Source organism: Homalodisca vitripennis, chromosome 3 (assembly GCF_021130785.1).
Source record: "Homalodisca vitripennis isolate AUS2020 chromosome 3, UT_GWSS_2.1, whole genome shotgun sequence".
NCBI classification, from domain to species: domain Eukaryota; kingdom Metazoa; phylum Arthropoda; class Insecta; order Hemiptera; family Cicadellidae; genus Homalodisca; species Homalodisca vitripennis.
This window is the reverse complement of record NC_060209.1, coordinates 68,791,176-69,053,398: the sequence shown is the minus strand read 5'-3', so window position 1 is coordinate 69,053,398 and position 262,223 is coordinate 68,791,176. Positions and strand designations below refer to the sequence as shown.

General features: G+C 32.7%; 8 protein-coding genes across 21 annotated transcripts; 4 read left to right on the top strand and 4 right to left on the bottom strand.

Annotated features, from left to right (window-relative positions):
- Positions 1-6,059: 6,059 nt before the first annotated feature.
- LOC124357042 lies at positions 6,060-18,407 on the bottom strand. The gene is made up of 3 exons (XM_046808434.1): positions 18,155-18,407; positions 10,045-12,319; positions 6,060-8,647 (listed from the first exon to the last, which is right to left on the bottom strand). Exons 2-3 carry the CDS (start codon positions 11,644-11,646, stop codon positions 8,240-8,242), a joined length of 2,010 nt encoding a protein of 669 aa, XP_046664390.1. The 5' UTR covers positions 11,647-12,319; positions 18,155-18,407; the 3' UTR covers positions 6,060-8,239.
- A 7,178-nt stretch (positions 18,408-25,585) lies between these two features.
- LOC124357040 lies at positions 25,586-36,639 on the top strand. 2 transcript variants are annotated; one of them, XM_046808429.1, is made up of 2 exons: positions 25,586-25,610; positions 35,603-36,639. In XM_046808429.1, exons 1-2 carry the CDS (start codon positions 25,601-25,603, stop codon positions 36,622-36,624), a joined length of 1,032 nt encoding a protein of 343 aa, XP_046664385.1. In that variant the 5' UTR covers positions 25,586-25,600; the 3' UTR covers positions 36,625-36,639. The 2 variants fall into 2 exon arrangements, with proteins under 2 accessions (XP_046664385.1, XP_046664386.1); XM_046808430.1 differs by lacking the exon at positions 25,586-25,610 and adding an exon at positions 28,498-28,647.
- LOC124357041 (D-aminoacyl-tRNA deacylase 1-like) lies at positions 25,687-54,661 on the top strand. Of its 3 annotated transcripts, XM_046808431.1 has the most exons (6): positions 36,543-36,680; positions 39,672-39,825; positions 40,398-40,488; positions 43,454-43,559; positions 49,327-49,477; positions 54,529-54,661. In XM_046808431.1, the coding sequence occupies exons 2-6, from the start codon at positions 39,783-39,785 to the stop codon at positions 54,609-54,611; spliced, it is 474 nt and encodes a 157-aa protein (XP_046664387.1). In that variant the 5' UTR covers positions 36,543-36,680; positions 39,672-39,782; the 3' UTR covers positions 54,612-54,661. The 3 variants fall into 3 exon arrangements, with proteins under 3 accessions (XP_046664389.1, XP_046664387.1, XP_046664388.1); XM_046808433.1 differs by lacking the exons at positions 36,543-36,680; positions 39,672-39,825 and adding an exon at positions 25,687-25,973; XM_046808432.1 differs by lacking the exon at positions 39,672-39,825 and having other exon boundaries at positions 36,553-36,680.
- A 7,857-nt stretch (positions 54,662-62,518) lies between these two features.
- LOC124357039 (UDP-galactose transporter senju) lies at positions 62,519-93,448 on the bottom strand. 3 transcript variants are annotated; one of them, XM_046808425.1, is made up of 8 exons: positions 93,092-93,448; positions 82,880-83,095; positions 80,282-80,399; positions 78,233-78,279; positions 73,905-74,044; positions 73,470-73,682; positions 70,212-70,409; positions 62,519-69,409 (listed from the first exon to the last, which is right to left on the bottom strand). In XM_046808425.1, the coding sequence occupies exons 2-8, from the start codon at positions 82,992-82,994 to the stop codon at positions 69,137-69,139; spliced, it is 1,104 nt and encodes a 367-aa protein (XP_046664381.1). In that variant the 5' UTR covers positions 82,995-83,095; positions 93,092-93,448; the 3' UTR covers positions 62,519-69,136. The 3 variants fall into 3 exon arrangements, with proteins under 3 accessions (XP_046664381.1, XP_046664382.1, XP_046664383.1); XM_046808426.1 differs by lacking the exon at positions 93,092-93,448 and adding an exon at positions 92,948-93,085; XM_046808427.1 differs by lacking the exon at positions 93,092-93,448 and adding an exon at positions 89,513-89,622.
- A 1,456-nt stretch (positions 93,449-94,904) lies between these two features.
- On the top strand, positions 94,905-121,731 carry LOC124357038 (T-complex protein 1 subunit delta). The gene is made up of 13 exons (XM_046808424.1): positions 94,905-95,229; positions 108,342-108,394; positions 108,515-108,604; positions 109,744-109,995; positions 112,345-112,440; positions 113,207-113,368; positions 114,159-114,395; positions 114,642-114,739; positions 115,242-115,382; positions 118,350-118,448; positions 118,949-119,084; positions 119,625-119,738; positions 121,330-121,731. Exons 1-13 carry the CDS (start codon positions 95,124-95,126, stop codon positions 121,348-121,350), a joined length of 1,605 nt encoding a protein of 534 aa, XP_046664380.1. The 5' UTR covers positions 94,905-95,123; the 3' UTR covers positions 121,351-121,731.
- An 8,789-nt stretch (positions 121,732-130,520) lies between these two features.
- On the bottom strand, positions 130,521-141,392 carry LOC124357036 (protein Red). The gene is made up of 3 exons (XM_046808423.1): positions 139,993-141,392; positions 131,516-131,745; positions 130,521-131,178 (listed from the first exon to the last, which is right to left on the bottom strand). Exons 1-3 carry the CDS (start codon positions 140,884-140,886, stop codon positions 130,803-130,805), a joined length of 1,500 nt encoding a protein of 499 aa, XP_046664379.1. The 5' UTR covers positions 140,887-141,392; the 3' UTR covers positions 130,521-130,802.
- Positions 141,393-149,400: 8,008 nt separating this feature from the next.
- On the top strand, positions 149,401-218,514 carry LOC124357035 (transport and Golgi organization protein 1). Of its 8 annotated transcripts, none has more exons than XM_046808418.1 (19): positions 149,401-149,586; positions 152,885-153,018; positions 160,568-160,645; positions 161,123-163,439; positions 171,441-171,547; positions 172,660-172,770; positions 174,077-174,193; positions 174,817-174,894; positions 175,495-175,719; positions 176,251-176,397; positions 188,683-188,700; positions 189,847-189,972; positions 197,724-197,880; positions 199,301-199,439; positions 201,082-201,183; positions 207,377-207,473; positions 210,852-210,972; positions 213,683-213,751; positions 217,606-218,514. In XM_046808418.1, the coding sequence occupies exons 1-18, from the start codon at positions 149,451-149,453 to the stop codon at positions 213,742-213,744; spliced, it is 4,272 nt and encodes a 1,423-aa protein (XP_046664374.1). In that variant the 5' UTR covers positions 149,401-149,450; the 3' UTR covers positions 213,745-213,751; positions 217,606-218,514. The 8 variants fall into 8 exon arrangements, with proteins under 8 accessions (XP_046664374.1, XP_046664375.1, XP_046664376.1 ...); XM_046808419.1 differs by having other exon boundaries at positions 213,683-213,770; XM_046808415.1 differs by lacking the exon at positions 213,683-213,751 and adding an exon at positions 213,079-213,426 and having other exon boundaries at positions 149,403-149,586.
- Positions 218,515-225,836: 7,322 nt separating this feature from the next.
- LOC124357034 lies at positions 225,837-259,847 on the bottom strand. 2 transcript variants are annotated; one of them, XM_046808412.1, is made up of 12 exons: positions 259,531-259,847; positions 249,361-249,530; positions 247,147-247,259; positions 246,327-246,461; positions 245,303-245,485; positions 244,814-245,077; positions 239,864-239,960; positions 235,925-236,049; positions 234,020-234,192; positions 232,984-233,134; positions 230,339-230,488; positions 225,837-229,093 (listed from the first exon to the last, which is right to left on the bottom strand). In XM_046808412.1, exons 1-12 carry the CDS (start codon positions 259,777-259,779, stop codon positions 228,960-228,962), a joined length of 1,944 nt encoding a protein of 647 aa, XP_046664368.1. In that variant the 5' UTR covers positions 259,780-259,847; the 3' UTR covers positions 225,837-228,959. The 2 variants fall into 2 exon arrangements, with proteins under 2 accessions (XP_046664368.1, XP_046664369.1); XM_046808413.1 differs by having other exon boundaries at positions 239,906-239,960.
- Between the last annotated feature and the right edge of the window lie 2,376 nt (positions 259,848-262,223).

Here is a 262,223-nt window from a genome sequence, read left to right as displayed (position 1 = left end):
GAAAATAAGAGGAGCATCTAATGTTTTTTTCTTTTAAATCAATGGGTTTCATAAGTGCCATTTCCACCAAAATTAAAACTAATCGTATTCCGCCTAGAACTAACTTTATTATGAAGAGTTTGATAGATTTTATCAGTTTGGGTGCTTCAGGATACATATTTTTCAAAAAAAGTCACGATTAAAAAAATTCAAATTAAAAAGAAAACCATCTTTTTTCATAATATCTCCAAAATGACGACATATACGTATAAAAGTGTAAGAATGAAAAATTTAGGTATTTTTCTGACAAACAAATTGGGTTTTTTGTTTTTTCTGTCAAACAAAAATTGACGGAGATATGATTGTTTAAAGAGCGCGTGGCAGCGCAATCACAGCCTCTCTTAAGCCCTTTAACCCTTCACCGTTTGAGAAAAAGGTTTTTTTACTACATATTACAATGAAGGATGTTGTAGCTCTCTTAATTACCTTTACAATGGTTTTTTATAAATTGTGATAGCATGAAAATTGAAGGAGTTATGGTCCAAAAACTTATCATATTTTTTTTCTACTTAGTAACTGAAAATTTCGGAGTGTGAATATCTGGAGCAATGTGAAAGTACGCAGTATAATAGAGACCCAAAACTATTGTAATGTGTACATATATACATAATATGGCTCACATATTTTTGAAACGTAGGCATGAATACATACCAACGTTCTTATATGTATAACACATTTGAGTGAATTTTATATAATTTGTAAATAATTTATTCAATAAATGGTAATTTTTTACTCTAAATTAAATTATTTTTAAATATATAATCATATATATTTACTGTTTTAATTTAGGGGTAGTTTTAAGGGTAGAAAAGCTTAAGAATATGATAATCATTTTGAGAGTGTGGAATAATATTTAAATCCTTTTTATTTTACAAAACATTTTTTTTAAATTTTTTATCAAGGGGTAGTTTTCAAGGGTTGAAAGGGGGTTAAAAATTTGATAATTATTATAGAGAATATAAAATATTACTTATTCTATACTTACATCTTTTTATGTCATACCAAAGTATTTTTTTGTGATTTTTTCAATTTAGGGATTGTTTGCAAAGGTTGTAAGATTTTCAAGGGGTTGAAAATGATTTTAATATGAGGTAATTGTGTTAGAAAACACTTTACAATTTCACCACTTACTATTATACATGTTTTCTAGCGATAAAATGGCTCAATTTCAATTTTCCCATTAAGGGGTTGTTTACACCCCTTAAAAATAATAGGCGGAGTTCAGATCATTTTCACTTTTGAAGTTAAGAGTAAGATGAGCCTGATTCCAAAATTTCATGCAAATCGGTTCACAGTAAAAAAATTCGGAGGTAAGACCGTATTTTTCGCTTCAATGACTGCACTATAATTAATGTAGAGAGGAAAGTTAAACCAACTACTGCACTTCCCGAGAGCATGAGAGTGGACGGTGAAACTTTTAACACACCTGAGAATATTGCTGACTCGTAAAACAAGTTCTTTTCCACAATAGCAGAGAAAACGTTACAACAAAACAACCAAAATATTACCTCAAACCAATCTAATTTGATAAATACCCTGCAGATTCAATGTCACAAAAGCTAACATTTTACAGTACTACTGAAGAGGAAGTTATGAAAATGATTGAAGAGATGAAACCTAAAACATCGGCAGGAGATCAGATTAGCTCAAAAATAATTAAATATTGTAAAAATGAAATCATCGTAACATATATGATTTTTGTGTAATTTTGATACTAAAAACACAAATATTACAAATTTTATTTTTAACTAATTAATGTTAATTAATTATTTATATACATAATTATTTATATACATATATAAAATAATAAATATATATAATTATTATTATTTTACTATCAGAATATAACTTGAAATATTAGTATTAAAAAAGTAACTATTAAGAGTATCAAAAAGAAGGGACCTGAAGTTGGAATTGAACTTGATATATCTGGCATACCAGTCTTATACTATACCTAGCTATTGAAACATATCATACTCTTGAGTTATGAATAACAAGTTCAACACCTTTACTTACTATAGTATTGAATTATTGGTAATTAAATTATCAGTTTATAAAAGGTTATATTCACTCTTGTTTTACATGTTTAATCACTGATACGTATTTTAATTTAAACCAAATATGTGTCATGTTTTGAGAGTTAGGTTTGTAGTTTCAGTTATCATATGAAATACATAAACACAGTAAAACTTGTTCAAGAAATATAGTAGTATTAAGTTTTAAACACAGACTACAGCAAAGACACATATGATTAATTTAAACACAACACAACATCATCTAGGTGATAAACCTAGTCATTGTTCCAGACAAGGGCAATATTACTTCAGATCACTTTGGACCACAGATCTGAAAAGCATCACAGAAAAGAATTTATTGTTGAAAAATAGGGCAAGGTCTGCAACATGACCCTACTTTCTAATTTTTAAAATAATACTGCTGATATCTTTAGAAAAGATGATTAAATTGAACATTATTTGGCAAACACAATGAGTCTAATTTTTTAATTGCATAGTTTTGCATTCTGTTGCCAATTTTGTATTAGTTTTAACACTTAAACCATGTCTTATATTTTAAAATGAAATATTTAATAAGTATTTTCAAAAAACATTTCATCTTTATCATATTCTGAAATTTTTACTAAATTATAAAAAAAATTGCATGCAAATTTGGGCTTTTTAGTTCATCTGATAAATTAACAATGTTTACTAAACACACACACAGTTTACAAGCTGAAGATTGCTGTATTTTACGGTTCTTTTCAATCCTGAATAAAAATTCAAATTTCATTTATTTTCAGACAAGCATTGATTACATTGCAGTATACACAATCACTAGCATTGTTAATCGAGGGTGAACATGTGATTAAAAAAAAGTTTGTTTGATTATATTAAACATACTTTACATGCATATTGTTTTATATAAATACGACTACATTAATGTTAGTTACATTAATTCAGCAATAAATAATTCTTATAGTAATGAATAAGTTAAAATAATTTATAAATATTAAACATATTCTTTCTTACAATAAAAAATACAGAAATTAATTTTGTTTTAAAAAAAATTGGAGTCGTAGATTAATATTTAAAAAAACTATAAAATTATTAAACATATAATTTAAAATGAGTGCAAATTTGTTCTCAAAACCATTGTGAGTGACCTTTGCCTGCCTGTACTTTGAAAGAGAAAGTTGTCTATGGCATAATCATTGCTGAGTTGTTTAAATGTAATGATATGTCCAAGAGACTGGGAGGCTAATGTGATGGATCATAAACCTGAACAGGAAGATATTGTTGTCTTGTATATTGTTTCTTCTTGAATATTTTCGTTGTTAAATGAACAGGACAAGAGAAGTGACCAGTTCCTCAATAGATAAAGAAAATACCATGTTTCCACATTAATAAATGCACATTATTAACAAAAATTTTATATGTTATTGATTATTACAACACTGTATCCAGCCCATATTAAGCCATTTGTTTTAAAATCATGAACACCTTTTTAAATTGGCTTCTTTCCACATTCACTAAAATCTTCAAGGTTGTGCGGATGTTACGAGGGGTATTAGAAAAATAAGGTTCCTTATGCCGCCGAGACAGAATGCGATATGTTGGGAGAAATCTGGTAACAATGTCTTACTCATCAGCTGTCCCTCTCTCTATCCATACCACTCGCACCTCGCTATGTCCAACAGTGCCGGCCTAGCTGCCTTCGAAGATGGAGCTCCCTATCGTTGTTACCGCCAGATGCGAAATTCGTGCTGTGATACATGTTTTAAATGCAAAACAGATTTCACCTATTGAAATTCATTGTCAGTTAATTGAAGTCTATGGGGAAAACTGCACATCTGTTCAACACGTTCGGAAATGGTGTAGAGAATTCAGTGAAGGCCGCATGGAAGTTCACAACGAAAACCAAGTGGACGGCCTTCAGTTTCGTCTTTTGGGACAGGAAGGGCCTGCTTTTGATCGAATTTTTGCCTCATGGAACAACAGTAAACTCTGACAGATATTGCGACACATTAAGAAAACTGAGACGCGCAATCCAGAACTGCCGGAGAGGAAGATTGTCCAGTGGTGTGAGGCTTCTCCATGACAACGCTCGACCTCATGTCTCACGTCAAACTCAAGAACTGCTGACAGATTTTGGCTGGACTATTGTGCCCCATCCCCCCTACAGCCCAGACCTAGCCCCAAGTGATTATCACTTATTCCCAAAATTAAAGGAACACTTGGGTGGCCAACGCTTCAGTACCGATGATGAAGTCAAGGAAGAGGTTACTCGATTCCTCAAAGGATTGGCGGCAGAATTCTACAACATGGGGATAGAAAAGTTGGAACATCGTCTACAAAAGTCTTTGGACAGAAACGGTGATTATGTGGAAAAATAGCTTAACTTTTAAGTTTTAAATTGATTTATAACACTAAGTAGAAATATAAAGCTGTCTATTTTAAAAAAATCATGGGAATCTTATTTTTCTAAAAACCCTCGTAAAAAAAACTGTCCAACAAAAGTTGATAACTATCAGCTGATTTCACTCTTACCTTTTGTACCTAGAAGAAAAATGACACTATTGTATTGTTTTAAAAGTTGAAAGGCTTAATAACGATTTATTGTGAAAGAAACAGGATTTTTATGGACATTTACCATACAGTGATACAAAAAAATCAATAACATTGTTGTTACTGATTTTTTGTATCAATAGCAAATGTCAGGAAAAATCCTGTAAAAACAAACTTAAAACAAAGAATGATTTATTGTTTTATTCACTTAGAAAACTGGAAAAAGATACTTCAAAGATTAATTAATATCCCTCTTACCAACAATGAGTTATGCTGATGGTGTTCATAAGTAGAATATGAAATCAAATTGAATACTGAAGTAAATGAAAAAAAAAAACAAAATGTTCAAGAAGTCACTAACCAAACTTGAAATAAAATACAGTTTTTTTTTTTTTTTGTAAAAGTTTATTTTCAAAACTTCAGTTAACAAAATTTGAAACAAAAAATCACTAAGCATGCATACAGTAGTTATATAAAGCTGTGCCTATAGATTTTCTAAGTCAATGACAACTAGAAGCTAAAATTAAATTAATACTGAAACTAATACAGTATAACACACAAATGCAACAATTTCAGACTTCAAACGCACACCAGTGCCTAGACTACTCCAATCAACATCTTTGACTAGTAATAATATCTTTAAAATTATTTAACTCAGTCTTTAAGTCTAAGGTTTTGAATTTAATTCAAAGATTTACCTATGTCTAACAATGTCTTTTCGTCTAGTTATTCAGAACCTGACTAAGGTATTAACAAGGAATTTATCTAAATTCTAAAGCTTTTGTTTTTCAAACTAACAATAAAAAGCAGACAAAGTAGATATTTAAATATCCTAAATCACAGGTTTCAATAATTAGTAACAATGGCAAAGCAACAGTCAAGTTATTAACAATAACAAACATTGGTACATAACAAATTATATTTGACGATAGAGATTGTCCTACATGCTATAATTGCAGTTAATAAGTACACTATCCTGTCCAAACCAGAATTTTGTTATTTTAATATTAAATTAATCATAAACCTAAGAACTTTCACAAACAATATTTTTAAGTGGCATTTGTTTTTCTAGATTCTTTACTGTTGACAAACATTAAAAATAATATACCGGTACTATTAATGTTCAAACCATTAAAAAAGAAAACACAAAATTAAACTGTAGGCAGTTACATGAAAATCCATACAATTTGATCTATATTCCCCTTTAGTCTTAAAGAAAATTCACAAAAAGAATATTACTAATTAATATAATACACATCATTTTAAAATGCAATGTAGTACATATCACTTTTTTTTTTATTTTACAACAAAACTTTGTGGATGAATTATACCAAATAAAAATTTAAAAATATATTCATGAAGTATAGTTATATTATTCTTGTTTTAATACATTCAAAATTGAGAGGTTGAATTACATCAAACACAAAATAAAAAGTTGTATTTGTAGTGAAATGAAATTATATTATTTCAGAACAAATTAAAACATAAATTTAGAACTTTTCATTGTAATGATAAAATAAAATGGTAAACCTATTTTCACACATATTTTAAAATCAATCAATCAAAATTAATCAAATTAATAAGCAGTTCAACTAAATTTATGTCACCATTAGCATCAATGGAGTGTTATCAAGAGCACTATTGTATGTTCAACTAATTGTTTAAAGAACCTTCAAATTGTTTTCATACAAATAATTGAGGAAATACCTATTACACTGCTCAATAGAATCCACCAAAATGTAATGCTTATGAAAATATTCATTAAAGCCACTGCTAAGAATTAACAAAAATAAATAAATAAGTTAAATAACTAATTATAAATTTACAACCATAACATGTAACATTTGGTAAAAACAAAAAACAAGAATACCAGTTTAAAAAATAATTCAGGAAAATTAATGGAATTAGGTATTATTACTGTATTTCAGTAACATTAACAACTATTGTTGTACAAAATATGAATTCCATTCAAAATGTTTAAAAAATATTTCTTTAATTCTTTAAAAATATTTTCTTTAACTACATTACTAAACTAAATTAAATGGTTTCCATGGAGGGTACAAAAGATATTTAGTAACTTTTAAAGGTAATAACTTATGGTAATTGTCTGTCTGTTTATTTGAGTCTGTTACTGTAGTATTAGCTTTATAAATATGTGTATATGTGTGATTGTCATGTATATATATACTGTATCAGTCTTAATTGAAAGGAAAACATATCCATATAATAAACGACAATAAGCACAATAAAAACATAAACCTAGAGAAAAGTTTATAAAACATTCTAATGATTCTATTACCTACATTTCCAAATATTGATAACTCTGCCAATAAGTACAGTGCAAAGCTAAGTAGCCTATGCATTGAAATATTGTTTAACATTTGAGACATTTTTACATTGTCATAAAAAATAATTAAAATAAAAACCCAAATAAAATATTTTATTACCATTGTGAAATAAAGGAAGCTATATTTTTACCTGTACTCCAAATATGTGGTAGCTAGAAGATTCCAAATGACAAATAGTGGACTGCCAATTCAACTAAATGATGAAATGAGCTCTAGTATACTACAAATGTTAAAAATGTCCAACCATGCAAATTAGTGTATCTAATATATTTGTACTTATCATTTCCTTATGCTTTGAGAACATGAGAATGATATTAAAACAACTTGTACAAAACAACTTATACTTAACAAGCTCCTTAAGCTGTTGATAAAAAGTGTAATTTTTAAGTTCTCCTATGAGTCCTCCAAGAAAATGTAATAGCAAAGATATCCCAGTTTTTCCTACCAAATCTCTTTTATTGATAATATATCCTAGAATTGTTTCAATGAGTTGAATTGAGGTTTTCATTTCTTTTCTGAATGCTCTACAATCTAAGATAACCTATTATATGTTAAAAGAATGGGAATAACTTTTTAAATTTCATCTTTATATTTCAAAGTTATTCCTTAAGACCTACTCAGAGTAAAATATGTAGGTTGAGTAAAAAATGTAATCGGAAATATTTAGGAAATCCTATTCCTAGTTTCTAGTGTCAAAGGAAAATACAATTCCTTTTTTGAACGATCTACTTCATCATCCTTTTCCATCTCGCAACTTTCACCAACTAACAATTTTCTACATGAAATATACACATTTACTTTGTAAATATAATGTAATAACCATGAAACTGGTTATTTTTGACAACATCTTGAAACATATTTCAATGATGTGGCTGACTTAATTTTTATATTCAATAGTATTATTTTACTAAAGAACCAGAAAGTTCAATTTTCTATTTTTACTATCACAAATATTATATTACTGTTTAATTCTAGAAAAAAGTCTTGTTCCAGCATAATTTAATACAAATTAACCAATTTCTGAACTAATAAAAGCTGAAAAAACGTTGACAAAACTAGCCCGCCTTAATACTGACACAAGGCTTACTTTTAAAAGAACAATAAAATAGCAGATACACAGTCTTTGTATCTAATGTTAACCTTGTCAACTTAAATAAATTAGATAAATACGGCTGTTTACTTTCAACAATAGTTCAGCAGTAAATCAGAACCACAAGTTTCAAAACACAATTTAAGTACTGAACTAAGTAAGTAATTGATTGTGAAAATACCTTGCCTGAGAACTACATTTTAACATCTGAGAGGTTGGATATCCAAGTCCAAGGCAGTGCCAGGGGGATCCCAGTCATGCAGTCGTCGACGCCAAGCGCGAATCATACCATCCCAGTTTCGTCGACTACACTTGAGGTATTTTGGTGGAGTTATCGGATGACAGAGCTCTCGCTTGTGCTGTGGAACCATCTCACAATACCTAGCATAGCCAGCTGTGTTCTTTCCATAGTCAATTTGTTTTTGCCTTCTATTCAAAACTTCTTCACTTGTTTCTTCTTCACTCTTCAAAATGCTAGAAACTTTTGCCAGTGGTAAACCAGCACTTTTGCTCTTACCAATAGACAATCGCTTACTTGGATTCGCTCCACTATTTTCTTTACCTTTATGAAAAATAGCTTCCGATATTTTCTTAAAGCCATTATAGTGCTGTAAACAAACAAATGTAAAATAATTTTTGTTTACGAAAACTTTAACAAGCACACACTAATAAGGACAACTAAGCATCTTCAAACTATTTATAGACTTAACACTCATTCTTTCCTTAAACCGGTTTAGAAGCTAAACAATCTGCGCTTGACACTTATATCTGGTTTTGTGGAAGTTACATATAGCTGCCAAAGAGAACCTTTGTCAATAACATCATAGCCAAAACTCGTCATTATGTACAATAAAAAATTTGGCTTCACCAAGTACCTATTTTACACACTATTCTATGTTTCAAAGCAGCCTTTATTATTCCATCAGTTATATAAAAACCAATGTTTCTATCCATCGTATTATGACCACCACCTGTTTTACGGTTCATACACTGTTGAAACATTCTTAATACAATTAAAATCTTTCTGCGTCACTGTGAGGATCCATCTTCGGTCCACAGATGTTAAACAAACCCAGATCTCATTATTGCTGTGCAAGAATGTGTTGTTTTTTTTTATTACTATTTTCATTATTCCATTCATAGGATACACCACAAAAAAATTAATTTAATATATTTTTACTTCATAGTTCAAAGTTTAAAATGTTTGATTTTGTACACAGTAAGATGTGAATTATTTGCATTCTTATGAAGCTCTATGACCTTTTTTCTAACTCACCATTTAGGAATAGAAAGAGGGAAACAAATACGGCAAATTAAGTTTGACACGTGTCTAAAACCATTAAATACATCTACATTGCTTATATTTTTGTCCGATTTCCAAATAAATAATATTTATGAATATAAATATTAAAATCCTCATTACAACTCCAACTATAAATAATTTTTGACTAAATCAATGATATTTTTATTAGATCCTATCATGGCAAACTACAATACACTAAAGTTTAATCATCAACTGATGATACATAGAACTCAAAAACTGTGTTACTATAGAACTACAAGTGAAAACAATTTAAATGATAATTCAGAGACTGAGTGGAAGAATCAAGCTATGCCTAAGCTAATTATTTTAGATTCCAAGTTCAATGAATCAAGTTATTGAGAAGGTTATTCATGGTGATAAAGGTATATAACCTTATGTATGAACTTTTTGAAAGTTTCATTGAAATATATATCAACAGAAACAGAATTAATGGTCCTTAATTTAAATAAGTACAAAAATCGCATTTCCAAGGGGAAATTAGCTAGTTAATGGGTTCATTTTACACTAATATAATTCAATAGCAAATGTTTCAATGCATATTCAAAATGAAAAAAAAAATATTTTTATTACAATATGCATTTTTTTCCATAAAGCGTTTTGTTTTTCACACAAAGAAAAACAAAAGAAATCAATATTAATTTTCACCATTGCTTAGCCTATGATATAACATAGCAATGTTACCTGTTCCATTTCAGTCGATTGTTTAGTTTGATTCTCTATGACTTCAACATCTTTACTTCCACACTCCTCAGAGGTAAATAAGGAGCGCACTATCTTTCCAGTATTTGAGCCTTCAAACTTAGACTCAACATTAACTTCTTGTTCATGTCTGGAAAAATTTGCTTTGTGTCTTTTCTCTTTTAAATGTGAAACAATGTTTTCTTCCAAGGTGTTTAGATCCAGGGATAAGGGGATTAAAGATTTGCAAATTTTGCAATAGCAATTTTTACCGTCCACATTTTGGGTGAAAAACTTTGTATTGCTTGAGACTAAGGCGTTTTTCTTCAAAAGTAAGTTGAACTGATGATTTAGGATAGAGAATGGAATCATTTCTGTTCTATTACACTTGTACACCCTTAAAAATGTTGGTAATTTTTCTATAAAGGTAGATTTTTGAAAGGTTAGTTGTGGACAGACAGGACAATTTTTTAACCACTGTCTTTCTTTTGTTTTATGTTTTGAACTTGTTAGATGATTAATGAGATCTTCAGATTCCAAACTTACACAACATTGACAAACTAAGCATGATAGCTCACCTTCATCATTTTTAGTCAAGTAGTTTGGAAATGACTGCAACAAATGGTTTACATTTATGGGATTTTTAGGATCTGCATTCTTGATGGTATTAATCAGTTCTGAATAATTTTCTTTGTCTTGGCTTTTGATAACAGGTAAAAAACACATTGTTTTGTTAGATTTCCTCAATTCTTGATTTTTCTTGTGATTGCTTCCCAACAGATGAGTTCTTAGATTGTAACTACTAGGGGGAACAACACGATCACAGACCAGGCAAGTTACACTTCCCTTGTCATTTTCAACAATACAATCAGTATTAGTTACGCTTGGAGGTATACTTCTCAGCAATTCATCAAGTCGTGAATCCAGGCACAATTTTTTTTCATTTAGTTGATGAGCTTTCTCTTTTTTTACGTTACTGTTTGTTAATACTCTTGCCTCATTTGTCTTGTTTTCCAACCAACTCGATTTACTCTCAGAAAATTTATTAAAACCTGAAGTAATTTCTAGCACAGACAAAACCTTCTTCGCATGTTCACCTCCATTTACGTGTGAAATCAACTTTTCCATGTCTGTCTCAACTTGATAATTGCAATAAGTGCAAGAGATATTTCCATTTATAACAACAAAACTGTCTTTTCCTCCGATACTGGCTTCCCCAAAGAGTCTCAAAACCTCAACAGCTTTCTGGTTCTTGATATGACCTATACTATTGAAGTGAGAAGAAAAGTTTTGCTCTAAAATCTCTACGTTCTCATCATATAAAATGTTTTTGTTGCAAAGCTTGCATCTGAACTGAGGATTCATTTTTTTCTCAATAAAATGTGCATTTTCTTTGATTTCTTTGTTTGATGCTACAAGAGAATCCAGCAAGCTATGAGCAAGATTGAAAGTATCATGATCTGTCTTGCGATCAGCATGTGCCTTATCAGAATTATGTGCTATGATGTTCACAATAGTCTCAAAAGTGTTATAAGAACTCATATTAATTTTACATCGACAGAGATTACAACATAGATTCGATCCATAGAAAGATATAAAGTCCATTATGGAATGAATATGAACTGGTAAGTTATCTTTAAAGAATGAAATAATGTTGTCTTCATGCTTTCTAGTTTTTAAATGATTTGAAAGAGTCAGTACAGATTCCAGTTCAACTGAACAAATCTTGCAGGAAAATATGTTTTCATTCTCAGTTATGAAACCTTTGTGATTTTCAAAACATTTTGGAAGTGTTTTAAATATGCAATTAAATATCTCTGATGTTATTTCAATTCCATCTTCTAGCTTCTTACCACACACATTTGAATCTGAAAATTGTATGTTTTTTCTGGGCTTTTACAACAGAAGCCCATCTTTTCACATTCGATTGGATTGGTTTTTGAGATTTGGGAGTCATACATTGAGCATTGTCATTTACTGTTATATTTTTTCCTTTCTTGTTTTCAGAATTGTCCTCATGGACTTCTATACTCGGATTTGTTAGTCTAACTTCTTCAACACTTTTACACAACTGTTTGAAAAATCCAACTTCATCAAAGGGATTTTGAGAATTTGGAAAAATCTTTGAAAAATGTTCGTTATATTTTCCTGTAAGATTACTGTCACGCTGTGACTTGACTAAATCACTAAATTTTAATGATTTGTCTGATGCCATCTTATATGAGTATTTACAAGGAATCCACAAAATCCTGCATTTTAATTTTATTCAGCAAACATCCTAAAAAAAAATGAGTAATTAATATAATTGAATTGATAAAAAATTACATTTAAGTACACGTAAAAAACAAATAATGAATCGATCATTTATATTTGTTGACAAATGACCTCTGAAAACTGATCTAGAAGGATAGAGGTTGGACCTAAGGTGCTTATGAGGACTGTGGAGGTGTTCTTGTATGACTACAGGGAAAGGGGAGCATTAATTAAGCTTAGTAAAGGTGCAACTAATCTAGGTAATAATAGCAAATTTTTAAATATTACATACTGAAAAGTTTTCACTAAAAAATAAATTAAAAAGGTAAGGGAACACCAGAGTCAAGGAAATTTGAGCGGAAAGGATGTCACATCAGGATGTAAAAATATTCACAAACGCTCAGGTAAATCAAGCCTATTAGTTAGTTTGTTTTCAAGATATCGTTGGACAGATAGACTTGCTCAACCAATTAAATTCAGCATGAAACAGTCATCCAATTTAAAAAATCCAAGTATCTATTAATTAATATCCTGATTTACATCATGAGAGTTTCTGAAAAACTATAGTGGGAATAATCACTACCTTGCATAATCTCTTAATACAGGTAGGAGTATAAGTGTAACACGCATTGCTCAAGTTGCATGCAAAATTTAAAGTCTACACCTTATTTCATAATCTAGATGTTCTGTGAACAGACAGACAGATAATGATACAGAAAAGAAATGTTTACATCCACCATGCAGACAGAGGAGTAATGTTGCCAGCTTATTAAGTGATAGGCTTTAATGAAGCTGAACCAAATCACATGCATGGACCTGCATCATCATTGAACTCATTATTGTATATGTAAAAATTAAGTTCCATTTATAAATTTCAAATTTATCGATAAAATCTATTTAAGATATCTTGCTGATAGGCTATACAAATGATCAGCCAAATCCTACAGAGAGTCTTGCCCATCTTCAAATATGACATTGTGTATGTAGAAATGAAGTTACACGCAAAGAGACCATACCATTATTCTTTCTTGACATATCCAGAGGAAAACTGACACACAAGAATTTTTTTTTAAAACCCTTAGTGATAGCAAAATAAACAAAACTTTAAGCTCAATTCATTATTGAGATATCATCCTGAGTTATAAGCTTTTCTAATGCTCAGCCATATACTAAGGATTGACATGCACAATCATCTAACTCTAATACACATATAAATAATATAAGGGAGTATCAAAGGACCGGACAGAAAATACTCATCATTATGTGTTACTAATTCCATTGCTCAACCATTCCATCACCTCTCCTATGACATTGTGCAATCAGCTATTTGAAAATAATACTACTTCATTAAAGTAAGTTTTTATTACTCAACTCATAAATCTATTACTTTTCAATGATTTGAACATATTTTTAATTTATTAGTACTAAAAAGTGTATACAACTATTACTCCCATGTCTATTGATAAGAGTATGGTTGACTAGGTTTGTTGAGGTTTTTACTGTAAAATGTTTTCTCTGATTTCAAAATAATCAATATATTATCTCTTACATTTCTTTCTATACTCATTTGTTAAATTTTGGAAACCCTGAAAAGATCTTATGACTTCTTAAGACATTTTTAAATAAACAAAGACCTACTACACTGTAAATTAAAAAAAGTATATTAAAAAAGTATTTGTGTTAGAATCATAAACTTGATGAAACAGTGTATTTACAATTGGCAATATTTGTGTGTGTGTGTTTTTTTGTGTCACAAAAAAGATTATATAAAATGTTTTATAAATCACACACATACATGTTTTTTTGTTGTGTGCTATTTCACACCCAATAAAATAAATATTATTACTTTTATTTCTTTGTTAATCTATTAATTTTAAGCAAAACATGACATGTCCAAATAAACTCACATAATAAGAATAATTCAATTTAAGGTACGAATTTTCACTAAAAACAAATGCAATGTAATACCAGGGTCCTGGAAATTTAAGGGGAAAGGATTAAAATGTCATATGATTGTATTCAGTTTATTTATAAATCACGATTATAAATGCATTACCATAAAAGCAATGTAAATATGTTCAATAATGTTCAGCCATGAGTGATATCACCACCACCACCATTGAAATCGATGTTACTTATATATAAATTAAGCTTCATGAAAAATTTCAAATCCATAGGTCTTTATTCTCAAAATATTGTGTGGACAGACAGACTGAAGAGAAATTTTGTCAGCTCCTAAGTGACAGCCTTTTCTAATGCTCAGCCAACAAGAGTTATTCAGAAAGAAAGAACTGATCATATACAAATAAATCATCATATTGGTTATTTTTTATTTAATTCCTTTTATCTTTTTCTAGTTTTATATAGTTTTTATTTGTGAAATATTTGTCTGGACAAAGTTTGCCAACTTAAAGGATAATTAAACTGCTTCTTCATCTCATTATTGGTTATGAGGTGATTGCTACTGAGAAACTCCTTTGCAATGCGGAACACTTTGGTTTCACCAAACTAAACCTTGTAGGTTGTAGGACATTATACAAAATATTTAATCAACTATTGAAACTACAATATAAAGAAAATAAATATGTAAGGATTTAAATTTGTGATGGTTTATTTTTCTATAAGAAACTGGATTTTACTTTCTAAATAACTTGTATGACCATAACCAAACGATGTACATACAGTACGCCTACAAAATGAATTATAGAACACTAAAAATGTAGGTTTCATTAAATTACCTGTACTTGTAAGACAAGTTACAGTTCTCTTACTCTACTTATATAAATGAGAGTGGTGAACACATGTTTAATTAAATAGTATGAACAAGAAAATAGGACTTTTGAGTGATAAGGCAAAAAGAGTAGTTCTTACAAGCTACATTTTGACATAACTAAATACACCATTCTACACAAAAAGAAATTGTGCCTCTAAATAAGTTAAAACAACATTTTATATTATAATATAAGAATTATTAAAAAATTACAATACAGCAGTTTGTGTCACAAAACATTTTTAGAGTATCAGAAATATTACATTAGACATTACTTTAAATTTAAGAAATTATGTTGTTTTGTTTTTATAATGTGTATTATACAGGGTAGTGATCCTCACATAATCATACAAGAAGTGAATGTAAAACATTACAAAAACACCATGCTACAGGCTGGAATTTTGTAGTAAGGAGTTTACCAAGTGCAAACCAAAACAACTTTTCTGATCCTCATATCATTTAACATAGGAATTATTAGCTTGGAGATTAAAAACAAGGGTACTTTGGGATTATACCGACCACACCCAGACATGAATCGTTATTTAACATTTTGCTTCTACTGATTACTAGATTAGCGTAGAAGACTATTTCGTCAGTATAAAACAGGAATTGTCTTATCGCAAACCCCTCCCCATCCTCAGACAGAGGTCAAAGTCGAGCGTCTAGTAGATAACGTGATTGCAGAGCCTCGCCGCCCGTTCAGCTGGTGCATCGCTTTGTTGTACTTTCGTGTTTTACCTCTATATTTCTCCAAACACAAAAATTTAACAAAAACAAACATTTACCAAACTAAACTCTTTATTAAAAAAACACTCAAAACTTGTTTTTATTCTTGATCACATTCCGCCACCCAAAATGCGAGTGCCTCCGGCCATCAGCGCGGGCTTCGACAGCACCTTCGGTGCTGCCCCGCGCTGATGTCGACGAAAGAAAAACATCCCTCGAGATAGTACCTATCAGTAAAATATCAAATTCTAGAGGGGCTAATCAGAAATATAAATTGAATTGAAATGGAAAGGCAATTATGTACCGTGCAAATCACGTGATGCCGCGCGGCCTGCCGTAATCAGGATTCTCGAGAAAGATAAGATAACAGCGACAACAATACCGATCACAATACCTGGAAATGCTTGTAAGTTTGTAATTTTGTAATTGAAGAGTTGTTTTTTCGTTCTATCATGTTTGTTTCTATAAATTTCTATTTTTGTGTTCTTCATACTGGTGTGGTCGGTATAATCCCAAAGTACCAAAACAAGACTTTACTGCAGCAGAGTACAATAACCGGGTCCAATTTTTATGTCTCTTAGTAATCATCGATACTTAATATATTGGATAGCAGAATTATCAATCTATATCAATGTATCTAAAATATTAAGTAAAACTAAAAGATCATACAATTGAAATTATAAAAATTAATTTAATATAAAACAGCAATTACATAAATGGCAATAACAAACAAGTATGAAGTAAATACTAAAATGATTTATTTCAATCATAAAGAACCCTCACCAGCAAACAATTAGGTCTATTTGATCTATTTTTCTTGAGTTAACTGTAATTTTTATTTATATGAAAATCGCTTTTAAATAAAAAAGGTATTATGTTTATTTAATCTGAAAATGTGTTTACCGTTAATACAGATTATTTAAATTAGTTATATATATATATATATATATATATATATATATATATATATTCACAGTTTAATTAGTGGATAATTTCAAACTATAGATGAAATTTGGCCTATAGTTATTTTATTGGATCTTACATCTGCAAAGAGGGTGACAAATTATTGGGGTCAAATTATTTTGAAATATTGATAATTATTTTATAATTTTAATTACATAGCCTCTAATCTAATTATATGTATAAACCAAAACATCAATTTTACAAGATCTTCACAGTAAGTTCCTCTTCAGTAAATATATACTTTACACATTTCAATTTATTTGTTGTTTTTCCAAGTAGAAAATATTTAGAAAATGAATAGAAAAACAGAAAACAATTAAGGCGCAGAAAGCATTTAAAGTTTGAGAACAACCTTGAGAAAGGAACTACCTAATAGATGAAAAGGAGCTGACACTAATATTGGAGCTGCAGTAATGTAAGCAGCCACCACCACAAATCAGGGTATGCCTACCAAATTATCAAATTGATTTAACTAAACTACCAACTACAAAAACATACTAACTATAGTTATTTACAATTAATTATTGCCAGCTCTTTTAAATGTATCAAATAACAATATTAATTCAGTCAAAGCAAAATGATTTGATTAATGGCCGCAAGTACAATGGTAATGTACATGTGTCACAAGCAGTCACATACTGTTGTATTCTATAAAGTAAAAAGTAACTAAATGTTAAACTGTTTTGTTTGTTACATATTAAAATACACTTAGCCTATCTAGCTTTTATTCGTTATTAAATTATTCGTTTTTTATATAAAAACAGCTATAATGTAATTTGCAATACCTATAACGTGATTCAGTTGAACATTTTGGTTTCATTAGTATAAGTAATCATAAATCGCACAAATCAAATGATGATTCAATTATACTGCAGCTGCTCCGTGCACCAGCACAAGCTGCGGCACAGTGCTGCATCATGTTAATGGCAACAAATAAAAAACATCCCTTGAGATAGTAGGCCTACCTATCAAGAAACAGATTACAATTCTAGAGATCTTTAAATGATACAAAACCCAACTAACCAAAATGACATAGATAAGAAAAGATATTCTGTCAAATATGTTTGTTTTTTATCCATTAGGCTAATTATATGGTTTTCGAGTGCCTAAATCTCATTGTGAATATTAATATAACCTTAAAAGTGAATCTATATCGTTTTATGTAATGTGGGTACCATAAAGTAAATAACCTACTTTATTCTATTATTAACCTACCTACTATACATGTACAAACGGGTATTGACTAATAAAAATTAATTGATTATTATCTTAGATACTTTAATGTTAACTTATACAAATTGGGACGTGACATGTACAACTAATTTTTACAAATAATATTAGGCTGAAAGTAATAGCCTTCCGGTTTCTAATAATGAATCTAACTGTTCAATTCATACTTACTGAACTGGTATGCAACGTGGGAATTTCAATTGTCGTGAAACTATTTCCTACTGTAATACAATAAATAAAAATGTATAAATACAGCAGCGAAAATCAGTTTCTAATTCATAAAGAGTAATAAACTCAACAAAAACGTGGATTTCTCAAAACAATGACTACTCCATAAGTTCAAACATGTTAACAGTAAAACATAAAGTACGTTAAATTTGGACACTGCAACTACAAGAACGTCAAGATACCAAGATGTTAAATCAGCTTCTCATTCTGCAAGAGTTTTAAATTTAAATTTAAATGGAATCTTGAATTTGATTGGTGGAGGAGAGCTATTGTTCACCAAAACTACTACCAATGTTGCCAACATTTCTTGAAATACCCTTTTTGGCTTGCTTGTACCAGCTAGTACTCTCTCGACCTGTACTTTGTTAAATACAGATAATATTATAACTGATAATAAGGGTGACTTATTTATTTATCATCCAAATGAATTAACCGTTAGACACACACACACACACACACACACACACCTTATTGGAGCAACCAATAATAATTAGAATAGGTCTAATACATAATAAGTTGTATCTTAATGAATGAAGAAGAAGGTGAACTGGAGCTAAGCTCAACATTCATATTAAATCAACCATTACCACCACGTATACGTCGAACGATGAGGTAATATTAAAAAGGGAATACAACAAGAATTGCATTTAAGAGATACCAAAGCAAGCATAACAAGCTGATTCCTAAAATATTACCAACTATAAGAAATAACAATAGCAGTACTTACAACAGCGTTAAGATAATAATCATAAGAAGGAAAAGCGATAGCACGATTCATTAATAATACAAAGACATCAACTTTAATAAGCAATTTCAGAACAACTATAAATAATAACAGTTGAAAAATTAGAATGTATCAAACACACGTTTCACTTATGGAGAGATTCCATTGTTTATCCACAGCGGGGAGAAACCATTCAATTTTGGACAGAGTACGAGAAAAGAAGGATATATACCTGTGATCTTGCTTCAGTGTGGCGGCGGGGTCGAAATTTGAGGCATACGTTACAACGATAAGAGGGGAGGCTTGAGTTATGGTTGTGATGATTGCGTTGGTTATGGCTTGTTTGATCATTTAAAATCTTTTAGTTTTATCACGAGTCAACGGAAAATATTTTGCAGGAGGTGGAACTGAATTTTATCAGAGAAATGGGAAGTCTAATTAGAGTACGGTAGTAGGTAAAACATTCCAGAACATGTTTGAGTGAGGCTTGGTCTTTGGAAGCAGGAAGTCAAGCATGGGTTTTATCCTCTCTGAGTAATTTTTGATAGTTCTATAGCTCACATAGTGTCCAAAAATACACACTATTTCTTTGGAAAATACACACTTTCATTCATTGAATGCTAGACCGTACTTTTTGGCGTATCTCATATATATTAAAAGGTTTCCTATCATGGTTGGATTGGGTTCCTCCACAGTCTAATGTCGTTGAGGTTAGCAAAAGTTCCCTGGGGGTAATCTTCATCGATAATAGAGTCAATGACTTTTTGATAATTAACAACACCGTTTGTCACACCGAAAGGAACTCATACAGCTTTCCACAAGCTTCAAAAGCTGTGAACTTCCTCTCCTCTAAAGAAGTAGGGATCTGGTTGTAAGTTGCTTGTAAGTCAATAATTGAAAAAATAGAGATTTTATGAACAAGGGTATACATTTTTGGTAAATGAAAGGTGTCTAACAAGGTGAATTTATTTATTGTTAGGGATAAATTGATAACCATCCTTTCACTCCTAGAAACCAATAGTTATGCACGCCATGGAGAGTTACTTTCTACATCTACTCCTTCGGATAGCAATTTGGAAATTTCAGAAATCACAAACTTAGAATCTTAACCAGCGAGATGGGTCTTGATCGAGTTGTGATATGTTTGCAATCTGGTGAAAGATTGGAAAACTAATTAGGTGGTATGATTAAAACTAATATGGAATTTGAAGTTTTAAGAGAGTCGAGTTTACCACCAAAAGTAATTGGTGCTCTTTCAGAAGATCGGTGCCAATCAGTACGTCTGAACACATTTTTTTAACAGACACTTAATTTTGAGGAATTGAATCTAAATTTACCAATTTAAAATCTACAATAACAAACTTTAAAACTTGGAAGTTAGGACCAGTGGAGGCCATTGGGACATGACTGACTTCAGAATGGATCTTCAAATTGTGTTAATGTAACTGTGGGAACTGTCTTTATCAACGAGAATGTTAGTTTGGGCGTTATTGTAGTATGTTTCAACAAGGGCTTTGTATGGGGAAATAGGATAATAATATTGCCTTAATAATATTGATCTCACAGCGGTTCATATTATTAAGGCATCAACTGAGCGTTTAGAATAAGATTTACAGACTTTAGAATAATGTCAAATCTTTCCACACCGGTTACAGTGGGGTTTCTTAAAGGGTATCTGTTCCTAGAGTGAGATTTGTATTCATAATAACGTATCAATTCAAAAGCGAAGATGAATCTTTAGGAGAGAAGCTGCACATATATTTCGATCTTCAAAAAGGTAGTGGTAATCTAGGATGGTATTAAGTCTGTCAGGAGGGTTGGTGGCAGGCGCTAAGGTGGCAATGATTGGGTGTTCGACACTTGTCGTGAGTGAAGTGTACCCAGACTGAACAGTGTCCTGATCCGTATACTTTAGAGTAGACTTTAAGGAGAGATCCTGTTTTACTATATCACTAAGGTCTAGAGTTTGATGTTATAACAGTTTTTGCCTTATGCAAAAGGATTGAAGGCATAAAGGAATCTCTAAGATAGAGATCCCTGTGTTGAGCAGAATTTACGTTTAAAAAATTAGAGTCATTGATCAGCGTTTTCAAGGAATTCAAGTATCGTGTGATAGACTCACCATTTTATTGCTGTCGAATGGCTAACTGGTACCTAACAAAATACCTCACATTTCTTAGGCACATAAAGGAAGTCAAGCACAGTCAGAGCCTCTTCTAAAGTAGTGCATTCATCTATTCGTGCGTCAACATCGGCTGAAACGTTACATTCTAAGATTTTTAGCCGGTCAGTTTCCTACTTGTATTTGGCGAGGTATGGAAAGTTGAGAAGTCATTCTCCAAGGCTTCCATTCCTTTTCAGCATTAGATCAGTTATGATTCAATTGCGAAACATTTGAGTTTTCATGTACTTATCAATCACACAAAAATTAAGTCATTAAAATTATGGTAAAATAAAGACAAACTATAAATCGTAAAAGTTAGACTTTTAATTACAATTTGAACATGGACAATAAATGTGAACAAAACTAGCAAAAGTAAACAATAGGTGACAGACATTACATGTATGACTACTAAAACGTATGGTCGTAATAAAAATAATTAAGCTGTGTAAACTTTGAAAACTTGAGGAAAGGACATTTTGCAACTTCACCATATTTACCAACCCTTCTTCAAACGAATCATAATCATCTTTGGGAGCACATCTTAACATTTGTAATAGACACAAAAATAAAGATATGATATTACAAATACATAATATAGACATTTACATGGCCTGAAAATAAAGTAGAATAAAAGTTAAAGCAACAACGGAATCTATGTCCAAGGATATGCAGACGACATAGTCCTTATGGTACAGGGAAAATATACAAATGTTGTTGTTGATATCATGAATACCAACCTTCAACATGTACACAACTGGTGTCAGGGAGAGGGACTGAAAGTAAATCCCTCTAAGACAGTAGTTGTACCATTCACTAGGAAAAAGAACCTAGAGTCTCTTTCTAGGCTGAAACTCGCATCCACTCAGCTGGAGTGGTCAAAGACAGTCAAATATTTAGGACTGACTCTAGATCATAAGCTTACGTGGAATGATCATCTTAATAATATCCTGCACAAAGCAAAGTGGGCGCTCATGACGTCCAGGAGACTTGCAGGATTCTCATGGGGCGTAAAACCCCACATAGCACTATGGCTTTACAAAGCAGTTGTACGGCCTCAAATCACTTATGGTTCATTAGTCTGGTGGACAAAGGTGAATCAGGTAACTGCCAAAGCCAAGCTTGAAAGCTTACAAAGGCTTGGCACAATCTTTGTAACCGGAGCATTCAGGAGCAGTCCCTCAGCGACCCTCGAGGTGGCTTTAGGACTTCTACCTCTTGATGTCCATATAAAAGCTGAAGCGCGTAAGTCAGCTTATCGGCTGATGGTTGCTGGCTTGTGGAGGAATGGCGCGTCTAACGCGAGCCATGGCGCCATCACTGAAGCTGTAAACCCAAGCGCTATTCTCGAAATGGTCTCCGACACAATGAGAACGGAGTTCGTATTCAATAAGCCATTCTCTGTTGACTTCTACTCCAGAGATGAGTGGAAATCGCAAGATAACATCCCAACAATAAGAAAGAGCTTTGTCTGGTACACGGATGGCTCGCTTATTAAGGGTAGAACTGGATATGGAGTGTTTAGTCAATCCCCTAGAACTGCCCTTAGCGGCAGTGTGGGTCGGAACTGCTCCATATTTCAAGCCGAAATCTATGGTATCCTAGCCTGTGCCAACCTAGGCCTCACCAGAAGGTACCAGGGAATGAACATCTGTATAATGTCAGACAGTCAGGCAGCTCTTAAAGCTCTTGACTCCAACAGCATTTCATCCAGGCTTGTGTGGGAGTGCTTTAACACTCTCTGCAAGCTTGGATCACGCAACTGTGTGCGTCTTGGTTGGGTACCGGGCCACACAGGCATAGGTGGCAACGAATGCGCCGACAGGCTTGCCAAAAGCGGAGCAAGCATGCCATACACCGGTCCAGAACCGAGTTGTGGTATAAGCAAGTCAGCCGCTTACCAAAGTATAAACAAATGGTCCAGGAAGACACACCGCGTGCGGTGGCAGAGTCACCAAGGACAAGCACTCGGCAAAAGACTGCTTGCCGATTCTAGCTCCGGATTCACCAGATGGCTGATGGGGCTGGGCAGGGATCGGGTTAAGCAAGTGATTGCCTTGATCACTGGACACGGCCACTTCAGGAAACACCTAAACACTCTAGGTTTACGAAATGAGGCCTCGGAGTGTAGACTCTGCAATAAGTCTGAAGAGACTGCAAAACACATAATACTGGACTGTGAGAGACTGGGAGCAAGGAGAAGGGCTCTTTTCGGTGACAAACAACCAGGCGACGAACCAGATGCTAGTATCGGGGAAAAGCTTCTTAGCCTAATTAAGGGCACGAAGATAGGCTTACCCCTCTAACATCAAAGGGGCACACAATAAGCTCAGGTTGACGTGTGAGGATCTATGAATCCACCCCAATATCCCAAAGGAAAAAAAAAAAAAAAATAAATAAAGCAACAATTATTTGTAGATAAAATACGTGTGGCTTCGTGGTATAAATAGCAGGCCCAAAAAGAAACTAAATAAGACACAGGAACATAATCTATTATAGATTTAACAAAAACAACAATTAAATTGATAAACTAATAAACTAAGCCTGTATAAATTCATAATTGAGAACTACTTGTCAATGATTTGTCACCTTTTGGGGTAATTCTTGTTTTTATCTGGCAAAAAGCCATGAGTCTTTGACAACCTGTTTTCAAAACAATCATTGTAAAGTTAGTTTTCAGAAATTGAAGATTATCACATTCGCGTCTTTATATCTTAACTACTTTGCTTTGTGTAAACAAAATATAGATTCTTTTGCCTGCCAAAATTCATGTCATGATGATGTAACTAGATGTAGGAATAACCCAGTCACTCCATGTGCAAAACTTTAAATAACTATATTTATCAGCAGCTTAGATTATATAATTAATTACTATTAATCAGAAATCTATCATTTAATGTTTTAAAATCTTTTGTAACAGAGTGAATTAAAGTCAAGCTTTTTCTATTATAGCTGAGTACTTGAACAAAAGTTCAAATTTCAGCCTACTGTACATTGCACAAAAGTCTAAATTTAAATAAATTTGATATACCATAGTAACAAACTTATGTATAAATTATTTTGATACATTAACTATTTTTATTAGTAAACTTTTGACGTGTCCGTGTGCATTTTAAAATGCTTAAAATTTATAAACAAAGAGCATGCGAGTGTTTGTGTCTAAGATACTAAACAACTCAGGTTACTATTCTGTGACATTACATCTATTGCATTTTACTGGAATAAAAATATCGTAAGTATTCCTAATTGAGTAAAAACAGTAAATTTATCGTTGTTATTTTATGTAACCTAATTACTACTATCACATTTTCATTTTGTTTGCCTCTGCGCGCTTACCGTTCCTTAATCACTGCAATCCTGTTTACTACTTGCATACTATTTAATTTACCCCTGATTGCGAGCTGACTGGAATAATCAACGAGCTACTCGCGGACCACCCACATGGAATGATCATAAACCTCGGAGAGAAAGAGGGGCCCCTCCTATGAAATTTGCTGTCCCTCGTGTTCTTCCTCCATACTCTTCCATATCTGTATATTCGTAGCATTAGAGATCAGTAGGATTAAATTATTTTCGTCATATGTATTATATCGATATTTCTACGCAATCATAAAAGTGGTATTTAAATTAATACAACAAACATATACTCGTATATGATCTTAAACTGAATTTGTAATTACATTACCACAATCTCTTTTGAAAACTTTGTATTTATTAAAGATGTCACGCGCTATGTTGTTTGTTGTATTTTTCAAAGTATTTAAGTTAGGTAGTTGTCATTGATTTTGTAATATTTCTTTTTTTATGTTTTTGTTGAACGTTTGCTCACAAGTTTCTGGTTTAATCCATTTAATTTCTAGTTCTTAACAAATCTACTGTGATAACCCTTTATTACAGCTGTTGTAGCTTAATTAATTATTTGTGTACTACCAATTAAAGACTCTATATTAAAATATGGTGAATTGTGTATATGAATGTGTTGATTTGTCCTATTATTTTAATAGCTTTCCATTGGAATAAAAATATAATATATTATGTACCGTAGTTTTAATTCTATATGCAAAATAAGATGAAAATATGACATTTTATTGCAATATTTGTTGTGCACCATTTCACATTTCGTCGTGTCTTTAGAGGCATACAGAAAGTTCAATACTAATGTAATTAATTGAATAAATATTAATGTAGTATAAGTTCTACATAATTTCTATGTTTTTCAGATCTTTTCGGATATAAACATAATATAATTAATTGAATAAACATTATTGCAGTATACGTTATACATAATTTAAATATATTTCAGACATGTTCGGATATAAAACGACTAATTACTTCGTGATAGATCAAATAGAAATCAGAACCGTTTCGAACTGAGGTCGCTGATCAGCCGTAAGTTCAGGTTTGACGGTACTGCTCTGCTCTGCCCTTACTCTTTCTCTCCGAGGTTTCTAATCAGCTCCTGTTGTTGGTCCACGAGGAGCTCGTGAATAATCGGAATCCTATTATGGGACTCGGTATTGATAGCCATTATCCTTTTCTGTTAGCCTGATTGGCCTTCGGATAGATGATATATAACCGATACATAAATCCCATCTTGGAAATCCCATGAATTGACACCAAATGTTACATTATTATACATTAAAAATAACTCACAGTATAAAATTAATATTAAGGCAACGACAATAAAAACAGGGAACTTTACAGCTGTATGTTTGTTAAATAGCCGGTCTATATGATTAATAGAAAAATAACAAAACAAACATACAAACTACAAACACTGAACATTGGCACTGACTACTGTCATATGTTTGTGTTTTGTTGTGTTAGTGTTTAGACTTCTATTTTATATACTGTATTTTCTTCTAGAGCTAATCTGTGTAAGTTGCTATTATTTTTCTTAAGGCATCAATAAAATGTTAATCGGTTTTTATTTATCGTTTAGTTTCATTATTGAAAAACATTTACAGCTAATGAAGCATAGGTTACAGTATGTTCAGTACTAAACTAACTGTATTTGTGTAATTACTGTACTTTTACTAGGTTAACTTCTACAGGTAGCCTATCTTTCAAAATCAAACATTTCTAGGCAATTTGTAATATGTCTATTAACTTTACTTTCAAATTTTTTAACTATGTAGCCTAGGGTAATTTTGTATGTTCAATTCCCACTTTTTGTAGATAAATATGAAATTAACTGCCATGAGTTGCATACAACTTTTTGCTATGTGAAGTTAACAATTGGAGTGGCTAATAAAAATGTCATTTTATTAGCTATTGTATGGTTTTAGGGGGCTAAAATTATAAGTAACTAACTATGTTTTTAATAATTAAAATGGAAATGTCATTTTGTCATTGTATTTGTGTACTGTGCTTCTTGTTACCTATGATAATGGTTGCAGTATATAAGCGGCCACTACTGCTATCGAATCATGATTATCAATTAGAAATATATCTAAAACAACATTTAATCTATAGGCCTAGATATTCATAATTAATCATTGCCAGCAGCTGTTTTTATTTCATTTACGTACTGAGTAGGCTAGTGACATCGGCCAAACAATGGTGATGAACATGTAATTATTGTCTCAAAAAGTATTTTTATTAAACTGAACAATGTTTTAAATGGTTACAAGATAATTACATTGCTCCTTTAAATTCAAAGAGTCCAGTTTGTAGTGAGGAGTTGAAAACTAGAATTAAAGGTGGAAATCAAATAGTGTTTCACTGCAAGAAAAGTTAGAACAAACACGACATTGCAAAAAACGCAGTTGAGAAGACTTTCTTTGAACATTCTATATTTGGTATTATGAGTATATTGAAAATCATGTACTATTTTAGTTGGAATCAAACCAAATATGACCTTTTAATTAATTAATGTAGTCTTGACAGCATCAGTACATGCAGAAATACCATAGATTGGATAAAGTAATCTTATGTACTACACTGCTCTAACATAGGCCTAGTCTAAATAAAGTTTTTTTTAATTTTATATAATCTGAAAGAAATACATTTCTTTTACATATAAAAGTATAGCTTTATTATAGTACAATTTTAAAAGTCTAAAATGAAATACAGTTTGACATTATTGCTCCCAACCAATTAAAATTAAAATCATGTTTTGGTATTTGACTGATGGCGGAAATTGCAATGACGATGTACATGTGTTCTTTGTGTGTAATAGTAAAATTTAAGTAAACGTTACATTGTTGTGTTTGTAGCATTTATATAGTATAGAATTTTTTTTTATCGTTGATATATTAATTTTTTAGATTTAAAACCATCAGAACTATGTTGTTATTTGAAATAACTATACTTAATGTGGTTAGATATTTTGTATTGAGTATTTTTAGATAGGGGTAGGGTCCAATAAGGGGACCCGGTTTTTTATATCGAAGAATATAATCATCGATACCTAATATTCGATACCTAATATTCGCATATCGAATCATAGACTATCAATCGATATAAAAGTAATAACAATCATATGTTTTAAATTAAAATGTGAATTTAATGATGTAACAAATAATAAATGAACATAACCAAAATCAGGGAAACTCATAACTTTAACTAAATGAAACAGAACGAAAACGTTTTTACTAAAGTTGTGTCCACCATTACCTTCTTTTTTGCATCTGAAGACGACCATGTTAGCTCCTCTGACAGTTACATTTGTTACCTTTCCACAAATATCACATAATGGATTCTTAGGTACTAACCCAACATTCTGAAGCCATAAAAAACATGTTTTATCGTCTTTTAAAGCAATTTCGTGAAGCTTCCTAAGATTGACAGCCATTTTAATACACAATGTTACTTATATGTGAAATTTAAAATATTACCTTAATTGTATTATTTGAAAGTGTTTACAGCTGTTCATATAGATTATTTAAGTTAATTGTTAAAAATAATTAATCAGTATCGATTGATTATATCGATGGTTATGATTAAGTAATATCGTTTGCCAATTTCAATATAAAAAACCGGGTCCGCTTATTGGACCCTACCCTTAGATAGTCATAAATATTGAGGATTTGATATCAATATCGATGATTTGATCGATAATCATGATTTGTGGTGATAGCCACTTATTATACTGCAGCCATGATTTTCAACATTATCTGTGCCAGTAGCTTATTTGAGTGTTCTGTGGGCAGAACAGCTTAGTACAGTACCAATAACTGTCCCGTGCAGGCGATGTAATAGGCGCCATCTTTGAATAGGCCTATGTAAAATAACCATTCAATAAACCTGAAATCAAGAAAATTTGATTCTGTAATTTGATATCTGAAAAATAGCCTTTTTTTATTTTGACCTTCTAAGAAAAAAATATTGTATCGGCCTGATATAAGTGGCTCTGGTTTTAAAAGCTATTTCTTTGTTTGACTATGGATTACATAAACAGTTAAACTAATAGGAAATTAATTTATTCCTTTTTAATTAGTCATCATGGTTTTTAAGAGTGGAGAATAAGCTAAAAGTTTGTTTGTGATCATATATTATCTGTAAATCGAGAAGAAATATTTGTATGTGATCTACGATACCAGGTGGTTTGTAAGTAGATTGTAGGCTACTAAATATGAAATTAGGAAGTTATGGTTATGATAATTTTGTTTAGTTTAGCAAACTTGTATTTGTTTTTTACACTGTTTTATTTGTTTGTAGAAAGTTTGGTTAAATTTGTTTGCATTATTTTTAAATTTATTTTTATTTACACTAGTGACGAGATTTGCGCCATTAATCTATTGCAATTGTCCTCCTGAACAAAACAATATGAGGTTTTTGGGAACTAAAATGATAAATAATTAATTTTAGAACATTAAAAGTGGAACTAATTTATTGTCTTTTAAAATAGTAGGAAGTTACTTTTAGGTGAATTTATAATATTTGTTTACTGTCAAGTTGTTTTTCTAGCTAACTGTAATGGTCGGAGGCATTCGTGATAAGACCATCTAGAATTTTATTTTTTAGTGATTATACTACCTTAAGGGATGTTTTTTGTTTATTGCCATCAGTAAAGGTGGTGCTGATGCAGGTGTCTGCACTGATGGCTGGAGGCACTTGTGTCTGTCCGATATGAAATTTTATTCTCAGAAGGTCTAAATTAACAAAAAAGTAATTTATTTGGGTCAAATTTCACTATTACTCTTTTGTGTATCCAAAGAATAATGGTACACAAGAGATGGAGCAATGGCTGATGTCAGTAGCAAGCAATATGAGATTCCCCTGGCCATCAGTGCAGGCTTCTGCACGTGGGCCCTTGGCACCACCTCACGCTGCTAGTACCTAAAAATCAAGCTCAGATTACTTGAGCAACTTAAACCTCTCTTCAAATTGGACAAGATAATGAGTGGCATAGCACGTGAACAATAAATCTTATAGCTCAGCTAGGTCAGCAATGGCTTTCCAACACTTAATTTTCATGTTTCTTATTTTCTAAGGAATGCATGTTTGTCATATTAAAATATGAAAGGAATTGAATTCAACCCAGTAATCATTCAGAATAATTATTTAATAAATTAATATAAAATATCCTCTCTAAACTACTTATTCAACTATGTAATTTTAAACTATTGCATGATTGGTTTGTAATTACTTGAACAAGTTCTGTCTGATATAAAAGTAATGAAATACAAAAATTTGAGGGCAGAAAAATAAATTGAGATAAAGGCATAGATAAGATGTTCATTATCCATGTGACAAGCCACTTCTTATCTGAGAGTTATAGGTGCTCGAATTTGGTCTGAGATTGGTTTTTTGATACTATCATAAGGATATTTTTCATTCTTTTTTCACCAAAGTTCATGTCGGCACAGAACATGCCATTGAAGCCCACATTGATAGTTGTGGACATTTCTAGTCAATACTTTTCTTGTACTTAGAACATGTGGGATTATTTGGCATGTGACGGTACCAATCATAAATTAGTGTGGGATTCAGTGGTACCAACTTGCATGTCTAATATTTAAAAATATCTCTCATGATAGTTCCTAAATTCAAGCTCAGGCATCATAAGCACTCTGATCTCAATGGATATTCCATTATTTTTTAATTGGATAAGGTAAAGTTAAATTTACACTTATAACTATCTATAGCACGCAAGTACTCAATTATATTCTGTAATTCAAATAATAGATAAGAACAGAGGATTTCTTTATTTATTTTTAGTTTATTTAATCGTAATGGTATCAGATAAAAGAATTGTTTTAATATATATTAAAATAGTAAAAAAAATGTGTTGTGTAGCAAGTAACAAAGTAATAGAGAATTACCATATAGTATTTTATGCATTTGAGATGTATCGCAATCACGTTATATTTGTTGTGGCCAACAGGTAACTTTTGCACATTGGTTTTTTTGTTGTAAACCGTGGTGTTGTATTTTGATGTATAAAATTATAGGCCTGATAGTGAATGCAGGGAATTTTTTGTTAAAAGAAAATAATGTTTTATATTAAATGATGCTGCTGCATCCTATTATGATGGTGACTAATAAAACTTCTTGAGGTGGCAATTATCATGTAACAGATCAAACTTCAAGAATCAAGAATCATTTATTGTCGTCCCACATATGTTGTATGCATTGACAAAGTCAGATAAGGTTTACAATAATGTACTATTACATCAACAGTCAAGAACACCATCTCTATAGAGAAATGCAAATAAATATACAATTAAAAAATAGTCAAAATATAGTATTAATTAAAACTTAATGCTAAAATAAATAATAATAAATTAATAATAGAATTAACAAACAACAGATAACAATAAAAACAATAAATAATGATTGTTAAAAATTAAAACATAGCATTATTAAAATTTAAGGTCACTTAAATCATGTAAAAGTATTTCTTCTACTGAATAGAAAGCCTTCTGCTTCAGCCATTTCACAAGACAACTTCTGAAATTCCTTAAAGTAGTGGTAACTGCATCTGGTGGTAGGAGGTTAAAAAGTTTTACACTAATGTACATGTAGCTGTTCTGAGTTTTACTTAATCTAAAGTATTTGAGGTCTATCAAATTCTGAGATCTAGTACTATAGTTATGGACATAACTTCTAAATTTATATAAATTAAGATTTTCTTTAAGGAAAATTAGGCTTTGCAAAATAAATATACATGGAAGGGTAAGAATACCTAGATCAACAAATACAGGCCTACAAGAATCTCTTTCACCAATACCTGCAATAACTCGTAATGCCCTTCTTTGAGTCTTAAAAACTAATTTTGCACCAGCAGAGTTGCCCCACAAGAGAGTGCCATAAGTAATGTGAGCATTAAAAAAAAGCAAAGTAAGCATTCATAACTAGATTTTTGCTTGTACAGGACTTTAATTTTTTCAATAGAAAAATAACCCTCGATAAGCGAGAGCAAAGAGAGTTTATGTGAACCCACCAATTCAGCTTAGAATCCAGGTTTATGCCCAGCAGTTTTACAGATTTACTGTCCACCTTTGAGCTCAAACTAAAGACAATCTCCTCAGTTTTTTCATAGTTTACTCTTAATTTGTTAGCATCAAACCAGAGGAAGGATCTTTCGTTCATGTAATTAATTATCACTTTATTTAGCATGCTATCCTTGTTTGATGACAATAGAGTGGTGTCATCGGCATAAAGAACACTTTTATTTGGTACAAAATCAGGCAAATCATTAACAAAGATAACAAATAAGAAAGGACCCAGAACAGAGCCCTGAGGGACTCCATTTCTCACACATTGAAGGTCTGACCTCTGGTCACCAACCTTTACAAACTGATAACGATCAGACAAGTAAGAGGTGAGAAGAGACAGCTCACGCCCCACTACACCATAATACTTTAATTTATCAATTAGCTCACTGTGTGGTACTAAATCGAACGCTTTACTTAAGTCTAACAACAAGGTTGCAACTTCCTCCTTGTTTTCAAAACTTTCGAGAACAGTAGATATGACCTTTTCAAGAGCCTTAATGGTAGATAATTTACTTCTGAAGCCATATTGAGCAGGATTCAGTATCCGATTATTTTCAAAAAAATATTCCATCTGTTTTTTAGTAACCTTTCAATTATTTTAGAGACTACAGCAATTAAGGAAATAGGGCGGTAGTTATTTATACAGGACTTATCTCCCTTTTTAAAAATTGGAACAGTAATTGTAATTTTCAAACATTGTGGGAAGGTGCCTACAGTAAACATCCAATTGATAAGGTTTGATAAGGGAAAGGAGATATCTTCAATAATATTTTTGACCAAAAAATTGGACATACCAAAAACATCTTCAGCTTTAGAGTTGCAAATTCTTTTACAGTATTATGAATATCAACATTGTTAATCTCCTGCCATTTGAAAGGTGAAACAGGAGTTTTGATAGAAGATGAGCTTAAAATATCCAAGGAGCTAGTTACATTTTGGCTAGGCAAATTACTTAAACTATTACTAATATTTACAAAGAAATTATTAAACTGATTTGCTGTAATGGGTATACTGGCATTTACACTCTTGTCTGCTACACGGCCTGTTACAGAATTTATAACTTTCCATGCTGCTCTACATTGATTATTAGATTCTAATATAAATTTATCATTTGCAGCTTTTTTTGCCAAATCTATTTGCATTCTATAAAATTTCTTAAGTCTATTATGTGCTAGGATAAGGCTAGGGTTTGCTTTAACTTTATCATAACTAATGTCCAACAGTAGCCTAATTTTACCAAGGTAGGGTGTGTACCAATTTTGTTTTATAACTGACCTAGAGCTTTTATCACCACTGTTTTTTAAAATCTTAGTTTTTATAGGACATAACTCATTAAAATTTTCAGATAAAATTTGCATGAATGATTTAAAAGCTTCATCAACATTACAAGCTAATGAGAACTCATTACTCCAGTTAATCCTACTTAACCTATGTTTTAACTTATTGATGCAGAAGTTGTTTGTCAATGTGTATGTAATAGTTCTAGGTCTGCTATTATGAGAAACTCCTTCATTGTTCAATGTTAGGTATTGTGAATTGATTCTGAGAAGAAGTCCCAAATGGTCCGAGAGGTGAGGCTGAGTTATTTCACATGCAACAGTACCAGGCTGAAAGTTAGAGATAAAATTGTCCAGACACGAGTGCAACCGGGTGGGTTCAGAGTTCAGGCAGAAACAGTCGTAGGATTTCAGCATATTTACAAAATTTTTTATATGAAAATTATTACAACTTGGGTCCATATTAATGTCACCCGCAATGACAATCTTAAAATTTTTGTATTTATAACTAATTTCAATTATGTCCAAAAGGTTTGCAACTTTTTCTGTGAAAAAATCTATATTTGCATCAGGAGTTCGATACACTGACACCACTATTAGTTTAATTTCAGGAAGAGCTATCATAGCTGCTTCAAAATGTTTAGGCTGACATAGAGAGTCAACTGTAACAACTTCATACACATATTTAAGTGAATTTTTAACCAAAACAACCACTCCACCATAAGGTATAGTCCTGCAGTAGCTACTTGCTAGTTGAAAGTCTTGGGGCAGATATATGCTTAATTCAGCCTGTGTACACCAATGTTCATTTAAACAAAGAATTTCACAATCCGATGTTTTAAGAAAGAAATCTAAGGAATTTATTACTTCTATAGAGTCTGATTATGGATTCATGTGGCTAAATCCATTAGTCTGTCGGGTGGATAACATTGTAAGAGGTAAAACAAATCTTGTCAACTTAACAAACCATAACTTTGTATAATTTTAATAAATAATGTAAATTAACAATCACAACTTCAAATAAATAAATAAATGGGAAAAACTAACTAAACCACGACTTCTTAAAACTGTAATGTCCTCTTTGTCTAGATAGTAGAAGTATTATGACAAAGTCCCTTAACTCTAGTTGGCTTCACAATAACAATACAAACGAAAGACAACACCCACAACATGAGACGTAAATCGGCATGATGGTGCTTATTCATATTCAGATATTTTTAAGCTACAATATTGTAGTTAGATACTGTAATTATGTATTGTCTTACCTATAAAATGTATCAATAATTTGTATTAGTTATTAACATGCTACATCAGCAATCAGATCAATTATCAAGTGCACCACTCTCAATTGACACTCATTTTTATCTGCAGGAAATTTTAATAATGCTGTTTTAATTTTTAACAATTATTATTTATTGTTTTTATTGTTATCTGTTGTTTGTTATTGCTATTATTTATTTATTATTATTTATTTTAGCATTAATAATACTATATTAATACTATATTTTGACAATTTTTTAATTGTTTATTTATTTGCATTTCTCTATAGAGAGGGTGTTCTTGACTGTTGATTTAATAGTACATTATTGTAAACCTTATCTGACTTTGTCAATGGATGGATTGACTTTGTCAATGCATATAACATATGTGGGACGACAATAAATGATTCTTGATTCTTACTAGTAATACTACATGACTAATAACCTAATATATATACAGCCTCATGTGTAACTGACCGACTGACTGAAATGGTATACAATTGAAGCCCGATTGTGGGTGAACCGTTAGAGCTATCTCAAATTTAATAGAAAGCAAGTCTTTTCTACCGAGCTCTGTACCGGCAAAACCAAAGGTCGTAGCTCAAATCTAACGGCAGAATCGCCTCTGAAGTTTAAATTTCCCACAAGAAAAGTCCAGTCACTTTTTGTGGTATTTTTAACGGTTAAGTCACAAAATGTGTTTGAATCAAAACCTTGGAACAATTTAGGGAATTTTCCGCGTTTATTTGTATTCAAAGACCAATTTTGACCGATATAGAGGTCAGAACACAAATCTAATGCAATATCATTATTGGAAATCTGATAAGTGATCTTTAAAAAAGGTCCTTTAATATTTCCTCGTACCTCTATTTCCCGTCCCAAAAATACCCCTCAAATTCAAAAGTTTGGTAAATTCTTGTCAATTTCATAGCTTAAATTATTCTTTTACTTTAATATAGTATATATTTCGTCTGATTAGATTCGATCTCAAGAAAAAGCTCATTTTTTACAGAATCTATTGATTATTTTTATACATCACACATCATTTGGTTGAACATTAGTGAAGCATTAAGACCCGCACTATTCACTATTCAAGAAAGAAACAATAGTGAACATGAGATTTGGAAACCTTATCTCCGAATTCAAATAATACCTAATTCGTCTTATCCCCGAATTTGGCCAACAACCCACTTATGGGCCTGGGGCGTAACCCCCAGCAAATTGAAGACGAATTTATTGTTATAGGGCTCAAACTTTATCAGTTGAGATGAATAGCTAATTCTTTTGTTCTTAGTATGTAAAAATAATCGTGTATAAAAAATGTAATAAAAAACCATTATTACAGTACATTTTTAAGAAGATATAATCAAAAAGATGAGTCTATTGAAAATTTATTTACTCTACCATTAATCTGACTTTCTATTCCCCTCTCTACCTTGAGGAGTATCCTATTTCACCTCAAATTGTAGAGAAATAAAGTCTCCTAAATCTTATAATATTTATTTCATATTTTTGTTTGTTTCAGGTAAAATGATACGATTTTGTTCAAGACTAATCATTAATGATATAAAAAAGCTTAACAACATTGTTTCATCTGTAAGATCAGGCTGTAACCCCCAACAACCTACAAGATCTATCGGTCCAATCTTCAGTTTTAACACATGTCATCTCAGGCATCAATCGACAGCAACTCCTCCAGCTGCTCAGGCTGATCCAGAAGAGACCGACAGTGATTTAAAAATTGCAGAGTTACCAATGACTCCACTAGTAGTTTCAGTTGTTGGTATCATGCAGGACTTTGGTTTTACTGACACAGATATTAAAAAGTTAATGATTAATCAACCAGCTTTACTAAAGACTAGAGCAAATTTATGGAGTGATACTGTAGGCACGTTAATTAAGTGTGGATTCGAAAATGCTGAAATTTTGTCTATTTTAGAAGGATGGCCAAAAGTTTTATCTATAAAAAATAACGATATGGTCAGAAGGATACAGGCATGGACTGAATCTGGTTTAGGAGAAAAGCTGATGTTTGAAGTGCTGACCTCAAATCCACATTTTTTAGAGGTGGATCATGTTTTTGTTTCAAAACGGATCAAACAGTATCAGCTTTACTTTGAAAATAAGAAGCGAGTGGGAAAACTTTTTATGTTGGCTCCTAACACACTAGAAGAAAACTGGAAAATAATCGTTGACAAATTAAATTATCTCAACGAACTGTGTACTGATGAGTCTGATATAGTTTCAAGTGGAGTTCTGGCTCATAGTTTATTTCATATCAAAGCTAGACATGAGTTTCTCATTAGGGCAGGGATTTATAAAAGGCCTTCAAAAGACTTTAATAAAAAACTTAGTAAGAATCCAAAACTGGAATCTATTGTAAATAAAACAGATGATGATTTTGTTTCTGATATTGCAGGACTTTCCAGGTTCGAGTATGATGTGTTCTTAGAAATTTATAAAGAGGAACTAGATGATGATGAAGTTGGTTATGATTCAGATGATGCAGAGACCTACAAATTCAGTTACAAGAAGTATAGAAAATAAAACGTTAAAAAATTTTGTTGTTTTATTATTGTAATACCAGTACATGATACTAAACGGTAAGCAGGGAAAAAAACACAGTTCAGCACTGTAATTGTAACAAAAATATAAGTACATTTTACTACATATAATGTGGGTACAGTATTTATCCTGTAAATCACGGCCCACTGTTACTTATTTAGTTAAAAATACCCATATTGACAGTCAAGTGAGTATTTTCAGCTCACAGTTTGGCTTTAGTTGTGACAGAGAGAGCTGCACTTAAGTCCATCCAAACTCTCCAGACATTCTAACTATTCAAATCAGTGACTCTATGAGAAAAGTAATTAAAATCCTCTGACAAGGCTATAAATTGTTGTAACTTTGCATTAAATCAAGTTTTACGTTTCATGTATTTTTAATTTTAATAGCCATCTATAGTGAAATGACCTGAATTTTTACCCTAAAATAACACTGCTAAATTTTCAAACATTTTTACATCTTTATTTTTGGTCATATAATTAGGTGTATAATTTTTAAAATAAAATTAATAAACATCCAAACACTTCGTAATTTTTTTAACATGTATAATTTTGTTAATATTCAAAACATGAAATATAAAATTTTTCTGAATAACCGTAAAAATATTGAAAGAACTAGAAAGCACTTGAATGCGTATTATTCATATCTTTAAAATGAGATATCTCCTACAATTATACGACTAAAAGTAAGTCCGTTAAAGAAATTAAATATACTCATATGACTAAAATCAAGAGGCCACCAGTACAGTTATTAATTGTAAATACTGTACATTGTATAAAATCAGTTACTTTGGCCCAAACTTAAACTTAACGAAACTCTGATCAGTTCTTGGGGCATGGCAGGTTCAGTCGGGGGTCAAATTGTGATACTTGAAAGCTACATTAGAATACTCTTTATTTATACTAATTCTATAATTATTCAATTAGAACCCTTTTTCTTTTAAATATAAACATGTTTATGAATATCGTAGGAATCTGTAGTAATAAAATTATATATATACATTAAAGTCGGACATATTCAGATAACATAAACGGACTCCAGTCCATGCTTGTTTTAATTTAACACTTATCTATGTCAAATAACTGTAATTCTGTACTTAATTCAAATGATGCATCATCAATTTAATAAATAATAGTTGGCTGAGCATTAGCAAAGCCCGTCACTCAAAGAGTGTGGAAAATGTAATTTTTGTCTGCACGATATCTACCTGTATATATCTTACCTATAGACTTTACATTTTGCTTGAAACTTTATTTCTACATTTACAAGAATGAGTTCCATGATGGTATATGTATATCCATAGATTTGGTTGAGTGTCATTGAAGTCTATCTATCACTCAGTAGGTTGACACAATTACTATTTTATCTACGTGGGAGGATGTAAAAAATTTTTTCCTGATCGTATTTCTGAAGGACATTTCAAGAATGAAATTACCTATAGACTTGAAATTTTGCAATCTCAGCAAAGCCTGTTATGGAACACTGGTGTGGATTACTACTACCTTGTAGATAGATCCATGTACCCTAGGAGCTGTATTTTAAGAATTGTCCCATTAGGACGGGTAACTAGCACTACTGGCAACCAATATTTATGTATCAGCTCCATAGCTGCACTTACCAAAATATCCTCCAAGGCAATTGATTTTATTATCTTGCGTTTTCCTGTGCTTGACATACGACCTTTGGTGAAAAAGCGAATTATTAAAAGTCCCAGCTAACACAGAAACTGTTAGGGTCAACAGTACTGGTTGCCTGGTCTAAGAAGACGTTTCAAACAAAGCAATTCTGAGCTGGCATAGGAATGGCAACAATGCTGGCCAACCGACCACAAAGGGTTGAGTAAGTGATAAGGGTGCACACTGGTATCTATTTATAGTACACATGGTATCTATTTATAGTACACATTTTGGGTAATCAAATCGTTTTAACCATTTTCCAAAGTTTTAGTTCACATTTTCCGAACATCGTGTTTCTTTAATACCTACTATTATACAAACCATGAGCTTGATCTAACCTCCTCCTTTCCCCTAATAAAAAAAAGAAATAGAAATATATAAGTCTGGCCCTCATAAACAAATTAAAGCTTGTTTAATTTAACTTTTTTAAGATCTGAAATCTTTGATAAAATCAATTAATAATCCAGTATATTGTGGGTTAGGAGTACGTCATACAATGAGCCGCAAAGCAAGCTTGCTGATGTTGCTTGCAAAATATCAAATCTCTAGCTCATTTCATTGTCGAGATGTCCTGTAAACAGACAGACACAGAAAAGAGATTTTTACATCCCCCTGGCAGACGAAGGAGAACTTGTGTCAGCCTACTTAGTGATAGTTTTCAAATGATGCTCAGCCGAATTTCATGGTTGGACATTCACTATCATAGAACTCAGTGTTGCCCATATAAAAATGATGCTTCATGCAAATTTTCAAGTCAGTTCGTTTTTAAATATTGTGTGAATAGGCAGAAATGAAATTTTTCCAGCCTCTCAAGTGATAGGTTTCACTAATGCTCAGCCAATGAGATAATTTTTATTTTCTACTATACATTTTTTTATTTGACCTGTATTTATGCAAATGTTTTTATTTTTAATACCTGTATGTTTCCAATATGCGTAACTCATTAAATTTGCATAAATAGTTTGAATCTTTAAATATTTGTATAATTTAATTAAGTCTTATCCTTAACATTGTCATGCCATCTCCTTGGAGTTAAAAATGGTTCGAATAACAACTTATTCTTTCATAACATTGAAAAATCTATCTCTTCTCTGAGATGTAGCCTATTTTACTTCCCCATCCCTCAACTAGAGAACATTGCTTCAAGCCCTGATATTTTTTTCACCACACATCAAATGCTCTTTTATAATGATAAAATAATATTGATAATTCTAATTTACATCAGCAATGTACATTCATATAAAGAAGTTTAATTACAGTATTAACAACCAATAGCAATAAATCATACTGTAGTATACAATGTTATTCATTTTTATACCAATCAATTATGTTGAAGTATATTAATGATTCCAGAGTTTCATTCGTGTTATTACCAAATACTGTACACTGCAATGTTGTTGATGTAAAAGACTTATCAAAGATCAGAGTGATAAGATCTCAGTTGTACTCTCAGTGTCAGAGACCATGAAAGCTCTAATACAAAATGTTAATAAAACTAAAGTATCAGGTAAGGAAACCTATTATTCCAACAGTACATTATTCCATTTTAATTATAATTGAAATTGATGGTCAGGATTTAAATGTGATATGTAACGTTACTTTACATTTACAATTACTTCAAAATTTACAAATTTAACTTTTTCAGTTTGTGTAAATCTGTAATGTTTATTCTTTTAAATTAATTTTGTTTAAACAATTTCTAGTTTTAGAAATGGAAATATCAACCATACTGTTGTTATACTAGTTTATTAGTTTGCTGTATGGAACATTGATTGTGTTGTAAGAATAGTGAAATTGCAGATCAGTCATATACTGTTTGTCACAACTACATTTCTTCGATTTGATTTATTTTTTACTTGAGTTTTCTTTTTTACTTAAATCCCTGCAAACAAGTAGGACAGTTTTTAATTTAAGTTTTATGAGATTTTGCAAGCGTGATTTATTTTTTTAATTGTTGCAAGAAACAGGTTTAGCATTGCTGTAATCATGTTTAACTTGATACAAACTTAGTGCCAACAATGTGTTTTAACATTGTAATGCAAATCTTTGTTGATATTTGTGTTCCTTCATTATTTTAAGCGGGGGGAGCCTTCATATCTGTGATGGGTCCAGGCCTTCTCGTGTTCTTGGGCCTGTACCAGAATGATACTGAAAGAGATGCTGATTACATGTAAGTAATTAATAACTAATTTCCAACAACTAAATTCAATTTGAATTTTAGTGATAATAGTAATTTTTGATTATTATCATGTTATTCAGTTCAGTACTTATGAGGATTAACTGAATATATGAATTTGATCTAATAGGGATGAAGAAACATGATGCTCTAGCTTCAAATGATAACTATGTGTGAAATTTAAGGTTAATATTACTACTAGAATTAAATGTCAAATCAATGAAAACAAACTAGAGTGGAGGTTAAATGTTAGACATTAACAATAAAACTACATTTTAAGTTACAATCTAACTTTTCATATTATGAAAAAGGAATATCAATATGGGTAAAGATTAGTAACTTGCAGATTACAAAATTTGTGATGTGTTATTAGATCACTTGTAATATTTTCTGTCAGTAATTTAAAATATTGGTAATAGTTGTGTATGCTTGGTAGCTTAGGACAAGTTGTTTGGCTTTAATGGAATGAACATGAGCATGTTCTGAGATTTAACTTTTAGCTAACAGCAGGATCTCTAAGTTAGAAATACCAAGTATGATCGAGTTTCTAATCATTATTTTCAATAAATTTATCTCATGCCAATAAATAATATTAAATATGATATAAATGTATCATATCAACTTTTACGTTCAATGTGAATCTGTAAAGCATGTAGTATTAAACAAAGTTCTTAATTCTGTGATTTAGTTTCCTCAAATGTTTAATACAAGTGTTTTGTATTTCCTATTACAAATACAAAACTTGTTTGAAGGTAATTGAATAGAAAGTAACGGATCTAGGCTCAAAAATGTCTCTGGTAGTTTAAGGATTGGTCCTTTTCTCAGCTGGTCACTCCAGGAACTAAAGTTCAAATCCTGATATGGGCATGGTATTTTCACACACAAACCATCTGAGCCCAGCCTGAGTAATGTGATAAACAGTTCTGTATCAAAGCTTCAGATCTTACAAAAAAAAGAGTTAAAAATGTAGTACGAATCTTTTAGGTGAGGTGCTACACTAACAACAATAGTGCAAAAATGTACAGGCCCTTGCAAATTGGTGTCACTAATCTACTGACGGATTATTTTGTGTTTGTTTTATAGGTTGATTAGATTGAATTTTGCTTTATTTATCTATTAAAGGTATTAATTCCAGAAATTTGTTTGAAAGTTTAATAAAAATAGACATATAAAATTAATATAAAACTATGTATTTTTCCTTTTATTATTGAATAAAAAAGTATGTCATTATAGTTAAAACTTGGATAATTCAAATTTTTTTTATTCAAAAGTTTGGTTAATTTCAGACCTTATCCCGTCCCTTGACATTCCTGTACAATATTAATAGTCTGTATTCTTTTTTTATTGGTTCCTTGAATTGTAACAAGTACCATTTTAATTTAATTTGGTAGACTGCCCGTGTTGGCTTCTCCTATAGATTATTATTTTAATACAGTTACATTTCTAAAAAAAAGTTAAGATGTTTATAAATTAGCTATTATACTAAGTTTTAGAGTATTTATAACAGTTTAATGATATATGTTGTATAACAAAAAAAAACAAATAAAAAAACACAATTATGTGAAAAGAGAGCAAAACAGTTGGTCTCTGAAGAAAAACATGATTACGGACATTTACCATTAAGTGTTACAATAAACTTAACGCTAAGCTTCAGTGTTCCAAACAGAACTCGCAATTAAAACATGTGCCAGAAGGCTCATACGGAATGGACCTAAAGGTGCAGAATACCTAATATTATCAGATAATCAGGCAGCTATAATGGCACTTGATGTTTGCTCTTTTGATCAAAAGTAGTATGGAAGTGCAGAAATACTCTCTAATGGAATTGGCGGATAGGAACAACATTGTCCCTTGATTGGATGCTGCGTCATAAAAATATTTCTAGTACTGAAACAGCAGGTGCCCTGCTATGATAGACACTGAAAATCTTTGGTGGGGTCAGAACCAGGCTGTAGAGTAGCTTTCTTCTACAGTAAAGCTCCGAAATAAATGCCTGGGAAAAGAGGGTCAGATCCAAGACATGGAGAAAAGCCTTAGGCAATTTAAAATGTTTTATCTCTTCATGTGCTAAAGGTTGGACTATGCTTCTAGACCTAAGCAAGGAAGAGGTAAAACTAGTTACTTGGGATGTTAACATATGACATGGCTCTCTTTGAAAATATCTCAAACCCACGCTGTACTCTTCTATTGTGTAAAAGCAGAAAAGAAATTCCTTGAGCTCAAAAGACATTAGAGAACAGGAGCCTATAAATGTATCTGGTTTTTTGCAGAAGCTGCAAATTTTGAAGGTTAAATATAAGTAATGGAGGTGCAAATTCTATCAGTCTGTTCTTACAATATCTTGAAAATGAACTAAAGCTATAGAAATTGAAAATTGTGCATGCAGCTTCATTTTTATATGAGGGGCACTAAGTTTGACAATGCTTGTATGCTTGTCACTCCATGAAAATTTCAAGCAAATATTTGCTGAGCGGTAGCAAATATTTTTACATTGTTCTTATGGGTAACAATTTTAAAATATGAAAATAAATAAATTTGTAAACAAACTCAATACACTATAACAGATTCAAACATACCCTATCACAACACATACACCTTATTGTTAGTGACTTGGTATATAGACTTTTATTATACACAAACTGTTACAAAAACCAATTTTTGAACAAAAATAATGTAGCAAGATAATGTTGTAGAAGATTTTATATAGAGAATTTAAATTTTGAATGAAACTTCATTTCCACAAGAATGAGTTCTAGGTTGCAACTTTTTTGTGTAGACTTCTTGTTTTATTATCTGTCTGCAGAACATGATAATAATCAAATAGCTATAAATTTAAATTTTACATGCAACCTCAGTGAAGTTTGTTATGACATAAGGTATGACATAATTCTACTTTGTATTTTGTAAAAAGGAATAAGATCACTGTTTCTCTAGAAACCCTGTATGAATTTAATTGCAGTGTCGATACTGTCCTGAATGCTCAGCTATTTGAGGAGATACGGAATGACACACCCAAGGCTAAGCCAGTCAAATGGGTGAGGAATGTCATGGAGAAAGGTTACGAGGTAAGATAGTAATTAGAAATTATTAAAAAAAAAAAAACTAATCTCAAATTTCGTAATTTGAAAATTTGAGCAGCAATATATCTTAAATATGCACTTATTTTTACAAAATAAATATTTTTTTAACATACAAGAAAATCTCATTTTACCATCAATGCCTTTGTATAAATCCTAATTATAACTATATTAAACAAACATTTTACTTTGATTTAAAAAATCTCTTGAATTTATAAGGGAGCATTTCACTGCTTCATATTTCAAATATCCAAGCAGTTTATTTCCCACTTTTACAAACTATCAATTGTTTTATTTATACAAATCCTTCCTTCTTATTACAACAGTATTTAATATGTGAAATAAATGTTTATATTCATGTTCCGTTCAAATCATCTGTTGTCAGTAATTAACTTTAACCAGTGCTTAATTTCTAAAATTTTAGGTGTGGGAACTCTTAAAGCGGGAAGCTCAGACGGTGGGTATGGAATACACCCCAGGAAGGAGGGGGCCCTCACCCAGGAAAACTTTTGAAAATTATAACTGTAAACCTTTGTTTTTAGGCCACCCAGACATAATAATACATTCATTTTTATAAAATACCAAGTGATATTTTAATGCTGTTTATTTTCTTTAAGGTGCTTGATTAGGATGTAAGAAAATAAAAACATGAATTTAAATTATTGAGTTTACTCTCTACTCTACTCTACTCCATTAACACCTTGTTGCCTACTTTAAATTTCCCAGAAATATTTTGGTTTGATTTCATTGATTTTGTTTGAATCAATTGACCATTTGTTTGAATCAATGAAGCTTATTAATTTTTAATGAATGGTAAAATAAATTTAATGAAATGGTCCTTAAATATTTTAATTGAGCCTTATTACACAGTTTTATTTTATAAACATATTAATAAATGGTAATTTAATTACATCATAATATGCACGTAAATGGATGTTTGTTAATATAACAGCTTTTTTACAAGTTTGCATATTTTACAAAAAAATTGCATACCTTATGGGTAAACAAAACAAATATTAATACATTCAAAATAAACCAACTTCTTGGAAAGGAAAAGGGAAATTTTTAACACACAAACAAAATGACACAGAGTAACATGGTTTCATTTTTAAAATTTAGTGTAGTTTTAAAAAGTTAAGGTTGATGTATTATTTTTGCTTTGTTATTATTCTAGATTATTTAACAAATATGTACGGATTTGTAGGTATAATATTGTAAGGCAATGCCAAGACTGTTTGTAAACTTAGTTTTAGTTGTTTGTTAATATTTTAAAGTGACACTACAAAGAAACAAAACAACAATACAACAAAACAAACTAATTGAGTACAAAAAAGAACTCAGAAACTGCAAACACAATGGAAATAAGTTAGGCATATATGCTAGTTATTTTAATGAAAACTTAATGTTCTGAAATTCTAAAAGATATTTAAAAAACAGATTATGGAAAAAAGTTCCCACAATGCAATGCTGTCTTTCCTCATGGATGGAGTTTTCTGCCCTCATTGTTTTGACTTGGTGTCAAATGCAGAATTGGTGTCCTTCTCCAGCCAGGTTTGACGTCGTCGCTCTTGTATCTAGCCACAGGAGATCCTAGGAGCCTGATCCGCAATAAATCCGCAAACTGCTAATGTAGAGTGAAGATCTAAGAAGAAGAGATAATTAGATTTCATTGCAGAAAAACCCACGTTCACATTCACTTCCACTGCAATACTATTTATAATGGAAATCAGTTTCTTAAACGATGGCGGTTGCTCTAGAATAGTAGGTTTCTTCTCCACTTAACATAGGCTTCAGTCCCCTGCTTGAAGTGTCTGAAGTCTCTAATTATATCCTGAGAGCTGCTAATCTTAAATCTATCGCAGATTCCGCTGGATCTCACATTCTCCGTAGGTGATGGATAAGTCTTTTGGCCAATACATGGGGTGGATCACTTTGATGTCATTCATGATTTTGGTGTAGTGTGTTCAGCCGCGTTTGAAGATGATGATAGCAACCTTGAAGTCAAGTTGTTAGCGAGGCTCCGATAGAACTGTTTTTCTGGAAATACTGGGTATCTTGGATCTTACTCCAAAGTTTAACATCTTGAAACATCAAATCGTCAATAGCAATTTTTAGCTTCCACTGAACGTCTACCCCATGTTTTCAACTCGGTTTTTCAAACACTTTGATTAACAGTGTTACATCACTGTGGGCTTGGATAAGGTTGAGGCTTGATTTTTGAAGCTGTAAGGACAAATCCGATAACTCTTCTAGAGCATCGAACATCAATGCCAGGTTGTGTACAAAAAGTTGTAGAGATAAATGTACTACAAAAGCCCCTTTTGTAAGTTGAACGTTGCTTCGAGTCCCTTTGTTTGTCTTCAGATGCTTCAATGAAATGATTGTACAAAGCTTTAAAAATCTGTCCAAACTGCTTTCACCGCCATTAAGCTGGAGGCTAACCCAACGAGTATCTATAAACAACGGACCCGATTTTCAACATTTGCTCCTCTAGTCCTTTAGCAACTTCTGCCAACTCCCTGCTGTTTTTCGGTGAACAACTAAACATGTTTCTAATTTTTATCCATGAATATCCTAAAATGATTGATTTCAGCTACTTCTTACTATGGAATCGTGCACGACAAGCTCCTAAACGATGTTTCAAACAATGCCAAATGAACAAGTTTGGGGAACGTTTCAGTAAGCTGTATAGCAAGGCCAGATTTCTTGCCTAGTAGCACTGAAGCACCATCACGTTAGAGCAATCATATATATGAGTCTTTCATGAATCAAAGCTTAGACCTAATGCTTGTAACTGATTTAACAGTCCTTGTAATATACCAGCTGATGTGGTGCTATTAGCTCAAAAAGTGTTAAGAACACTGTCATAGGGTTTTGCATTCCCTTTAGAACAGTTCTGATAAAACCACCAAAGCATTTTTGTTGTACTGAAGTGTGCTTCATCCAAAAGCAGGGAAAATTTAGAGTCTGACTTGATTAGGCCATTTATCAAGTCTGATTTCATTTCATCAGAAATATGATGAATTATATTGGAGCAAGCAACATTTTAGTGAATGTAGGATTCGCCCCATATCTAAGCCATTCATTATTTGAAGATCAATTTTCAGTTTCAAACTCAAAAATGGCCTATTTAGTTTAGCTTGCTTATAAGCCGTGCGGAAAATGCGCTCAGTTACAATCTGCTGCTCTTTATGCATAGAAGCAACAGCTTTTTTCATTGTATCTTTCTTAGCTTCAATGAGTATTTTTTCAGCTAAAGAATGAGCTCGAGACCCACGGTGTAAAAATATCTTTTTCCTAAGAGAGGATTGCTGGTCTTTTTTATTGTTTCCATAAGCGGTAAACAGTTCCTAAAACCCACTCTTCGCTAATCTTTAGGCCCTTCGTTTTCTCTGCACCTAGAGTACTCACACTACGGCAAAACGTTGCAACCTAGTTCTCTGTTCACAATTAACCATGGATTTTTAGCTTTAAATTCAACAATTTGTTCTTCAGACCAACAAACTGGCTGTTCACCCCTATTAACAAAATCATTATTTTCATTACTAACCTTAGCTTTCGTCTGCATCACAGATCCCAAACCCACCAACCTGGATTACTATTTTGACCGACGAGGAAGTCGAAGGGGAATGGTAATCGCAATTATCCTCATTGATCCCGATTGCGTCTTCTTTTTTATCTTGATCAAACAATTGAAGTTGTAGTCAATGCTTCCGAACTGCAGTTCTCATTATTCGCATAACCTTTTTGTTTCTTAGGGTTAGGTTTAAAGAAATCAACAATTTTTCTGGTAGTCATAGTCAATTAGGAAACTATTTAGCTGCACCAGCACTAATAAGCATAAAACACGAACACAATCAACGACCTGCACCTCAAAAACGAACTTAAGCGTGATGGGAATGCGATGCAACTTGTAACTTAAACGCGAAAACACACCAAGGTCAAGTCAACTAGTCAACACACTTGTGATCACTGGGGCGGTGGCGCGGTGAAGGAATGGAGGGGGAAAGGAAGGGGGTGGTGGGGGTGGGTATTGCTTTGTTATTGAGAGGCGCAGCCGCGCATGCGTGAACAAAGGATGACTCGCCCGTCACCTTCCTCCTGCCTGATTCCGTGCAAGACTCATCACAGCACAGCTCACAACTGCTTGTACGGGCGCTTACTATCTGCTTACGAGTCACTCGCAAAACAAAGCATAGCATAATATTGATCCTACCTACAATTTTTTTAACTAAAACTTGTACTCGTAGTTTTAAAAGCGTTCCCTTGCGTTCCGGCACTCTTGGGAGGTAAGGGAACGCCGTTCCCTTGCGTTCCCACTGAAATTAACCACTGACTTTAACCCTTTCAGTGCCAACATATAACCAGATGTAAGAATATGTGTAAAATGTGTTAAAAATATAAAATGTTATAGTTAATTGTTTTATGAATATAATGTGTTGCCCTATCCAATACACTTTTTATATCATTATTTGGTTGTATATTGTCTTTATTATAATCACACAATATGCAAAAATATATTTATTTATTGATTTGCATTCCCTTTAGAAGTAGTTGGGGCCAGTTATAACAAATACAGGAAATCTAATTTCTTGAAAATGCAGTTAACAGTTTAAATACATTGATTGAATAGAAAAGAAACTATTTGGCAAATAACCATAAAGTTTAAAAAAGTTTATTCTGTACAAAACAAAAATTCTTACTTACAAAAAGTTTTATTTAATACATTTACTGATAGGAGTACTCGAATTGTAAAATTATCATTATAATAAAAACAGCTTCTTATATTTAAATATTAACTAACTACTTACACAGTAATAAAATATTGAAGGAAATTAATTGTAAAAAAAGAAAGTATCATATTTTTTTCACTTTAGTATATTGTACTTTTTTATATGTTTTGTTTCAAGACGCCAACAAAGTTGTGTAGGTTTCTTGCACTAGTTAGAAAATATTTCAAAATAAATAACATACTGAAATTTGGGATCACCTTCAGCCCCTGAATATGTGAAGCGAAACATTAAATAATGAATGTGAATGTTTAGTTCAATTCTGTTAAATATTCATTATTATATTACATAAATGACAAATAAAAGAAATTGATTTGACAAAAATGAGAATAATTATATACAACATACTAGATTTTATTAAGTGTTGTCACATTCTTCACTGTGTTGACTGTCTCTTTAGTTGCATTGAAAATACTAAGGTTTGTATCTAAAACCTTTCATGGATCCTTTACCATAGATCCAATTTAGATATTTCGTGCACAACAAACATAACGATTATCATGCAAATGGTTTTAACATTATTCATTCCAATTAACATTTTTCAATAATGATACACCAGTGACATTAAGATTAGTCACACCAAAACTTTTAACAGAAAAACAATCCAAACCCATTTGCGAATTTGTATTGACCTTCCTGGAAATAGAAACTGTAATCTCTTGGTTAGAGAGCCACAACTTTACTGGCCTCTACGCTATGGTGAAGGTCAATCATATTGAATGAATGTACAATTTTGTTTATATTTTCCTCTTGTTATCAAAAATATTTCACTCATTTTTAAAAGACCACAGAAAGCAATTAAATATAATTAAAGAAATGATCAAGTTTTTATAATGTTTAAATAATAAAAGTTAAATCACCAAATCTGAATAAAATATCATTCTATACCCAGAATAATTTAGTTCCTGAACATGGACTATAATTGTAATTGATAAATGTAATGATCGACTATTGATGTTTTACAGGTGACTTGTCTGGCTGAGATATCCTTGGTTAACACCCTCAAGGGTGGCACTCCTAGTTTTGGTGATGCCATGGATGTTGAGAAGGGCCATCGCTTGTATCAATATGTCATCAATTCTTTGGGACACAAATACCACGAAGATAAAATCAAACGTAATTAACTAATTGTGCCTAGTATGTTGCTAAAGAATAGTTGTATAGTTAACACGTTCACTACAGGCCACTGGTCAGACATTACGTTAGCGTGTTCCTCACCAAAACTGTATGGGACTGTCTGGACAGTTGCGCTACCAACACTGTAGTGCACCTCTCACATAATGGAATCTTGCCTCAAATCTATGAAACTTTTCAAATTTTTTCTGTATGAAGTATGCTTACTTTCTGCTACCTCAGTTCGGCCTGCAAATGCCTGACAGTGTCAGTGAAACATATAAATATAGAAACCTTTACAATGTTCTTTGTAAAAGAATTTATATTATTTATCATATTATAATTATTTAAATAATATTTCTCTATGATATTTGTGTAAAATAAACACCCAACAACGCTATACTGTGCCGTGCTGCTATATGCTCTATGCAGGACCACTGTCTGGTTAGTTAGTTTTTTAGAAACAGAACCATGTGAAAATGAAGGACACTTGAAGCATATCTGGCCATTTCGGATATCACTAACCACTACTAATAAGTTACTGTATTATGATGTTATTTTCTACTTTTAAAAATGCCTTTGCCAAAAATGGCGGCAACTGTCTGGACAGTCCCATTACTGTCATTATGCCACAACGTTATGAACTTATGCGTAAGAACATAATATCATCCAACATGATGATTTAATAGCATAATGAACTAACACAGCACCAACTAAACGAAAATTGTGAGTTTGAATTTTGCCGCAAATTGGGTACAAAATAGGGATCTTTTACCACAGTGAAAGTGTTGTGATCAAGTTAAAAGGAAATTTATGCTTTTAGGTATTTTTATAACTTTAAAAGATTATTTTTGTTTGGAGATATATTATGCACAGTCAGAGCATACATACCATTCCATTACTCTGACATGTAGAGGTCACCTACTGATCCAGGCAGTCTGACCTCATTGAATGTTTACTTTAAGATGGTACCTGTTTAGAGCTGCACCGATTTCTACTTCAGAATGCTTATGCTGGTATATCATTATCTGCCCTCTCATGTCTTGATCTTCAGTGCTTTCTCTATAGATGCAGAACACTTTTTCTAAGGTCTGATAACTACAGTTTGTCTTTGGGCAGATTATGTAATGGCACAAGTTGACCAATACTATCTTGAGCTACCTTCTCTAATATTTCTACCTTCCACGCTGGAAGAAAATGGGAAGGTGTGTCTGTCCTAATATCAGCATCAACCTTGTCATCTTAAATATGCAAGTTCGGAAGTTTTCATGATCAGTGTTGACACTGGGTGGAAGCTTCTTCAATTGTGTCCATTGAATTGATTAAATTCCCATTTCCTTCATTGTATTACAAGTCTCAATGGAAAATGACCTAAATTACACAAACCAGACGATACAAGTCACTTCATTATAATATGATTCATAACATAACTTTATAAGAGAAACAATGGACAAGATGAAAAATGAAAGTAAGAAATAAACAGCTACTCAAAGATATAAATGAACCGCTAACTGCAGAAAGGCATCAAGTCCAAATTAACGGGGTTTTCCGTTTTTCCTTCAAAGTTGTTGTTAGGTTTAAGACTCGTCGTTTACAGCAGAAAGGAAACATGTCCGCGCATTGCTATTGCAATGGCGACGTCTCGAATAACCTATTTACTGCAGAAAGGGAATAGTCCTGGACTTGTTCCCCTTCTGCAGTAACCAGCTGGCTGTCAGCGCTCGCGTGTGGCAGACGCGATAACTAACGTTCAGTCAGCTTGAGTCGCGTCAAACAACGATCATAGTGCTTTGTTTTATTCATAACATTATTTAGTGCGGTCTCACTGATTACTTAATGCCTCATCATTGAAATAAAATGAGTAGTTCAGAAAGAAGAAGGACAGTCGAATAAAAGAAGGAAGGGTGTAAAGAATGAAGAAAAGTACAGAAGAAATGTGATTAAAAAGTCTAAGGTAGAGGGCAAAGAGCATGTAAACTGGAAAGGCAAAACTGTAACCTGCAAAAAATCCAGGCTCCAATGTTTGCAGGTAAATATAGTTTTTGTTCAATAGTTTATTTTTGCATACAATGTTTGGTTGATTACATCTCTTCACTTCTAGTTTTATTTTATTTTAAATTAGCCTAGTGGTCTTGAACGATAACCTAATCATTACATCAAATTGGCCCGACGGTAACATAACCTCAAAATATGGTAGAACCTAGGCCTATTATATTTTTGACACATTCATCATAATATTATACTCTTGTTATTAAGCCTGTTATTGTTTCAGCTGCAAGTCCAACTGCCTTCAAAGCTTTTCGGAGGGAGATATGATAGAAATATTTTCAAAACTACATAATATGACAACCAAAGTAGAACAGGACATTTTTCATCCAATCTCTAATGGAAGTTAGTCCTGTTGAAAGAGAAAGATCCAGGCCTGGGTCATCATCTGAAAAGCCGAAAGCTTTTAGTGTAAGCTATTCCATTCTACACAAAGGCAAACGCACCAAGGTATGTAAAAATGGATTTATGACAACTTATGGATACACTCCTAAAACAGTGTTAACCGTTTATCTCATTTGTTGCAAGTAAATGAAATCCCAACTGACAACAGAGGAAAGAACGTTTCAGGAAATGCAATACCCGGGTCTGTCCTGACTCGATTAAGGGCCCATGTTGAATCATTCCCAACAAAAACCCATCACTATACAGGCAAAGATAAACAGTACTTCTCAGCAAACTTAATTTGAAAATTATGTATGATATGTTTCATAAAAAAAAAACCAAAACTTTCTTACAACAACTTTGGGGAAGTGAAAAAAGGCTCTCATACAAGTTCTTTTGGACTTATTTTAATGAAAACTACCCTGACATTGGTTTTGACCGACCAGTTAAAGATGCTTGTGTAACTTGCGAGGAACTAACCTTGAAAATAAAAAGTCCTTTTTTTAAACGAGAATGCCAAGCGAGTAGCTGTCGCCGATTAATGGTACACAAAACGTAGAGCTAAAAAATTTTATGCCTCGTTGCAAGAAGAAACAACGGAAAAGTGCAAAAATGAGTTGACTAGTGTTGGGATCTGTATTGATTTTATGGCTAACGTATCTCTACCTTGCATTCCTGTACAAGACACCTATTACTTCCGCAGCTCACTGTTAACGTCTTTGGTGTGCATAATCTTTCAACAGGTGAATGTACAACTGTTAATCTATCACGAGGGTAATGGAGGTAAGGGAGCTAACGAAGTTTGTACAATATTGGACTGGTACATCAAACACAAAATTGATAATGATGTAAAAAAAAACTTTATTTGTTTGGGGACAACTGTTCAGGACAGAACAAAAACCACACCCTGGTAAGAATGATGATGTATTTATGTGAAATAAAACGGTTTTTGATGAAGTAAAACTAGTGTTTATTCCAGTCGAGGCCACTCGTTTATGCCGAATGATAGAGATTTTGGGATAGTAAGAAGAAAATTGGGAAGAGAAGAAAGATACTATGATTTAGCTGATGTCGAAGCTCTTATTCTTGGTTCATCGAAAATCGCTGGTAAATTCTCTGTCATCAAAATGAACTTTGACGATTTTATTGACTTCACTGCATGGTGGCCAGAGTTTTACAAAAAGACCAGCTTAAGTGACGATTCCTATGGTAGAGATGTACCGAAAAGACAAAAAATAACATTTTCAATATCAAAATACAGGGTAATGTCTTTTTTCATCTGAGACGCCTCACACGGTGCAGTGTGACATGAACATTACCGGCTTGGCAACGGATTCCTTCAGATTGAGGAATGCAGAGATGCCGATCAGGGCTCCAACAAAAAAAGCCTATGCTACGGTACTTCCGATCAACATTAAAAAAATGGAAGATCTGAAAAAAACAAAAAAATACATTCCAGAAGAAAAATTTGACTTTTTGGGACCAAATCCTGTCATGGCCTACCACATCAACCGCTGACGATGACTTAAATATTGTAGTGTGTAAAAATATTTTCTTTGTTATACAACGTGTTTCCTAGATATAAGATATTTTTTATCATTAAAATAAATGTATCTAACAAATGATTTGTATAATGATTTTTCCCCATGATTTGTAAAATTGTAAAATAGTTTACCGCAGAAAGGAAACATGTCCTATGTAAAAAAAAATTAATAATCAGCTCTTTAAAAATATTTGATTGACTCAATTTCAAAATATGATCTTTAAAAGGTCAGTCATATAGAATAAAAAATAAATATTTAAATATATGTATGTACATATGGATTTATAAGGTTTTTTGTCGCTCCTGAAAAGTTGGTTAATTTGGACTTGATGCCTTTCTGCAGTTAGCGGTTCAAATATGAGTATATCTACATGAAATAAATTACATTCATTTTGCTTTCAAACATACTTTTAGTTTTTGAGCCGTTTGATGAGCAATCTAAAGATATTGTCTTACTTAACTATTTTATGCTTGTATGCTAGACTTACTACACAACTTTTAAGGCAGTCATGTATTTGATTGGATGAAGTTGGCTTATTTTGTCTACCTTAGTGGTCAGCCATAACACACATTTCACACTAAAGATCCCACATAAACATTTTTCCATAGTTTCAACACCAGAGTTTTTGATCTTAAAGCATCACTAGAGGGATCTTCCTTTCCAACCCTTTCATTGTTGAATGTAAAAAATGCATTCAGAATCTAGATGTCAGACATATTAGCACCCTTTGTAGTCAAGCCTACATAATTTAAGGTTATTTTAAATCTATAAAATCTTATTTTTAGTTGTTTAGTTAGTTTTTAGTCTTAAGTGAACCCATTAGTATGTAGATTAAAAGAATAATTAATAATGTGGTCTAATGCAAAACTGTTTTTGTACAAAAAATGCTAATTAACTTTTTACTTCACATTATGTTCCTAGTAATATGAGTTATTATTTCTTTGTAGTGTAGCCTATTATGCATAAGTGAAATAATAACTTCATACATTAATGTAACAAAAATATGTAAACCTATATACAGAATGTAGTAATGTTATGTACAATATCTATCATTGTACCATATTATTTTGCTTGTTTCAGAGAGTAAATTCCTTGGTCCTCATTTAGTAGACGTCCACCTTACCAACGGGATCACAGTTTATCTGGAGACACCCATTAACTAATATTTTTGTCTGGCCATTGTTCACTGAATAATACAATATTTGTAGTATTATTTTGTCAGTGTATTACTTCTCCTCATACCAGTTTTTGTATATCTAAATTACACATGTGTTTTTGCCTGCTTAGGCCTCAAAGAAGGATGGGACACCATACTAGATAGTTAAAAGTTCCTGGAAGAATTTTACTTTCAGTGGAATATGCCTGTAGTTTACAATTCCATAAACTTTTTCATTTCAGACGACAGTTGCAGTTTATTATGTTAGAAGAAATCTTAATTAATATTTTCGTACAGAAATAATTGAGGCGTTCAGAGGTCAATCTGACTAACTCCATAAAACAGAAATTTTCGTAACTAACAGTTAAAGTTACTTTAGAATAAAAAAACTCTGCTATGGTTTTAGCACATTTTAAGTAAACTCATTCACTTTTTACTGTAAAGGGAAGCCTTTTAACACTTAATTAAAAAAAAAAGAAAAAAATATATATCTTTAAAAAAATTAAAAAATACCATTTGATATGGAGTTAATCACATTGCCAACTGAAAGGTGTTGACAAAAATTCTGAGTGGTTTGTATACAAGTTACTTTATTAAACAAATACAAAGCAAACAAATATGTGTTAAATAAAAAAGTAATCAGTGTTACTATAGATAACAAAAGATAGTAGGCTGAGTTTGGAAACTAGGAAAAAATAAGTCCTAAGCCTAAATACAGATAACATTTAGGTTCTTTATCATTAGTCTGAGTAGGTAATGCAGTCATCATCACTTCCAGGTTCATTTTCCAGGACACCTCTTTCAGTTTTTAAGTTTTTATAATAGTTGTGATGAACTGGAGGTATTAACTTCAATAGGTCCATCATGTCCTTCTTTTTTGCCATGGTGATCGGTCTTGATGTGTGATAAACAAGATCTTGTGGCACATTGGCTAGGTTTTCCAAGGGACGTCCATGTTCTTTCTTTCGGATGTTTATTTTTCCAAATGGCATGTCTGGTGAGAAAGTAACTTTATACTTTACAGCAAATGGTTCGGTCTTCTCAATTCTAATCCATCTAATTTTCAGCCAGTTCACTGGTTCACCTTCAACATTTTTTTTCCTGTTCGTGATAGATTTTTCTAAAGTCTCTGTTGAATAGAAGTCTTCATGGTTCATTTCAGTGAGCAAATATTTGTTCGTTTTCCTGCAACTAAGAATAATATCATACAAATCTCTCGGTGAATAGATGTTGCTACTAGTTTTTGCTCTTTTCAATAAAAGAAAAATCTGAGTCGTTTGGGAGGTAACTATGACCTGGTACAAGGAACTTCAAGTCAATAGTTTCAGTGTTTCCACGCTGATTTTGCAGGTATTTCATAAGAGATAAAACAACTTTGATGTTGCGATTGTGACCGCCACATGAGTCTGAGTACATGACAATATGTTTGCATTATTGCCATGGATAGTCAGGTGTTTTGTAAGGCAAGAACTTATTTCCTGAGAACCCCTAGAACCTTCGGTTTCAGGCCATACATACATGTAGGCTTTCTTATTATTAAAAACGGGAACACCAAAGTCACAAACATACATATTTCTTTTATAGTATGCTACAGATGTAGACAGTTTTGGGAAAGCCAAAGCTTTCTGGAGATCGAAAGTTAACACATAATAGTCATCCGAACATTTACCCTGGTCTTCCTTTAAACTGTCTCTTGCCTGTTCTGCCTTTCTTAGATGTAGCTCCTTCTCAATTTCTATTAATTTCCTTTCATCTTCATTTGCTAGTGTAAGTCTATTTTTAAAACAATCACACACTTGACAAGTGTCTTTAAGTGGTGGTTTAAAATGCAGATTGAAATTAGTTGAAAATACATGATAATACATTTTTTCTTTAACCGGAGCTTTTTGGTTTTCATCACAAGACATACAAGTCATACATTTTTTTAATTGTTAAGTCAGGGTGTAAATATTTTCTATTGGGGTTGTGTGACCTTGTATAGTGGCTACAGTAAGCAGGGAATGAATTTATATGGTTAACAACATCAGAAATGTCAACTTTATTTCCTGGAGTTGAATTTCCTCTTCCATCTACAACACAGTTTATTTCATTCTTAACACAACAATTATGAATTCGGCCATCAGACACTTGAAAGGTTTGTCTAAAGTATGTTTTACAAACCCGAATGTCGACGTTCTTGACTCTGACAAAAAACGAAAAACTATGGCTTCTTGGTGGCTTGACTGATTGGTAGGTCGACGTCTGATAATACTATTTGATTTCACACAACCGTGGATGAATATGTTTTGTTGGGTCTGATTACCTAAACTGTAAAATGACTTGAAAAGAGTTTCCCTGTCCTCTGATGATATTTTGTCATTGCATTTTCTTGCACTGTTTGTCATTAAAGACTTTTTCAGCGATTGTATGCCCTGATCTAATTTTATACTCTTTACCAGAAATTCTCTTTTTATTGTGTTTTGTCCTCTTCCAACTATCAGGTTTTCTTTTACATTTACAACATCTAATAGCTACAGGGCTAGGCCTAACCTCAACATTTAAAAATACAGATTCACTGATTTCCTCGCCTAACCCACCATTTGACTGGTGAACCTCATTAGAGTCTGTACTTGAACTTTTTAGGCTTCGACTTAACCGAAATTAAGTATTATTAAGTTTAGTACTGTCTAAATCTGAACCTGCTATAAAGTCTGGATCCGAGTCCGTGTTGTCACCAAAAATGTCACTTTCACTACTGAGCTCACTCATTGTAGGCTTTTTCCTTATTGAAATAAGCTCATAATATAATCATACAACATAAACAAACATTGTAAAGGTGTAAAACACCTTCATATTGCACAAACATAACCTTTTACACAAGCAGTTCAACAATAAACAACAACTGTCATGGAGACATGGAGTTAATCACTTTGGCTACTGAAACAACCAGTAAAATATTCAGTTGGCAGAGTAGATAGCGCATTCTAGCAGCAAACCATTGAACTGTGGAGTTAGTCATTTTGCCCACTGAAAATTATTCAGTTGACAATTCCAACCCTGTTAAAACCCGAAAATAAAAAAAAATGGAGTTAGTCAGATTGGCCTCTGAACGCCTCAATTATTTGAAACAAAATATAGTTCTAAACAATCATTGATAATTGATTTTATAGAACATTGATATAAAACAAATCCCACACCAGTGGTTTAATTAAGGGGGGAATGAGGGAAATAGAACCTACCAAAAAGCTCAAATAAAAAAAGATAGTATAACAGGAATTCAACTAACTTGAAATACACGAAAGAAATGTTTTACTTTTAATTTGGCTTATCTAATTTATTTAAATTTATTTCATAACCCCTACTTAGGCCTCAAAGATGAATGGAACACCATACAATATAAAGTTAAGTTCCTGGAAGAACCTTCAGCAGAATATTCGTACAGCAATAATTATTTGAGAGAAAATACAGTTATAAACTATCAGTGATAATTGACTTTACAGAAAATTGATAGAAAACGCATCTCAGACCAGTCGTGTACTTAAAGGGGAATGTGGAAAATAGAACCTACCAAAAAGCTCTTATAAATAAAAAAGATAGTATAATAGCAATTCAACTTACTTGAAATACACGATTGAAATGTTTTACTTTTAATTAGACCTATCCAATTTATTTAAATTTATTCCATACCTCCATTGTGGTGTGTTCTTCGATCATATTTATCCCCTCAAAGCCAAGTCCTAATTATGCCACTGTCTCATACACATGGTAGGGTTGTGCTCTATTAAGTGTGTGCAAATATTAGTCTGTATATGATATGCGCAGGCACTGCCAGTGTTATATGTGGAGGGCTCAGAGTTAAAGTAGACAAGTCCAATTTTTGTCCATTTGGTAGTAACAGTGATAGGTAAAACTATTTATTTTTAGTGCAGTAGTGAACGTAGTTGTTCATTATTTTCCCACCAGGATCAGTAGTTTACAAGTGCAGAGAAGATATATTATTTGTTTTCGTTTGGTTAAAAATCTATAACATTTGACTTTAGGCTATTTTGAACTAAAATCAGTTTTAATACTTTATGACGTCATGTTTTTATTAATGTTATAATGTCTGATGATGAAGATTGGAGCCCTGGTAACATGTACATAAGGGATGAAACTGAGGGGGAAGAAAGAGGTTCTGAGAACTTTGATTAATGTACCGAGCAAAATAGAAACACCAAAATGGCTCTTACGTTAAAACTTGTTCAGAACATAGTTACAAGTAAAACTCAAATTTTAGTTTGTAATATCTGGGCATTTGTTTTTACTGAACGACATTGAATTAGGTGTGATTGAAAGAGAGTCAAAAAACTCGAGTTCATTAATGGTCCAAGTGGTTAGTTTAAAATTACAATCCACTAAGAAGAAGCAACCTCATTTCAAAGTGGTATACAAGGAAGAAGCGAAGTTTTAAGTACCGCATCATTACGAAAAATGCGTTACTAATAGGAAAAAAGACAATAAGGAATCACTTAATAAGTTCGAAAATATAATTTATTATAGTTATATACCTTAGAAGTATTTTTCTCTAAACTTGGTTTCTAGCCATTGACTTTGAGTGTGATATCTACCAGATTGCAGAGCTATGGACTATCTGTGTCCAAATATCAATATGGTTATGCGATAAGTTTTTAAATAATCAGTTTTCCTAGCACTGCTTCCAAACCTCAGGAATAATTTCTCTATCAGAGACCTCTACTAGAGTTAATAATTCAAGAAACCTTTTTATTCTACCTCGTAGACATTGTATAAAAAGAGGCGTTATTGAGGCAAGTATCACAGGTTGAAAAAATTCTCTACGTCTACAACACTTGAGGAGAATGTCTCTCAGTGCTGGTAACCATTCTTGTAACCTTCTGACTACCCAGTAGCAATCCAAACCATACTATTATCAACTCGAGCAGTAGAAGGTAACAAAACCTATGTATTATGTGACTATTACATTTCTTGTTAGAATTGCTATTACTTCTGTTTCTATTGCTTTAATAGGCTAAAATGTGTTTTTTCAAAGGGGCTTTGACTTTGAAGAACAAAGAAAGTCAGAGTAAAACCTTCAGTTATTATTTTCTGTACAGAAATAAAATTTATATAAAAAGTTCATCTATAAATAACCCATATTTCACTATTCTTATACATTTTGTATAAAATATCCTATTTTTAGATATTTGTATAAACTTTTGTATAGCCACCATTTTGGTACCTTGTATACTTCCATTCTGAATCTTCCAAGAAAAATTCTTTAAAAGTCTGAGACTACACATTTTGCAAAGTTTCAACTTTATACAGTTGAAAGCTATTTCTGTCCTTAAAACACAAAACAGCCAGACATATTTGCTTCACATTTCTTACTTATTTCAACCTGTCAAACCAAACGGTGAAGCTTTATAGGATAATTTAAGGACAACCTGAAATATTTTTTTTGTAATCTTGTTCTTAGTTGTGTTTATTGTTTATAATATAATAATGCTTCCTGAAGACATACAAATTCTATAGAATATATAGAAACAATTAATTCTATTCTTTTTTATTTATTTCTAAGTGTACATTAGTTAATAAACTTATATTTCAAGGAATAATTGTAACGGTTTATAGTAATCCACTGCAGTTGTCCTTAACCTCACTAGATTGCAACAAGAAATAAGTACTATAATGTGTTTTATGGAAAAAGACAATAACAGTAAGGAGAAAAGTTTGTAAGATGTTTATTAGGAATAATTAATACTGTACAGTTTCACGATATATTGTATTTTTATTACAATCTTATTTATTATAACATCATTCTATTCCTCTGATAATGCTAATTCAATTAATTAAAGTTGTTATATTATTATTTTGAAGACGTAACACAATTCTTTCTTTAACGTTTTTCATTGATGATAAATAATTTGAAAAGATAATATGATTTGGATATTTGTAATGTTGGTTATATGTTATATAAATAAGAAACTACTTGTTTGCTATTTTGTACCATAAGGATGGTTAATGTTTGAAATTATATTATCATTTCAGAACAGGCTTATGAAAATGCCAACAACTTAAACCTGATTTTAATATCTCATAGTTTCAATTAATTTTTTATTTAAGCTGAATATTCATTCTTTTTGCAAGGTTAATACCGCAGGTAAAAAACTTCATGTTGTGAGTATTCTTGAGAGAGATCTTTATTTGGATCAGTCACAGTGATAAAGATAGGTATAAATAATTTAACATGACCACACCATTTTTTGATTTTTTTATGGAGATAAGACATAGCTGTTCTAATACCACAAACAAATTTAAAATAAGAATGCAGAACAGCAGTATCTCGTTAAATACATTTCATTACACTGCACATTTCTTACCTTACTTTATACACCATATATAGCACTACAGTATTTGAATTTGTTGAGATCACAGACATTACACTCTTACATATTTGTTTAAGGCCATTCAACAGTTAATATATCAGATAAACTATTTCATGTCAAACAACATCCTTTAGTTAGGGAGTTGAGAGCCAATTTGAGCACAATGTAGTTCTTTTGTAAAATCAATTCCCCTAATAAATGAACAGATAGCTATGCAAATCTATTCCAAAAATTTTATAGGCTTTTGGTGCTTTACATAATACATATCAATTCTAAGACACAAATAACAGCATTACCAATTTTTTTTTGGTTGCGTATAATCTAAAACCCTAGCTCCCGGAACCGTTTTTATCACATTATCACAGGCTCACATCAGTGGTATAACTAGGTCTCGGCTTTCGGGGAGAGAAACACCAATTTGAAGAAACACCAGTTCATGGAAGAACAAAATTATTCTAAATCAGATATGCAAATTAAACATTTAAACATTTAACTGCTGTATTTCAAAGAAGTTGAATTGCTCTTATACATATTTAAAAATGTTGTATGGCTATTGGGGAGGGGGAAATTATTCCCCCTCATCCTCGCTCCTAGTTACACCACTGGGTCACGTGACAGTTAGTGTGTGAAACTGCTGTTCCCATACTGAGATTTTAATTAACAGTAGATATTGTAGGTCTAAACGGCCAGTTTGATTAGAACTGTACGAGGAGGGAAAATTTTGTATACCACTGTAGGAAAGTTACTTTTCACCCTTGAGAGAATATTGCTACACTTGGCTCCATTTCGTGAATATTGCTACACTTGGCTCCATTTCGTACAATCAAACTTCCTCCACATGGTAACTATTACAAGTACATATTTAACCATGACATTGCAAATTTGAACTGGACATAATATTCTATTTGTACTAATACTTAAGAATGCGGACAGCAATGTTTTAGAAGGATAAGTTAAGTCATTGGAGACTATCAATAATAGAAAAAGCCAAGATTGTCAGTTTTAAAAAGGAACTAAGGAGAGGTTCAGAAAAATAGCTATATTTTACGAACTACAAGTGATCACCTACCTAATATTTTAATTTGATAATAAAACAGTTTCAAAATTGTAGTTTTTACTTGAAAAACAAAAAAAGACATACATAGGTGTATACTTATATTATGTTGTTTTAAAAACAATTTCAAACCACCCCTGCTAGTGTAAAAAATATGCATAAACCTACATATACTTTTAAGAGGACATATTTATGTACAACACAAAGTAAAATATTAACAAATTTTGTGATTGTCTGCTTACTGCCGAACTGCTAACATCCGTGAATAAATACAGCAGACAATGAGAAATGCATCAATACAGATACAGAAAATACCAACTTCAAGTCAATATTTTGGTACTTGGATTTCAACTGCATCTATCGTTTTTCATACACAAAGTATTTCCTCACATTCTTACTACTATTCAAAAATTTGTTGATTTTTTCCCCGTTATTATTATTGTCTCAACAATATCTTCCAAATGATGTGAGGGTGTATTAAATATAAACTGGACTGAATTTATTTGAATTAAAACTTTATTTGACTAAACTTACAAATATATATTATCTTAACACATAAAAATCTTGTGTCATTCATATTCATTTACAATAATCTCTGAAACCACTAAACCGATTTCAATGAAATTTTGTTGATATGTATTGTTTGATCCAACTTAAAAGATAGGATAGTTTCAATCTTGATTAATAGACATCAGTTTTTTATTGTGAATTTAAGGTTTTTTTATAGATAAAGGGTTAAATTCTCTTGAAGAGCCTGTTACATGTAATCTACTGTTCTGTGTAAACATAGTTTTATGAAATTGTCGTGTTGCCACGTACCCTAATGATATTGTCAGATACCACAATGTCATTCACAAAACTTTAATCCTCTGTTCGATTAGCATTTTCAATGATCATTAACAGATTTAAAGGCCAGACAATGTCCGTTTGCGGCTTAGTTTTAGAAAATCCATGTTTCTCTCATGGCCAATTATATGTTGCATGCTAACATGTTGGTTAACATCTAATTGATTTATATTAGTAAAAGACAGATTAACTAAAAATATTGTGCACCAAATAGCGCTTAATTGAATTTTAATTGATAGTTATAATTTAGAATAACATAATTGTTTGGAGTAAGAATCAATCTTTTCATAGCTGATTGATAAAAATTTAATATGCAAGCAATAATGAAATTGGAAACTGCTTACTTATTATTTATTGTACTTGAATTCAATACAATACATAATAATGCATAATTTATACATATTAATCATATAATGACCAAGCCACAGCGAAGCATGATAGGTCAGCTAGTTTATCTATATATTCTAGTATACATGTGAATGTATCTGTATATTTGTAAATTTATGTATGTAGTATTTTATTGTTTCTGCAAGATAATTGTTGTAAATTTGGTTCTAATGTCTATTCTATTGTTAACTAGTTATAGTCAGTATTTGTGTGTTCTTGTTATAAAGTTTATTTTTATTGGCACTTTTTTATTAATTTTCTTATTACGAAGATACAGTTTGTTTCTCATCTTATTATTGCATACAAATTACACTACATTAAAGTGAATTGTTTGAACTGTTTTAACTTTTTTTTTTGTTCAGTGGTGGAAAGTAGCTGTGATTGGACTTTAATTAATTAATTGAAGAACTACTTCTTTATATTTAATTAATATAATAGTGCTTCAAAGTATTTGGATATCATCATGTTTTTTAATATTTTCCAATAAATAAATAAATTTAATATCTTCCCAACCTTGATATGCATTTTTCCATTGGATTGGGGGATTTTTATACCATTATTGTAAAACACCTTGGGCATTCTCCTACCCCTACACTGCTTCATTGTGCTCAAAACACTGGCCACTAAGCGCTTCTTTGAGGAGTTAAAAAAATGAAAGTCACAAGTTGACATGTCTGGGATATAATGTGGACATTCCAGTGTTTCCCATCGTAACGCAACCAATATTTCCTAGTTGCATCAGCCACATGTGGCCCAGTGTTGTGCAGAAGACTGACACTACTTTTGGCTTACTGCAGCTTCTTTTTCCTTTGAAATTATAATTTTGCAGTATGCAGTACTTCACAATTTAAGATTATTGTGCTATAATTGTGTGTTGATCGTAAAGAAAATTAACATGAAAAGCATCTTGTCAGTTAAAAAATTGTTAACATAACTTTTCCACCACACTGTGTCTTTGCCTTCACCAATGCTCTCTCACCACTCTACTCCATACTCACATATTAAACTTGGATGTGTAATGGTGCACCTGAGTTTTATCACACAACAATGCGATTCCAATAAACCTCACCTTCTTAAAATCAATTGAAGAGCCCCTGCAAAACCGCCAATTGATGTCACTTGTGATTCTTGATAACAGACATGGAACCCACTTGGTGGACACTTTGGTATCCCAAGTTACCTGTCAAAGATCCCTTGGACACTACCATAATTTGTATCGAGTTCCTAACAATTTCAAAGAGAGTTATCCAATGAGATTTTCCTCAATGAGATTTTGTACTACCTAAATGTTGACCTTGGTTACTCTCATCCCTGAGTGACTACCATGGCTCTTGTTCTCAACACACAGGTTCTTGACAGGGTATCACCCCAAATTGTGCATGTAACCATCACAAACTTACTGTTGTGCTCACCCCTTTCTTGGCCCAAAACTTGATTATTATCTGCTGCTCCATGAAAACATGTACTTCCTGTTCACTCATGATTTTTTTTTATAGTAAACGGATCCACGAGAGTTGCAGTCAGTTCCTCCCTCTCCTTAACAGTACAGGCTAACTATGCATCAACCGACTGTAGGTCAATAACTTCTATGCAAGTTTTTAGATAACCAGTTCCATTTATATTTGGCACACATTCATATTCAAATTGATGTATACTTGTATAAACTATTTCCACCATCTCCTCAAAAGATTCCCTTCTCCCAAAGAATCATCACATAAAAACTGAGTTTCTTAGGCCCTGCATTAATGTGCACAGTATTATACCATTCCCATACTAAGTAATAACCCTGTATGGAGCCAAACTGAAAAATAACATTAGCCATGGGACACAAACAGTTATAATTAATAATAAATGAAAAAATATTTTTTCAAATCGGTAAAATTAAAAGAGACAGCATATAAAGTATTGGTAAATTGAAAAATTAAACTAACTCTTATTCTAATAAAAACTATCAATATAAACTATAATATATCACTTTGCTAGATATATCACAATGTCGTCAATTGTGCATCCAGTCTAAAACCTTTATTCCTATTTAAAAACACTCCATTGCCAAAAAATCTAATCTGTACAATATGTTATTGGTAATCTAAAATAAGTAAAATAAAAATAACATAAAAATCTAATTTACATCAATCCAATTATGGTACTACATTTACTAAGCCTGGGTTACAGTACTCAGATCTCTGGCTCGCTGAATTATTCTAAAAAACTTCAGAAAATAATTTCTATAAATGTTAGCATGCATACATAGTAAACTTTATAGATATCCCAGAAAACTTATAGGTTTTTGTGCATTATAGTCTACTTATGTATAAAAATAGGATACCAGAGAGTTCTTAAAAATTACATGTATACAGTATGAAATGCATCTAAAATCTAATACTGTATCCAAAATATGTTAAAACTCGTAATTACTTTTTGATTATAAAACTTGTGTCAACATAAATTTTTGGGGTTATCTGACATTTAAAATCCTCCCCACTGTTAGTGGTTATGATTGCAATGATAACCAAAAGGCTAAAAGTTCCTTTACACAGCCCCACAGTCATATATAAACTAGCCTGATAGATCCATGGTTGATTAAAACTAATAGACAGGAAAGGTAAACATAAAACAACACATCATAAAATAATTCTCACTTTGGCACTATCATTTTTTGACACAAAAAAGCATATGAAATATTTTTATTCTTTGGTAATTCAACCTTCTGAGAGCTGACAGCAATGTTATATTACTGGAAGCACCATGTCCACTAAGTTATGATAAAATTGCAATGTTGTTGCAGACTAGTAAACATTAAGTTTTAATTTTAAATCTTATTTATAACAAATATGTTATAATTATGGACTGTTTAAAATTTTAAGCATTTTAGTTCACAAAAACAAAACTCGTTACGTTGACATTGAACGTTTTTTAGATTAGTGAGTACCTTTCAAACATTGTGGTTGAAAGGTACAGCGTATGTGTCCTACCTCTCAGAGGATCATAAACAGAAAGGCACATACACTGTGTCCTCTGTTCTGCGTTAAGTAATAACAACTGTATTTCTTGTCATTTCGACTAGAATGTGTTTGGATGCTCTAATTTACATTTTGTGTTTTGTTTTCAAAATAATACAATAAACATCCGGTAGAGTGAGTTTTGTTCACTTCAGACCTTCAAATAAATGCAAATTAAATATTTTGGTTTCCCATTTTTTTTTAGTTCAGATTTATTTATCAAAGAAATGTATGAATAGAACAATGAATAAAAATATGTTTTACAATAACAATTAGTGCAATAAAAACTACTGCAAGAAAACTGTGAGCCCCACAGATTGTCTGCTTTCGCCACACCATCTGCCACTGCAAATAACTACAGCTGCCCATATGTCAAACACTGAGGTTTTTCACGGCCCGCAATGGGTTATAGGAAGTATACTTTCATATCCACACAACAATTACTATCACTTTGATCTAAAGTCACTGAATTAACAAAATAATGTCTTTTCATGTCTCACATAGATGTGTCAAAGTTCATTTCTGTAAACTGAATAATACTAGTAAACATTTCTTAAAGAAACTCAATACCAAATTTCTTTAATTTCCAGAAAATACTTGTAAATATATTATACTTTGTCATAGCTTATGATTTTATATTATGCATTTGAGACAGCAAGTTTTGTTTGTACTTGTGAACTCAATTTTCTACAAAAGAATGTATCTGAGAAATAATCTATTCCAAAAATATATTTCAAAAATAAATTCTTCTTTGTTTAAAGTTTGTTTTTGGTGATAGAGATTTTGTGAAAGAAACAGACTTTTCAGACACATGCCATTGCTATGTACAAAACAATAAAACTATAAACAGGTCACAATGTCTGCTTGCTAACCACGAAGTAACAGTACTCAATGGTAAAATGGTGATTATTAGGCAGGAAGAAGATGGAACAAATCGGGAAGGGGGGTTATAAGTTCATTCTAAATGAACTTCTAAAGATCATATTGTGACTGAGTATTGATTTTATTTGAATTCGGCATTCTGCTTCCATCAGTGGGTTTCTATTTTAGTATTTGCAACCAAAGTGTTCTATTTTAAATAAGGGTTGACCAAGTTGTTGGGCTGCTAATTAAAATTTTCTTGTTTGTACTAATGGTTTGTATGTAATTATCGTGTGTATGCATTGCTAGATCTGAAAATGTTAAATCTCATAAGCATTACTAAAACTGAAAACTTTGGACATTTTTTGTTTCAACAAGAAATTTTGTTTTGACTATGTAATTTAAACTCATTAAAAATACAGACTGATATTTTAAACTTCGGATTTATATTCCTGTTTTAGTTTAGATCACATGAGAACACCCTCAAGAAGCATGACCTTATATGTACAAAATAAACTACTGTCTCAAAATGTGTAATATAAAATCATTCCATTTCATAAGGATTGAATTTAAAATTTGTAAATATGGTGGGTATGTTGAAAATCTTTAGTTTTTTCATATTCAAAATAATTCAAAGAAAGAATTAATAAATAATAGTAGACAAACAGTTCAATTTTACTTCTTGAAATTATTTAAGCTTAAAATTAAATGCTTAATAGCAAAATCAATATATAATTTAAGCATTGTTTTACTGTACATAATAATGTAGTTAATAAAATATTTCCAACGTTCTATAGAATGTACTAGAAATTATATCTGTTCATTTAATTTACAGAAAAAATATCACATACAAGAACAATTCAATTGTTATTCAGCATCGTATACTACTATGATCTGTTGCATTACACTAAAAATCAACATGCAAGTTAAGAGTCAATTGCTTTTCTATGTTTACAATTGATGTCTTCTATTTTATTTTATAAACAGAGTTTTGTAAGCAATAAAATCTTAAATAGTGTATAATAATTAATAATTTGTTCACATAATTACAAATGATAATTAAATAAAGAATGCTTCTTCTCTCATTGATTTGTTTCAAATAGTTTAACCATGTGGTCCTGGTACCTATACATTAACACGTTGGCTACCAACCTGTTAAACATTGATAATTGGAAACAATAGACAAACATCACATGCTTGGAAAGTACCTGGTAATAGCCAACGTCTTAATGATATCCATTAAAATATGCTACTGATTGTTTTATATCAGATTAACCTATACATTCATTAATGATGCAATGTGGATATTGAATCGTGTCTTAAATATAAATATTGGTAAAGCTATAAATGCTTATCACTGAGAAAAAAAATATAGGAACACTAAAAAGTCATAAAATTAGAACAAATATTATAAACTAGAACCGTCAAGACTAGAAATTAAAATGGTCTAAGATTAATATAATATTTCTTAAACAGCACAAAACTCATTTTACAAAATTAGATTTTATCTAAAATAACATGCATAAATTAAACAAAACTAATATTAAATCATTTTGGTAATATTACTTAAAATACTAAAACATTGTGAAAACAGTTCCAAACAAACAAGTTGTCACAAATAAATAAACGCAATATTTTTTAAAGAGTTCATATAACTGCGCTAAAAATACTCTTGTTCTATGATACAAGATAGTCAAGGTCTCTACGCTACTTCATCCAGTAGGGTAATTATATATAGACATTTACAATTAAATTCAGAAAACTACTAAACAAGTAATCCTGTAATCAATTAACAAAAATGCATAACGTAACTTTATAAACTATTATGACTGTGTAAATGTCACAAAAATATCAGAAACAAGCTCTTTTAATGCTTAGAACAACACATTCAGTAATGATGGTTTGCAACTAATGCATCTGTACTGAATCGTAACTGTTACCCATATTAAAAAAAAACCTCTTAAAATACTGCATTATATTATTAACATTGACAATAACTACTAACAGTACCCCTTGTTCATTAAACCGAACTGACTTCCTTGAAAGTAGTTTCTTTAGGTATCCTAACATTTATGACAGGGTTTTGGCTGTACATTATCACAGCTATTGATACTACGAATATTGCAAAAAACGTATTTAAATGAATAGGTATGCTAAAAAACAGCCAAGTCAAGAGGGCAGTGAATATCAATTCCAAAGCACTTGCGAATGTTTTTAGAATTGAATTCAAGGAACGTAGAAAGAAACTTGTCACAATGCCAATTGCTGCATTATTCAAGATCACCAAAATCACCTGCAAAATAGAAAAATACTGTAGTAGCATAACAACATTATACAAATTATTCTCAAGGAAAATTTTCCTATTTCATTTAGAACAATCCAAGTGGTAACACTTCTTTTATTAAGGACCGGACACAGGTCCTTCTTAAAATTGTGTCATTATCTGCATGCAATAATTCTTGAAAAAAAGGTCTAAAACACTTGGTACATGAACTATTTATTCTTCTTGGTCCAAGAAAGAACTCTCTTGGTTGTTGGATCAAAAGGTCAAAATTAAATGTAAAAATAAAACACTAACATTTTTACATTGGTCTTAAGGGAATGACGGCAATGAGAAAATCGTATATTAAACAAATTTGTAAACACAAACTAAAACAATCATACAGAATTTTATCTTGTGACAAAGTAACATGTGAAGTTACTTTGTTGGAACTTCTGTTATGCTCTGTTGGGTCCTTAGATATTTTTTGTATCACTGTCTTACTAAGGCTTTCCGTGAACACCAATACAATTACAAATATTTGTTTTCTATTTAACATTTTAAAAATTATATTATTTCAAATTCTTTAATAATAAAAAAACTGAATGATAAATATCAATGGTAAAAAGTTCATTATAACATTCAAATGACAGTTGCATACAGTTTATTACAGCATAGAATTATTTATACAAACAATGTAATACCGAGAAGACAACGTCCTTGATGACAAACAAGTTAACGATGCTAAAGAGCGGGGCAAGCCAGTGCTCTGACTTTGACCAGCTAATTAAGTATCACCTGAATGTCTAATTATAAACGAGTGGACTACACTCACCTTGAAATCTAACAGGTGGTCTAGCTGTGTGGTATCCCATACCACGGACAGCTGGCCTTGCCAGCCGAGCAGAGCTACATTACACACAATAGAGTCCACGTACATGAATGTATTTTGGATGTAGATATTGCAAGCTTCGGAGTCAGTGCTCTTGAGGAGTAACTCGTTATAGACTCCTGCCAGACATGAGCAGACTATCTGCATGACCACAAGAAGAGAGAATGTTAGAGAATCGTATTGACTAAGTAGCTCTACATGTCACTCTGACGTCAGCATCTGACAAGACAATTGCCGAGTTGCAACTCTAATGTTCAAGATAGTCCTTGTGAAATAATGTCTAGTTATCCTAGTGTACATCAAGAAGATCAGGACAAATCTCTTAAAAAAAGTCTTTGAGTGGTTATGACTATATTTAAAAAAAAAACATAGGAAATAACACGGATTATGAAAAAACAGATCACCAGCAAAAGTAAACTTCAATAAATGTATTATAGCATTACTTGACAAGAAAAATACAATTACTTTGATTTTATGGAATTAATAAAAGCCTTAAATAGCATCTCTCATGAAAAGCTATTCAATAAACTGCAGTATTTAGGAATCAAACAAAATCCTCTAAATTGATCCTAATTTTTCCCTTCTGACAGACAACAGTTTGTTTAAATTTCTTATACAGATTTACAAAATTCAAATAAAGAACAAAACAAATAAAATATGGAGTTTCACTGAGATCTACACTAGAACCGTTGTTATTTACTTGCTGTATAAAAGACATGCCTAAAGTTTTAAGTAACATCAATTTAATCAAGTGCAAACTCTATATTTTGTAAGTGCAAGACAACTTACATCTTGTATCAATAAACATTTTAACAAACTTTACGTGTTTTATAATAATCCATTATAAAAAAATAAAAAAACAAAGCAAACACTTCTTTGAACCTTATTCCTTTATTTATGACAATAATAGGATATTCAATTTGGGTTCACTGAATTTTTGATCCTGAATTACGAGAATAATATTTGTTGGGACAAACACATTGAGTGTGTTGAGAGTGGGGGTAACTTTGGACTATATGCATTAAAATACACATCTAACAGAATTTTGTTTTGCATTCCAGTTTTGAAAATTATTGTTTATGCGTACATTAAATTTCACATTGTATCTTTAGTTATGGCTGCCATTAAAACATTAATAAAATACTATTTTTACAAAAATGATGTTTCAATGAATAATATCAAATGTAAAGGAAGATATTTGGTACAACAGCACTTTTCATAACTAAATACTTTAAAAGTGTATAGTTTATATTGTAGAGTGTATAATTTATGTAATACAACTACAACTCTGCTTCAAGTTGGATGACAAGCAACATATCATACAAGACACAAAAATTTTACAGCGATACCTCGGCTAATCTTGAGTAAAATAAATACTACCTACTCCAGAATCAATTTTGTCTAGATTACCAATCTGTTTGCAGGACATCTTGAGAATAAAATGAGTTGAAGACTTAAAAATATGTACACATTTTCATAAAAGGCTGTTATTTAATATGTGGTATGATATACTCTTAACCTTGATCTTGTTATAAAATGTTGTAAAATTACAAATATTTTTTAAACATAAACCTAGGCAGCCAAATATTAGTAAGTGCGTAAGAAAGTATAAAGCATTTTATTAATAGAAAATAAAAATTATATACTAAAACTTTAAATATTGCAAATCAACAGAACACAATATTTTTTAATTAACCAATAAAAACAATAGAATTCTCATTTTATAGATATAATATAATAATGCATATTTTATAATATGCAAACAAAGTGTACACTTTTTGTATATTTAAACACTATAACTATAACAAAGTTTGATTTTGGTTCTTGGATAACTGGTAAAAATTAAAAAAAAAAACTGAAAATCTTCAAATGTGTATTGATTACACCTAAAAAAAATTGATTGACATTAAAAATATATTGGATGAACAAATGCTAGATCATTGGATTGAAAGAGTATTTCAAATCTAAATCTTGTCCTTGTCTACTGTCTTTAAATCTTGACACCATGTTGATTGTTTGTCCAGAAATATAAATAATTAAAAACAATTAATTATATTCTTTCAATTTTTAAGAACAAAATAAATATGGGAACTTCCAATGAGATATGCTTATTTGTATTATTTATACTGATTTAAATAAGCAAAAATATGTATAGTATTATATTATTATGCCATAATAATATGTATGATTCACTAGTGTTCACAATATTGAAAAACATTAACCTTATTATTATATTTTTTCTATTGTGAAACCCCTTTAATGAACTGAAAACATATTAGGGAATTGTTTGTTATTTCCAAATGTACTGTAAAATTGTATGTTTGTAATGTCCAAAATTGAATAAAATACATATATAAAATGAAGTTATAACAAGTCAAGAGTTCCACCAACACGTAATGGTTAATATGAAAGAATGAAAGAAAAGTAGCAGCATGATTGTATCAATATCTGAAAAAAACAAACCATTTAACTAAATGTCTAATATGATTGATTCAAACTATAAAAGGTGTTAACATGATAACAACCAAATAAATAACAACCTTCAACTTATGAATTAAATTTGAACAGATTGAAAAACAGAACAGTAATAAAAGAAACCTACACTAAAAACTAAATAAGAACAATAATATTCTGAAATAGTAACAAGAAAAATTGCAGTAGTAAATGCAACAATATGAGATCCCACACAGAAACGGACTGGTGAGGAAAGAAAACACCTAATATACAATATTTTTAATTCTGAAAAATTCTTCAATGGTATAAAAAGGGATACAATAAAGCCAATTATATAGTTTTGTTTTAACCGTTATTACAGATGTTTTAGTCATGTAATGCGATAAAATTTGATATTCAAACATGCTGCAGTCATGATTAAATAACTAAAAACAATAATTCATAAATACTGAATTAGTCTGCATATATGGCAGTCGGAGAGATAAAGTGAAAACCAAATCAAATGAAAACAGTTACAGGTGATTTCATTTTCTCTCAGGTTGTTACAAAAGTTTTGTCTTTACACTCAAGAATCTAAGTTAAGTAGTTATTATAATATATATATATATATATATATATATATATATATATATATATATATTGTAAATGTATTAAAGATAGCTTAATATCTAAGAAAATCTAATACTTTACAAGTAAACAGTCTGTTGTTGCTGAAAATAAAATTTAACCAATGGATCAAAGCAGTACCTGAATTAAGATGAGTAGCATGTTCCAGCTGAACACTGAGGTCATGTGCTTGTCCATGGACGTGATGACAACATCCGGATCTGTGACTTGCTGCACCGGTGGATCGGTAGTGGGCGAGGAGCTAGAGAATGGTAGCTGCTTGATAATACAACCTGCAGTCAGCAAGACAAGGGATAGCCACTGCTTAGTGCTCAGCTGCTTTTTGAAAAGCATCTGTAAAAAAAAGTACCTATTATAGAAAACTTACATCTGGTAGTAGCTCACTCGTGTTATGAATATATCGAGCATATAGTGGTTCCTATTATAAAAAATGTATATCCTAACTGGAGTGTCTACATTGAATTGATGAGTATGTATTATTTTTTCACACACAAGGTTTCTCTAAACAGATGGGCATATTACACACCGACGATATAGTGATAAAGTTCTTATTACCTGGAAGAGAACTCCTGTTACAACCACCCTGAATTGTAGCAGAAGATAGTATGAGGTGGGGTCAAACACAGAGAGATTGACAAATGCCAAGTTGTTATACAAGCAGTAGAGGAACGCTGGCACAAAGTAATGGTACATCACTGTAACAAACAAAGACCATTACAAATTTGTCATGAGTGTTTGCACCTTGGTGAGTTCGCTGTTGTAGTCACACAATGCAAACAAACAGTTACTGTGTGTTGTTGTTGTATGATCCTGGAGTATTTCATGGTTTATTTCTAGTGTTTATTGTACCATGGAAATAACCTATGCAGAAATAGATGATTCGCTTCATTTTCATGACAATGACACAAAAACGGCTAGCGAAAATGACGGTTAACAACATATACAAAAAATTGAAAAAGACTACAAATTACTTTTTTGCATAAAAAAGTATATGTCTAAAATTCTACAAACCTGTCTCTTTAAAACACCAACAAACAAAAACAGCAAAACAATATAGTTAAAGGGTTAAGATAAGTATATAGCATATTGACAACCATTTCACAAAAAATGAGATAGTTAAATTTTTAATATGTTAATGGACTCCAATGACCTATGCTGGGCTGGTGTACAACACATTCACTACTGGAACCAACTTAGCAGGAATAAGACAAATTGCATCAACACATACTTTACAAACTGCCAAGAGAGCTTATTTTTTTCCTTAGATAAAACTATATTATAAACTTTTGTATAAGTTTACTTGTAATAATAAAATTTCATTGTTTCAGTTTTGAAATGTACTTACTTTTTACATTACAATAAGTGATGTCATAATTCTGTAGTGTACAGGACTACAGTCCTTTGAGATACTCCATATAACCAAAGAGCACATTTACAATGCTTAAAAATCAGCTGCTATGACTACAATAGTCTATTAATAAAACACAACATTGTGGATCTCTCTGCCCAAGACATGTTGAATAGTATTGCACAGGTGAGCCTATAGAGTTCCCCACTGGTACAAACATGTTTAGGACGTTTGGTCACTCAACAGATTTATTAAATTCTTTTGCCAAATTTCTGTTTTGTATTTTTAATACGGTATACAAAACTAATTTTAAAACTTAAGAAAAAAAAATGTTATGATACTTACAAGCAACTTAAATGTAGATTTTGTGTACATACGGATATGTGGCTACCTGACAGTTTCAATTATACAAGTAAGATTTTTTAGAAAATACTCACTAAAACATGGACAGTTCAGATATTTATCAAATTTAATAAAACAGATAAACAAATACACGCATTTTAAAATTTGTTACAGTAAAAATGTATTAATTGTATTTCAAAACAAAATGTATTGGTCGTTTGGAGAAACCTAAACACTTTGATTGCATAGTCATTCAGGTTTGTTCGACAGAATCTACCTCTAAATGCTGTGTCTTATCATAAATCAAGTTTTAAAAACTAGTTTTTTACCTAACCAATCTCCATAACTGTCTGTCATATTGTTGGAGATTGCTTGTAGCTAATAGAACGACCACAGGTTGCTTCAAATTTCAGACGAACATAACCTTAATAACCAATCATTTTAAAGCAGTTTCAAAACTTCAGCAAACAAACATGTTTGACTGTTTATTTTAGGTTAATTATGTGATGTTTTTATCACATCTGTCACAAAACCAAAAAAGGTCAAGTATTGTATGTGTTATTACATATCTTATTATAGATACATAATACTGTAATCCAGTGGTGTAGAAAAGGGGGTCCAGCGGGGGCGGGTCACACTGGGTGTCACCTTTTTGGGGTGACACCCACCCGGTCCCTCAACTGTAAGAACAATGTAAAAACAACAACAAAAATAAATTGCTAGCACAAAAATTACTTTTTCTGGGATTCATCCACTAGCACTAGCTCAGCTCTATGTATGATTTGAGGATACCTGCAAAAGAGCCTGACGCTGTCGTGGGGGATTCCCCGTCCCATACTCGCGATCTTTGACGTTTCAGTTGCAACATTTCTCATTTGTTTCGTGAAGTGTGTTGTGTTTGGTTAGCGTGAATTGTTAAACATTTATTATTCTATAGTGATAGATAATAAAAAGAAAAAATATATGACCTTTATCATATAACATTTATTGCTTTTTACTTTCAATGGAGTGACACCACCAACTTTCGCACCGGGTGCCACCCAAGGTAGCTACACCACTGCTGTAGTCTAGTATGTAATTAAAAAGTATTGTAGTATTTCTAGTTCAATAACATGTTTTATTCCATCCCACTGCCCTCCACAAAAAACTAGATTTGTTTAGAAATGTTTGATTAACTAAAAAATAGATTATTCGAATATCCCCTGTACCAATTGTTTCAAATGATCAGTACTTCACTGTTCTTGATATCAAAAATTACATGACAAACGCTATAGTGTAAAGCATAACAGTGAACAGCAATACAAGTTACAGCAGCACAACACAATTCATCCTTTATTTTTAACTGACATCCATAAACAGAGGCCTACTTTCTTCTCAGTTGAATTTTTAAAGAAAATCCAACTACTAACAATAGTGTTGGAGACTAAAATACTAGAATGTGTTATATGCTATAGTTATGTTAGATTTTAAATACTAATTAGGAACAACATTTTTGAAATTTTCATTGGGCCTTTGTCTAAAAACACTTAAAAAAAATATTAATTTTAAAAACTAAGCATTCTTAATAATTTAAAAGTCCCATTTATATGTATATTGTAAGATAATCTAAACTTATCTTGTTTAGTGAGAACTAAACTTTTTTACTATAATGAAGTGTAACTTTAAAAAGGCTCACTTTGTATATTGTTAAAATCTGATACCTTGATAATAATAATTCTGAATATATATCCTGAGAAATTTTTATAACTGTGGCAAATTTAAAAAAAAAAGTTGTAGAGCGCTGAGAATTCCCAACTTGGTATTCTAACATGGTACCACACATGATAAGAAACTTTTACAAATATACCAAGACTCAAGTATTAGATAAACGTTTTTTCCTCTTACAAAATGCCCTACTGAAAACTAATACTGTTGAAACATAGTATGCCATTGAAAATAACCATTGTGTGTTATGTTAAATTTATTTATTTTTACGTAAATAGAGTAAATATTATTTATTGTTATTAAATGAAAAAAACAAATGACCAGCATAACGGAATGGCATTTTGATCTCTTAATATATCTAGTGAGGTATTTCCTTACAAGATTAAGTCAGTCTCATGTCCAGTAGTACAACAGTGTCTCAAGCTGGTCAGACATATGTTGGCAATATAGAGATTAAGAATTGTACTGCTTCCTAAAGCCAAAAATAGCACAGATCATGAAAAAAATTAAAGTAGTGCAATTATGAGATAAACAAAAGCGTAAGACACTCAACAGTGGAGATAAAAGTGCTATAAGCTCAAATGTTTTAGCATGATAATTATGTAAAGAAAACAAATCCCTTGCATGATATTTATATTTGTTATATTAAAAAGAAATTAAAATACAATCCTTTAACTAAAAAAATATGAAGGTTTCTGTTATCCTCTTAACCTTAACAGCCTTTAAAAATATTCATTGTTTTACAAAAGTTGTAATATTATTATGTTGATGTTCCATTGTATTCGTGTGGAATATTTTCTGGTATAATTCTCGTACAATTCTTATTTTTATTATTGATATACTGATAAACCCTATTCTCCTACAATAAATGTTTTATCTTGCATTAACAGCACATATTAACAGTTTATCTTAAACTTCCCATTTCAGAAAATGTAAGACATCACATTAAATTACAGCTCTTAACAAATGATAGAAACATCAAGTGATAACACTGACTGTGTATGACTGATAACTTTAATGGTTTTTCCAGACACACCTCAGAAAGCTCAGTAAATAAAATACTCTACTAAAATAGAAAACAATGTTTCAATTTCAGAATATATATATATAAACATTGAATCGTAAAAAGTACTTGCTCCGCCGGGACTCGAAACCGGAACTCTCACTTGCCGGGTATATATATACACACACAGGGGCCCACCCTATGTCAGGAGGTAATGTAAAAGCACAAAAATCACAAAGTACTTAAGCACATTATGTTTATGAAAGTTATCTTCACAAATCAGGTTGTACTTATTCTAATACAAAATGGTTTTAACACATCAATGCATATTTTTATAATTGTTTAGAAGATGTAGCAGAATTTTTGATGTGTGTTTTATACTGTACATTTGTACTTAAATCACTTTATACTTTAATGGTAGACAAATATAACTCAACTAAATCTAACACAATTGTAAAATATTATTTCGTTAAACAGTATAAATACCTTTTATATGGGTCTTCGTTTCACTGATAAGTTGAACAACTTTATGGCTGAAACAAATAAATCAAATATTATTTTTACACTAAAAACAAAAATGCACTAGCAGTTTGATTTATATGAGATACACATTAAACACTATATCAGACATATTTTAATCAATACATAGTTTTAAAATAAACAAAAACTCCAAAATATATTGTTTATTAATAAAATGCAACATCACACATGTTTAGTGCTCTCAATGAATGACTGACTAGATCCAAGGTTAGAGGGTGAAATTGTCACACAAAGTTCGTTATTTTGGAGTTAAAATATTTTGCTAATTTCCATCATTTTGGCATTTGTTTGTACTATTATATCTTATCCATGGTATGTTAAAATATAACGTGTTCGATTTTGAAACGAGTCGTTGTTTATTGTTTTATTTTATCTGTTGATTGTTTGTTTTGATTAGTTCACATCTCAAATGGCGTTGTGGCAAGATCACGCTCTTGCAGATATTCTTTTCTGAAAGTTTTAATAACTTGGTGGAAAACAAACTCATTGAAAGTAAAATTTAACTGAGCGATGAGCAAACTGAGTGAAAGTGGTGATGAAGAAATTCAAGAAAATTATGTGACAAGGCCTAAACTTCAAACTTGGGGGTGGCCAAGTTTGAAGTTTAATGATCCACATAATTTTATTTTTAGTGATATATATCCAATTGTTGCTAGGCAACTAAATCCTTAAAATATAAGGTAAAAAAATACAATTTTAACATGTTATGTGCTAGTTTAACCCATTGCAGGCGACAAAAAATCTTAGCACGTGACACCCAGCAACTGGAGTTGTTTACAGTGGTAGGTGGTCGGCCGCTCCACCATGGTGCGTACAATTTACTTGCAGTAATATTAACTGCACTATTTTAACAAGTTATATATTTTTATGTAATACTATGTGCATTTATTTATTTAGATAAGTACTGAACTAAAATATTTTATTTATGTTTGTTGATTGACACTGAAGTAAAATTATCAAAAGGTAAATTAAATAGAAACAATAAAGTAAAATTAAAACTTGAACTTTCTTTTTACACAATATACACACATTACACAAACAAACACTATATACTGTTCTAGACGGTGGTATATCTGGATCAGAATCAGACTGGACGTCAACCTGCCTGAAAATTCAGCTTGTTGGTCGATGGCTTTGCACAGCTCGGGATTATACACTAATATTCATGGAAAAACACAAACTAATTCATCATCAAACAACATATCATCGTTGCCACCATATTCTCTATCACTGCAACTTTCTAATAAGTATCTGTCAAGTTCTGAAGAACACAGTCCATTGTAAACAACAAACACCATCAACCGCCATTAATTACAAGCAAAATTGAATATGAAAAAGATCATATTAGTAACAGCTGATACCATTTCAGCTGATATTTGTAGGCTACTACTGCAAAAACAAAACCGTACCAAATGTAACTGGAAGCATCTGAGCGCATTCTAGTGGAAAAAGCACGAAATAAACAGTAATGGAAAACCGTGAACTGGGGACGTGCAGCGCAATTTTTTCAGTGTTAGGTCAACTAAACAGTCGGATGTGTAGCGTGTGTCTTTCGCCTGCAATGGGTTAATATTTTTAATTAATCCTTAGCACCCACACAATTTCCATTGCAAAATGAAAAATTAATTTGGCACTTGAGGATAAAAATATTTTAATTTTAATTGATAGTCAATGGTTAACAAATTGTTTCTCAATTAACTCATTGATTGCGACAGATACCCTAGTGCGCAACAGTATCGTACACTAGTCAAGATCATTTAGCATTTAGCACAGAGTCGCAGTGAAGATGTCAATCCAAATTTCACTCTTTTGTCATAAGTAAGGTAATATTTATTCTTCGAGTGACATTTATTCAAAAAACTATAAATGTTATTTTTATCAAATATCAGATGGAAAATTCTGTATCCTAAAACTAATTAATTATAAACTACAAAGCACACAGAAATATAATTGACAAAAGTTAGCAATGATATAATTTGTTAGTTTAATACTTACTCTTTTGTAAATAGAAGAATTGAAATAATCAGTTTGACCACTTCTGTTGCCAGCACAGCAGCTATCGTGTTATAATGGTAACCACTGTCAGCTTGTTGTGAGGCCGTTACCAGGAGTCCTAAAACACAAAACTTACATAATTTAGGGCAAAATAAATTTAATTTAAATTGCAATGTAAATAGTGCTAATTGTAGACTTGTAAAAACAAATATCTTTTGTATAAAAAATTACACTCAATGACTGATTCTCTCAATGCTAATGTTTTTCTAATCTGGACTATACAAGTAGAACAATATGAACTAACAGTGTATGTGACTTAGTTGACTTTATTATATTTATAAATAGGGCTTTAAGTGTGCAGTTGGGCACAATGTCTTGGAGCACTTCATTTTTCAGAACTACTGGGTCAGAAAGGATTGCTCCAGTCCAGTCCTACCTGTAAGATCTTGCCATTTAAAAAGTTCTTATAAAAGATAACATGTTTCTGTCGACTTCCCATGACATCAAATTGCTTAAAACTATACCCTTTTGCCGCATGGTGTCATAATTTTTTTAAAGGTACAGGTATAAGAAGGCAGCTAATACATATTTTCACTGAAGAAATGCTTCTAAGATTTCAGTAATTAGGGAGACAGATAGATCATCGTCAAACATTCTAGGCAGAAACAGCATTGCTGAATCGTAAGAAAGTGATTCCTTATACCAGTGCTTCCTAATGTGTGAGCTGCAGCACCCTGGGACACCTCGAAATCCTGCCAGGAAGTGTTGAGCAGTAGTTAATAAATAACATAACATGTGAAAAAAATTATTGCCTACATCCTAAAATAGATTTGTAATGTAATACTGAATTATTTAGTTACCATTCATATACCTATGGCTCCATAAATGACATAAAATTACTTTTATATTAAAACAATTAAATATACACAAAAGAGATTGCTACGTCATCTCATGTAGAGCGTTTTGGAGAGAGACTCGTGCAGGTGCACTCACCACTATTTCTTGGAACGTATTGCCTTGACAACACTGTCCAAGATCGTTAAGGGAATGTGGCGGTTCAATGGCAGGTCGAAAAAGGAGCTTCAAACTCAGTTTGAGTTAAAGAGATCAGTGCGATTTGGATCCATTGCATAAACCACAGAGAAGCTGTGCCACTGAACATTTCAGAAAGAAGCTGCACAATATATTTAACATTGTTATCGGTTCAATTAACTACATTAAAAACACTCCTAAAAAAGTAAGATTTTCTAACATATGTGCAAGTACAGGGATCTGACCATTTGTGTGTTTTATTATTCAGTAGTTCTCGTTATTTGTCTCGTTAATCACCAATAAGAATCAACCATACAACAACATCTACAGCTATCACACCAGATATGTTTCATCCTTCACTACGCCTCAACATCGCCTCACTCTGTATGAAAGACAACCACTTTACATTGGCTACATAATCATATAATTGTACATCATAATAATAACCTATTTTATTTTACTACATGTATTTTATATGTAACTTTCTGAAGTTAGTAAATTGTAAGTTTACATTCTGTAAACTATTTGACGCCTTTGCATTTCAGCGCATATGAAGTGACAAATAAAGAAATTGATCGATTGATAGACAGCATGCTGAAGGAATAGTACACTCTAAAAACTTTTATTGTAGCACTTGTTTACCCAGCAATGGAAATCACCTCCTACATATTTTTTTTTACTTTTACATCTTGGTTCATAATACTTTAATTTACAAACTTCACTGGACCTTGAGATGATTTTCATTATCTGTTTTGTTTGTTTGCAATTCACAGCTCCCACCAGGAAGGTTACATCCTGGAATTACCTAACGAGAGTTGGCTACAACAACCACCTTATTTTTAAGGAAGAGGAATACAAATTAAAATGATTTCCTCCTTCTCTAGATTAGGAGACAAAAATAATGAAATGGTTTTGTTACCTTCTTCTTTCTCTATTCTTTGTTCTTTATTTTCTATCATCTTCAAATGATTCAACAGACAGTTGTTTCTTTACATTACATTTGCCATGTCCTTATACAAAACTGTCCCTAGGATTTGTAGGACTGCACTGTAATCCACCATGATGAGTACAGAGGTATGGGTCGAACGATAAAGCCCTTGAACAAATACCCTACACTAGTTTGTCCTGAGACCTAGTGTTACCTTGTTTAACTGTTTGAACAACAATAACTGCATGACTCAGGCTTTTATGTAGTAGTAGTCACTTCAACGTTTCTGCTTACTGCTGCACACTTTCTGACCAAGAACTGATGATGTGACTACTAAGATCTGTATTTTCACTACCACCTTGGCGGCAAAAACACATCAACCCCAATAATTACAGCACTGATTAAGACACTTTCTAATTAAGACTGGGTCACTCCAAGTAGGAAACAAAACGGATGTTGTGTGGGATAGATAGAAATGAGAATAGGAATTAGGAAGGAAAAAGACAGTTTAACGTCATACCCGGAATAATAATCATATTGATAAATTTGTATTTTGCACTACATAACAAATAAAAAAAATTAGCAATTTTTGACAAAGTAAATCCAAATAGCAGAAAGAGATCAAATTGTATTCTTACCTTGGTTTACAAAGAAAGCCATATACGCTACAAATATAAGTCCACTCCATTTTGTAGGAAACAACTCAGAAGTATGTATTTTGCCACAAAGCTTCCAGTTTTTCAAAAGTTCCATTGTCCGTATTGGTTTTCAGTGGATATTGGGTTTATTTATTTCTGACTAGGCTGAATGGCTTTTTGTTTAAAATTCAATGGAGCATCCCTAAGTCATCACTTCTGCAAACAAAAAAAGTTATTACATTTTAACATATACAATGACACATGAAAGTTTTGAAAATATTACTAAAAAATATATCCTCTAAAAAGAGGATTAAATATTTTTATTGTAAATGTTTTCATAAAATATTTAAATATCTGAATTAGCAGTGAAAATAAAAAACACACAAATTTACCCAGCAAACCATCATAATTTCTATTTACCAAATCATTTTCTTCAAATTGCGAGACATAAATAATAATTTTGTAATACTAATTGTGTACTATATTTTGCAAGAAAATTTACAGTTTTTGGTAATTTTACTTTTACTATACAAATCTACATAAATTTTAATTCTTATAAATGTATGTTTTTCTTATCTTTTTCATATCATAATTTTTACATACCAAATATTCTACTGTATTTTAAGGGCTAACTGTGGAATTTTAGTTGAACCACAAACATTTTTTGTCCTATACACTACAAGTGTGACTAAAAGGTTACAAAAATGACAACTATGAATGAGCATTTCCTTGTAGTTAACAAATATGTAACATGACGAGGTAAGTACTAAGTAATACAATTTATTTTTTTATGAATTTTGAAATATATCTTACATAGATGCCAAAAATGTGTTGTCAGTATAGAAGTTTACAACTGCCAATTGTAGGGTTAATTCTTTGTTAATATTCTAAGTTGGTTTTTTTATAATTTTAGTCAAAGAGACATGTAAATAAAATGTTCAAACTGATGTGAAAAATATACTTGCTCTTTTAAAGCTTATGAAACTTATTTTTAATCTTCATTTTTAGTAGGATACTAGGTTATAAAACTAAATTTTTTTTAATATGTAAAGTATTTATATACATATATTATTAGTATCAAATTAATAACTTACGCCGTTTTAAAAATACTGCTAGAGAGCCATAAAATAATGTATAGTTAACTTCCTATATAGCCAAAATCATTTTTATTTATCAATATTTATACATCTTTACACAAGATGGCGAACTGTATTATTTACTGTAAATAGTATCCATGCTATATTTTGCTGTTTACCTTAATGATTCATCATTTTAACTTTGATTGTATTCAATCGCTCTTGTTTTCGATCAGTGAGTATGTGTCAATGTGTTATACATCTTGGTTAATGAACAGTAAAATATTAGTCTGTGCTACTTACATACCAAATAAATTAACCAGTTCCACTAATGAATAGCTTCACTGATTTCACCTGTCAAAACACCTGCCTCTCACCTTTGTAAACATTAATTCAATAAAAATTTGCAGACAGGTCTGCACAACATTTTTTCTACTCCCATCACTTGTTGATACATCAGCATCTGTATTATATTTCATACACTGTCACAATTTTTCAAGATCTGGTGTATTGTTAATTTGTTGATTTTGAGTGATACTTCACTGCAATGTGCTCAGTCTATTACACTTAGTAGTGGATCGAGTAGCTGTCATTAAGAGAATCATATTCTATATAACTTGAAGTGTTGCTTAATACCTTCACTATGACAAGAATCATATACCAATATCAGGACAGCCAAATAATAGTAATGTGTGTTCACCGAGAGAATAATATTCTATATCACTTGAGTGGTACTAAACACCTTCGCTGAGACACGAGTCATATACCAACTTTAGGACAGCAGGAATAGTAATAATGTGTGTCCACCGAGAGAATCATAGTCTATATCACTTGAGTGGTACTAAACACCTTTGCTGCGACACGAGTCATATACCAACTTCAGGACAGCAGGAACAGTAGTAATGTGTGTCCACCGAGAGAATCATAGTCTATATCACTTGAGTTGTACTAAACACCTTTGCTGCGACACGAGTCATATACCAACTTTAGGACAGTAAGAATAGTAGTAATGTGTGTCCACTGAGAGAATCATAGTCTATATCACTTGAGTGGTACTAAACACCTTTGCTGCGACACGAGTCATATACCAACTTTAGGACAGTAGGAATAGTAGAAATGTGTGTCCACCAAGAGAATAATATTCTATATCACTTGAGTGGTACTAAACACCTTCGCTGAGACACAAGTCATATACCAACTTTAGGACAGCAGGAATAGTAGTAATGTGTCTCCACCACAGTCAATGTGTTGAACATTCGTGTTGGCTTAAACATAATGACTTCTAGATGTCCTGTTACAACATGACCTTGCTGTCTTAAATCATTACTCGATTCCGAAAAAGCAATATAATGCACCAATGGTTTCATACAATATGACAAACACGCAAACAAATGCACAAATGATTTTAAAAACAAATCTGTAACAGTGTGGCTAGCATCACTGACCAGCAGCAGTCTATGTCAGCCCAACTGTTGAAAATACTAATACAGATATCTGATCTCCCAACTAAGAGTAAATTTGCTATCGTGAATGGTACTATTGAAAGAATTAATAATCTAAATATGATTCACAATAAATTAAATGATCTGAAACCCTGTCTTGAGATCACCAACGAGAGGCCTGATTCCATTGCAGTCAAGATTAGTGGCATTAGCTTTATTGATTCCCAGAGTGTTATATCTCAGGACATAATTGGCGAATTTAATTATCAAGTGAAAAATGACACAATGTACTGGTTTTCAATGTGGTAGAAAATAAAAGCTCAGATTCAAAATTAAGACTATCTCATGATAAGACGTTAGTTCTTCTTTATGCCATTGTCCCAGGCTTTAATAAAGTGTGAAAGTTCTTAGACCTGGAAAATCTAATAGGGATACTAAAAGTCTAATAGAGATTATGTCAAGTTGAGGCAGATGCACAGTGGTTCTGCGATTTTTTCTAACAATCTGTTTACTAATGCAGATGATGTCTGCACAGATATAAGAATATGCAGACAGTATCACGTGAAAGACAGCTATATAAGATAATAATTTTCATTAAAACTAATCAACAGAAACAACCAGTTTACTCAAACTCTGAGTTAGGTCTTAAAACTTATTCTATATATAGGAAGAATATGTCACCGCTTACAAGAAGTTGGGAGGAGTCGCAAAGGAGTGTGATCATTGCTGTTCACTCGGACTTTGCAGCCTCAGTAATCAGTTGTTCTGCCACTTACATAGAGCACCTGTTTGTAAAAACTAGGTTCTTTGAACATTATGTTCGGATTACATTCCTCGTAACTCACTTTTTGATGTGTACTCTAGTTTTTGTAATTCAAGATAGGTGATCTGTTCAACGTTCGATCGAGATACGCTCACTACAGTGGTTGGAGGCTTACCTAAATTACCACTTTCTTTACAACTTTAGGCTAACACAGCTGATTTCTTACAGCTAGTTCAAGTTAATACCAGTTAATATCAGAGGTGTTTTTGTAGATCTAGTGTTCTCTTCTGATTCAGATTTTCAGGTGTGTTCCTTGTTGAGTCCCTTACTCAGATAGGACGATGCCCACCCCAATACAAGAACTCTTTGTCGAAAGGACTTTGATCAATTTAAACGAGTCTGTACTGAATGTTAAGGTTAAATTGACTCTCAGGTTATATACCCTGAGTATATAGCCAAGATTAATGAAGGATTAACTTTCAACCCCAAGATTTTCTATTAAGATCAAAATGTTGAAACCAAAACTGCTACCATCTACAAAATGTTTGCAGACTTCTTCTCTAATGTGTCTATACTCCCCCCCCCCCCCTAAGTCCCACTTATTGCTGTTTCGGGCTTCTACTTTTTTCAGAACTTTAATATTGCCAACATTCAAGTGTCTTCGGTTGAAATGGAAACTACCCTACAGGGTCTCGATTCCATAAAAGGTCCTAATCTAGTTTCTACCCTTATTTCTAAATTTTGCAGTGAGGTATTAACTCCAGATTTCTTCAATAGCTTGCTTAAGCAGGAGGTGTTCCTGCATAATTTAAAATATTTCGTTACCTAGTGCCTCTTCATAAATCAAGAGCGCAGTCTGGTGTTAGAAACTATATTACCAATTATAATAATGTTGGTAACAATAGTTGGAATTTTAGATAAAGAGGCATACACTTTAAAAGCATTATCATTCCTCAAAAGTATGGTTTTCAGTGCAATAAATCTACCACGACCAATCTGGTAGCCTTCACAAGCAAGATTATCTCAGCTTTCTTGTATGGAAATCAGCTTGACTGCATATATCTCAATTTCAGTAAGGCATTCGATAGGGTTGGCCACTGTCACCTTACATGAATCTCGAGGCTCTGGGTGTTACCAATCCCCTACTTGTCTGGTTTCCTGGTTTAAGAGTTATCTGAAGGAATGTACTTGAGATTAAATATGCCTTCTTTTCTGGACCAATACCTGTATTATCTGGTGTCCCTCAGAGATCACATCTTTACCCATTCTTGTTAAGTTTCTTTATTACGATACAGGCAACTCTCTGGACAATTACTTTTAACGCAAACAACTTTTAATGCAAAGAGATCTGATGAGAATACAAGATTAGTATCTGTTGAATTGAGTGGAGTTGACTCCTACTATTCTTTGCTTGAAGTTTATTTTTGATGATGGAAGGATTGTGAAGGAAACAGGATTTTTCCGGACATTTTCCACCGTTCAGTGAAACAAAAATTCAGTAACACTACATTTCGAAATCTGCAATCTGATCTCTTCTTCAGGTAAATAACTAACCTAATACATAATTACAAACTATGTTAAAATAAACAAATCATACCAAAGCGTTGTGGCACGCCTAAGTCAGGAATCACAACCACCATGTTGTGTGTCAACTTCACTAATTCTAAAAACATGCAATAAATAAAAGAACCATACACAACACTAATCATTAAAACTGAACTACACAATACAGGTCACAATATGTCTGTATTCGTCTACCAACCACCTAAAACTGACCAGAGGCCAATAGTAAATGGCAATCGTCACGGCAGAAGAAAACAAAAAATAAAAAAGGAATGGGGACAGGAATCGGCCTTTTTATTTAGAATAATCTATTCTAAATATTCTAAACGGCATATAAGGTTGTAAAAGAAAATCAGTCCTTTAACAATTTTGAAACAGATGATCATGTGCAAGAATTAAATGGGGTTAACTTGGGTCGCATTTTACACTCTGACAAAGCTTGTGCTAATACTGCTTTACAATTTCTAAAGAAATTAAGAAAACTTTTCTAAATTAAATCATTAAGAATGAGACAAAAATTTATCTGATATTCGATGAATCCATTTCCTTAACCAATAAAAATTTGATTTTATACGTTCAGTTTCATTTGCCTACAACTGATATGAGTCTAATAAAATCTTTTTGGATCTGGTAGAAATTGAGAGCATTACTACTAAAGCGGTTTTTGACTCGTTGATGAACTGTCTTAACTCTTATGGAATATCTAATACACTTTTAAGTAATAACTTGACAAGCTTAACTTGCTATGGTGCTGCTAATACAATTGGTAAACACAAAGGTATTGGTGCACTATTGGAAGGTATTGATTTTGTCCTTCTATTAAAAAAATGTTAAAAAATCTCCTTCTGTTATTGTTTGGCATTATGCAAACCACAGACCTGAGCTGTCAGTGTCAGATGATATTCAATCAGTTTTAGGAGTTGATAGGTTAAATCTTTTATTGACTAACTCTATGTTGTCTATCATGCTTCACCAAATAACAGTAGGCAACTCAGAAGCTGTGCAAGTCTACTGGAGACAGAAATTTTTAAAAGTGGAAGAGTATTGAGTACCCGTTGGCTTGCATTTAGTTTCAGATCTGTATCAGCTGTTTTGACTTACGAAGCCTTACACCAACACTTTAAAGAAGCTTCAAATGATCCAAATAAAGACATAAAAAAATAAAGTACTTTTTTAGGTCTCCTTAACAATAATACAGAAACTAGACCTGGGATTGATGGCTGGTGCTTTGTAAGAACTTTCAGATCTAAGTGAAGCTTTACAGCAACGCAATACAGATTTGAGATATGCAAACAAAAAATTTAAAAATAACAGTTGTATTACTTGAAGAAGAATAAAATTTCCAAGATGCTATCAACAATGGCTCAAGAAGCAGTACACAATTTGACTTTTTTTGGATCTCTCCTCCACACAAAAGAAGGTAGATCAAACAACCAGCTATTGGATCCCAAAATATTTATGAGGCACTTAAAACCTCTATTGAAACAAGACTGCTTGATGAAAAATACGTAGAGTTGGTGGAAACTTTTAAAGTTAGGGACACCAACTGGCCACAAAAAGTCCCAATAACATTTGAAGAAAACTATATAGGAAACTTAAATAACTATGACAAATTAATACCCAAATTTATTAACCCGAACCTAATAAATTCGTTACCAAAAGAACTACATGCCTTCAGAACAAAAATCAGATACAAAAATGGTTGAAAAACAATTTTATTTTTCTATGGACGAGTTTTTCAGTTCAATAAAACAATTTTTAAAAAAATAGTAAAAAGAAATAATCATACCATTCAGCGATCCATGAACTCACAAAGTAACATTATTCAGTACTCATACAAACCAGTGATTTACTCCACTACCAGCTATGGAGAACTGAGTCACTTCTCATTTCCTGTCCATTTCACAACAGAAACATTCAAGAAGGGACAATATAAAAGACATAACAATATCAAATTTATGACGATTCCAATTCAGATATATTATCCATCACTTTAACTTGTAATTCTCCTAGACATTCCACTACAGTTAAACAATCCAGTACATAACATAACATAACTGAACATAATATGTCAGATGCTGAATTAATTGTTTTAAATATACCAAACTACGTCCTCTCTCTCATTTTGCAATATTTGAGAGCAATCTGTAATAAGCACTGGGGGTGATGTTGTCATTCTGGTACACAGAAATTTGACTTCAAAAGTGCCAATTTGCCTGCCATTCAGTCATTATTAATTGAAAAAGAATTTGAGTGTTGTGTTTCGGGGATTAGAACAGATAATTAATTCACATTAGATTGTGTTTATAGGAGCCCTGAACATTTTTTAGAGGACTCCTTTTTGATTAGTTATCATATATATATATATATGATATATATATATGGTAGCACATTCACCCGGCAAGTGAGAGATCCGGGTTCGACTCCCGGCGGAGCAAGTACTTTTTGTGATTCAATGTTTATTGAAATTAAATAAGGCTATTGCCATTTAAATACAATTTAATGTAAATAAAAGTCGTTTGACAGGTATTTGGTCTTCCGATCATATGTTAGTTCAGCTTATTTAAACACATATGTGACAGATACGGCCAAATACAAAATAATTGAATTGGAAAAAGTAAGCGCTCTGTGGTGTAATGGTAGCACATTCACCCGGCAAGTGAGAGATCCGGGTTCGACTCCCAGCGGAGCAAGTACTTTTTGTGATTCAATGTTTATTGAAATTATATATATATATATATATATATATATATATATATATGATAACTAATCAAAAAGGAGTAAAAGGAGATAACACTTGTAACACATTGTATATGGTTTACACTTTAGATTTTCCAACACGAACTTAACACAAGTCATAAAAAGTGATAGAACTTCATAACAAATATAAAAAGATCATTTAAATATGTATGGAATTGTGTGATCATGGTGCACAGTTGCTGGAAAAAATTTGGAACAACAAATCAAAAGAATCTTGTTTTAACTAGAAAATTCACAGCTAATAATTTAAATGTGTTTTTAAGACAATTATCTCAGTTAAACTGGTGTGAAGTTTTCCAGGCATCTGTAATTCATAAATATGAGGTTTTTAGCACATTGTTAATGTTACTACTTCATGATATAAACTTTCCTAAAGTATTTACCTCTAACCAATTACTGGAAAGTAATAAATGGGCATCTGAAGAGCTGAAATGTAAGGGAAAAGAAATAGTTAAATTAGAAAAGGAATTCAGAATTACTAAAAACAGTAATATTAAATCAACCATTAAAAATATTTAAAAGGAATTAAACCAGTCTATTACCTTGCAAAAGAAGAGCTACTATGATAGTAAAATTTCTAAAGAGCCTAATAACGTTAAAACTAACTTACTTGGAATTTAATTAATTATGAAGTCGGGAGACTTTAATAAGCCTACACTCATTATTTTATTGCTATTAGCGAACTACTCAATATATTATCCAACTTCAATAAGTAAAAATCGTATACACAATAAGCGTTATAATAAATTACCGTAACGAGAAGAACCTCGTACATTACAATTTTAAGAGTATTCATTTAACAGTAACATTACAAAACAACAAAACCAACTACGGCCTAGACTTCAAAGAAACCTTACAATATTTACAACTTGCCCAGCTTGATATCAATGATTAACCGCTTCTAAGAAATGGAGGAAAATATTCTCTCTGTGTGTTACCAGGAGGCAAACCTACATGTTGAAGTTACTTGAACAAATCTAGGGTAGGGTATGATAAGCGGACCCGGTTTTTTTATATCGAAGAATGTAATCATCGATACCTAAGATTCACATCTCAAATCCTAGACTATCAATTGATATAAAAGTATCTGTAGTCCGCAATAACAAACATATGTTTTAAATTAAAATGTGAATTTAATATTAACATTGATCAAACAAATTATTATAACTATTTTGTTTCTTTCCCAAAAATTTCACACAATGGGTTTTTTGGTACGAGTGCTACATGTTGAAGCCACGAAAAACATTTCTTATCATCTTTCAAAGCAATGTCGTGTAGTTTACTAAAATTGACTGCAATATTTAATAATCAAATGTTACTTATATGTAAAATTGAAATATAACCCTACGTGTATTATTTGAAAGTGTTTACAGCTGTTGATATAAATTATTTAAGTGAATTGTTCAAAATAATTAATTAGTATCGATTGATTATATCGATGGTTATGATTAACTTAAGTAATATCGTTTGCCAATTTCGATATAAAAAACCGGGTCCGCTTATCGTACCCTACCCCAAATCTCGTCACTTGTGAGAAATATCTCACATATTTTCCCCATAGCCTATTCATCGCTATTTCCAAAGATTCAAAATATTAGTTTTATAGTATTCAATAAAATTTCTATAATTAATAAGTTGAGATTATATACTAAGTTAAATAAATTGTAATATCAAATCGCTCTTTTAGAGAAAAACAATAGAAATACTCGATAATAGCAATCGAATAACGAGTGTAGGTCACTTATTTAAGTCTACCCTTGATTATTGCATGAAATGTGCTTATTATGATCCTGTAATGTTCTTATGTTAGTAGTTTCAGTAAATGATACAAACAGAAATATATTTGTTTACTAAATTTAGATGCATAACGTAGTTTTGTTTTAGACCAAGTCATAAATAGAACCATTACAAACAACAAACTAACTTAATTACTGACTTATTTTCTCACTGTAAATATAATTTTGTTACTTTATTCTTCCTTTTGTAATTAGTGTTTTTTTTTTACTATGGCTAAAAACAATTAGTACGTTTTTGGTTACTAAATTTCAAATTGATAGTTGCTGTTTTGTTCAGTTGGGTTTTATGCATGTTTTCAAATTTTCTAAAAACCTATATTTTCAAAAAGTACATAATATTTTACAACTTTTGGCTATCTTGAAATTTCAAAGGTCTAGAAATAAAATATTTTCAAACCATGGTCCCACGCAATTAATGTAAATTATCTAAAAATTTAGGTAAATTATATAGGCTATATAACAAAAATACAACTTAAGTTATCTGAACAGACTGTTATTCTCCACTCTTTTCTGAAAAAAAAAAAAACAATGTCTATAACATCATAATTGCTGTTTTATATATATGTACTTTTAAAGATAGGGCCTGCCATTAACAAGTGAAATGACTGCCACTACTAGGGTTAAATAATTGTTTTGCTGTTGGAAATAATAATGAACAATAGGCCTACTTTTGAAATCACATCTAGCCTCCAAGTAAGGAACACGATTTTAAAATCCTATGTCACTTGTCTTAAAGTTTCTTAACTTTTTTAGCATTAATAAATCAAAAACTTTAACACCTAAATTTCACATTCCTTGCATTTTCAACATACCATAACTAGCGGCTAACAGTGCAACTGGAACTCAATGCATTAAATGCCATCAACAACTTGCTCCAAATTCCATCACAGCCCGTCACATCAGCAAACCAGAACCAACAGGCAACAACTCACTGAGTCACTGACAGTCCAGTCTAAGTGGTAAACACTTTAACACTTAGGTTAAGTTTTTTCCAGATTACAAATTAATACCTTTTTTTTATTCTATTTTAAGCCTCATTGTTAGCTATGCCTGTTTTGAAGTAAACTATTTATTATTTATATTATAAGCGAAGTACACTATATTTATTGTGTCTACACATTACTGACCCTCCGCGGGATTTTAAACCTTAAACTCTTAACTAAAAAGCCGAGACTAAAACTATTAATCTACAGAGGACTACACATTAATTATTTATTGTTTTAAACGTCAAAGCAGACGACAGAAATTTATAAATTGGTTGGAGCCAGTGAAGTAGCAAACGAATCACAGAATTCAGAAAAATACATAAATACGTAGTGTTCATAAAGTATTATTATAAAAAAAATGATATATTAGCAATTAATATTTAAAGAAAACTAGTTACAAAATAAACGTAATAAAGCTAAACATATTCAATCTATAAATAGATAAATGGATGTGTGAATAACTATATATACAGTTTAATAAAACAGTTTCACATTAAAATTAATTAAATGGTTTTACCAACGAGAATTTAAAACAAATTAAATAATGTAACATATTTGTATTGACGAATGTTATTCATCAAATGAATTACCATCACACGTGTCAGTAATGGTCATATTGTAGATTGTAATAACCATCCCTACAAGATTGAGGGAAATTGCAGGAAAACTATGCAGCCATTGGCGGTACTACACGAGAGTCCATTCCTCCATGTAAACCTCATCAAACCTCATCAAGAGAGTAAAATGATTTGGAGAGTAACCATATTTAACTTCAAATGCATTTTTCTAATCTATCTTCAAATGCATCGTTGACACAAATACGTTTTTTTAAGTGTAAGTTTTAGTTAATAAGCCTTGTTTTGCACTATTAAGATTGATTTTGTTTAAGAGGTTAAACGTAAGAAAGGACCATATGGTCCTAATTTCGTCTCAATAAAGAAGTGTTTCTTTCTTTCTTTTTTCTCTAAACATTGAATGGCCTCAAGTTTGACAATTTTGGACAACACTGATCATATTGAGATTGGCCTGTAGTTCTCCATATTTTCCTGGTTACCTCTCTTGTAGATGGGCACTGTTCGAGACAATTTCAGGGCATCGGGAAAAATGCCTCTCGTCAAACAAAGATTTATTATCATGCTCAAAGGGTTTGTAATGACTTCAGCAACATGTTTTAGAGCTACCACTGACCCCCGCATACATCCTGGCAGATTGAATTTAAAAAACTTTAAATTGCTTTAACAACGGTGTAAGGACAGTCAGGCTCCCATTCCACAAAATTATTAAATAAATCATTACTATGGTCCACTGTAGACACAGATGCTTCTATTAGATGTTGATGCTGAACAGCGTTCTGAATAATTGTGTTGAGGTGATTAATAGCTTCTTCCAAGTCACCAGGGGATTTCAAGGGAGTCTTGAGTTAATTAGAATTAATTTCTTTCTTAAATCTGTACCGGTCTGTATATATATTAAAAACAATAGGTGGTCTTAGGTTAGCTAGGGCTTGAGTAAACCTTGAGTTAATTCCTGTTATTAGTACTTAATACACATTTACATACACACACGTCCATTATTTCCTCTTTGTACTTCACTGTCGATCTATGGAATATGGCTTCCGCTCCGCCTTATTCTTCTACCATTCCTTCTATTCTAACTCTAACCTAAATTATCAAGGAAGTGTGAACGTGATCCATTTGAGGTGTGGGTACATAGTTCTAAAGAGTGGATTGTTCGTTTATAGGAGCTAAGGAAATTGGAAAATATTAGCTTTTGGCGAAATTAATTATTATTTTTATTTTAGTTACTAAAGTAACCCATTAATATTTTTGTTTGTTAAACGTGTATTTCAACAACTAGAATGTCTCCTTCGGCAGTCATGGGTGGTAGAGCACAGGGACCTGGTGTTTACAAAGACAAAAGTAAACCAACTGATATTAGAACTAGCAACATAAATGCAGCTAAAGGTAAGAGAAGCAGACTTTCTGCAATCTACCTAATAAATTTACTGTTAGACCAACCTTTTATAGCCAGATCAAAGATTGTTATACTATGCACAAAGTCAGGTAGTTTTGAGTAATTACTTGGTCAACCTGTTTCTTTTATATTTTAGTATGAAGATTAAGGTAGTCCTTAGATAGTAAGAAACAGCTTGTAAAGCAATAATATTGTTAGTATGGTAACCAACATTTTTCTAAGCCATAAGAAGTCCGTGATCACTGTTGTGGATGATAGTAAAATTAGTATGGGTAATTGTTAACTCTAGCCACTTCACAATATTTGTTTTTTTTTTCCAAAAGAAAAATGCTTAAAAATTAAATTTAAAAAAACTCACTTTTAGAAGATTGTAAATCCATTGTCATTTACACAATTCTAATGCAAAATTGTTAATGGTGACGACAAAACTCAAAGAACAAAGCTCTTAATTTTAATTGCACAATGCAGCAAAATCTGACCAATCACGGAATGGCAAAGGATAATTTAACGAGATGTGCAAATACAATGTTTAATGGCAAATAGGACCTAGAGAGGGCACATAGGGAAAAGTGACATTCAAACTTAACCACATAAGTTGCACAAATGATGTTATAGTGCCTAAAAACTTAAATTATCCTCAAGCGTATAACCAAATACACTTTTTTTTTCTTACGACAAGAAGCTTATAAATTCACTTAGTCCTGTAAGAACCTTTGTGCTGCTTCCAGAGTGACAGGATATTCAGGATGGGTAAGGTTAGAGTAGGGGCCGCCTCCTATAAAAATCAATGAGAAAGAATTAGGGCACTACATCTCAAAGTCATTTCTCCCCGGAAGAAGGGGAGGACATCTCTGAACCAGCCTCTCCAGCCAAAGTAGGCAGGGGTGGCACACCCTGTTAAGGCTAGCAAGAACCTCTGAGGTTAGGGAACAAACCCCACCAGCTCCAAGTCATCTCTCATAGTAGACTAGATAGACCTATCAAATTGCTCATGAACCCCGGAATCTCGACATTTGCGGTTATTGATGTGCCGCTCCTGGATATCCATAAGGTTGCCCAGATTTAAGTGACATCGGTTTTTGCTGTGCCCAGTGTTGGGTTCAACTGGAAGGTATACACCAGCCAGAAGTGATCCCCACGGGTAAACCATGTAAGTTGCACAAATGATGTTAAAGTGCCTAAAAACTTAAATTATCCTCAAGTGTTGTTGGTAGCCCTACTCTGAGCTCTAAATTTCCTCGTACTATTCTTGTGTGAATATTGGTATCCCAATGCCTCCGCCGATGCCTACCTCAGGCCTCCTTAGCTTGTTATCCTCCTCAGCCCAGAAACTCTGATTTCTCTCAGTCCTCTGGATTGATGGACTATTTGGAGTATCGCCTACATTTCAAACAGCAGTTATTGTGTAACTTTGAACAGTGATTGCCTGCAAATTCTTTATGGAAATAAAACCATCCTATATTAAGAAATTGATAAAAGTGATTTTAGATAGTAATAGCTAACGTGGTTAATGTAAACATTATCTCCTGTCTGTACTGATGAGTAATAGGCTACATAATGACTATGTATGTAAGTGTGAATTTATCCTTACCTTACCTATCAATGCGACGAGATTGACTCGCTAACATAGTCTGAGCTTGAATTTAGATACTATCTTGAGAGATGTTTTTCCTTTTGTGCCGGCAGTGCGGGGTGGCGTGGTATGCGCAACCCTAACTCTTACTAATGGTCAGTAGCATTTGTAATCTGTACTTTCTCGTACTAAGTCCTTCAATATACAGTCAATCATCTCAAGAACATCCCTTGAGATAGTTTTAAAGAAATCAGGCTCTGATTACTTGAGTGCCTCAACCTCTCATTCAGGCAAGATAAAACAAGCAGCACCGTGGTGTGGACAATGAACCTTCTTATCACTCTGTATATGGATCATTCCATTTTAAATCAACACTGTAAACTTTTTCTGACTAGGAAATTTTAACGAAATTCGGTATAGATGTTATAATAATAATAATAATAATATTCCTTTATTGCATAAAAACAATTTACAACAATTGCATTGCAAGCGTCAGTAATGGTACAAAAAATACATCAGTTATTTGATGATTTGTGAACTAAAATTATTATTTAATGAAAGGCAATAATCAGAACCAGGGATTTTTCTCGTTGCTCTTAATTTTCAAAATTTTCATCCCAGCGGCCCATCATGAACTCATCAACAGAATAAAATGCCTTTGATACCAGGAGGTGTTTTAGACGAGCTTTGAATTTTTTTGGATCATCGAGTTGTTTGATAACTTCAGGGAGCCTATTGATTATTCTGACACCAACTTGTGACGGCAAGTGTTCAAAAGCAATTGTTCTGTGTTGTTCGATTCTAAAGTTGTCCCTGCCTCTAGTCTCGTACTGATGGACATCCCTACCCTGCAGCAACTCACATTTGAGTCTACAGTACAGGGCGACATCGAGAATATAGAGGCAGGGTAAAGTCAGCAATCCAAGCTCCCTAAAGGAATCTTTACACGACTCTCTGGGGTTCAATTTTGAAAGAATTCTGACAGCTTTCTTTTGAGTTCTAAATACTCTTTCGAATTTGTACTTAGAACAGCTGCCCCACAGTCGCAAGCCGTAAGTCAAATGTGGATGTATCAGGCCAAAATATGCCGTTTTCAATACATCCAAAGAACAAAATTTTGCAAGATTGCGCAGGACAAAAATGCCCGAGGCAACCTTGGAGCAAACCTTTTCAATGTGATCGTCCCATGTCAGTCCTCGGTCAAGGTGCATTCCAAGGAACTTAATGGATTCAGCTTCATCAAGAAGAACATCGTCCACCATCACTGCAGGCCGTAGTTCTCGGTCTTGTTGCTGCCGGAGGCAAAAATTCATGACGTTTGATTTCGAGCCGTTTGTTTTCAGATTGAGTTTTGAGAAATGCTCGATGCATGAATTCAACTCAATAAATGCCTTCACTTCGAGATCGTGTTTTGATTTTGATCTGATGCAGAGAGTCGTGTCGTCAGCGTATTGAGTCACCTTTCCATTCTGGATTGATGACGTCAACCTATTGACGTAAATTATGAAAAGGACTGGCCCTAATATTGATCCCTGAGGGACACCATAGGGCATTTTCACTTTGCTTGACATGGCATTCGCGATCTGTACGCACTGCTCTCTATCCTGAAGATAAGACGAGAGCCAGTCGTGCGGCAGACCCCGAATACCACTTGTCCTCAACTGGTGCATCAGTTTTGCATGATGCACACAGTCAAAAGCTTTGGAAAGGTCGAGGAATATGCTTAGCACATGTTCTCTCCTTTCCAGGCCATCGACAACATTGTGAATGAGATCCGTTACAGCATCGATTGTCGATTTGTTTTTCCTGAACCCGAATTGTTCGGGACAAAGAATTTCATAACGGTTCAAAAATTTTTCAAATTGTTTGAGAAATGCTTTTTCAAAAATTTTGCTGAAAACAGGGAGGATGGAAATCGGACGATAATTGCTTGAGATGCAAGGATCGTCTTTCTTGAAAATTGGAATGACTTTGGCTGTTTTCAATGCAGAGGGGAAAACGCCTTGTGCAAAAGAGAGATTAATCAATTTTGTGATTGGTGTCAAGAAGTGCTTGAAGCACCTCAGGGTGGATTATAGCTGTGATCTTAACTTTGAAGTGGCTGGAATAAAAATTGATCAAAATTCCGTTGGAAAAATTGTAGTAATTGGCTTATACAGATCCCCAAATGGGTGCAGCACAACCTTTTTTGAAAACCTTGAAATCCTCCTAAATTTGTTCAGTTCAAAATCATTGAAGTTCATTATCGTTGGTGACTTCAACATCGACGCGATGGATCGCACCAACCCCCTGACCCAGCGGTTTCGCGATATTCTTGCTTCTTTCGGTTTAAACTGGTCCGTGAACTCACCAACAAGAGTGACCGCCACATCGAGCACAGCCATCGACAACGTCATCACAAATTCCTGATGTTTCGGTCTCTGTAATGGACGCGGCCATCTCTGACCACTTCGCGCAGGAAGCCATTTTCACAAAATCCAAACAAAAATCTGAACCTCCCGCCATGAAAACAAAACGAGATTTAAAAGCTGCAAATGTAAATCTTTTCAAAAAATATCTCGAGAAAGAATCATGGTCTTTCTTGGATTCTTTTGACCGAGTAGAGGACGCCTTCAACGCGTTTCTTGGCAAAGTAATTTTCATTTTAAACATCACTTGCCCGTTCAAAAATTTCAAAGAGCGTATCAAAGAGGGCAAGAATACCTGGATTACCCAGGATATTCTTGAACTAAGAGAAAGGCTCATGTTTTACCATTCGATATATGTCAAGACTGAAAATAAAGAGTTCAAAAACTTTTTTCGCAATTACAAACAAAATTATCGAAAAGAAATAAAGAAAGCCAAGGCACGAGACGTCGAAGACCAATTACAACAATCAGAAAACTTTTCAAAAAGCGCGTGGAACATCATTAATAGCAGCAAAAATCAACCACAATTTTCCAAATTCTCGGTTCCGACACTAAAAACAATAAATGACACAATTGACGATCCCTTTAAAGTGGCAAGTGAATTTAACACATTTTTCTCGACCGTAGCTGAACCAGATAACTCGTTTATCTTGGACAGCTCTCGCGAAGAGCCATTGACGGGACCGGTCTCATCTATGGTTCTTTTTCCTGTAGGTGAGGCTGAGGTGGCCCGTATCGTGCAAGATCTGAGACCAAAAAAGTCTTGCGACATCAACGGAATGTCTGTATGGTTAATCAAAAGGTGCTTCAAGCACTTCTTGACACCAATCACAAAATTGATTAATCTCTCTTTTGCACAAGGCGTTTTCCCCTCTGCATTGAAAACAGCCAAAGTCATTCCAATTTTCAAGAAAGACGATCCTTCCATCTCAAGCAATTATCGTCCGATTTCCATCCTCCCTGTTTTCAGCAAAATTTTTGAAAAAGCATTTCTCAAACAATTTGAAAAATTTTTGAACCGTTATGAAATTCTTTGTCCCGAACAATTCGGGTTCAGGAAAAACAAATCGACAATCGATGCTGTAACGGATCTCATTCACAATGTTGTCGATGGCCTGGAAAGGAGAGAACATGTGCTAAGCATATTCCTCGACCTTTCCAAAGCTTTTGACTGTGTGCATCATGCAAAACTGATGCACCAGTTGAGGACAAGTGGTATTCGGGGTCTGCCGCACGACTGGCTCTCGTCTTATCTTCAGGATAGAGAGCAGTGCGTACAGATCGCGAATGCCATGTCAAGCAAAGTGAAAATGCCCTATGGTGTCCCTCAGGGATCAATATTAGGGCCAGTCCTTTTCATAATTTACGTCAATAGGTTGACGTCATCAATCCAGAATGGAAAGGTGACTCAATACGCTGACGACACGACTCTCTGCATCAGATCAAAATCAAAACACGACCTCGAAGTGAAGGCATTTATTGAGTTGAATTCATACATCGAGCATTTCTCAAAACTCAATCTGAAAACAAACGGCTCGAAATCAAACGTCATGAATTTTTGCCTCCGGCAGCAACAAGACCGAGAACTACGGCCTGCAGTGATGGTGGACGATGTTCTTCTTGATGAAGCTGAATCCATTAAGTTCCTTGGAATGCACCTTGACCGAGGACTGACATGGGACGATCACATTGAAAAGGTTTGCTCCAAGGTTGCCTCGGGCATTTTTGTCCTGCGCAATCTTGCAAAATTTTGTTCTTTGGATGTATTGAAAACGGCATATTTTGGCCTGATACATCCACATTTGACTTACGGCTTGCGACTGTGGGGCAGCTGTTCTAAGTACAAATTCGAAAGAGTATTTAGAACTCAAAAGAAAGCTGTCAGAATTCTTTCAAAATTGAACCCCAGAGAGTCGTGTAAAGATTCCTTTAGGGAGCTTGGATTGCTGACTTTACCCTGCCTCTATATTCTCGATGTCGCCCTGTACTGTAGACTCAAATGTGAGTTGCTGCAGGGTAGGGATGTCCATCAGTACGAGACTAGAGGCAGGGACAACTTTAGAATCGAACAACACAGAACAATTGCTTTTGAACACTTGCCGTCACAAGTTGGTGTCAGAATAATCAATAGGCTCCCTGAAGTTATCAAACAACTCGATGATCCAAAAAAATTCAAAGCTCGTCTAAAACACCTCCTGGTATCAAAGGCATTTTATTCTGTTGATGAGTTCATGATGGGCCGCTGGGATGAAAATTTTGAAAATTAAGAGCAACGAGAAAAATCCCTGGTTCTGATTATTGCCTTTCATTAAATAATAATTTTAGTTCACAAATCATCAAATAACTGATGTATTTTTTGTACCATTACTGACGCTTGCAATGCAATTGTTGTAAATTGTTTTTATGCAATAAAGGAATATTATTATTATTATTATTATAACATCTATACCGAATTTCGTTAAAATTTCCTAGTCAGAAAAAGTTTACAGTGTTGATTTAAAATGGAATGATCCATATACAGAGTGATAAGAAGGTTCATTGTCCACACCACGGTGCTGCTTGTTTTATCTTGCCTGAATGAGAGGTTGAGGCACTCAAGTAATCAGAGCCTGATTTCTTTAAAACTATCTCAAGGGATGTTCTTGAGATGATTGACTGTATATTGAAGGACTTAGTACGAGAAAGTACAGATTACAAATGCTACTGACCATTAGTAAGAGTTAGGGTTGCGCATACCACGCCACCCCGCACTGCCGGCACAAAAGGAAAAACATCTCTCAAGATAGTATCTAAATTCAAGCTCAGACTATGTTAGCGAGTCAATCTCGTCGCATTGATAGGTAAGGTAAGGATAAATTCACACTTACATACATAGTCATTATGTAGCCTATTACTCATCAGTACAGACAGGAGATAATGTTTACATTAACCACGTTAGCTATTACTATCTAAAATCACTTTTATCAATTTCTTAATATAGGATGGTTTTATTTCCATAAAGAATTTGCAGGCAATCACTGTTCAAAGTTACACAATAACTGCTGTTTGAAATGTAGGCGATACTCCAAATAGTCCATCAATCCAGAGGACTGAGAGAAATCAGAGTTTCTGGGCTGAGGAGGATAACAAGCTAAGGAGGCCTGAGGTAGGCATCGGCGGAGGCATTGGGATACCAATATTCACACAAGAATAGTACGAGGAAATTTAGAGCTCAGAGTAGGGCTACCAACAACACTTGAGGATAATTTAAGTTTTTAGGCACTTTAACATCATTTGTGCAACTTACATGGTTTACCCGTGGGGATCACTTCTGGCTGGTGTATACCTTCCAGTTGAACCCAACACTGGGCACAGCAAAAACCGATGTCACTTAAATCTGGGCAACCTTATGGATATCCAGGAGCGGCACATCAATAACCGCAAATGTCGAGATTCCGGGGTTCATGAGCAATTTGATAGGTCTATCTAGTCTACTATGAGAGATGACTTGGAGCTGGTGGGGTTTGTTCCCTAACCTCAGAGGTTCTTGCTAGCCTTAACAGGGTGTGCCACCCCTGCCTACTTTGGCTGGAGAGGCTGGTTCAGAGATGTCCTCCCCTTCTTCCGGGGAGAAATGTAGGCACCCAACAATAATAAAAACTAATAAATAATACATTTTAATTTCCCCCCACCCCCAAATACCATGCATCTTGCTATGTTGCTTATAACATCGATTGCTCTTTACACAAACACAACACTACTGTAAGTTAATGCAAAATTGTTAATGGCGACGACAAAACTCAAAGATAAATGCTCTTATTTTTAAATGTACAATGTAGCAAAATCTGACCAGTCACGGAATGGCAAAAGATAATTTAACGGATTATATGGTTGTTCTAAAAAAAATCTAGTTTTGTATAGCTTCATGAAATTTACAAAACTGTCTGTACTTTATTTTTGTATTCAAATTGTGCCTCTCCTATTTAAGATAGTACTGGGAGGGATGTAATTTTACTTGCATATTCATTAAATAAGCTCTAAGACGTTGTCATGTTGTGTTGTGCGAGTTTTCTGAGTTTTTATATGAACCACATTTTACATATATTGAGTGTGACTGACATTTTCTATCGTTATATGTTACAAAATGTTTAACATGTTTCGAGGATTGAAATCTATCATTCTCATCAGGTAGAAAGATAACTGTACAAATAAAAAGAAAGGAGAAAAAAAGGAATCAAACTTACCCAAAAAGTGCTTACAATCCAGACAGGAGAAAACGAACCCAGGCCTTGTGACTGCACAGGATGCAAGTCAAGAACACTATTACACATTACACCAGGTGATAGTGCTCTTGACTTCTCGTCTCATGAATTGCTTCCTGTGCAGTGACAACGCCTGGGTTCATTTTCTCCTGCCTGGACTCAAAGCAGTTTTCGGGTATGTTTTACACCTTTTCTTTCCCTTCATTTTCCTTACTTTTTTTATTTTGTTATTAACTAATAATGTTACCACCTGACCCCTAATTTTTCTTCTTTGTTTCTTTACTTTTTTTATGCACTAATTGTTTTCCCCCTGACACAGAGGATAGATTTCAATCCTTAAAACGTTGTGTTATACATTTTGTATCATGTAATGATGGCAAAAGTCCGAAATCCTATTGTCCTTTCAAATCTTCCATCATTAATAACAATCTTTTAAAAAAAATACATGGTACTGGTCAAGTGTAAAGATGCATGGTATTTGGGGGTGGGGGGAAATTAAAATGTATTATTTATTAGTTTTTATTATTGTTGGGTGCCTACATTGTTGTACAATAGCACTTTACCTGATTTGAGCTTGAATTTAGGTACTGTCTTGAGGGGTGTTTTTCTTTTTTTTTCCTCCAGAAGTGCGATATGGCACCTATCGAGGCCCGTACCTCTGGGCAGGAGCATTTCCGATTGGTAATTTCCTGTGCTTAGATCATGTTAGACAGGGCCGTCCGAAGGGGGGGGCGAACGGGGCGGTCGCCCCGGGCGCTGCGGCCAAGGGGGCACCGCGCCGCGGCTAGGAGGTGCCTTACTCATAGTCAATATTAAATTTGTAAAACAAAATTTCAACCATATTCTACTCTATACATACAAACCCCCAATCCGGTGCCTTAATATTTGTTAAAAAGAACTTGGTTTGAACCATATACTTAAAAATACTGTTTATTTTTAGTAAGTTAAGTTTGGCAACACAGCGCGGCAAAAACAACTTAAACCATTTGGCAACACCGCACTCGCAACTCCAACTGTCACTGTCATTGCGTCTACACCATATAGGTTAGGTTGCTAACTACTCTCGTGTGTTTAGTGTTTGTAGAGACTTAGAGCTGTGAAATTAAGCGAATGTGTACGTGAGAGGTGAGCTTCGTATTGTATTAGTATCTACATATACAAAAGCTACAGACATGTGGTAGTTAAATACGTGTTGGTTGTCATATGTATTGGTAATAATTATGTAAATGTTGTTTCGACCAAGGTACTTTGTGCACTCTAGCTTGCATGTCGTAGCGTAGGCATAAAAACTACGCAACATGTAGACCAACAGATTTAAACATTATTTTTTAATTTCATTTTAAGTAAACAAGCATAATTTTTTGAAGAATTTTCATTTTATTTCAGATTATTTTATTAAAATGTCTAAAAAACTATCAGGTGCTCAGAGACGAAAATTAACAAAAGACAGTGAATTAGCTCACAGTGCTCTTTTAAGTAAAGTACCCAAGTTGACAAAATTCTTCACAATAGCTGAGGGCACTACCCAACAACCTACTTCATCTATACTCGCTACTTCAAATACCCAGGACTTCGACCATGAATGTGAACAAGACCTAATTTTAACTGAGGTAGAGAAGACTGCTGAAATACTGAAGGAGGAAACCAGTGACAAGCTTAAGAAGGGAACTGTTGAAATGTTAAACTACCAAGATAAAAATTTTTCAAATGACCCGTCAACTTGGCCTGAAAATTTAACTGTCAGAGAGAGAGATGAAATCATAACAAGGGGTGCTCCGTCATTTAAAAAAAGTAATGATGAATATCCACTAAACAGTGAAAAGCGTCATTTTTCAAATGATTTTCAATATCGCCACGCAGAAAATGGCGAGAAAGTGAAAAAGCAGTGGTTAGTTTATTCTTGCTCTTCTGATGCAGTGTTCTGCTTTCCATGTCGTTTATTTGACAATAATCCACACTCAAGTTTTGGCAAAAAACAAGGATTCAATAATTGGAAAAAATTTCATGAGCGAGCTTCATCTCACGAAACGTCATCTGAACATTTTAAGTTTACCCAGCAATGGATTGAAGCTGAACGTAGAATCAACCAAAATGCAGTAATTGATACTGAGCTCATGGGCCAAATACAAAAAGAAGCCGAGAGATGGCAAAACATACTAAGAAGAATTATTGCTATTATTATTTACTTAGCAGAACACAACTTGGCTTTTCGTGGAAACTCAACAAAACTTTTTACAAAAAATAACGGAAACTTCCTTGGCCTTATCCAGTTACTAGGAGAGTTTGATCCGGTTATGATGGAACATTTAAGATGCATTGAAGAGAGTGAATATCGAGTTCAAATGTTAAGTGTCAATACTCAAAATGAGTTGATAAACTGTCTGGCAAAGGAGGTGAAAAACAATATAATCGAGAAAATAAAGCTGTCACGGTACTTCTCAGTTATGTTGGATTGTACGCCAGACGTAAGTCATAAGGAACAAACATCTCTCACCATTCGCTATGTTCACGAAGAAGAGAAGATCGATGGTGAAATTGTTATTGAAGAAAGTTTTATAAGCTACACGATTACTGAGGAGTCAACAGGGGAAGCATTGACTCAATTGTTAACAGAAGAGGTAGAGTTATGTGGTTTGGACATGAGTAACTGCCGCGGGCAAGGGTACGACAATGGCGCAAACATGGCAGGAGCTAAAAAAGGGTTCCAATCACGAATATCCTCAGAATATCCTTTAGCTGTATTTACACCCTGCGGATGCCACAGCCTCAACTTGGTTGTTGCAGATGGAGCCAGATCATCCGTCAAGTCTACTCTACTTTTTGGAATCCTTCAAAGGATTTACACTATTTTCGCGTCATCTCCAAAACGTTGGTGCGTTGTTAGTGACCATGTTAAAGGTTTAACTTTGAAAAAGGTTTGTGAAACAAGATGGGAGGCTCGAATAAGTTCTGTATCTGCCGTTCGATATCAGTACAAAGACGTCCTTGACGCTCTTGTAGAACTGAGTGAAACTGTCAATGACCCTACAATCTAATCTGAAGCTAAGTCCCTCCAAATTCACATGGAAGACTTTTCATCTCTGGTTTGCCTTATTGTTTGGCACGATGTTTTGTTTGAGGTAAACTTGATAAGTAAAACCTTACAAGGTAAAAGCACTGATATTGCTTTAACATCAAATCTGCTGCAAAAAACTTTACAGTTCATAGATGATTTTCGTAAAGACGGTTTAAATGACTCAGTTTCAAAAGCCAAAGAGATTTGTAGTGAAATTGACATGGAACCATTGTTTAAAGAAAAACGCCAAAGAACAAAAAATAAACTTTTTGATTATGAAAGTAAAAGTGACTACAAAGCAACCCTAGAAGAAGAATTTAAAAGAAACGTTTTCTACCCACTATTGGATATTATGCAGGCTTCCCTAAAAGAAAGGTTGATTCAGTTTTCAAACCACAACTTGAAATGGGGGTTCTTATACGATCTTAAACAACTCCCTCACGCAGAAGATTTGAAGGAATGTTGTGAAAATTTACAGAAACACCTATCGTTTGGGCAAACCTCTGACATAAGTGGAAAAGAACTTTATCAGGAACTTCTTCATGTCAAAACTATTGTGAATGAAGTAAGTCTAGCTAAGGCTACCCCATTACAAGTTTTAAAAGTGATTAAGAAGACAGACAGAAAGGACCTATACACAAACTTATGGATTGCACTTCGAATCCTTCTAACTATTCCCATATCTGTTACCAGTTGTGAAAGAAACTTTAGTACGCTTAAATTAATAAAAACCTACTTGCGTTCTTCAATGTGTCAGGAGAGACTGTCATCCCTTGGCAAAAGCCAAGAAGATTTCTTTAAAAAAATAAAACTATCTCTGTCAAAGGTAAATAATAGTTATGACATTAAGATTGAAATAGTTATGCATTGCGTTTCTATCTGTTACTACTATTAATAGTCCTAAAGTTCCACAAAAGTATTGTATGCCAAAGAGCCAAAATAATAATTTCTTTATATCTATGTATATAGGTCTATTCAATATTCTATTATCTATTCTAATACATGTTTAAATGTACATATATAATATATTTGGTATTTTGTTACACACAGAAAACTGGAGTATTTATTTACATATAACAATTTCCAAAAATTCCTTATCACTTGGTATGGCTGTACTGACGAAATGTAATTTTTATGTGGGGGCCCCCAAGGCATGATTTGCCCCGGGCGCATTAAATACTGGGGACGGCCCTGATGTTAGATGATTTGGTACAGAAAATACCAATCATAAATGTCACTGTGCAGAGTGGCGCTGAAGCCCATACTTCTGGTGAAAGAAATGAAAATTATCCCTCAAGATAGTACCTCAATTCAATAAAAAATCATGTAAGTGATTGTAAATGTTCATTCATTAAATATTAAACTGCTGGAAACAATAAAAATGGAACTCAGAAATAAATTACAACAAGCAACATGACTGCAGCAGAAGCAATATCGTAACTGGCTTCTACTGGCACCTATGAGATTTATCGCAGTTACCTGCATTCAAGGTGGTGATCTTGATTAATGCTACTTGATCCTACACCCATTAATAATAAAAAAATATAGTATATTGTAGTTTCACCCATTAAAAACCATGTATATTTATAATTAACAAGTACCAAAATTACACCATCGAATAGCAGAGAAAATGTACCCAATTCAGAGAATACTTCGATAGTGGATTTATTACTACAAGTAGGTATTAAATAAGAATTAATATGCTAAAGCAGCACAAGTGTAACAATACAATTGTTGATTCAGAACAGATTTTAAAAACTCTAGTTACATCATTCAGGTTTATGTAAATTTTTAGTTTGCTATATTTATGTAATTACTTTTTCAGCTGTGGCAGATGCTATTCGGACAAGTTTGGGGCCTAGGGGTATGGACAAAATGGTGAGCACATTTTAAAAATACAATTGTATTTTTATTGATTTATAATCTGTAATTATTTATTATTACTATTGGTTGTACTAATATTTTAACAAATCATAATGTTGTTTCTCTCTGTGATAGATTCAAGCAGCTAATGGTGAAGTTACTATCACAAATGATGGTGCTACCATTCTGAAGCAGATGAATGTGATTCATCCTGCTGCTAAAATGGTAAGTTAAAATTTTCACACATTAAAATATTTATTTAATGAATTATTATATTATACTAGCAGTTGCCAGTGGCTTCGCACGAATTTTCCTGTGGAAAAACAGTTCATTATATTCGTTTTCTTTTTCTATCACATTCTAAACATTCCTGAAATAATTGAAAGTCGTTCCTTCGTAAGCCTCTTGGGCGCATTGTGAAGGTATGTACCATATTTCCTGCCTCTATCTTCCGTGCTTTTTGCTAGGTGTTGATAAGTTATTTAGTAAAATTAATTTAAATGGATGAATCTTAATAAACTAATTAGGTTATGAGTAATGAAGAATCAAATTCGGTCTGTTTAAATTGATTTTCTGTCTTAAGATATTTCCAGTAACCTTGTGGTCTGATCAAGAAAATGTATCAACAAAAAACAATTTCGATCATAAAGGGTCTTCTTTCGGCTCTTTTCATTTACCTTTGATCTAACCAATTCAGTTAACTTATGTGCAAACATTCAAGGCTTTGTACAATGAGGTGGTTTTTATAACAGCGTTTAATAGTATTTTCATTGCATTAGATAGTTGATCATTGGTGCAATCTAAATTTAAAATTAGGCATTAACTTCTGTAATGCAATCTGCATTACACTACTGATCAAGCACTTTACAATAATAAGTTTCTTAATTTTAAATGTAATCAAATGTTTTTGCCTCTTTGATGAACTTCAGCTGAACGTGTTAACAGCTGTTAAACATCAGTTTACTTTGTATTACGTGTCGTAGTGCAGTCTGGTGGATCCAATGTAAAACACTCCAAAATCAATAACTACTTACAAATGAAAAATTAATTTTAAAAAACATTTTACAGTGGACCAAATTGTGAATCTAAACCATTCTTGAATTCTATTGAAAACACACAAAAAGTTTCATCAAAATCGGTCCAGTCGTTTAGGAAGAGTTCAGTTACATACACACGAACACAAGAAATATATATATAAATATTTATTTACCCTTTTATAATTACAAAGATTTATTTACCCTTTTATAATTACAGGAACATATACATTGTAAAAACTAAGTTAATAGAAAAGACAAAATTTAATGATTAAAATAGATATATGGAAATATTTATAATCTAATGCTAAACTATGATTAATTGTTCAGCTAGTAGAGCTGTCCAAGGCTCAAGATATCGAGGCAGGAGACGGGACGACGAGTGTGGTGATTGTGGCAGGAGCGTTGCTGGAAGCAGCGGAGAAACTGTTACAGAAGGGCATCCATCCCACTACCATCTCGGATGCCTTCCAGCGCGCTGCTGCTAAGGCAGTGGAGATTCTCACCGAGATGGCAATGCCAGTGGAACTTGTTGATCGTGACAGTCTCGTCAAGAGCGCTTCTACAAGTCTCAACTCTAAGGTACTGACTCTGAACATCTTGTTTTGAAATTGAAAATACCAAATATGTTTACCACCTTTAACCCTTTTAACCTCGACGTCCGTAAAATGTGAACATACAATTTTTTATTATTTTACTAGCCACCTATTTTACCAAATGCTCTGAAATTTCACAGACTTGTGTACAAAGATGTATTGCATTGAAATAGTTTGTAAAGTTTTGACTTCTTATTTTGTCAGTCTGTGATTGCAAAATTACAATTCATCTCAGCTGACTGCTTACTGATTGTCGCAGACAGCTGTATTTTAGTATGTTGTGGATATTCCAACTTACTTCATGTTTTTAGGTTAAACAGTATACAATACAGTAATTAAATTTTAGTTTGTTATTTATTTGATTTAAAAATGAGTGAAAGGAATCGTTCAAAGTCTCCCGCAAATGAAAATACACCAATTAGTAACTTTGTTGTAAGTAGCGTGAATGTGGGCAATAACGACAATGAGAGTGATAGCTATCTTGACATATCTGAAAACATTTTCTACTGATGTAAATATTGTATTTAGAAGTTTATTAGTTCTAAATATATGCTATAAACAGTTTCAATTATTTTATCAGAAATAACTTTGGTTTTATGTTAAGTACTACAAATTTCTAAATTCGTGTAACATCAACTTGCACAGAAATGGCAAAAAAGGAGAAATGACGCATCCTTATAAAATTTATGTTACTAAACTTGTAAATAAAGCAGGCCTTCCAACTTTTGTTTCCTTAGATTAAGAATTAAATTTTAACAAAATGAATAGATATTTGTGTTCAAATATTCTCTTAGCTACTGATGGCGAGAGAAAAGAAGAGACCTGGATTCTGGCCTATCTGAAAATTGCAGGCACTACTACTAGTATGTTGCCGCGCCTTGTTTCGTAATTCCATTATTGTTTCACTGTTTTGATTGATTTGCGGCCTAATTGTTATGTTTTATAAGATAATTTAAATGTCTGTACTGTTTTGATCAATTAAAATTGAGCAAAATTTATGTTTGTAATAAATTCTAATAATTAGGCTCTACAGTGGTTGTAAACAAACAATAATTAAAGGAATGAATTGCTGAAATTAAAGATTTTTTTTATTGTTAAGATAACAATTACTAATGTTCATATATGTATAATGTAAATTTAGTGCTTTTATGTATATAAAATTTAACATTTAAGATGAGTCACACTCTGCAGGAATGCCACATTACTGAAAACAAATAACTCCATTGCTAGGATAAACAATTCGCAGGTTGGCTGTGGGTCGAAGCGCCTGAAATTACCGCGTGGCAACACACTAGTACACAGCTGTGCGCCGGCACGGGCCAGGTCTCTTCTTTTCTCTCGCCACCAGTATATGGTTTTCATCAACATAGTTAAAATTTTAAAATATGTAGATTTCTTTATTTCAAGGTATTACATATTTAGCTTTTTCATATTTCTATAAACTAAATTTAATAAGAAGTAAAGCAAAAAAAGATAATTGATCATTTAAAAAATAACCTAGGTATGTATTGTTTACATAACTTATATATTTTGTATAAAAATTGTTTGAGATGTTTGGAACATCTAATATAGTGGCTGGGGTTAAAAGGGTCAAACTAAAAAATGTAGGATTGCTTTAAAAAAAATACTTATATGTCATCCCTAACATCTTGGGTTTGTAGAGGATTAAGGCATTTTTCTTCATATTAATTAAGAATTGTCATAATTTGAAGAGATTTCATAATTTTAAAAGTCTTCCAAAACTAACATATACATATATATATATATATATATATATATATATATATATATATATATATATATATATATATTTGTGTACAGACTTTAATTCGACCAAATTAAAAGAACTAGTAGAATTTTATAAATGCACCAAACCAAAATGAATATTACAATTTCAGATTAAACTGTAAACTCTGAAACCCTTGAACTGTACTTTATGGATTAAAACGAATTTTGTGTGAAATGTGTCCTAGCCCAAAATATAAAGAGAGGAAAATGAGTTAGGGGTATGGTGGTTGAACCTGATATATTTATATAATGGATGGAGATTTACCTACTTCAGATAAATCTAACATCCTAACGTTTAAATTCTACCAAACACAGCTCCTGGCACATCTTGAGATACAGCTACACCTTGCTTCAGGTAAATAACTTGAAGATCTAATCTGACTATGACCCTGTTTTTCTAGTCAGATCAGAAGTACATGCTTGTCGGACCATTTTATAACAATTTCTTTGTGAAGTCGTTTTTGCATTGGTCCATTTAATTTATAAGTAAAGACTAATGCAATTTTGAAGATTTTCAGTTGAGATTTTGAATGTCTGTTGTATATAGGTGGTGTCCCAGCAATCCTCTCTTCTTGCCCCGATTGCAGTGGATGCTGTTCTCAAAGTTATCGATCCAGCTCGAGACACTAATGTGGATTTAAAGGTAAATTTGTAGTTATAACATTTCAGAATAGTATAGTAGTAAAGTAAGAACTACTTTTTTCAATTGATGCTAGTTTTCCAAGAAACACAATACTAAAGTCAACATTAATAATTTAATATTTATTATTACTGTATAGTTAAGTTTTTAATCACCACACTTGAGATATCAATTGTGCAATTCTTGTTTTGTGAACAACTGCTATGCATAAACTGCTGTCACCACAAAAGCAATCCAGGTGATAAGTAAAAAAACAAGGTAACTTGGACAGCAGTTTATTTTGTTTTATTGTATATTTGAGCTACTATTAGGTTAAAACAAATAGAAGATTACTGTTGATTCTCCATTTGTTTTATATTAATCAAACTACATGTATACTATTTGCTTTGAATCATATACGAATTATGAAGAGGGTTTATGTTGATTCTCCTTTTGTTTTACAGAGTTTGGTCCGATCTTTATTTTTTGATATAACGTCCAATGAATAAGGAACGTTTATTTAATCAAACATTTAAATTATGAACTTCCAATAATATTTAAAATGTTTATAAACCTTGATAATTTTTTGCTCTAAATAAAAGCCTTTAAATAATAGTCAATAAATATGTCTAAAGTCCTTAAAAAGTCTACTCAGTTCTGTAGTATCTCAGTACATCACTACATCTGACATTTAGATTTTGCCACAACCCTAATCTTTCGGCAGTTTAAAGGTTAAAATTACTGTATTATATTAAAATATTTGTTTCAACGTAACATAATCTGTTGATAGGATATCAAAATCATCAAGACTTTGGGTGGCACAGTGGAAGATACAGAGCTGATAGAAGGCTTGGTGTTCACTCAGAGACCTGCAAATGTTAATGGACCTAGACGTGTGGAGAAGGCTAAGATTGGACTCATCCAGTTTTGTATTTCACCACCTAAAACCGATGTAAGTACGGCACTAGAAAGAATTATATCTGCTTAACCCTCTCCCGCTCGTATTGTTTCCAGGCGCTCACGGTGCTTCTAACCTCAATTAATTCCCTCTGCCGGTTGCGCTCGGTCAAAATACGCGGCACCTCAACTTACACACGTTCTGTCATTGTAATTAACTATAATTATATATATTAATTATTTTACTATATATTGGTTCAATAAAGTTGATTGTACGAGACCAGGGAGGGGGCACACGGACAGCTGGGCGCCGGTGGCGCGGGGTTGTTTGTTGCGCAGTTACTTGGTGAAGGTCATTGTCTGGCTCGCCGTCACTGCCACTGTGATCACTCCGAACTACATGCTCAATGCCACCAACCACTTCACAAGGCTCTGGTACATCACTACACTCGAATCGTCCCAATCACTACTAATAACGAGATCGATTTCACTGTCACGAAGTGTACGACTACAACCCGCTATTGTTTCCGCACAACTAATATAAATAGCAAAATAATGGAATAAATCTACTGTAAAAGTAAAGTAAATGGTCTCCTGGTAGCAAACAACCCGTAGTAGTACCAAATATTGCTACGCGAGAGCAGCACTTATCGGCTCTAGTGGGTAAAGCAGTGCGTGCCGATCTGTGCCGTTTAAGCTGCAGTGGCTATGTGGTGGCCGTGCCGATTCATGCCTTGCGAGCGGGAGAGGGTTAAATTAAAATTCTATAGAAAATATTGATAGAAATACACATTTGTCGTGATTTTATTAATAGTGTATAACAATTCTATTTTATGCCCGTGCAGATGGATCACAATGTAATCGTATCAGACTATGCAGCTATGGACCGAGTGCTTAAGGAAGAACGCACATACATTCTGAATATAGTGAAGCAAATCAAGAAGTCAGGCTGCAATGTCCTTCTTGTCCAGAAGTCCATTTTGAGAGATGCTGTTAGTGATCTGGCCATTCACTTCTTGGACAAGATTAAGGTCATGGTTGTCAAAGATATTGAGAGGGAAGACATTGAGTTTGTCTGCAAGGTAAGATTTTATTTTAAATATAAGTATTTTATTATCTATCTATAATGTTTTTTTGTCGTTTGACTCAATAGTTACCATACCACAGAGATACCACTGAGGGGTTACCAGATTAGTCTCACTAGAACCAACAATCATGTACTTTCCTTTGTCTAAATAGACCTTTTATTGGCTTACACTTTGTCACCACTACAAGAATTTATTTGTACTGTTCTTTTCTTTGACTTGATATTTTGTTTTTGTTCACAGACATTAAACTGCCGACCTATTGCTAGCCTGGATCATTTTGTTCCTGAGAATTTGACCAGTGCAGACCTTGTGGAAGAAATGCCTTCTGGCACAACCAGGTACAAATGGAACAATGAACGTTTCTTTGTTATTGACAACCTTGGAACTGAGGGTGTTCACCTGTATACTGGCATAAGATTTTAGTTATTTTTAAGCTTATTGTAAACTAATATTAAAAGTAAATGTAAGGTGCCACAGTAGCCATAAGTAGAGGCGCACATGGAGTTAAGTAAGGGCTGCCTGTTGGACAAAAACTGGTCTATTTTTAATATGGGTGCAGACAGAATATAACATGATATGCAGCACATCCTTAAACTACCAAAACACTTTCTTTAAACTAGCTGACCAGTTCAGAACTACCTACTAGAATATATACACATTGAAAGTGTTTAGAACTAGGTCAACCCTTGTGTGTATTCACAGTTATATGATGTAAGAGTTAAGCTTAGATCATTTATAATTAATTTTTGTTTTTTTGAACAAAATGTACTGCTACATTGTTTTAAATTACTTTAATATGCGTTGTAACAATAATCAGAACTATTATACTTAATGTTTCAGGTTTGTTAAAGTAACTGGTATCCACAACCCCGGACGCACTGTTACAATTGTGGTGAGAGGTAGCAACAAGCTGGTCCTAGAGGAGGCTGACCGATCCATTCACGATGCTCTGTGTGTTGTGCGCTGTCTTGTCAAAAAGCGGTATGGGCATTGGTTTTTATATTATAATTAAAAATAAGTTTCAGCAGGAAGTTTTTATACTGTCTAAAGATAATTACATACTATTTTATTAATAAGTTCTGAAGAATATATATATATATATATGTATAAATTACTGTCACAATAACTCCAAACGCTCATGGTACTACTGGACTATTTTAATTCACAGATCTGAATCAAAGAACTCAAAAAGAGGTGCATATTGACCCTTCCCAAACAAATTATGGGAAATCCTGTACTATCAAAATAATTCCATGTGTGTTTGATGACGAACCCATCAATTTCATTTATCTCCTTTGATCGCGAATTGTAGTTTGTAAAATTGGTAATAAAATGTGTTTGTTAAATGAACGTCAAACAACAGATACACTCTATTGTTCTCAGTTGCCTGTTATCAATCCAAAACTGGTCGTAATAGCAACCAAACACCATTTTGCATCGTACTCTGGTGAGAAGCCTTTTTCCTTGTGAGGTGACTGATGGTGGAATTCTTGAGATCTGCAGGCAAGCTCTGTTCCCGTGTCGAATTGGTGTTATATGTTACATTGTTTACAGCGACTATAGGATGACTTAAATTAGGATTTAAATTTTTTGTATATTTACGTATAGTAAATTGGTAAATTCCATGTTTTGTTTTCTTATACATATTATTATGTAAAAAGTCTAAAATTTCATTTTTTAATAACTTCAGAAATCTTAATTAAAATAGATCGTTAAGCATATTAATATTAACTTTTTAAAGCTGATTGCATGCTAAGGGGAAGTGAAGAAATATATATCCAGCCTAAGCATATTAATATTAATTTTTTAAAGCTGATTGCATGCTAAGGGGAAATGAAGAAATATATATATATATATATATATATATATATATATATATATATATATCCAGCCTTTTAAGGGTTAATATATTGTACTCTAATTATAATTTAATCACCCTTGTTAGAAAAATATATTTTTACTAATCACCAAGAAAAGCGTGCTATTAAATGTCTTGGATACAGAGAAAGCTGCTGAACAGCATTTACTGAAAATTCTAACAGTGGTGGCACTGTATATACAAGAAGTTATCCTGCATGCAGTCTTTACTCGTCTACAACCAAGACATCAATATATACACCACCATAACACGAGACATGCCTCCAACTTTGTCCTACAACCTCATCACTTAAGTCTGTTCAGCAAAAACCCAACATAATATGCTAGAGTGAAGTTGTTCAACCTGCTGCCAGAAGAACTGAAGAACACACGTGCACAACAACTAAAGAAGCGACTCACTGGCTGATAAAGAGACCTTTTACTCACTAGATGAGTACATGAAAAAGACAATATTTTAAATAATTAACCATTATTGTAACCACATGACGCATTCTAATCTCCAATATTTAAATAAAGAACTTGTCTATAGTCTACTTGTTTATTTGTAAGAATAGGGAGGGGCACGTTGACAGATGTATAGTGATGCCACACCTTGCTGTCTGTTGCGTTATCACAGTTTCAATGTCTGTTTCACTGCCACTGTGTTCTCTTATGTTGTAAAAATTACTAAAATAGACAACTGGGATTATATTACATTTATTAGATAGGTAGTCTGTAATGGTAATTTTCTATTTTGCTGTCACACAACTGTAAAACAACAAATTTAAAATTACGTGGCAAAACATTCTTATGATAGTAAACCATCTGTTATGGTTTAGTGTATTTAAAAAATCAGAGATTGAGAGTAAATTGAAAATAATAGATCCGGGCTATTATAAAAATTAAAACATTAAATAGAGACAAATGAACTAAGGATAAAGAGACGTGTTAGGATTGATGCCGACTCACTCACGTGGTTTCATCCCCATACCACCGAAACATCGCATACTCCACTATCACTTCACAAAAGTCACTGGCAGATCGTGGGAGGAGTGGGGGTGACATGTGGTACGAAGAGATTCATCTGTCTCGGGCCAAAAGAAACTCCACAAATGTAATGGTTTTCACTAAGGGGCAAATTAAGACAATGCTCGCACCTTGTCGAGAGATACTGCTCACAGGTTTACATTCTGGAAGACTCGCCATCGCAAGTAAACGGACATCATAGAGAACTCCACCCACACACTGCCCGGGGAGCTTCCAGCAGACACTACTGTCAACTAATCAGATCATCATGTGACCTCAGGCATTGTCAATCAGCAAATGGGGAACAATCATGTGATTTAACGTCTAGGTCCATAGTGCAACTTGACCCAGCCTATTGGTTATTTGAGTCAGAAAGACAAATACAAACCAAATCATTCTAGATAGTAAAATTTTAGTATCATGTTCTAATGAAATATAATTAATTGTCAATATTATGCAGTGATACCATTAAATACTCATTTAAAACTCATCAGCTCAAACATGTAAAGTCTTATCAAGTTGATCTGAAGTTTTGACCTGTGATGGTCTTTCGTGGCACAAGTCAACATGAGTCTTATGATTGTGAGAGCATTAAAGTCTTTAATACTGGCTGGCTCTACAGTAAGACCATTTTAAATGTTCACCTCTTTATATAAACAAAGTTTATATAATATGTTTGGTAAATAATCAATAATTAACAAAATCTCCCCATTACTCAATTTTTAAATCAAAATATAGCACTGTACTTAACTTATGATGCTCTTAATAATTTAAATAGTTTTTACTTCTCACATTAGAGTTCACAACTATTTAATATGCATAATATTTCACTGTGCGTTAGGATGTGATTTTTACATTGTAAAGTTGTAAGTATTGCAAAAAAATAAACATAATAAACAAAGCCATTCAGAATCCAAACATGATGCTCCTACCTTATCATACAACACAACTGATAGGGCTGAAAGCCTGTCTGTGATCACAACACTTGGCTGATAATGGATAGCTGTTTGTGCTGTTTTCAGAAACGTGCAATACCAAAGTTATGAGATTATTTTAATGTTTCAGAGCTCTGATTGCGGGTGGAGGAGCTCCAGAGATAGAGTTGTGCTTGAAACTGGCCGATTTCGCTCAGACCGTTACTGGGGTCGACGCATATTGCTACAGGTATGGCTGCATTCGAAATAGACAAACCATCTTCGGGCCTAATTTTTAGTTTAAATTATCTTTGAAATTCAAAATATTGTTTGTTCTTCAACTCCTTTCACACCATGTATATCCTGGGAAGTAAGAAATACAACTTTCTGTGCACATTTGGAGTGTTTTAAAGATCAAGAGATTGCTATCAAATCTTTATTAATGAAAGTGGTCAGAGGAAACACTTCTGTGGAATAAACTAGCTTCCCCTCTTGGCATCCAAGAATCCAAACCCCTCTCAGCATTATCTTCAACAGCATACTTTTCCTCTGTGATCTTGTTTATTATAATGCAGTAAAATGTGAGTTATTCTTGAATATCTATTCAATTACTTAGATATAAATGGTAACATGTGCTTTTGTTGTTTGAAATTTGTTTTTATTAGTTGAAATGGACAGTACAATACTAGTTTAAGACAGCACTTTCTGAAATTAGCACCTTGTCACCGACACAATTAATGTCTGTTTCAGAGCATTTGCGTCAGCACTGGAGGTGATCCCGATGACACTCGCTGAGAATGCAGGTCTGAACCCGATCTCCACAGTGACCGAGCTGAGGAACAGACACGCTCAACAGGAGACCACTGCTGGAATCAATGTTCGCAAGGTAGATTATATTCAAGCTGTGCATTCACAGCAATAAAACAGAACTAGATTTATGGATGGTAATCGTAATTGGTGATGATTCAGTGGGAAAAAATACCAACATTTAAACCCATGGAAGAAGTAATTATTGAAGCCTCTGCAGTATCAGTAGCAGCAATTGAATTGGGCAAAAATGGAAGAGTAGTTAAAGCTTTCTCAACTGTGGCATTTCAATGATATGAAACACAAATGCTTTGATTCGTAAAACAACTTATAGAGTTTTTAAATCTATATTTTCTCTCAAATTTTCTTCCTGTTGTGGAATTATTGTATGTATTTTAGAGTTGGATGTGCTCTTTAAAATCATTCCAACATTCATATTCTAAAAAGATATTTTTTTCACTATCTAACTATTCCCTTGTCACTACTAGGTCTAGTTTAATAGATATGATTTTAGTTTAGGATTTTAGACATGTTATTACTTGTCTTCAGCTTACATATTCTTTATAATAACTCCATTTTATGTAAATTGAGTTTACAAATGTGTGTAATGAATTTGCAGGGATGTATCACAAATATTCTGGATGAAAGTGTGGTACAACCCCTCCTGGTGTCCACCTCAGCCATTACCTTGGCTTCAGAAACCGTCCGCAGTATTCTCAAAATTGATGACATTGTGAGTATGCTTTATCTGATCAAATTTAATTTCTTTTATTTTAGTGGTATGTGATTCACTCTCAACTTCTACCTCCCCCCCCCTCATAATCATGAATGGTGGGTGGGTATTAAGTACTTAATTGAAGAAGCTGTAATTCCATCAAGTGAAATTTTCCATAATGGTCAATACAAACAGCTATAGTACTTTTTAAAATTCAAACTAACTCTCCCTCCGTAATTTTAATCTTCACCGTTATTTAATGTTAACAAAATCCTTATTGAAGATTATACTAGCCATAGACGTCGTTACAACAGAAATTTTGATATCACCCTCTCCCCTATTACTTCTTAAAATGGTGGGTAGTATCAAATATTTCATTATAAAACCTTTGATTTATCCAAGCAAAGGTCTTTTACCTGTTAATACAGTTTGTGAGAAAATAGTTAATTTTGGTGTTGAAGATGTAAATACGAATGATTTTATACTTTTATGGTATTAAAATATTGATGAAAAGATTTTGAGTTTGAAGAAAATATGTAGGGTATTAGTTCAACGCCGACTTGTATTTGAAATTGTTACAGCTTTTTTTGTGAGTCATAAAATACGTTTTATTATGTTTTGTACTGTCTGACAAACACGGCTGGCTCAAGGACATTACATTACATGGAATAATAAATCTGCATTGTATCTTTAAATACAGAAAAAGTATAGTATACTAAATAATCCATCAGTAATTAACAATTAAGATAAAAATTGGGTGTAATGGATTCATTGATAATGATCTAAAACCACCTTCACAATATTCGTAACAATGTTAACAATTATCACCACAAATCTTTGTACAGAAGTTAATTAAACGTTTTAGATAACAAAATTGCAAAGAATATCTGGCCATCAGCGTGGTTTACACCACACTGCTGGTGATGAACGTAAAACATCCTCACCAGGAACTTGCACATTTCTAGAGGGTCAGATCATGAATGATTAGGTCATTAAGAAGTGTAATTGCACAAGAAAAATCAAAGAATCGTTCTTTCCTTTTGGATTATAATTGTTAACATATTTTACAACAAATATCTTTTAAATGATTTTTTACAAAGTTCATAGCTAAAATTCATAGTGTTAATTAAAGTTTACATCATTGTTAAGATTATTATCAAGATAATTTTAGATTGAACAAGTAGAGCCACTAAATCCAATAATATCATTAATTATTATTGCTACTCGCCTCGCCTGTTATATAAGTTTTACTACAATTAGGAAGTATATCAGTATAACAATGATACATTTACAGACAAACACAACCTGATATTCAATTTGTTAATGATTTTATATTAGCTAAATTTAAAATTAAAACTGATGCAAAGCAATTAACAACAAATTTGTGCATATTAATCTTTTTAACTTGACAGTGCCTGAATTTGGTGTAGACTGTGGAACATCTAGACAGTGTCGTGTCAAGTAGCTTGCGATGTTGGTACTCAAGGCATCAGTAAATGTTTAGGATACTCAAACATTAAATTTCATTGTGTGAATTTAAGTAAAATAGTTTGTACATGTTCCATAAAGTGTATATTATATAATTGATTTAAACACATTTTGTTTTCAGGTTAATACAATGGGTCAGTAAGTCCTTCACTATCATCTCTATTTCACATTTCACAGGATCAACCTAAGACTAGCAGTTTCCCAGTTTTGTAACAGCTATTATGGTTTATGTTTTAATCAGTGATTTTTAGAAAAAGATTATAATTTATCTTTTATTGTACATTCTGTTGTTACACTAAGTTAAACAATGTCCATGATTGAACTTATTCTTATGTAATTGTTCAGTATTGATTTTCAATCTGTAATATACAGATAGATTTTTCTATTTGCTTAATTATGCGTTTTTTATGTTCTTTGCAAAGAACTCAACAATTTTAAGAAATTGTTCCTAACAATTTTTGAAATAACATTGAATAACAGATTAAATGTAATGCTTCAATATTAATAAATAATGTTTCTAATACTTTTGTTTTTCATTTCCTGTCCTGATTTAAAGCTGAAAACACAATTACATTTAGGTAACAAATAAAAAGAATGAAACAGTTCTGGCGGAAAGACGTTCTGGCATTTAGTGAATTAGATATTATTCTGTTTAGAGACAACCTGTACATTAAAAACTATTAATGAAAAGTGTCCATCTAGACTATGAAAGTGAAGTGTTAATAAATTTGATAAATTGAATTTCTTCTTACTGTTCTAATTTAATTAACTGGCCTTTTTTACATGTCTTTTAAATGTATTTACAACAAAACATATCCAATATTAGGAGTTCCACACCCCAAAACAGCATATAGTGGTGTAATGGCACACAGTATTGTCAGAATATAAGATCCTTAATTTAACTTTGTTGAGGTCTCTAGAGTACACTGCTGTTTGCCCTACTTTTTTATGCTGAATCTGTCTGCTTTGTTTGATAAAAAAAACTGTGTTGTTCTTTTTATTCTTTGTATTCAGTATTTATTTTATATCCTTTTTGAGAATGATGAAAATATTGTGAAGAAGCATTGTTTTCCTTTCTTTATATGTATATAATTAAAATTCAGAACAAGTTATGAATTTTGTTGTAAACAACCTAGATATTTGTAAATAGTTAATCTCTTATTTAAATGTTATGATAATTTTTACTAAGTGAATAATTGATAAATTTGTTCTGAATGGTCTAATTGGTTTTTTGAAGGAGTTTCTGGGGAATCGTCTAACTATAAATCCCTTTTAATGAGTAACACTTATTAAATATTCTGTTGTGAACCAATGTGTGTTGCGAAACCAATTTGTCATACCTGTTGGGTGAAGACCGATGGTTATTCATCCTAATATGCAAGAGATTTGTAGTTATAGTCCTTGGGGCATAATTTGCAAAATAACTAATAAATTACAATCTGATATATAGCTAGCATTATTTGAAATTGTATATCTATTGTTAAAGTTTTAGGATTTAGAAAGTGAACACATTGTTCGTCTTCGTAAGAATGGCAACCCAAAGTTTTTATTTGCTTGGATTGGATAAATTTGTGAAATTAAGTGAGTGAATTTTACAATTCTAACCTGTGGTATGAGTACTTATTTCCAAATGTTTTAACTTTATCCTTCAATATAATCATGATTTACCAATGAGATGACCTTTCAGCTTATTAAGAGTAGTAAATAGTTGTATGTACAACTTAAAAAACTTATAATTGTAGTGTAGCATTATTGGAATTTAAGCAGTGTATTTATGTTATGATTCTGTTGAGATTTATCTACATTTCTGACAATGTCTATCATACACATCATGTGTATCTAATAACATCAAAGAATCATAACATTTGGCATAACTTTTCAACAAGTAAGTAATTTTGTCCAGTAATAATGCACATGTAAGAGGTCTGTCCGAAAAGTATCTAACCTGTGTTTATATCTTCACGTCTGAGCGGCCTCCATGCCATAGTTTCTGGCTGAACACCCTGTGTCACACATAGCGTGTGTTTATGTCCATGTTTTTCTGTTCTTAAAGACGGAAAGAACTGATCATGAATTTGCATTAAGTTTTACCGTATCGTAACCATAAATCCATGACTCTCACCAGTAATAATCTTAAGGACATTTTCATCACTGACCATTTTGAAGTTATCCAGAGCAATTTCACAGTAAAAGTTTTTCTGCTCGGTCGTGAACAATTTCGGAATGAATTTTCCAAATGGCCACTCTGGCACAGAGATATAAACGCACGTCAGAAAATTTTCAGACAGACCTTGTATGTATTATTTAGTTTGGAGGCAGCACCAATCAACAAACGTTATAGCTTGAGGTCATATTACAGTGCTGAAGGGATAGGTTAATTTTGGGAAAGAGAGGGGAAAATGCCTCACACTAAATTTGGCTTAAGCGTATAGGGCTCTCTTCATTTCAACCCGTTGACATTTGGTTTAATCAGAGGACTAGGTAGACCCAAAACATATTGTCATATTGTAATTCATAACATTCCAGCCTCAACTAACAGTCTAGTTCAGGATTAGTTTGTAGCTGTAACAAAGCCTTAAGTCTAAGACTATATTTCTTCAAAAGACACTATTTTCTTATTGATAGGAAACTGTGCAAGATCTCATAACACTAAATTCACTGTTGTTATTACTAAAATAACCGATTTAGAGGTTAGTTACACATAAGAAGGTTGTTTTGATGAATATGACTCTATCCTTTCTTATCTTTGTCAGAGAGCAATCTTGATGTTGGGTGTAAAATGTAAATGATTGACTAAATATGAAACAAACAAGTGAAGTGATCTAGAATAACTCCATCTTATATTTATTATTGTCATAGCATCATATGAAAAATAGGTAATTTCTCACTATACATCTCACATCTAATATATTAAATAATATTTTTATTCATAAACTGCTTATCACACAAAGTTAAAATGAAAAATTGTTTTAATAAATAAAATGCTTGTTTAGTCAGCCAATCTTTAAATTTTCTTTACAATAAATCATCATTAATTTGCTTAATATATCCTGAAAGTTATGTCATATATCCTGTAATAATTTGTTATCGATTTTAGGATTCATATACTGGGGTGAGTTTTCAAACAATTTTAGACTATATACGAGGGTCTTCCAGAAAGTAAAGAACGATTGCTCATCACGGGCGGCGCAGTTCCCCCACCACCGCGGTAGATAGCTTGTTCGTTAGCCACACCTTCTGCCTCAGTGTGAGCTGAGTAGCGGTACCGTGAGGTCACGTTTGCGTCTCCTGTGAAAGTTTAAAATGGCGGCGTTAATTGAAAATCCCGCCAAGTGTGAACTGCGTAGTGTGATACGGTTTCTGAATGCACAGAATGTTCGACCTATTGAAATTTATAGGCAAATTAAGGCAGTTTACGGTGACAATGCGATGAACGAGTCATCAGTGAGAAAATGGTGCATTCAATTTAAGGAAGGTCGAACTAATGTGCACGACGAGGAACGAAGTGGAAGGCCGTCACTCGTTACTGACGAGTTGGCAGCGAAAGTTGATGGAAAAATTCAACAAAACCGTCGTTTCACTTTGAGTGGTCTAGTGGAATTTTTTCCACAAATTTCAAGGTCGCTTTTGCACGAAATAGTGACTGAACGTCTTGGTTATCAGAAAATGTGTGCTCGTTGGGTGCCTAAGATTCTTACTAATGTCCACAAGACTAAACGGATGGGAGCAGCTCTTGAGTTTTTGACTCAGTATGACGAAGAAGGTGATGCGTTTCTTGACCGCATCGTAACGGGTGACGAAACTTGGGTTTCCTATCGAACCCCGGAAACAAAGCTCCAGTCAATGGAATGGCATCACTCGAATTCACCAACAAAAAACAGGAAAGAAAAACCAAATTTGAACACCAGGAAATTGATGGCAACAGTTTTTTGGGACCGAAAAGGCCTAATCCATGTGGAGTTCATGCCGAGAGGCAAAACAATCAACTCAGAGGCCTACATCGAGACCTTGCATCGGCTTCGCCGCGCTATTCAGAACAAACGACGCGGAATGCTGTCGTCGAAAGTGGTGCTGATCCACGACAATGCTCGGCCTCATTGCAGTGCACGAACCAAAGCAGAACTCAATTCTTTCAAATGGCAAATCTTCGGACACCCTCCGTATAGTCCAGATCTGGCTCCGAATGACTATCACTTGTTTCCAAAGTTGAAAGTGTTTTTAGGCGGAAAAAACTTTTTGGGTGACGAAGACCTCAAAGAAGGAGTAAAAACGTGGCTTCATTCCTTGGCGGCAGAACAGTATAACGTCGGTATAGAAAAACTGGTGCCACGCTACAAGTGCCTTGACAGTTCCGGCGATTTTGTAGAAAAATAGAGTAAGTTTATAAGTATTTATAAATAAATTTTCATGCTCTTATCTTTTGTTTTTATTGACTTATAACAAAACGTTCTTTACTTTCTGGAAGACCCTCGTATAACAGACCATAAGGTGGGCTACGGGAGGGTTGTCTTTTCACCAAATGTAAAAATTTTATTTAACCATGCATGCCATTTCTAAGAAGTAATGGCTAAAAAGGTCAGAATACAATGTTTCTTGTACATTTATAAAGGTGCATTTAAAGGTACTTTTTTTATTATTCAAAAACTATCTGCTTGTCTTTTTTAGCCCCAAATTGCTATTCAAAGTCAATACAGATTCCAAGCATGCATGATATACTGTTAATTGCGTTAAATAAGAACTGTTAATACAAATATGTTAGAAGTTTGTTGTTGGGGGAGTTGTAGCAAACTCTATAATTTGATTTTTGACACATTCACAGTAAGGTCTTTAAAACCAGTCACTCGGAGACTGAACCTCTTGAGTCACAAACCCTCATATACGACAGTCCGTATTCCCTTGCATATGATTGTTGGTGTTGAACTGGTGGTATCCCAGAACTACATCTTGTAGAATACCAATATAATCATTATTTTCATGTTTGTACGGTGTGTCTTTTTGTAAGGTTGGGAGAAAACCAGATAAATTCATTACCTTTGATACCAATGTTTAGTAGGTAATTTTGAAATTAATACACCATGGTCAACACAATCAAAGGCTGTTTTAAGGTCACAGAGGACACCAAATACCTCAAATTACCCATCCAAAGGCTCTGCCAACACAGCCAAAAAGGTAACTTTTTGAATATTTAAGTATTTCCAATGGTCAAACTGTGTTGAATTGAGAAAACTATTTTTCCATATAAGCCTATTAATGAATTCTATTTTTACAACTACTTCAAAGATTTTGGAAAAAAGAAAGCACAATAGGACAACAGCAATAAGTAGAAAAGGGTCATTACATCCTCATTAAAAAAACTAGGACTATTTCTGAGTTTTTAACATCCTTCGCTGAAAACTCCTTCGCTGAGTGACTAGTGTATAACTAATATTAAGGGATATTTAATTAAATCCAAAACATTCTTAATGGCAAACACCTCATCCCAAACCACTGCCTTTTTGTTTTTGAGACTGAAAACTATCTTTCTTAGACCAAAAGAAGTGTTTAAATTTTAAAGAGTTTTACAGGTTTGCCCTACTTGGTTTTTCTCTCCATATTATGTAAAGAGGCACACTTGACTCCTGTTCTATTACATTTGGAACATTCAGTCAACTGTAAAGACGCTTTATAAATTAACTATTGGTTTTTAATTTGGCCAAGGCAACAACTTTTAAAATGTCTTTTTGTAATTTTATAGTAGTTTTTAAAACTAGAGAGGTATTGACAGCAGGTGTACATGTGCCCTGAGTTACCCAAGATGCTCCTATATGCAAGATTCCATTTTTTCAACTTTAGCAATAATAAAAGTATTATAAATACAAACAATGTATTGGAATTAATAGCAACTTATTTTAGCGTTGATTGCTTTTAAAATAAAGATTTGTCTGGCAAGATTGTAAATTTTAAGCAACTTCCCATAAATCATTACTTTGTTCAAGATTGTTTGAATTGAATGGATTATCACTGAATTTAATATATAGATTAAAAGTAATTGCTAAGACTAAATACATTCTTTAGGCCCATTTATCCCTTCGAGGACTAGGTAGCATTATATTGATGCTACCTTTTTTTACTTCATAACGGCTTAACATATTCAAATTAAAGTATGTTTCCAAACATTGGATAGTTGATACTCGATTTCCTTCAGTTTTACTTTTTATGGATACTGATTACATTTGCCGTTAGGTAACAGTCCTTTAGGTTTTATTATTTCATTTGGAAAGTTAAATGAATACCCGAAGAGAAAGATTACTGGCTGAGCGTTAGAGAACTCAACCACTTGAGGGGCTGAACAAATTTCATTTCTGTTTGTCTGTCCAGACGGTATCTCAGGCCGACATTGTTTTTTATACCTATAAAGTAAAATCTCACAAACACCAGTGAGTGAACTCTGAGGAAATTTCAGTAAACTAAATAATGAAAGAGGATTAGAGCTGTGTGTACAGTGAGGCTAATGGTGAAGAAATGTACAATGTCTTTTACAGGCAGGATTGTAAGGCTATATCTTGACTAAACTTGCCAAAATAAGAAAACAAGGATTAAAAAAAGATCTAGGCAAGTATGATGAACGCAAGAGGCTGAAAAAAGATTTTCTGAAGGCTTGTCGGAAATATGAAGTAACTAGTAATGCTGTAGGTAAAGCTGAAATGAACACCAAAAAAAGTATATGACTAAAAAATCCTCTTAACATACTGCAGTAATACAATACATAAATAAATCCGACAAATAACCAAAAACATTGTGGACCATAATAAAGTCAGAGAAGCAGGCTAAAAATCAAAGTGCCATGCCTTTTCACATGGAAATAAATGGTACAATTAAAAATAACCCTACTTTGATTGCTGAAAACTTAAATAAATTCTCTTCAGAAGTAGCAAAAACACATTGAAAAACAAACAAACAGAAATAATCTACATTATGTTGCACAGCCAATTCAAACCCTTCCCATCATGTTAAAATTTGCTCAAACTAATGAAAAAGAAGTTTTAGACATAGTAAGCCCTCTCAAATCAAAATTATCATTTGGCTTAGATGAAGTATCATCCAAGGCTGCCAAGTACTGTGCTAGACAACTCGCTGCCCCCCCCCCTTGCCACTGTGTTAAATAAATTATTTGAACAAGGGCACTTCCCATCGATACTGAAACTATCAAAGATTTATCCAAAACACAAGACTGGAACAACTACAAAATTAGAGAACTATCATCAGCCAATTTCATTGATATCTACATTTCAAAAATAATAGAACAAATTGATATCAAAAGGCTGACTGAACACATGCAAAATGAAGAGCTGCTAACAAAACACCAGCACGGCTTCTTAAAAGGAAGCCATTCTGACTAAACTGGCATCTTTGTATCAGAGGAAGGTCAGGGAACTGGATAGTGAGTTACCTTGAAGGCCACCAACGGCTACAACCAACAATGAATGGTAAGAAGACATCATTCAAATCCACCTTTCAACCCTCAAACAGAGGAGTTCTACAGGTTCAGTTTTACGTCCTTTTCACAAATGATTTTCCAGATTCCATGAACTATACTTCTATAATGTATGCTGACGACACACGCTCTTACAACAAACATGCAGAGGAGCTTTGCTCAGACAAAATTTCACCAACACAAGAAACACTCCACTATTGTTTCCAAATCAACCTAATAATAAATCCTAAAAAGACAACCTGCCTCAACTGTAGTAGGCACTGCATGAGTTACCAAACATTCCTGATCTCTTGTTAGGAAAAAAAACCAAATTACCCAGTGATAGCATAGACATTGATCTCTCCTGGACTACTCATGTGGATAATCTAAGGAAGACGCTAGCATCAGAGGTGTTAGTTGTGAGAGGAATGGAGGACTCGATACATCAAAAGCAGTCTACTACGCCTTGATTGAATCTCACATTAGATATGGTTTAATAATGTAGGGTAGTATAACCAAACAAAACCTAAATAGAATCCTAGTCTTACAGAGAAAAGCAATAAGAACACTTAATAATCTAGAACAGAGTTGGAAAGAAGCATTTACAGCATTAGGAGTTCTAACAGTGACAAGTCTATATTCTCGCTATTGTTACCCACACATATGAGGACTACACAAGAGGGGAGAATATCCACCACTACAACATGACATACAAAGGACTACGTATTTTCACTACGTAGTACAGCAAGAAGCCATTGTACATCGGTTGTGAACTCTATAATGTGCTACCTAAATCACTCAAGACACAACTGCAAGACTGGCTGGTGGAATGACTTTTATATTCACTGGAGGAATTTGTCACCATGATGTAGACCTAATAATCTTGTAGACAATTCTGTGTTTTTGACGCCATTACATTTCTTAATGAAATTGTAAATGAAGTATTTTGATTAATTGATATCAAGAACAAATTGATGTTGTATGTAACATACATTTGTACACATACATAAATTTGATGATAAGACATGTGGCTGAGCCTTTACATAGTATAATTATCCACACAACATCTTGAGAATGACATCGTCTTTAAATTTTGCATGAAACTTCATTTCTCATAGATAAGAATGATTCTTGTGAAGGTACTTGTAAATGGCTGTTTATCACTTGAGTCTATCAGTCTGCCTGGAGGTTACAAAAATGTCTTTTATCTGTTCTGGACACCTTGATAATGAAATGAGCTACGCAAGGTATGGTAGACCACCTGTCCACGATGTATAACGGCTGTACCGAGAAACCTACATACTTTGTTTTAACAAAAACCTCCAAGTTGTACAACTTTTACATTTTGGACCACCCTGTATACAAGAAGTTAAATAAATTAAAACTTTTTTCAAAATAATCAGTGAATAGAAACCTTTACAATGAGGTATGGCTTAACCTCCCTTTACATTTGAAAATCTTAGAAAGAAATAATCCCTTCCACCCCAAAAGTGTTATTTTGGGGTATATTTGGGTGTTAAAATTATTTCCCTGAAATTTTGGAGTGGAATTAAGGGTTTTTTTAAATTATAATGAAGAAGATAGGTTTTTCAGTTCAGCCACCATACATTGCGGATGGTGGTCTTCTTCACCATGCATGTCATTAATAATGCTTTTAAAAATTACAATATGTATGTTATACCAGTTTTCTTCGAATAGAATACTTAATTTAGAAAAATGCAAACAAGTGTCCTCCTGGCCTAGGACGGAATGACTTCATTTATTAAGCTTGCTAATGACAGAAGTACATATTGATAATTTGACCACAGGGGGGGGGGCAACTATTAGGTTAGGAAATATTTTTATAATAAAATAGTAACTTCAATAATATTAATTATTTAATGTGTACAGGTTAGAAGAAACAAAATCATCACCACAAACGCAAAACCTGTCTTAATATTCAAGAGACATTTTAACCAAATAGTTACAAATATGTACACAATGAAACAAACTATGATCTTAGAAGTAATAAATTATACAACAATAATATAACTATTATACAATAAAAATCATAAACTGTGGTTGCATTACCATTCAGATGTTTAATAGTATAACTCAAACATAGTACTTTTAATCATAAATCAGTAAAATCATAATATTGCTTAATAACGTGGAATCTTGAACTGAGGTGTGCTAGGCTCAATTGGTGCTTTTCTTTTCTGAATGATATTCTGAATCTTGTTCCACTCTCGGTCTAGCTCAGCACGTTCATTCTTTTCCTTGTTGTACTTGCGCGTGCGTCTCCCATCTGCCATCTTGACACCATATTGGAACGCAGCCTTTGGCAACGCTTCCTTGCTGTTCATGTAGTTGCTGTACTCCTCTTGCGTGTCAAAATCCCACCGACCGACCGGCCCTTTCTTGTTGCCCAAATCCATCTTGGTGTAGTCTACTTCATCGTCTGAATCATCGATGGCATCCTGCATTTCGTCTTGGCCTGGATAACACTCGGCGTACCCTGTTGGTTCAGCAGCAAGCCTGTTGACAAAAAAATAACCTATTATTAATTTGAAGTTCATTATTGATGATGGTTGACTTGGAGTGGATTATACATTTACTATCATTATGCATTACAAAAACCAGATACCTAATTAGACATAATATTGGACAGCAGTACTTTACAATACAAAGAAATGAACACAGCTTCTTCCCTCAACTTTCACACTCAAAAGCTTTGGTAACATGAAATATTGCTGTTGAGTATCAACTGATCAGGAAATGTTCCATCCATTCATTGATTTTTTTTAAAATGTGAATGTATTATCATTAACCTTTGCACATCAAAAGAAGTATTCAGTGAAATTGTATAAATTACCTGGAGAGTATCCCAGCAGCTTTAGAGCTACTTTCTGGTTTAACAACAGGAGCAGGTAAAACTGTTTTTTTCTTCTCTGCTTTCGCTTCTTGTTGACTGGAAACTTTTTCTTCTTCAGCCGAGCTGCTGAAGTAACTAGATGTTTTCTTTTTTTGCTGTTCAGTACTGCTGGTTTTTGTAGAAGCTGAAGGGATGTAATCACCCAAATCTGGGAAAATACCTTCATCCATCTGTGAAACATTATAATATAAAATATTAATATATTAGTACTTTTATACTTCCAATAATACAGATATAAACATGAATCAAACTTATACTTATTACCTATACAAGAGTTAGCATTATAATAGTATTATTAAAATCAAAATTAAATGTTGATATTGTCATAAAACACGAAAAACAGAAGTTTTTTACACTAGAGATTAAACTTATGGATATGTTAAAATTATAAACATTATTACAGATTAAAACTGTTAATAAATATAAATTATTATATGGAACGTTACGATAAAATATCGTAACTGCCAAAAAGAAATAAAATCTCAAGTGTCACCAAAACTGGAGGGGGTAAAACGCGGGAATAATAAATATAGTCTCTATGTACTCAATGCCATGTATAGTGTAATAGTTGATCTTATTGCTCCAGCACCATTATCAAACAGCACAGAATTTGTTGCAACGGGAAGCACTTGTTGCAATAATTGCATTAGTTCCATTAGGAACAACCCACTTCTAGTCACAATGCTCAATTAGTTGCATAAGGCTGTTGTGATAGAGTGATAAAAGTGTTGTGATAAGGCAATCCCAGTTGCAAAAACCCACCTCTACCTATGAAAAAGCAAGTAAAAATGCTAATCTAATGCTTTACATTATTAACTTGAATCTTTTTTCTTTTATCAATTTTATATGTCCAGTTCAGAATGTGATAATGCACATTACTCAACATTAAAGCCAAAGACTAGTTGGCCTGTCCCATGTGTATTGAGTTTTACCATAGTCTTAGTAGCAAAAATATTGACACACTTAGGAAGTACGAGGAGCAGGTTAAGGAATTAACAGCTAAAAATGAAATTTTATGTAAAAAAAAAATCAGGAATTGACTGAGGAGGCTGGAAAAAATGAGAAAGAACTGTGTAGCCTAAGAGGGTTGATCATGGACATGAGAATGGAAAAAACATGGGAAGACCGTGGGGAATGGCGGGTTGTGGGGGGGGTGCGCCGAATGAGTGTGGGAGGTGGGCCACTCGCTACCTCAAACTCATTTGAGGTTCTTGGAGAGAGGCACAATCTGGAGAGCCTAAAAGACTTCCCCCTCTTACTGGTAAGAGGAAGGGAGGTATAAAAGGGAATGTGAGAGGGGAGAGTGTGTGGGGGGGACATGTGTCTTGGGGTGGCGTGGTTCGGTCTGGGGGTGTTCTGAGGGTTGTGGACTCAGACCAGTTGGGGAGGTCGGAGGTGGGAAAAATTTGTTTTATTGAGGATCATACGAAGCCTGGTGATCCTGTCATGTCCATGGTTGACAGAGTTGGGGCGGTGACTAGCAAGGCCGAGGCCTCGGATTATCTTGTGATGGTCGGGGGGACAAATTTTGTCACTGAGGAGAATGTTGAGAGGCTGGGACCTAAGCTGGATGCATTGGCTGAGGGGGTGCAGGGAAGGGTTGTGTGGGTGGAAACACCATACCGGTATGACTTACCTCAACATAACAGCCTATTGAGAAAACAAAATGAGGTACTTAAAGAGAAATGTACAAAGTACAAGTGGGCCTTTTTGGGCATCAACTCCTTGATGAATAGGTCATGTTATACAAGGCATGGCCTACACTTGAATTGGAGGGGAAAAGATGTCCTCAGTGGTGTCATTGAAAGCTATATTATAGCATGTGGCGACCCACTGGTCCAGCAGTCTCCTTGTACAAAAAACCTGAAGGAGTGCTCAAAGCCAAACCAGACCTAAATGACTCAGTTGGCATTGACATTGCCATGAGAAAAACCAAAGGTGGGAGGAGGAATAAATTTCCAAAATAAAAAATTCAACTTTCAAAATAATTCACTTGAATGTCAGGGGTCTATATAGCAAAATACCTCAGCTGGAAATTTTTCTAAATGAACAAAAACCAGACTTTTTTCTCTTAACGGAACATGGATTTGATGATGACAAAATTCAAATGATACAAATTCAAAATTACAAGCTTCTAAATAATTTTAGCAGACATGACATGAAAATGGGAGGTACAGCGGTGGCGTAACTAACGCCAATGCAACCAATGCGGTGCATTGGGGCGCAGGCCTTCAGGGGGCGCAGGCCCTAGAAGGGCGCAAAAGTGTTTTTTTTTAATTGAAGCTAAATTTGTGGGTAACAAAACATTTGACCACCGAGTTGTATTCGTTATTCTAACAGTACAATAGTATGAACTGTTAATACACTATTTAAAAATATTCTCATGATGAGTATATTTGAAATGAAATATGATAACTAGTCCACTCAAGTCTAGGTTATCTGCGATGTTACTATGCCGGACTGATACGTTCAGTTTGAATGTTGGGACACTACTGAGCCGCGCGCTGTCCCCACAACTCAGTTTTACTCCGTAACTGCTGCGCATCTCAAGGTCATGTGGCATGTAGTAGGCCGCCGCCCCTCCCCTCTCGTGTGCCGGGTGCCTGGGCGAGTCCAAGTCTCGGCGGGGGAGGGGTGGCCGCTGCGCACTCACAGACTAGTCACCCTGTCCTGTCAGTCGGTCCTTGTTAGTACGATTGTGCGGTTCAGTAGTGTGAGTTTTATTACAAAACAATTTTGTCTGTGTATTTGTTATACAATTTAAATCAGTGGACCGTTTTTACCGTATAAATTTGTGCGTTTTTAATGGATTTCGTTATGATTGTTTGTGATTGAACGAAATGGACGGAAACAAAAGACCTAGACCTAGTGGTGCCGAGTTCCGAAAAAGGAAAAAACAAGAAGAAGAAAAAGTGAAGAAACTACCAAAGATTGACACGTTTTTTAAAAAACGGGATTTAGCTGATACCTCTCAAAGTCAATCAGGTGACGATGGTGTTGGTGAGAATGAATGTGGGCTTGGGGGTAAAATATCCACGTCAGAAGATATCGTCGAATTGAATGTTCTTGCCGATAACCAAACTTCAGAAGTCCACCAAAATGTGAGTAAGTCTGCTGATTTAAATATTACATATACTGTTCCTTCTACATCAGCAACTGGCGGAAGTATTTCAGTACAAGAAAATACTGATGTCTTTGGTATAATCTGCAATGATGGTGGAGTAGAGAGTACAGACATAGCTCTTTTCTCAGAAGATATTAACAATGATGAATTGAAATCTCGGATTTTGAACTCCGAACCGTGTAGATCTCAAGGGCCATTCCCTAAAGACATTAAAACAAATAGATCCTTTTCGAAAGATTATTATTTTTCCGAAACAAAAACTGGTCAAAAAATTGAGTGCTTTTGGCTTTGTTACTCTCCGTCTTTAAATGGCGTGTATTGTGAACCATGTTGGCTGTTTGCTAACAGACTTGATAAAAACTTTAACAATGCATGGTCTACTGGGAAAATTAATGATTGGAGAAATCTGTCAACAAAAATTAAAGACCACGAATTGAGTAAGTGCCATATTAATGCATGTATCGCATATGGAATAAGAAAAAATAATAGAGATATCAAAACTCTTTTCTATGACAAAGAAGATAAACTGGTTGAAGTAATAAAGAGAATTTTGGATGTTATCATAACAATGTCAACCTGTAATCTAGCTCTTAGAGGTCATCGATCTGAGAGCATAAAAAATGTTAAGAGTGAGTCAGGAAATTTTCTGAATATTATTGATCTCCTTTCTAGATACGACCCTATTTTAAAGAATCACCTGGAAAACGAAGATAGTAGGGTAAAATACTTAAGCCCTTCAATTCAAAACGAGCTTATTCATTTGACATCTCATCAGATTTTGAGTGAAATATTGACTGATGTTCAACAGTCTCCATTTTTTTCTCTCATTTTAGATACTACACAAGACATTTCGAAAATTGATCAGTTATCAATAATCTTAAGATATGTTTTATACAAACCAGACCTAAATCAGCTTGAGATAATGGAATCCTTTTTAGGCTTTGTGCAAGTACTAGACCAGTCAGCCGAAGGACTAGAGGATCTTGTAGTTAAATTTATAGAAGAAAAGAAAATATCTTTTGATAAGTGCCGAGGTCAAGGATATGATGGCGCTTCTGTCATGAATGGAATTTACACAGGACTGCAGACCAGAATAAAATCAAAGTCTCCTAACGCTGAGTATGTCCATTGTGCTAGTCACAATTTAAATTTAGTTTTAAACGACAGTGTGAAATCGATTTCAGAGATTTCATCATTCTATGATACAATAAACAGTATTTATGTATTTTTCGGCCAAAGCCTACCAAGATGGCAATGTTTAAAAGAGTTGACCGACTCCTGTGTTATCAAGTTAACCTTGAAAAAACTCTGTCCTACTAGGTGGTCGTCAAGGTACGACGCTTTACTATCAATCAATGTAAATTTTGTCGCTGTGCTGAAGTGTCTATCGAAAATAATTTTGACTTCAAGCAAGAACAATGAAGTCGCAGAAGCAACTGGTCTTATAAAGGAAATGTCTTCTTTTGAGTTTGTTTTGATGTTAGTGTTTCAAAGTCGAATTTTAGAAAGAATCCAGATCACGTCGAAAACCCTACAGAGGTCCGACGTTAATCTAGACGATGCAAAGAATCTCCTTCAGAAGTGTTTAAATACTGTGAGCCAACTGCGAGGAGAATTCGACGATGTCCTAGATCAAGCCAGGAGGTTAGCTGCTAAGTGGAATATTGATTCGTCAATGACCTCCAAACGTAAAAGAAAAGTAAAGACTTTTTTTGACGAACTTTCTAGTGACTATGAGTTTAGTGATCCTGTGCATTGCTTTAAAGTTAGGGTATTTGTGAGAGCTGTTGATATTTTAATTTCACAGTTAAACGAAAGGTTTAAATCTATGTTATGTATAACTGACACGTTCAGTTTTTTAAACCCAGATAATTTGTTACGGTTTTCTGACGAACAACTCGTACAGTCAGCCTCTGACTTTTGTAAAAAATATGAATCTGATGTGACTCATGCTTTAGTTAACGAAGTCATTTGCTTTAGAAATATAGTCAAAGACGACATCAGAAGTAATAAAATAAGCAAAATCAGCCAGCTGGCTGATTATCTATTGATTGAAAATAAGTTTATTTCATCAAGTGTGCCAAACGTATGTACTGCATTCATAATGTTTCTTACATTACCCATGACTGTGGCAAGTAGTGAAAGGTCTTTTTCCAAACTAAAAATAATTAAGAACTACTTAAGAAATTCTATGTCCAATACTAGACTGTGTGACCTTAGTGTAATTAGTATTGAACATGAGAGAGCTCGGTCTTTAGATGTAAAAAGGTTAGCTAGACGGTTCCTAGAAACAAAGAGCCGTAGGGGCTTTGTCAGGGAGTGGGAGTAGGAATTAAAACCCTCAATTAAAATGTCTATGTTTCATGTTTAGCATAAAATTAACATTAAGATAATGTTGGAGCTTCTTACATCATTTATATGTCACTGAATAAATGTAAAATAAATGTAAAAAGTAAAAAGAAGTAGTCTTATTTTATCGTCCTAAAAAGTACAATAATTAATTGAAAGTATGTAATGTGATCCTAGTCTTGTAGTTAGCCCTAATTGAAATGTTTGTACATAATTTTTGACAATCAAAACATGTAAATGTAAACAAAAGATTCATCATTGGTGTTAACATTTACCAGGTGTTTTGCCAAATTTAACATTAGTGTTTACGTTTACCAATTACCAGGTGATTGAATGATTGATTTAAATTTTACTAAGTTTGAAACTAATATGACCAAGAAATACAAACAGTAAAAAGTCATAACATCATAAGTTTTAATAATCCATTGACTATAAAACATTAAAAAATTAGAAATACCGTCATTTTTGACAGGATGATAACCTAAATAACCTAGTATATCATATATCTTTCTCTAATTGGATAGAGATTGTACAATGCCGTATGTAGCGAAGCAGTATCCAGGAAGACTTGCATTGGGGCGCAATCAAACTAGTTACGCCACTGAGGTACAGCTGTTTTTAGAAACAATCAAACCAGTGCAAAAGTCATAAAAATTCTTGAAATTGGAAGAGGAGTCTGTTTTTTAAATATTAACTCAAAGCTATATAATCATATTACAACCATATACAAATATCGAACACAGTACAAAGTTTGCTACAGAGTGGTTGGTATCTATTTAAACACGCAGCAACAGGAAGGCAATACACATACATATAAACATGAACTTCAAATCAAATACAATTTACAAAAAAATCACAATTTTTTTTTTAATTTGGATATTTATCTAGTTACAAAACTAAAACAATTAACGGGTTTTAGCAATCATTTGTTTGTTTATTACCAATTACATGCACTAATGAGTGGTAAGTCATAACTTATGAAGTTCATGTCAAAAATGATTTAGCATATTATGAAAAAAACACAGTATTTCCTTAATTTTCTTTCGCAATTTACAAACATTAATTTGATCTAAATATGTTTAATCTTAATGTAAACTTTTTAATGTGAACGCTAGAAGCTTGCTGTAATATCTGCTATTCAGCTATGAACTTCTGAACAAACTACAGTATAAGCTATTAGAAGTCTGTACCCAAAGCGTTAATGAACTCAGATTTTACAAACTGGGTCATCATTGCTAGAATCATATAAGTTAAAGGTACTTTGGGATTATACCGACCACACCCAGACATGAATCGTTATTTCACATTTCGTTTCTACTGATTACTAGATTAGCGTAGAACAATATTTCGTCAATATAAAACAGGAATTGTCTTATCGCAAACCCCTCCCCATCCTCAGACAGAGGTCAAAGTCGAGCGTCTAGTAGATAACGTGATTGCAGAGTCTCGCCGCCCGTTCAGCTGGTGCATCGCTTTGTTGTACTTCCGTGTTTTACCTCTACATTTCTCCAAACACAAAAATTCAACAAAAACAAACATTTACCAAACTAAACTCTTTATTAAAAAAACACTAAAAACTTGTTTTTATTCTTGATCACATTCCGCCACCCAAAATGCGAGTGCCTCCGGCCATCAGCGCGGGCTTTGGCAGCACCTTCGGTGCTGCCCCGCGCTGATGTCGACGAAAGAAAAACATCCCTCGAGATAGTACCTATCAGTAAAATATCAAATTCTAGAGGGGCTAATCAGAAATATAAATTGAATTGTAATGGAAAGGCAATTATGTACCGTGCAAATCACGTGATGCCGCGCGGTCTGCCGTAATCAGGATTCTCGAGAAAGATAAGATAACAGCGACAACAATAACGATCACAATACCTGGAAATGCTTGTAAGTTTGTAATTGAAGAGTTGTTTTTTCGTTCTATCATGTTTGTTTCTATAAATTTCTATTTTTGTGTTCTTCATACTAGTGTGGTCGGTATAATCCCAAAGTACCAAGTTAAATTAGTTTATATATAAAGTTTATATAAGTTTTCATATTAATTAGTATCATGCAGTATTTGAAATATAGTATTACTAAACAAATTTTGCCATAAAATGTTTAAAGTGCTTTTGAAAGGGGGTTATCCTGTTTGAACTAATTGTCTCAAATGATATACGGATTGTTTTATAAATAGAATAGAGTGGTTACAAGTTATAAGAGGGAGACTTTAATAAGCGGCCTACACTCGTTATTCGATTGCTATTATCAAACAATTCAATATACTATCCAATTTCGATATGTAAAAATCATATACAAGAGAGTTATAAGTAACCGTAACAATAAGAATCTCGTAGCCTACATTACAATTTTAAAAATATAAATTCAACAATAACATTACAAAACAACTAAACCAACTATGGCCTAGTCTTAGATATCAAAGAAACCTTACAATATTACCACTTGCCCAGCTTGATATTAACGAGTAACCGATTTTGTGAAATGGATGAAAGAATTCTCCCCATGGGTTACCAGGAGCCAAATTCACTTGTTGAAGCCACTTAAAAAGTCACTTAATATCTTACACATTTTCCTCATATTCATCGCTATTCTCAAAGTTTACAAATATTAGTTACTTCTTGCTGTTTATTGTTTACATTAAAATTACTATAACTAATAAGTTAAAATCATATGCTAAGTTAAATAAATTGTAACATCAAATTATTCTTTCAGATAAAAACATTTGATAATAGCTATCGAATAACGAGTGTAGGCCGCTTATTAAAGTCTAGCCGTTATAAGTGTGTGCTGTTAATATGCAGGCGAATGTTGTGTTATTCATTTTTATATATATCACAGCCCGTGCCTAATATAATTTGAAAAGTTTAAAAATGTAGGCCTATTATAAAAAAGGCCTATTATAAAAAATAAATGTTATCTGTAGATAAACTAGGATTATTACCTGTGGCCTGTGATCTTTTCTCTTTGATTTCTTTGAATGCCTAGGTCCTTGTCGCAAATAAGAGAGAATCTGTGCTAATTTATTGATCACAATATCATTTGTTGTTAATGTGGGTGTCGCTTCAAAGTTTGGTACATCACTCTTACTTCTAATAAGTGTTGTGGGAATGTCACTGTCTGCAACTTCATCATTTAAGTCCACAACATATGCCATTCTACCTGGTGCGAATAGAGGGTTTCGATCAACTAGGTTAGTATTTAGAGCAACTCTATAAATATTTCTCCCCAATCTTGTTTTAAATTGTACTTCTTCTTCATCTTTAGCTTTCTTTTCCTTTTTCGGTTTCAATACTAATTTCTCCATTTCATCTTCTTGCTCTTGCTCTTTAACTTGGATTTCACTTCTAACTTTTTGTAACAAAGCATAATCCAAGCCTTTCACCAAGTGAGTGTGTTCCATATCACCACCCAAAAACTTTGATTCTTGAATCATCTGCCTACGCCTTTCAGCAGCATCTAATCCTGATTTTAAGTCAGGGGCAACTGCTCTATATCCACTAGCTGTAGAGAGAGGATCTTCAGCTTGGTAATCCGGATTGACACCTTCACGACGCTCTTTTGCCCGATCCCTGTACATCTTTGCCAATTCTGCCATTTTATCTTCTTCTTGCTTCTTAAGCTTGGCATAAAAACTTTTCTTTTTCCTCCTCTGAGCTGCTTTATCATCATCTTCTGTTGGAGGCACATCTTTAACAGTTTCTGGTTTTTCAACTGAATGAGTGGATGGAGCTGAAGATGGGACTGAAGCTCGAGGTGTCATCAAGAGACGCCGAAAATCATCATTTGTTAATCGCTGTGACCGATCTCCATCATCGTCATAATCGGTCTCAGGCATTTTGACAACTAGATTTAAAATTAGGCACTGTATAAACTAAAATTAAAGGTATGCCCTATTTAAAACTTCTAGGCTCTTAAGAAACCAATTTTAGACAGCTCTACTTATAAGATGAACCTATTGTTTACATTAACTAATAATGTTGTTTGAATACTAAATAAGGAAAAACCACCTAAAATATATGGCAAGCATTAATTTGAAAAATTAAAAAAAATATATATAACTTTAATCCTAGCCAATGTTTCACAACACTTCAAATCCTGAACATCAACAACTTGCCTAGCCTCGTCTTGTCCAACAGACCACAAGTCAAAACCTTCTTCAACTCACAACACAAAATAACATAAGGGAATATTAGTCCAAGTATTCCATTACAAGGAGTAGAACAAAATCTGCCTGAGCACAGTTCGTTTCAAGTTTTACCACTTTACACAGAACTCTACAGTCTACACCAGTAACTTACGATACAGTAGTAGTGAGTGAAGTGAAGTGAATAACAATGTCTCCTAGTCCTATTTCAGTAGCCCTAGTTTTTTTTCCTCTTCTTTTAGGCTATGGCTTTTTATCCATGCAGCCTCGTAGTTCACTTTTGTGGTTGCTTCACCCTTAGATTGAATTGTTGATTATGGTGATCTAAAATTACATACAAACAAACATAAGTTAGTGTTACATAATGGTTATTGACTTAGGAATTTTTGTTAATCAGTGGTCAATAGGTTGACTTTTAACATACATATATCACTCAACATAATTCCTAGTGTTTTTTTGTCTTTGTAGTGTTGTAAAAGATCAGAATATCTAAGATAAAAAGGGTTTTCAGGATGGAAAGGTGGGTCACTTTTCTTTGCTAGGGGCCCATCAAGCTTTCCTATCCCAGGAATGGATACCACATTTATGTGTTAGTGTTGGAGTGAGTTTGTGTGTAACTTTAAAATTACATTTTTCTTTTGATTTGTCTAAGGAAATTAGTTATTTCGTTATATATTTCAATTTGGTTTGATTTAAGAGCTTGGGTTAGATTGTGTTGGTAATTTTTAAATGTTTCTTTCAGATGCTGGTTTTTGAAAGTATAATAATGTGGGCATTCAAATATCAAATGTTCTAGCATTTCGTCTTGATTTAGTGTGCATTGTAAACATTTTTTCAGTTCACTGTTCACATCACAACCACCAAAGCCTTTTTGCTAATTGCAAAATCCAAGGGTTGATTTTACTTTATGCAACTTTACTATTTATTTATTTATTTATTAACGGCAATATACCATTTTACATATAAAGGATATTAAGATAACAATATATATTATAGAAAAAATACAAAAGTTATAAATAAGGAACAATACAATAACATGTTGCAAACATGCCAACCAACATGTGTAGCTATAAGCCAAATCAATAAGCAAACTTAGTACTGAAACAGTGGTTCAATAAAATAGTGTTAACACTAGGAAAATCATTTATATAACAATAACAGTATTAACAATAATAGCAAACATAAACCGTAACAATGAAAACAACGCTAAACGTACATTAACATAAAGCAACCAGTAAACTCGTGGTAATAAAATAACATTAATAGACTATATAAGGTAATCGAATCTAATAATAATAACAAAATATAGAAGATAAGGTATACAACACTATAAACAATAATATAATATAACGACTTAGAAAGTAAATCTGTTAAGTAAGCCCTCATTCGTCCGTTCATTCTGATAGGTAGTCAACGTACTGTTAAAGAACTTCTTTGCAGCCTCGTGAGATTAGCGTCCATCCCTTGTTTGTCAAGAAAGAAGAGAGAAGGCCTGCCGGCGAACCTGGTGAAGTCCATCGAAGAACAGGTCACACCCAGACGCAACCTGATTTCCCAGGCGAATAAAACCTTGCGAGAGGACTGTTGAAGTCGAAGTTGGTTGAGTGGTATCTTCGACCCAGCAGATCTCGAGATCTTGTGTTTGCCGGAACTCTGAGGTCGATTTCAGCTAGGAGATCTGGCCAGTTCATGCGACCATTCACTATCTTCCACAGAAGGACAACATCAGCCACGTCACGTCGCAGGGCAAGAGGTGACAAGTTCAGATTGCTGGACAGTTCCTCCACAGGCACATCAAGATAGGCAAAACCCAGCCGGACACCAATCAAGCGAAGAAAACGCCTTTGTAGAGCCTCCAGTCTCGTCCTATTGCCAACAGTGTAAAGCGACCACACGGGACTTGCATATTCCACAAGCTGTCTCACAAGGGAACAATACAGAGAGCGAAGAGCAGAAGGGTTGTCGATGCCTCTGGAGAATCTTGCTATGAAACCAAGCATCTTGTTTGCTTTGCTACTGATGTGGTCTATATGTCCAGAAAATCCCATGTCGCTGGCAAATATAACGCCTAGGTCTTTTATACACTGGGACCGTGGAATGGAGTATACGTTTATGACTGGGGATTTGATGCGGTGGTAAGTTATACAAGAGCACTTACTGGGATTTACAGACATGTTATTCCTGACACACCAATCCTCAATTTCGGAAAGGCTATTTTGAATTTCTTGAGAGTCTTTTGGTGTAGACACAGTGATGAAAATCTTCAGGTCGTCAGCAAATTGTAAGGCCTTTACAGTTAATTTGTCTAGTAGGTCGTTGACAAAGACATTGAAGAGGCAAGGTCCCAGCAAAGAACCCTGTGGAACTCCTGAAGAAGGTGAGAACTGAGTGGAAGTGGCGGAAACCAATCCTCACGACCAGAGAACGTTTTTGAAGATAACTAGAAATCCATGACAAAAGAGGTTCAGCCACTCCGTAACCCAGCAACTTAGACACAAGAATTGTGTGGTCGACCTTGTCGAAGGCTTTTGCCATATCGATGTAGGCTGTATCAACTTGGTAGTTCTTGCGAAAAGCAGACAAAACATATTCTTGAAAGAGCAGGAGGTTGGAGACAGTAGACTTGCCCTTCATAAAAAACCATGTTGGGAAGGATGGATTATTTTGGATAGAAAATGGATTCAGTCTATCTACCACGATACTTTCAAAAACTTTGCCAATTGCCGGCAGAATAGTGATTTGGACGGTAGTTACGTATGTCGCTGGGAATCATTTGCTTTATGTAAAGGAATGATGAAGCCCAACTTTAAAGAGCTAGGGAAGATTCCTTTGTTAAGTGATTCATTGAACAAACTATTCTTTATCTCTCGATTTAAAAAAATTGTATTTATTTCAACAGTGCTCTATTTCATTATATATTAACGATAACATTTATATGCAACTATTTTATACGGAACTAATTGCAAAATAAATCTAAAACGGACAATAAATGCTGATATAACGATATTCAAGATATTTGTTTCTATTAAGCAATTGACATAGTATACATACAGTATAAAGTCAGAGCAGCAATATTTAACCGTTCATAAAAAAATAGTATATTTAGAAGCATAAATAAGTAATTAATTAAAACTCATAATTAAACGTTAATAAATAAATATGAAACATACAAACTAAGTACAAAAAGTAAATAACAAATTAAAAATGAAAATAATTTAAAAATCAGAGTATTACTATCACATGCTAAATATTCGTCAACAGAGTAGAAAGCGTTCATTTTTAACTATTTACTTAGTACTAACTTAAATCTATGCATTTCTATAGCCTCTCTGAGGTAGTTTATTAAATAATTTAATCTTCATGAAAATGTGGCTACTTTTAGATTTTTCCAACTTTACTGAATCTTGATTAAGTAAATAATTATTCCTTGTTTTGAGGTATGAACATCTTTTTTAAATTTAAAATGGTACAAATCTTCCTTAACACTAACTAGACAACAACAAATACTCATACTAGGAAACGTCATTATTTGAAGTTCTTTAAAAATAGGCAAACATAACTCTCTTTCTGGTATAGATTTAATTGTCATTAAAGCTTTCTTTTGCCAGATAAAAATTCTATCTGTATGACTGCTATTGTCCTAAAGTGTAATTCCATACAGGAGATGATAATTAAAAGACATAGCAGGCTGTCATCGTTAAGTTACCATTTATTTCTTCCACTTAAATACGATTTTATTAAATTGATTTCTTTATTTTTAATTCCATAGTTTTGCAGTTTATCAATGCGTAGGATATGTGAAATAATATCGAATGCTTATGTTAAGTCAATCAAGGAAGCAGAGGAGATTAATTTATTTTCAAAGTTATCTAATACCTTTTTTACAGTATTTTCTAGAGCCTTTATTGTGTTAAGACCTTTCAAATCCAAATTTTTCTTTGCAAATGTACTCGTTTTCATAAAAATAATAATTTAGTTGTTCTTTAATGCGCCATTAAAATATTTTACTAATTAGGAATAAGAGATATAGGCCAGTGTATTTTCACCCTTTTTATATACTGGGACAATTTTTGTCATTTTTAAGCTTTGGGGGAAAATATCTGAAACCAACATTCTGTTGAAAAGTAGAAGGAGTGGTTCAATAATTAGATAAATTATTTCCTTTATTGTTTTGTTAGAAAATCCATAAAAATCCTCACTACTTGATTTACTTAGTGTAGTAACACATTTTATGCCTTCGGCAATTTTCTTCCAGGTAAAAGGTCCAATCTCTCTATTAAAATTCATTAAATATTTGTTTAAATAATAAATTGCTTCATTATTTGACATTCCTTGAGTCCGAGTTGCACAGAGCCTACAAAGTACTCATTAAAATCATTGGCTTTTATACTAATATCAGAATATTTGTTTATATTGTTGGACTCAGACCTAATTATATTCCAAGTTGCCTCGCATCTATTACTTGATTGTTTGTATAGTTATTGTTAAACTTTCAGTTCTCTTAATCTACTTTTTGTTTACACTTTTTTATATTCTTTATATATACTCGTACATTTCTACATACATTTTCATTGGTCGAACCTTTACTTTGTTTGAATCTTTCATACAACATTATTACCAGACCCCTATTTTTTTAACTCTAGTGTGTACTATTTTCTATTTGACCTTTTATGCTTTTTATTATTTATTTCTCTATCTTCTTGTCTACGTTCACGGAAAGTAGCAAAAACACCGGCATGGTCTGAAAGGTTTGGTTCTATCACCTCGCATTCTCGCAAGATTAGTAATAATATTATCTAGATATGCTTTTTGTCTAGTCTCTGTCTGGTTTAAACAAAATAAATCAAATGAGCGAAGGAAATTAAGAGAATGCCCTCTTTCAATGGAAAAGTTATTAATATTTATATTAAAATAACTTGTTAATATCACTTTTACATTCTTAAACTTATCATTTAAAAACACAAGATATTTCTCTAAATAATACCAAAGAAATTTATATTAGAATTAGGTGTACGATGAACAGTCATTATTACTATGTTAAAACTAGGGAATACACACACACACACACACACACACACACACACACACACACACACACACACACACACACACACACACACACACACACACACACACACACACACACACACACACACACACACAATATTTTGTATATATATATATAACACAAAATTGCAGTATCTAAATTTAAAATTTAAAGTATCTAAATTTAAAACATGACAACTAATACCCTGCTTAACAAAAATTAAACTAACACCTTGACTTAAAGAAGGACATCTACAATAAATACTATCTGGATTAAAATTAATGGGAAAGTACAGTACAGATTCTTCAATAGACAACCAGTGTTCATTTAAAGTAATCACGTTACATTTAAATTTGTTGAACCATACTTCGAATAAATCTTATTTCTTTCTAATACATTGTATATTTAAATAAAACCCATTTAGGTCAGTTGAGTGGTGTTTTCTGTTTCTAGCTGGTCTGGAGGAGTGGTGGGAATGGGAAGGGAGTTTTCCGATGGCTAGTGCCTGACATCTGGAGTCCCTGCCACTCGAGCCAAACATTTTATTGTTGTTGGTGTTGCTGGTGTGTGCTACCAGATGCTTCAAGCATCCTCTAACTGCCTTAGCTATATGTTCTTCCAGCCAATTCTTGCCTTGGCTATTAAGTGGATACCATGACGTGTATGCCTTAACTTTCAGCCTTAATTAACTCGACAAATGTAAAGTTGTCAAGCTGCTCACTAAGTTGTTTAAATTGAAAATTTGTTCGTGTCACCTCTTTGTTCACACAGGACCAATCAACAAGCTTATGTCTATGTGGAGGTTTTACTAAAAGAACCATATTATTAGGATTTTTTAGCTTAATGATACATCAAAATAATCATAGATAGCAATGAACAGAAAATAGATAATAATAGATAACTGGTGAGTTGAATGACACTTTAGGTAATAACAGTATACAATAGGAATACATGGCATAATACGTAAAAATTAGCACTAAATAAAAATTTGTAACATTCTTAACTAAATAAAAATACATGTAGTACGAAAATCAACAGATAATTCAATAATAACTATGCTATAAAGTTTGTTATTGACAATGTTTTTAGTGGCACACCATTGACGCACGTTGTAGGTTTTAACACATTTATGTATTACGTTTTTTATGTATTTGGAAGAGGGTAGATTTCAGTCTTCAAAACGTAATGTTATACATCTTGTAACATATAACGATGGTAAGTGTCAAAAATCCTATTATTCTTGTAAACAATAACTAAATAATGCATAATGAACGGATAGTACATTTAATAAGTAAATACAGCAATACTGGTACTGGCAGTACCAGACAATTAGCTTTTTCCACTATAGCTAAGATGATAATATTATTTATACGATAATATTAGTACTTGTACAGGTTTCATAGCTCAGGAACTTCAGGAAATATCATTCTGAAATGGATTATTATATAACAATAATTAATAAAAATTATATTATAGTTAAATTTAAGCAATTAGTAAAATTAAGTATGCTTTACTCTCATTATTGTATTATATCATTGTTGCATTAAAGTGTTAATGGAATAAAACATTAACATAACTGTAAATACATTGTGATAGCACGTCTAAAGTATGTATGTTTATATCTGTTTGCTTTGTTTTTAGTAAATTTATTTACGTTTTGGAAACATATTATTAGATTTTTTTAGTAGTTGTCCTTCAGATTTTTGTGACATTAGTTACAACAAATTATTTGGTAGTAATTACAATACAATTTTAAACTTTATGCAGTGTCAATGTGTTATTGACATAATTTTCTTGCTACTGTATTGTAATTTGGCATTTCTCATGACAATTATAGAGAGACATTTTTTAAATAGACTTAAAATGTTCAGAAAATGTTGTGGTCGGTATTTAATAGAAACTGCATGTATGAAGAGGGGAAGTAAGAATGGAATACGCCAAATAGGGATGTGGCCTTCACGTTATAACACAGATGTGGTATTTTGCAGGCAGTTATACTATACGAGCGCTAGCAGCCCGACTGTAGTTCTCACTGCAAGGTTGGAGAGGTAAACGTTGTTTGTTTGAGTTGGTCTGGGACAAACTTCTCTGTGAATTTCCATGGATAATTTAAACGTTTAGTTTTAAAGTATTGTTTTATGTTATATAATCTAGTTTATAGCAGCCAACAAGTCAAGAGACCGCATAAATATCTTTTTACAAAAGCAAAGTGATGTACATTTTCAACTTTGAATAATCACCTACAATAATATACATGATACATGTAGTATATTGAGTGAATGTGAATTTTTCTTATATTATGTACCCGCATAGAGATATATGGCAGAAATATTAATACACATTTAATCTAAGACTTTTTAATAGATTTTTACAATGAGTTTATGTTTTAAATTGAACTATACAATTTTTATATCGGTTTGAAACAGTAACTGTTATATAGAGCAATTATTTTAGACCTTCAGAAGTTTCAGCATGCTAACAAGGAAAGAGAAACTTATATTGTTCCAACAGTTCTGTTCTAAGCACACTATTCATCAAGGTTGATTACTTTTCACAGCACCCTTAAAATCTTTCAAAGAATTTAAGAAAAAAATCATTAAAACATCTAAGTTTGAAAACACAAAAGCTATCTGTTCAATATTTGGCTGTATTTTCAACTTTTAAAAATACACAACTATAACAGCTATAAGTGTTTAAAATTAAAAAAGCTTGGAGAACACCAGCTTTACTCTTAAATGAGCCAAGTGTTGGATTATAATCGTAAACATGTACAAGTGGAACATAAAAGTGTTATAATTTAAAAGTAACTTAAAAAAACATAGTTCCTTTAAAACCTTTATAAAGTATATACAATTTGAAGTAACAATTGTTTGAGATACATGGTATTAGTGTTATAATTCAAGTGTAACTTTTAAAAGATACTGTTCTTATAAAACTTCTATAATATATATATATATATATATATATATATATATATATATATATATATATACAACATTTGTAACAACAAACTTTTGAGATATGTGGTATTACTACTTAAGTCTTTTCTATTACTTTGTATGTCTTGCATTTGGATGGATACGTAGATGAACATGGTATTTAAAAGGCACTATTAGATAGGACTGAAAGCTGATTAGCTGAGTGTCTTGTCCCTTGTCAAAAAATTGTTTGTTCAACTTCAAGATGGAGTAGGTGTGGTTATGATGTGATGAGTTGGCCCTGTCAGAAAATGAATTTGTTTGGAAAATTGTTTATATATTTTTTTATTTTATCTTTACTTTTCAATAGTAAGGTTATTTGTAGAATTTCAAATGAACGAAGATGTGCGGATGCTCAGTGCAGTAGTAAGTAAAGTTTATTATCTTTATTTTTTCTTAAGGCATAACCAGGTTCATAACCTGTCATTTCCCTATAATATATTTTGTGTCTGGTTAACAATTTTCATATGACAGCTCCTAGATCTAGGCTGTTGTAGAGATTTACTATGACAAGTTATTTTTAAAACCAGATGTCTATATTTTCATACTCTAGGGATTAATGACATCAGCCTATCAAGTATACCTACCTCAAGAGATTCCCTTCTCTGGTGCAGCTGTGTTCTGGATTTGAAAGTGATCTGTTTTTGATAAAAATTTTAAAACACATTTGAAGAGTTATACCTAACTTGATTTTAAAGCTGAGAAACTCAATGAAGTATGTGGATGGGGTTACATGTGAAGTTCTTAACCCTAGTGCTAAGGCCATGCAAACTTCCTAAACTGGTGTGCTATTTCATACAGTTTACAGGCCTTCACGTTAAAAATGTTACAAAAATACTAAAATTAAATTAACTATATTGTTGTATAGGCTATGTAATTTTTGGAAGGAAATATTCTATTTCAAGGAGTAACTTTCACTGAGATATTTTTACTAGATAGATTTATTTTACCATGTAAAAAAATGGAAAGCAGCTTAAAGTTTTGATGAAAATACAAACTTTGAACATTCTTGAACAGTAAAAAAAGATGTAACAAAATCCAAAATAGCTAAATTTTGTAGAATTTTATTAGTAATAGGCTAATATCATATATAGTATCTTTGGGGAGACTTTAATAAGCAGCCTACAATCATTACCTATTTGATTGTTATTATCGAATGATTCATTGTTTTATCCAACTTCAATATTATATAATAATCATGCGCTACAAGAATTATAGTACATTAACAAAAATATACATTACTAGTTTAGTAATAGTACATTAAGTTTTAATTAAATAAATTAAACAATTACATAAAAATAATAACAAAACCAACTTTGCCTAGATCTAAATACCAGAAATACTTCAATATTTGCAGCTTGTCAGGATAGCAGTAAACAACCGTTTGTATGAAATTAATTATTATGGGTTTTACTAGGAGCCAAATCCACATCTTGAAGGACTTGTTGCTTTTAAATTAAATGATATCACATATAATTTCTTTATATTCGTCACCATTTTAAAACTCTCCAAAAATTAGTTAAGAACTTCATGTAATTTATTTTTAACATTAAAAATTATTGTAATTATTAAGTTAAAACCATATGTTAGTAAAATAAATTGTAATATCGAATTATTCATTGGTTAAAATCAATCGAAACATTTGGTAAATAAAACCTAATAAGTAGTGTAGGCCAATTATAAAAGTCTATTCATGTCTTTCAATAAAAGAAAATAATATTCATGGCAATTTTTATAATTTTTAAGAGTGAGCTAATTTGTATATTTAGTTGTAACAGTGGTAATAAAATTCAAATAAAACTAGTTTTGTTCACTCTAAAGAGTAACTTACACTCTTAGAAAATAATATTGTTTTTGTAAAAAAATAATTTTTGCTACGAATTGCAACTTTCAGTAAAAATTAACTGAAACAAGCTAAAATTTGTCCTTGCACTTTATTATTATAGGAGTATATTTCTGAATATAGATTCCCTATCTAAAATACTTTGGCTAAAAGAAAATGCAAGAAAAGTTGTGATAGGCTACTTTAAAAAATACCCAAGTGATGCCCGTACCAAGAATAAATTTCAAATAAGTCATAAATAAGAACATAAAAATAAATTATAATAAACATATTATACTTATATGATATTGGGTGAAAAATAAACACACACATATAAAGAGTTTAATGCGAAATGTAATTCACTATCAAGTTATGGCAAAAAACCCTTACTGTATTATAAGTATATTAGTCACTATAAAAACATTTAAAGGATTTCTATTAAGTCTAATTCTATGTTAGACCAGAATATTATGAAGAATTACATATAATGTTTAACCCTTTTAGTGCCAGACATTAATCCCTAGAGTATGTGCAAGAAATGCAAGGAATAACAAAATGTGAAGATACAAGAAGTGCCAAGCAATAATTGACAATTTTTATGATCACAGAAATCACAGAAATGATAATTTGTAGATTGATAATGATCAATAAATAATGATCATATGTCGATTCATTATTTATTGACGAAAATGGTAACTTTTTTCATACACGATTGCTGTAAATAAAAACATCTAAAATAATTTTACTAAATACTCATGTAAAAAGTAAGCAAAAAATTAATTTTTTTCAATATTTTGTGATGAATTTTTCAGTTTAATGTAAAATGTGATCAGTAAAAAATGTTTCACTTTATAAGTAGAGTTAACTTTTTTAAACTTCCATATAGCATATCTAATAAATTAAACACTTTTATTTTCAAAAATAAAGTTTTTAGGATTTTAGTGAAATATTGAAATCTTGATTTTGCCCAATTTTCTAAAAACTGTGTTGCATTTATAAAAAAAAGTGTATTATTCATGTATTGTAAATAAAACTGTATCTGCAACTGTTCTTAAATTTAAAATTACAATTGTGTAATTTATATTAATGTAATGCAATGGAACAATCTTAATTTTTTTGAGGTATTCTTTGAGATCATGTTGTATGGGACGGTTTTTTAGCAATAGCTCTATGATGTCCATCTCTAGATGTTCTTTATAGCCAATCTCTTGTATCATTTAATTATTTGGTTAATTTAATGGGAATTGCTTGATACAGCATTTACTGTCTTATATTTAAAATTATGCAATGTAATAATCTTGTAGTATTAAGTAAAAAATTGGAATATACTTTGAAATAAAAAATGATAGTGAGAGTGTGTGTTCCGTATACATTTCCAAATTCAGGTGTTTTGTTTAAATGTCTAAATTTATGAAATTATGTCTATGAGGAAAACAAAAATAGTAATTGTGTATAATGTTATAAGAATATTGTATTAATGTTTTATATATTCATAATAACTTTCATTAATTTCAGATCAATAAATTAGTAATGAAATATTTTTATTACTTTTTCAGTAAATATAAATAAAATAAATTATAATAAAATCAAGTTGTAATAATGTCAATTAATTCGAACTGGTAACGGAAAACACTACGTCAGATGTCGAGAATGTCAAGAAGAAAGTGGGGAAACTATCAGTGATCCATATGGGCTAGTGTCAGTATGTTAATTAAACTAAGCCAAATAAACTAGCTAAGGATAAAACTACTGATGATCCACATACTTTCTGGCTCTAAGGGTAAAGAAATAATAAAGAAGTAAATAAAATATACTTAATTAATGTTGTGTTTCTTGTTTCAGAACCAATTTCTTTTGCACGCACACTCATTCGTTACTCTGCAGATGACTCTAGACTGTTGTCTTTTACTGCAAATCAAAAAGCTAAAATTTTCAGCAAAGAGGCTGGAGATAATCTCAGTTTTTGGGAAGCAGAGGTAGGCCTATACTAGAAAACATATTTAATTAATTTTATAAAAGACTTACTGTTCAATGACAAGGAGTTGTATAAGATAGTTAAATTTGACAGACTTTATTTTCTTTTAAGAATTAATAGTTTTACAAACTTTTAACTGGTGTAATTTTGTACATAAATAAATTTAATTTTACCCATGGTCAGTCCCCCTGGTAGGTTGAATCTAAAAATTTTAGTACTCTCAAAATTGAGATGATTTGTTAAAAGCTATATGACGGAGGCACTAGCTTACAGGGTGCAATTGAAAAGTAATAAGACTTATTTTCATTAGGCAGTTTTATTGAACTTTTTGGATCATACAACTAACACTCCTCAAAATAGGACCCTTGTGTGTCAATACACCTCTGGTAGCAGTTCTTTCACTGCTGAAAACATTTTTTTTAACTCATCCTCCGCGATTGCCTTGAGCTCGTCCGTCACAGCTTTTTGGATCCCCCGATGGAGTCGAAACACCTTCCCTCCAACTTCCTTTTAACGAGCGGGAAGAAGAAGAAGTCCGGGGGGACACGTCTGGGCTGTAGGGAGGGTGGGGAAGCACCGGGACCCCCATCTTGGCCAGTAGAGAGGTGCAGGGGAAGGCAGTGCGCGCAGACGCATTATCGTGATAGAGAGACCAACATTTTTTTAGCTGAAGGAGCACTTTCTTGGGTACTTTGGGATTATACCGACCACACCCAGACATGAATCGTTATTTGACATTTTGCTTCTACTGATTACTAGATTAGCGTTAGAACAATATTTTGTCAGTATAAAACAGGAATTGTCTTATCGCAAACCCCTCCCCATCCTCAGACAGAGGTCAAAGTTGAGCGGTCTAGTAGATAACGTGATTGCAGAGTCTCGCCGCCCGTTCAGCTGGTGCGTCGCTTTGTTGTACTTCCGTGTTTTACCCCTACATTTCTCCAAACACAAAAATTCAACAAAAACTAAACTCTTTATTGAAAAAAAAAAACACTCAAAACTTGTTTTTATTCTTGATCACACTCTGCCACCCAAAATGCGAGTGCCTCCGGCCATCAGCGCGGGCTTCGGCAGCACCTTTGGTGCTGCGCCGCGATGATGTCAACCAAAGAAAAACATCCCTTGAGATAGTACCTATCAGTAAAATATCAAATTCTAGAGGGGCTGATCAGAAATATAAATTGAATTGTAATGGAAAGGCAATTATGTACCGTGCAAAAAACTTAAATAATCATGTGATGCCGCGCGGCCTGCCGTAATTGGGATCCTCGAGAAAAATAACAGTGACAACAGTACCGATCACAATACCTGGAAATGCTAGTAAATTTGTAATTTTGTAATTAAAGAGTTGTTTCTTCGTTCTATCATGTTTGTTTCTATAAATTTATATTTTTGTGTTCTTCATACTGGTGTGGTCGGTATAATCCCAAAGTACCCTTTCTTGTAAAAGGCCGTGTTCACAGTGCTTCCTTGAGTTACGAACTCCTTATTGACTAGAATCGAAAAACACAATTAGCATGGTTTTAATCTTGGATTTCGACATGCGCGCCTTCTTAGGTCGTCGAAGGCCTCCCGGGTTGCTATTCGTTTTCGGCGTCCTCTCGACCTTCCTTGAACGTCCTAAGCCATACAATTACATGGGCCCTGGACAAAACTTGGTTCCCTTAAGCCTCTGATTAACCCATGGGTTTTGGTAAAAGTTCTGTTGAGGAATACACAAAATCTTATTGCGTAACGCTGTTCCCACGATCGCTGCATTTTCACCACTGGCAAATTGGAACCGACTGCCAAAACAGCTTTCATGCACAAAGCGATGTTGACTCAACCGCTGTTGCTAGCAAACTGGGAGCAGTCTCCCGTTGAAGGGGAAGGTCTAAGGTACATTTTCCTCCTCCATCCGATTTTTTTGGCCACTTGCCAGACATTGTGCGTGGAAAGTCTTATTACTTATCAATCGCACCCTGTAGCTATTCTCTAACTGACTGTGTAGCAATGATTTATTCGAAATACACATAAATGAGGGGAAGGGGGTTGTTAAGATTCTTTTGGTATGTATTTCCAAGAATTTATTTTCTCTCTTTTTTGTTTATTTATTTTTAAGTTTGCAACAACATTTTGTTTAAACCTTTGGTGTTAATATTGTTTTCTATTATAAGACAAAGCAGATTAATCCAGTCTCACTGCAATGAATATGTAGATTTGTTTGCAAGAAACATACCACTTCACTCACAGTTATTTGCGGTTATGTTAAAATCTAAGAATGGACACTGGTGGGGCCTGAGCCAGGTTGTGGGATAGCCTTCTCCGACATTAAAGCTCTGTTCAAAGATTGGGAAAAGAGGATAAGACACAATAATTGGAGTAGAGCCTCAGGATTAAGACTAACCAAATTGTTTATCTCTCCTTACGTTAAAGGGTGGACAGCTCTCTTAGACCAGAATAAGGAGGATATAAGACTGATATTAGGAATGTTGACAGGACATGACCCTCTAAGGAAGCACCTTATGAAGGTAGGCCTTAGCCAGAGTAACGAGTGTAGACTGTGGAGAGGAGGAAGAGTCAGCAGAGCACATTTGGTTAGATTGTCCTGCCATCGTAGAAACTCGGAAAAGATACTTGGGAGCATATCTCCTCAGCCCCAAGGATATCAGAGAACAGAAGCCCTCAAATCTGATTGGTTTTTGCAAAAGCCTCAGACTTTGAGGACACAAAATTAAAGTAAGGGAGGAGCAAAGGTCCTTTTAGGACTAAGCGCGGGGACAAACTGTCCTTCTCCCTCAGGAAGGGAAAAAAAAGAAAAAGAATGGACACTTTAAAATAAAATGAGTTCATCAGAAAGACAACCATTCTGCCATCTTTATATTTTACAAAAATACATAACTATGGCAAATTTTCAAAATCTTGTTATTCTTTCAAGTCATCCATCGACAGTAACAAACTTTCATCAAAGAATACCTTCTGAATAGTATTTATTTACAAAGTTTATGCATTACAAGTGTTTTAGATAATTTATTGTAGCAACACCATTAATTATATCATTATATTTTATAATACTGAATTTATAGTACCTAATTTAGAACATCTAATGTTAATTTGGATAAGTGGAATTGCTAAGAAAAACAAGTAAATCAATAGAAAATATATATTAGATTAAACGTAACACATGACAGTCATCTAATATTAACCAAAATGTATGTGTGTCTGTCTGCGTGCCTTAGTTAGTATTGTTTTTTTCTACAAGAAAATATTTGTCCATTGTTAGTAGCCTACATTTTATCGACATTTATTACAGTTCAGTATAGTATTGTACTCATATTTTTTTACAATTTTAGGGATCGTAATAACTTTTAAACAGCACAGTTATGAGGAACATTTTGTTGATTTCAGAATAATTGGTAGCTGACAGTTTGTTCTGTTACCAGGACACAAGTTTTGCAATAACCATATAATTTTTCAGTACAAACATTCTTCAGTATAAGTAACATACTGACTGATGTTTATAATATTGTCCTTTTTTCATAAAATTTCAACACAATTATGCACAGTACGTTTAAAATCTAAGTCTTTGATAACACTTGAGTTGGGTACTGTGTTTACTTAGCACCTGCTTTAATTGTTGTTTGTTGTAAACCTTTTTTAACCTATAATGATTTGAATATATTTTTATAACATAACTAGCAGTTACCCGCGGTTTTGCATGCAAATTGAAAAAAGGACACTATATTTACCTATGATTTTTCTATGACATTTCAAACGCTCCTGAGATAATTGATAGTCACTCAAAGCTATTCCAAGCTCCTGATCCATTTTAGATTTAAGTTTTTTTAAACAGTGTTTTTGAACCCTGAAGTCATTTTATTTGAATTTCCCTCCAACATTCCATGGTAGTTTATTGCTCTGACGATTTGAGGAACAATTGAACTATTTTATGCCAGTGTGGAGGAATCCTTAAACCGAAGACAATAGCAATTAATGATATAATGCATAGTAATGGTGATATAGTGCATAATGGTATATGGCATTCTGTGCAGTTTAGGAATGGAATTAAGATTATCTTAGATATATATTATGTTGGTGTCCATATTAATTTTATGCCTACTCTATGCTTTCAAGACTATAAATAGCAATACTTTTCAAATGGTACTTAAATTAATTAAATATATGATTGTGTTGTAATATTATAATGTTTACATAGAACAGTTGATTACTTTACATTAAGTTCTGTTAATATATAAAATGTATTTGCTGCAATGCATTTATTATGGAAATTTTCACAATTTGATCACCAGTCTTGATGTGGTAGAGAAAAGTCATTCCTTCGTTGATACATAAGTCAGGACACTTCCTTTACATAGATAAGTTTCGATAAACTAATTTGATTATAAAGAATCAAGTTCAGTCTCCTAAATTAAATTCACTTTCTTATTTCCAGTACCATTGTAAAGTTTGCCTTGTGCTCCGATCAAGAAAATATATACCAACAGAAACCAACTTCGGTCATAAAGCGTCTTCTTTTAGCCCTTTAAATTTACTTTCAATCAAAAATTTTTCAAGTGACAGTTATAGTTTGCCTCTTTGTTCTGATGAAGAAAATATATAACTTGGTACTACTTAAACATTACTGCGGTCAAAAAGAGTCAGGTCTGTCTGATTAAATTCACTTCTGGTCTAATTTATTTACTTGATCTATAAAATATATACATATGTCTGTGTTCAAGATCTCATTGGGTTAAAAAGCATCTACTACCAGCAGTTGTAATTTATCTCCGGTCTTAGACATTTCAAGTGTTATAGTTACATTTTTGTCCCAATGACAAAAGTATATCGTACAACTAAAACGTCGCTGCGGTCAATATGAGCCTTTTCCGGTCGTTTAAATTCACTCCCGGTCTAATTTATTTACGGTTCCACAATTATGCTGTTTCACTAACAAAGAAAATGATTATATATGTTGGTTTTGGAATCCAACTTAGATTAATATTTGGTGCTGAATTGATTGATTTTGATGTTTTCACTGATCAAGAAATATGTTTAAGGGCATATGCTTCTGGTATAAGGGGAAGAGTGTGTTAACATTTTACTTTTCTTTAACTATAATAAAAAATACCATACACAATGCCATGGGAGCTAACCAGATTCGATTAACTTATGTGCAAACATTCACAACTTTTTACAATAAGATATTTTTTATAGCAGTGTTTAAATAATATTACCATTGAATTAGATGGTTGGATCAAATGTCATAAATTAGATCAAATTGTGAATCTAAACCATTCTCAATTCCCCTTCAACACACACACAAAATTTTGTCAAAAATCGGTCCAGTCGTTTAGGAGGAGTTCAGTGACATACACACGCACAAAACAAATATATACATAAAGATTATTTACAACATAATAAATAAATAAAATAAAAAAGCAATAAAGAAAGCAATAAAAAAAGTAATAAGTAACCAGTTTTGTTGAAAACAGTAAACTAATTTTAATTAACTGAATATTTTCCGGAACTCAATTCATAATCACTTTTGTCTTACTTTGATCACAAGGAAATATAAACAATGCAAAAGTCATAAAAACACAGGTTGTAGACAAAAACAAATATGTGATTTTGTTTTTATACACAATATTTAATTGATAAAAAGACTGTTCTATGCAGTTTGGAGGGGGGAAAGTGATTAATGCACATGCCAAACCAGGTGTCAGGCATTGCTCGGATCTAGTTTATGTGTACTCAGTTGCTGTTAAGTTGTTGAAGTGGAGTCATACAAGCATAGACTTCTGATTAATTACTTATAAAAAAGAAATCATTAACAATGGTAATGTCAAAAATTCATGATTGTATGTGAAAAAATTGTTGGCTCTCAATCAAAGCGTTATATGACACAAGCATTTTATCATCTAGCAAGGTTATATGCATATATTTTTGGGCTGCTGAAGGAATGTTTGTTGATTAGTTTCCATAGAAAATTAGTTGCTCATCATCATGTAGCCTGACCAGTATACAAATATTTTATTCCAAAGATTTACAAGAAAGTTTAGAAAAACAAAAAAGTATTCAGAGTGGAAGCAATATTTTTACAGTAATAAAAAGGTTTTATTTTGTTTGTGTTGGTATATGCAATGATGTTCACACTGAGAGACTCGTTAAAGAGATGTCATTGAGGAGTCCCTCACTTAGAAACATGTCACTTTGAGACTCATCATTGATGGTGGTCACACTTAAAGGCATAAGCCACTTTGAGACCGCTTACTAAATTAATTGAGAATACTCATACTGGAAAAATTTATTTCTAAGAAATTTTATGGTAGATCTTAGGTCTAGTAATGTAAATGTAAGGTTAGATACCAGAAATTAAATATTATATTAGGTTTTGGTTCTGTAAGATTCATGGAACGCTATTTAAAAGTATGTGGTGTAAAAAATTGAATAAAGGTTTATGAGTTTTACTGAGGAGTCACGTTAATGAAGCTCACACTGGAATATAAATGGAATGAAATCATGTTGATACCTTTTACTAAATACCATTGATGGCACTCACAGTGTGAGTTTAATATAAAGGAAGTAACATAGATGTATAGATAATCGTAGGTTCACAAACAAACCAATTAAACATTGGTTGTTTTGACATAACTAGTGCAATTTCACAAAAAAATAGTACTTCATTTAATTTACTTACTTTTGTCAAAATGTAGATTAGTGCTCAAAATCTGTTTGTTTGTATCCATTGGAATCTTCTCTTTTCATTGATACCAAATACTTTGTTATTCATTAATGTGTTATTATTGACTGAACACTCTATATGTACATGTATACACACAAGATGGTGAAGGTAAAAATGCCCACATAGTCTCACTAGATCTGGAGTTAATATTATAATTTTGAGACCCACTGACTGATCATCTTTATTTTTTTGAATAGTACGTACTAAGCAATTTTATAACATTAAAAACAATTAATAGTTGAGCAATTTAATTTTTTTTCATAATCATTCAGAAAAGTAATATTGTAATGTGGCAAGTACAGAGTACCTGCGTCATCTATTAAACAGAAAAGAAAGCAGTTCACTAAGTTGATCAAAGTTTAGTAGATTATGATCATTTAATCATTTTTTGGTTGAATCCAAGGTTTATTCTCAGCTGTTATTCTGAAGAATTCAAGATAACATTAATACCGCTGTATCTACTATCTATGTTTGTATTTGTAAATTGGCTGCTGCTGTTGGAAAATAAAATAAAATAAAATAAAATACCACAATAGTTCTTTTAGTTGCACAACTCATGTGTTCCAGGCTATTTTTATAGCAAATACGTTAATCAGAAGTGTCTATTTGAGATTCTATATCACAATAAATAATTGTAATTTTGTTTTAAAGTTGGGATGTATACATTATGACAGACTGCCATGCATACCTAATTTAAAAATTTATCTGAAGGATCTTCATCAAACCTGGTGTATTTTTTTTTATTTAAATATTTTCACCAGAAACTATTCTACAAATTACCACCCTTTATTATATTGAGTTTGTTGTTCCAAGGTATTGTTTCTTACAGGAAGATATTACTAAGGACTGTGTGAGTGAAAATTTCCTTGGAAGCCTAGAAAAGTTTCTTGAAGTTTGCAATTCAGGGGTATGTAACATTAAAAAATAAAGAAGATTGTGAGAGGGGACATCGGTTAATCTCTTCCATTTTTGCTTTGTGTGGCTTGTTCCTGTTTGTACTTTTGTATATTTTCATTATGTTTTTTGTGTGTTTATGTATACAAATAAGTAAATGCATTAGCATATATGAACAAAATTGTTGAGTTAACTTAATTATGCTCAAAGTCTTTGTATATTAAATATTAAATTGTTATTTTAATGTAGTTGCCTGAAATAAAAATTAATTTTTACCATATTGAGTTAGTAGTAAGTAACATGTTCAAATCCATTTTTACGTACATATTTAAAAATGATTATTATTATGTGTTTTGTATAGTACAAACTAGTTTAATTACATAAATCACACTTAATACTGATTAAAATTCTTATCTACATGAATAAATAATCAGTAGATACTGTATACACTACTATGAGTGTTTAATTTGTTTCTTTGTTTTTTTTTTAGATCAATGGGAAAAGAGGATATGTTCCAAAAGAATTTTTGAAAGAAGAAAAAGTTCTAGTAAGATCAAGTGATTTAAAATATAAATTGCCTACAGAGGATATTAAAAAAACAGTACATAATACCAGTGGTAAAACTACTGAAAATATTGGGCCTGATACATCCAAAACTCCAGAACTACAAATAGTCAACTCAAAAGGTTTATTCAGCACGATTGGTGGAGTGTCTGCCGATTCGGTTCCCCCGAGTTCACCAGACATCAAACCACAATCCACAAAGAAGTATCAAGTTTTTGGCGGAACAACAATTTATGACGATGCTGTCAGTGATAATTCTGAGACGCCTTCTGAACAAGTACATAAAATAGAAAAAACTCCTGATTTGCCCTCTTCACAGGAAAATTCTGACCAACCTCCTAAAGAGGTATATACAAAAGAAACTCCTGTTACATCCTCTTCACAAGATAATTCTGAGCCATCTTCTGAACATTCACACAAGGCAGAAGATGCTGCTGATGCAACCTCTTCACAAGACATTTCTCAGTTATCTCCTGAACAAGTAAGCAAAATTGAAACTCCTGTTGCACTCTCGCCACAGGAAGTCAAAAATGAAGAAAATAAACCTCCTACTGAAAGTACCAAAACTCAATCTGATAAAGTGGAAGAATTGTCTGATAATGTAGAAAGAATCCAATCTGAAACTGGCAATGCTGAGTCTGGGGTCCTTAGTTCTAAGTCTAGTATATTTAATACAGTTGTAGATACTATATCAGATTTTATGTCATCTGGAATTGGACCAAGTGAGAAGGAAAATGAGAAAGGTTATGAAGATGAAGATGAAGAGGAAGAAAGCTCAGGAGAATATGAAGAAAATCCAGAAGACGGTGAAGAAGCCAGTAAAGAGGACACTTCTACAAATGCTGCAGTGAATCAATCTGATGAAATTAAATCTTCAATTTTACAACAGGATGTGTCACAAAAACATATAAATATAAATTCTCTCAGTGATTCAGGGAATGTTTCACAAGCTCCAAATATTGTTCATATACTGAACAAAGATAATCTTTCGAATGTTAACGTTCTAGATTCAAATCCACCCAATCATATGGCTACCAATGAAGATAAAATTAAACTTTCAAGTGAAGAATCGAGAGTTGAAAATGAACAATCTCCAGATGTTGTTACTGAGAGTTCAGCTGAAACTGTATCAAATGATTCGTCCAGTGTTATTTTAGATCCTGCAATTAATGAAAGCCATTCATTTCCAAATTCAGAGGAAAAAGTACTTGGCAGTGATACGGAACAAGAAGACTCAACATTATTAACAATGAATGATACTATAAATGATGTACAAAAAGAAAATGTAAAACCATTACAAACTCATGATTTATATGAAACAGCATCCAAAATTAACAGCAAAGAAGAAATAACATCTGATTACAACAAAGCCAATATTATGCGTTCTGGATTTAATAAAAAATTACATAACGAATCTAAAGAAGAAATGTCTACTGAAGCTCCAACTGAAATTGTAAACCAAGACGATACTGTCAAATCTGCAGAAGACCCTTCAACTGTACAGTCATCTGAGTCTAAACAGCCAACTAATTTAGACTCTAGGGGATTTCTATTTGGTCAAATAAATATGCAAAATGACAATGCTAATAAAGCAGTAGAAGAAAGTAATGAAGTTTTAGAGCAACCTGAACATACAATTGTTGATATAAACACAAAACCTGAATATACAGCTGCACCAAACATTCCTGCTGTTCTTGATACTTCAGCTCCGTTTCAAGAGAGCCTTACAGAAAAGCCGAATTTTGATTCTGCAGTAGAAAGTCAATCAACTACTGAAGCTGTTCAAAAAGACTATGATGATACTTCAAAGGATGAAATCAGAGATTCTGTTACATCTGAAACATCAATTCTCTCTGAACAGATTGAGACTGTTACAGATGTTCAAGACAGTTTAGTTGAAGAACCTGTAGAAACTTCCTCCCAGGAAATTTCTCAATCAGCAGATTCTTCTGATGATATAAAAGTAGCAGAAGATACTTCACGTGACATGGTTGATGAAGATTCCAAAAGTATGGAGGAAACTTCTCAAATTGCTTCTGAAGACGAAAAAGTTGCTGATAATATTTTATCAGATACAGTAGCTGATAACTTGTCTGCAGGGATATTTTCTTTTCTTAATCCAGTTTTTGATTTTTTTAGAACCAATACAATATCTGAAGATAAGACACATGAAATTTCTAGCAATACCGAGAGTTCAATAAAGTCCCAGAGTTTGGATCCATCTCGTACTTCATTCATCAAAGGTAACATCATTCATGTAGCTTTTTTATCTATTAGAGGGAATGTAAAACATAAATTTAGAAGTTATTTTAGTCAAATATAGTTTGAAGGAAACATATTTATTGTAATAGTAATCATTTATTCAGTTAGTGAGTCAAACTAAGATGAAAATATATGTTTTTAAATTGGAGGGACCAAAATGAATACCTTTAGTTTTAGTTAAAATACAGTTTGTATATTGTTAAAGATGTTTTCTAGAACGAATTGATTAATACACAGAATCTTATAGCATAAACTGTGTTTTTCGATCTTTTAAAGTGCCAGTGATAAAATTTAAATAAACTCATCCACCAAAAGAATAGGTACATTTCAAGTAGTAGCTTTAAAACCTAAGAGCGTACAAGGTCTGTTAAAAAAATATCGCGCCTTTAATTTCCACAGGTTACATATATTTGTTTTTTAATTTTTTTATGGTGTTTAGTTTTACACCTGTCTCTGACGTATGTCAACAATTTGGCCATTTTGAATGTTCAGTGAATTGTTGACAGCTGATTTGCTTGCATGTGTCTTGGCTCGTCTTCAATTTGTACTTATTCGAAAAAATGGATCAAAGAATCTGTATCAAATTTTGTGTTAAAAATGAAATTAATTGCGTGGATGCATTCTGAATGTTGACTGTGGCATATGGAGAAGCTACCTTGGACCGAAGCAACATTTTGTCGGTGGTACAAAATGTTCACAGAGGGCCAAGAAGATGTTAACGACAAACAGCGTGCTGGACGCCTGAGCACGTCAAGAACAGATAAAAACATTGATGACATGAAGAAAATAGTATTTGCTAATCGTCGAATCATCATTAGAGAAGTTGCAGAGGACCTGAACATATCAATTGGCTCGTGCCATCTAATTTTTACCAATGATATGGTTATGATGGGTCACCACGAAATTCATACCAAAATTGCTCAATTTCAACCAAAAACAGCAGCGCATTACCAATGCTAATGAGCTGTTGAACTCTGTAGGCGATGATCCAAATTTGTTCCTGAGGGTCATAACTGGTGACGAATTGTAGATTTATGGTTATGACGCTGAAACCAAAGCTCAATCATCCCAATGGAAGCTGCCGCATGAGCCAAGACCGAAAAAAGCGTGCAAAGTTCAATTGAATGTGAAAGGATTGCAGGGGCTTGGTACATCATGAGTTCTTGCCACAGGGTAGAACTGTCAATAAGAAATATTATTTGCAAGTTATGAACAATTTGCGCGAAGCAATCCGCCAGAAACCCTCGAATTTGTGGAAGAACAAAATTGGCTTTAGCACCACGATAATGCCCCTGCTCACGCATTGTTACTACTTAACACATTCGCTGCTGAAAATCATTTGACCGGTCATGGTAAATTCAGGAACATTTTTTTTTTAACTTGCCCAAAATGAATTGAGAGCAGCCAAAAAGGTTGTCCAGCTAACCCCATTGCCAGATTTGGTGACGTCATAACTGTGACAACAATTGTCAGCGGCACGTGGCGCTAGTCCTGGCTTAGTCAATATCTCAGGACACTGGGTCTATTACTCCTGATTGGCACTGTTACTCGTGGAAGACATTGTCAATTGCACAAATAGTGAAAAAAATTGTTTTGTGTAAAAAACTGACAGTCCATAAACATGAAAAATAGAACTTCAATCAGAATCACCCTGTTCACTCATAAAGTCTTCTACTAGGTCATTGTTGCCCTCTATATTGCCTAAATATATGTGGTTTTTTGGCCAAAATAAACACACTAATAATGCTGCAGCCTCTGTATTCCCCAGATCTAACCCCCCTGCAACTTTTTCTTGTTCCTGAAAGGAAAGGTCCATGAAAGGACGACGCTATGCTAAGATTGGCTAGAAAACGGCATCGAAGGAGGAACTGAACAAGATTACAAAAAATGACTTTTTGAAATGCTTCAAGGATTGGAAGAAACGTTGGCATAAGTTGGGCAGTTTGCTTCACTAATTACTTTTGGGAATTGCTTTGAAGGAGACAAAATTGAGATTAGTGAGTAAATAAATAATTTTCAAATGGAAAAAAAAAAAAACAAAAGTTGCTATATTTTTTGAACAGACTTTGTATAGTCTTTAACAATCCCATTTTAGAGAGTGTAAACTCTCCCTTCAATTTCCTCTCTTAATATAGGCTCTTGGTAGAATCCCAACACTGGGAAGACCAGTACAAGTATTAGCTGAGCACTAACACCAAGTGTTACACAAATCATACTGGTATTGTTCTTCCGAGAGTTAAATTACAATATCTCACTATCAGTAGTGCACAGGACCAGTGACAGTGTCATGTGGGAAAGTAACACCTAGAGTTACACAAAACATTGCCATTGTTCTTCAGAGAGTTAAATTAAAATATCTCACCATCAGTAGTGCACAGGACCAGTGACAGTGTCAAGTGGGAAAGTAACATCTAGAGTTACACAAAACATTGCCGTTGTTCTTTAGAGAGTTAAATTACAATATCTCGCCATCAGTAGTGCACAGGACCAGTGAGGGTGTCAGGTGGGAAAGTAATACCTAGAGTTACACAAAACATTGCCGTTGTTCTTCAGAGAGTTAAATTACAATATCTCGCTATCAGTAGTGCACAGGACCAGTGAGGGTGTCAGGTGGGAAAGTAACACTTAAGTTACACAAAACATTGCTGTTGTTCTTCAGAGAGTTAAATTACAATATCTCGCTATCAGTAGTGCACAGGACCTGTGACAGTGTCAGGTGGAAAGTAATACCTAGTGTTTATACAATCCATATTGCCAATAATCTCCAAAATGATAATAATCCAGCTTCAAAATGATAATAATCCAGAACAGTATTGTGACCCCCATTCCTGAGATCCTTATGTTAGTAACAATCATCATTTTGAAGCTAACATAATTAACTATTTTTGTTTGATTGTGCAACATCACCGACCTTCTCCTGTTTTTAAAATTTTACTTGGTTTATGTCCGACCCTCTTTTATTCTAACTTGATATAATGTTAAAAATCTGAAATGTTTGAACATGTATATAAGCACATGATTATTCTTGGAAACCACGCAATAGACCACAGTTTTACTACAAATATTGCTTTTTATAAATTTTTCAACTATTGCTGTCATCCTGTATTGTAGGGAGTTTGGTACAACACATTTTGGTACAATTGCAAAAGACACGTTTTATCAGAACAAATTTTTTTGTCAAGAATTACACACGTTTTGTTAAAATTTTTCTGGTGAGAATCACATATGTGAGAGTGGTCTGAAAAGTTCCGTACCTCAAACGTGAAGATAGAAGTACTAAAAAAATACATACATAAATAAAAGCTACTGAATTCCGTTGTTCATCTGTTGACAGTTACTTACCAAAGTTTCAGCTATTTTGGACGTGCAATTTTTATGTAACAGACTTTTTCAGTGAGCTTATGTGAGTTATTTTGTGAAAATAGATAAAAATGAGTATGAAGCTGTCATTAAATATTTGTGTTTGAAATGCAATACACCTTCACAAATCAAAAATGAGTTGGATTCTGTGTATGGGGACACTTCACCATCATTTACCATAGTAATATTTTGGGCTGTTGAACTTAAACGTTGTCGTAAGAGTTTGGGAAATGATAAGCGTTCGGGATGTCCATAAACTGCATCTACCGACAAAAAAAACCGCCTGATTAAAGTGAAAGAGATAGTAGATGTTATGAACATGTCAGAAGAATGTGGTTGTCACATATTAAATCAACATTTAGGCATGAGAAAGCTGTCCACATGTTGGGTGCCGTGTTTGCTCAGATTAGAAAAAAAACGTGTTTGAATGAACATTTAAAACGCTCTTTTGTTGCAGTTTAGGAGAAATAAATCTTGACTTTTGACACCAATTAATTACTGTAGATAACACACCATTATATAGCCGAAACAAAAATGCAGTCCAAACAATAAATTGCAAATGGGGAACCGGCTCCTAAAAAAGCAAAAACTGTTTTTTTTTTGGCTGGGAAAGTCATGGCGACTGTTTTTTGGAATATTCATGGAGTTATTTTAATCGCTTATCTTTAAAGGGAAAAAAACATTATAGGAACATACTATGTATCATTACTTGACAAGATAAAGGCAGAACTTGCAAAAAAATGGCCATTTGCAGAAAAAGACAATCCTGTTTCATCAAGACAACTCCTGTCTCACACCTCAGTGGTTGCTATGGAAAAAATCCACGATTTACGGTTTGAACTAGTTAACCATCCACCATACTCACCAGATCTAGTCCCAAACAACTTCTTTTTGTTCCCTCATTTAAAAATTGCACTTGAATGACAAAGATTTTCGTCAAATGAAGAGACTTCGTGAACAATTATTTTGCAGATAAAAATGCAGAGTACTATTTGAATGGGTTACAGAGATAGGAGAATCGCTGGGAGAAGTATGTAAAGTTACAAGGAGACTATGTGGCAATATAAAAAAAAGATTTTCAGAAAAAATGTCATATTATTGTTAGGTCGGAAAATTTTCAGACCTTTCTTGTACTAGCTGTGCAAGTTCATTAACCTTTTGGAGACTCATGTCCATTCTATCAAATAATCATATTATTGTATACTCAAAAGATATTTAAATATTAATAATATGATATTTTTTGAATAAAATGTGTGTATATATGAATTATTTTTGAGCGGTTGTAACTATGTATGTTGATACTTTCATTTCATCTAGTTGTGTGACAAATGTAAATAATGTGGATCATGAATAATTGAAATGCTTGAATAACAAACCATGGATAATTCAAACTTTTCTTCTGATCTCGTAACATTTGTATTACTTATGATGTTAAAATAGAGTGAGACTAATTTGAATCTTGTTTTGGATGATTCAAAATAGTTGTGTCTACTTGTTGTACATTATTCCTGAGCCAGAATTCGTACAAATTGATTAAACTTTTTTAAACACTTGTGTAGTTTGAATTTTTTTCATCAGTCACTTGAGTTTTGAGTTATACATCGAGAGATTCCATATGGGCCCTGAGAAGCGCGACAGAGGAGTGGTGTGGTACAGAGTGGGAGAAGCCGTCAAAAGAGGGGAGGGGCTGACTGCCGCCGTGCCACAAAGCTTGCCACTGTCACTATTGTCAGTGAGCTGGCTCTGCGTGCTGCGTACGATTATTTAAACACATGTTAGACAAATTTAACATTGGCAGTATAGTTAACATACTTCCAATAGTAACAATTAAAATATTTCTATTTGAATTTAAACGTTATAACACAGAGGTAAGAAGAGTGTTGAACAAGCAAGCGTGAGGTCCGCTCTACACAGCTCCGCGATACAGACTGAGGAAGCGTTACCCCCACTCTTCCAAATGACAAGTAGACCACTGCGCATCGCCAGGCCAGGGCCCGTATGAAATCTCTCCATCAGTACCCATGTTCCACCTTTTGTGATGTAATCTGCCATCAGATTACATATGGACATTACATTGTGTGTTATTCACATGTAGGATTATCAAGACTAAGACTAAAATACTACATTGTTGGTAAAAAGATTTCTAAGTTAATCTATAATTGCATTTTTTGTTTAATAAAAAAACAAAACACTAATTTTTTACTTAAAGTAATAGTAAACAGTCCAGGCTAAAAGTAATCATCCAGTCCACGGTAATGCTGTGAAATTAAACAATACAGTATCAGTAAACTAGAGGGATTCTATATTTTTTTCATAATTTTTGCAAGTATTACGTACAAGTGTCATTTTACTGCTATTTCAATACGAAAATATGTCCTAAACGTTTAGCTAATGTAGGCTATTGAATTTTGAAACATTATCATGTGGTGGTAGTTCATATAAAATAATCATACTTGAAATTAAAACTTTGTTTTGTTATGGCAGTCACTTTTGTACTTTATGATTATACATTACAAATATTATAAAATTGTGTACATATACTACATGAAAGAGAATGTTTTTAGGAAATCTGAACTTCAATACTACCAATACCATGCTTATGAGAGAGTTACAATAATTTTTGTAAAACTGTGTCTCAAAATGTCTCAAATAAAGCCCGTCTCTTTGAATAGCAAGTTCAATTTTTGGCTGGTCTCCTAAGGGTTAAGTTTTTTTATCATATTTTGTTTGGTCTAAAAATATATTTTGTATATCCTGTATTCTCTTCTCTGTTATTATATATATAATACAGTGTAATTTTAACCTGAGCTTACATAATTTCATTGATTGTTGTATAATCTGTGTAAACTTACATATTTAACTTAACTTACTCAATTTATTTAGTTTCTTATTTAGCATTTTTGTTCAAAACTTCCAATTGATCAATTTAACTTAAAAGTTAAATATTTTTATATTCATTATCAAACATTATGTTCAAGTATACACATGCAACATAATTTTAAAATACACAATTAAAACTGGATGAACTAATCCACAAACTAAAAGAAAGAATTTTTATTGTGAATTAAGAACACATTGAAAAGGAGAAAATAGTTAATACTATAACCACTAGATGGCAGTGAACTCTGATATAACTACTTATTATTCAGTGAGTTGGCACAATTTCAATGCCAAACGCCTTATTCTTTTATTGTGATGGTGTAGGAGGCCAACTGCTACTCAATACAGTGAGTTTTAACATTTACACTTCTTACTTGGTCTTGTGTACAGTAATGTGTATCTATAAAAATGGTTTTTAATGGTGGACTGTCATGGTTTTTATTTTGTGCCACTTTTCTATGACTAAGTGCACTTTGCACTTGTTCTATCGAAGTTAATGCTCTCAGGTGACATGGTTCTTCATGACTACCAAGAGAAAATTTAACTGTATCCAATGTCCTATTGTATTTATTATTAGCATTTAATTTTTGAATTCTCCCAACAGAGGACTTTTTGTAGATTGAATTGTTTTATAAACATGTAGTTTTGAATGTCATTGATCTTCTTCAGTTTGCATTTAGTAATACAATCATGTATTCAGTGCTAAATAAATAATATATATAAAGCAACAGTTAACAAATGCACCAAAATATCTCAAACTTTCTTTCTTTACATACATACTTCACACTGTATTTGGCTGTTTCTAGGCTAATAGTAACTGGAAAGTTACGGTTGGAGCAGTGTTTGGACTCCATGCAAAATTAAATATTTGATTTTTTTCTCAAAAGGATATTTTTATGCTGATAGTCTGTTTTATAAAAAACAATATAACATATCATTTTTGTTTTTACTTGTTTTTCTTCCTGCTTGTCTTGATGTGGTGTAGTAATTTAGAATGTATGTTGTGATTTGAAATCCCACCAATTGTGAAGTATGGTCTGTAATTTGATTTTCAGTTGGCAATAAACTTAAAACTTATAGAAATCAACCAAAAACATCGACTATTCAAATTTTTGAGGCCAATTAGGCAATAAAAATCTGCCTTAAGTAGAAGACGGTATAGTCGTGCAACATTGGGATTGTAATGATAAATGCCTCAATGTGTTTAGAAACTACAAAGAAAAGTCACTTAAAAAGTGGTTTAATACGCTTATCAAGTGTATAAATAATTAAATTAATTTAAGAATAATACAAAATGATCATGTTACACTAAAAAGGACAAGTGGAACAATGTTATTTGTTTAATTTTTATTAGTGTATTTATATTTTTTGAGTTTTCTAAAAGTTTGAGATAGAATCATGCAAAGTTTACAATTTGTTTTTAATTAAAATGTAATAATACGCAAGTCAATGAAAACAAAGTAAATTAATAACAGGGTTGTAGCAATTACCTATAATATTTGATAACGCAAACTTTCGTTATTCTTATCACATTCTAATTGAATAGAACTTCCAATATTGTTAAAGTCACCGAGACCAATTTATTTTGTTGTGCCTATAATTCACCAAGTGAGAGATATGTCATGTTGCCTATTGTTCCCTGAGCAAATAGACATTTTGTCAATGACAGAATACACTTGTGTAAATGATAAATATAATTGTATCAGCCATGTGCTAACAGTTGTTGTGTCTCATGTTGTCAGATGAAAGCTGCTTGGCTGAAGGGGTGGGAGAAGAGGCTTGTGATGTCATCACAGGAGTTCCGACTTCCAAAGACGTTTCCTGGCAGGAATCATTGTACTCAACAGATGTAAGTTTACTTTTCATGTGGAAGTGCTAGCTAAATTTAAAATAATTCTGTTTGATTTGTTCATGTTTGGAACATTTTAAGATGTTGTAATAAACTAATTCATATTTCAGTTGCATATATTAGGACAGGAGATTATCTTGATTCATCTGCAGTCAACCGGTTGGATCCCATTCGAACATTGAGCCATTCAACATTAAAATGTCAAAGGCTACTGTTTGTTAAGAGCGTTTATTAGCTAAGGAAAACACTTATATAAATTTTGTAGGAAAACAAATATTAGTAATTGAATATTTTCATTTCTCTGTGATATAGAGACTACTTTATGGTGTCAAACCACCCCAAGTTAGTGATGAAATCTGCAAATGCTTCTTGTCAAAAATCACTTTCCAAGTATTATGCCTGTATTTGTTATCATTACTACTTATGAACCGAGGAAAGATATGCCTTTTAATGTTCACAGTAAATTTAATTTTTTATGAAAATATTTAAATTTAGTTGTTAATTTTTCTTAAAAAATACGGTGAATTCTTGTGAATTTTAGATAATGAACACCTCATGTGAGCGTTACTGAACTATTTATTGTATTTTTCTGTTTCAATTCCAATGGGAATTTAAGTACTTTTGGTAAAGAAAATGGTCAAAAACATTTTACATGCTACATGTTTTTATACTACCTACATTTTGATTATTTAATCTAAGAATGAAAACCACAGTAATCAGAAATAGTTTGGGTGTATTAAATTTGAAAATTGAAAAGTCTCCTTAACAGTTTGTAAAAGAAGTGTTGCTGTGTTTTAAATACAGTCCTTTAATATTTGGTGACAGCCTCTGTTTATGTGATAAAGAAATTGTATCGTAACAATTCTTATAATGTTCTTAGTGTGAGGTTTAGTTTTAACATGTCAAATTTTATCATTGTAATTAATTTTAAAACATTTTTCAATGTTATATTTCGGATTATTCTAGGTAAATGTCAATTTTTCTTTGTACTGTGTCTAAACATTTACTTTTCACTAGCACCTCATGACAATTGTATTTGCAGTTTCAGAGTACTGATTGAACATTGTTTGTGATAAATAAAATTATGATTCTTATAGTTAATGTGGTTACAGATGTCAGAGACGTTGGACCTTCTAAACAAGATTCCTATAGAAACAACAGTTTGGCTCATTGTTACTGCTGTAGTCGTCCTCATTTTCTCTCTAGGCCACTACTATATCGAGGTAATCTTTGTTGCCATTCCTTACAAAACGGAATGTCTACTTGTCTAAGATCTTTTGAGAGAGTCATCAGTTTTGGCATAATTTGACTTAGCTTGAGATTATGAATCTATTATGCTTACTAATCTCTAACTCCACGATTAGTTTTGAAATGAATTAAATATAGAGTCAGCTTATTTAGTACCTCTATTTTTATTTGTGTATCTAGAGTAAAAGAGTTCTAATCATCCAGAAAAAATCTATTGGAGGTCTAGCACGTCTACATCACGTTCAAAGTTGCTCTCTATATACCAGAAATTGAAATGTATGCTGATGGAGATGATCTGCTTAGAACAGAAATATTTACCACTACAATATCAGGGATGGTCAAGGCCGTATTTACAAATCTTTTTACTGAATTTACTGAATTTTTTTACTTAATTTAAAACCGCTTGGCCTATCAAAATAAACCAAATCTAAGTCTGACATCGACGGCTGTCCTTATGCACAGTGACATACTACGCAGAATAATAGTCAAGTCTGATATAAAATATCTAATGTATTAAAAAACTTCTCTTCAAACTTTTTTTAATTTTAATTAGTGTGTAAATCTGAGTAAAAACAAACAATCTGTATAAAACGCTCCTTTTTTAGCGATATTTTAGCAACATTTTAACTAGTCTTCAAAATTTGCCGCCCTTAAAAATTTGCTACACAGGGCCCAGGACCCATGTGGCCCATACCTAAATCCGGCCCTGGGGATGGTGAATTATACAACCTTCCAGTACACCATCTGAAGCTGTATGAATCTTAACCATCTTACATGGGTAGGCAACTTCACAAGACACTACCACAAGAACTGCAACACGAGAGGGCACTCACTAAAAGCAGTGCTGGAAGAATGACTCGTGGACTGACCCGTTTAATCTCTTGAAGAATTTCTCTGAGTAACTTTCGAGAACTGACCTCATTACATTATAAAAATTAAATCTTGAAACTATTTGTAATCTTGATGGTTATTAATAAAGATGATTCTTATTCTAAGAGAGTGTACTATGAGATTTTGTCATTCTGAAAGACAAGTTTAGCAGTTCTCGAGACAATCGTTGAAGGCACAAGTAGGGTAATACATTTCTTATTAGGATGTATTTATAAATATTTTAGAGTAAATATCTTACGCAGATTCTGTACTTATTTTTGGATTTGTTCCTGCCAATTCAAAGAACAGCTGTTAATCCAAACTTTAAAATAATATCTTATTTTGATTGTTCAGAGTGTATTGAGACATGAGAGCTAAATAACGTGAGAGTTGGTTTGTGTTGTTTTTTAGGCTCACAGGCGAGATGGACCTCTGGTGGCCTCCATCAACAAGCTGGAACGTGAACTGCTCATTCTCAAAAAGGAGGCTTCTATCATGGAAGACCGAATACAAACCTATCAAGAACAGGTGAGTGTGTTTTGGTCACTTTCTTAGATCTCACAAAGCTGTGTCAAATTCAAACAAGACATGTTTTTGCTGCTGATGTACTTTACTGAGTATACATTTAAGTGTATGATTGGGCTGAGAGACTCAGTCATGAGTATAGAAAACTTAACAATATAATATATTAAAGGTCAAGATAGAAGTATAACAATATTTGTCTTTGGTGTGTTATTCCAATTATTTTATTTACTTCATAATAGCAGTATAAACAATACAATAAATAACCATATGCTTGAGATATTAAATTGTGTTTTTGAGTTTCACTAATGAAATGGAAATTATTCTAAATAGCCACATTCTATAACCTATGGACAGTACTTTAGTCCCAAAATAAAAATCATCACTTAATAAAAACTGTAATAAAAAAAGAAAAGGCTGTTGAAGAGAAAGTTTGTATCTGCGAAATAGTTTGTATAAATAATCAAAAATTTCCTGTAATATGTATGATTTAATTCTTGAGTTTTTATCCCATATTGTCTTTAATTACGAACACTACTTATTCTAGTAGCAAATTGATAGATTTATACTGCTATATCTGTTTATCTAAATATACATTTTCTAACTTAATTTTGAATGTGTTTTTGCAGCTGGAAGCGTGGAACACTAACTCTACAGAAAGTGATGCCTTGATTGTTGAGCTGAAGCAAGAACTTGAAGAAATCAAGGTTAGAGAGTAAACAGTTCTGATTATCCATTACTTACTATTGCATTTGCTATTGGACGTCTACTAATTGGTTTATTTACATTCAGGATGTAATTTATTAATTATTACTTTATTTTTATAAACCTAATGTAATGTTTAAAGATGCAAACATTTCTTGTAAAATGTAAAAATATTAAATGTTTTTTTACAACTAAATCATGGATTGCCTCTGATGGACTAATTATCTAAATTAACAAAAAATCTATAATATATAGATATAGATTATAGATATCTAAAGTATCTTAATTATGTCAGCCGTATTTTTTTTGTAATAAGGGACTATATATATATATATATATATATATATATATATATATATCCTTACTTTGATAGTTATTATTTCTTAATTATACCACAGTAATCACAAATGAACCTCTGTAGACAAAATATCATTTTCAAACTTTCTATACAAATGCCTTGTAGACAACTAAGCTGGAGGAGAAGGAGCAAAGAAGTTAACAGTGCTGGAGAAACAAATGGTGGAGAATGTACTAGAAATAGATAATTTTGAGAGGAGAGTTTTTTATTGGACTATTGTACAGGTAAAGGATATTTTGTACAGGGAGCCAAGCTGGAGCTGGAGGATCAGGTGGCAGTGTTGGAGAGGGAGGTGGAAACGGTGACAGAGAGTGGACTGGAGATGCATCGTCTGCTGGAAGAAAGCCTGTCGTCACAGGATGGCTCACAGGTCTTGCTCTCCACAGTACAGACACTGCGTGAGAAACTGGAGCACCAAGAGAATGAGATCACAGGCCTCAGTCAGAGTCTGTCTCGAAAGAATGTTGAGGTAAGTTGAGGCAGTATCAGTCAATAATGTCTTATTGTCATAACATATAGTTCATATTAATTATGCTAAACATAGTTATAAAAATATTTATTTTGTTCTTTTATATTCAAAGATAGGACACACAACTTGTAATTTTATTCTACCTGTCCCCATGTGTCTTTATGAGAATCATATCCAACAGAATAAAGGGACACGTCAGTTCTGTATTAGGTGGACAATACTGACGAATCACACTGTAGTCAGAGACTGAATTTGAACCTGCGCTTTCTGTAATGTAGACTCAAAGTCCAATTCCTTAGGCCGAGTGGACACCGGCCCTCCCAGTTTATGTTTCTCAGTACCAATAAAATACACTGACTAAAGGTGTATCCTCTTTATCTTTTATTTATGATTTCTGTTTTTGGAATCTGTTGACTTGTTAAGACAAACATTAATGTTTCTTAATGTTAGTCAGATTTAAAAACTAATCAAGATTGAATGACTAACAATTTTCAATATTCAGAAGTGTTATTCCTGTAAACTGTTGTGCAGGTAGAAGAGCTACAAAATAAGCTGGAGCAGTCTGCTGAGTCAGTCAGGGGACTTGAGGATCGTATTGTAGCTGTCACGAGGGCCAAGGAGGAGGAGGCATTACAGCTCAAGGACAGCCAGAGAGAAATCATGGCTCAGCTGGAAGAGGTAGTCTTTAGATGATACTCAATTCAGGAAGATTTTGAGAAACAAACAATTGCATGAGATTATTGCCTGATGGAGAAATTGTGTATACTTAAGTGTTGTAAAGCAGTTTTCTTTTTAAAACAGATAGACAATAGACAATAGACAATAGACAATAGACAAATATTTATTGTACAATACGTTTTCTGGTATCACAATGTAATAAAAACTGGTACATAGTCAATGATTAAAAACTACATAACTAAACTTATTCTAAAACATTATTTTCATACTTATAAAAAAATAACTTTTGACACATTGATCTATAAAACATAAAAAAAGAAACATTGAATAAATCTAAGGCTAAAACCTAATGTAGATCTTTTGAAGATATATTTTAACTATTCGTTATCATCATAAACCATCTTCAAAGAATTCATTTATACTATAATATGTTTTTGACAAAGTACTTCTTTTAATTTTTTAGTAAATGTAGATAAGGGAAGTTTTTTATATGCCTGTGGAATATTATTATATAATTTCAAAACCTAGATAAAGAGGACTAGTTTCAAATTTTTTTAGTTTATGTGCCGGATATTGAAACAAATTACAATTTCTTGTGTGGTAATCTATGATTAAATTTGTATTTTTCAAATTGATCAGGATTCTTATGTACTAATTTAAGCATTTCAAAAATGTATATACATGGCAAAGTAAGGATGTTAAATTTTTTAAATAACGGTTTACATGTTGTTCTTGAGTTGCAAATGACCTATTGTTCTAATAATTGACTTTTGACTAATAAAGAGTTTTTGCACATCTGAGCAGTTACCCCACAAAGTAATTCCATAACTCAACATCGAGTATACATGGGCATAAATATACAGCTAAACCAACTTCCAAAGATGTTTATTCGAACTAGTATACTCAAAGCATATCTGGTTGAATTAAGTTTCTTATTTTAACATATTGATATGGTTGGAAAAATTTAATTTAGTGTCTAAATGTATGCCTAAAAATTTTACTACGTGTGTATTATTACTAAACCCTTTACAAAAATTATCATTTCTTAATTTAAAGCGTAATGTATTAGTCTTGTCTCGATTTAACAACAGACCGTGAGTAAGGAAAATTTTGTGAAGTTTGTCAATGACATCTTTGGTGTAAAGTTCTAAGTCACTTAACATTTTCCGTCTAATTAAAGCAGTTGTATCATCTGCATATAAAAAGAGGCTACAAACTTCTTTAGGAAGGTAATTTGGCAGGTCATTGACATAGATAATGAATAACAATGGGCCTAATATTGACCCTTGGGGTACACCATGTTTTACATCTGCCCAATTAGAATAATATTTTCCTGATTTATTAGTAATAACTGTCCTCTGTTTACGGTTAAATAAATAAGAATATAATAGTGTAAGAGCTGTGCCTTTGACACCCATTCTTCTTAACTTTGTCAGCAAAAGTGTGTGGTTTACACAATTCAAAAGCCTTAGATAAGTCACAGAAAACTCCTGCAGTGTAACTTGACTCATCCAAGGCTTCAATGGTACTGTTTACGAAAGAGAAAAGAGCTGCTTGTGTACTAGAATTTTTTCTAAAGCCATACTGCTCTTTTACATAATTTGTTATTAGATTCTAAAAAGTCAAAAAGTCTGCTATGGATAATTTTTTCATAAATTTTTGAAATCGAACTTAGAAGAGAAATTGGTCTATAATTGTTTATTTCACTACGTGAACCCTTTTTGTGTATTGGGTGAATTTCTGATAACTTCAATAGTTCAGGAAAAATTCCTTCACATAAGGACTTATTTATAAGTCCACTTAGTACATCAGAGATTGTATCAACAGACCATTTAAGTATCTTATTAGGGATCTCATCCCATCCACTTGAACTACTGTTGCTCAGATTTAAAATTATATTTTTGACCCTCAGTTTTTGTTAGTGGGTGAAAAAACTTGCAACTCAATGTCATTTTGTTCACATGTAAGATAATGTGAAGGGGGTAATGTGACAGGAACTTTTGGAACTTTTAATATCTCTACTATATTTGTATATTGATTGTTGAAAAGTTTAGCTACAGATATCGGGTCATCTATCTCTTTATCATTAATCTTTAATTTAATGTAATTTTTACTGATTTTATTAAGACCTAGTTCATCTTTAATTACATTCCACATTGCCTTAGTTTTGTTTTTAGAATCTATTATATAAGAACTATTACACGATTTCTTCGCTTCCACAACAACCTTATTGAACACTTTTTTATATTTTTTGACATAACTTAGAAATAAAGGATCTGTACAGTACTTTGATTGAATATGAAGCCTTCTTTTATTTTCAGAGGATTTTATGATTCCCCTGAGTAATCCATTTCTTTGGTTTTCTCCTTTGCTTGGAAGAGATAGCATTGACAGGAAAAATTTCATCAAGAGACAGCTTGATTATAGATAAAAAATCTTTTATAACTCTCATCAACAGACTTGTCAAGAATAAAGTATTCCATATAACAGGATAGTTTGTCCACAAATAGAATATTTTAAATGTGCATGATGTTAACAGAAAATCACATACAAGCTACTCATTCATTCCCTTATATGTCACACCATCTGTGTTTTACACTGTATAGTGTGGGAGCTAATTCATCTTAACAAAAAAAATATAAATATAAAAAACACTACAAATTTGTATGAAATTGATTGAGATTGTCCATTAGAAATTAATTGATTGTTAGCCTACCAATTTTGAAGATGATATGGTGGCGTAGCAAAAGTTTAAAAGTAAAATATGATATATTTTTTCATTTTTTATGTGAGGCATTTACTGCCATCTGCTGCAGTTAATCTGTTAAAGTGTAAATTGGCTCTTATGTCCAGTACTATAACATTTAATTGCTTTCTTCATCAAGTTTGAGATCAAACCGTACTACTCTGTCTTCACATCTCAATCAATAGGCTCAATACATAAAAGATTGTCCAGCAACTTGACATAATGGAATACAGTAGAACCCCTCATATCCGGCCTCGGTTTTACCGCACCTCGGTTTATCCGGCCACTTCCCGGAAGCCAATATCGAAATTTATTTACCACGGCTTGCAGACGCGCAGCTGCACGCACTAGTCTCCCACGACTCTTGCGTTATTTTGGTGTATCTATTTGTTTACATTTTCCTGTGTTGTCCTCAGTTGAGCTAATAGGTTTAACCTGTAAACAGTTCGTTGATTATTTCCAGTGCGGTTAGTACAGTACAGTACAATTGTTTTGTTTCGTCAAGTGCTGTGTACTGTAGGTTGGTTTATCCGGCCGAATCGTTATCCGGCCAGGGGCTCGGTCCCGTGGTGGCCGGATATGAGGGGTTCTACTGTACATTGTGTATTATGCTACATTTCGTAGTTCATGTATAGATCAAAAACTAAATTGTCTTGATAAACACAATTTTGTTCAGCAACAACGTACCACACTTCATTTGATCTATGAGTTTTCATAGAGTGGTAAGATCAGAAGTGTCAGTGTTGCCAAATTGCAAAATCAAATACTTTATCTACACAGTTTGCACGGTGTCCAAACACAATTTTGTTCAGCAACAACATACCACACTTCATTTGATCTATGAGTTTTCATAGAGTGGAAAGATCAGAAGTGTCAGTGTTGCCAAATTGCAAAATCAAATACTTTATCTACACAGTTTGCACGGTGTCCATACATTACTCCATCGAAATTCACCATTTAATTGTCAGGTCAAAATGAGAAAGAAAATACAGTCCTATCCTGCATAGTTTACTGTCTGTCTGTGTTTTTAGGGAAACATTTATATCTTTAAATTAAATAATGATATAAAGTTCAAACTTTGCAAAATGTTTTATCTAATTAGGACCTGTTTTTTTTAATCTGAAAATGGTTTTTTTTTAGTATTTAGAAATGGTAGTCATATAAACATTTTTAAGAACAATGTAATAAAGGCTTTTAAATGAACATTTTGGTATTAAGTTTATTTAGATACGACAAATAATGAAAGTTCTTCTTCTTAAGGTAGTAAAGGTTTTTAACAGCACCATAGCTCACTTCAGATACACCAATTGAGTTACTAATGACGTTTAACTGCTTTTCAGCTCATTGTGCATTTAACAGCTGAAATTACCTCTTTATTGTTACCATTCGGTACTCAGGCTATTAAATTTGTTTTTATGCATTGTTTTGTTTTGTAGAATACATCGTTAAATTCTTTCATTTGTTTAGGTATTAAACCAAATACCTTTTTAACAAACATTCAATTGGTTTTTTTAAACAACACCATTTATTATTCCTTTAAATTAGTTGATTTATTAAATTTACTACTGAAAGTCAATTAAGTTAAATTTTCATTAATTCAATTTAGCTGATTACTTCTTGTAAAAGTTAAAATTACTATGTTGATGAAGTTGTGTAAACTCTGTATTTTATAACCGGTATTTAATTACCATGCATAAATAAAGAAATAAAACAACATTTGAAGATCAATGTGGTACAAAACAACCCAATCTGACCACAAACATTTTAATAATGAATGTAGAAAATTACATACAACAATGAAGTGTTAATTTTATCTGTTAAATGTAACAATCAGCTAATTATTACATTAATAACCCAACATTTTTTTAGCTGATTAGTGTATCTTAACCTAGGTACCGGTGACCATCGTTGCAATGATACCACTTTATGTAGTAACTATAATGTTTTTCATCTAAAGTAATGGTTGCACTCAATAAGGGATAAATCGATTAGTACTAAGGTAAGTTATATAAGTCTGTTCTTTCTAATAATGTAGATTTTTAGGTCCCAGGTAAAATAAATTGTAAAAAAAATAGTGGCATACGGATAATACTAAAGTATCACGTTTTTTGTTGCAAATATGTTATGTTATTTGAAATTATTATTTAGTCAAGTTGTATAAAGATGTTTTGAAAACTATTTCTCTTTCACATAATATTGTAGACAATAGACAATAGACAATAGACAAAATTCTTTATTCATAATCTTCAAGATTAGAATGGTGTCATAAAGTTTACATGTAATAAAGTTTACGATGGTTGTGTAAGTGTAAATAAGTTATCAGTTCTCCAGTTAAGAAATTCTTCAATTGAGTAGAAGGGACGTTCTTGGAGCCATCTGGTTAGTTCCCTTCTGAATTGCTGTTTGTCTGCAGTATGATTTTTAACCTCAGGCGGTAGTATGTTCAGGAATTTGGCGCCCGTATAAGTAGGTTGCTTCTCAAATAGAGTCAATCTATGAGAGGGAAGTGAGTAATTGTTTGCTGCTCTTGTGTTGTGTGAATGTACATCTCCTCTTCTTGGTATGTTTTGTTGACTGGTATGGACAGTTACTTCTAATATGAATAGGGCAACTGTTGTTAGAATATTTAAGTTTTTAAAAGCTTCCCTGCATGAATCTATTGGTCCTAATCCTGACATTATGCGGATTGCTTTCTTTTGCAGCACCATGATCCTGTTAGTGTTAGTTTTCGAGGAGCTGCTCCAGATGGCTATACCATATCTCAGGTGGCTTTCAAAGAGAGCGTAGTATGCACATTTAATTATTTCTGGACTACCAACTTGTTTTAATCTCCTTAGCACATACAATGATGTACTGAGTTTTCCACATAGCTGGTCTATTTGGTCATTCCAGGAGAGAGTTTCGTCTATGACTAGTCCAAGGTACTTTACATTTTGCATTCTTTCAGCCTCTGGTAGTTCCAAAACTTCTCCTTTGCTTCGTCCAAGTATTAGTTGCTGAGTTTTAGTGCTGTTCAGTACTAGATCATTGGCTTGACAATATTCTATTGCCATATTAATAGCTATATATGAGTCTATTTCCAGTCTGGTGGGCTTTTTGTTTTGTAACAGGAGTACTGTATCGTCAGCATACAATAGCATAGAGCAGTATTCTCTGAGGTAGTCAGGGAAGTCACTAACAAAAATTATATACAGTATGGGGCCCAAAACTGAGCCTTGTGGAACTCCTCTACTGACTGGCAGTGGTGTCGAGGTAGTTTTTGTTGTCACTCCTTGTGTTGTGCTTCTTATTTCTACCGTTTGCATTCTGTCCGTTAGGTAGCTCGTAAACCAGTCAGCAGTTTTCCCTACCACTCCCCGAGCCTTCAACTTTTTCACAAGTATGTCATGGCTTAAGGGGAGTCGGAACGCCCATCTTCACCATGTTAACAAAGGTACATTTTTATCAGAAAGTACTTAGGCTACAGTCATAATTTTTTCAACATTTGTTTATTACCTTATTTTGTGTAATCAGACCCAACTTGGATAATTTTCAAAAAGTTTTTCCTAGTGAAAAATTTTTTTTTCCAAATCAATTTAAAAAATCACGTAATCGTTTGGTAAAAGTTTTATAGCAGCAAAACTAAGATTGAAAATTGCATGAAATTGGGTCTGATTGTTGGCAATAGCCTATAGATTACGTGCAAAAAAATATCAGTACTGTATCTTGAATACTTCCTGAGAAAAATGTACCTTTATGAGAAAAATGCTAACTTTCCGGAAATCGCATTTATTGTGAAAACAAGACTAAATGAGGCTCTAGGTCTACCTTATAAAAGTCCTGGGCCATACTGGGGTCCATCTGCTTCATCATACTTTTCATTTTGAACCATTTTTTCTTTTTCTTCTTTCTTGTCTGGCTTCTTTCGTTATTCCTTCCGCAGCTTTCTCACTTTTCCTCTGTCGCAAGTCATCAATTCCGCGCAAAGCACTCACTGACCTACCACATAAACTTAGTCCAAGCTTCTGGAAAACTTCAAGTTTGCCACTATTTCTATCATTGAACGAAGTGACAGCATCATATACACCAAGTTTCAACGTATCCAGCCTTACCCGTTTTGGAATTTTGGCCCATACCACATTGTTGAAGCTCTCGTTTGGATTCTGCGTATGTCCGTGTAAACATTATTTTAACAACTCAGAATTTGTTAGTGCCCTGTAGATGTATTTTATTTCTAACATTATCTCTTCAGGTAGGCTATCTTTGTGGTCATAAACTGTACCTTGAGCCTTAGCCTTCTCATAACCACACCACGAGTCTACGCCTTTCGGACACAAACCGTGTTGAGGATTTTCATTAGTGGAGAGTTTATGAAAGTAGGTGGCCCGAATATTTTTCTTCATTTCTTCTACATTCTTTACACCTCTTCTTATTGCAAGGCCATAATATGTTTGTAATTTGTCTATTTGGGCGTCTGTTAGTCTTTTCTTTCCCCCAAGCACCTTACCGACCTTACCGTCACCTAATTTTATTTTTATTTATTTATTTCACAACAAACATAGGCTAATAGGAAAATCAGATGTCAAGTAACATTAGAGGTAACACAGAGTAAGAATCAAGTCATAGAGGTTAAAACTTCTCTGTGTATAGAGAAGTGTGCACTATACAATGTGCTGAAAGAAGTGGTCAGCTTTCTCAACACGTTTTCCGACCAAAAACCGCTGACATACCTCTAGTTTTTATTTAATTTTGAAACTTAGGAATAAGATACAACTGTGAGAGTTATATTTTTTTAAAGGGAATAAACTAACAAATCAAAATAAAAAATAAAAAAAAAATTGTATAAATTTTATTTTTTTGCGTTCCGACTCCCCTTAAGCAGTCAAAAGCTTTTGTAAAATCCAAGAAAATAGCAGTTGTTGTATCTCCTTTGTCTATTGCTTTTATTAAATATTCGACAATGCTTGTCAGTCCAGTTGATGTAGATTTACCTCCCATAAAGCCATGTTGTTCTTGGGGAAGAAGGTTGTTAGTATTGAGATGGATTAATAGTCTTGATAACACAATCTTCTCGATAATTTTGGATATTGCAGGCAGTAGGGATATTGGCCGATAGTTACTGGCTTGTGTTGGATCCCCTTTTTTGAGTTTAGGGTACACTTTAGCTAACTTAAATTTTGTTGGGAAGATGCCCTGTGCGAATGACTTATTTATTATGTTGGTCAGAGGTAATATTAGATGATCTTTACATGCTTTAATAAGTTTAGTGGAGATGTCGTCAAAACCAGCTGAGTTTTTCTGTTTCATTGTCTGTATAGTTTTCCTAACTTCCTGTTCAGTTGTCGGTGAGAGAGTAAGCGTGTCTTGAATGTTGTGTATAGTGGAAGGTCGTTTAACTAGGTGACCGTCATATGTAGCTTGTAGTAGGGTGTTATTAGCGACATTAGCAAAGAATTTATTGAAGTGGTCTGCTACCTTTAAGGGATCTGAAATTAAAGTTCCATTATTGCTAAGTTTTATCGTATCATTACCATTTTTACTTTTGTGTCTCTTCTTATTAATTATATTCCATATTGCCTTGCTTTTATTTTCTGCTTTATTAATGTGTTCAGATGTCTTAAGTTTCCTTTGGTTTTTGAGATGAATGTCGTATTCCCTTTTCTTTTCTGTTGCCTTAGCCTTGTTTTTATGTGAGCCAGTAAGCAGATATTTTTCCTGTGCAGCTAGGAACTGATTTCGCTTTTCCATTGTCTCTTGGTTAAGTACAGTTGGCTGTTGCGGTTTCCTCTTGCGATTTCGAGTATGTGGGCATGCTACATCCATGTTATACGTCAGAGTTCTTAGGAATGTGTTATAAGTGTCTTCTACCGTTTCCAATCTGAGAATGTCATTCCAAGTCTCCTGTTTGAGTAACCTATTAAGCAGTTCCAAGTTTCTGTCAGTGAAATGTCTACTATACATAATTTGGTCAAATGGATTGAGCTTGTTGTTGTTCAGTGTCACCAGTTGTCCTGTATGGTCGGATATGAAAGTGTTAATGACATTGACTGTTGGTTTGCAAGGAATTTGATTGGAGCAGACCATATCAATGGAAGTTGCACTGTTCGGGGTGATACGTGTAGGTGGTAGTTGATGTCTTGTGATATTGTATGAATTAAGAGTCTCTTGGAGTTGGTTGTTGTTTCTATTTGTCTCAAGGCAGTCAATGTTGATGTCACCGATTATCAGTACTGGGCTATTCCATGTAGGTATAGTTTCTAGCGTGCTAGATAAGATGTCAATGGCTTCGTCCAAATTCGTGTTTGGTCTGTAGATTCCGACAATGTATGTGATTTGTTTTTTTATTGTCAGTTTTATTGCAGACAGCTCACATACAAGTTCCTGGCTATGTATGTTTCTTTCCAGTCCAGAAGCGTAGTTCTTAAGTTCATCTTTCACTAGTATCGCCACTCCCCCTTTTTGGTGGTGCTCTCGACAAAAACTCTCTATTAGTGTATAGCCTTCTAGGTTGGTATTTTCTAGATTTGACTTTGAGAGGCCGTGTTCTGTTATTATGAGGACATCTGGATAGGTATTGGTGAGGAGGTCAGTCATCATATCTATTTTATTTGAGATTCGATCTGTATTTTGATGTAGTATTGTTAGTGAAGTGTCTTTTTTTGTAGAAATTGTGGGTCTTTCCTTTTTTTTGGATGCTGCATCTGTTGGTTTTTGTTTATTTAGGATATTTTTGGGAGGAGTACATTGGTTTCTAGCAGGTTTAATTTTGTTAACTCTATGTTGCGTATTGGGGTAGGAGCAGGGTATGGTCTTGTCTTGCATCATGATCCGTAATAACACTGTCTTACACATAGAAAAATACTATTGTTGCAATATAATGTGTTATCAGGGTAATGTCAATTTTAATTCAAATGCTATATTACAAGTTCTATCAATATAGAGATACAAATTTATGGATTAAGTCCATTAAACTATATATTTCCAGAAACTAGAGAAAAGTATGAATAATTTGTATATTTGGTAATCTTGATTTAGCAAATATATACCAATACCGTAGGTATGGTCTCCTCCCTAAAAGAACATAAAGAAATAAATAAAAAATGCAATTATATATAAAATGTTTACTTAAACAAATATGGACTGTAAAAAATACGGGCTTTTATGAAAACAAAAAATGATAAATAACAATGCATAATCAAATGACTTGGTATTTGTTATAAAATACTCTTGCAAAACTTGAAAAATTAGCCTGCCAATAGAGTTAATTTAGTAGCCAGTTCTTGGGTTAAGTGAGGGATGGTGCTCAGTAAGACCTCTACTACTCAGTTATTATTTGTTGTAGCTAAGTAAATTTGTAATCAAAATTTTTCTTCTCAAAGTAAATATTGTGGCTGACAAATTGTCGGGTGACAGGTTTGTCTTTTTATTTGTTTATTGCGTCTTTTCGGTGGGTATTCATTCGGGTTCGGAGGCTATTGGGTGTTAGATCTTGTATATACTAAGCAGGACACTGTTTGTACTCAAGTGGGTAGATTACAGTTTCAGCAGCACAAATATATTATCTTTTTACGTACAAGACTGCATGAGTGACAGATGTATTAAACTGCTTTTCAGGCTCATGTATATTATTAAGTCATTCACTTAGGTGGAGTGTATTGTGCTGGAATCTGGAACTTTGGTATGGAAGCAATGTTTTTAAGTTGACTGGTTATACCTGAACGTAGTAGTTGGGAGAGGGTGGTAAATGTCAGAGATCTTTGGTGTGTAGAGAGGCTTGTAAAATTGTATAGTCTTCATTGATGATGTCATTGAAGGATATTTAGGGTGGATTTTGGGTATTCATGCTTAACAAAGGCACTGGAAAGGCGTTTTTGATCTTTTGGAGCTTTTGTTTGGTTGTGCAATTTTGGTTATCCCTCAATAAACATAATCTGTTGATAATAAGAGTGTGCTGATAAAATAAAAATATTTTTTAGATTTTTATGGAGACTAGTAACTGTATCAATACAGTTGGGTCTTTCTCAGTATTACAAAAACAATTTTAATGATAATGGTGTTCAATGAGTACTTATGTAGAATGTCTTAAGTCAATGAAATTTATAGAATAGAATAACTGTCTGATCCAGGAGTTACATGTCCAATTTCTGTTTGAAAACTTGTCCAATAAATTTATTTATGTCTATTATGAGAAGTTTGTAAATTTTGCTCTAATAAAGCTGGGCCTATTTTTCACTTTTTTCTGTATCTTCAGAGTGAAATCCATGAAGCATATGGGGGGAGCAACTATGGATTGTAAGTATTTTTGTGGAAACCAAGTTAATCAGGTTTGCCTTTGTTACTTCTTGAATAAAGATGATAACATTCGAAGATCAGTTTCATGTGTAGTTTATTGAAAAGATATTAGTAGCTTCTTTGGCAATATAGGTCGGCAAGTAATCTTTGTAATGTTTGTATTATATAACAAAAATGTATGATAATGTGGACCCTTCCTCCTCTAAACACAGAAAACAATACAATATGAAAGTGGCTTTCATGTTATGCTGTTTTTGCATCTTCTGTAGTACTTATTCATTTCATCCTCTTAATCTTTTATAGATAATTAAGATTAATGATGATAGTTATCATCTTAAATGGGGGATCCAGGATAGGTTAGAATTAAGAATTAACTGTATGAATTTTGTGATCTCTTTGTTCATAACACCAGTTAAAGATGAAATTTGAAGAATTTTTACACCAAAGTTAATTTACTTAGTCTCAGTAGATTGGCAGCCAGATCTATTGATGTGTTACTATAATAAATCATGTTAAGAGTTATGTTTTTTTTGTTCAGCTGTTCACCAGTGTCATCATTTACAAAGGGTGTTGTGTTTCTTGCATACCTGTACATGGATAAATTGCTGAAATCCTGTATGTGATCTAAAAGTTATAGATTGGAAGAAGAAACAATATTGGGCCTAGGATGGAATATTGAGGCACTACTTTGATTTATATCCAGAATAGCTACTGAATAAGTTATTTAAATTAGAATAGTATTCTGTACATAGCATGCTACAAAAATCATAGCTCACTGGCATTTGCATCATTTCCATTCAATGAAACAATTGTAAATAAAATTGACTTCAGTGTTTAACATATACAGTAAAGAAGATACAGTAAATCGGAAGTTTCTTTACATCTCTAAAGTTTTGTGTGTCATAATACTTGTTAACAGCTATTTATTTTTATAAAGATGTTCTGTACAACATCTAAAATGGTCACTAAATTGAATGTAATAGTTTTTAAATATTTCATACTGAATACACTTTTATAACAGAGAAATATAAAGAAAGTAATTTAAAAATGAAGCTATTAAATAAGTTTATTAAAATATTGTAAAGACTCTGTTTTATAAAATAGGAAGTAAAAGCTTTTTGTGAATAAATTACAATGCAGAGATGAGCAACACATACTTAATGCATTTATTTAGAAACTTAATTTTTATATTTGTACATAGTTTCATCTTGTTTAAGTTTGATTTATTTACATTGATGTTATTGTTTTGTTCATGCTTGGCTTATTAGAATGTGGATGGCACTAAGGTATTATTTCATTTCACCTCATATATCCATTTTATTTTCTCATTTCATTCCAAATTATTCGTTGTTTTTTTTAATATAGTGAAAATTGCAATGAAACACTTATCTCACAGAGTTACGTGATCCATAAATATACAAAATATGGAACAACTTGTATTGTACTTGTGGTGTATTAATGATTATAGTTATTAATATTAATTAAAGAACCATTTTGTTTGAACTAAGATTTCTTAGATCTAAACTCTATCCTGAAAATATAAAATGATTACTGGATCACTATAAATATATAAAGAGACAATATTAATTTATAAAATTGTATAATACAAATATCCACAAAGCAGAATTTATTTTTTGATACAATACATATTCCTAAAGTAAGTACCATTTGGTTATTTAAAATATTAGCACATGAGAAAATGGTTTTATTAACTTATTAGTTTACTACATTCCTATCTTAATTTTCCACATAATCATCATTGAATTTTTAACACTTTTCATGAGTCTGCATTAATTTCTTTAAACCCTATGCATGGCAATTAACTACTGGGAATTAAACAAATTGACTATGACTGTCTTCAATTATCTTCTGTAGGTTGTCATGAAGGATTATGTGTACAACAGTTTCTCATATGATTGATTCTGGATAGTATGTCTCAAGTTTTTGTTTCGCATTACATGTCATTGGTAATTGTTATTCACCTTTTATGAAATAAATAAAAATGACACTCTTTGTGACTGTTAAAGAAAAAGTGCTGAGTTAGAAAAAATGTTCTATTTGAGATGACGTGAGTGGAGCAGGTGAATTGACTGATATCTTAATTCAGCTGTGGTGTACAATAACATCTCGATGCATGTAACAATTTTGGGAATCAAGTCATCTGGTGTTGATAGCAACTCAAGAACTTTTTTCACGAGCAGGAGAGAAACATTATCACGGGCATTGCAATCTGCATCCACCAGCTAGAAAATAACTACTGAATACAATAGACAGCTACAATTGAAAATAGTCAATGGACGGAATGCATGCGTGAAACTGTATTCATACTGCAGACGTGCGAATATAACCCAACGGCTCCTACTGAAGGAATATGTCTTGTATCAATGTCAAATTATTATGATAGTAGACTTCATTAACAGTGATGTGTACAGGTGATGGAGACAAAAGCTCTGGATGAGACCAGAGTGTCTGCGGAGATGAGCAAACTGCGGCTTGCCATTGAAGAGCTCCAGAAAACTCTGGCAGAAAAAGAATCAGAGTTGGAGGTTGTCAAGGAGGTAAGAAAACTGGTTAACAGTTTTTTTTAGTATGTAAAAAAATGAAAAGTTCATACTTTTTATTTATAACTTTTATATTACATAATAATATAGTACATGCAAAAATTACGTAATTAGTAATAATGGCTTATTTTATTGCAATATATAATATATTTAATGTAGTATTGGTTAAAAAAAAAATATTATAATCATTTTACAAAATAGAAATATATGTTATTTACAATAGTTTACAAACCATATACATATTTTAGCTCCTTTTTACCAGATCTAATAATTTTCTTTAGTAGAATAATTTTAAAGGGACAGTCAGTGCACTTGAATATCACAGATATGGCATTGATAATTGACTCCTGCACATGCACCGCATCGCCATCTTCCTTATCCTTAAGTTTTGGTACATGATAATGAACCAAGAGCCACATGGCCCTTTCTTAAATTTAACCTCAACAAAATCTAACTACTAAACAAATAGATAACTCCATTAAAAATGAATCAACTTAAATCTGTATATAATATTTTAAAATTATTTAAAAGTAAAAATAAAAACTAATATGAATTTACCTAATAACATATATTACATTACAAAGAAAATATATTTTCATATTCATTCACTCAGTCATTTATTCTACCTACTTATACCCATGTCCACGCCATCGGTCTCAGTAGCGGCAGTCATCTGATCCAAGAAGAGATTTTTAAAGCTGAACTGAACCGTGCCCAGCTTTGCAGTTCTTTAATGCTATCTGGAAGGGAATTCCAAGTTCTGCATGCGGTAACAATGGAGGATTTATTACTCCCCGACCGGTGGTACCCGACCGATTCATTTGAACGCAAAGTAGCAAACACCTTAAGAAAACATAAAGAATTTTTTTCAGATAAATTTAGATCTAAATTAACTCCTCACCACTCAAAAATCCCCCATATGTATGGCCTTCCCAAAATCCACAAACCTACCATCCCTCTTCGGCCCATCATTAGTTCTCGTGATTCACCTTGCAGGGAATTGTCTAAAGTCCTCTTGGACATCTTAACGCCATTGGTAGGAAAAACTGACTCTTTCATCAAAAATTCCAGGGATTTCGTAGAGAAGTCAAAGTCCCTAAAGTTGACTGAAACTGACAAACTGGTAAGTTTTGATGTCGAAAGTCTATTTACAAATGTACCAGTTCCAGAAACTCTCGGAATTATTAATTCACGTCTCAAAGAAGACCAAACATTAAAGGATAGAACTAAACTTCCCGTGCCAGTAATTATGGAACTGTTAGAACTATGCACTCAATGCAATTATTTTGAGTTAGAGGGTAAAATTTACCGTCAAGATGAGGGGATGGCAATGGGTTCTCCACTGTCTCCTATTTTCGCCAATATCTTTATGGAGGAATTCGAGCGAAAAGCTTTGGCTTCAGCTCAGTTCAAACCGAAGATTTGGTGGAGGTATGTGGATGATACCTTTGTTATTTTTTCTCATGGAGACATTGAATTAAATAATTTTTTGAATCACATTAATAGTATTTCTCCTTCCATCCGCCTCACAATGGAAGTGGAAGTCCAAAACAAGCTTCCCTTTTTGGATGTGTGTGTATTAAGAGATAGGGATGTCCTTAAGACAACTGTTTTTCGAAAGATAACACACGCAGGAAAATATTTAAATTATCAATCCAACCATCAAAAATCTGTCAAAGAAGGAGTAGCCTGCTCGTTGTTTGATAGAGCAAAGAGCTTGTGCTCAGATAAAGATGGACTAAAAGAAGAATTTAAGAAAATTGAATCGGATCTCAGAAGCAATGGATACCCTCAATTAGTAATTAATAAGTGCAAACGAACCAGAAGAATCATTCCTGAGTCAGAAAAACAGAATTGTGATAAATTTGCGTTTATGTCAATCCCTTATGTGCCGGGATTATCGGAGAAAATTAGAAGAGTAGGTAGAAAGTACAACATTAGAACCGCGTTTAAAACACACAACACTCTTAGACAAAGTCTCGTAAAAACAAAACCAAAAAATGGCACACAGGATTCCAAAAACTGTGTTTACAGTATAAAATGTAGCTGCAATAGGGAATACATAGGCGAGACAAAAAGACCACTAAACGTAAGGATAAAAGAACACAAAGAAAACACGAGAAAGGGTTTCACAGAAAAGTCAAAAATTGCATACCATTGTTGGTCCGAAGACCATCATATGAATTGGGATGAAGCCCACATAATACATCGGGAACCACATTTCTTCAAAAGGAAATTAATTGAGGCAACATACATTAAATTGGCAGACCAACCAATCAGTCAACCATCAGTCGAGATTAGGCCGCTTTGGTTGCCAATTCTAAAAAATGAACTAAAGAGAAAACCAAAAGTATCAAACGGATCGGATATTTGTAATAAACCAATGCGGAGTCACAATATGGTTTTAAGAAGTTCATCTCGCATGAACCAATAATAACGAAAGGGCCCATTCCTGTTCCCCTTCCCTTGTATTTCCGCCATCTTGTTTTAGCCAGCCGTCACGATTGCCATTGGCTAGTCCCTCTGGTCAGTCGTAGGTGGTTAGTAGACGAGTGAAGACGTATTGTGACCTGTATTCCGTAGTTTAGTTTTAATGATTAGTGTTTTGTATAGTTTTGTATTAAGTGCATGTCTTTAGTGTTAGTGAAGTTGACAACAACATGTAGGTTGTGATTCCTGACTTAGGCGTGCCACAACGCTTTAGTAAGATTTGTTTATTTTAACCTAGTTTGTAATTATGTATTAGGTTAGTTCTTTACCTGAAGAAGAGATCAGATTGCAGATCTCGAAACGTAGTGTTACTGTTTTCTTGTTTCACTGAACGATGGCAAATGTCCGGAAAAATCCTGTTTCCTTCACAATCCTTCCATCGTCAAAAATAACCTTTAAACAAAGAAAAGCCCTATTACATACACACACAGTTTTCCAATCAGATACGACACCCTCTGTCCAGACACACTGTCATCTACCAACAAGATAAAATCTCATCCAAAAAGTAACAGACTCAGAAAAACACAAATGCTTTAATTTGGCTAATAATAGGGCGTGGTCAACTGAATCAAAAGTCTTTTTATAATCGGACCAATCCAAATTATTACACTGTCTTTGATCCATGGCAAGATAAATATTGTCAGTTATCCTTGGCAGTGCAGTCTCTGTACTGTGATAACGACATAAGCCAGATTGATACATAATTATTGAGAATATTTTGGGACAGTAAGAATTCACTTATTTGACCATGCACTATCCTCTCTCGTCCTTTAGAGAGAGCAGAGAGAACACTTATAGGTCTGTAGTCCTGTGGGAGTGAAGAGGATGAGATCTGTTAATGTGGAAAATACCATGCTGTGTATCTAGGGTGAAAAGCTGATATACTAACCCACTCAGCTACCAGAGACACTTGCTGTACAGATGACCCAATTTGTAAACAAATATATGTAATGCAGTTTTGTTTTATATATTAGGAGATCACAAATTATATATGTCTATGATAATTAAAAAAAAACACGGATAAGAAAATAGCAGAGGATTCTTAGGTATAATTTAATACCTATAATATAATAGGGCTCATTAGTAATTTTAAGCATCTATACCTTATTAGCTGTGGTTGAAAATTGATGTATGATTTAAAAGTATTTTGAGTAAAATTTCATTCTTGGATCGTTGTTTTTGGTGAAATTTCTGCATTGTGTGTTACTCTGTTTTGTTAGTTTTTAGAGTTAAACATGGAAAATGTTCATTCTCAGAAAAACCTGTAGCGAACTCATACTAACTGCTGCTATTGAGAAAATGATATAGAAATTTCTCATCTACATATCAAAATACTTAAGTTACCATAGGAATTGGTTCATCAAGAGCCAACACTATCATTTATGAACACTAGGTGTGTGCCACACACAGAAAGAAGAACATGTGAAATACTATCAGGAAATGCTTTATAAATCTAACAATGTTCAATCTTGGTGAATGTTAAACATTGTTACCACAAACAAACAAGTGATGAGATTTGGATTTATCAGTCGACCCAGAAACAAAGCATTAGTCAATAGTGTTTAGCTTGTTTCTGATGACCTTAACCCCTATATCGACAGAAGTTAAGTGCTTGGAAAGAGAATGGATCCAAATTAGTTTTCATCGAGTGGACATGTTGACATGTTGTTCTTGAAAATCAGTTTATTGTTGCAGTTGAATGGTACATTAATGCTTATTTCTGGTGTTTTGCAAAATTTGAGACTACAATATATACAGGGCTTGATTTTTTTTAACTTCCAATCTCACACCATGATGGCCAAACACGTGGTATCTTCTACCTCATTACAAAATTCGCCCTTACCAAGTACAAGTAGTCAGTTTGCGCTGAGCTGCAGTCACATAAACATGGCTGCCTCTATTGATTCTCTCGCCAAATGTAAATTGAGGAGTGTTACTTATTTTGAGCAAGAGATTGGAGGTTGGAAAAAAATTGGCCCTCGTGTATGTGTGTACACACACACACACACACACACACACACACACAGTTTGGGTGTATTAAAAATATAGTAGTTAAAATATGCTCGTTTAAGCAAACCAGCTTTTCCAGAAACAAAAACATGACGTATTTCTTGTCAACACATACTTAGTGGTAAACCAGAAAAACAAATATTGATATTGAGTACACAGTTACTCTGTTATGGAAGAACCAAGACTTGTCAGAAAATATAATAAAAGAAAAATGGTGCATAATGGAATAACTTATCAACTCTTTTTGAGTAAAAAAGGTAGGGAAGAGTTCATCTATAAAATGATTTTATGCTGTTAATCATATATTTTTAAATATAATAATTACAGATTACTCTTCATAAATTAAATCTCAGTAGTAGAATTCTAACTCGCCTTCGGCTCGCTGGGGGCTACGCCCCCAGGCCCCCAAAGTAAACGCTTGCAAATTCGGGGATAAGCGGAATTCGGTGACTGGTTAAGTCCGGACATTAAGTAAATGACAAGGGATTTAAAAATTGACCTTTTTCATAGATTTTTTTCCGGATTCGTAAAAACTTTTGACTTTGAGGGCATTTTGCGGTTAAACCGTTAGAGATACGACAAAAAGTGACTGGACCTTTCTTGTTGGAAATTTAATTTTGTCTTTCGATTGTGCCCTCAGATCTGATCTACGACCTATGGTTTAGCCAGAAATGAGCTCGGGAGAAAAGTCTGCACGGGTCAGCTATCTTGAATTGTTTAGTATAAACATAATAAAAACCGACCTCAAGGCAGTATTTTAAGTCGAACAGGGGGTTTAATATCACCAGGAGACTATCTAGTCAAGGCGAGAAATTCCCTGGGTGGGTGATTAATGTTAAGGAGGTTAAGACAAGAGGGGGTTTAATTTCGTCAGGATATTGTCTGGTCATATGAACAAATTCCCAGGGGGGGTTAACGTTACCGGGGGATAAGTCTCCAGGGGGTTATCTGGTCATACCAGGATCTTCCCAGGGGGGGGGGTTAAGAGATTTGGTGACTGGTAAAATTCGGACATGAGGTCATGGCAGGAAATTCCCTGGGGGGGTTTAATGTTACCAGGGGGGTTAACACATCAGGGGGTTGAATGTACAGGAGGTTATCAGGTCATACCAGGAAATCCCCGGGGGGGGGGGGGGTTAATATTACCGGGGGTTAATGACACACTTGGGCCTTTTTTAGAGGGTATTGTGTCTGTGAACATAATAAATATTCCTCTGTCCCTATCTACTATTGACGCTTAGCTAACGCTCAGCCAACTCCCGAAGTCACTGAACCTTTTCTGTAGATCACGTGATTTCCTAAATCCCGTTTAAAATTTGTTTTGAGTTACGACCAACCGTTTAGCCGCTATCAAGCCCGGAATGTAAATTTTTAGGCGAAAATGTCCAATATTTTCACTTAATCGCGTTTTGCGGTCAAACTAAGGGAAATATAGTAAAAAGTCACTGGACCTTTTTTGTAGGTCATCTTATTTCCTAAATAAAACGTTAGTCTTATTTTGACCTCCGACCAATGGTTTCGCCGCTATCGACCCCAAAAACAAAAGTTTCGCGTAAAAGTTACAACAAAATTGTACATAATCACGTTTTTCGGCCAAACCAATCGAGATAGGGCAAAAGATTACTGGACCTTTTCTGTAGATCGCGCAATTTGCTAATTTGATGGGTCAATCAGATTTGAGCTACGACCAACGGTTCGGCCGCTATCGGGCTTGAAACATTATTTTTATCGAAAAAATCTCTGGAATTTCAAATGTTCGAGCGTTTTGTCGCTTAACCATGGAAGATAGAGCAAAAAGTCATTAGACCTTTTTTGTAGTTCACTTCATTCCTGACCATGAATTTTCCGTCAGATCCGAGCTAGCTCCAACGGTTCGCCCGCTATCGGGCTTACAAAAAATGCCTGCAGGGGTGAAGAATGCGCGATTTTTTGGGAATTTTTTTGAGGGGTTGAAAATGAAAAATTCTCACTTTTCGGGATTTTCCTGGTGGTTACACGTGGAAAGCTATCTGTGTACCAAATTTCAAGTCTCTAACTCATCTGGAAGTAGGTTAGAATTAGTATACGTGAGTGAGTGAGTCAGTCAGTCAGTCAGTTACACATGCGGTTGTATATATATTAGACAAATAAGTATAAATATGTCTGTATGTCTGTAACTTACTTGTTTCAGTACAAGTATTAACAAATTGACAAAATAAACATATACAAAATGATTTTATTTCCTTTTTCCGTTATAGATTGAATATCCTATGTAATATGTACATATGTTTATACTATGAACTCAACCATGTATTGGATTTTTCAACTTTAAAAACAATATGGGGGAATTATATTATTATAATTAGAATTAGAATTATCTACACTTACTCTGTCATTTGCTGCACAAACCTCAGTAGTATGAAGTTTTACAATGTAAATCCTGGTAGCTCAAATCAATGTCTTGATCTACACTTACTCTGTCATTTGCTGCACTAACCTCAGTAGTATGAAGTTTTACAATGTAAATCCTGGTAGCTCAAATCAATGTCTTGATCTGCACTTACTCTGTCATTTGCTGCACAAACCTCAGTAGTATGAAGTTTTTCAATGTAAATCCTGGTAGCTCAAATCAATGTCTTGATCTACACTTACTCTGTCATTTGCTGCACAAACCTCAGTAGTGTGAAGTTTTACAATGTAAATCCTGGTAGCTCAAATCAATGTCTTGATCTACACTTACTCTGTCATTTGCTGCACTAACCTCAGTAGTATGAAGTTTTACAATGTAAATCCTGGTAGCTCAAATCAATGTCTTGATCTGCACTTACTCTGTCATTTGCTGCACAAACCTCAGTAGTATGAAGTTTTTCAATGTAAATCCTGGTAGCTCAAATCAATGTCTTGATCTACACTTACTCTGTCATTTGCTGCACAAACCTCAGTAGTGTGAAGTTTTACAATGTAAATCCTGGTAGCTCAAATCAATGTCTTGATCTGCACTTACTCTGTCATTTGCTGCACAAACCTCAGTAGTATGAAGTTTTTCAATGTAAATCCTGGTAGCTCAAATCAATGTCTTGATCTACACTTACTCTGTCATTTGCTGCACAAACCTCAGTAGTGTGAAGTTTTACAATGTAAATCCTGGTAGCTCAAATCAATGTCTTGATTCGTCAGTCACAAACATTTTCATACAATCCTGTTCAAGGTTCCACTGTATATACCATTTTTGGAGCATTCTTCTTCACACCAAGTGATTGATTGTGTAGGTGGTGAAAGAACTGCGCTCGACTGACAGCAATGACAAGATGGATGCTCTGTTCGATGTAGTGGGGATGACAGCAAAACTCAAGGCAGCAGTGACAGAGCGGGATGAGCTCAGAGAGAAATTCCAAGAGGAGGAGGGTGCCAGGAAACTGCTCGAAGGTTAGTTCTACAAATAATAAGGAAATAATCTACCAGTTAATTGACCTATGGTAGTCCATTTTAATAAAAGTAATTAACAATAATCTATTAAAAAGATTGAAAAACTGTTATTTGATCTCTATAAAATACTGAGCCTTTCTAATTTGCAGTCTGCCATTTCAAATCCAATCAGTTCATTAGTTTTATTATAACTCTATAAAGATCTTTATACTATTTTAGAGCAACTTTATACAAGGTTATTACACCATAATGGCATAATCAGAGACATTTTCATATCATTCTGAAACCTGCCGTAAATGCTATCCCAGGAGTCATTCTAAGTTAAAGAATACCCACTTTATTAATATTTCCTGTAAGAGTAAATAATTTTTGTGTATTTAACAATTTATTTAATTTAAATCACTTAACATTGATTAATTATCATTAAGTTAGGTAAAAATATTAGATATCAATGTTTGTTATAAAATAAAAATTCAACCTATACTAATATGAAAAATTATGTATATTTCAGTATTTTTGCCAGCCAGTCACTCTAATGTTAAAAATTGTATCTAATGGAGTCAGGTTGGCCACCCGACCAGGAAATCCAGGAATAAGCTGGGAATTGAATGGGCTGGAAAAACATAGACAATCAAGAATCAAGACATAATTGTATAGCTCCTTGAATCAAGAACTAATTAATCTCGAATTTTTTATTTTACGTAACGTGGTTAGTGAAATTGTGAATGAAGATTAACATGTACATGAGCTCCATCTGACGCCGGTTGATCCAAGGTTGTCTCCTCTAGTTTAGTGGAGTTTATCTTTGTTTACTTCTGTGCCGGGGCAAGCCCACTTCCACTCAATCAAATCCAACTGGGCGTCATCCTGGGAATCATTCGATGGACGGAACAAGTTCTTGATATCCGATCCTACGAAAGCAGCGGGTGGCTTGGAAATTCCTCGAAAGGAATGGGTTTTATTGAATCGTTTTCGAACTGGGGTTGGGAGAAGCAATCACTGGAAATTCAAGTGGGGTATTACTGACGACCAGACGTGTGATTGTGGCGCAAACTCTCAGACAATTGAGCACATTGTAAACGACTGCCCTTTGCGATTGTTTTCTGGTGGTCTGGCTGGTCTGAGTGGTTTAGAGGATGGGTCTCTAAACTGGCTCAGTAATTTGGATTTAGCTTTGTGACGGGAGATTTTAATATTATTTTTAATTTATGACTCAAGAACTTTGTTCTTACGTACTTTTTAATAATTGTAATTTTTAATTTATTTATTTATGGATAGCTGCCTTTGTCCCCCATACGATATATATATAAATCCAAGGAAAAAGGATGCTGAGGTGGTAGTTTTAATGTATCTCGGCTTGAAGTTTGTTAATAAATGGTTTGTAGTGTCATTGGTGAAATTCATGGTCTTGTCCTATTAGGTCATATGCAGAAGATAACTCAAGAAGTGACTGAGTTGAAGAACAGTTTTGAAACTGCTGAAAAGGAGAAGATTGAAGCCCTTACAAAACTGCAAGTGCTCTCAAACTACTTCAAGGAGAAAGAGTCTCAGTTACAAAAGTTAGTAGTTATTTGTTGAAAATTATACTGTACTGTTAGTTTAATAGTAGACTTCTGGTAGTACTGGATACCTAGCCTATTTACCAGTCTCACCTGCACTACAGGTGGCTTATTATTAAACTTTATTATTGACCAATAATATATGAATCCCCATGAGGACATTTCGCTTTTAAAATATCCATCCAGTCAGATAATATTCTGTTCACCTTACAAGCCTCAAATTTTGACATTTCTATCCTGAAAGACTGGAATGACTTAAAGAAGACATGTAAGTTGTACTTTAGCTATAGAATTTCTGTTGCTTAATAATTTATATGCGAGCATATCACCTCCAAAATTTTACCCCAATTAGACAAAATTTCTGTTTGAACTACATTTTTCAAGTTTAGAAATGTTTGAAATTAAGTTGATTCTAGAGAAAGGTAGGTCTAATTTACATTCATGCTGAGATTTTACTTTTCTCACTGTTTTTTTCCAATGTGAGATTGGTAGTAGACATTATTGGAACTTGCACTGTACAACCCTAGGAGTCAAGTTCAAGGCTTGCTCTGAGACTTCTATTGCAACAAAGTTATGTATGTTTTTTTAAAATAAAATGCTCTTAAAATTTATAATTTTGTACTTTGTAAGTGTTGTCTCTGTAAAAATAATGATCCAGAGTCATAATGAGAGCCCATATTACTTTTAAAAGTACCCATATTTAGATTTCAAGACATCTTTAAGTGGTGAGAAACCTTAATCTGTTCAACCATTGTGTCTCAACAATGTTTAACAAGTTTGACATTCATGGATTCTTAAGGGTATTACTGGGCAACCTTAATCAGGTAATGCGTTGTCTCCAAGCTGTGATCACTGCTGTATTCAGTTATTTTTTTGAGAGAGAAATCCAATCTTGACCCACATCTTCAAGCTTTCACTGTATCAAACCAATAACCTTGTGAATGTGAAGTGTTTCAAAAAGGAATTCAACTTGGATAATCAGATATCCTCACATTTAATAATAAATAATAACATGTAAATGTAAAGAAGTAATAATTTTAATGAGATATTATTGATAAGCTAAGGAGAGAAAGCTTACTTTATCAAGCTGGAGGGTTAGTTCTCTGCTTGATATAGATAAATTAAAAGTGGATGGTGATATTGTATAAACATCCTGGACATTATTTGAGCAGCCACCACTGGTTTGGGAGTAAGGGTACTTGAACAGCTTATGCACCAAATTTTGTAATTATGTGTAATTGGCATCAGGTACCTCAGTCCGACACAAATGTGCATGTAGGGTTGTAGGTACGTACACCCTTATACACTAACCAGTCCATTACATAACCCCTCCAACCAGTCAATTACATAAGCTTATTGTTAGGAAGAGCAAAGCTCTGAGACATAATACAATACAGTAGGGTTAAATTCATAGAGACAACACAGATATTTCAACAGGAACAACTAACTGTTCATGGCGCTATTCAATGACCAGTCCTAGTACTACCATTGCTACCATTAGCTGTAAAATCTATAAAAAAAAATTCTGTTAAGTAGTTCTAGTTATTAATCTCAATGAAACAACTAGGTTTGGATTGTTCTTGGTTAAATTATCGTAACAATTTCAATTGTATTCCTAGTTTGATGAGCGGTTGTGTTCTAGGGAACTGGGATTGCAAGAGTCTATGTGGCTCCAGAAGCAAAGTGATGACCACACCATCTATGAACAAATGCGATCTTTACGAGAGGAGAACGAGAAGTACAAGTAAGACACATTTAATAATTACGATCGATACTATATTGATTAATACATAATAATTACAAAGTATAAACCAAAATATATGTTTACAATAATATTGTCGCTTGTAGAATTTATTTGTAGCTTTAGTATGTTTTTTACTTGTTTAACTTAACATTTAGGAATACTTTTTATTAATAATTCATTAAGCTATCTTGGTTCTGGTCAAATTGTAAATATGTTCCCTAAGAGTTATGAGTGGAGATACGATCACGCCAACCGTGGTTGTCCAGCCACAACCTGTGCCAAAACTGGCTGAAATGAAGACAAAGACTAAGAAGAAATCTAATCCGAAACTCAGTTCTCTGCGCCATTCACAAGGGTTTGTCTGGTGTTTCATTTTCACTTTTCCCTTACAACTGTTGGTCCTCATTGAGAAGTCAAAGTAGTTGTTTAGTGAGTCAGTGTGTTAAATGTACTTATCTTCGTTTTATGATATGTTTCCTTAAATTTGCAATCTATGATGTTAAACGCTTTTCAATAGAGTTGTAACATATTATTAATAATTTATTTGGGTTACAAAACACAGTAGTCAATATGGATCTTAGCAGTTTCCTGTTTTTGCGTAGTTATGTTTGGTATTTAATGGCACTATTTATATGATGTAAGTAAGATTTTTATGATTAATAAAATTTTAATTTTTAATTTTGTATATTTTTTGTTTTGTAACTATTAGTAATGATAAAGTCCTTTTACTATTTTTTGGTGAATTCTATTATTATAGATACAATAGAAGTTGATTGATCTCCCAGTTTTTTGTTTTGTTATGATAGAAAAATACCTGTTAAGACTGAGGATGAGACTGTACATTATAGGTGTAAGCAACTAAATTTTATTAGTAAAACAATCCAAAATTTTCGAGTCTTGGATCCGATTCTGAATCTTAAAAAATAGATTCCTGAGTCTTGAATTTTGAATCCTAATAACTTGTTTTAACCTTAGTATGATAAAAAAAATCATTACCAATCTTTCTCTGTCATTCTTAAACCTTTGGAGACTGTCTGGTAATACAAAAAAGAATTTAAAAATACCACTCCGTTATAAAGAGATTTGCAGATTCAGAGAAATACCTATATTTTAAGAACAAAGTCATATTCCTACCTTCTACCTAATTTGATAGATCATAATATGGGCTTCCAGAATATATGATCTTAATCTGTGAAAAATACAGGTGTACATTTGTATCACTTAGTAAACGTTTTAATTTTATACGTAACAAAATTTCAAACCAAGATAAAAAAGAATCCCGTTCATGGTTCCTTGAATCTGACTGAACCTTTTGTTGTGGGTAGATGCCTACTTATTGATACTAAGGTGATTGTGGACTTTGCACCAATGATACAGTCATGGTTGTACATGATTCAATCATAAATGTGGCAGCCATAAGACTTTTTAAAGATTTTAAAATTAAATATTAACATTACATTATATTTTTACATTATGGGTATATTATTATTTTGATCTGGTTCTGGAATTGTTGGTTTAAATCATATATTACGTACTCACAGCATGAAGCAATCCGTTATATTCTTAACCCTGTAACTAGCAAACGCCCAATATCGGGCGTTTTAGTTGCATCCTAGATGGCAGCGCCTGATCTCGGGCGTTTTAATATATCTTTTATTTCTCAATATTACGTACTTAAAACACGATCAAAGAGTATCAGTATTGATACCAATCGAAAGAGGAAGTTTCAATTTGTGTAAATAATATACTAATGAATAATTTTATCGCTTCGTTACACGTCCATATGTTTTATAATCTCTAAACTGTTTTGTTTACATTCTCTCGCAAACTGTGCTAGTTACGCACGCAGCGATGAGTCAACTGGTTCATTCGGCTATTGTTATTTCGTCAGCTGCATGGTGTTCTGTCTGGTTTATTGCTTGTTTGAGTTCGTTGCAATGACGGTTGTGTATATGACACAATAATAGTAAGTTTTTTGTGCGTGTTTACGTAATGGATCGTAATTTCTGTGATCGATCAAGTGACATTCGAAAACTAGTTGTACATGAAATAAGCAACGATGAGGATTCTGATTTAGACATTCAATCAGAATACATAATTTAAAAAGTATATAATAAAAAATAAAAAAATAGAAAATTAATATGGACTAATAGTCACAAGATTGTACAAATCCAAGTGAGCTCTGAAGTTCTTACTTTTGTTGGTAAGTAGCACTTTTGAATGTCAGTGTATGATTTTTGTATTGTGTACCACATGTAAAAATAAATACCTTATAAATACCTACGTGTTGTTTTATTTTTACTCAGAATTAAATGCTCTTTCTTTTTTTATACTTTGGATTTTGCATATCCTAACCACAACAATTTTACAAATCAAAAACTTGTAAAACACTTATTTTTTTTATAAAAAAAATGTTTCCATGATAAGGTAGAGTAAGGATATTTTTTTGTTTTAATTATATCATGTGAAAAATGTTTCTTGAACAATGCTGAATAAAAAAATATATAATATGACATTGGTACTTTATAGTAAACATGTAATAATAAAATAAATATAAGGCAATGTATGAAGTACTAAAAACACTCCGCCACTGAGAGAAATATGACTGCCAGTTCCAGGGTTAAGCGTGACGTTTAAAAAAAACACAGTGTAGGCCTACACAAACAAACACATAACACAAAATAAATCAATTAAAATATCGCTTAGGCTGGTCATCCATGTTTACCTTAAGAATGCCCCAACACAGGACTGTAGTATTTGATAGATCTTTTCAAGTGATGGGTTGTCGTCTGTGGAACTCCCTCCCCCCAGAAATCACTTCCATTGAGGGAGATCGGCGGTTTGTGGCGGCACTGAGACGTTTGTACCATGAACGGTTGGTCGGGGCGGGTCCGTCCTAGGGGTCTGTGGGTGTGGTGCTGGCATTGTGTGTGAGGAGTGTGAGTGAGTCAAAACTGCATATATATTATTTATTTCAAAAATATTCTTATTATATATTTATAAATTATTGTTATTAGGTATTAATTATAGTTTTTGGTTCTTATTAAAAATGGAAGTTGTAATATTATTTTGTGTTATGATTGTATGATTATATTTTTATTTAGAAGTATCATATTTATAATTTTGTAGTGTTTAGATTAATGTTTAATTTAATGTATTTAGTAAGGTAGATTAGTTAATATTTAGAAAGGGCCATGAGGCCCTAACTTTGCCTGTTTAAATAAAGGAATTTTCATTTTCATTTCATTTTCATTTAAACAGTTACAAATATGGAGAAAACAAACATTTGCCGAGTTGAGCGTAGTGCATAGACTGGTTGGTTGTTCACGTACATGGTATTTTTCTCATCATCTTTTACATCTTGAGTCAGCCAGTGTATTTTTTATCTACTTGAGTGAGTGTTTGACGACTTAATAGTGCGACACGCATCATGCTAAGAATATAATGGATTGCTTCATTCTGTGAGTACACCATGTAAGAAAGATATTAAAGATTTCCATTAAAAAGATACACTGCAGTAGAATAGATATTGTGGATGTTGGTGAGAATGCATACTCGTGTCTAATAATTTGCATATGCATAGTTTTTAGGTCATCTATTCAATTGCATATGGTGACCATAAAACCCCACTAATCACAAAACTTAAGAAGCTCAGCAAGCAGGTCTCATCTTGGTATCTTTTACCTAATGCTAGATCATGCTGTTACTAGCTGCATATAGCTGGCAAATTGTGGTCATACCAGCGGGTGTTCGTCCTTTCACTCCAGCTTTACAAACGTTCTATGTCTGCTACAGTTAGTTTTAGCTTCAACCATTTAGACTCTACTATATTACAATAAATTCATATTTAGAAAAAAATTATGATTCGGCTGTAAGCGATCAGCATTGAAATAAGCCACTTTAAGTTGTATTAATTTGAATGAATATTATTCTGTTGACAACTTACCTTGTAAGCCTGAAGTAATTTCAATGAAAACTATGAAAATAATGTACATTTTGCTATAGTTAGGTTGTAATTAATTGATGAAATAATATTCATTGAACTTCTACATCAGTTCTTAAATCTCAGGAGACGAACTTTCAGTAAATGTGACTTTTCTTGTACACTGAATCATCGCCTTGGGCTCAGCTCAGAGTAGGTTCATACAAGTAACAGACGTTTTGAAATAAAAAATTAAGCAACTGAAATAGGAACATTTTATGATATACATAAGCTACACTCTTAGCCTATTTTTCAATGTAATCCCCGTTTAAATTGAAACATTTATTATAATGTGACACAAGTTTTTCGATTCCAGCTTTGTAGAAATCTGCCGCCTGAGATCTTAACCACTGATTAACGCCAGCAAAAGTTCAGTGTCACTATTGAAGCGCTGTTTTTTTTGTGAACCAGGTCTTCATCACTGGATAGATGTGGTTGTCGATTGATGCCAGATCTGGGCTATAAGGTGGATGATCAAACACTTCCCAATCAAAATCATCCAAGACTTGTCGTGTACGATTGGCTGTATGGGGACTGCATTGTCATGGAAAATATATTTTTGGTGAATGTGTGTGCCCCCATTCTATAGACTGCATTTTTGTTTCACAATTTACATATTTCACCCATGTTTCATCACCAGTAACGATACGATCAAGAAGTTTGTTACCAAATTTGTCGTATTCATCAAGGAAAGTTAACGATGCAACAAGTATTTGTTTTTCGTGATCTTCTATAAGGATTTTTGGAACCCACCGGGCACAGAATTTGTGGTATCCAAGCTTTCATGAAGTAAACTTCGTGAAATTTGTGGGAAATATTTTGAGAGTTCAGTCATTGTGAAACAGTGATTTTCACAAACTTTGTCATTGATTTTCTACATCAAAATCTTTAGTCAATAGGCTAAGCCTACCACTACGACTATCGACATGAACGTTGGTGCTGCCATTTTTAAAGCCTGCTTTCAGTCATTATTCCATTTCTATAAACTTGATACAGTGGTGATAAATTTCAGTTGGTTTATGGTTTTTTTGTCAGCAAAAACCTTATCACTGAATGCACTACACAAGTGGTGGGATTTTCAATTGTAGCACACATTTTAATTAATCACAGTCAAAAAATTAAAAGAGATACAGACTGTGTATGACTACAGCTCAATGCGTACTGAATGCCACAGTTTTTTGACACGAAGATGGCTGTAGCCCCTCCCGCTGCCGCACTATTAAAAAATGTCTGTTACTTTCGTATAGCCTTTCTGATAAAACTCGTATTTTATACCTATTTACAAACGTATATAAGTGTGACTCATGTGCATGATGGCAGTACAAGAATATCTCTTTGGCTGCAACAGAGTAGTTGTTGCAGAGTTTGTGTGATGATTTATTTTGATCTTAGGGTTGTTTAGATGGAAAAGCTCCTTAATCATCCCTAAAACTTTCAACAGATGATATAGGAGACTGAATTGTGCTTAAGTTTTGAATTTAACCTTTTAATGGTTTTTTTCTATACACTCAAATGAGGAGAAATTTGTTGTATAGTCATAAAATTCATGTCAGCTAATGAATGGGCTAATAATAGAACTTAAATTTCTACTTACAATAAGTGTATTTTAATCCTCCCTCTCATTCCATAAAATTTCTAATAATTATTTTCAATATCTTCCTCACTAAATATTCATGTTCTGTTTGTCACCAGATAAAGCATTCAAACATTTATAAATTTAATTTGAGCCCAAGAAATAACCTACTATTCATAATGAAATAAAAATGTACAAACACCAACAATAATCTCATAAATTGCATTTCAGCACAACATAATAGACATCTCATAGCACACAAAAGTAAAATAAAAATGTACAAACACCAACAATAATCTCATAAATTGCATTTCAGCACAACATAATAGACATCTCATAGCACACAAAAGTGAAATAAAAATTCACAGTAAGAATACGATAAATTGTAAAAACACAATATAGAGATTAACCAATACAGTAAAATGTATCACATGATCTTATGGTAATAAAGAAGTTAAAGAAAAAACTGATAAAATCTGAAATATAAATTCAGATGAGAACAGAATATAATATAGGATATCAAATATGATTGACAGATTGTTGACAGACTACTGATATGAAAGTTGAAAGGGCCAGCATTGTTTTAATTTTGGCCTACTAGGAATAATGTAAATGATGATGTTTGTACATTTTGACAGGCTACAGAATGAGTCCTTAAAGAAAGAAATCGTAGAACAAGAGTCTTCCTTCAAGATCCAGTTGGCAAATGTGGAACAGAAGTCACATGAAAATTGGGTAAGCCATTATATTCAGATACACAGCATGTTAAATAAAATTACCAATTTTATACATACAAAAATAAGTAATTGTTGTAACAATTTGATTTTTATACTAGCTGTAACTTGCGGCTATGCACACATTTTTCTAAATCAAAATCCTACTATGTAGTAAAAGCACTTATAATGTAATATAAAAAAGTCCTATGAAATTTTTGAAACATAGTAGGCATACATCAGGTAGATATTATTTAAGTGTTCACGGTTACGAGTATTAGAGTTAACCTGATTCTTATATCATGTTTTGCAAGTATAGGAGCATTTCTGGTTCAAATTAATTACATTTCAAATGCCATAGCTGATTATGCCTTATTATACCAATCAAGAAACACAGGTCTCAAAAACCTACTTTGGTCAAACAGAGTTTACTTCTCTAGCCCTTGTCATATACTTCTGGTCTAAGATATTTCCAATACCATGGTAGTGTTTTCTTTGTTATCCCAATGAAGAAAAAATATATACATACATAACACTGAGGAGCCTACTTTGATTGTAAAGGTGACTACTTTCAGACGTTTAAATTCACTTTTGGTACCAAGATTAATTTTACCTTATAGCTCTGATCAAAAACTTATATTAGTATGTAGCTCGAAAATGTACTTTGGTCAAAAAGCATCAGAATCAGAAAAATCTTTATTCAGTTGTTTACATATGGTGTACATGAATGGCGTCACATGATTGAGAAAGTAAACGGTTAAGTTTACAAAATATGCTTTACATTAGTATCTAACTAAATCTAACACAGTATAAATTTTTTGATAGTAAAAACCATTGTGATTTGTATAAAATTCAGAAAAGGAGTACAATGGCAGGTCAGTCAGGTAGCTTTTAAGTTTATTGTAAATTAGTTATCATTTTCTATTAATTTTATATTGCTTGGCAGCAAATTAAAATATTTGGCTCCTATGTATTTTGGTTTTTTACAGAAAAAAGTAAGTTATGTTGAGCTACTGCCATATTATTTCTATTTCTCGTATTATAACTAAGGTTCTCACCACTTTTGCCTAAGCTATGAGCACGATTCATCACTGCCATTATAATTTCTAATTTCATATATATGTATATGCACTGTAAACCGTCATGATACCCAGTTGAGGAAAGTGATCCTTCACAGTTTCATTCCATTGAAGTTTTAAAATGACACAAATTGCTTTTGTTATACTACTAAATTGAATCTAAATTTTTTATTGACGTGGATTCATATAATGAGATACCAAATATAATACGTGAATGGATATGTGAAAAATAAATCATTTTTAGAGTTTTTTGTGAGTTTCAATGTTTATTACATGTCACGAACTGTCTAACGTTGAACCCAAAAACTTTACTTATTCTTCCTTAACTATAGCCACTTCATCTATTTCTATGTGAGGATTAATTTTATTTCTGCATTGGTTAGTACAAAATTCCATATAGCTTGTTTTTGTTGGATGTAAAATTAAATTGTTTTCTATGAGAAACTGATTTATTTTTGATACAGTAAGAAAAGCAAAAACATATTCATATACATATAGGAATGAGAAGACCAATATGGCCTAGGGGGAAATCCTACCTACAGATTAGCGGGATATCCTTATTACGTTCATGAAACATTCTAAAATAATCAGTTATACAGTTTTGCCTTATAGAATTTTGTTCTTTTTCAGATTATAGTCCTGGAACATAACGGATCGTTAAGGCATATTGTCTATTTCTCTGTTTTTCCATAACCCACTATTAAAATACCATATCATAATTTCAAGGAAGCTCACCAGTTTGGTGTATCTTATGTGAAAATATTCACAGCTTTGTTCATTAGGGGTTTTTTAACAGTGTTCACGACGATGTGTACCCCATCGGGTACATGCGATCTTTCACAACTGCCGTCATATACCCAATTGGGTACACACCTACAGGTTGTAATGCCTTCTCCTTGCACAGAACACAGTTCACATTGAATTTTCACTGGTATAAATTTCTTTACTGAAAGTAATCTAATAACGCTTTCTACTTCACAGTTACTTTAACAGTCCTGTAAAGTCGTAACTTCATAACGGATTACACCCATTGATTATCAGTTAAACTTAAGTTATTTAAAAGTCAACCAATTCACTGTGTCAATTGTGTCTTTTTAACATTCAGTGAGCCTGAAATATGTTCTTAAGATGTTTTGTATATGTATTTGTAGTATGCTTTATATTTGAAATGAGTGATAAGAAAGCAGAGTATGATATACATCTTACTTACTCTTACTCCCAGGGCCATGTATATCGGAGGTGATATTTAGCCGCACCAACAAAGCTCCTCCATCTTGAACGGTCCTCTGCATCTTCCTCTGAAGCGCCCATCTTCTCAATATCAGCCTTCACCTGGTTCCACCATCTCACTTTCGGTCTCCCACGAGGCCGTCTTCCTTCTGTGTTACCGTACATTACCCTCCTCAGTTTGCACTCCTCTTCTCTTCTCAAAACATGGCCTGCCCAACGGAGTCTTCTGCACTTTATTTCTCCTATTACATCCGTACTATTGTAGAGCTCCCTGATTTCTCTATTATGTTTTCTTCTCCATACCCCTTGTTCATATGATGGCCAATAAATTTTACGTAAAATTCTATTCTCGAAAACTAGAAGCTTTTTCTCATCTTTCTTATTTAGCCTCCACGTTTCGGATCCGTACAAAAGCACTGGACATATAATTGTTTTGTATATTCTAGTTTTAGTTTTGTGAGAGAGACATTTGGTTGAAAGTATCCTATTGCATGTATATACACATCTATTTGCTGAGTTGATCCTATTTTGTATCTCTGGTTCATCTGTGTTTTTATTTGATATTGTGACCCCAAGGTACTTAAAGTTCTCCACTTGTTCGAAAACATGCCCATCAATTTGTAGGGGTCCTCCTCTTTGATTTTGATTCCTTCTAAAGTGCTTATATTTAGTTTTTGCATCATTCGTCTTCAACCCCACTTTCTCTGCCTCACTCATAAATAGTCTAGTTAGTGACCTCAAATCATCTTGATATATATATCATGATATACATCAGTCCTCTTAAATATTCGTAACTATTTACTACTTAGTAGTATATAGTGGATTTAATTGGACAGATGCTAAGTAAAGGGCTCACTAAACATGAGTGGATTTCAATGAAAACTAATAACAAGATAGAAGTACGCCATAACACATGTTGAACATAATGCTATTTGTATACTTATTGTAGTCGGTAATAAAATAATACAATAATATTGTACCTAAATTAAGTTTTGAAAGCAGTAGCTCATACTACATTTTAGATATGTTTTGGGACCATCTGTAATCATTGTCCTTTTAGTAATCAGAGGTTGACTATGGGTTGTTTGCAGGTGGCTTCCCGACAGGCGGAGAGGAGGCTGAAGGAAGTGCAGCAGGAGGCTGCTCAGCTGCGTAACCGCCTCACCACTAACTCTGCTACCTACAGCCTCGACGAAAGCAAGCAGAACATAAGTCAGTATCATATCTGTTTATTATCATTATGTTTCATTCAAGAGAGGGGGGATTATGATGAAATATTCATGAAAATAAACCTATTCAAAATGTAGCTCTATATAATCTCTACACACACAAATACTTCAGCCTTAGATATAGAATAGAATAGAACAGAATAGAATAGAATATGATTTATTTTTGAAAATATTACAATAACACATTATATACAATGGTATACACAATGTAATAAATCAATAAAGTAACCTAAACAACCAAATGTATACACAATGTACAAATCTAATGAGCAAACTTAAATAAAAATTTAACATCTTGTAAATAAAATTAAAACAAAAACACTCGTAAATTAAAAGAAATATTTTCAAAAATAACTAGGGCCTCTAGAGGCAAGATTTTTGTTCCTTTTATAACAAAAATCTTTTTTAGCTCAAAGAAAATTTCAACAAAACTTTGATTTTTTTTATAAGCTCCTAAAAAATTGATTAAAAGTGTGCTGCTGCAGTTACAAAGCAAATGAAAATCCACTTAAATAAATTCAAACTAAAATTTACTGTTACCTTCTTTAATTAACTAGGAATCTATGCAGAGAAGAAAATCTAATTTATCAAAACCCAATAACCACTTCTTTAATGTTTTTGAAAATAACTTTATATTCTCACAACTAATAATTGAAGAAATTATACTATACATTTTAGGTCCCAAAAAACAATAAATATTTGAAAAAAAAATGCTAAGTTAGGTTTTGGAACTGGTATTGGTTCTTGCTTTCTTAATTTGTTTTTGTAACTATCTTTTAATTCTGGTAAATATATTAATGAGAATTCATTACAAATCATTTAAAAGTTACTCTAAGGTTCTGATTATATGTACACACAGTGCAATTGAGCACATTTTTTGAAAATTAGTAATTGAAAATTTAAAATGAAATTAGAACATAAGCGTCACCGGAGAGTAACGATATTGACCTAAAAATTGCTGATCATGAAGCAAACGGATCTTTTAAAGCAATTGCAGGGGAAATAAAGTGCAACACTACTATAACGTAAGATCCAAGTTCTTAAAAAATTCTCTAATAAGATTTATAACGCATTAATGAATTATTAGCCCATTATATGTTAAGATCTTTCTTATTTAGGGAAGGTTTGTCTGGCTCTGTACCACCACCATCAGACCTGCAACTTTAGGGTTAACACGTCATTATTTAGTTGTATGTCTCAGAATAAGTCATGGCTTATCTTGCAGGTAAACAATTGACCAAAATGAAAAATGAAAAGAATAATAGGATTTCAGACATTTGTCATCGTTATATGTTCCAGAAAAGTAAAACACTACGTTTTGAGGATTGAAATCTACCATATTTTCAGGTGGAAAAAAGAACCTAAGGTATTAAAAAACTAAAATATTTGGCAATGGACTGCCGTTAAAATATTTAATTGATACCTGTTGCACTGTATGAAGTCCAGACTGGAGAGAATGAAGCTAACCGATGTCACTGCACAGGAGCCTAGAGCACAAATATGTCACACCCGTTGAAGCAATACCGAGGAACTCAATGTCTGCATTTCCTATGATATTGTGGCATGTCATCATAAACAAAGAGAACTGGAAGACGATGGCTTGGACGGGGAGGCTGCTAACCTTTACTCCTCCCAGACCATGGTTTTTTCCGTTGTTCACTTTGTTTCAGATGACATGTTATCACTGGAAATGCAGACATTGAGTTCCTCGACATTGCTTCACCTTAATTTTTTTGATTGCTATTATCCTTTCAAACCTTCCATTGTCTATAACAAATTTTAATTAAGAGTAATGTTGGACACAGCTGTATACGGCTAATGTGACTCAGTTTCCTCCACTACCTTCAAAATTAATTGGCAAATGCCATTTAAGCCCAAAATTTTGATTGCACTTTTCAGATTTCTCAGTCTGATTATTTCATACTTAATAATCAATATTATTCAGTATTTTGAAAGAATTAGTTATAAAGAAATAAGACATGGATGAGTTTTGAGGAAACAATATAAATGCTGTAAAAATACAATTTTATAAAACAGTTATACTTTGGTTGTATTAAAATATTAATGATATTCTGTTTACACTTTATAGGTGAGAGCAACGGTGATCCGTCTAGTCCTCCCCCGTCCTTGATATATCCCCCTACAGCTTCTCCCCCTTTTATGATGTATCCGATGCCACCTCATGGAGACTTTGTCCCTCCTCCCCCTCTCATGGGTTCTCCTTATCCTTCTGATTCTAGACCCCCACCTCTGGGGAGGATATCGTCGCCTCCGTTAGACCATCGGTTCTCTCCACCTCCTCCCCTTCCCTACCCTCCCTACGACTATCCCCCCTATGGCCATCATTCACCTTCACCACCTCCGCCTCTGCCATCCCACTCCCATCATCGAACTGTCCATAAGCCCCAGCCAAGGGACATGTCCAGAGAACAAAAAGGTGAAAGATATTTCCTAGCTGGTGAAAAGGATTTTGCTTGGATTGATTGAATTTGTACACAATTGTTCTGAGATTGAAATCTAATATATTAGAACAAATGTTAAATACTCGGCAACAATACTGCATGATGATGATTTTTTTACCCTTCTATATATACTATGAGTATGATTGTTGTGTACAGATTGAATCAATCTTGGGTTATTTACTATGCATGTTATGATATTAACTTCATGTTTTATTTTTTGCATGCCAATAGAGAAAACGAATTTTTCTAAAATTCGTATGTTTTGGAGTACACTGGAAGCAGGGGCAGAATGACTAGCAGGTTTAACAATTTAAACAATGTAAATCTAATTATTTCAAATTTTGGTTGTCTGGTAATGTATAGAAAATTATCAAATTTACCCTTTATTTTGCTTTTTGGTTTTATTTTTGTTTAGTGTTACTAATAGTACATTCTTATTTTGTAGCTGTAGTTTTGTTTTTTTATATGTTACTTTGTAATGATTTTTATTTGGTTTTTTAATCCCCTGTTGTACCATTGTACTGGTTTTTCATAATGTGTCATTCTTTCATAAGCTCATGCGAACTCTTAGCTAAAATATGAGAAAAATTAATTATAGCAAAAAGTATATTGTAAAATATCAATTTTGCCCTGAAAATATTATATTAATCTCTAAATAATACATTTTAGTTAAAAAGTTTTGCAACACTAGCTAATAACTTGTTTGATGTTTTGAGCAACTGCTTTTTATACCAAATACTTTTAGCACAATATTTAGTGGGGAAAATCTTTTGAAGAAACAAGATGGCAATAAAACAGCCATTTCATGTTAATTCTTCATATGAGTTGAAGTTGGAATGTGTTGTTGTATTCGTATTTTATTTTTTCCATTATATTTTTAGTTTTTATGGTCGTAGCCTTTTTTAACATTTACTGAACGGAAATCGTTAAAATCCTGTGTATGAAATAAAACAACATGTAGAATGAGTGAGATTGTTGTGTGTAGTTATGTTATTATTAAAACTAGACTGATCTTTCAATTATATAAGTAATCTTAGTCCAAACTTATGACATTTTATATGTATTATTTTTAATTATTTGTGTTAGGTAGTATAAATTGTATGTATTTGGAGGATTCAAATTGTATGTTTTCTTAAGTATTCAACAAAACGTAATTTGAGAAAAAACTATATTTTAACTTTAGTATCTTTAAATATCTGTGAGAAAAATTAATTTTAACAAACACTTTTTTACATAAAAAATATAAAAAGTGTAATTTATTTATATATATACTAACCCTTTTAACCCCGGTCATTATACCAAGTGATGTGCCAAGAATCCTAAGCCATTTTAGACAAATTGTAAACGTTTTGTAAACATCTCATGACAGTTATTTTTTAAGTTATCAAGCTAGTTCTGTGTTTGTTCTACTTCTTATTAAATGTAGTTTACAGAAATGTACCAATAAAAATAATATTCTGAATATTATTTTTAGATACACATACACGTATAAAAATAAATTAAAATTTTAAAATTTCAAGTTTGTTGCTGAAAAGCTATATAGTTAAAAGATATTTTACACGTACATACCCATTAATGTTATGTAAAATGTAATTCTTAATCTAAGGAAACAAAAACTATATACCTACCTTATCTACAAGTGGAATAACATCCATTTTTGTAATGACATGTCATTTTTCCTTTTTGCAATTTCTGGGCTAGTTGAATTTCAAAATGTAACACGAGCCTTGAAATTCATAGTACTTAACGTAAAAACCAAAGTTATTTCTGACAAAATAATTAAAACTGTTTGTAGCCTAAATAAACAAAGTTTTAATACAATATTTACATCACTACAAAATGTTTTAATACTTGTGGTCACCGAAACAATCAGGGTGAATTCCTTTTTGACAACGTACACAAAAATTCCTTGCTTTTTTCTTTTACTCCCACACTGAGACCATTGAATATTACATACACAACAATTCCTTTCCATTCTGCCTTTTAAGTGTTGCAGTCCATAGTTTTGTCGCAGGTGATGGGTCATCATGTCACTGCTTTCTCTCTGTCCACTGTGTACCCAATCTTCTAATACAGACACCATATAATGGAAGCGTGACATTGGTGGTCTAGAGCAGTTTTGTCATTACAAAATATATGTATTCAAAAACATTGGAGTCTTGTTGAAGGTAGCTTTCTTCCAGTAACGCATAGTGCACCTTTCATCTAGATAATTGTACAATTTCTGGCCATTCACATTTATGCCATCCATATATTTACTATAGGTATATCAACAACTTCAGGTATTTAGCCTGTCAAATTACCAGTATATTTCTTTTTTTATTTTATCAGCATATTGAGCCTTGCTTTTTGTTGACTATAATAATACTGGATTTTCTTTCTTTCGTCCCAAGTAAAGGGACTGATAAAATACAGTCAAAGCTTTACTATCAAACCCAATTCATTTTGGCACATATATAACTTTTGTCTATCTTGGAATTTCTACTTCATATCCATAGGGATACATACGATTCCTGTGGTGTTAGTAGCTTTATTATATAAATACCTAGCAATTGGTATTGATTTAAAAAAAATAATTGTCAAAAAGATGATAACCTATCCCATCACTCAAATCGTCATCACTAACCACATCCACACTACTTGCAACTAGGTTGCTAATTAGTGTATTTTTGTGTAAGGGAGACTCTGAACAATTCCTTCGACTCATTTTCAGATCAAACAAATAAAAAAATAAACTGTAACTGTCGTACTTTATACTGTATTAACCTAAAAACGTGATACAAATGGAATAATTTACAAGCGTGAGCAGTCAGCTGAAATGAACTGCAATTGGTCAGTCGCAGACTGAAAAAATACAGTCAAAGCTTTACTATCTAATTTATTTTGATGTAATACATCTTTGTGCACAAATCTGTAGAATTTCATAGCATTTCATTGGTAAAAGATGTGGCCAGTAAAATAATAAAAAGTGCATGTCCGCACTATATGGACAACAGGTGTTAATACCATTTTTATGACGTGTATAAAAATGTAAATAAATTTGTATTTCTGCCTATATATAAATTGTGTTATTTCAGTCTATATTCGAGTATAATTTTTATAAAATAATAATATGATAGTAGCTTAATAATATGTAAACAAGTAATATTTACGATCATTGAGGCACAATTCAGTATATTTTTACAAAATTCACCCTTAATCTTAATGGCACTCAAAGACTTATGCTAAAATCGACAAATATTTAAAAAATGCATAGGTAGTATTATGAGTTTAAATCGTGTTTACAAATTTGATGAGCTATAAATAATGAGCATTAACAGTTAATAATAAAGATGCAAACTGGAATACTCTGAACAAATTATCTTTTAATTATTAATATTCATTAATATTTTGACATTGAATTAAACTAAATTTTTAATACAACTCATTTGGGGTTGAAAATTCATCGTAAAAACTGGTCATATTTGAAACGTGTTGGTTTTACCAATTAATATGAAAGTGTCTGTAAATTAAATAGTTTTATTTTCACAAAAAATTTAATCCCCGTTTAAGAGAAGGAATTATACTAGAGCAACACAAATCTAGTTTTTGTTAGCTGTGAGATTTTTTATAAAAATTATTACACTTAAAAACACAGTTTTTTTTGTATTATAGGTATTCTAAACTTATTATAAATCCACTTACTATAATATGGTAAACAATGTTAATATGAACTTTGAAGTAGAATCAACTGATGGGTATAACAGTGCTGATTCTGAAAACTAGTGGAAAAAGTCAATTTATATATATTTTAAATAGAACTTGCAGATAAAACAAAATATTATTTTACATACAATTCATTATTTTATAGAATTCTTTGTTCAAAGGAATGTGTATAATTTGTTTTTAATATTTTTGTAATAAAATTTTACATATTAATCATTATCATTTAAATGTCTGAAGAGAGGTCAGTCTCCATAAGATATACTAGCACTTACTGTAAAAATCTATGGTAGGAAATAGAATGAGTACAGGACGTTCAAATAATTATGTGATTGATGATTGAAGTGAGTGCAATTGAGTCTACGATTTATCATTAGTAGCCACTTTATGTTTAGATATTGTACTGTATGTTGTCTTACTTGTGTTTATCATGCTGCTGCTTTGTTTTTCAGATCACGTGATGTCCAACTATTCGCCAGAGAGCGAAAAAACAATACGCAGAAACAAGAGATAGTGTTTAAATGTAGTTATAGGGATGTACTTATAGTCAATACTGTATATTATGCTATCAGCTGCAGGCTGAAAGTGGACCGAATCGGGGCCAAACATACTTTGAATGGTTTTAATTCACCAGAAAGCTGTAGAATAAGAAATGTAATAAGATTCTTTTGGCATTAGGAGAGAGTTCCTACAGAAACGGAAAATGTACATAAATTGTTTTATTTATTTGTTATATATATATATATATTAGTCCCTGTCTAATAACATTGTGGATGGAATCACAATAGTTGATACTTTATTATCTTTTTTTTTACGATTTTGCACTTTTTCTCTTGAAATGCCCAATTTCCCATACCCAAGCATTTATTAAAGTAAAATACAATAAATTGTGAATACTTGCATTAAAGTTTGTAAAGAAACACTCACAAAATCATCATAAAAGGCAAGGGCACAGTTTAGTCGTAGCATCATATGTTTTGTTTGGTTTTAAATATGTGGAGCATGTATCTTGTATTGCACGTGATAAAGAAAACACAATCCAAAAACTTTAATACTGCTTAAATTGCAAATATATACATTTTATATTTTTGGTTTGTTGAACTGTTTTCTTGGCTCCTAATTGTTTAGTTTTTGCCAGATAAGACTGTAAGAATCCATTTTGATACTTTTATCTGTTGTTTATAGTTAGTAAGTTAAGTGTCTTGCTAGTCACTTTGTGTCCTTGTCTTGCCATTGCAGAGATGGAATGTGTAACAGGGTTTGTTTTTATGTTCCCGGCCCTGTTTCTGTGTGGATTACTTATATAAATGCCTTATTGAAATATTCAATGTGTTGTTGATTAAACTTGTGTTAATATTTTACTCTGTTAAATTCCCGTTATTGCTCCCAAATCCTAAAAATGTAAATGAGACTGTTTGGATGGATATGTGGCCTTCCAACACATACAAACTAGTGTACTATGTTAGTTGATATTTTGAATTGAGTTAGTTTCAACCCATTGCAGATCGATTTGTTTGGTCGCGTGTGCCTCAGTGGGTGTGAATTAATTTACACGTTGGCAGCAGATCAGTAACCACCTGGTGTTTAAACTATAACTATATATATAGTATTATTCTTAACAGCACATAGTACTCAAAACTGTTACCTAAAATGTGAAACAAGTTGCTGTTCAAAAACATATAAGCCCATTTACATCCTAGAAATTCTTGTAGGGCTGTCCTGTTGTTATTTAAATGCATGGGTAAATTTAACCCTTTGACGCCGGCGCTATTTGACGTGCGCTGTGCCTGAGTGGCGGTGCGCGCGAGACCTGTCTGCCCTTGCTGGGCGGCGTGATTTCACTCAAATCTCACATCCCGCGCATCGTTCTAGTTATTTGCCTCTAACTTTCTTATTTTTTATTCAATTGGTTCCAGGTAAAGTTTTTATTTTGTAAAACTAAATTCAGTTATTTTACAAATTACTCTTACTAATTTTCCGTCAGTTAATATATGCGTTTTACATTAATTTAGTTTGAAAAACTTGTATTTCATTACATTTTAAGCGTGTTTTGTGGTATAAAAACATAGAATGAAGCTGTTTTCAAATAGTTATCATTGAAATTAGTTTTAATATCAGTATACAGCTTATTTTAGATTTTAATTAGAAAAGAAACATTTTCTTTGGGATAAGAGTACAATACGTTTTTATAGTTACAAATTGTATTGAGTAGAGTTCAGGAAATTAAGGTTATTTACACAGACTGAAATAGATTCGAGTATGATTTTCAAGTCCTTTTAATAATGTAGGATGGTGTGATACCTTTGAAAGCAAGGATCCAAACACAATCCTACGTCACAACCACTGCAGTAGATAGTGGATTTCTTCTCTCTTCCGGCTTTGTGGCACACTACACAGCGTCGTCGAGTGTTGGATTGTTTTGGCCAGTGATTACTATTTCTAGAAGAAAGCCTAGTGGTTTCTCGTATGGTAGGATTCTGAACAATTCGCTCAGTGGGACCAAAATGAAGAAAAAGTCCTTGGACAAGCTTTAATGGAAAGTCACTAAGAGGCTTCTTTGGTCCATTTTCAGGTTTGTAGAGAATATAGCTGTTCAATACAGTGGTATCCCAAAATGAAAGAATAGTTTCTTTGCAAGTAAACGTTTCAAAACAATTTCGATTAGTTTTTTGTGAAAAATACAACCTTTTAAGAAACAAACAAAAAGCATTTGGCATGAAAAGGTTAGTTCGTTTAGGAGATACAAAATAAAGAACAAAGCACTACAGCGCGGGACAGCAGGTGTCCCGCTCACTACTCAGCCACCCAAGTATAACGGGACAGATGCTGTCCCGCGCGCTACTCGGCCACTCATCATGAGTAGGACAGACGCTGTCCCGGCCGACCTCAAAGGGTTAAAATGGTGAGACAGACTGAAATCTTGTTTACACTGAAAATCTTAAAAGTAGTACAATTTTTTTAATTTTTACACATTCCATGATTAGAGTATACTCGGATAAGAAAATTCAAAATGGTAGTACAAAAATACTTTTTAATGCAGATTATAGACATTTTAAGTTTACTCTTCTTCATTGGTAGTGTACTAGAAATAACATTGACAAAGTGCTACAAGATGATTCCAGTTACAATTTCAAACCATTTAATGCGTTGGAGATAGTACTGAACATTTTTTATTAAAATTTGGATGTTTGTATTGCTATCACACAAAATAAATCATGTGCAATTCATTGTGTTAAAATTAGGCATAAACTTAGTTTATCTCTTCTTGTGTCGTATTACAGGAAATCCTGCATGGTAAAGATGACTCTTACATGCGTATGATGGAAAATCTCACTATTAAAGTTTTCGTACTCGATCGTGATCAAAATGGATTAGAATGTTAACTGAATGTCAGATAACAGATGTGCTCTATTTATAATTCTCAGCCACCTGGTGTCAATCCAAAACTGGTTATCAACAACCAAATGTCATCGTGTGCCATACGCCGGTGCGTTTGAAAGCTTTTCCTGTGTGTCAACGAGGGATGACAGTGCAAGTCTTTAGTTCTGTGTGTAAGCTCTGTCCTAAGCCGAATTACGTGGTTATATGTTACAGGAACTGCAGGATAACTTTAATTGGGATTTCAATTTTGTGTTTTTTTTTTATTATGGTTCTTTTCTCTGTTTACAATTAATTGGAAAATTTTACATTTTGTTTTTACATACATTTATTTATTTGTAAAAAATCATTTTTAAAATAAAAAATCTATTTTATTTTTTTACTCCTTCTATGATGACTTAAGAAATCTAATTCAATTAGAACTTAACATTAGTTTTATAAAAGCTAATTGCACGCTAAGGAGAAAATAGATATTTATATGCAGCACTCTAATCAATCAATCAATCAATCAATAATACTTTAATCATAATCATAAAGAACAGAATAAGCGTCAAGTTACAGTAAGAAAGACAGGTAGAAATAGAAATCAGAATAAGATGGTTTACAAAGTGTTTCTTCCGGTATTTTGTAGTCAATGCTGAGGAGTCCCTCCAGCATGTGTCATGAACTCGTCCATTGTGTAAATTGATTTATTGATTAGCCACTCTCGAAGTTTGTCTTCTCATTGTAGCTGAATCTTGAGTCTTCAACTCGTCAGGTAGAACATTAAATAGTTTTGCCCCTGCATATGAAGGCTTTTTTTTCAAACAAGGCAGTCCGGTGGGGTTGAAGGATGAAATCGTCGGCATGGCGAGTTTGTCGCCCATGTATGTCTTTGTTTTTTGGTAACTTGAGTCTGCAGGCAAGTAAAACAACTTCTAAAATATACAGGGATGTCACAGTTAAAATATTAAAGTTCTTAAAGACTTCACGACAGCTGTCAAGGGGTTGAAGGCTAGCCATTGTTCTAAGGGCTCTTTTTTGAAGGACCAAAATCCTATTTAAATTACTGCATGAACTGTTTCCCCATAAGATTATGCCATATCTGATCTTTGATTCAAAGAGTGCAAAATAAGTGATCCTTGTTGCCTCAAATGTACTTGTAGCTTTCACTCTTTTTATGGCAAAAATAGCCGAGCTAAGTTGGTGGCACATCTCGTCAATGTGGTGGCTCCAAGACAGTTTTTCATCTAGAGTGACACCAAGGTGTTTAGTTGATAAGACACGTTCCAACCCTGGAGTTTCGCAAACTGCATCGTCATGTCTTCCTAAAATTAACTGTTTTGTTTTGCACTCGTTGAAAACTAGGTCATTGTTCAGACAGTACTGTTGAGCCATATTAACAGATATGAAGGTGCTTATTTCAAGTTGCTCTACTAATTTGTTGCTAGATACAAGAACTGTGTCATCAGCATATATGACAGGATAACTAAAGTGGTTTATATGGGATGGAAGATCTGATATAAATAAAAGAAACAGTACTGGGCCCATTACAGATCCTTGGGGCACTCCTCTGGTTATGGGTAGAGGGGGAGATATTCCAGTTTCTGTTTTTCCATTTAGAGTATGCTTGATGGATACTATTTGTTTTCGTCCTGTTAAGTAGCTGCCAAACCAATTCAAAACAGAGTGCTTTATGCCCAATGAGCTCAACTTGCTTAAAAGTAGGCCGTGATCTAAACAATCAAAAGCTTTACTGAGATCAAGAAAGGTGCTGGTGACTGTGTTGCCTGCGTCAATATTGTCAATTATGTGTTCGATTAGGTCTGTCAATGCTGTAATGGTTGATTTCCCCGCTAGAAAGCCGTGTTGTCTGTCAGGAATTAAGTGGTTTGTGTTAAGATGATCCATTAATCTGCTCAAAACTATTTTCTCCAAAACTTTTGAAACTGTTGGAACTAAAGAAATTGGCCTGTAGTTTTGAATCTCATATTTGCTTCCTTGTTTGTGTAGAGGAAACACCTTTGAGAGTTTTAATTTAGAAGGAAATACCCCTTGGCTCATTGATTTATTGATAACATCGGAAAGAGGATGGCAGAGTTCCAGTCTGCAAGATTTTAGGAGATTAGCTGAAACTTCATCTATTCCAGAAGACGTAGAAGATTTCAATTTGTTAATTGTGTTAAGTACTTCGTCAACATTTGCAGGTTGAAAGGATGAAACAGTGTTAGCTGTAAGGTCAGGTAGGCTATTAAGTGTTGTCCTTTGTTGGTAACTGTTATTTTTCTTTAAAGTTTTCTCTGCTATTGTAGCGAAATATTAATTGAAAATATTTGCCACCTCACCAATGTCGGAGACTGTTTCCAAGCCAGTGTTAATCTGCCATTCCTCCTCTTGAGGTGATTCTTTCGAAGGTCTTACTTTATTTATTGTTTCCCAGATTGCTTTGCTTTTATTGGAGGCTTGGTTAATATGTGCTTCATTTGTTTGTTTTTTTACTTCTTTCAACTTAAGGTCATATGTCTTCTTCTTTGCTGAGGCCCTTTCTTTGTCTTCTTGGCTGTTGGTTGACAAATAACGATCCTGAGCTTTCAGGAATTGTTTCCTTAGCAGGTCAATATCAGGATTTAGTAGTTCAAGATTATTCTGTCGACTAGGCTTGACTCTTGTTTTGGTCACAGGACAGGCAATGTCCATAGCCGACGTTAAAATGGAAAGGAAGTTGCAATAGGCTTCTTCTGCACTGCTGGACTCATATACCTTTTCCCAGCTCTGGATAGATAGTAATCCCTTGAGGCATGTAAGGTTATTATTATTAAAAAACCTTTTTGTCAATGATGTTCCTTTCAGCTGTTTCGAAGGTATGTCCACAGACGTAAATTGCCCTGTATGGTCTGAAAGTCCTGTGTGCACAACATCAACAGAAATAGAGTTAAAATTGAAGTTTGTACAAACCATGTCAATAGAAGTTGAAGAGGTGTGAGTAATTCTGGTAGGTGGGAGATCTAGTCGAATCATGTCAAAAGGAGCAAGAGCTTCATCAAATAGTATTTTTTCTCTTTTTGTCTTATCTAACATGTCAACGTTAAAATCCCCAACCAGGCAAATCCCGCTGTTCTCCAGTGGAATTCTTTCCAGAAGATCGGAAAGGATTAAAAGTGCCTGGCTGAGAGATGCTTTAGGTGGATCAAGACTGGGTTGTATTGAAACCACCTTGAGTTTTATACAATAAGAATAAAGTTAAACTTCACACATATCATGCCCTTAATTTTTGGTCATAGAATAATGGATAGGATCTTTTTAAAGATATAATTAGTGCACATCCAAACAGTTGTTAGGTTTTTGTAATGTGTTTACTTTTTGTATATTTAACTAAGTACACAATGTGATTTTTTTGTAAAATGAATAAAAATAATAAAAAGTAAAAGTTTAAAAAATCTAAAAAGCAAGGTATGACTATTATTACACCTTTAATAGCTCTCTTGAAAATTAAAATCTTTTGTTTTTTTAGTTTTGCTTTACCTTACATGGTTGAGAAATGGTACCATAAATACTAATTTTCATGACATGAATAGGGAGACCCTTTAAAATAGGTATGGCTCGATCTGCCAGTATATTAAAAAAAAGTTTAATTCCCTCCAAAAGTGCCATATTGGTGTATTTTTGGGTGTTACAAATTATTTCCTCGAATTCTTTGGGGGTTGAATTATGAATGTTTTTGTTAAAACGAAGAAGATAGGTTTCTTGGTTCAGCTGCTATACATCGCAGATAGATGGTCTGCCTCATCTTATATACACTTCTCCAATACTTGTATACCAACATCCTTGGAGATTATAAGCAACACATATTGAAAATATGATTGTTTTGCATTCATACAGAACTGATATTCTCATAGATAAGTGTGGCATAAATGTTTGGTCATGTGTTCTGGGTACAATACTTGAATACCAACATCCTTGGAGATTATAAGCAACACATATTGAAAATATGATTGTTTTGCATTCATACAGAACTGATATTCTCGTAGATAAGTGTGGCATAAATGTTTGGTCATGTGTTCTGGGTACATTGGTGTACACAACTCAGCTTAAATTGAATGTATTTAATAGTTTGATTTGAAGGCAGTTATGGCACAGTCCTGCTGCAATGAAAGTGTGGAGCATAGGAACATACCGCTTAACTCACAGGTGTTTGTGGTGAATATTAAAACCTAAGAATGGGTACTGATGAGTAAACATATTATCAGAAATGTATTTATTAATAAAGTATAGCTTATATAAAAAAATATTAAATATTAAAAAATAATTATTAAATAAGCTTACTTTATTTTACAAGTGATCTAAGTAATTTATAGAAGTAAACTATTAATTAAATCTATATTTTAGCACTGGTATTTTATTACTTAATTTGGATAAATTAGCATAAGTATAATTTTATTGCAATGACATTTCAAATACAAATAAATCAAGGATAAAAGACTAAATCTAAGACCAATGGTGTTATTTTTAACAGGACAGTCTGTGGTGTGTTACACCAGCTATACTGATAGCTATCTTGATTTTGGCCTTGACAAAAACAATATTAATCTCCAAACAGTTATACACCCTTTTTTGTTGCAGCATTACGGGAGAAATCTCATTTTGAGGTTTAACACTGTTCATATGGGGTAAAACTGAAAGTTGTTCAATAACATTCCATGACATAGTCGCAAATCTTGTGCAGTGAAGATTTACTCACTTTCAATGTTTACGTTGCATGCCATTATAAATAAAGGTTTATTGAATAGCAAAGTAAATCTCATTGCTATTACTTTGGTGTATGCATTAATATATATATATATATATATATATATATATATATATATTAATATAAATATAATATAAATATAATATATATATATATATATATATATATATATATATATATATATATATACAGCAATATTATTACATTAGCAGACATTTCTTAGGATTTAATATTTTTTTGTTAGCTGTGAATTTATATTATATTGGTTGTTGTTAATACACATGCGTTGTGTGAAAATATTTTCAGAAGACATACATTATTATTAAATATTAAACCAATCACATATATATTCAATGTTATAATGCAATGACAATCCACAAATATTTAAATATGTTCATATTTTATAAATTGTCAAATACTTTAATTCGGTGTGTCATCACTTGTTATGTTGGGCTGAATTAAAGATGTGATAAAAATTATAAAACAAGAATATTATGAGATGTTTTTGCCAGGAGTGAGGCAATATAGCAACAGCAACAATACAATGATGGCCAAGACAAAGGAATTAATAACTCGGTATCAACAACAGATATTTATTGTTCTTTAGACAGTCAAGGTACAGTTGAATGTTCTTACAAAATAGAAATGTTCCCCTTGATACTACATCGTTTTCTAGCAGCCCATACACACAACACTTGACCACTTTTACAACATCACTAAACTCTATGTCTCTAATTTCTCAGTGTGTTCAACTCTTGTCTATTTCTAGAATGGCAACAGTTTTAAGAACAACTTAAAATTTGAAAAAGATGTGTTATTCTTCTGAACTTAAAACATTTGCTAGCGAATTGTTACAGAAATAAAGTAGAACTTACTCTTCTTAGATTTTCTACTAGAATTAGTTATATTAGTGCTCTAAAATTTGTAAGTTTTCAATCGTACAAAATTAATGTATTACACATTATTTAAATGAATCCTCTTTATATTGCATTATTGGTATCTCTTTCTCAAGACCTAGTTTGATAAGCAAAGCTTGAACGAACAGTAGCTAAAATACTGGTTTGATGATATACAAGAATAGTAAACTTTTATCAATAGCATATCTTGCAATGCAAAAAGCTACATCAGCACGCAGTTAAGACACTAGGTGAACAGAAATGAAAGAACATGATAATATATTGTTTCAGATCTACTTTATAAGCTGGCTTGACAGAGACAATACTTTTAAGAATCCACAATTTACAATTCAGACTCAAATAGTACTTTGAATATGCATAAGAAATCATTTAAGGTAGAAATTACAGTTTGATGAAATCTTTTGTGAATTTAGTGAAAAATCAGAAATGTATTTTATTTTGGAATGAACTTTCTATACTCAGCATAGTTTTTTGTGAATTCACTTACTCCATAATTTATCATTTACTTTAATGCACTCTTGAAAACAGCTGTTTCAATTGTTTAGTGTATGAATTTTAAATATTGACTGTTCTATTTAGTTGCTGAATATCAAGGAAATGTTTGTCTACGAAAATGTTACTTTATATTTAAATGTATTAATGTTCAAAGTATCTAACAGCTTGATTTATTTAAACCTTTCCTATTAACTTTGTTGTGAATTGATATTATTCTTTTATGGAAATGGGCGTAATAGGTTTTCATTTTAGATTGTCAGTGAGTACAGTAGTAGTTATTGTAAGATGAAAAATAAGCGCAGCTGCTCCTAGGATGATCATCGAACCATATGAGCAGCCCACCCATCCGATCATTGTTGAAGCCAGTGTAAGCTGTAATGTGCCTACAAAGGATCAATGACTTACCATCACTAAAAAGTATATAACAAATAATTGTATTTAATTTTAAGTTTAAATAACATTAACAAACCTTGTAGTAAGAGCTGCATTGGAATCTACACTATGATGTCAGCAAAGATCATTAGGCACTTTAAAGATTGGGTAGTAAAGATATATTTTAAAAGGAATAAATTTACTGAAATATTCTTTTGAGACATTTCTCAATCTGTTTTTGAAGTTACATACTAAACATATCTTAGTAGTGATTGCTATTTTTACAAGTTTGATTCAATACAGTACTATTTTTAAAAAATGTTTACCAGCAGCGGAATCGTAAATGTTTTGAATGTGAAAACAATGTGTAAGAAAAAACAATGTTTGTAAAATTGTAATGAAATTGTTTTTCAACCACATCCATCTCAACACTCAATTACACTTGAAGTCTTGTTTTGGCTTTAACTGCACTCTAAAAATAATTTTCATATAAATATAAACCAACATACACCAAAACGTGTAGTAAAAATAAATACTTAGCTAGCGATATTAGTCTAATGATAAACTTATACACACTATATAACCATTATACCTAAATATGCTTTTATAATTTATACATATAAATAAATGAAAATACATGTAAAACTTGATAGAACCACTATAGCTGCTGTCACTAGTAGCTTTAGAAATGTCTTATGTTCATGTTACAACATTTATTGTAAAGGTTCCAGCCTTTGATTTTTACAGTTAAGCTTTCTAAACGATAAATTGAGTATTTACATGTAAAATACAGCTTCTGGTTACCAGTAGTGCACAATCTCCTTGAAACTATCCAAGCTGAGAGGAGTATAGACTAACCGTGTACTAAACGTGCAACAGAGGTTTAATAAAAAAACTATTCTTTGGCTCCTTGAGGGCTCATGTAAAAGCTAATTCTTCACCCCTTATTTTCAGTTGTAACTTATATAATATTTGTGTGATGTCTTGCTATTAATTAAATGGGTATTGAATAAAAAAATATATATAATTACATTTTCATGGTTTTAGAATTTCAATATTGATTTTGTAAACTTTTCTAATACACTTAACTGTCACAATCCAACTGTCAGACACATAAATAGAAGTTATGAAGATACTATTTCAGTCTCATTATTTTGTTGGCTGACAGTGATATAACAGCTGTATCGGGTTTAAAGTTTTTAAATTACATACTTATTTCACATTTCTAATAAAAGTGAGCAATAACTATATCAATTTATTTCAGTTTGTTTAAGCAAGCGTATGTTCCAATTAACAATAGTTATTTATGTAACAAAGATAGAAATTCAAAAGCCAATTCATAATATATTTTTGGAATGTGTAACTGATAGTCCAATACTTGAATGATTTGGCTTGCAAATTCCTTTATTTAGGTACCTACAACACCATAAAAGAACTTAATTAATGGAGTTCATTCTTTTAATTAATAGCCAATTACATCAAATACTCGTATATCAGAAAAATCCAATGGTAAAAACCTACATGATTGTATAAATTTGTTGATGAATTAAAATGTTGAATATGAGGAGCTAAGTCTCTAATATTTTATAAGTGCCTCCAAATTTCAATTAGACTAAAGTTGAATAAAAAATGTTGTTACTATACCTCAAAATATTGTTAACCTTTGGAAAACAGGCTAACAGGGATTATTGCTTAAAATTCTTTGAAACATCAAATAGCCTGATAAATATATTAAGACAGTTTATCATATTTATTTATTGAATTTTTTTATATTTTAACTTTTCACTGATCAGTTTATTTATTCCTCAGCTTGAATAAGTGTCGTACAAGGGTCAAAGCAGTATGAACAGTGTAACACATCATAACAGAACAATCAACTTACAAATATCTGTACAGTAGAAAATATGAACACCATAGTTTACAAGTACATTCCATTGACGAGGAAATCGGCGTCATGAGCGTAAGGAGATTTGGAGCCACGACGCATACGACGCCGAACCATCCGCATCCGACAGCCAACCAGCACCAGCATGATTCCGGTTACACACAGGCCTGCAGTCAAACCAATAACTTACCGTACTATACATTTCGGCTTTTTCATAGTAATATTTGTAGTTGAATAGAAATACTAACAGAGATGCTTGTTAGTATGAAGAAACCAATCAATAAGGATCTCCTAGTCTCAGAAGCTGATAGTTTTAGAACTTCTAAAACAGATTGAACTAAGAATAATTTTCTGAATATAAAGGATCCTTATATATGTAAGACTGTTATGTGAATAGGGACTACATAAAAATTTTCATATTCTGTGCTTGCAGTCAGCTTGTACATAAAAGCAATTAGTTTGATCCCACAGGCAAGTTTTTAATACTTGAGAGTATTGCTAGATAAAGGGGTAGTAGTATCTTTATGGTCTGTTTATGGTAAACTTTTAACTTAAAGTTATAAATATAATTTTTCATTTAGAAGAAATTATTTTAAACTTTCAAATAGTTATAATAGATGTACCAATTTATAAAAAGAGTGACAAACAATTACCTTAGAATTATTATCCCGTGTTTATTGTTCCTATATTCCCAAAAATATTAAAGTCTATAATGCACAATCAACTTTCATTTTACTTCAAAACATTTAATCTTTATACTCAGCCTCAATTTGGCTTTCGCCATCAACAATAATTGCTCTTATGGATATTGTAATTCATTCCCTTAATACAATAGATAATAAAGAATCTGTGGCTCTCTCATTGTTGAATTTAAGTAAAGTATTTGACTGGGGTCCTTTTAGTATTAATCTGAACTTCATTTTTATGGGTAATCAAATCATTCATATATGCTTAACAATTCTTATATGAGTAATAAAAAGCAAATGTTCCAATTTAAGGTAAAAATTCACTTGTGGAGAAAGTTACTATTTGAGTGCCACAATCCTCAGTACTTGGCCCATTTTTCGTCAATATTTCAATTAATGATTTGCCAAAACATTTATCTGTGGGCACTGTTATTTATGCAAATGACACTTCTCTCTTCTCCTGTAATACTAATTTCATCAATCTTAAAATGGCCATGAAGTCAGCAGAAGATAAAGCCTTGAATTGCTGATAAAGAGCCTAAGGCTAATGTGTACAAGAGCGCCTATCAACAGCATTGACCCTCAAAAATTCTTAATAAGATTCTCACTAAGGCTCATACCAAATTCACGTTTTCATTGTGTTTTACATTTTTCATTGTGTAACAGTTCCATAATCTTTTATTGTCAAAACAAAGAATCGTATATACGCAAAAGAAAAACAAGTACCCATTGTCAATGAGAGAATAGCTCCTCGAGGATTGACATTCTGTCCATCCATGTCACTATCAAAGGAGTTTTCTGTAAGTGAAAGTTCGGCACTCAATGTCTCCACTTTGCGGTGAGAATTGTGGTGGTGCTCTGAATGGTGGTGGGATTCTGTAACAAAAGTATGTCAGTGAGTTATACACAGTTTTTTTTAACTATTGTTTACTTTGGAACCATAAAATTCTGGTAGAAAATTGTGATATGGGATATAACTAAAAATAAAACGTTTTTTATAAGAGGCAGATCCATTTGATAATTATATAACATTAATAATTCATGGTGAGTGTTTTATTGTCTTTAGAAGTTATCATTGGTGGATATTATAGTGTTTTGTAGTCATTCACAAAGCTGTAGACTAGCTTCAATCACTGTGCTCAGAGGTTAATAAATTTAATTCAAACCATTAAAAAATACAAATAGATCATCTTTAATATTATTACATACTAAGTAAAAATACTGTTATAGAAAGTGGGCTAAAAGTTAGTAAATGTGTGTGTGTAGTTGTATATGTAACCAAATAATATTTAATAATTACATATAATGTAAAAATTTTTTTGATCATTGTGGAACTTAAGAGATACTAATGAATTTAAAATGTCCTTATAAGTATTACAAACATTAACAACACCATGATCATTTTTTATGCATATTGCGCTATGGGCACACAAACAGATGTATTCACCCTCCCACTACTATCACCAGGCCCACCACTTCTGCTTGTTTTAGTACAAGTTAGTACACTACTAGCCTAAACCCGCGGCTCCGCTCGCGTGGCAGTAGAAAGGGCTACATCAATCAAGCTTGATCGTAATTAAAAGCTTGTTTATACATGTCATGTTGAAGTCGTGCATCGCCTGATCTGTTTGCAACCGCTCGATTACTTTGCATTCTCAATCTATCATTCAAATTTGATGTTTCTCTTTCTTCTTGCGACAGCATCATTCTTGATGCTGATGTTCGTATTCGATTCAATTCGTTTACCTTTGCGCGCTGGTCGTTGCTTTGATTATTACGAATTCGTTTTGTTGCTATCGCACGTGCGCTGTGACGGCTTAAAGCACTTTTTTTTCTTGGCGGCATTATGTTATTTTCCAATAAAATTCGTCAAAAAACTGCTCAAAGGAATTCTGTAAAAAAAAAATGTTGAGAAAAACATTCTTCAAAGAATATTTACATGAGAAAACAAAAATACTTGCCTATTTTTTTAAACCTTTTACTGATGGAAAATAACACTGTTCTTGGAAATTGTAAAAAAGATATCAAATCACGTTTATCAAAAATTTGACATTTGTGACACGTTGTAAATGTCAAAAAAATGTTTGTTTACATAGAAACGTCAAAAATATTTATGTTTACTTAGTTACTGTCAAAAATAACAACAATTTTTTGTCGCATTATATATGTTTACAAAGAACAGCTGATTAAAAATTTGAAAAGACTCTTTCACTTAATAACATATGTTTGCTGCAATGCATTTCTTACGGGTATTTCTGTAACCAGTGGGGCGGAATCCTGAATCGGGAAAGGGATAAAAAGTATCCTATAACCTTCTACAGATCAAGACGAACAAATTAAAAAAAAAAATTTGGCGAATCCGTCCAGCCGTTTGTGAGTGATGCTGTTACACACGAACAGTTTCATTTTTATATATATATAGATTATCGTTTAATTATTAAAACCTTCATAAGAAAACTGTGCTATTTCTTTATTTTCAGGTTTGAATAGGCAGAAAGGCATGCAGAATCACAGCATAGATTTGGAAAACAATAGACATTCCTTTTAAAATATTTCACCATTAGGTAGCACATCAGAAAATAGATTTACTAAATATCCAGGAGTAGTAGTTTTCAAACTTCATCGTAACACAACTGTGACAGAAGTATATCTGCAGATTTTTTTCAAACTGGAATAGAGAATGTTTTGCACGTATTCATAGTTTTTAATGTTCCATGAAGCAGGGTGTCTTAATTAAAATCAAAACTGTTTTCAAGCCTGACTTTTTAAGAATTATTCTATGTTCTGCTCTTGTTCTTTAAAGGTTGACTCTTTTGAAGTACCTGCGATCTGAGCAAATGTGTAATTAATATCTATTATGTTACTTTAAAAAATTTTTAATCTTGATTTAAATTAACAATGTGAAACCCATAGTTGATGAATTTAAGTACTGGATACCGTGATAAATCAATAAACCACCCAAGGTACATATGCTCATGATGAAGTTACGCAAGATAGACCTAAAGGAAACATTTTCATGGCTTTTAAAATTATAAGAATAGTTGCTAATTTTATTTTTAGAAACATACATGACTAGAACTTGTTTTATATAAATTCATTAAAACAAACTACGTAAATTAGTTCAGTATTGTTTTGTGATGCAATGTGCAAGGATGATGTAACCTCAACAACTAAAGCTAAGCTCAATTATTTTATTGCTATCAGCCAAGTAGATAGTATACACAAAATGAGTATTGTAGCAAAATTGTAAGTATTTTAATATTAAAACTGTTTTTTATAGTTAATGTCCGAAGGTGCTATAATTTAACTATATGCACTTAAATTTGTGTTTAACAAACATGCGATTATATAATGCTCAAGGAAAAAAGAACCTTTAGGTTTATCTGTAGCATTGGTTGCTGGGCTGTGATGAGCCCCAGCTTTCTTGACTGAAGTGTTGGAGTTGGCAGCCTTGTTGTCCACTTCTGCCATCAACTCCTGATTGTCAACCTCTGCCTCGCCCTTGTGGACTGGTTTCTTCACCTGTTATCAGCAGTGAACTCAGAACTTGACTGTTTATCTAACTGAATCTTGATGAGCATTCAACAATTTTAAAGTATAATAAAAAAATCTCAAAATAAAATCTTTTCTCCAAATCAATCCTGGAGAGGAAGTTCAATTTTCCAGTACATTTTAAAAAGTATTAATGCTTGGTACACCATTAACTAGATAGGACAGTAATTTTTATTATGCACTGCATTGTATAGATAAAAGAATAAAATTACCACTTTTGCTTTTTACTCAATAATATTATTATGTCAAACAGCGTGAACTTAAGAAATATTTAGGATAATATACGTTGCTTATGATCTTTTGAACTCAAAACAACCCTTCATACAACGGTTTGAATGCATACTGTATACATACAGATTGATTAAAAAAGAATGACCCAATTTTAATGTCTAAATATTATTAAAAAATGACTCAATTTGTGTAATATCATTACAACAAATGTCACCCAGTAGGTCAAGCTAAAACAGCATAAGCTGTAACAGATGTATCTAGTTTCAACAATCCCCATATGTCTCTACTAACACTGAACTTGAGTGTATTAGCATTCTCTTACAGTTCCTAACCTTAGCTTGTGATATTTATGACTTTATAAACTGTCAGATCCAGTATCTTCAGTAGGAGAAGGAACCTGTATAGCATTACATGTGTTAAATTGGATTTTGGCACACTCTGGACTTAAAAATCATGAAAATATTTATAAAAATTTTGCAAGGGTGATTTAGTGGGGGAATCGTTTAGTCCAACATTCTAAGATAACCAGTTCCCTCATAATAAATTTTTGTCGACTTATATTATATTGATATGATCATACTGAATTATTATAATATGATATGACATATGTCATAGTTACGATACCTTGTTACTATCTTGTGCTATGGGTAGATTATTCTGTGGAGCAAGACGTTGTGGAATCATCTGGGGCTGAAGCCTCGTACGAAAACTCTCCTCATAGTAGTAATCTTGGCCTGGGGGAGCATTCGGGGGCAGATTGTTCATCACCTCCTCCACCCCGGGGATGCTACTCATATCTGCAAAGCACAGTTAATACTGTAGCTCTTATCTGGTACTGAGGAAACTTTGTAAGTTATTATATTAAATTTGCATTTTAATAAACACTATGGCGTTTAAAAATAAATTGTTCGAAATATGGCACAGATTTTAATTTTTTAATTGTACTAATTTGTATTTTACCATTTCCATGCTAACAGAGACTTCTTGGATAGTTGAGGTAAATTATATAGTTTTTTTATCCTCAAATTTTTATGAAGCTGATGTTCTTATAATATTTTAAAATCATGTAATGGACTATTAATAGTAAAAGCTTAATTTCAACTGTGAACTTTAAAAATCATAAGCTTGATATATTAGACAAAAAACTAGATGCCAAATTTTCTTATTTATAAAATTAGAAACACAACCTTTCTTGGGGTCTTAAAAGGGCTTAACTACCAAAAACCAAAATATTGTTTTATATAACTCTTAAATGGTATTTTTGGGAAAATGTTAAGAATGTCATCAAATTGACTTTGAAAACTCAAAACAAATTCTAAAGATGTTTGAAAACATTCAAACTTTTAGAAAAAGAACTTTTTTTGTAAAAACCTCAAAAGTTACAAAAAATCTGGAATGTTAGCATAATAGCCCACATATATATGTCACATTTCAATAGAATTAGCATAGGGGATACTCTTAAAAATCTATTATACACAAAGACTAATGGAAAGCAATATTTAAAATTATTGAACCACAAAATTTAGAGAGCTTAAAGTTATGCACAACTGAACTATATTCATCTATATTAAGTTTATTACAATTGAAATAATGAGGGTTGATTAAAATATTTAAAATAATATTTTATATTTTATTTACAAAATAAAAAACCTTTATTTATTGCTGGATTTATTTTATTTCCATTTCACTATTGATAGTCCTGGAACTACTTTGTTTACACTGTGTGTTCCTTCATGAGTTTTGATTAAAAGTTAAGTTATTTCAAAAATAAAGAATTAGCTTCAAAACCCTGCAAAGTCTAAAAACAAAAATGTGTTTGAAAAATATAGGTTACAATAATTTAAAATCATGATAGTGACTATTTTATGAAGAAATATTATTATGAAAATAGCTGTTTCCGTAGGTTATTAGTTCAAAGAAAAATTAACAAAATTATTAAATCTTAGATGGAGGTTATAACATAAAATTATAACAAAATATTTATACTTACTTGGTTGTTCACAATATAAGTCAATTGAACTAAAAATAGACATAATGGATTTGTTAAAATAAAACTTTCATATTTTATAAAATGGAAATGTGATAGTCATGTCTGTATTTTGGATTAAAATGTATAAAAAATGTAGGATTAAAAATAAAATGCAAAATACGATTTTTTATACAAAGATTTCCTGAAAGATAGGATGCATTCAAATGTCATTGAGTTTTGTACTAGAATAACAATTACTGCATAATGTTAGGGTAAGTAGATTTATGAAATACTTCTCTTTAAAGTGCAAATGCTTTTAGAATTGTGTAGATCTATAATTTGTAGATGTTTTAACATGATATGAGTCTTTTTGTTGCATAATAAATACTAACATTGGGTAAGTTATATTAATCAGTTGGATGTCATACTTTGAAAACAAAACATCTTATAAAAATTATTTACAAACAAATACTCGTAAAAAGTTTTCAGCTTCAGGGATTCTAATAGTCATAAGTACAGCTGTGTCTTAAACAGTCCAATGATATTCAAAAGTCATTTACCATGTGGAGGTTTGTGGAGAGGCTGCCAGTTGTTGGGTGTCTGTGGAGGTTTGTGGTATAGAGAGCCTTCGTAGTAGTTGTTGTATCTGTTGTAATCCTGCATTGGTTCAAACTGCCCTGTAATGCTGTTACAGACAAATTACAACTATTATAACACAGATTTCAAATTATACTGATTATTCTCTTTAGTTATGTGTATTTTTATACTATAGTTTCTATATAGAATCTCTTTTGGAATCAAGAAGATTTTTGTTTTACACTACAAAAAATTGTAATTTTTACAAGATCATTGTAAACGGAGGTGCTGAAAAATATTAGAATGGATTGATTAGTTTTTAAATAATCATCTTATGAAAATAAAACTTTGTGAATCAATAGAATAAACTCTAACTATTTACGTTATTGGTGGTTGATTTTTGTATCCCAAAGAGCATATGGAAGGTGATGGAAAATCATGTGGATATATATACTAAGTGTATGTCATGTTTAATGATCTTGATAGTATAAGAATGAAATAAAAAATGAAATAATTAAAATCTGAATCCTATAAAAATAGTAACCAAATAAAAATTTTATATGGAAAACTAAATAAATTATAAAATTTAAATTGTGCAGTTAATGGAAATTAAACCCCAACATAATTGTATTGTAGAGGAATTAGGAAAAATTGAGTTACAAATGGAATTTCATTGAAAGTGATTGTTGCTTCACGGCTCCTCTTTCCCCTAAAGCAGACTATTTGAGCAACTTACTTGCTCTTCATATTGTCTCAGTAATATGTTTTTTTATAATATACATCTTTATTCTCGTCCTATCTTGAAAGGGTACACCAGATTTCCTATCCATACTTCATCAAGGCCATCTTCTAAGGGGGTACAAAATAATAAATTGTATAAAACATTTGGTTTCTACTCTAAAGGTGATGTTCAGAGTTTAATTTTTTAACTTAAACATTAAAAAAATGTAATTTAGGTTTTACACTCTTCAGCATCCTTCTATAGTAAAATTATATTGTTAAAGTAATTCAACATTATTTAAAAATTAGTCGAGAAGCACCTTTAAAATCCAATTTTTCAGTTGGTCAACAATAAACTTAATACAAACATTATTAGAAACAATTTTTGAATATATAACTTAAGATTATTTTATTAGTTCATAGGTTTGTGTGGTGTCATAACCATAATTTATGCTTTCCTGTTTATATTGTTCCAAAATATTGCTCAAATCTATACATTATGTTTAGATATTTCTGTCCCGTTGTAAAAGCCATCTTTAGTCAACAGATAATAAACTGAAACTGGCAGAGCCAGTAATGACCTCTGCAGCTTTGGAGAGGAGGCAGAGATATTTTGTGATTGGTTTAAACTCACCCAATCGGAATTATCAATGAAGCAATCAATATGCTTCTCTATCAGCTTTCTTTAAAAATAATCTGAGCTTTCTTCTCACTTATGAAATTATCAAAAAGCTGGCAGACTGTAATAAAAAGTTACATTGCTGTTTGGTGGAACTTAAGACAGACATAATAACTGCCTCCTCTACTTAGTGTTATAAGTGGTATTTGTATTCAGCCAGCTTCAGTTCAGTTGACTCTCTACATTGGGGCTATCTCAATGCAGTGTGAACAGGAAAATTTAGATTGTAGTTATGATTAAAGAATTAAAAACTGGAGCAATATTTCAAACTCAATTCAATCATTGTGTCTGCATTTTAAAATGTCATTAAAATTATATTTGGTGACAGGAAGATTACATTATCTTACTATTACAAGTTTCTAACAATTCAACTGAAAACTACCACATTGAGCTAAAATTCTCTACGAGAATAGTGCCAGCTAAACTAATCTATTCACACTTCAAGAGGTGCAAAATAGGATGATTTACTAGCTCTAATTTATACATAACTCAACTCATACAAACAAGGAGATTGTAGCATGTTGGAATATATTGAAATATATTTTTTATGTTTATTAGCCTCTGAATTTATTAAATAATCTGATAAAAAGGGGTCAATGATGTTAAGGGTTGCCAGAGTCTGTCTGCATACCTGACATCAGTGAGTTAGGTTGGGTATGGTTGACCAACCAATGAAATATTCAGTTTTTAATTTTAACGTATTTTATATTTGTATATGTGTGTGCCTTATTTTGACTCTATTTAAAGATTATTGATGACTGCAGAAGAGATAAATCAATTATATATTTCTAAAACCTGATTGATGATTATGTTTCGACATCCAAACCGGTCTCGGCTATAGAAAAAAAAACAAGGATTGTTAAGGTGTTACCTTTTTATCAAATATACTTTATGCAATTAATAACATCGTGTAAATTACAAATGATGTCTTAAAATAGATTCTGTTTACTCGTTTTAATGAAATTCTGAAACAAAGAAAATGAATCTACATGTACAATTTGTTGACCAAGTTGTGGTTTTGTATATAAACTGAAGTTATTGCCATTAAAGATGAGCGATCAGAATTTTAAATGAAGTAGAAATGTACAGTCGTCCTAAATAGCACTAGTTTATATAATTATTTTAATATATTTAAACAGTTTATTTTATTATACTTCGATCACTGAATAAGTTATAACTTGTAATGTCTTATTCAAACCATATGAAAAAACCTTGCAGCTGCTCATCAGTATTTAATGAAGCCCTACCATAAAGTTTTTTATTATATGATCAGTCATAGATGAAACGTATTTTGTAAAACTTTCAAAACATATAAAACAATTTTAAAAATTTGTCATCATTTTTGTAATACTATGTATATTGAAGAAGTATACCAAAATGTTGTTGTATGAGTTGAATTGAGAAAGTCCACCACGTTAGATACTCCAACATGGCAAAAGAAAATTTTTAATATAAACTGTCTGTACCCAATTTTTACTATTGGGGTTTATAATTTGGATTGAATCGTAACATTGCATAAACAAATAAAACAAATGATTAAGATTTTTTTGTTCTTGATAGTGTAATTATAATTATGATGCTTACTTTACCAATAAAACTCTTTAGTTTGAAATATCTATTTAGCCTCTTAGGATACCTTCAAGCTGCTTTTGTTCTTGTTGAAAAATTTCAATAAGTAAAACAGTAATCTTGACAGTTTGACCAATCCAAAATGACCACTAGGAAAATTATAGTGAAAGTGCTCTTTTAATGTAAAGTTATAACAGGGCGTCTTTTAGTGTATAGTGGACTCTTGTTTATGTTAAAGTGCTATGTTTTTGTATTTGTGATGAAATTTTTAATAAAAGACGAGAATTTGTTAATCAACACTAAAAGTAACTTGAAGATACCAAAAAGGCAAGACCGAGTTCTGTGATAATAAATTTGGATTGTTGAGTTAAATCTTAATATAAATACGTAATATAAAAATTAATGATTTAGAAATGTTTCATTTTGGTTCTGGAGTTTTAACAACTACAATTGTATGGTGGAATTTCATATAACTACAAGCTAAAGGATGTTCAAGTCATGAAGCTATACAAACTCTAAAAACAATAACTAAATTAAATTAGGAAGAAACACTTGACTTTAGAAAACGTTGCCTTTACGTAATGTTTTTTTTTGGCTTTATAAATTTATCGTTTTAAAATGTTATAATATTTTACTAATGAAGTATTACAAAAATGTGAGAAATTAAATTTTTTACTTCAACGCAAAATTTGGTTATCTGTATCTAAATTTTGTATGGAAGCAAAAAATCAAATTTGAAACACGTCTGTTTACTACATTAACCTATGGTTGTATGATTGCAAACATTTTAAATAGATAATTAATGCTGTTTACTAAATTATGAGTTCCACTATTGCATTTTAATTAAAGCTATTTAATTTTAAGTGTAGTTTTATGAATTAAAAATAGCGCTTCATGCCTTGCCCACCCTCAGTGAGTGGAAGAGAAGGTTAGGTTAAGACGCTACATCGCTCACCCTCCTTCCCCCACCACCTTGTTACCATGTACGTGTCTGTACCTGTCTGTCTGAGCCACCAACCCACTACCCTTGTGCGAGAAGATTTGACTACCACCTGAAACACAGTTAAACATTTGCATTATATGAACATATGTTAAATTTTGATTCTGTGAGTTAGTTCTGAGTTTTGAACAAAACCTCCTGCAGCCTCAATTGTTACTAATATTAGTTCTGTCATGATCTTTTTACATAAAACATACAAAGTAATCCTACTAATAATATATACGAAAGTTTGTGAAGTACGATGTTTGAATTAAATTGTAAGTTTGAATTTATTAATAAGAATTAATTAATGTAAGTTTATATGTTTGATACTCAATCACACAATACATAGTGGACAGAATTAGACAAAATATTTCATGAATATTGCTTATAGACATTTTTATGCCGAAATACTACTTATAATAAAATGCTTATTACAGGATTGTGTACTTGCATAAGAAATACCATACGTCAGTGAGCTACAAATAGTTATGACATTATTACTACATGAAGTTTACTTTTGATGGAAGCCATGAGGAATTAAAAACATTTAGTTTATGTTGTTCCTCAGATACTGTGGGACAGCATGTTTACAGTACTGTAGCTGAAAAAAACAAAACGGAGGGACCGTTCGCTAATATGAATCGACGAACCATTCGCTCTGTGACTACAATTTGAGGAAAAAAAACGAGTGCAGTGAGTCCGTGATCAACGCAAATGGAATCACAAAGGAATGTACCATTAACAAAGTACTACTTTTATGGTAACAAACCATCGTGCGTCCGCTATGCACTGAAGAAATATACTATACCACTACAACCGATATCCTACCTAGAGATAATGATATATATATATATAATATTTTTTAAATAAACATTGAATCACAAAAAGTACTTGCTCCGCCGGGACTCTGTGGTGTAATAGTAGCACATTCACCCGGCAAGTGAGAGATCCGGGTTCGAGTCCCGGCGGAGCAAGTACTTTTTGTGATTCAATGTTTATTAAAAAAAAATTAAATTAGGCTATTGCCATTTATACAAATTTGATTTATATATATAATATACTAGCTGACCCGGTGAACTTCGTTTCACTTACCTCTTAACATAAACCATATTAATTTAAACCCTAATTATGTATTGCAGAACCAGTAACTTTATAAAGGCATCATCATCATAGTATAGGCCATGCTATGGCATCTTAGAACTGTTCAAAAATTCAATAAATACAGCGCCTTCAACACCGCAGCTGTTAAACAATGCCACAATAATTAATAAAAAAAATAGAGGTGTCTTTAAAAAGGTGTTTTAAATTTTTGTCAGATCAAGTGTCAGATCGCTTTGTTTTTTATAATTGGCTGAACTCGTTTGTAACGTGATAGTTACTTTCCTTTAAATTGATTGATTTATTGTTTTTATAGAAGAAGAACTTTTACAATGCATTGCCCCTTTTGCAAAAAGTGGATAGTACGGCAGAATAAAACAACTACCTGTCCCAGTTGCACTAAAAAATTGTTAAGATACAACGAATGTTTGACAATAACCGCTGATACTTTCAACTTTTGTATCAAGTGCGGTCACAATTTGAGCCGCATAATAAGAATTAACAGGGCCAAGGAACAAAAAAAATCAAGTGAAACAACAATTGTTATCAAAACCGAAGTTCGTCTCAACAATGCTATCATCATCATCATCATCATCTGAAGGAATAACTTTTTCAGAACTTAATTTAACTGGTGAAGAATTAAAATATTTGGATGAGATAGAAGAAAATCAGGAGCACAACATCGGCAATATTCTGGCTGTGCCAAACTTGTCCGAGTCACTGAGGCCTCCCGCCACGCCGTCAATCTCATTGGATGAAATAGGAGAAAGTCAAGAGCACAACATCAGTAATATTCTGGCTGTGCCAGACTTGTCCGAGTCACCGAGGCCTCCCGCCACGCCGTCAATCTCGTTGGATGAAATATGAGAAAGTCAAGAGCACTTGTGCCAGACTTGTCCGAGTCACCGAGGCCTCCCGCCACGCCGTCTGGTCCTAGCGAGCAAAGTGAAGACATCATTAGCAAGCCGGGTTCATAATTAATTTTGATATAGAGGTGGAGTTTAACATTTAATTCTAACCCTCATCATTCGAAAGTTATATTGTATAAAGATTCAAGTGCCGGTGTTTCCAAGTGCCGAGAAATTTAAGAAAATATGTTTCTTACCATAAAGACTGATCAATATATGTTTTATTTGATTTGTCGGCACTATAATCGATTTCAGGATCGTAGGAGAATGCTGCTCGTTCCAGGTTCACAGGAGCATTGCGTTTGCGGAATCTGTCAATTTCCTTTTCCCGGACTCGCTGCTGTTGTGATCGTTGTGCCCGAACTCGTTGCATTCTTTGTCTATCCACTTCATTCTGATTTACTGTAGAACGCAAATGTGCCATACCAATACGACTGTTATCATTATCAGTCTCTTACTGGTCATCAGTGCGATTAGCGCGTGAGGTAGCTCGCCGCACATTCGATCTACTTCGACGACCTATGTTAGGTCGTTTTCTTCTCGGCATTGTAAGCAGTATCTGATATTAATGTTTTTCTTGCACTAATAATGTTAACATATAATGGCGACAGCTTTTTTACCCAAAATGGCATGCAGTAGTAAGTAAACATATGATACTGAGACACTTCGTCATTTGTATTTGTTACAGCTGTTAAATTAAATTAAGTTAAACATGAACATCAATCAAACGTTTGACAGGTAAGAACAGTTTGTATGGGAAAATCAATTTGTCGTTTTTAGTATTTTCCTTGCAATTTTTGTTATATTTTCTCATCGTTTAAACCTTTCCTGGACTTCCACGAACATTTCAAGACCAAAATTAGCCAAATCGGTTCAGCCGTTCTCGAGTTTTAGCGAGACTAACGAACGGAAATTCATTTATATATATATATATATATATATATATATGTATGTATATATATGTATATATATATATATATATATATATATGTATATATGTATGTATATATATATATATATAAATTTATTTGGTTCTTAGAGTAAACAAAATAAAAGTATAGTATAACAAACAGAGACTGGCAAGCAAGGACAAATTTTAATACAGTACTCTGTAGTGTACTGCATCAGGTTTACAGATATTCATGCCTCTAAAGAACTAATACCAAGTATACATGCAAAGATAGCTGGCTGGGTGCCCGCAAAATAAGCATGCGTTTCGTTTTAAGAGAATTAAAATAGTCATAAATATTATTGGGAAATCGGGACGGTTCAGAAAGATCTTGGTGTGTGTTTGTTCACAAATTATCTCGAGAACCGTTTGACGTATAGTGGTGAAATTTTGAACTAATGTTGGTTTATTAAAGAGCAAGGCATATGTAGAAGTTATGTTTTTCACTCTATCCATTATACAAAAGTACAAGTGGTGGAAGTAAGCTTTTTAATTGAACTATCTTTTATTGATTGGGACAAGAAGGAAAACTCAAGTATGGAAATCGAAATATAATTAATTTATACAAACAATGGTTCTACACGCGCTAAGAGCTAGTCGCAATTTTGCCTAACCTCAAACCATTTCTATTTGATCATTGGATTAATGTTCAAAAAGTCTACTTGATATATGCCTATTTTCGACTTAAAATCATCACAGAGATGCATCATATTACATTACAAATCCATTAACTTTAGTAAAGAATCTACGGACTTCAACTTTAATATTCTTGCACACTGGCCTAAAATACTTTTCAAGTGGTACTGAAATCATTGGAGTCGTTATATCAAGTACCATGTACTGTAGCAGAGAAACTGGATTTATTTTATTGGAACTTATGAACATATTGTTTCACTCTCCGAATTCAGAGCCTAAAAAATACTGAGCCTGAAGTGATGTTTAAAGTAAAGTTCATATATATTTGAAAATGAATGAGGAGATTGGAATATCTTTCAATAACCATTTCTTATCACATGTGTGTTTGGTATGCCATTTAGAAACGATATGCCTTGGTGTATATACTTTTCAGCTCAGAAATAATAAAAACATAAATGCATGTGCAAAATCTTCCAGAATTATTTCTATGGTTTATGAAGTTTGTATGCAGAATTTGATCAGTAATATGTTTATTTACTGGTTTAATTTAGAAATTCATTAATTTTCTCTAAAGAGTGTTTTTATGGTTTATAGCAGAATTGTCTTTTTCACCAGTTATTACGAATTAAGTTTTCTCTCCCACCGTATGATCTCATTTTGATACAATATTCCATAGAGAAGTACAATATCTTCCTTTTCATTTTGCCTATGGCATTCTAAAACTCAATTTCTTAATTTTCTTAGAATTAATATATCATTCTGAATAAATTAGGTTAAAACTCATTATTTTTGTGAATGCTGACCATTATATCCAGTTTTGTTGATTGTATGGTAGACATTTCCTTCTTCACAACGTTAGTTATGTTTCCATAAATTTGAGCTGATACAGACTTATGTACCTATTCATAATTGTTTAGAGAGATGCAAAGGTTGTTTTTTAAACAAAACCCCGAAGACCAACATAATAATTATATAAGGCTTGTTTGAAATTTGGGTCAAACCAAACTATTCTTTTGCAAAGATGAATATAAATATTGAAACATGGTTCTTTTGGATTGTATTATGTCAGAGAGAATGAATTGCAACTGTGACCTAAAAGATCTTTGCGGAAAATCTGCTGACCGTACCTCTTAACGAAGTTATTCACTTGAATGAGTTCAAGGGATGGGAACTCTATTATTCTAAATTGGCAAAATCTAAGAATTATGATTCTTCTCCGTACCAGTAGATTACACATTCTATTAGCAGACGATTAGGTGTGTCCTGTTCATCTTGGTCACGGTTCATTTAGTTCATCAGCTTTTTGATCTCGGAATGTGTTCACTGACTCACCGCCAGAGCTAGGTGCACGATAGTCCTGCTGGTAGGGAGGCGGCCACTGCAGCAGCTCGGAGGGAGGCCGGTACAACAATCCCTCCCCCTCCCGTCCGAACTGCTTGGCCTGATTGACCAGCTGTGGAGGAGACTGTGGGAACTCTGCAGCCTGTTGCTGCTGCTGTGGTGGCTGCTGCAGATCCAGCTGCTGGTTCCTGGTCAGTTGCTGCTGCTGACTGCCTGGTTGCATGTAGTTAACGGGATTGTTCATGTGCTGACTCTCTGAAACATAATTTTATGTTCTTCACCGAGTTTTATCTGTAGAAAAAAATAATGGAAACGTAAACTGTATATGGCTGTTTAATATAATTTTAAGGAAGAAAGGTAAAACATAAAAATATTCATTCATAGTAAAATTTACAATTATTAAATTTGAAAGATGAGCAATTTTGGTAATATGAATCTGAAAGTGAATGCCCTACACAACTACTGGTAAAAAGGTCATACCAAACATCTGAGGCGTCCACTGGTTGTTCTTGAACTGCTTGGAGAGCACTGGCATGGCCGGAGGGCTGTCTTCTGGCAGAGACGGTGCTGCTACCTGGTGGTAATTTTGGCGATTTGTCTGCTGCAGGCTATTGGGAACTTCTACTGGGACATTCATCTTGGCTGCGGGGACTGTGGTGGAAGCTGAAGTAACAAATTATAAAATGATTGCATGTGCGTTTTCATACATAAATTTGTATATCAACATACTTTTACATACCAAGAATAACACCATATAATAATATCACCATCAAGAATGCAATCAAGAAAATTTAGGCCTTACTTTTAATTTAGAAAAAGGTACAGAAAAACAAAATTAAAGAACATTACAAGTTAAAAACTTAACTAATACTAAAAAATAATCATGGACCTCTTTAACGAATTTAATTAATGCAGGCCTACACAACAGTAAATTTGTATCCTTTGATATCAAAAGTTTATACACAAATATCCCCATCAAAAATCTATTGTTAAGAACATAATTTTAAAAAATTCAAAGGTACATTTCTTAATTTACATTTCATGAAATAAAATTTCATAAGAAATAATCGAACTCATGAAAGTAACTCTAAAACAATATTACTCCACTGTTAACAATTACTACATAAAAATTAACTATTTCCAATGGGATCACCACATCTTTTAACAATGCAGAAGACAAATTCATGTTCAATGATAAAAACAAACATCTAAAACTGGTAGTTCATCAGATATAATATAAAGGAGAAATAAGGTAAACTTAATTATGGCACCGGAAATATAACAATTGTAATTTGAATGAAAAGTGCTCATACACGACCATAAAAGTTATCCGGCGGGGATGAGTGAAGTTCGCAATCTGTCGTGGGAATGCGCGTATTTCTAGTTTTACGTTGTAAGAGAATTTTACAACAATTCCTCATATGCTCTATAAAATCTTCCACTTAACGTTCAGCAAATACTGTTCTATTTCAGTTTCCTCATATTAGAAGCAATCTAACCATACCCTGGGCTGGACATCCAAGCTCGGGAGCCTCATCGCTGCCGTCTGCACACTGGGGGATGCCGTCACAGGCGTTGTAGATGGCGATACACTCCCCTGATCCATGACACTCGAACTGGTATCGACTGCACCGCCGGCCTGTCAACATATTATTTTTATTTACTGCAATACCGTTGTACCGTTTTACTGGCACATGAGGGGGTAGCTTTGAAGTTTAAATTTTTATGAAGGTTCAAAAAGGAAAAGAAAATCTTCTGAAATAAATAAAGTTCAAACTAAAATAAAACTTCTTCTTGAAAATAATTACTGGATTTAAAGTTAAAATAAAAACTTCTTGATGACTTTTAAGTTCAAACTTGTAATATATTCGTCACTCAAAAATGTACAAAATTCTTACAGCTTGTCTTTTATTCAATTTTTTAAAATTCAAAACTTTCACACTCTAATTTGATCTGGCAATTCTTCACTTTAATTTATCTTCAAAATTCAATTTTATTTTGTTACTAATTTTCTTTATATTATTATTTACTACAATCGATACACCGTTTAAAGCGCAAGGCGCTAAGAAGTTAAAAATTACCGATTCAGATGTAAGAAAATACGAGAACCCCTATCAATATTTAAGTTATACAAAGATTACAAGCAAAAATCTATTTACTTTTCATTGATAAAGGTAAATAACCAATGCTACAGGTCGTTATCCCACTCTGTCTTTTCAGTTGTTACTATTTGATAAAAACAAAATGAGGAAGAATAGTTACTCTATATATAAAATGGATTACAGATAGTTACGGTAGACAGACAGCTCTAGGTAGTTACTTACTGGGCGGGAGCTGGTAGCTGGTAGGGGCGACCGGAGCGATCTCCTTACTTCCTGGAGCTACGGTCGAGGAGGGAAACACCATGGTGACACTCACCGGCTCACTCTCCGGCTTCCTGTAGTTTGTCAACATTAGTGATCTTTCATGAGTAGTAGTAGTAACAATAACTAGCAAAAGCCAACTAGCCAATTCCAAGCAGGTTTAGTCAATTCCTAAAATACTCTTGGCTTTACTAAAGTGCCTCAAGAAACATCTGTGTTCGAGTAGTAATAGCTGTCGCAGTCACGCAGACCCTTTGCTTGGTCTATAGTTCTTAAGAACTGTAATGTTGATCACTACTTCAACCGCAGTTTAGTAATGACTCCGTGTTTCAGACCTTCCAGAATCGCTGCACCCAGCATAGAAAATGTTTCAGTGGGTTTCTTATTTATACGTGTTGTGCATGAGGATCACTCAAAAATGAGTTAGGAATCACGCTTTATGTCTGTTATGATATTGGTTTTAATCTGATGATATGGATTTAAGAAAATAATTGTGAGTCCTTTTATAAAAATGCTGAAATAAATACACATTACTGGATATGTAATCTCCAGTAAGAACGTACAATATGTTGGGCTATGCGCCCTTCTCTGGTCTGCTAAATCCGAACGAAACAGATGCGAGTTCATCTCTTTTTATTAATGCCTACGGTGAAAAACAAATTCTGATATAATAATCTCATATTCATAATTAGGTTGTGTTGATTGAGTGTTAAATCCAATTAAACTTACAACAGATACAGTTTAAACTGATGTAGGTTAAAGTTTCATTATTTGAAATGGTTACGATGTACTCGTACTTATTTATGTATGTGTTAATTCAATTAGATTCATGTTCTAGCCACTGGATTGCAATAATATCTATTTAAATAGGTTTTCACAAACCTTTAATGAGCAATCCATTATATTGTTTGAGGGTTGCTGACTCGGTATGTAAAACATTTTAGGATCTTAATACCGTATCTGTATTCGAAGGTGTTGTTTTTTTGATGCCTCGTATAAAATATCTGTTTATTAAAGCACTGATTTACTGTTGTAATTTTTCACCTTAAATTTCATAATATTAAGATTGTAGACTTATTAGTCAAACCCTAAGTAAACCTAATATTTCAGCTTTGTCAAGTTGATACCTTGAATGGGTATTTTACTAGTCACTAAAATTACATTGGCTTCAGAACTGCTGTAATTTAAATTAGTCTGATGTAATTTTTGTTAGTATAATATGTTTATAAATGGTTTGCAAAATTTAACTCGTGGTTTAAAACCATTGTGATTTGTATTAGCGTACCAAATCATCTGGGGAGTTTGTGTTGTTAGTCCAGGAACATATTATGTAACACTAATTTGAGCTAAAACGCAATGAAGCTAATATAAAATAACATTATTTGTATTGCAGATTCATGTAATTAATGGATCAGAATGGATGGAAGTAGGGCTTAAATCAATATTCCTAACGAATAAATCCTACCCACCATAGCTACATAATGAGCAGAAAACTAGGTTGCTGCGTCATGCTTTGGGATTGTGTCTAAACATTGTAGTACACTCAATTGTGTACCTGATGAAACAGTGAGAATGTAAACTCTTCATCTAGATTACACTGAATAGCTGCTGGGTAACCAATCTGAGCTCCTTTGAAGCCTACGTGTCCCTGTGGTCGGAACGATGCAATGAGCTCTATTGTGTTTTTATGGATCTCTTCAGACATACATGGTTTCATGAGTCAAACGGTACCAGTGTCAGATTTTAGATGCTGTACTTTGCGGAAGCTAGCTAGCTTAGCTAGATATTTGCATTGAATCATACCCATAGCTACACTCTATGTGTTCTCATAGTCTGTTACACACATAGTCTGTTACACACATAGTCTGTTACACACATAGTCTGTTACACACACAGTCTGTTACACACATAGTCTGTTACACAAATAGTCTGTTACACACATAGTCTGTTACACACACAGTCTGTTACACACACAGTCTGTTACACACATAGTCTGTTACACACATAGTCTGTTACACACACAGTCTGTTACACACACAGTCTGTTACACACATAGTCTGTTACACACACAATCTGTTACACACATAGTCTGTTACACACACAGTCTGTTACACACATAGTCTGTTACACACATAGTCTGTTACACACATAGCCCGTTACACACATAGTCTGTACCTGAGTTTTGCTAGCTCGTGTTCGTGCTGTGTGTGCTTGATCTGGCTCTCTAGCTCGGTAAGATGCCTGTTGACCACCAGAACAGCTGAGGTGTAGTTGTGGTGCTTTGTGAACTTGCACTTGAAGTCCTCGGGAGTTCCACACTGGAACAGGTAGCAGCTGCCGGGTGTCTGGAACACGAACAACCTCCTGAATCTGACTTCGGCAAATTAATAGATCTCTGAGTGTCTCAATTTATAGTATTTCAAATTATCGTTGATAAATTTAGTTGTTTTATGATGAAACTCTCCCGTGGAATGTGCTGGGGTCTATAGCATCATGATGGTAAAAGAAGTACCGATAATTAGAAGTGGATGTATTATTACGGAATTATTGATGAATCTTGTATTATATGGATCAATAAATCATTATTACTATACTTAGTAAACAAATATTATGGAATGGTGGATCTGTAAAGTTTTGTAATAAAAATGTCATTAATTTCTTAATTATCAAAAGAAACCAAGCGTAATAAAACTGTTCGAAATTATATGTAAATATATAATACTTTCTATTATACACATTAACGTTTTTAGTCAGTTTTAAATTTTTATGCATTATTATATTATTCAATACTGGTACGTCTAGTAGTTTTTACGTGCAAGATTTATACATATTCTTTGAATTAAGCAGACTACTATTCTTGAATAGTTTTGAATGATGTAAAAGAAATAAAAAATAAGAATTTACTATCATGACAAAGTAAGGTATTAACTACATTCAGATTTAGTAGCTCATATGTCAAATTTGCAATTTTAATTGTATTTCATAATAATATAATGAAATGTCCTTGTCTATCAGTTCATAGTTTTGCCAAATTATTACAAAATAGCTTTGGATGAGATAAATTAAATCACTCATGCCAAACGCGCCAAAAACTAACGCCCTGTAAGTATTAAGCATTGTAGGATATTCGTTGTTTCCATATTTATAAATCAAAATTAGCTAAGCATATTATGTTTTAACTCTCCACGGTTACGATAAGATTTTTCTCAAGAAATACAAATTAAAACTTACTTAGAAAGAATTATTTTATGTAAAGTCTTTCGAAAACCTTAAGACTTTTGAACAAAAACTCACACGATCTCTCACTTGTGAATATTAAGTGCCCTCAAAACGTGAGTTTTTTTACAACTTCTTTTGAAAAATATGTAAACTATATTACTTAACTGTAATTTGTAACATGAGAACGTGTAAAGAGTCCAAACCACGTTGAAATTCCATCTCAGTTAGACAGGTAAATATTTCAAATAGTTATCCTCAAAATATCGTTGAATTCCTGTAGTTACTGATATTCAGCCAATTTTTAATTAAGTTTTATGACAGCGCCACTTGCAAACCGAACACCTTTTCTTAGTTTTTGTGTTTAAAAATAATTTTACATTCTTCCCTTAAGATGAATTCCAATTAATTTACTTGAAAAATCACACGGAATGCTGAATCTAATATAAATAAATTATTTACCTACTTTCATGATTAACACCGTGTAAATACTTTTTGCTCACCAAATAGTTAATATTTGGACTTTTATGAACTATCAATTTCCCTCACAAGCCCAAAAACACGAATCTGAGACCGGTTTGATAAATGAACGTAGGAAGCGCTCATCAATCACCCGGCATTGCTGGTCAGCTCTTGCTATGTGAATGTGATGTTATTAACAATGTGATGTTGGTTGTTGGCTGTGTTGGCCACATTGAATAGTATAACACACTCAATGTTATATTAATGTGACCCCGTGACTTGTATAATTATAATGTTGTGTAATATCTTAACGTCCCGACGAGTTTAAAAAAGTAGAAAATAAAAAAAAAAAAAAAAAAACACGAGCATATAAATTTATGTCGGTTAGTGGCTATTTCGTAAGTAAGTTATAGTTTTCAATACGATATTACAAATTGAGGACAATTTGGACAAATATGTAACAGCAAACGTATTTATTATTTTATCTAAATGCATACATAATTAGTTTGACTTCGGATATAGTTCAATATCTATGGCAGCAGATCACATTTAGATGCGACTTATGTGATCCGCTGCCTAGATCTAACATTTTTGGCTCCAATCGGGTCGAAAAATTGTTTTCACAATATTACATTCTTGTTAAATTCATAAATTGAGACATATTGTTCTATTTGGTTGGTCGGTAGGTGCAGACTTATTGGAACCTGTATTCTGTAGTTCAGTTTCAATAATTAGTGTGCAAGTTGTAGAGTTGGTGTGCATTGAATAGATATACAACATGACTGTTATGGTTCCTGTCTTATGCGCGTCATAACGCTCTGGTATGTTTACTTTACTTTAACCTAGATTGTAGTCATACACTAGTTTAGTCTTTCACCTGAAGAAGAGATCAGATTGCAGATCTCGAAACCTAGTGTTACTGATTATATTGTATCACTGAACGATGGTAAATTTCCGGATGATCCAGTTTTCTTCACAATCCTTCTATCGTCAAATACAAACTTCAAAGAAAACATTCTAGAAATATTTCGGCCTTGATATGGAGAGCAGATACTGTTAACTGCAACTGAAACTGTTAAAATTAACCACTAGTCTGGACAGGTGTGGTGAAAGGGAGATGATTGATCGTGATCGGCCGAAGTTTAACCAATCAACAGCCAACCGTGATAAATATAGCTTATTTATTTTTAGTAAATAATTGGTTCCTTAGATCACATTTTTCACAGTTTGAGTATCACTTACAAACAACCGTCACACACGCAAACTAACCATCTAGAGTAACTAACATTAGGCTGAAAGTGAAAACATTAGGTCGTTTTTATCCTTGTCTAACGCTTACCTATATTGGCCTAACCATTATATGTGGCTGAAGGTTATTTTTAAGTGTGAAAAATGTGACATGAGGAAAAAAATAATGATTGGCATTTTGAACTCTTTCGATATCCTCCAATTTCTATCCCTACCAAAAATGACGATCTATTTATTTCTTGATTATTACTCTGTCGATTTTGCGAAACACTATTTGTGTGCTTATACAATGAAAATTAGCTCTCAGCTCCTAAAGTCTGTTGGTGTGGTGTAGTGTAATGAGAATCTTATTTCATAATACTGTTACCTACTGGTTCACCAGGGGAGGTGCCGGGAAACAATTCTAAAGTTAATGAAATTTTGAGATGTTGTTTGGGGACTTAGAAAGGGTGGACGTAATATACACAGCTGTTTAAGTGTCAAAAATATGGATTTGCTAGTGAATTTTTATGTTTTAAGAAATTTGCTAAACTTTAAAGATACCTTGGAACCAATTAGGCAAAAAAATATGTTTGACCGGTGAATTTGACATTAATTTAATATTATTTGTCTTTGTACTAGACACATTTCCATAGGACATGTAGTGAGTGAGTCATTGGTATAAAAACTGGAAAAGTCCCACAAAATCGCGAATTTTCGTTCGCCCGAATTTATCGCAAGGACATTTAAGTGGAATAAATCGTATACTACATCCTTTTATGGACCCAAACACATCAAAATTTCATTAATTTTGGAATTGTGTCTAGGTAAAAGTACTTAACTGCCAGAGAATACTAATAAATCGTCAAAGTAGAAAATATTAAAAAATATAATTTGGTCTTTTTCTCGTTCAAACAGACCACGGCAGCGATCTAAACGCGCCTGGATTTTGTTGATGCAATTGGATAGCGGAGCAACTTTTGCCTAAAGTAAATTGATAGGCGCTCGGCGAAAAGGTTTATAAAGGCATGCGGTTTTAGGTAACATTTGTTGTAAACCTCAATGGTGATTTTTACATATTGAAATCAAATAAAGGCATTCTGTATTTGACAAACAAGAATGCAACGTTCAGTAATTGCGGGTTCTTTGTGTTGTCGGCTGGGAGGTTGCCAAGAAGATGACGTCAAAGAGCTTAACTTCTTCACAAGTCTGGAAACTTCTTGTGAAAGTGATTTCTCCACAAACTTCCTGGCGTCATTGTCAAGTCTAAGCTGATAAGGTGCAATCTCATTATCGTCTATACTTTTTTTACAATGGCAAGTTCAACCACTGACTTAAAAATATCAGCACCGTTATCCAATTTGTTTCAACAAATTTTAATATTTCAAGTTAAGACTAGATTGCAAGACCTTTAATAATAAGACGCTCTGTAATGTGTTAGCTTGCTAATCTGGATCGTATGTAAGGTTTCTTAATTTTTTGACGAGTTGAAACTATCTTCATTCAATATTGTTAGTTTCATTTTTATCAAAGAAAACCTGTTATTAAATACATGGGAGAGAAGAGAAGAGAAATGGGTATACATACGATAAAATAATTGTGAAAGATACCTATTTTCGGATACAGGCGTATATTTACGGGTTTAATATATTTCATTAAAATTACAATGCGTATATCTCTACCAAAATGATCTTACTTATGCTTCTTTCAAATATGAATCCTTGAAAGATTAGCAGTTCTGATCTTTTTTCAATTTTAGATTCCATTTCTTCGAAGTTTATGCTGGACTTCTCCCAGATCTAAGCTGTGAATGCTGTGGTCCCTTTCCATTGATTATTAATTTTATAAATGCAATAATGACAATCAGATGTTTCCAATATCAACGTGACATTTTAGTTTGCTTCCAGTTTTTTTTGTATTTGATATGCGTATAATTTTTTATTTTATATATATTAAAAGCAGTTAAAATTTAATTTCAATAAACATTGAATCACAAAAAGTACTTGCTCCTCCGGGACTCGAACCCGGATCTCTCACTTGCCGGGTGAATGTGCTACCATTACACCACAGAGTCCCGGCGGAGCAAGTACTTTTTGTGATTCAATGTTTATTTAATATATATATATATATATATATATATATATATATATATATATATATCATTATCTCTAGGTAGAATATCGGTTGTAGTGGTATCGTATATTTCTTCAGTGCATAGCGGACGCACGATGGTTTTTTAACATAAAAGTAGTATTAGGCGATTCAATTATTTTATATTAGGCCGTTTCTTTCACATATGTGTTTAAATAACCAAACTAACATATGATCGGAAGACCAAATACCTGTCAAATGACTTTTGTTTACTCATTAAATTTGTATAAGTGGCAATAGCCTAATTTAATTTTATTGAAATTAAATTAGGCTATTGCCACTTATACAAATTTAAAATGCAGTTAAAATAAATATAAGCATTTATCATTGAAAGAATACTAATAAAAATATTGGAACAGAGTTTGTATTGTAGTCTTATTGACAGATAACATTTTAATGTTTCAATAGATATCTACAACTATTGTATTGAGTCAGGAGAAAGAAGTAACACGCAACATAACCTAAAACTATGGATATTATTTTGAATTTACAATTAGCTACTACGCATTGAATCCATAACCTAATGCAACTTTCAGAAAGTAAACAAAAACTAGTTGGGAAACGTTGTGATTAACCTCAAAAAAGAAATGGATACGTCATCTTCTGAATTGACAGATAAGAAGTTTGAAATGCTGGAACTCAACGCAAAGAGGCAATCCATTTTATTAAGAAGAAAAGTTACATTCACTGAAAGCGCAGTCTAAGATGATGGATGAGAATGGTTTATTCTGCTCTGAGGAATAAAGTACAAATGGAAACAAGTCACCATGAGATGAAATGCTAGGAGTTTTTTTTAAAGCTGCCTGTAATTGAAATCTTTCTCAATCTTTCATACTATGTGCCTAGATAAAAATGCAGTTTGCTGAAAAAAAAATTGAACCGGTTTAGTGTAACTAACTAATGGCTTGACTCAAAATAGTGAAATAGAGCACTTCAACATAGAGGTTTATTTGAAGCCATACGATTGCACGAAGTACGAGAAATAAATAATACGTATTTTCACTATTATGTGACTTCCCTAAGTGACAAATTAAGTGGAATCGATGGCAGGATTTGATTTTAGCGTACTTTTGCGTTGTAGTACCCTCCCTAGCTCACCGGAACTTTTATTATTTCAATACTACTATGAAACCCAACTTAATAAACACATGTGGCAGATTATCTCGAGAAAAATTTTGTCTGTAGACTTTAAATTGTGCATACAACTTCTATATTGAGAAGAATTGAATTATTGTGTATTTCCAAAATATTTACATGCGCGCAGTATTTTAAATATAATACAACTCATTGAGATAAATAAAAACAAAATGTAGCAGCAGATTCACAATAAATAATTATAAAACTAGTTACTATACGTTGAAGATGGAGCTTATATTGGCTAGTGTTAACTTAATTATATTTACACATGTTACATGTTAACAAAAAAAACCAATATTTAATACTTTTATTTTTGTGAGGCCTTTCAATAGCAAGGCTATCTTCGTCAGACACATCACAAAAATATTGATATGATAAAAAGTTACTATACGTTTGACGGAATTAAATTTTTTAACCAATTGGGCATTAACTTATTATATTATTTTATATTATATCCATTATCTTATTTAGTTAAATGTTAAAACACACTAAACATAAAATTAAACTGGCCTAGGAAATGAGCCTATGTGGGCAGAAAAGTCTGTTGGTTGGCTAAGAAGAAGTTATGTGGCGGTGCTTACTCAACCATAGAATTGAGGTGAGCGTAGTCGATGTCTATCACTCAGTTAGCTGACACAACTTATTTTTGCTTGCCGGGGGATGTAAAAATTTATCTACTGTGTAATGACTCATTTCATACACCCATCTCACATTCATTTCAATACTTAATTTAATTTAGAAATTTATTAGTAATAATAATTAAATAATTAAGGAATAATTATTTATAAATTGTCTCACATTTTAATACAAACAATAATAAATACACAATTAAATATATAAAAATTAATCAAAATTCACCTTATTACATATAAAACTCAAAAGTTATGAAGTGAACTAAAGTCAGTGCTACAGTGTGCAGGGATGATTGTTGAGTGAAGAGAGCAGAGGTTTAAAAGTTGAGAGGAGAGAGGGATATAGAAAAAGTGAAGCAAGATTAACATTTTAAATAAAGAAACTGGTTACATTTTATTCAGCAGTATTTGATTCAAAAGAAAGGTTAATTTATTAAATTCATATTATCACTGAAGTACAGAGGAGCAAAAGACAGACATTGGGTGAGAAAATTCTTTTTAAAATTTAACAGTGATCCATTGGAAGAAAATAAAACACAGGAACATTCGATTTGGCTAACAATTCAAAATTAATATAATTAAAATTTAACAATATAATTTTTCAAATTACAATATCTTTTATTAAAAACAATACCTAATATTTCTATTTCATTTAGCCAGCACGACCACCCTGCCCTAAAATTTAAGAACTGTGTTTAAAAATTTACCATTATTGTATCCTCCATCTTGTTTAAAAAATTCAAACCTGTATGTCAATTAATTTATCATCATTAAAGTTCACATTTGTATCATACTGAGTTATTTATTATTTCTAGCTATAATGATCAGAATACAAATTAAGTTTAACCATTTATTTAAAGTGTATAGTAGTAGTATATTACAATTGTATGTTTGGTCGTCTGTTTATATGACTGCAGGACAGTCTCAAGAATGAAGTCAACTATAGATTTGAAATTTTGCATGCAACTTCAGCGAATCCTATTAAGTGACACGTGGTGTGGCGTACTTCTTCCTTGTTTTTACCAGGAAGTACAGTTGACTTCACGTAGCTGATGAAATAAGTTTTGTTTGCAGTCCAGTTGGACTAATAAAGAGCGATATGTCAATAGCGTGTTGTTTAGAACGAAATGGTTTTTAAATAAGGTATGGATTTTCCATCAACATCCAGTTTATGAGACCTAAAGCCCATCTAGTACATAACATAGGAGATGTCGGTGCATCACAGTGCAATGCATCAAGTACTTTACTGCAGAGGGTTGATCGTTAAATATCAGTTTTAATGCCTGTCATTTTCACCATTATAACTGCACACAAGGGAAGAAATACGTCGAATATTGCAAATAACAGGTTGATATTGTTAGGTTCTTTTGAACATCGTCACAAGTTGTTTGTTAACAACAACTTTTCATGTGGAAATCAACGAGACGATGTAGAAGAGCGGGTATGTCGTACATAGTACATGCGCACAGACAGCCGTCGGTAAGGTTAGGTTATCGATCTGCCGCTATAGACTGTCCTGTTGTTATTAACTCCCAGCTGACAACGAGCAGCACTAAACGTTTACATTAAAATGTCGCATCTAATGAATCTTGTTAATGATATTGTCTGGGTTCATTATTGATTTCAGCACCGGTGTCGTCCTAGTTACCGGATGGAGTTTTGAACATTTTACCAGTGAATAAATATTATGTGTACTGATTCTACAGTTTAATTTGTGATTAGCACAATTATTTTATTGATTTACCTCCAAAACACCTGTAAGCCCGGCGACGAAGCAAGTTAAGCTCTTGGGCAGGTCCGCGATAACTTGAGAATGAAACTGGAGAGCCAATCTTTAATAATATTGATACCAAGATTCCAACAGAAAGTTTTAATTTAAAAATGGTAACTTTATAAAATATCAATGGATTATTTTGATTTCGTAGTCTGTTATACTTCAAAATGTGCAATATCCATATCCAGGGTATTTGGTATCTTGTTATTAGTTTTTCCCTTTGAGACCTTTAATACAGAATCTTAATGTAAGAGTTGGATCCATTAAATAATATTTTATGGCTTATCAATGTGTTTTAATATTATCGAGCGTTTTAAATAACACAAAATATAAAGGTAATATCAAATATATTTCTATACAGAGTCCAGTGTATTGAAAAACTAAAGAAAAATTATATTTTTTCTTTATATGTTAAATAAAAAAGCATATTATTTGGCTAATTCAAATAGACTGACCTCAAAGAGAGCAATTAATTAAGGTTTTGTGGTGTTAAATCAGAGAGAGCCTTTACATTTTTCTAAATTGCATTATCATTTGTTGAGAAAATAAAAATGTAATAAAGTTTGAATATTTTATTTACCAAAACCTAAATTTAAAAACAAACACAAAAAACATTTATCTATTGTACACCTATTGCTTCTTCTATAATGTAAGAGTTTTTGAAGTAACATGCATCACAAATAGCAATGAGAACCTTGAAAATTGTAAAAAAATAATGTTCGTAGAATAGTCTGGCTGGGTCAAATATTTATATATGGCTAATTCATAGAGGTAATTTACTTCCCAGGAGTTAGTCATATTAAATTAATTGTATAGTTACAAAAATATTTGCAATATGAAAATCGATTGAATCCTGATGGTCAGGGTATAAATATTGTACTTTTAATTGTTATATTTATTGTTTATTCATATTATACATTCGACCTAAATCTAAATTTGGGAGGAAATGCCACTTTAGACGTTTGTATTATTACACGGCCATTTAATTACATGCATAATGTCTCAACAGACTATTAAATTATTTGTTTAGATTCAAAACTCTTATCTCACAAAAAATCTGTATAATCTGTCTACCAGACAAATCCTACTAGAGACCACCATATAATCAAATTAACGTGGTCTTAGGAAGCCCTTAAACTTAGTTTTTACCGAACTATTTAGACACTTTTCATCGACGAGGAATTCCCGACCCTCCCTAACAAGATTTCTGGTGGCAAATCTGTCATGGTCTGCTTGCCAAACTGAAACTAATATTGTTTGTATCAGAAACTTACATACTTACATTTTGAAATAATAGCAAACCCACAGCTATTACACCTTTAAATTCCGATAAACTGTAAATCGCTTTGAGCACTATGATTGCCAACATATCGAATCTCAGACTCATCAATTAAGCTGACAGAATGTAAAGTTTACACAGTCAAGAAAGACTTTACAGATAGGTTATTCTCAGTTCAGTCCTGACCTATTCACTATAAAAACGTTGGAGAATGGTGTATGAGATGCACTAGAATAATGAAGCTCAGTTATAGAATGGGAATCATTCTATAAATAACAGATTGAATTTATTGTAATGTATTAAATTATTATCTGAAATAAAATATATAAGTTATGTAAATGCAATGACTCATACGAATCGTAACAACGTTTTTCTCCGGCGTCCACCAACATAGAATACAAAGTCTCTACTAGGATGCAGTAACCTCCCCCACCCCTAACTCTCCCGGAAGCCTATACTGGACCTACCTTCTCCTCGAAGACGAAAACATCGCAGTCTTGGGTCTCGCAGCAGAGCCGAAGGCATTCCTCCCGGGAAGAGACGTCGCGCTCGTTGATGTACTTGGCCCCCATGGCTCGCGAGTCTTGGGTGCGGATGATCTTGTCCTGGTGTATGTCGAAGCTGTCCAGACACACCGGCAGGTCCAGTCGGTCCCCCTGGGCCAGGACGGCCCACGCCAGAGTCAGCTGACACAGGATCAGGCGGCAGAGATCCATGGCACACACGGTTCAAAGGGAGGCCATACTACACCAGGTCTCCACTCGTTCCTGGATTTCCCTCGTCGAGATCGAAAATTCCCTCCAAGACTTGAAAATTCCCTTGATCTACATTTTTAAAGTTGACGCTTTCATAAATTAATGATGAAGTCATACCTTCTTCTCTTCCATAGACAACCGTCTAAACTAAAACTAAACAAAAATGAGTTCCGATAAGAATTATCGGGAAAGATATATTTTAATATTATTTACTAAATATAATCGTATTTATATTTCTTTTAAACTTACAAATAAAGCATTAAATCAATTTAAAAAATCGAAGCTAATTTTGAGTTTTCAAATGAGGCATGCGGATTTTTTTACATTGTAAAGTTAAAAAAAGTTTCATCGTCAAATGGTTATTGACATTTCAATCACAACAATAGTTTAAAAAGTAAACTATAGAGAAAATTATATTTTTTAGAAAGACTTTAAAGGCAAGCCTGTAAACACAATCCTAAAGCAACATGCATTACATAGCTCATAATTATTAACACTGGCGGAGGTTTATCAATGGGATCTCTGAAAGTTTAATTTAGTTATATAGTGATTTAACACTGAATAGTTGCGATATATGCAATTTTACTTTAAAGGATAATTACAATAAAGTTACCAATTAATTGAAAGCTACAACTCGTGCTGACATTCAAGACAACATGCGGGCAGTTAAAAGAATTTTATTAGATATCACCACCTTGTAAATAAGAATTTGTGTTCTTCATGATCGTCGTTAAAGGAGTCGGGCGGGCCTATCTTATAAATGCTTGCAATTTTGGGAACATTAAATTCCAAATTTATAAAACCTAGATCCATGCAAATACGTTTGTTGAATTACATATTTTTCTGTAGATTCAAACAGTTAATTCCAGATAATATAATGAGATGATCATACTCTATAGAAATACTGTACATGATTCTGTGAAATTATGGCTAAGCTAAGCTGTAACGGGTTAGTTTGTATTTTAAAGGTGCAAAAACAGTTATAAATAATGTAAAAATACTACTAATAAACATTAGCTGTATAGAAAACACTCTACTTGAAATGTAGATGCAAGAAACAAAGTGAAGTAACATAGCGTGTGGTCTGTGATTTGCGGAACCTTTATAGTTATGCGGTTAATGAGGTATCGGTTCCTACGACAAAAATATGTTCACGGAGAAGTACATTTTAATAGTAAACGCATTTGATAGACTGAAAAAGCCTGACAGCATCCAAGCCATATCTAGTCTACCTGGAATGTCACCAACTTTATTTAATTTACTATATATTACTATGCATTATTAATCAAACCCTCATATATATTAAGCTAAGGGGCAGTCTTTAGAACAAAAGTGGTCTTAGGTACCCACAACCGAACCACTTTATTTAGAGGCTTTTAGTTTAACATGGACTATGATTGCTCTAATTCAAAATTTTCCACAATTTTTTCCAAATCTGAGAGTGTACGTAATTCGTAAGATTATAAAACTTATTGGTAATACTTTCTGGTACTTACACCAGCTTCCGCTTCCGCTTCATCCGTAGTTGAAGGCGAAATCGGTAACATGCAAGGAAAGTACAAGGGTACTACAATATATCAACAATGTGATGATCGTTCTGTTTGGTACCGCGGTCTTCACTGCAGAACTGTCAAACGAATGTACCAGGTGGAAATTTCTAGTTCTGACACGCTCGGACTCAAGAATGTGGTTCGACCTACTCTTGACAGCAAGGTTTTATACGCGATGTTTCAATCGACTAGTTCTTCGATATATATATATATATATATATATATATATATATATATATATATATATATATATATATATATATAGCTCCTCGCCAGTCTCATCTGTATGAGACAGCTTAAGTGAAGAGAGAAGAAATGAAATGAAATGAAAAATGTCTTTATTTATATAGGAGAAGTTAGGACTACTCTCTTCCACTTAACCTCTAAACACAAAATAAAGAAATTAAACAAAATCATTCTTATTACAATATCATAGCTGGCGTGTAAAACTAAATCAAGTTTAATAATTAATTACGACATATCAAAAATTAATATTTTAAAATTAAAATGGAGTATATTGATTGAACTCTAACAAAACTATCTTTAATACAATAATAAACTAATAGAATTATAACATCCTTATCAAAAAAGCGTGTCCTTAAAAGAAAACAGAGGTTCCTCGATTATTGAGAAATTTGCCACTATTTTAACCATTTAGACTTTACTTAATAACAGGTGCCAAAGAATAATATGATACGCAATAAATTAAGTATGTAGAACTCCATTAATATACCACAAAGGCCACCAGAATTTGCCAGGATGCAATTTAACTTCTAAACATAAAGGAACATACATCTGTGAGATATATTAAAAAATGTAGTTAATAAAATAAACCACGAATTTAATGAAATTAAT

Bases quoted from the DNA above. Each gene is read 5' to 3' on its own strand.
- LOC124357042 (XM_046808434.1), bottom strand. From the start codon at position 11,646: ATGGACTTTATATCTTTCTATGGATCGAATCTATGTTGTAATCTCTGT. The intron at 8,648-10,044 runs GTAACATTGCTA...GTTTGTTTACAG, and splicing joins AATCGACTGAAATGGAACAG to CACTATAATGGCTTTAAGAA.
- LOC124357041 (XM_046808431.1), top strand. From the start codon at position 39,783: ATGAAAGCTCTAATACAAAATGTTAATAAAACTAAAGTATCAG. The intron at 39,826-40,397 runs GTAAGGAAACCT...CATTATTTTAAG, and splicing joins TAATAAAACTAAAGTATCAG to CGGGGGGAGCCTTCATATCT. The intron at 43,560-49,326 runs GTAAGATAGTAA...GATGTTTTACAG, and splicing joins TCATGGAGAAAGGTTACGAG to GTGACTTGTCTGGCTGAGAT.
- LOC124357039 (XM_046808425.1), bottom strand. From the start codon at position 82,994: ATGGAACTTTTGAAAAACTGGAAGCTTTGTGGCAAAATACATACTTCT. The intron at 78,280-80,281 runs GTAAGTATTAAA...TATTTGTTTCAG, and splicing joins ATTCTTCTATTTACAAAAGA to CCATAAAGTTGTTCAACTTA. The intron at 74,045-78,232 runs GTATTTATACTG...TGTTTGTTACAG, and splicing joins AACGAAGACCCATATAAAAG to TGATGTACCATTACTTTGTG.
- LOC124357038 (XM_046808424.1), top strand. From the start codon at position 95,124: ATGTCTCCTTCGGCAGTCATGGGTGGTAGAGCACAGGGACCTGGTGTT. The intron at 108,395-108,514 runs GTGAGCACATTT...TCTCTGTGATAG, and splicing joins CTAGGGGTATGGACAAAATG to ATTCAAGCAGCTAATGGTGA. The intron at 114,740-115,241 runs GTACAAATGGAA...TTAATGTTTCAG, and splicing joins ATGCCTTCTGGCACAACCAG to GTTTGTTAAAGTAACTGGTA.
- LOC124357036 (XM_046808423.1), bottom strand. From the start codon at position 140,886: ATGCCTGAGACCGATTATGACGATGATGGAGATCGGTCACAGCGATTA. The intron at 131,746-139,992 runs GTAATAATCCTA...AATGTTTCACAG, and splicing joins GAAAAGATCACAGGCCACAG to ATGGATGAAGGTATTTTCCC. The intron at 131,179-131,515 runs GTAATTTATACA...TTTTGTCAACAG, and splicing joins GCTGCTGGGATACTCTCCAG to GCTTGCTGCTGAACCAACAG.
- LOC124357035 (XM_046808415.1), top strand. From the start codon at position 149,451: ATGAGTTGGCCCTGTCAGAAAATGAATTTGTTTGGAAAATTGTTTATA. The intron at 174,895-175,494 runs GTTAGAGAGTAA...TATTTTGTACAG, and splicing joins AAGAACTTGAAGAAATCAAG to GGAGCCAAGCTGGAGCTGGA. The intron at 199,440-201,081 runs GTTAGTAGTTAT...GTTGTGTTCTAG, and splicing joins AAAGAGTCTCAGTTACAAAA to GGAACTGGGATTGCAAGAGT.
- LOC124357034 (XM_046808412.1), bottom strand. From the start codon at position 259,779: ATGGATCTCTGCCGCCTGATCCTGTGTCAGCTGACTCTGGCGTGGGCC. The intron at 249,531-259,530 runs GTAGGTCCAGTA...TTCGTGTTCCAG, and splicing joins TTTTCGTCTTCGAGGAGAAG to ACACCCGGCAGCTGCTACCT. The intron at 229,094-230,338 runs GTACTTGTTTTT...GTTTGACTGCAG, and splicing joins TATTCTCTCATTGACAATGG to GCCTGTGTGTAACCGGAATC.